At 35.5% G+C, this 288,358-nt stretch overlaps 2 protein-coding genes across 2 annotated transcripts; one reads left to right on the forward strand and one right to left on the reverse strand.

Annotated features, from left to right (window-relative positions):
* Positions 1 to 49,442: 49,442 nt before the first annotated feature.
* LOC120626200 lies at positions 49,443 to 55,484 on the reverse strand. Its single transcript, XM_039893586.1, has one exon. It carries the CDS (start codon positions 54,819 to 54,821, stop codon positions 49,620 to 49,622), a length of 5,202 nt encoding a protein of 1,733 aa, XP_039749520.1. The 5' UTR covers positions 54,822 to 55,484; the 3' UTR covers positions 49,443 to 49,619.
* Positions 55,485 to 93,327: 37,843 nt separating this feature from the next.
* On the forward strand, positions 93,328 to 223,284 carry LOC120626423 (protein amalgam-like). Its single transcript, XM_039893948.1, has 12 exons — positions 93,328 to 93,403; positions 96,100 to 96,171; positions 102,379 to 102,384; positions 172,239 to 172,336; positions 174,373 to 174,577; positions 178,713 to 178,871; positions 194,362 to 194,490; positions 200,855 to 200,992; positions 207,115 to 207,264; positions 208,471 to 208,575; positions 218,393 to 218,497; positions 223,191 to 223,284. Exons 1-12 carry the CDS (start codon positions 93,328 to 93,330, stop codon positions 223,208 to 223,210), a joined length of 1,263 nt encoding a protein of 420 aa, XP_039749882.1. The 3' UTR covers positions 223,211 to 223,284.
* The last annotated feature ends 65,074 nt before the right edge of the window (positions 223,285 to 288,358 follow it).

The raw sequence follows: 288,358 nt of genomic DNA on the forward strand, positions 1-288,358 counted from the left end.
CACGTCGCAATCTAGCCCCAAAATAAGCATTGATTGTGCTATGGGTATTAAGACTGATGAATATAATTGCGTGCGCGCAGAGGCCGCGATTGCAAGAGAGTTGGAGGTGTAAAAAAAAATAGATCAAATAACAAGTTTTATAAAATGAGAAATATAAAAGTTTCAAATTGCAAAGCTATCGATTTAGTACAATGTATGGCGTATTCAAGTTACAGTCCAAAGCAATACTACAGTAATATTCATTTTATTGCCCTCAATTTTTTCATCGCACTTTTATTATTTGTGACATAAAATATTTATTGTTTATAGAAACAAATAAAATGCGACGACCGGATGAACGGGAGCGAGAAGATAAAGAAATAAACCAACGAATGATATTTCCTTCCAATTTTAATATCCTTTGCGTTAAATGAAACTTATCAGCCAACCGTGAAAATGCTTTATTGCAACTCTTAGATGAATAATTCTTTTCATACCAATGCCAAGCTTATAAATTAATATAATAGACCCATTATAGACCAGCTAAAAGAAAACTTAAACAAAGTATATGACCTAGACATCTTTTCGGAAGATGGTAGTGACGGTGATACATAGGTCAGTAATTGGATATGGCCACTGATTCATCGTCATCATTACTTCAAGCGATTCACATCCAGTGTTGGACAAAGCTCTTTTCTAATTCGTTTGGTACAGCGGCACCTAGCGACTTGTTGCGAGTACCGGATGCCATTTCTGAACCTTCGGACTTTATACTTTTTATCCGACGTGGCAAAAATAATTTTAAACTTAATTTTTTTAATGAAATGTTTTTACACAATTTAAATTTATTATTACAATCCATGCGGGTCAGAGGCTCCATAAATTAATTCGCGTGTTTAAATATATATTTTCATAGCCTTTTGATGCTTTAAAACAAAAGAGACTTGCTGCAACACGGAGCGTAAAAATACATCATGACAATACACCGAGGTGTAATTTGAATTTCATTTACGAACTGTTTCATCTGCGCATTGTTAATAACTTCGGTCACTGAACACGAAATGGGCGCTGGTAATAATTACAGGATAATTAATACTTTTCAACTTGAAAGAACTCAATATGTTAGAAACTTGCCGTGACTTCGTCCGCGCTTTTTCATAAAATCGCTTCCGTTCTAAAATTAAAAAATCTCCACGATGCAAGCTATCTCTACGTAAAATATTACTACGTACATAGGTAACAAACATTACTTTTAAAAGTCGCTCGGGTTAATTACCCATCTGCTTATCAAAAATAAAAATATGCACTGACATAGCTACATCTTAAGTAAAATGTACAGATATATCTGGCTAGCTTTAGGATTACCGACGGACTTTGTAGGTATACTTTTCTGCCGGAAAACAAGCCGGGTAACGGCCATTTCTAATGCAACCTTTAAATGTCACATATCATCAAGATCAGTGCAAATGTTGAGCCGAACATAACAAACAGAACATAATAATAGTATGTAACAAGCATACAAACGAACAAACCAAGGTTAATTTTCTAAAACTGGCGGAAAGCAGGCAAATCTGTTTTTATTTCTTTGATCTTTATAATCCACACCAGGAAGATCTTTCAGCTCTTTACACATATTTCGTACCAGTGGCGTGCATAGAGGGTATGCACAGGGTATGCAGATGATGTAAAATGAAGGAAATCTCCAGTACGAGATATAAATACTTAAGGGTATGCTTTTTATAACTCTTACAATGCCTATCCTTAAGTTTATAATGACTCGTAAATCGTAATAGAGATTTTCTAACCTCAGGAGACGTTTTTACATTTAATAATAAATGCTAAGTCAATTACTTAGTAATTATTTCCGGCTTTTAACAAACTTAACTATATATCATGGAATTCCGCATGTACCGTCTGCTTCTTTGCAATGTGTAACAAACAAATAAACATACGAACGTACTTTTGGGCATTTATAACATTACTTTGACTTTTTATTAAATCTGGTTAAATAGGAGGACATTATGTTGAAAATGCGAATAAGTACTAATAATAACTAATCCCTCGAACTACAAATCGGATTGGAAAACATTTGTATGAGTTTGCAATTCTCGAAGTTATATATCCATCCATCGAAAAAATAGCCGGGCGGGCGACACAACGCGGTGGGTCGGGGTCTCTGTGGGAAATCTCTGTGAAACGCTGTTACCAGTAAAAGCTGTTTGTATTTTAATCTGCATCGTTTGGTATCCTTAGATGAGGTCACATTCATGTGACTTTTTCCGTCACTTACTTGTGACACAAAAGGCGCTGCTAATAAAATCGAAAATGTATTAGAAAATTGTCCTCATAAAGCACTCAGAGGCGTACAAGTTAAATCCCAAGTGACTTTGTAATCCTGTGATAGGATTGGCACCTCTTTAAGTAGCCTCACACGCCTTAGCGATGTGGTCCAAGTTAGAAGCTCAGGTTTAAGTAGTGTTGCGAAACTAACTTTTCCAAATATCTACGTAGTGTATCTACCTACTGTAGCGTTGTTACGAATAGTTTTACAAGTAAGTCTATCTATAGAACACAGAAATAGGAAGCCGTGATAGCTTAGTGAGTATGACTTTTGTATTTTTTGCGACAGGACCCCTAGCTTTTCAGATTTAATAAATTAGATAACAATTGCTTTATTTGCACTTAAGGTTAGGTATTAAACTTTAGAATTTTCTATTATATTCTTAAAGGTAACAGAGCATGCGCGCACCAGAGCGAGCACGGTAGATCACCGAAGAGATGGATGGACAAATTGAAGGCTGAGATCGAGGCCTCTCTACATGAATGCGCAAGAAAGGCAACCTTTAGGGAAGAGTGGCGACGGATTGTAAAGAGCGCCACAAAACTCAGATGATGACCACGATTAGTCAGTCAAGACTGTAGCGACTGAGAAGAAGAAGAATCCGCACTTGGACCGTTTACTCTAACTCTGTTCCACGTTCATAACTAATCTATGTGTATTTATAATTTTGTCAAGATTGTTGCGTTAGGAAACTAATAAAAATACATGCATACTTTCGCATTTTTATTAATATGAATGAATTTATTCAAGCTTCGGTTCCTTGGAGAGCTGCGTACTATCCAAGAGACCCGGTAAAACGTTATAATAACACTTAGAAATCGAGTGTAATAATAAAGTTACTTAGAAACAAGGAATCGGCTCTTTAAAAACGTTTGGTCTTCACGGAGGATGGAGCAAGACTGACAGGACGGCTAGCATGGCGAGGAGACAATTAACTCCCCGGGAAAAGTATAAAAATTATCTTCTCCCACATTTTTCATCATTGGAGCAACAGTTCAAAATAATATCCAAATAATATATGTGTAATAATAAACGCAGCAATTTAGCAATGGACACGTTAATTGTTGTCTCCAGCCTGTGTTAGCCCTGTTGGAATAGCTACAGTCATCTTCAAGTTGGACGTAACATTGCAGCCGCGCGGTTATTAACACTGTACATTTAGTTTGCGGCTTGGTTGCGGCTGCCAGTGATACGATTAAACGCAAGGTTGCGGTCAATCTGACGCCTCTATTCAATAATGTTTTGTGGTGCTTGTTGTTTTACAATTTGTATAATTAATATTTAATTGAGTGTTAAATTTATAGATACATTTTTGGAGATAATTGTTAAAGAACAAAAAATGTTTTATAAACAACTACAGTAGCAGCCCGTTTTCTTGAGAAATAGGAACATTTTGGCAATCTCCTTGGTTTTATATATTTATAATTAATATTTAATTGAGTGTTAAATTTATAGATACATTTTTGGAGATAATTGTTAAAGAACAAAAAATGTTTTAAAAACAACTACAGTAGCAGCCCGTTTTCTTGAGAAATAGGAACATTTTGGCAATCTCCTTGGTTTTATATGTGGAATATTTAGGAACTTGTTATTTCTGAATTCAGTCTGGTTTTGTGGCCACATTATGGGTACGATGACGCGAAGAAAGCTATTAGGGGCGCATGTCGCCAACGAGTTGCGAACCAGTTGTACTTACTATTTTCATGGTTGTAAGTGATAATGCAGTCTAAGATGGTGGCGGGCTAACCTGTTAGAGAGGATGCGAGTCACACCCCCTTATTGTTACACGACACGACATCGCACTGGAATTCTAAATTGCTTAGCGGCACGTCTTTGTCGATAGGGTGGTAACTAGTTCACAGCCAAAGCCTCCACCAGACCAGACCAGAGAAAATTCAGAAATAATAAATTCCCCTCGGCCCCGCCGGCCCCTACCAGGAATCGAACCACAGGCCTCCTACTTAAATTCAAGGTACTCACTGTCAGGGAGGTGGTCAAAAATAGTGAAAGCTTGTTTAAGGCTACGGGACATATTATAGCTTAGAATCCAATGCTTAAATTTGATTTGAATTTATGTTCAGTCTATATTACGCGACCCAAGGCATTATTGTAGGAGGCAGCGTTTTCGTGTGCATTGACTCTTTTTTCGTAACTCGCAGCTCTGTCGTAGCTCTCTCTACGCTTTCGTTTGAATCTGCTATGTTACTGTTAGTACTACGAAAAGCTACGGATAAAAATAACTTTATAAACGTCGCGTTGTGAGGAATTATTTACCAGTTAGAATTTTTTATTCACTTCGCAAGATAATTGAAAATAACCTGCCAACTTACTCGCGATTACTTTTAAATCCAATCTCGTGTCACGAATCTTTTTATAGAAAGTCGTTCTTACTTTTTTTTTGTGAATACATAAATACGAGTGTGGGAACGTTTTCACTTTAAGAGGCTGAAGCGAATTTTAGATGATATATGTTCTGAGTAGAGTTGGTCCGGTTAAAGCTAACTGGTTCTCATACTTCTAATCTTTATTTTTCCGTCGATATATTTTTATTATATGGCTCTTTAAAGCTATCAAGAAAAGAAAGTATAATAAGCAACACATTTGGCGAATTTTTCACTGAAAAATTATTCGTTGTAAGGTCCACATCTCCTGAGGATACCCGGTGACGGAGCGATAAGTGAAACGTGACTATGTACATTGCCGTAGATCTGTTTGGTGTGGAGTATTCATTATTTATTTATTTATTAATTCAATTAGTGCGGTTAACACAAATTACACTCATTAAATACATAGCAGATTAAAACGAGAACAAAAAAAAAATACAAAAATAAAAACAGAGTATTAGGATTGTAGACATTATAAATTACGCGGAGTATAAGAAATTAAACTTCATTTTCATAGTGAAGCTTAGAATGGCGAAACGTCAGTAATTTTGATAGATCGAGTAATTGTTTAAAAATCGTGCGATTTGACTCTATGTGAAATGCGTAAAGCTGCTTGTAATTAATAAGTAATTTTTTGGTATATATACTTCAATTTTATTTATTGAAGTTATACTTCTTTTGGCACAGTGGGGAAAATGATGAGAGTAAATTTTTACGATGCGCGCGCGCACACCGTCATAAAAAACCGACACCCTGAAGTTAGCTATAATGTTTGACAATGTACACTTTCAATTGTAAAGCTCAAATTTTAATGTTGGTTGTCCGATAATGAGTCTAATAGTACCTATTCCGAATTTATTTATATTTATTATGTCCATTTCTTTATTTTTTTTTTGATATTTAAATAAACTTTATTTCACTAACTGATATTGCCTTATTATAATACTTTCAATGTATTAAATACCGTTTTCTACAAACGTCGAATAAGGCGAAAGATGAAATTTTTGAAAAGATTTTAAATTTTTATCTCGTAACGCCATAGGAGTTTAACTTCTAACGCGTGTACATAACTACACACACGTTTTATTTATATACATTTCAACATAGCTTTCATGTTTGCCATGAACATGTTTTAACTCTATGTTTCAACTGGCGTCTAACATTTATATTGGTGTACTTACAAAACGCAGTAATTAATGTTTGTTCTGCCTTAGGAACAAGAGGCAGTATTTCTAACTGCTGGAGTGTAGCCAATTGTTGCAGCTTTCCCGCGATTCCCAGAAACTAAAATTAGGGTATTTAGGGTAGTAGGGTATTTATTTTATATATAATCTTATATCTTTTAACGAGCAATTCTTGCATATATATAATTGGAATCTCGGAATCGGCTCCAACGATTTTCATGAAATTTTGTATACAGGGGGTTATGGTGCAATAAATTGATCTAGCTAGGATTCATTTATATTGGAATCTTTGGCAAAAACTGCAAAAAATATCCTTTTTGAGAGATTCTGATGCGTGAGATGCGTGAACGGTAAACGTTTCGCCAAACGACGGAAGTATGTAGTAAGTATATCGGAATTGTCGGAATTGTTGTTTCTTTAAAGTTCTATACAACAGTCCGCGACAACATACGAATATTTTCTTAAGTAGGCTCATTCCCGGACGAAGTCTCGCGGGTCCGCTAGTATAATAATAATATCACATTAACGCTTAACGTTGCACGCCAAATTAATGGTTAAACACTGTTTCAATAAAAAAAAATTGTAACATCTGATTATATACGTGTATTAATGCAATAAATCATAATATATATAAAAAAAAACGAAAAACCGAGGGATTTTTTTTACAACCTTGGCCATTCATAGCCATCTCAACAGGTGTAATGTAATGATTTAGTCTAACCACCGAGATGATATGCGCATTACTTGTAAAATGGCGATAAATAAACCTCGATTAGGTTAGCTGAGGTTAGTTTTTGAGACCAAGGCGCTTTTCAAATCCTCCGTATTTAAATTTAAAGCTAATGAATGTAGTTATCACTATCACCTCACAATAATGCAAAAATATGCATGAACGCTTTATGGTGTCTGGGATGAGCTAACGGGTTCATAATTAAAGATTTATTCTTATTGCATATTTACATAAACTACTATTAAATTTGAAGACTAATTAATGTTATATGAATATTATTCTTTGACTGAAATCCTCATCAACCCCATACAGGGCACGCGTCTCCGCTCAGAATGAGAAGGGTTTAGGCCGTAGTCTACCACGCTGACCAAGTGCAAATTGGTAGACTTCTCACGCCTTACTTAAACTGAATACGAGATAACATAACTCCGTTAAGTTATAGGTGCGTAGTCTACCACGCTGACTAAGTGCAAATTGGTAGACTTCTCACGCCTTACTTAAACTGAATACGAGATAACATAACTCCGTTAAGTTATAGCTGCGTAGTCTACCACGCTGACTAAGTGCAAATTGGTAGACTTCTCACGCCTTACTTAAACTGAATACGAGATAACATAACTCCGTTAAGTTATAGCTGCGTAGTCTACCACGCTGACTAAGTGCAAATTGGTAGACTTCTCACGCCTTACTTAAACTGAATACGAGATAACATAACTCCGTTAAGTTATAGCTGCGTAGTCTACCACGCTGACTAAGTGCAAATTGGTAGACTTCTCACGCCTTACTTAAACTGAATACGAGATAACATAACTCCGTTAAGTTATAGCTGCGTAGTCTACCACGCTGACTAAGTGCAAATTGGTAGACTTCTCACGCCTTACTTAAACTGAATACGAGATAACATAACTCCGTTAAGTTATAGGTGCGTAGGGACTGGGGATCGAACTGTTTATTAGGGAGTCTTCTTCTTCAACCGTAATAAACTTATCTTGTATACTTTGTTGACGGATCGTACACAAATGAGTGCTCTTCTATTATCTACTTCACTCAATAGACGCCTCTCCGGTCGCAAATTTCTCGTGGCCAGCACGATAGACTCGAACTCGTAACGCATTTTTTGATAGCACCCTTAGTTTAGCGTTACGCTGTGGTCAGACTTATAGCATCACTATTATATACTCTAGAATTAAATACATAGAATCTAATTTAAAGAAATATTATCGCATATATCTATAATAGTACGCTATTATACGCTATTATATATATTATTAAAACCTAGATAGAACGTTAGTTACTGCACTAAGTTGACACATAAAGGTTTTCTACGCACTAAGAGTTTGTTTCACATCGTCCGATCGGATATCAGTGAAAAAGACCTTTTAACACAGTCAGATGCGTAAAGTTTATTACGAAAGGTCTCTTTTATCGAACAAGACCCCTTTTGAAAGTGAGGCCAAAATCCACTATAACTGCTATCACACACAGCCACACAATACTATCACTGCTTGAAAAAGTACTATTTTTTCAAAAAATCATACTCATTTTTGTTTCCTCTTTAACGTAAAATTAAACGTCAATGTACTGACGTCAAGTTTTGTATAGAGATAGCTAAAGATTGCAATATGTTTCATGTTATACCGGGATATCAAAACCATGCAGTGGAAAATCAAGCTGAGTTCTTTCAGAATAACTTTTATTCTGGTAAAATCAAAACATGCAGCATTGTGTAGGCATTATATCGGGTCGGACATGCAAAAATACAGAATAGCGTTAAAACGGTTTTACGGTTCCCACGATCGCAATAAACTACTGTAATAACCTGACTGCGTCTTAATACCTAATGAAACATGAGTCGGTCATAAATAGACGATGTGATGTTTCGTTTAAAATGCTGGAGTTACGCGATGTAATAGTGGGAAAATATTACAATGCAATTAAATATTTCAAAATATCAGGCTGGGTTTGTTTGTCTGTATTTCACGCGGAAACGGAGGTAACGAATTTATTTTTGCAATCTAAAATTTAAAAAGATATACTATGACAATGGCCGCTTGTAAAACGACGACAATTTTTTTCCCGGAAATATCAAATAGACAAGCATGAAATTGCGAGCGAAATAGTTATATGAATTGTTTGTCCTTCTTATAATTTGTACCGAGATAGGTATTACCTATCACACTATTTTAAACGACAGATAGCTGTTTCGCTATCATATTTTTTTACAATTACAGCCAAGAACTTGGCTAAACAAGCTGCTTTTATTGAGCAGTGTAATAATTCTGACATTAACACCTTGGAAATCATTCCAAGTCTAGAATGACTTTAAACTAGTTAAGGAGACAACAGAGGTTTCCTCTTGCTTAGATAAACAGACAACTGAGATTATCTCTGGCATATACAATATAAATTACATTAAGGCATTGCACAATTTAAAAGTAAACCAAAAAATATACAAAAAATCTAATTCTAATCATATCAACTTGGTTCACCAAAATATTCAATGTATTAAAGGAAAGGACTTAGAGATTGAATTATTTTTGAATGATTTCAACATTAATATTTTATGTATAACTGAACACTGGTTGAAGACTCATGAATACTTGTTTAATTTTGGTAACCACCAGGTTGGTAGTTCGTTCACCAGAGGTTACTGCAATTCATGGAGGCTCTTTAATATTATTAAATAAAAATTTAAAATTTAAAAACAGAAATGATATTGTGAGCCTGTCTGTTGAACGGACAATAGAGCTAGCCTCGGTCGAATTAGAGCAATTAATAATTGTCACTGTATATAGACCACCCTTGTCTAACTTTGAACTTTTTGAAAAGGTAATGGATGAAGTGTTATTTAAAATATCAAAGTCAAATAAAAAGTTAATAGTTTGCGGAGACTTTAATGTAAACATCTTAGAACGTAATTGTTTAAGTGTTAATTTATTAAATTTATTTAAAACATACAATCTTACAAATATGTTCATGGAACCAACAAGAATTACTGCCACTAGCGCCACATGTTTGGATAACATTTTTACGAATATAATTCCAATAAGTAAACACATAATTAATAAATTAGATTCTGATCATTGTGGTCAATTAATTCAATTTGAAAATGTGAAGAAAAATGTCTCCAAACATAAAATTACTTTTGTACCAGTGACATCAAACCGCATAGAGAAAATGAGAACTAGCCTCGTCAAAGACCTCCCGTTCTTACAATCGGGGACAAGTCCGAATGAGATGTACAGCTGTTTTTTCAACACGTTTCAACGACTATTTAATTCTATATTTACTAGTAAGTCGGTTGTGGTGACTGATGCTTTAGTTTTTAGTGAGTGGGCATCAATTGAACTGCATAAGAGTAGGCAAAAAATGTACGAACTTTATGCAGAACGTCAATACAATACTGATGCTGAGTTTAGAGATTGTGTTAAATTATGTTCCAGTAGTTTTAAACGCGATTGCTTCTTGGAAAAGTCCCGATACATACAGAATAAAATAAAAAATAGCAATAACGTCATCAAAACTACTTGGAAAATAATTAATGAGGAGACGGGAAGAGTACCACCGCGGCATAATAACTTTAAACTTAATGTAGATAATAAAGACTTAACATCTGATTTCGAGGTGGCTACTGCTTTTGAAATCTTAACATTCCTAATTTACTAACATTCCTATCTCCACCACTAAATCATTGAACTCTTCACCAGATATTGCTCTCTCTCTATTGAAGAATAACGTGCCCGAGTGTAAAAACGCTTTTAAATTCAGCCATGTTAGTGGCTCTGACGTTATTAAAGCCTTTAAATTATTAAATAATAAAAAAACAAGTGACTTGTGGGGCATTTCCGTTGAAGTTCTCAAATCACTAATTGATATCGTTGCACCCGATTTAGCATTAATATTTAATAACTGTATAGATTGTGGTGTGTTTCCTGACTTAATGAAACATAGTAAAATAGTTCCTTTGTTTAAATCGGGTAGTACTTCTGACCCCACTAACTGCAGACCAATATCAGTACTGCCCACTTTCAATAAAATTTTTGAAAAACTTATTTTAAATCAGTTACTTGCCTATTTTCATAAGTATGAGTTACTTGCCTATTTTCATAAGTATAATTTGGTTTTACACGGGGTCGCTCAACTATCGACGCTGGTGTTGAGCTAATACATAATATATTTGAAGCTTGGGAGGAGTCACATGATGCACTTGGTGTGTTCTGTGATTTATCTAAGGCGTTTGATTGTGTTGTACATGAAACGTTAGTCAGAAAACTACACCACTATGGAATTCAGGGTGTAGCTCTCGACTTGATTAGTTACTACTTGCGTGATAGGGTGCAAATGGTAGACGTTAATGGAAAGCGGTCTAATGGGTCATTTGTGAAAATTGGTGTTCCACAGGGTTCTATATTAGGACCTTTTCTATTCCTTATTTACATTAATGACCTGCCTTACCTTGTTAAGGACAATCACGGGATAGTATTGTTTGCTGATGATACATCACTTATGTTCAAAATTAAGAGACGTGAACTAGCTTTAGACGATGTAAACAATCATCTCGCTAAAGTAGTACAATGGTTTGAAGCTAATAATTTGGTTTTAAATAAAAATAAAACTAAGTGCATAATTTTCACATAACCAAATGTTAAACATGTAAAAACCACTATACTACTTAATAATGAGGAATTGAATCCGGTGGATACAACAGTATTTCGAGGAATAACGTTAGATGCTAAACTTCAATGGGGCCCTCATGTAAATAATTTATCGAACAGGCTTAGTTCTGCTGCCTATGCAGTAAAGAAGATACGCCACCTGACAGACATAGAAACTGCTAGGCTAGTCTATTTTAGTTACTTTCACAGCATTATGTCATATGGAATTTTACTATGGGGTAATGCTGCTGATATTGGCACTATTTTCGTGCTGCAGAAGAAGGCTGTTTGTGCGATCTATAAAATGGATCCGAGAGAGTCATTGAAAGGTAAATTTAAAGATGTTAAAATAATGACACTCTATAGCCAATACATATTTGAAAATTTAATGTATGTTCACAAAAATATATCAAAATTTAAAAGAAAATGTGACTGCAATAATTTGAACGTTAGAAGCAAAAATAAACTTGCAGTGCAGTACACTAGACTACACAAAATAAGCAATTCATTTAAAGGAAATTGTATACAATTTTACAATAAATTACCGGTTGATATCTTGGGGATGTCACTAAAGAAGTTCAAAGTTTGTATTAAGCGAAAGCTTATAGAAAATTCCTATTATACTATAAAGGATTACGTAAACGATAAAAAAGCTTGGGTGTAAACAATTGCTCTAACCAGGTTGCTTCTTAAATATTTTCTAATGACAATGTGAGATGGTGATAACAAAAAGAACACCCGGCTAAGTTTGTTGTGGGCTTCTTCTTAGACCAGGGCGCGATAGCTTTAGCTTCGACCTCGTAGCTTTAGTTTTAAGTTTACGATTGTAATTATCGCCATCACTACTCACTGCTATGTACACATTTTGTATATAATAACGCATCAAAAGTGCCATCTATGTGCCTATTTGAATAAAGATATATTTGACTTTGACTTTGACTTTTGACTTAAATAACCATTTTAAACATAAGCTTTTAATTATAATGAATAGTTTATTTATACAAACTCATAGAAAAGTAATAAACGAGAGAGGTATTTAAATAATGGACCAAAAGTTTATTTTAGAGTGTAATTTTATGAATGAAAAATTTTTTAATTGCGATTTTCCGTCTCACATTGCTATATTCCTTTCGAAAGGTATACTGAAAGTGATCACTTTTAGTGATAAGTTCACCTTTTGCATGTAATGTTTTGAAGTCTATCCATTGGATGTTTTCCAGAATTACGTAATAAATATGTTTTGATAAGTTGCATATATAATTTATCTAAATGGAACATGGTAATAGTTATATCGGCCAGAACATTTATATTTTCCAGGTTTAGTAAATATTCCAAATTTAATCCAAATTGGTCAAGTCGTCGTCATCATCATCATCATTACATCAACCCATTACTGGCCCACTTCAGAGCACGCGTCTCCTCCCATAATGACAACGGTTTAAGGCCGTAGTCCACCACGCTGGTCCAGTGCGGATTGGTGGACTCCACACACCTTTGAGAACATTATGTAGAACTCTCAAGCATGCTGGTTTCCTCAAGATGTTTTCCTTCCCCGTTGAAGCAAGTGATATTTTAATAACATGAAACGCACATAACTCGAAAAGTTGGAGTTGCGAGCTGGGATTCGAACTCGAGCCCCTACCCAATGCGCTATCACCGCTTTCACAGTCGCGAGCAAATAACAAATATCCATATTGGATAAATGGCTGTTGATTATTCCCTCACGACACGGCAACTTTAACATTTATGTTAGAATTTAAATTTAACTAGCGTTGTAATTTCCACTTGCTTGTTATTTTTTTTAATTAAATCTTATTTTTGAACGAGACGATTCTTCGTATTCTCCGATTGGTTAATGACGGTAGACGCATAACGGCGGGAGCCAATCAATTTTATTGGATCCTACCTAGGGGGAGATTGGGTTTTTGTTCTGGGCGGGCTGGATCGTGCTCTGAAGCTTCAGGGAGTGAAATGGGAGCTTGAAAAGAATAAGTTAATATTGTCATGGGTTAGGTGTGGTACATTTATTTGCATATTTTTGTGGCGTCATCGCTATCCTACTACAGTTCTAATACTAATAATTTAAGGTAGATTAAATTTCATCGTAGTTCGCGTTCGAAATAGACAAACAAATTATCCCAAACTCAAATATTGCACCATACGCCATAAGAGTTACAATACTCAGTCCCTAATTCCAGAATGCCCTCCTTATTATGCAACACTCTCGTTATTATCAGAGAAACCGATTTCTGTGAACCAACAACTTATTCTAGGTCTTCATTACCTTGAAAAGAAAAAGAAACAATTGACGCATTAAAAGTAATAACACAAAAGTTCGAGAGAATTTAATTTGTTTTTGACGCAAAGGAAAAGAAGAAAGGAACGAAAATAAATGACGGATGAAACCGCTGACGTGTAAAAACCTTGTAAAAACTCGCAGAGAAATGTAATTAATTGGATATGACAACAGAACTTGTGAAGAAATCGTTGATATATAAACTCCTAGATTCTAACATAATGTGTATAGAATATTTATATGTTCGGAGCACTAGTTTTCACTCAGAACGGTTGTTCCTTATAGAATGTTCAACATCCTTGGAACTAAGATGTTTATTTATCCTTAAAATAGCTGTCTTGAGCCTTATAACTAATCGGTGGAAGTTTACTGAGGTTAATGCCAATATTATGTCCCGACCCCGATCTGACTATTTAAAAGATAATTGGTCAAAAAAACTAAAATTGCCTATTTTATTATCATGATAGACTTCATAAAATGCTTCCTAAATGGACTACGCATGAATTTTTTGTGATTCATATAATATTTTCGAAGACTAATAGATTGGCAAACAACACAGCTAACTGTGTTGTTTGCCAGTCTTTTAGACCTCGAAAATGCACCACCCATACCCATAGAATATGCACCACCTTGGTGTTATAAATTCTTAAACTGCCCGAAAATGGCATAAAACTCAAGCGCGATGTCATCATCGTCATCATCATCTCAACCAATCGACGTCCACTGCTGGACATAGGTCTTTTTTAGGGAGTTCTATAAAGCACGGTCCTGGGCCGCTTGCCTACACCGGCTCCCAGCTACTCGCCTGATGTCATCTGTCCACCTCGTTGGGGACCGACCTACGCTGCGTTTACAGGTGCGGGGTGGCCATTCCAGCACCTTAAGACCCCAAAGTCCATCGATAATCCGAGCTATGTGCCCCACCTATTGCTTCTTCAGCTTCGCGACTCGCTGAGCTATGTCGGTAACTCTAGTTCTTCTACGGATCTCCTCATTTCCGATTTGATCACGTAGATATAATCCTAACATAGCTCTCTCCATCGCCCGCTGAGACACTCTGAGACTTCTTATGAGGCCCATAGTTAGCGACCATGACTCTGATCCGTAAGTCCAGCGCGACGTGATTAACAACAATTCAACATCCATCACATTAAGCATTCTCAGTTTTTCTAAATTTTTTAAAGGTTAAAAATATTGCTAGTTTTTTGAAATGTTCTCGAGTAAATGCGGAAGAATTCTTAAACTATTGCATAGCGTACGTCTATGGTTCTAATGTCAATAGAAGAAATTTAATTTATCTTTTCTCGCAGCGAAGTAACCGAAGCGCAAAAAGGCAAGTAAAGAAATGAAGTATCGAAGCGTTGACGTATTGGAACGTGTGAAGATCGCAGCAATAAATACCGGATCGATTCCCGAGCGACCTCGACGATCCCAAAGCCCTACTACGATATCCTTGCAATATTTTAAATTCAAAATAAGTAGTATTGTAAACTTGAGTAAATTTTCTTTGACTTAAGCTTCTACAAGATTTCACTACTACAAATTACTTTAAATTTAAGTAAAGAGTAAGGATTTATTCTTTACCGCTGCTACTTTAATACTGCGCAAATGTTGTACACCTTACAATTAGCATATAACAAAGTGAACCTTAGTAATATAGGTATCTAGTTAACTATATCTATCTATCTAGTTAGATAAATGTGCCCGTTGAGTACATTTGTTGTTAGATAGTTATTGAATTTATCTATATTAATATAAAAAACAGTAACTGCAAAAAAAACCCCATGAGGTCTTCTTTGAATTTTTTGCATCCGTTGAAAAGTTGTCCTGAAAAAGTATTTACAGGAAATAAGGAAAGTATTTCTATTTTTCCGCCATCAATACCCTAAAGCCGTCGGCTGACTGGCGCAGTGGGCAGCGACCCTGCTTTCTGAGTCCGAGGCCGTGGATTCGATTCCCACAACTGGAAAATGTTTGTGTGATGAACATGAATGTTTTTAGTGTCTGGGTGTTTATCTGTACATAATAAGTATTTATGTATTATGTATATTATAAAAAAAATTCATCAGTCATCTTAGTATCCATAAAAATTAAAAATTCCAAATTCAAAATACAAAAAAATTGTAAATTCATTTATTTCAAGTAGGCCTAATACAAGCACTTTTGAAACGTGAAGTACAGACTTCACGAACAGTCGTGTGTAGTGTCTCTACCACCCCGGAAGGGAGATTCTACCGAGAAGAAGCCGGCAAGAAACTCAGCAGTTGCTCTTTTCCAACATCAAAAATTTACATTTTACATTTTAATATTCATTTTTCATCTTGTGAGAGATGAAAGCGGAGCCGGATGCTTCCAAGCAACCTTGTCATTAAGAAACTCATCAATTGTATAATAACTTCGCTATAATAAATAGGTTTTAACACATTCTGTAAACTTATGCATTGGTAGGTCCAAAATAACCTTAGGAATCATATAATAAAAGCGTATACTCAATCCCACAACCTTTCTACACCTTTCGCAGAGGATATGCAGATGTCACTAATTTATGGCCATTTCTTGTAAGTTGACTGTTTATATCCACTTTTTGTTTATAAAGACTAATATGTTGTCTTACAAATACTATATTGTTATAAATATATTGTGAGGCTACCGTTAGTATACCTATTTCTTTAAATTTTTCATGGAGGGATTCACGTGATTTAAGTTTATATATTGACCGGACAGCTCTTTTCTGCAATATGAATATACTTTCAATATCAGCAGCTTTGCCCCATAATAAGATCCCGTAAGACATCACACTATGAAAGTACGCAAAGTAAACAAGTCTTGCTGTTTCGACGTCAGTAATCTGTCTAATTTTCCTGACGGCGTAGGCAGCCGAGCTTAGTTTACCTGCTAGTGTATCTATATGGGTACCCCACTGAAGCTTACAATCCAAGGTCATGCCCAGAAAAACTGTGGAATCTTCAATTTTTAGTGATTCTCCATTTATTATTATATTTTTATTAACTTTCATTACATTTGGTAAAATAAATTCCACACACTTAGTTTTTTTTGCATTTAAAAGTACATTATCGACAGTAAACCAGTGCGACACATGCGACATAGCACGGCTTACATCGTCAGAGTTGTCTCTACCTCTATCAGTTTTGAAAATTAGAGATGTATCATCTGCAAACAGTACAATGTCACAGGTTTCACTGACATGGTGTGGTAGATAGATTATATACACCAAAAAGATAGATATCAGCAGTTTTACCCCATAACAAGATTCATAACACAAGCTACGCTTATTTTGGGGCTAGATGGCGATGTGTGTATTATCGTAGTATATTTATTTAATTATTTAAAAAAAAAAAAACAGTCCAGTACAGGACCATCACGCTGGCATAAGGATTGGTGATCGCAATAGAAGGTAGAAGTAGCATCAAATAAAATTTAAAGCCAAGAAAGCTGCTGGCCGTTCACCGTTATATTAGTCGTCTCGTACGACAACCGCGGGAAGTGTTGTGACAACTGTATTCTGATTTGGTTTTCCGTAATTACCTATAATTTATTTTGCTGATTTCATCTGTAGATTTTTGTTGAACAATTATTTGAAATAGTGATTGTTTTAAATTATCGAATATATATCTTTTTATATATGCAATTAATAAAATTTAATATTTTGACGTTACAAATGAAACTTCAATGTTAAATAAATGTATGTTTGAAATAATATTTCGCTCAAAGTTTCGTGGTAGGAGCTAATGCATCGATAGATCGCAGGTGCAAGAATTGATCACGCTGCATCCCGGGAGACGCTGTTACGACACGTTGCAATAAATACATAACTCTATTTATCCTGCCACCTACGTAACTTTTACAACGAATTTGCCCTTTAATATTCCTTAACACTCTCACCGCCATACGGTCCGCCGGCGGGACGTATCTTTTCGAGTAGAGTACGCCATCTATATGTTGCACTTGGCAAGATCAGCAGGCCATACGGGCCGCCGGCGTACCGAATCTTTCGCGCCAAAATCTAACAAAATTTCCGTTATAACTTAAAACAATTATCGACTCTGTCACGCCACACTAGTAAACAATCATTAGCCCGCCGGCCGCCCGCACGGCTTGTAACGGTCGCATTTTGGCGCGCGTTTTGTGGAATTTCATCGTTTTATTGTGAATTTCTTCCATTTAATTATTATGTCGGACTCAGAAGATGACCCAGACTACCAGCCACCTACAGACGAAGAATCGGAAAGCATGTGCACGTATTCTGATGCAACTTCATCTGAAGAAAGCGTAGAATTATCCACCAGTCACCAACATCAACATTCTTCAGAAGCCATACCATGTCGGAGCATACCGAATTCGAGCTGGAATATACCGTTATCAGATGGTTCAAGAAAAAAACAGTTTCCGTTTACTGTTGACCCAGGCATGAAAAACATTGGTTCAGATTGTCAAACTGAATTAGACTTTTTATTTTTATTTTTGGATAATGAGATTATTGATTTAATGGTACGAATGACTAATTCATACGCAATAAAAACACAAATACTCAAACGTGTAACACGAAACAGTCGGTTGTCTAAGTGGAACGATTGTGATGCTGCCGAAATGAAGAAATTTCTCGGGCTACTGATTTGGATGGGGCTCAAAAAACTGCCAAAAATTAGTGATTATTGGAGTACAGACGTATTATATGAAAACAATGTTGCAAAAAGAGTAATGAGTAGAAACCGATTCGAATTATTACTTCGATGTTGGCATTTCGAAGATGCTTATTATATTGGCATGACGGGAACAGATCGACTCATAAAAATAAGACGCTTCGTCGAGATCCTTTCAAAAAAATTTGGCCAATACAAAACACCTGGAGAGTTTCTTACCGTTGATGAAACAATGGTAGCTTTTCGTGGCCGGATCGCTTTTATGCAATACATACCTGGAAAACGACATAAGTATGGCATAAAATTATTTAAAATTTGCGACGACGATGGATATACCTATGACTTGATTGTATATGAAGGCAAAAGGACCACTTCAACCACACAAAACGTATCCAGTGAAATAGTCATGAAACTCAGTGATCAATATCTGAATGCTGGAAGAAGTATCGTTACTGATAATTACTATACAAGTGTCACTTTGGCTAATAGTTTACTCCAAAAAAGCACCCATTTGTTGGGGACTCTAAGAAAAAATAGAAAAGGGCTACCAAAAGAATTATTGAAAGAGAAACTAAAGAAAGGCGAGACCTGTGTTATGGAAAATAATGACGGAGTGTTAATTCTACGATGGAAAGACAAGCGTGATGTGTTGGCTCTATCAACTCGGCATACACCTAGTTTTGTCAGCGTGCGCAGCAAGAGAAACCGCAATAAAGTGACTATGAAACCAACGCTGATAGCGGACTATAATCGTCATAAATGTGCTATTGACTACTCAGATCAGATGGGTAGTTATTGTAACCCTGCAAGGAGAAGCTTGCGTTGGTTTCAGAAATTGGCCATAGAGCTTTTATTTAGCACATCACTAATCAATGCCTTTATTTTGTTCAAAAATTCGAAAAACCTAACATCTAAAAAATATACCATAACCACATTCAAAGAAAATATTTGCCGTACATTGATGGGTCTTGATCAACAAAGAAGACAAGGTCGAATTAACCAGGACTGCTCAGCTGGACACCGATTTGGAAAGTCAACGTTGGTCGATCAGCGTAACAGAATAGTAAGAAGAAGATGCATCCACTGCTATGAAAAGAAGAGAGAAGAAGGTTTGACCAGTGTAGAAGCATGTAAAGTAACAAAGAAAGTAAATACAGTGTGCTTACTTTGTCCTTCAAATCCTAGTGTGTGCTCTGAATGCTTTGCTAACTTCCATAGCGCTATTGTAAGGCAGTAATAATGTAATAAAACATTTTTCTTTCATTTAAAATAGCTTTTTTATTTCTGTAATAAACCCCCAGAAATCCTATAAATTTTAAGATAGAGCAATTTTTTTTTTTTTAAATTGTAGGTATAAAAGTAAATTTTGTGTCTGGTTGCTTCACTTTTCTGTAATAGCAGGCCACGCACTACAAAATTAATATGAAATCACGAGGTCGTAGCGGACCGCACGGCCTGCTAGTAAAAATACATTGTGAGCCCGCCAGCCGCCCGTACGGCCTGGTAAACTCGTTAAACATTTTTCACCGCGGCCTGCACTGGTGGGCAAAGATGCGGCCGCCGGTAGACCGCATGGCCTGTAACGCTGAAAAAATCTATATATGGATGGCGGTGAGAGTGTTAAACACCTTAAAGAAATTACTGCACATATGTTATATCTGCACTATATGTTGCTCAAATAGAAAGTATTAAAATGTCTGGTTACGTCTTTACGTATTTCGGAAAGTTTCTCTTATGTCAGTTGGTGACCGTAACATGATCAGCTGTAATAAAATATCCATTTTTGTTACTTTTCATCAATCAGACTTAACAGATACCCTTAATTACAATAATTCTCTGAGATTTCATATCTTTGTGGCTTAACATTCCATGCTGCAAATCTCCAATAATATATTTATAATAGAATATGAGCTAAGTTGATTATAAAAGTATACTTTGTATTAATTATTTGTCACAGTCAAGAGTCAGCTCTTGAGTTTTAGTGGAAAAAAAAATCATTCCCAAATTGCCCCTTCCGCGTATCAAACCTGAGACTTGTAAGATCATGGTGATCACAGTGGTGATCCACCAAGGAGGTTGTCAAAAGAGAGTTCTAGAACAGTATTATGACTCCGTAATACACGACATATTCAGCTAAAGGCCATTCTTCAATACACTCTCGTTTCCATAAAATTGCCGCGTTTACTTCGCTGAATAGATTACCTCGCGCTATTTGAGCTGCATCTGTATTATTGTCACGTGACTCTGTGTACTTTTGTGCAGCTCCAACAGTGCTTTTTGTTAAGTAATTGCGACTTGCGATTTTAGTTTGAATCATGGCTGTTGAATTTTACACGTCTGTTATTCTTAGTCTATGCATATCCAACTGCTGGCACTGGCCTCTTCTCTGAAACGAGAGTGAGTTTAAGAGCATAGACTCACCACATAGAGGTACCACATAGAGGCACCTCATAGAGGCACATCAAGCTTAACACTTACGCCTTGATGGAGACAGGGCGGCATGTTGCAGGACATGCTCCTTGCATGCCCAGTGATATTTTGCTCTATTTATAGACTGTTTTCCACTGTCAGGTGTACCATCAGGCCACCTGCTTGGTCTGACAATGATTACCATAAAAAACCATGCTACTCTAAGGCGGTTTGTCAGACTATTCATTTTATTATGTACAAGTCGCTATCCCCGACATAGCCACGTACTATCCATAGTTTTTTACAAACCCATACTAATATTATTATGCAAAAGTATGTTTGTTTGTTTGTCCCTAGATTACGCCCTAACTAAGCAACCGATCGACTTTATTTCAGGCATAGGGTAGTAACGGTTAATTTTCATCTTATTAAAAAAAAAAACGTTTCACACTGAATGGAAAAAAACCGTAATAAATGCGAGAAAATAACTCAGCAGCAGCTAGTTTACTATAAATTCGAAAGAGTTCTTGTTGGTTTGTCTTTCAATCACGTAGCAACCGAAAATCGACTTGATCAGTTTTAAACTACTTTCCCGTACCGGACCGGTCTAAACTCGACGAGACTCTATAAGTCTCCTTTTGCGGTAGGCCAGCATCCGTTACCAGGCTTGCAGAGGTATTCCGTGAATGCACAATTGTTATGGGATACAGCTAGAGAACCAGTTATTCAAAATCTGTTAACAAATGTGTTAATCTGTACGAGTGAGTGAGCAGTGAGGAATCACAGGTGTTACGAGCGGTGACGGGACGTACCGCGGTCGTTCACGTTTCGCCCCCGCACAATACGCGCCGCCTCATTTGATGGCCTAATCGACGCGAAAGCGCGATATCAGTAATACGTTCTGTATGTGTCGCTTTGTTTTGATTCCTTTTGTTTTTTATAATAATAATTGAAAGACTAAGTAAATTGCGTTATTTATTAGAAGCGGAAAACAATAGACTGATAACAGAGCAATACTTCGCAGTGCATGCAAGGACCACGTACTACGGGTCTTTGAACCTAAGGCGTAGGTGTTAAACCTCATGAACTTATTATTATACTAGAAAATACGCCCGACCAGATACGACCAGAACACAGCAATAGTAGTCGGTATAAATTCGTTATTACTTCCTCAAGCGAAATCATGTCACAATAAGCTCTACTTCTACTAAGAAACGCATTGGATAGAAGCAGGCGTTACTTTGCGGAAATCCATGATATATTATGAAAATTGAGCTTAATTTGCTATACTCCACGAAAAACAGGAGAATCCGTGTGGTGTAATTCATAATTTCTTCAATCCTTATACTCCGCACCGAACAGATCTTCGGCAACGCACATCTACGCACGTTTCGCTACGAAACCGAGGCATCCTCAGGAGATGTTGACTTTACAATGAATAACAAATATTACAATTATTCATTGTAAAGCCAACATCTCCTCCTTAATTTTCATAATATATTAAGAAAAGCTATAATACTTCTTAATACTCATTTTATTGTTTTACCTTTAAGTGTAAAGACAATTGGCACTCTGTCTAGGTTATCTGCAAAAGGCATTAATCAGTAGATCAGCATAGTAATTATATAACGATTTCAGTTTTCTGCAAAATAGGATTAGAATAAAATATTAAACTGGCATCTCTACAAATTAGTTACGATAGTCCCTGTTCAACTGATATATTAAATTAATAACTGAGAACATCCTCCTTTGTTTTAGATTCGGTTAAAATCTTTTGATGGCGACATTTAGTGTCTTATTTATAAACGTGGCATAACGTCGGAATTTTCCGTCGTGTTTTCACATTCTGACATTAAAAGATAACGTTAATTCAAGTGTGTAACGCTAAATCTCAGGGGTTGACCCCATGGCGGTAGTATTTACTAAGTCATTGGGTTGTAAGAAAAAGGTTTTATCTGTTAGTTACTTTTTTACTCTAATTTAAAAAAGATGCTGCTTTTGAAAATTATCAACCTTCAGTTAGACAAATTTAAAGAATAATATCTCTGAAAAGCCAATTAGGATATACTACAAATCATACATATTTTCTGAACTACATTATACCTGCTTAATAATGTTATAAATGAAATTGCATTTGTATCTATGCTCTTTTGTTTGTCTTTTCTTCACGCCTTTAACAAAGTAACCAATACACTTCATTTTCGGTATAAAGTTAGTTGAGATAGAGAGTAACATAGGTTACTTTTTTACTCAGAAAAGTAAACGGTTCTCAAGCATTTGAAAAAAAAACCGTAACAAACACGGATTACGGCAACTGAGGGTTATTTTATACTTCTATCGCATTTTAAAAGAACTGGCGACAATATAAAACCTTAAAGAAATAGCTCGGTTAAAGGCTAACATGATACGGTAGTCGGTAGAGTATTGAAAAATGGTGTTATTATTTTAAACAACTGCACACACGCAGGCTGCCAATGATCGTGTTCAACGTAAAACCTAATCGCCGGGAAAGTGTGATACAGGGAACTTGGGGATGGATATAGCTACTTGTATGCCATGGAAATGCTTATTTTACTCTAAATAGCTGATAGAATGTTACGAGACATAGTTGGATAACTAAAACTACTTTCCACACTAATCGCTCGACAATTTATACCCTCTTACATACTAATTACATTCAAAAGGCTTTCAAAGCAGGGTTTTATGTTGAGCTAAAATTTAATAAAGCTTAAAGCTTGTGATTTGAATAAGGATAGTGTCTCGCGAGATATGAAAAGTAGAGTATTCAACCCAGGGTTAATGCTACCTCGTTTTAGATACCTCTCACATACTTGTACCTCGTATGACATGACACTATAAAGGTACGCAAAATAGACAAGCCTAGCAGTTTCAACGTCTGTAAACGGTCTAATTTTTCTGACTGCATAGGCAGCTGAGCTAAGTTTATCCGCTAATGTCTCTATATGGGCACCCCACTGAAGCTTCCAATCCGAGGTCGCTCCTAGAAAAACTGTGTAATTCTCCATTTTAATCCATTCTCCGTTGATTATATTTTTATCAATTTTCATCACATTTGGTAAAATAAATTCCACACACTTAATTTTTTTAGAATTTAAAAGTAAGTTATTGACAGTAAACCAGTGAGACACATGCGATATAGCACCGTTTACATTGTCAGAATTGTCTTTACTTCTATCAGTCTTTAAAATGAGTGATGTATCATCTGCAAACAGTATAATGTCACAAGTGTTACTGACATGGTGTACCACACCATTTTAGTAACACTCATCATCATTTCTATACACTTAAAATAGAAAGGGCCCCAAAACTGAGCGTTGTGGGACACCCATTAAGACAGGCGAACCCTGAGACTTTATGTCTATTACGCATTGGCCACGCAGCGTGGGCACTTGGACAGAGGACATCAAGCGAGTTGCTGGAAGCCGCTGGAAACAACCGACCCAGAGCCGTTGATTTTAGAACTCCCTGCAAAAGACCTATGTCCAGCAGTGGACGTCCATCGGTTGAAGTGATGAGGATGACACAGAATTCACTCACAAGATAGAAAAATGAATTTTAAAATGAGAAATGTATAAAGTTGATGTTGAAAATGAGCAAATGCTGAGATTCTTGTCGGCTTCTTGTCGGTAGAATCTGCCTTCCGAACCGGTGGTAGAGTCACTACAAACATACAGACTTGGCGTTTCAAAAGTGCTTATATAACGCCTACTTGAAATAAATGAATTTAGAATTTTTTGAATTTTGAATAATAATTTGCTAGCTTTGATTTTTAAAAATAGCTAGGATGCAGCAGTGAGTTCTAGATAAATTCATAAAACGTAGGCTATATAATATATCATCTTGGATGTGAAAAGTGGAAAGATCGCCGTAAATTCTTGTGTAGCCACTCTTGGGTCTTTCGTACATAATTTATGTATTAAACCGCGCTCTCATATTAAAAACATTCGGGAGGAATTTCCCCGAGGCGTCGCGGAATTCGATTTGAGCTGCACCTCCGAGCCTCCGGGTGATGTATGCCCTCGTCGGAGCGAATTGCTAAGGTCCAGACTACTCCAGGTAACTTATGAGTCTTATAACCTTGTTCCTTTACACTCAAGACCTTATGATTTATGCCTCGAACATAAATGCATCGCTTGCGCTTCTTTAAAATTAATAACCTCGCGTATATTCTGGTATGCATGTTACCTAACGTATTTATATAAAAACCTTAATCCTGCATAAGTGTAAAAAATTATGTCATCGTTTTCCAAACAATAATAACAAGCAAACCATAATCCAAGCAAAAAATAGATATTATTATGTAACTAACAAAAAACAACAATTAACAAAACTCGTTGATAAAAGAAATAAAAAATAACCAACGAATTATATATTATTTTCATGAAAATATGTAGTATGACTTTATGTTTGTGTGTAGTAAATGTGTGCGTTTGTGGGTAAGCGTATAATAATAAATATACATCGACAATACACACAACGTCATCTAGCCCCAAAGTAAGCGTAGCACTTATTTTATGGGTACTAAGATGTGTGATGAATATTTTTATGAACAATATATATATATATATATATATATACTTATAAAGTAAAGACTACAGATACACACCACGACACTGAAAAATATTCCATTCTAAGTAGTAGCCTTTGACTCGGAAAGTAAGGTCGCTACCCATTACGCCCATCAGCCGTCAAATGTCGTATGTTCTGTTTGTACAATCTACTTGTAAGACTTTACAAGTTCTGTTTCATCATAAGTTAAAATTAAAAGCCACTCTATGTATTTATTTTAACATTTAAAAGAAGTTAAAGGGCATATATTATAAACTATAATTAATACTAGCTGTTGCCCGCGACTTCGTCTGCGTTTGATTTTGTTTTTTGATGTGGCATTAAATTTAGTTGTAGATCTAAAAAAATATAAAGTATGTAGTATAACTAAGCCTTAAATGAGGGGTTTGCTGCTGTTCACTAAGGAGTTCTGTCCTCTATCTCCAACCACAGTTTGGGCAAAATTAAACAAATATTACAACCTATATAGTACAAAAATAATTATTTAAATCGGTTATAATTTGTCGGAGTTATGGTGTAAAATCGTCAAACACTCATCCCCTCTCCCAAAGGAACCGAGCTTAATTTCGGGATAAAAAGTATCCTACATTACTTCTAATACTTCCAAAAATATGTGTACAAAGTTTCATGAGGATCGGTTAAGTAGTTTTTGCGTGAAAGCGTAACAAACAAACTTACATTCACATTTATAATATTTAATTAATAATTAATATGTTAAGGATTTTATTAACTTTGTTATGCAGTGACGAGCTTAAGTGACCCTGTGAAGTGTTGCTCTATTTATAGGCTATGGTTTTCCACTTACTATCAGGTGACCCATCTGCTTGGTCCGTCAATTATTTCTATACAAAAAAAAAACAAAGAATATGGTAAAGGACATAGTCAGCAGTTACCTTTTAATTTTTAAATTATTTTCGATATGGTGAAATCTTTATTGTGGCCTATTTATAAGAGATATTTATATGGTTCCTGTGAGTTATATATATATATATATATATATATCTATTAGAGACCAATCATAAATTGTATCTAACAAATAGATTTTTTGCGCATGCGGGAAAAGTATCACACAAATACCCTGCTTCCAAATAGATATTTTAAATAAATCGTATCCTGAAATACAATAGAGCTTATGTATTTTATAGAAGCAGGTGTTACTTGGCGACTTACTTAACAATTATTAACTGTTTGGTGTGGAGTATAAGTATAGCAGCAATTGTAAATTATACTATACAGATTATTTTTGCGGAGTGTATCAATTTAAACTTAATTTTCATAATATAGAGCTTATGTTACAAACGAACAAATCTTCTTTCCTTTATAATAGTAGAATAAATATAATTTCATACAATTATTCAATAGGACAGCATAAATCAATTGAAGACTATTATCAAATGAAACCTAGACGAGAATGTTACTATGTTGAAATATTGACTACTCAAACAATTCTTGAGATATGATCAGAGTATGTACGTACTCGAAATTAATGTATCGTCATGAACAAATAGTTATTGACATAGGTTTGAGCACGAGGATTATTAGAATTATAGAAATCCATTGAAATTGTATTACTGAATTGTGTATTCAATTAGCTTTGGGTTATGAATATGTCGTTAGCTTAATGTTACTATCATGATAAGATTGATTTAGACAGGTTCCTATCCAGGCATAATTACAGTGGCTTTGAGACGAGTCTATAAGAATATTGAAATATTGAAATGTTTCATATATTTTTTTCTTCAGTTCGTTATTGAGAGTAGTTAAAAAGTCGTAAAGAAATAATAAAATTTTAATGGGATGCTTTTGGGAACAATGCATTCCATAGTCGTACATCGTAGTATAAATATAATTTATAATTTTTTGTCTATTCAATAATAATAAAGTTAACGAGTATATTTGTTTTTTTGTTTGCACGCGCTAGTCTCTAAAACTATCGGTCGGGCTTGAAAATTATTTTTACATTTGGTAGCCGAATCCTTCTTTAAAATAATGAATGAATACACTTTTATTGCACAGCCCATAAAAATACAGGTTATTTTAAATAACGAGTTTACTCGATATATATTGTTGTTATTTTAAGTATATTGGCAAAACTGTATTCAATTGGTTGTCAATTACAATTTTAAAATAAATTATAAAAAAATCCGCCCCAACGAGTTTAAATAGGAAGTGAAGGTTTATTTGCGAGGCAGCATTATCCTCGGGAGATAACTGTGTAATTTAAAAACTCTTTAAATCTCGCATTATCACATTTATAAACTCTTCTAAATCACTCAATCTTAAGGTTTTAGGGTAACATCTGGCTACCCATCGACAAGAGTCGAGCAATGGGCAGGCAACGTGACGCAGTGGTTCGTAAAGATTTTGTATTCGACAAATTTACTTATCAGAATTAAACGGACGAATTCGTGGGTAAAGGATACTAAAATATGTGTAGGTACGTATATTATAAAAGCACCCATACAGTCTCTAATTATTTAGTACTCGGTTGAAACGGCCAATAAAAATCAGTGATGCATAGTTTTAGGAGTTTTGTACCGTAGTAGTACAGCTTTTTGTGACAGAGCTCGTCCGGGGCAATGCTCATTTCTGACGCTAAACAGAATTGTTGCTGCTGAAGGGCGTGGTTGTCAGTGGAGCTACAAAAACATGAGGCTAAACACCTACGCCTCAAATTGAAAGAGATACAGGGCGGCATATTGCAGGACGTGCTCCTTGCATGCCCTGCGCAAGTGTTGCTCTGTTCATAAGCGATGGTTTTCCAGATGCCATCAGCTTGGTGCGTCAATTATTAATATAAAAAAAAACAACCAATAGAAACATACTGTAACTAAAGTGAGTAAAGTCAGTGCAAAATATTTCGTTCTCAGTGAATAAATGGTGCTATATTCAGATACTTTTTACGTATGCTGTGCCAAGCGCTGCATTTTAGAACCCGGTCTCGACTACTAGAGAGGGGCGGGCAGTAAGACCTTAAATAACACAATGCCCTCCTTTTTAAAACGAGAGAAAATAATTCTATATGTTGTTACATTATTTTCAGTTGCAGAACCAAAAATATTTTTCTATTTTTTTACTGAATGGAGATTTAAGGCTGATCTGACCATTACCGCATTTTCAACATCATATTGTCATATTATGAAAATTAAGCTTAATTTGCTATACTCCGCGAAAAGCAGGAGAATCTGAGTGGTGTATTCATAATTTCTTCAATCCTTATACTCCACACCAAACAGATCTTTGGCAATGTACCCTCTACGCCCGTTTCGCTCCGAATTAAGAATTCCTTAACAATTATTCATTTAAAAACGGACTCTCACACGCACACACCCACACAACACGCGCGCACACACACACAAACACACACACACACTCAATGTTTTGCATAATCAGTTTTCAAGTTTGTATTTAGGAACTAAACGCTGTAACTTTTGCATTAATCAAATATTGTAACTAACAAAACGATAGCCTGATAATCACAACACAGTTTTTATTAATGCAGTTATCACGGTTTATTATATATATACTGTTCCAAATAAATAAAATTATTATTATTTTAAAGTTCATTTCTCACGATGCTTGATAAACACTTGCCGTTCAGAGGGCAGCTGTCTTCAAAATGAGCTAAAAAGTCGGATTTTTCTTAGAAATTAATAACATTCAATTTGTTTAGTGACTTTAATTTAATTAAAAGTTTCCCGCAGACATCTCTATGTTTAAAATGCATGCATGCATGCTATGAAATTACAGTCCATTTACTATAACTTGTCCTCTATCTTATATAGTTTCCTATATTATGCAGGTATATTATAGTAAATGGACTGTAGAGGATTACACGTGAATTTGTTGGTCAAATTATTGTTATATCCCACTTAAAAAACCTTGGAGTGACAATGTCACAGCCCGTACCTACTTTGTCTTCAGGGTTAAAACACCATAAGAGCTTTATTAGTCCTATATAACAGTGTGCTAAAGCCGTGATTTTTTTATATTTCCCTAGTGCAATATGCAATACAAGGCGAATGGTTCCATTTCGATACGGATGTGGTACGTTGCATTGAAATCGCTATCGTTATCGCCTTGTACCCCACAATTTCTATGTCCGCCGGCTACATAGTGCTCTTTTTAGCGCGTATCCGAAACATTGCCAGGAACTGTATCAAGTCTATTTACTCTTTGGCTCAAAATAAATAAGAATGGTATATGCCCCACTGCTATACAACATTTAAAGTATAAAATCTGCGTATATATTTTTTTTACTTGCATCTGATTATGGACAGATGATGTAATGAAGCCAAATGGAATTTGAGATTCAGCTAACCCATAACAGTGTAACTAATATATTATAACTAGCTATTGCCCGCTACTTCGTCTGAGTTTGATTTTGTTTTTTGATTTCATGCATTCAATTTAGTTGTGTCTAATAAAATTAAAAGTATTCTGTATCGCTAAGCCTTAAATGAGGGGTTTGCTGCTGTCCGCTCGGGAGTTTTGTCCTCTACCTGCAACCAAATTCAGATCTACAAAGAGTTTGGGCAAAATTAAACACATATTATAACCTCTATAGTACAAAAATAATTAGTTCAATCGGTAATAATTTGTCGGAGGTATGGTGTAAAACCAATAAACACTTTAAGAATATGTGTACAAAGTGTCATGAGGATCGGTTAAGTAGTTTTTGCGTGAAAGCTTAACAAACAAACTTACATTGACATTTATAATATTAAGTAGGGATAGCTAGCTTATATGACACGTTTGTCGGTTTACCATAGCAGTGCCATCTATTGATTACTTACTCAATCCAGTCGAAAAGTATCGACATCTGTTAGAATCATTTGGAGTTAACAGATAATTGTGACTGTCAATTAATTATAGACAGATAATTTGCAATAAAATAAAATTGCGACTATAATTAAAGATCTGAGCTATCCTATATCTTAAGTTGGAGCAGACTGCTCACGGTGTGCCAATTTAATTTTAAATCGGTTAAGTAGTTTAGGAGTCCATCGCGGACAAACATTGTGACAGGAGATTTATATAATATACAGGAGATATATATAAGATACTATGGAGTTTATTATGGGTTTTTTACAAATCCCGTGAAAATCGTTTGTTTACCTAGGATAAATTGTAAACTGTGTTTCTCTCCCTCCTTTCAACTATTTTCTACCATAGTAAATATAAATATAAAATTAAAGAAACCCGGCATGTATTGCATATTATTCTACTTGTCAAGTCCTTTCATTTGATATCATAGATACATTGAGGTACTTGTGAAAAAATAATGTCCACCAAAAATAATTTTGTGGTGGCGGCCATCTTGGATTTGAAATTTAGCACAGTGTGTAATATTTTACTAGTCAAGCAATTTTACAATTTGATACGACTTGTTAAAACATAATATGTGAACCGCCATATGGACCGATTTTAATCGAACCGAGCTTGAAACACTCTCGAATAATTCAGTTTCCAAACAAGAAAAAACACACACACACAAACGCGCGAGCGTGCACTCGTCCTACTTATAAAAATCTCGTCGTTTTTGCGTCGGGGTTAAAACAATCAGTTAATTTTTTGTTTAGTTAAGGCGTAAAGAAACGACAAACAAACACTTTCGCAATAAAACTTTAACTTTAAAAATATATTTACTAGTTAGCACTGCTGAAGCCCGCGATTTTGTTTACGAAGAATTTAAGATTTCCGCCAAGAATAAGAAATATATTTAGATCGATTAAACGATCCCTCCCTATGATACCTTTACGAGGTATCATAACGCAATTTTGTAGCGCATACAATGATAGTGTAGACGACACAAAAATATACCTAAAATAGCTCTCAGGATACTTTAGACAAATAGGCTCTAAGGATAAGTTTTAAAAGAAGCTATGGTTGCGTGATCTATATTTCTCCTTGACACACATTAAAACGGAACAGCCTCACACGGAAAATTGCATAGTCTTCCTGACTTCGTTACACCTCTATCGTCTCTCAGCGGAGTTCACTCTCAAAGACCCAGTAAAAAACCAAACTTACTAGGTCAAAGTACGTAAAGGCGAGGACGCTTTTAAAACTTTTAATTCAGTAGCATACACCTTCACTTCAGCATTAGCACTTAACAACTTCATTCCACTACAATGGGGGCAAATATGAACACTACAGGACGCATTACATCTTGCTGTGCATTCACAAGAAGTTACATTTAAATGAAGGTAGTTGCGATTCCACAAAGCGGGCCGGAACAAACTGCAGTGCAAACAGAATAAAGAAAAACAGCCGGCGCAACTTCCATGTATATTTTCAACTAGGAATTCCTTTTCGCCAACACTAGACTGTTTAATTAAAACTTGAAGTGCTATTCCAGTTTCCTAAGCTTGGAGGTTAGAATTTATTTTTGTTTTTCCACAACAGCCCTAAGGCTCTGATGACTTTTTATTCCAAATGGTTGAATTGGCACACTGTCCCGCGGTTTACCCATCAATTTGTTGGTACGTCAAAGTCTTTGTTCGAAAAAAATAAAAGACAATAGAATGTGTATAACAGAAAAAAACAGTTATTTAACTGACTTTTTAGACTCTCAGACACTTTGATAATTTATAGAACGTGTAACAGAATTACGAAATAATGTTGAAGGATTCATAACTATATTTATTAGGAATCCCTGTAAAAATATTAAATCTTAACAAGCATATATATCTGTGTAAAATGAAAAAGACCGATAGTATAAAGGATACGCGAAGTGTACCTAATAAAGTGACCGGAGTCACATGATTTTAATTTTGCATGTGATGTTAGAGCTGTATCTGATTTCTTGCAGTACAAATTTTGGCAGTGGTTTACTCAAAAACAATTAGGTTCTCGGTTTTCATTAACACGTTGTAGATATTATATTTAAAATTTAAGAGAATACAAAACATACTGTAAAAAAGGTTGCTATAAATATTAGGACTTTCCATGATTTACGTAGTATAATGACATGGTGATAAGGGTCTAACAATCTAATTAGCGAGTTTGTACAATAGGTATAGGCAATATAGGTAATTTAAGAATTTATAATTTCTGAACATACCCTAGTCTGGTGGAAAGTTTAAGCAGTGGTTGGTAGTCCCCTACCGACAAAGACGTGCCGCCTAACGATTTTGCGTTCCAGTACGATCCGCGAAAGCTAAGCGATATAAATTTTGATATAACGCTATACCCAACACAGATTAGCCCCCTCTTCTCAGACTGCATCATCACTTAACATATTCTGACATTGAAATAAACTGTCAATTTTTAATTTCACCTTGTCGTGTAAAAAAACAAGTATGGCAAAAAAAACAACTGCAATTCAGTGATAGCACTTTTTGAAAAAAAGTCTCAATGTTTACATATCTTTGCTGCGTTTTACACGACCGAAATATTTTGGCATGATTTATTATATCTTTAACTTTTTGAACTGGATATTATATATTGAGGCCAGTGTGGCATTTTTGTAACAGTGGAAATCAGTTGATAGCGGTGTATGAGTGACATAACTCATTTATTTCATAAATTAAAATAATGACAAAAGAAACTCAGAAGTACTAATTATATGAATACTTCGAATTACGAATGCGGTCCTGAGTTATGTACAGTCTTTAACTTAACCATCACTTGCCCTTCCGTATGATAATAATTAGCCAATGTGCCCTGCGACTTCGACCGCGCAAATACGGGACGCAGCAGTACGTTACTGTTGCATTGTCTACTTGTTGATAGTGCCAAAATATCAAACTTTACGTAGTTAGAAGATCGCGATGCAACTTCTTTCAAAATATTTGAACACAAGACTGCGGTGTGGGCGTCTAGTTTATCTGTTCATGGTCTTGAAAATTCTGTCTGAATAGGATGAATAAAATTTCTTACATTTTCTATTCATCCTAGCAGTAAAGTCCTTTTAAATGTACCAACGATTAATATATTCAGTATCTTTAAGCCTTAGGTGACGAGTTAGCTGCTGTACGCTGAGGAGTCCTGTCCTCTATCTTACACCACATTCAAAACCACATAAGATTTGCACGTAAACTGATATTACACCCTATCCAGTACAAATTCAAATCCTTACTTTTGACGGGCTTTTCGTGTAAAATCAGCAAACACTTTCACTACCTCTCCCAAAGGGACTGTGCTGAATTCCGGCATAAAAAGTATCCTATGTCCTACCTCGCAGTATAATTTCAAGTCATGCCAAATCGTATTTAATTTCATTAAGTAGTTTTAGCGTGATGGCGGCCAATAGAAAACAAATACAGACAGAAAAAATATATTGGCTTTGGTATCGGTTATAGAGTGCCACATAACATGTTTTATGATACATATACATAGAAACTTCAGAGGTATTTGACTGACTTTATGCTGTCAGTTCAAGTGACAAATTTTTAGACCTCTCTTGCGCAGTGGTCAGTGTTCTTATAAGCTGAAGGTCTCTGGTTTGCTCCCAGTAGACGCAATTTGGGAACTGGACTAAATAACACTGATAATACGAGTATGTTATAAATGTTACATATGCATGTGCGTGAAGTGGTGACAGCCTAATGGTTAGGACTTTGGATTCACTTTCGGGGTAACCGTGTCATTTTCACGTTCAAAAAGTTGTGAGAATACCTGCGGAAAGCTCTCTATAATCTTCTGAAAAGCTTATGTAGTCAACAAATCTCCATTATCCAAAAAATTCAAGGGCCCGCAAAGGATTGATTTAGTATATATATATATATATATATTTAGTATTTATTTATTTATATATATATATATATATATATATATATATGTATGTATATATATAGTATTGTTTGATTATACTCAGAGGTGAGATAATGCCATAGACGTCTTTATAGGACAGCTAACCGTTACAAATAGAAAGATTATGATATTATTATCGTTTTAACAATAACTAAAGCGGTAATATCCTAGTGGTTATAGCTTTGGCTTCCCTTTCGAGGGGACCGAGTTCGATCCCTGCCATACACCTTTTGTGCGTTGTCAATTTAAAGAAAACACCGAGGGGAAACTGCCTAGATGTTCACCATAATGTTCTCAAGGGCCAGTGAAGTCTACCAATGCACCTCACATGGCGATCATGGTGGCCTAAGCCCTTCTCATTCCAAGCGGAGACGCGTGTACTGTAGTTGGTAATGGGTTGATGATGACGAAAAACTGATCAGAGCAATGCGCTTTTTGCCAAGGAATAAGATATAAGTTAATTGGTTCGTGAAATACAATGCCACAGACAAAGTCATACAGACACACACGAACAACTGACACACACACATCCACCCACAGATCTCTCTCACACACACACACGCACACACAAAACATGCGCGCACACATTATCTATTAACACTTTGTCGTTTTTGCTTGATGTTGCAACCGATGTACGAGTAAGCATTTCCGTAACAGAATCTGCTCGCAGGTAACGGACTCGCGTTTCATAATTGAATATCCAAGCGAGGCGCGCTATTGGAAATATTCAGATGTTGTAATATTCAAGATGCAATATCTTGAATATTACAACATCTGAAGTTTTTGCTTATCCTTACCTAACTGAAGGGTTTCCGTTTCTATTTCATTTATTTGCATGTGGTATCCTTTCACTTATTTTTTTTATCAACCTAAATCTAGAACTTCAAGAAAATTTTTGTAGAAGCTTCTGCACCAATTCGCTACGTTGAGTGTACGTCTAAATCCACCGATGATAGATACCAACAACGAACAATACATAGAAATAATAATAATTTTTATTTTTGTTCCTTCTGTACTAATATACTATAGTATTACTACAATAGTTGTAGTAGGTAATAGTATAGTATATTAGTAAAATCATATATGATAGGTATGCATATATGTGGGATATTTTATAAAATTGGGGCGATCCACTCACTTTTTTCTCCATCTTTTATTATTTTACAATCACCTCCCACAGAACGTATTTCAACGTTTGACAACTCGAGTGACAATTCAATGCTTTAATTATTTAAATATTTTGCTTAAAATATTTTGACTGTAGATTTATTTCTTTATAATTAACTAGCTGTTGCCCGCGACTTCGTCTGCGTTTGATTTTGTTTTTAAAGTATTCAGTATCGCTAAGCCTTAAATGAGTATAGTAGTATATATATATATATAACATGTGAATGTCAATTAATTATAGACAAATAATTTGCAATAAAATAAAATTGCGACTATAATTAAAGATCTAAGCTATATACTATCTCTTAAGTTGGAGCAGACTGCTCACGGTGTGCCAATTTAATTTAAAATCGGTTAAGTAGTTTAGGAGTCCATCGCGGACAAACATCGTGACAGGAGATGTATATATATTAGGATAACGTAATGGGTCCTAATTCTTTTTAAATATAGTTTATTTATATATATATATATTATATTTATATATATATATATATATATATACAAGAGATTTATATATATTAAGATATAAATAAACTATATTATAACGTAATGGGTCCTAATTCTTTTTAAATATAGTTTATTTATATCTTAATATATATAAATCTCTTGTATATATTTGTTATAAGTAGTAGAAGTTTACGTTACATAGCTCGTCTGAGGAACTACTACCGCCAAGCTTTGTTGTTGTTGTACAGCATTGCTGTGTTCTGGTCACTGTTGTTATCAATAAAAACGTCATTTTCGCCATCTTCGTCATTCTCAGCTTTTTTAAAAAACCCCACTGCTGGGCACAGGCCTCCGCTCTCTTGCTCCACAGCTTGCTAAGATTTTACCGATAACATATTTATCCTAAATTCATAGTATAGGAAGCGTATACTTTGAGGCTAGATGGCGAATATATTGTCGTTATATATTTATTAATTTTCCTATCTCAAGGCTGATCCTAGAAATTTCTTAGTAGATAAACTGTGTAAATTATAACTTTCAAATTCAAAAATTTTTTATTCATGTATACCTTATCACTTATGAAGCGTTCATACATTTAACTTGTTAACATTAATGTAAGTGTTGGTGATAACTGCATTCGTTAACTTAAAACCAAAGCTATGAGGGCTCCAAACGCGCCCTGGTCTAAAACGAGCCCACAACACACTTATCCAGGGTTCTTTGTGTTATCACCATCTCACAGTCGAGTAAAGTTCAGCTATAACGTTAGCGCGCCCCAAGCTTTTTTATCATACATACATAATCCTTAATATTTTAATATGATTTTTCTATAAGCTTAGGTACGTTTTATATAAACCTTGAACTTGTTGAGAGACATCTCAAGGATTTCAGTTGGTGATTTGTTATAAAATGATTACACAATTACCCTTAAATGAATTACTATTTTTATGCAGCCTAGTAAACTGCACTACAAGTTATTTTTTTCTTCTAATATTAATACTGTTCCAGTCCATTATGAATATATTTATGTATATAAATTAAATTTTCAAATATCTATTGATTATGCATATTTTAAAATTAAATTTAACTTTTGGCTTTTCTGAGGAATCCAGGACCTTGTGATTAAAACACGAATACTCAAGACCAAAGAGGCAATTAAAACCGATCTAGTACTATAAACTATTTGCATAAACTTTGATGCAGTGAATACATCCGATCCAACATCACGTATAACTGTATTTCCTCTAATATTGATTGGACTAATATTGTGCAGACGATTATATGATCTATGTTTATTATAATGCCGACGTTATACCACTCTTATCTCAACTTCCTTACTAATATTAAAAATGCGAAAGTTGTTTGTTTTTTCTTCCTTCACCCCCTTACTGAGCCAATCAACTTGATTTTAGGCTTAAAATTAGTTGAAACGACGGAGAGTAACATAGGCTACTTTTCATTCCGCCAAAACAAACGTTTTCCATGGGATTTATAAAAGAGCGTTAAAAACACGCACGCAGAACGCGCGATAGCTAGTATTATAAGAATTACAACTCTATTTTTTGTGTTAATGTGCTGCAGATACAACATACTCTATTTTTAACTATCCGTTATGATCCTGTAACAGCCCACTTCTGGACTAAAAACTTCTTCCAACGAAACTTTTGTTTTTTTCTTCCTTTTTTTGTAGTAGTGACATGACCAGTAAGAATCTAATCTAATTAATTATTCAAATTTTTTTTTTTAATCAATTCACGCGAACCTGTACTTGTAGAAATACACTCTTCATCAGGCATTTATGTTATTATTGGTATTTTGTTTGGTTACTTCGGCAGTGGCTGGTTGCCCTATAGACAAAGACGTGCCACAAACCCATGTAGGGTGCGGTCTATGTAGGTAACTGCCATGCACTTACAAGTTACCGCAATACCATCCTAGACTGCATCACAACTTACCACGTGAGAGTGCCGTAAGGGGTAACTTATAGTGGAATAACGAGAAGTATAATTCCAGCCGTATTTTCCTGAATTAAGATCGCATCTACTGCACAGACGTGAAATCCGTTTAGAGAACATTCGCAGGATTATTTTTAAACAACATCTCATACAATGTAATGAGTTCTCGTTTGCTCTTGGCTTTACGACTTTTACTCGCTTTATTTTACAGATAATAAACAGTTAAAATCTACTCTTTTGTGAGTTTGGTTCCGAACATATTTCTCGGAATAAAATGGATAACAAAAATAAAAATAGTGTTTTCTTTTTTTTAGGACTTAACTGCAATCTAAACGGTTGATTGTATGTCGTCTTAGGTAATAAGATATTTATTTTTGAAGAACAATGTAAACAAGTAAAGATTTAAAGATTATGTATAAAATAAGCTAAATTGCTATGTACAGTAACGCCACAGTCAAACGACAAAGTTACACACACATTTGTTACATCTGTCATTTTTAATAGAGGATTAAACGTCAACGTCATAATTTAATAACATCATATATATAACATATATATATACAGATTTGTTAACGCTCCATTCTCCTAGGAAAAGTAGATCATTTCTCTAGATTGTGTTACTTTAAAGTTGGATAATTTTTAAGATTCATGTTAATTTATAGTTGGATAATTTTACATTAAAGGGTCAGTTGAGTTTTCGAAATGCATAGCGTAGTGGAAGTATTTGCACTGTTTTTTATTGCATTTATATTTGCATTATATAACAACCGATTCCTAAGATGCTTGTTTCTAGCGGCTCTTAGCTATATTATAGTGACCAACGCTACGTTTAATAGTTCGGGGTAGGTACTCCACTTCAGTCCAGGGGTTTTCAGAGCTGTTAATCTCAAAGATACGTGTTTTTTCAAATAGTAATAATTATTGCAGACTAAACACATGGTTCACCTTAACAGGATAGTAGTTAGTTAGACGACCGTTTGGCGCAGTTTGCAGCGAGTCAGCTTTCTGAGTCCAAGGCCGTGGGTTCGATTCCCACTACTGGAAAAACGAAAAATATTTTTCAGTGTCTGGATGTTTATATATGTATATTTTAATTATTTATATATGTTATTCATAAATATATTCATCAGTCATCTTAGTACTCATAACACAAGCTACGCTTACTTTGGGGCTAGACGGCGATGTGTGTATTGTAGTAATATATTTATTTATTTTTTTATTTAGTACGAAGCATGCAATAGAAGGAACAGGTCCTGCAACGTGCAATCCTATGTCCATCAACAAGAAGCTTAGGTGTTAAGCCTCATGTGCCTCATGCCTGTAATAACACTGGCAACTACGCCTTTTAGACTGGAATTCCGGCAAATCCGGCAATTCCGGCAAATATAAGCACTGTCGGTAGTACTGCCCCGGATGGGCTTTGTTACGAAAAGCTCTGCTTCTACGAAAGTTGTGTACCATGTATGGTAAAATAATTGAGTATAACGTACACTTTCCCTCTGAAGCTATGGAAACCTTAGAGGATGTTAAATAAGGGCAATGTTAATGCACCTTGTCTGATCAAACAACACGATATAGCATAACATAATCTTATCGTTAGTCTCCACAATTCGGGAACAGACAAATGGCGACACCGTTCGAGAAAATGGTGATCCATAGTGGGGATCGCGACCGTCAGCAATGAGAATGACGAAACTAAGGGACAGGTACATTCAACTTTACATCTCCTTCAATAAAGTCTATATTACTACAACAACAATCCCAGTACTTTTATAGCAGTGGAACGGTGCGTTTAATGTAAAATCCTCTGAATATTATATCTTTACACGTTTGTTTAAAGAAATGTTCAGGGATTTCGCAGTGCGTATGAATTTTAAACGAGGTTAATTTCAATAACAAAACATGAACCCGCGTAGTTCGCTATGAATATTTAAATTCTTTCCACTTGTGTTGGATGGAAAAATGTTTTTACAACATATTAAGTTTTTACTCTACTTCTATTTTTGACCCGACTACGGAAATTAAGGGTCAATCTGAATCGATTTTTTAAATGCTCTTACAAACAGGTAGTCGTATGACTTCGGCTTAACTTTCGGGGGAAAACTTCAAAATAATCCACAACAATTCATTTGCAGTTAGTGAAATAGTTGAAATACTAAACAAGCTGCAACCACTAAATACTAACCGGAAAGGAGATTGTATTAATTAAAATATCCTAAACAACTTCAAAGAATTAGGGTTATCCAAGTACGTAGACTTAGACCAGGGCGCATTTAATGTATTCCGAAGATTTAGTTTATTTAAACAAATTAGGTCATTATCAGCACTTTACTACAACGGATAGAAATGCATTTTGGTATGTGCGTATGAAAAGTGCGCTCCTTTGGTATATTTTAATGGAGAAAATTTTCACTTTGACTTTGAATTTCAAAGAATATTAACAGAGTGCGAGTTGGAACTATTATCATTTAAGCAATTTAAGTATCACTTGCTTTAACCGGTGAAAAAAAAAACTCGCGAGGAAACCCGCAAGCCTGAGAGTTCTCCATAATGTTCTCAACGGCGTGTGAAGTCTACCAATCCGCACTTGGTCAGCTTGGTGGACTACAGCCCTTCTACGTATGCTTCTCCTCTCAGAATTAATGCCCTGTAGTGAGCCGGTAGTGGGTTGATGATTATGATGAATAGTCTATAATATAATATAGTCTATAATGTAATAATCTACTGCTGGATAAAGGCTCCTCATAACGGGAAGTTTTGGCCATTATTACCACAGTGAGCTGTAGAGGGTAGTAAGTCGCCTCGTACGGGAAGAGAGAGAGCTTAAGAGCGGTGGTGTTGTCTTATTTGTGACACACGGCAAGGTAAATTTAAATAAAGTTAACGGGTGATTTGTCTAATAAGAATATTTTATACCGATGAGGTCAACGAATTAAAACAAAGAGCAAGGCATCGATGACCTTGGCTAAGAAAGCCTGGCTATAAACACGGGGACATCTGTCGTTTAAGGTCAAACAGACAATACACGAGCTTATAACCAGTCTGAGAATGGGCCCTAAAACACAACATCACCTGGAGGAGCTCATAAAAGGCTTCACAATAAAGTTTTTATAACTTCATAAACACAGCAAAAGTACACGCGATGTATCTTTAGGCTGAAATTTCTTTTACAACGAAAGGAGTTATTTATATTTTGGGATAATTGGTTTTTTTGGTGGCACGGTTGGGTCAGCGAACTTAATCTCAAAAAGTGAAACGAGCGAACGACTTGAAATGGCACCACATTGGCTGCGCAGCACCTTGCCTGTGACAAGAAGCTTTAAAATCAATAAAACTTTGTCGTCTAAATACTCATGGAACAATGATACACAATGGTGGATTTTTTTTTTCATATACACGGATCAAACACAAAATGGTTTGACACTTTCGCAAAAATGTGTTTATACACAAGATATACTTCCGCCGAAAAAATAAATCAGTCTGTTCAATCAAACTCTTTATTATCTTATAGAAAGAAGCTAGAAGCTTAAATTGTTTATTTATTAGATAGCTACAATAACTCCAGTTCATGCCTGACTAAATTAAAAAAAAAAATGGTTGTATAGCAACGTGTAAAACTAATTACAAGTTGTTTCAAGGTCCAAATTCTTCCATTTGTAGCTTCTTGTAGCGACTTGGTAGTTAACTACCAAGTCAAAAACTGAGCGCAAAGAAATGCCGCGAGTTGCTCTTTTCAAAAATTAACATTTCACAAGTAACAGAAAACATCTGACTGTATTATATTCTAAAACTTCATGCACTGGATTCTCTTTTGTGTTAATAAAACAGGCAAAATACTCGTTATACAAGCCAACGACGCCATTTTCGTTAGGATAGTAGTCTAAGAGCTTTAATCCATTTTGTTAGATCTTTTATTCAACACGTTGGAGACTGAAATCCAAAATAAAAAGTCATTTATTATTACAAAGCCTAATTAAAATTGAAACATTGCAATGTCTGTTTCAGATAGCAATTTTTATGTAATTAATGGCCACAAATTATATTGAAATATTCAACATTGTTTATATTGTAGTTTGTTATAAATATATAACAAAATTTAAAAAGAAAATGGCCTGTAACAATATAAGTATTGGAAACAAAAATAAACTCGCTGTGCAGTTTACTAGGCTAAATAAAGTTGCTTATTCATTCAAGGGCAATTGTATATTATTTTATAACAAATAAACGAATGAAATCTTTTATATATCTTAATAAGTTCAAAGTTTTTTTTCTAATTCTTGTTTTTTTTTTTTTTGGTGTACAATAAAGTGTATTTCATTCATTAATTTTATTCATTTATTTATTCATTAATTTAGAGACTTTGGGACCGTGGGTTCCGGAGGCAAGAGCCCTTTTCAAAGAATTATCGAAAAGGGTTATCGAGTCTACCGGTGATCCTAGAGCGGGCAGTTACCTTGGCCAACGAATTAGTTTGGTCATCCAAAGGGGCAATGCTGTCAGCATCTTAGGAACTGTGCCTCGCTGCGGTGGTTTCGAGGACGTCTTAGATTTTATTTAGTTTTAAATAGTTTATTTTAGGTTATATTTATATTTTAAAGAAACAATATTACTATATTTAAATTAAAAGCTTATTTGTATAGTGAACTGTAAATATAAAAGGTACTTATATTTAAGGAAAACATGGTCAAAAAACAGATCAAGTGGAAGTCCAACAGGAGAAATTCATTCAAGTTTATATAAAACGTAAGCTTAAAGAAAAATCCTATTTTAATGTTAAGGATTACTTAAGGCAAAAAAGCTTGCTCTAAATTCATAGCTTAATATTAATTACCTGTGAGATGGTGATAACAGAAAAATGCTCGGCTTAGTTTGTTATGGGCTCTTCTTAGACTAGGGCGCGTTTGAAACCCTCGTAGCTTTAGGTTTAAGTTGGCGAACAAAATTATCACCATCACCTTACAATTATGTAAACATATATGTATGAACTCTTCATAAGTGCCTATGATAGGCCTACATGAATAAGAAATTTTTACTTTGAATTTGAATTTGAATTTATAAGATTTGAAGAGTTTAACCTACGTACAAAAATAAAACTTAATTTAATCTCAAACTTCTTCGATACCCAACTATAACTAACTATAATATACCAATATTATATCTTGGAGATAGTGTTTATCTAAGGGTTGGAGTTAATTGCCTAGATCCGCCAAACATGGAATATTGATGGTTCTAAATTACCTATCCTTCTCTGCTATAAATGCCACACATTTATAGCAGAGAAGGATCTCAGGTATTACAAATAACGAAACTGTCTTATATAGTGGTGTTTTTCTCCTTTGTATTTGTATATATGCGTCGTATTTGGTTTTGTTTCCTTGGGGCCCTAACGTCCATCGGTTTTCCAATCTATATGCCCCGCCGATTGCTATCATTGCGTCGCTATCGGCTCTTCTACAGATCTCCATATTTCTGATTTGATCACATAGAAATACCCCTTACAGAGCTCTCTCCATCGCCCGATGAGTGACTCTTTTTTTATTCCACTACAAGTCAAGCCCTTGACTGAAATGTCACCAGCTGGTTAGTGATGACGCAGTCTAAAATGGTAACAGACAGACTTCTTAGCGTTATGGCAGTTATATAAAACCCTAGGTGGTTCCTAAGGGATAACGTACGTAACGGACTGCTGAATCCCTACGGCACGTCTCTGTCCGTAGGGTGACTAGATCGAATCCGGGCCATTACACTTAAAACAACAGCGCTTAAGGCTGCGTTATATTCCCCATGAATCTGAGCTTTCTCAGAAGGCTTTATACATTAACTTCCTGCGCCAGCTCATAGACTATTATAGGCTTTAAACTAGCGAATCCTAGCCGCGTGTCTGCCGCACTCTGACAATTGAACACACAGAATATTTCTGAAAATCTAGACCGCGGCACGCAAATTTGTGGCGCTATTTTGTGTTGGAGTTGTTTTCAAGGGTTTATTCCATAAGACTATGTTCAACGTCGAGTTCTCTGACAGGCACTTAGTATTTTACAATAATTCTACCGACCTCGCTGAACGCTGTGGTTTTTAAGTCCCAGTTTGGAAATTTATAATGACTGAATTTTCTTCTAAGTATCTTAGAACATCACTTTACAGCAGGAAAATTGCAGCTGAGGGCTAAAATGGAATAAAATATAATAAAAACTCTACCTGTTGATCTACAAATCTCGCTTATTATTTTTATTATATAAAGTGAAGGTTATTACCGTACATTTGCAACCAACAATATGTTTTCTAGCATACTACATTGCGAGCATGGTGACTGTTGTTTCGTTTTATTTTAGTATTTAAGTACCTAATCTGTCATTTAAGAGGAATGTCAAGTACCCTGATAAGTGGACAAAGGCTTAAGGGTGTGAAGAACCTATAAAATATGTTATAGTTTTTTTTCAATAAATAAATAATATTAAATAATTTACGGCAGCAGTAAATTATAAAGTTCGAGGTGCATGAATCTCGATCAATTTCCAATATGAGTTTCCCATTGCATACTATGATGTCAATTTATTTTCACGCCGTATTAAGAGACACTAAGTCTCTTATTACATTGATTTTGATTTTGAGTAGCAATAAAATGGTACATTCTGATGATCCGTTACAATGGTTATGTTTATTATAAGCAACGGGATCTATAAAGAGTATTCTTGTCACGATATGGTTGTAGCTGAACGACTTGATATTGTGAAATACATAACAAGCATTTCATTTCAACGCTGCATCAGCGTTGCAGGTGAAGCTGTTCCATTTCGTAATAGCACTACAGGCGTAGATATTCCGCAGAACGAAGTTATATTTCACGACGCCTTTCACATTTGGGTCACCAGACGGTGGATTCGTCTTTTTTTATTACGAACAAGTATTTTGCTTGCAGTTTTACACGCATGAAATTTGTTATTATTTTGTACAAAGATATCAATTCAGTGTTATTTTTAAGGTCCTTTTTTATTTATTACGAAGCATTTTGCTAAATCAATTATTCCATAAGCTCCAAGAACGTTCATACCGGGATAGTTCTAGAGTCTTCAAAGAGCTTGCCAATTAATTAAAGCAGTTAGATAGAGCTATGACTGAAAATGTTTATAACAATCCAAATGTCTGTAGGTATGTAGGAAAATTAGTTTTGTTGATGTTCAAGTGTCTAGATCTCACTTTTTATTAGGTAAACAAGAAAAAGATAATTTTCGTGGATAGTGGCCGATATAGTGGATGGTTGCTTAAGATGCTATCAAGATATTTGGAGATGAAGGACGAAAGTCCTTAATAGACAAAATATGTAATTGTTAATATGAACAGACATACTTCACCACTGTCAACCCATTTCCGTAGTCCTCCACAGTAGCCAAGTGAGGATTGGAAGACTTGACATACCTTTAAAAACTGTTGAAATCTCAGGGGTTCACAGGATTCCTCAAGATGTTTTCCTTAACCGTTAAAGCAAGTGATATTTTAAATTCCTACACCTAATTAAAAACACAGATAAGAGGTGCGTACCGGGGAAGACACTCGGTTCCCTGAAAGGGAAGCTTTAACCACAAGGTTATATACTTACTTACACTCCGTATTATAATTGGTTTATTTTATTTTAGAAATTTAATTTCACACACATGCACTGTTCTATAACTTTTGTTGTTGCCTTAAAAATTAATTTGTTAAAGCAGTGCAGACAGCTGTGGTGCGTTGTTACTCGCTTCGGCGAAGAGTAAATAGATGCGGTACGGAGTCCAACAATGTTACGGATACGCGCTAAAAAGGGCACGGAGCAGCGGCCGGACATCGGCGACGTGTGGTGCAAGATACAGAATACCCGCCTAATACGATGTGACGAGCGATAACAGTGCCTCTAGCCTGAATTAAACAAAGTTAACTTTGGAGAAAGTGGAGGGAGAGAGAGGGAGAGAGAGAGAGGAAGAGAATGACTGAGACTGGATTTTGTGAGATAAATAAAACGAAAAGTTGAGGCGGCAACTTATAAAGAGTTGAAAGAGATGCCCATGGATGGAGAAGGTTGGAAAGGGCTACGCTGACAAGAGCATTGATATAAAATTTATCCCTAAAATAAATTATTATAAACTGTTATGTGGTTTAATAAGTTGTTAGAAATGTTTAGTTTATATGGTGTAAGGTTTTAAAAAGGTGTTGTAACCTGCTAAACTGTAAGTAATAAATTATTTATTTGTTTAACCTAGGCTAGTCACTAGGATATGAACTACTGTAATATAGTTATTTAATAAATAAAGGTATTTATAAAACAAAACAAACAAACAAAAAGATGTGTGAATGAAACGTGAACTTAAATTAAGTTTAAGCATTACACTAAGGCTACGGCCACACTCAAATTTTAACGTTATAACTTGAAAAGTATCATACTTTTATTTCAAATTTCATTACATATAAGAGATTGTTACAAAAATTATATTTTCTTAGTCGTTTGCTGTGCTCAAAGAATATTTTCTCTTGATTCCAAATTTCTTGGTTTAGGATTCAGATAAGATTGTCTGTCGGTCATTCAGGATAAAGTCTTTAAAAGGTAGATTTAAACCTCTTACACCTTGGACCAAGCTGCAGCACTCGGCACAGCGTGTCCGGTACCAACGTAAAAACTATCCGAACCCAGCACTATTTATTCACTAGCTACGTAAAGCTTTGCATTGACTTTACTCTCAACAAGTAATGATTGTTGGAGAATTTTCCCGAGCATTTTCTAAGCAAAAACCACTGCATTTATTAGTTGCTACGCTGCACGCTAAATAGTGAATGTCCGGCAAATAAAAAGCTCAAATTAAAATGGCCAGAACTAACCAGTGTTTTATACTATGCAATATGTCGCTATATCTCCAGGGAGTCTAAATAAATGTTAAATTGTTAAGCAGCTAAATGTTCAAGTTATCTGATTCTGTTCTTTTATTGAAATTATTATAATTATAGACATTCATTAATTCATTTTATTTCTTAAGTATTAATTTTTTATTTAATCTGATATTTTCATTTCCTATTTTTGTGTTTTACTTTTAATTAATTACTTAAATGTGACTTGTTATTTAATGTAGAAAATTGATATAATCATTAACGAATAATTTTTGCACGCCAATCTTGGCATGATATGTGATACTTATAAAATTTTATTAACACCTATGTAAACATGTTGCATGTACCATATTCAAGCAAAATAAAAAATCAATTGATTGATTGATTGGGTGACAGCATTTTACTGCGACCACGTCTTTAGATATTGATTATTTCGTCTTTCTGTTCGAATGTTTCAAAACAAGGATTTAAATTTTCTTTGTGATAACCTAATAGGGCAAACCCTAGGTTGCTACCCTGATACAAACATACGGTTTTATAAATAAAATATATTTAAGTGGAAGTGGAAGTGGAAGTTAAAGTAAAAAATATCTTTATTCAAGTATGCCCATAGATGGCACTAATGATGCGTACATGATAAATGTGTACAAGATAGTGAGATGATGGCGAAAACCATATTAACGTACCATATTCGTAAACTTAAAACGCATCCTGGTCTAGGTAGAAGCACACAACAAACTTAGCCGGGTGTTATTTTTTTTTATTACTATCTCACATTGTCTTTTAAAATTATTACAAGAGCAACCTGGTTTGAGCAAAAATTCACACCCGAGCTTTTTTATCGATTATGTAGCCCTTTATACTATAATAGGACTTTGCTATAACCTTTTGGTAACTGAAAACCTCCGAAATTCTGGAATTGTTTTCTTCTATTCTCCTTCCATTTGAGCAGAATATCAGCGCTCAGGTTTTATTGAAATAAGCTGAAGCAATATCCTGCGTCAGGTTTTTATTTTGTATCTGGAACATAATACGGGTGCAATGGAATGGATGTTATAGATACCTAAAGGTTTTAGATTTATGAACTCAGTTTCATTTGACCTAGATTCATACTTTGCCTGGGTTCTTTGTCTGGTTTAGTTTTTAATTACCTTTGTTGCAAAACAAATGAAAGTTTTTTTAGTTTCCTATTCTTCTTATTTAAGTTTATTTTGTTATAAAAATCCTTAGAAGATCATATGACTGATCGATTATATCATACCGGAACATACCAGAATGGTACCTATATTTCTTTACGATTCATCTTACAAGTAAGGTCTTTACTTGACACTATCGAGGTCTTCCGCATCGCCAGATTAAATACATTTTCCAATAAATTAGTTTATCCATTCAAAGACAAACCAGAAAACTTTATTTTATGGAGCGGCTGATTTTTGATCTTCTGGACAGTAGGTGAGTTATCACTCGACTAATAAAGCCGTGCCACCAAGCGTATTACATTGCAACATAGACAACGTAGCCCCGTAAAGCAGTAGTAGAGCGGTCGTGCCTCGTCCGGGAAAGTTTAATTTTGTTGGCAGTGTTATTACAGACACATGAAGCTTAACACCTACGTCTTAAGTTGAAAACCTTTATGGCAACCTGCGTCCTTTTCGGCGTGACAGAGATTATGTGTGACTCATATACACGAATTAAAAACCATCATGGCATGTCCCTCTTGTTGCCCTTTCTAGACGCCCGGGGAACCCGTTGTATACTTCCCGGACGCTACCAACGCCTACCCTCCCGGGCTCCTAGGGCTACCACGCTAAAGAGGAGGGGGTTGGGACTGCTTGGACAGTAGGAACTGGTAGCTAGCCCAATAGTTACCCGCCGCCTCCCAGGGGAAGCTGACGTGCTGCAAATTGCCGACGTCTTCTTTCCCCCCCGTCAGCAGCGTGTCATCGTATCGGATAGCTAAGCAGCACGTCTTTGTCGGTAGGATGGTAACTAGCCACGCCGAAGCCTTACACTAGACAAACTGTGACTGTAGAAGTATAGATATGATGGTATATCATGCCCATCGCAGGTTACCACGATTCCATCTAAGAAATGAGTAGTCAAATAAAAAACAAAGTAAAAAATCCCGACTGCGATTTGTCCTTGATAATTTTTAAATTATTCTAAAGACTCCGTAATGAGTAGGGATAGGTATGAAGTAATGAACGTGAATAAATTTATGCAAACGGGCTACGCGGCAACTACGCAACGCAACTGTCGATTTTAATCAATGTTTACAAAAGGGGCTACAAAATTGAACCCGCAGGTACGTCTTTCGTACAAAATGAAAATAATAAATCTGAATAATATATTATTATGTTAATCCAATAATGTTCTGAGTTGTAAAATCTAATACCTTCGATCCTACCACCGTAAGGTGTGTCCAAGTAGTACGTGCAGGTACGTTATTAAAATTACTAGCGTTGTAAGTTTTCAGTCTTAAAAGTCTAGCTCGCTACCGTGGGACTAGCGTACTCGGCAAGTTTTAACATCGCTGATTGCTCGAAAAAACTTGGTGAGATTTAATAATAAACTTGACAGATACCTAAATTAGGTACTACATGTTAAAATAGCTGTGACAAACTTTTCAATGTAAATTCAATTATTTAGATAAACATAGGATTTTAAGGCTAAACTTAGGGAAATAAATGGCTCCAGCGGGATTATTATGATGACGATAATGGTCACTCCAAGGGGTTTCTATACAGCATCATAACGTTATTGTAACACTCAAGTAGCGAGGCAGTCAAGCTGTCTGTAATAATTTTGTTACAACACACTCAATTCAATTCAATTTCAATTTTATTTATTTGCTGATACAGGTAAATAGGTGTAACAGGAAAAAAAAAAAATATGCAGATCTTAACTGTACCACGCCAAATTGGCATGCAAATTGTTTTAAGGGTAGTGTTCAATCCTTAGATTGGACACACCATAGGGCCCGATAGGCAGACCCTAGTTCTTGATGCAGGTTTGAGTTAATAAAAAACGTGACCTCAGCGAAGGTTGTATTTGAAGAAGTGAATGATATTGCATATTTTTGTGTGACAAGTTACATTGACAGATGACGCAAAGTTCACTGACATTGACATTAATTATATGCGTACTTGACGTTACACTATGGTTGTAAAGCGCTCCGACATGATTCCCCCTTCTGAAACACCGAGGGTGTTTAAGATGAAGTTTCCGAAAGAAGAGGGCAAATCCGAGTCAAAGCTCTTCTGACGACTCCTCTAGTGGTTTTTATTTCCGCCACTCTTGAAATGCCATCAGGACCAGGAAATAATCCTACCACTCTGCCCATACGCCAGTGAAGTGGAGCGAGGTTGTCGTCTTGTAGAATGACGAGGTCTCCGACGTGTAGTTTGTCCTTATTAGTGCGCCATTTGGTGCGCTGCTGGAGCTCGCTAATATATTCCCTTTGCCACCGACGCCAAAACTGCTGCCTTATGCTCTCGATTCTCGCGTAGCGGTCAAGACTGCTGGTGCTGGTGCTGTCTTCGATCTGCGGCGACGGCAAACTTGTCAGCGGCCGGCCGATCAAGAAGTGCCCTGGGGATAGAGGGAGCATATCGTTAGGAGAGGAAGACATGGGATACAAGGGACGACTATTTAAGATAGCCTCCACTTGCGCAAAGAGTGTACTCAGTTCTTCAAATGTTAATTTGTTATTTCCTATGTATCTCTTTATATGGTGCTTGGCAGATTTTATGCCTGCTTCCCATAAGCCTGCGAAGTGAGGGGCGTACGCCGGTAAAAAAGAAAATTTAATTTGGTTGTCAGCTGCGAAGTCAGATATGACGGGATTTGTTTTCAAAAATTCTGTAATTTCCCTAGCTGCGGCAACCAGGTTTCGACCATTGTCACTGAAAATCTGGGCTGGTTTCCCGCGTCTGGATATCATGCGACGCATGGTTAAAATTAGTGCATCCTTGGAAAGGTCAGTTACGGCTTCTAAGTGGACGCATTTGTAACGGAAGCAAATAAACAAACACAAATAGCATTTAATCGTTTTTGCACCTCGACCCTTTCTAGTCAGCATCTGAAACGGACCCGCGAAGTCGATACCGACAGTATGAAATGGAAAGGCAGGCATCACCCGCTGTGATGGTAAATTTCCCATCATGGGGTTCAAAGTTCGACCTTGAAGTCGCCTGCATAGTACGCATTCGCGGACCGTGCGTCTTGCCAGGCATCTTCCCCCCAGTGGCCAGACTGTTTCTCTGACCGAATAAAGTAATGCCTGAGGTCCGGCATGCAATAGGCGCAAGTGCTCGCGGCGAAATAATAATTTGGTAAAGTGATGTTTCCCGTCTAGTACAATCGGGTGTCTCTTTTCGTAGCTGTATGCAGATGAATCGAGCCGTCCACCTACACACATGACTTTATTTTCGTCGAGAAATGGCGAAAGTGATAAGAGCTTGCTCTTTGTATTTATTGTTGATTTATTTGCCAGGCAAGTATATTCTCTTTGAAAGGAACACAGCTGACTAAATATAACAAGCCTTGCGAATGATTCATCTAATTCTATAGTAGTTAAATTACCAGTACGCCTTGAATTCGGATGTGTGCAGTTGTGTATGAATCTTAATACGTACGAAAAGCAACGACTTAATTTTGTAAAATTTGAATGATTTTCAAATATAATTAAATTCGGTTCAATAATGCTTGAGTGCACTTTTAATTCCGGTAGCTCTTGTACTATATTCGAATTTAAAGTAGGCCAATTATGTTGCTCCTGGAGTAGGAACTCAGGACCGTTCCACCAAAGCGTGGAGTCTCGTAGACGATTGGCGTCTATGCCCCTAGATATAAGATCTGCCGGGTTTAAATTTGTAGGTACGTAACGCCAAGATGAACTCTGTGTGTTTTCACATATTTCTGCAACTCTGTTCGCGACAAACATTTTTAGTTTGGTCGGACTGGTTTTAATCCAGCCGAGTACAACGCTTGAATCGCACCAGTGTACGCAATTGGCTATACGTGCACGTATAGACGTAAGGCAGGACGCGCAGAGCTTAGCGGCGAGGAGCGCCGCCGATAATTCGAGGCGGGGAATCGTCATCGGCTTGCCGCTAGGCGCTACCCTCGACTTAGCGCACAATAATTGAACGCTCGACCTACCGTACGCGTCGATCGTTTTTACATAGATACATGTCCCGTATCCGAACATAGATGCGTCGCTGAACGAATGAAGTTCGATTTTAACATTATCTTTGCTGATTACATATCGCGGAATTTGTATAGAATATAATACGTCTGTATTTTCTTGTATGCGCTTCCACTCTTTAAGAATGTCAGTGGGTACGGGTTGATCCCATTCTACCTTGAGAATCCATAATTTTTGTATCAATATTTTGGCCTGAATAGTTGCGGGAGAAAGTAACCCTAATGGATCGAAGACCTTGAATGTACTGGAAATGATTTGCCGCTTAGTAATGATGTTAGTTTTATCGGATGGAACTTGACATGAAAAATGTAACATGTCAGTTTTAGGATTCCATCCTAACCCCAAAGCGCTAGTAGAATTGCTTAGACAAAGATTGTCTTCTAAGTTTAAATTTGTACTTTGAAAAATGCTAGGTAAGTTTGATCGGAATTTGCGTAAATTGAAGCACCCCGCTTGAAGAGTGGCTTGCACCGATTCTAAAATATGAACTATTTCCGCTTCTGTATCTGCGCCAGTTAAAAGATCATCGTAGTAGAAATCCCGTTTGATAATTGTTTTAATGATTTCATCCGGGCACTCTTCACCTAGCTGATACAGACATCTAGTACTTAAAAAACTAGCACTGGCGAACCCATATGTGACTGTATTTAGTCGTAGTGCACGTAATGGTTGGGATTCATCATCTCTCCACAAGATTAACTGAAGATTTCGATCGTGCTCATTAATTAAGATTTGCCTAAACATCTTTTCGATATCGCCAGTAAGAACGTATTTGTAAAATCGAAATCTTAATATGATTGCAAAAAGAGTATCTTGAATATTCGGCCCAATAAGCTGCAAACTATTGATGCTAATTCCGCTACTAGAGGGCGCTGTTCCATCTAAAACTACACGCAAACTGGTAGATTCACTAATTTTGAAAATAGGGTGATGACACAGGAAGTAGCCTGATCGTGGTGTGAAGCTAGAAAGTTCTGAGCAATGACCTAGGTCTATATATTCATTTATAAAGACAGCGTAGGCCTGTTTTAAATGGGGTTGTTTGCGAAACCGCCTTTCAAGATTCAAGAATCTTTTCTTTGCCTGACTGAATGAGTCTCCTAAAACTGAGGGTGAATCCTTCAGAGGTAGCCTGACACAAAATCTACCTGACTCGAGGCGAGTGGTATGAGTCTGAAAATGCTGCTCACATGCCCTCTCGCTGTCACTCAATAGAGACCGTTTGGACATCTCTTCTATTTCCCAAAATTTTGATATTTGTTTTTCTAAACGATCATCTAATGAATTACTTGATACGAAATTGCAATGTGTATGTTTGATTTTGTTATTTAATGAAATTGGACCTGAAATAACCCAACCGAATTTTGAATTATAAATGAATGGGCTATTTTTGCCTAAAGATTGAATATTGTTCCCTATGACCTCCCAAAATAGGTCAGCACCGATAATAGCATCGACTGGTCCAGAGATATAAAAATAGGGATCAGCTAGCTGGATATGATTTGGTATATCTATTTGTTTACGATCTATGTAAGCCTTTGGTATGTTGCCGGTCAACTCGGGCATAATAAAACACGATAAATTTGTATTGTAGTCACTGTGTAATGAACTGACTTGAACAAAACATCTTTCAGTGACGTAATTATTTGTGTTATTACCTATACCTATAATGTTGATATCTGTAGGTATCGCCTCTAAATTTAACCTCTCCTTAACTCGTTGTGTCAAGAAGCTGGACTGGCTTCCGCTGTCGAGAAGTGTTCGGATAATCTCAGATTTTGAGTTCTTAGGATTCGTAACCCGTATGCTAACTGTGGATAGTATAACGTGAGAAATTGGCTGTCTAGAAATATTCACGCTTATTTCCTCGACGGCGGTCTGAGCTGCGACTGTGTCGCTCGAACCCTGTGCAGGTGTAGCAGGTTCTTGATTTGTAGGCCTGTGAAGAATCGTGGCATGGAGTTTCCCGCACTCCCTGCAGGTTCCACCTAAGCAGTCCCGGGTTTTATGGGTTGATCGGAGACAGTTCATGCAAAGTTGAAGTCTTTGAGCTTCAGCTATCCTAAGTTCAGGGGATTTGGCCAAAAAAGAAGGGCAAGTGTAAATAAAATGATTACCCTTACAAACTATACAGCGAGTGCGATACCTATTAGTGTTGTTATTAGAGCTCGGTTGCGTAACATAGGAAAACACCTTGTTTTGCTTAGAACTCCTAGTGTAATTATTATTGCTACTGGGGCCAGATACTCCATGAGATGAAGTGATACGCCTGTTTTGAATTTTATGTTGATTAAATGATTCCAACACATCAGCGCGATCCTTTAAAAATTTATGAAATTGTTCTAAGGTAGGTATGTCACTTAAGGTGTTGCGATGCTCCTCCCATTTCATACTGGTTTGATTATCTAATTTTGAGCTAGCCATGTAAATAATTAACGTGTCCCACTGATCGGTGGGTTGCCCTAAACTGGACAATGCGCGTAAATTTTTGCTAACACCATCAATTAAAGAACGCAATGCTTGATCTGATTCGCGAGTCAGTGGTTCGATGTTGAATAAGGCGTTGAGGTGACTATTAATTAATTGCCTTTTGTTGTCATATCGCTCGCATAATAAACTCCAGGCCTTGTTATAATTTAAGGCGCAAACTTCAAGGTTGCTTACGACACGCGCGGCATCTCCCTCTAAATAAGAAACTAAATAATGAAACTTGTATATTGGTAATATGTTTGAATTTTCATTAATAAGAGAGGAAAACATTTCTTTGAATTGCATCCAACGGGATGCCGAACCATCAAAACGAGGAACCTGGATTAAAGGGAGTTTAAAACCTAATCCCTGAGAATTTCCGCCGCACCCTTGATGCGTGGAGCTGCTGTGAGCATCTTCAAAGTTAAAGTTTTTCGAGAACCGAGTTAGTATGCCTTGTGCGAGTGACATGGCAGAATCTATTTCATTCTCGAGCTCTTCCCGAATATCGAGTTCGTCTTCTAGCTCGTCAGCGTTTAACGTCTCGATCTGACCTTGCAACTCACTGAATTCGCTAGATAAACATTCGAATTTGTTTATTTTTATTTTTAATTCACCTATCTGTAAAGAGTCTAAACTGGATGATTTGCTGAATTTTGAGATGTAGTTTTTAAACTTAGTCACGCGGCCCTTCACGCTACTACGTTTTATAATCAATTCTTTAAGGTTAGACATCTTAAATTGCAGGAATTACCAAAAACTAAAAATGTGACGGTGGTTGAGTAATTTTAAAACAAAGAATCGCGATAACAATTTTGCTTACGCCCGTGCAATGCAACGAACTAATGAGTCAACGATGCGCTCGCGTTGCATCGGCGAATCGGTCTCCAGTCACAAATTTACTGTCCTAAATTGCGCGCGTGTACTAATTATGTTGTATGAGCTATAAAATTATGGTAACGTAAGAGTGTGATTAATATATAAATGTAATGAGTGATATGCAAATTTAAATGAGTGATGTGAAACATGCGTAGTGGAGTACTATAAAAATAGTGTATGATCCTTGGATGATTATGGATATAGATGGATGAATGAAATGGATGGGTGATTGGATGAAGGTGAAAGTGATTCTGTTGTATGGGTGTGATGTACGGGCACTTATCTTGAATCGTCCGACACGTGGATGGCTGCCGCGATCTTGTATTGGCCGGGCGACGATAAGCGCTGCGTCTCTTCTTCGCTGATGGCACTCTCTCTTCTGTTGAAGAGTCCTGTCACGGTCGCCAAAATATGTTCAATCCTTAGATTGGACACACCATAGGGCCCGATAGGCAGACCCTAGTTCTTGATGCAGGTTTGAGTTAATAAAAAACGTGACCTCAGCGAAGGTTGTATTTGAAGAAGTTAATGATATTGCATATTTTTGTGTGACAAGTTACATTGACAGATGACGCAAAGTTCACTGACATTGACATTAATTATATGCGTACTTGACGTTACACTATGGTTGTAAAGCGCTCCGACAGGTAGTGTTTAAAATTTTAATTTGTTACTACTAGGTACAATTAAAATATTGGCAATTACAATGTTTATAATAACACAAATACAATTAATAAATTACAATTAAGTTTATATGGGCACATGTCAAAGAAATACAAATAAATTAATAATCACTAACAAATGTCATTTTAAATATTCATCAATAGTATAAAAAGAATGTCTATTTAAATATTGAAATAACTTATCTTTTAAACATTTCATGTCAATTATTAGTGGCTTAATTTCGTCAGGTAATTTATTTAATATTTTTATCGCCATAATATAAAAACTATTGTTATACAGAGCGGTTTTATGTGCGGGATATCTTAATCTATTTGTATGACGTTTATTTTCAAATTCGATAAACATGTTTTTGTTGGCGGCCACAAATAAGACTTCCTCATAAATATATAATGATGGAAATGTTAATATGTTAAGCTTTGTAAAATATGGCTTACAACTATCTCGCTTGCACAATTTACAAATAATTCTCACACATATTTTTTGGGCTAAAAATATATTTTTATTATTGGTACCGTTGCCCCAAAATATTATGCCGTATCTCATGATAGATGCAATGTGACCATGGTAAACAGTCATTAAGACGTCACGGTTAACTTTTTTGGATAGCATATGCAGGCAATATGATGCTTGGTTTACTCGTTTGCATACGTATTCAATGTGATGTTTCCATGTTAAGTCCCAAGAAAGTTGTTACTTCCGTATGGTCAATTTTATTATCGATATATTTAATGTTCAAGTCATATTTAGGTTTATTGCTTCTTATATTCTGGAATGTCATTAGTTTAGTTTTATTCAGATTTAATGTCAAATTGTTTGATGTCAGCCATTGAATTATTTTTACTATACTGTCATTTATTGTATTTTCATGATCATTTAAATGTTTTTGAGTATATATTACTGTACAGTCATCAGCAAAGAGGACCATGGGAATTTTCGTCGATTTCGGCATATCATCTATGTAAATAAGGAAGAGAAGTGGTCCTAATATACTGCCTTGAGGAACTCCATGTGTGACCTGTTTAGGTTGCGACAAATATCTTTTTTCAATTTTTCTTTTTCCGCATATTCTATCAATTTGAGTTATTTGACTCCTGTTACTAAGATAATGCTAATCCTACTTATAATTTGTACCGAGATAGATATTACCTATCACACTATTTTAAACAACAGATAGCTGTTTCGCTATCGTATTTTTTTACCATAACAGCCAAGAACTTGGCTAAACCAGCTGCTTTTATTGAGCAGTGTAATAGTTTTGACATGAAAACCTTGGAAATTATTCCAAGTCATTTTAGTTTAAACTAGTTAAGGAGACAACAGAGGCTTTCTCTTGCTTAGAAAAGCAGACAACTGAGTCTCCCTCAGGCATATATGAAAAAAATTATAGTAAGGGGTCGCACAATGTACTATTAAACCAAAAATATAATAAAAAATCTAATTCTAATTATATCAACTTGGTTCACCAAAATATTCAATGTATTAGAGGAAAAGACTTAGAGATTGAATTATTTATAAATGATTTTAACATTAGCATTTTATGTATAACTGAGCACTGGTTGAAAACCCATGAATATTTGTTTAATTTTGGTAACCACCAGGTTGGTAGTTCGTTCACCAGGGTTACAGCGATTCATGGAGGCTCTTTAATTTTATTAAATAAAAATTTAAAATTTAAAAACAGAAACGATATTGTTAGCCTTTCTGTTGAACGGACAATAGAGCTAGCCTCGGTTGAACTAGAGCAATTTATAATTGTTACTGTTTATAGGCCACCCTTGTCAAACTTTGAACTTTTTGAAAAGGTAATGGATGAAGTGTTATTTAAAATATCAAAGTGTAATAAAAAGTTAATAATATGCGGAGATTTTAATGTAAACATTTTAGAAAATAACTCTTTAAGTATCAAGTTATTGAATTTATTTAAAACTTACAATCTATCAAATATGTTCATGGAGCCCACAAGAATAACTGCTACTAGCGCCACCTGTTTGGATAACATCTTTACAAATATAATTCCTATAAGCAAAAATATTATTAGTAAATTAGACTCTGATCATTGTGGTCAAATTATTCAATTTGAAAATGTGAAGAAAAATGTTTCTAAACGTAAAATAACATTTGTTCCTGTAACATCCAACCGCATAGAGAAAATGAGATATAGCCTAGTAAATGACCTCCCATTCCTACCCTCAGGGGCGACTCCAAATGCAATGTACAGCTCCTTTTTCAATACCTTTAATAGACTATTTCATTCTATATTTACTAGTAAGTCGGTTGTGATTACTGATACATTAAATTTTAGTGAGTGGGCGACAGTTGAACTTCATAAAAATAGGCAAAAGCTGTACGAATTGTATGCTGAACGTCAATTTAACACTGGTGATAAGTTTGGGGATTATGTTAAATTGTTTTCCAAGAATTTTAAACGCGCTTGCCACTTAGAAAAGACGCGATACATCAAAAATAAAATTAAAAATAGCAGCAATGCAATCAAAACTACTTGGAACATAATTAATGAGGAGACGGGAAGAGTAACACCACGAAATATTAATTTTAAACTTAATGTAGATAATAAAGCCTTAACAACAGATTTCGAGGTGGCTACTGCTTTTGAAACCTTCTTTACCAACATTCCCGTCTCCACAACAGAATCATTAAACTCTTCACCAGATATGGCTCTCTCTCTATTAAAGGAAAATGTGCCTGAGTGTAACCATTCTTTTAAATTCACGCATGTTAGTGGCTCTGACGTTATTAAAGCCTTTAAATTATTAATTAATAAAAAAACAAATGATCTGTGGGGCATTTCCGTAAACGTTGTCAAATCATTAATTGATATTGTTGCACCCGATTTAGCCTTAATATTTAATAATTGTATAGATTGTGGTGTGTTTCCTGACTTAATGAAACTTAGTAAAATAGTTCCATTGTTTAAATCGGGTAGTACTTCTGACCCCACTAACTTTAGACCAGTATCCGTACTACCCACTTTCAGTAAAATCTTTGAAAAACTCATTTTAAATCAATTACTTTACCATTTTCATAAGTATAATTTACTTCATATTAAGCAATTTGGTTTCACACGGGGTCGCTCAACAATCGACGCAGGTGTTGAGCTAATACAAAACATATTTGAAGCCTGGGAGGAGTCACGTGATGCACTTGGTGTGTTCTGTGACTTATCTAAGGCGTTTGATTGTGTTCAACACGAAACGTTAGTTAGGAAACTACACCACTATGGAATTCAGGGTGTAGCTCTAGACTTAATGAGTAACTATCTACGCGATAGAATTCAGAAAGTCGACGTGAATGGAAAACGGTCTAATGGATCAGTTATGAAAATAGGTGTCCCACAGGGGTCTATATTAGGACCATTTCTGTTCCTTATTTACATTAATGACCTTCCTTACCTTGCCAAGGATAAACACGGGATAGTTCTGTTTGCCGATGATACATCACTGACTTTTAAAATAAATCGACGTGAACTAGCTTTTGACGACGTAAACAACTCTCTCGCTAAAGTGGTACAGTGGTTTGAAGCTAATAATTTGGTTCTTAACGGAAAAAAAACCAAGTGTATAAAATTCACTTTACCTAATGTTAAACACGTGAAAACCACTGTACTACTTAATAATGAGGAACTGAAACTGGAGGATACGACAGTTTTTCTAGGAATAACGTTAGATTCTAAACTTATTTATTTATTTATTATTTATGTACCATAAATTGTGATTGTGAACATAAGAAACATGAAGTGTACAAAGGAAAGCTTATCTCTATAAGAGATCTCTTCCAGCTACCCCAGGATGTGAGTAAGATGATTTAATTGTGGTATAGGTCAAATAAAGGTACAATATATTTCATAACTACTAAGTATATTTAATATATCTAAATAATAACAAAATTCTACATACTAATACAATAACATTCGAATATACTATATATACAAAATACATAAAAATAATATAATAAATATTTATATAATATAAATATAAATATATATCTATAATAAGTAAACAGTGATAAATATACTATAAATATACTATGACAACGATAGATAATGCTCCTTTACATTGTGTTTAAAAGAATGCACCGATCGGCAGTGTCTAATATGTTCTGGTAGTAAGTTCCAAAGGTGTGTAGCGTGGACGGAGAAAGATTTCTGGAAGAAAATAGTATTATATGAGGGGACATCAAGAGGATTTTTTGACACGCAAGACCGCAAGGGTCTCGAAGGCGGAAGACATAGCTTTATACGCTCACACAAATATCCAGGAGAAGAAGAATTATATAGGATGTTGTAAAGGACAGTTAAGATATGCACATTCCGGCGAAAACGAATTGGCAGCCACTTTAATTGACGACGAAAATCAGAAACGTGATCGAATTTGCGCAATCCGAAGATAAAGCGAATGCACAAATTCTGAAGTCTTTCAAGTTTGTCAAGTAGCTCTTCAGTGGCATCCAAATAGCAGACGTCGGCGTAATCAAGTATTGGTAGCAATAAAGATTGGGCCAACATAATTTTGGTATGAAGCGGAAGAAAATTCTGCAGCCTCCTCAATGAGTGAACGACATAGTGCATACGTTTACTTACCTGGTTTATATGAGCTGACCAAGTTAAATTACTGTCAATTATAAGTCCTAGATTTTTTGAAGTGCACGAATACACAATTGGTATACCGTTATAAGAAATCGGAGGCAAATCATTAAAAGTCACATGACTCCTTAGCTGTCTACTACCAATGATCATAGCCTGTGACTTATTAGGGTTAACTAGTAGGCCGAACGATTCGGCCCAGTCTTTAATTGCATTCAGATCCTCGTTAATAGCAAAAATTGCAGCGTCCAGATCCGTTAAAGTTGCATGCCTATAAAGCTGCAAATCATCAGCGTAAAGATGGTAGTGAGAAGTAAGAATTTTTGTAATTTCGTTAATGAAGACTGTGAAAAGAAGAGGAGAAAGCACGCCACCTTGAGGAACACCAGCGGAGAGGTCAGCCCAGTCAGAAAATGCCTCTTCCGTGCGAATTCTCTGCTGGCGTCCATGAAGATAAGAGTGAAACCAGTTAATCACAGAAGGCGATATGTTAAGAGAGCGAAGAATACCAAGGAGTATATCAAAGTCCACTGAGTTAAATGCATTACTAAAATCCAACAACGTAATAACAGTAAGCTGTTTGTTGTCCATAGCAAACCGAATGTCGTCAGTGACTTTAAGTAGTGCAGTAACTGTACTATGGGAAGGACGGAAACCTGATTGAAAGGGACTTAAAAGATTATTAGTGAAAAGGAAAGAAGACAGTTGTATAAATACAGCATTCTCAATGACTTTTGAAAGTATAGGTAGAATTGAAATAGGCCGAAACTGTGAAAAAGAATTTGGATTAGGAGATTTTGGTAAAGGAATGACATGAGCCATTTTCCAGTCAGTAGGGAAGATCTCATAGGCCAGGGAGAAATTTAGAATGTGGGAGATTATAGGCACTATATGATCCACCACAAGAACTAACATGTCACGGCTCAGGCCATCGCTTCCAATAGCTTTAGTTGAGATAGAAAGAATGCTCTTCTTAACGACGCTCTCTGTGATTTCATGGAAACTAAAAGATTCGCACAAAGATGGGGTGAAATTGGATAATTTCTGTAGAGTTAAATTTTTTTTTTGAATCAGAAAGCGTAACAGGAGGAGTAGAAAAATGAGTATTTAGTGCATTTAGGTCAAATGGAATATTAGACGTGTTTCGAAATTTACCCACACCTAAGGACTTAAGAAATCTCCATTTCTCAGTAGTAGAAGAGTTTTCAATTGAAGAGTGAATATAGCGGCGCTTTGCATCTCTACACATCCTGTTGCATAGATTACGCAACCTTTTATAGGAAGCAACGTTTTCAACCGTCGGATCTTTCTTGCATTTTGCCTTAGCTTTATTACGCTTAGCCATCAACTTCTTGATTGTGTCAGTGAGCCAGGGTGCTGGTAAGTGCTTAATAGTAACAGGTCTAACTGGAGCATGACTGTCAAATAAACCGATAAGAATTGAAGCAAAAAGTTTGACTTTGACATTGATATCTGTAGCCTCGTATACACTAGTCCAATCTATATTCGACGCATCTTTATTTAGCTGTTCAATATTGATTTTCTTGAAATTACGCTGCAAAATAACCTTATGCTTTCGTTTTTGAGAACGCAAATTATAGCGAAGAAACAGAAGATCATGATAGGAGAAAGGTGCGGTGAGCTGTCCGTGTGCAAGAACCTTCTGAGGGTTGGAGCTAATTATCAGATCAAGAAGAGAGGGATCAAACTTCAATGGGGCCCTCATGTAAATAATTTATCGAACAGGCTTAGTTCTGCTGCCTATGCGGTAAAGAAGATACGCCATATGACCGACGTAGAAACTGCTAGACTGGTATATTTTAGTTACTTTCACAGCATTATGTCATATGGAATTTTACTTTGGGGTAATGCTGCTGATATTAGCACTATTTTCGTGCTGCAGAAGAGGGCTGTTCGTTCTATCTACAAAATGGGTCCGATAGAGTCATTGAGAGATAAATTTAAAGATTTTAAAATAATGACAGTGTATAGTCAGTACATATTTGAAAATTTAATGTACGTCCATAAAAACATTTCTAAATTTAAGAAAAAATGTGACTGCAATAATTTAAACATTAGAAGTAAGAATAAACTTACAGTGCAATATACTAGGTTACATAAAATTCATAATTCGTTTAAAGGAAATTGCATACAATTCTACAATAAACTACCAATTGACATCTTGGAGATGTCTCTTAAAAAATTCAAAGTTTGTATTAAACGTAAGCTTATAGAAAAGTCCTATTATAGTATAAAGGACTACGTAAACGATAAAAAAGCTTGGGTGTAAATTATTGCTCTAACCAGGTTGCTCTTCTAATAATTTAAAATTACATTGTGAGATGGCAATAATAAAAAAAAAAAAAAAAACACCCGGCTAAGTTTGTTGTGGGCTTCTTCTTAGACCGGGACGCGTTTGGAACCCTCGTAGCTTTAGTTTTAAGTTTACGAATGTGGTTATCGCCATCATCTCACTACCGTGTAATTCTTATGTACGCATCAAAAGTGCCACCTGTGGGCCTACTTGAATAAAGATATTTTTGACTTTGACTTTGACTTTGATAGCATTTTGTAAGACTAAGAGCTGTGTAAACACTGTGTAAACTTGTAAAATAGTAGCTCAAAAATCCACTCCTTGACTAAGGCCTCTCTCAACTCTTTAGTTTTGCGTAAATTTCATGTGGATCGGATGAACATTATTAGAGGTAGAAGAACGAAGTGTTAATCTAACTCTTTAGCAGAACGCGACCCATGCAAACCCAAAGCGGCAAACCCCTCAAACCAGAGGCTTAAAAATACTGAATACATAAGGTGTTGCCACGTACGGGCTTCAGCGGTAGGACTGAATAAAAAAGTTAGTTGGTTAAGGAGTCACGTAACGCTTACACTTATTATACACTTTCTTCTGTTACTTTAACGTTTTCTGTTTATGCAGCTGAAACCCCAGGGCACAACTAGTCATGTTAGGTAGTATAAAAGGGTATACTCCACCCTTTAGTTTGAGCTTTAGAAATCAACAATACTAGGTATACCCACCCGGTGTCTCACTTCAAAAACTAAAATTAAACAACTGATATACGATGCTGTTTAACGCTATTTGTAAATTAAATAGCGATTTTGTTAATATACTGGTAGTAAAGAAAACTATTCCCAAGTTGTAGCTATGAAAAGTTGCATTATCCGCCAACATTAAGAAAATTATTTTAACAAAAACGAACACCGCAACGGTAGCTTCTGTTAAAATAATTTTCGTTTCGCAAAGAGGAGAGTAACTGTGAAGAAAAACAACAAAACAGTTGTTTTTCGATGTTAATTCAAATTTCCCAGACAGTCGCGAGTCAACAGCCAAATTGTGAGTTAACTTTTGACATTCAAATCAGCCTCAACAATATCTGTCACTCAAGTTGCGCGGAGCACCTGTAACTTGTTGGCGGGACGCATTCATTAACGAGTTTAAGTAAATTTATGCAAAGGCTCTTTAAAGCGCCTTTCCACTACAGCTATGCAAGGATGTTCTCGTATAACTAGGCTTTGAACAGACCAAAGGTCGTTTCTTTTCCTGGGTTAAAAGTACTCAGATAAAAAAAAATTAAAATTCATTTAGTTCAAGTAGACTAATAATAATAATAATAAAATAAAAAATCTTAAAAAATACACATAATAATATATAATATATATATATTACATATAAAATATATAATATATAAATATATATCTTAAAATCTTCTCGCGAAAAGCTTCGACCAACATCTCAAGAAGCTTTCGCGTGGTTGTTGGATCAAGGGTCGGATACAGAAGGCAGTAGTCCTTGAAACGGCGCGTATTGTGAGGAGGTTCCTCACTCTGGAGCCCTGACCACCGGTTGCTTGGGTATTTAAAAGCCCCGCAAGCGGAGGATGGAAGTTTTTTTTTATAAATTTTTAATAGTATTTTTAAATTTATTTTTAAGCATTGTTAATAATTTAAAAAAAAAAAAGAAAAATAATAAATGATAGAAAATAATAATAATAATTCTTTGTTCGGTAACTATGACCCAGCTACACTATTATATAACATAATAGTTAAAAACAGTAATAACCAACAACTAAATTAAAAAACTTACATGAGATATTAATAGTATACTAAATAATTATAAATTAGAATTTTTGCCTCCAGGCAGCCCTACATGGAGTTTAATAAATAGCTTGTGAATCCTATGAAGTCTGTAAGTACTTTTACGAAAACTTTTTTAAGAAACGCACAAATCTGTATGTTCGGATTGACTCTTCATCGGTTTACAGAGCAGATTCTGCAGAGAAGAAGCCTGCAAGGGACTCAGCGGTTGCATTTTCCAACATTAACAACTTGCTATTTAACATTCCATGCTTTTCATACAGTAAGAAAGTTAAAAGTGATAATTTCTGCTAAATCTGCTTTTTTACTACGTTAAAGTCTCACTTAAAAAGAGAGCAGTCAATTAATAAAAGAATTAGATCTGAAAGCTTCCTTTCTTTTGTAAGTAATTTAAAATCTAATAAACGTTCCTGCGTCGGTGCTGGAAATTAATGGACCAAATCTAGTTTCTAGCCGATACTTGGCAGAGCCATCCAACAACTGATGACTGGCAGGCTTACGTCTAGCTAGTTTGGGCCTGAGCCTTGTACTGTGTTAGAAGATGTCTAGGCCAAATAACTAGGTAGGTAACTTGGCAACCTTGGTAAGGATGCCAAGTTTTTTAGTAGCAGCTTTAAATTTACAGCGAAGTGCTTTAAATTTGAGATTATATGAAACGTATCACAATTATTACAAGCAATCAAAGCGATCTTATTTTTTTACCCCAGTTATGAAACGGATAAACCACTAGTAAGTACAATACAGTTTGAAAAGGCTTCTTTATTTTATTTTTCAAGCGTCACCACAAGAACTTTATTTATTGTCACCTGTATATATGGAATAAAATTTGTTGTTCTAAAGAACGACGGAATAGTTTTGAACTAATAATAAATATTCATTATTTTACTTAGTCTATTATTAGTAGGTAACTCCAACAATCAAATTTAAGTTATATGCTAAGATTCATGTATCGACTTATGTATAGTTTTGTTTTTGTTTAGGTACATAGAACATTTTTGTTCATATATATATTTTAGGTATTATATACCTTCGTTATTAAAATGAATCGTTTTCTTTATTTTTATTTTTAATAAGTAATAATATATATATAAAAAAAAAATATCGTCAAAAAACATTAGTCATTTACAAATACTTGTACATATTTTTACAGTAAACTTCTAAATATAAGCGTTTAAACTTAGCAACAATTTTTTTTTCGTAATGTAATGGCCTAGAGTTACTATCCAGTTTAATATTCCACTTGTAGTGTGCTCACACAGTTTTATTACCATCTTGAATATAATATCAGTAAAATATGGCCGACACTCACATTTTTATATTTAGCCCTGTGCGACATTATGCGATACGATATCTGACCATTATTTTATAACAGACATTAAAAGTGTATGTATCTGCACAGTTGATACACCGCATTTTAAACATTACATCAGACAAAGTCCGGTTGTCACAAATATAGAAAACAAAACTTAAATATTATTGTACACCTACTAGCGATTACTAGTAATTTATTTTGCGTACAATTTGTAATACGTAAAATTTACACATATAAACTTTAATAAACGATTGAGGGTTATTTTAATCAAAACCGCTTTTAAACGTATTTTATCTAAAACTACGCAGATTTTAAACTCCAACCTGTTCAAACGTTATTTCTATCCCTATTTCTCCTCTTGCAGATTAGTATTTAGACAAACTTTAAAAATATGAAACGAAGTCTTATAAACCCCCATTTTACACCTTTAGCCGATCATTTTTCAAACATAATGCCTATGTCACGTTTTTCGAAATCTTCTAGCTACTTGTGAAAGTACCTGTACCTCAAAAACTATCCGACGTTTTTGTGGAAACAAGAAACAAAATTAGTCTTTATTTCAGGTTTTCCAGTGATCAAATTGATTTGCTTCTGTTTAACAAAATATCTGAATAAATAACATTTAATAGAGTCGCGTAGTCTGATACAAAAATCGTATCGAACGGTGTAGCATCTTATCGTAATGTTATAATGGGTATAGAAACTATTTTCTTTTAAATAAGCAAGGGGGATAAAAATCGTTTTAATTACCTTTGCATGTTTTAACATAAACTTTAAAATTTCAAGGTTGTGTCCCCACATAATCGGAGGAACGAACCATATATTGAATGAACGCAAGAAAACTTTGAAACTGCGGTTCCCTACAATAAATGCAAAAGTGTGGCGGTTGGGCGAAACCAACCGATATTGACGAAATAAGTTACAGAGTTTAAGCAAGCTACAGTGGAGGAAAGATTTCTTTAATAACAACAAAAATGTACATATTTTTGTTGTTATTAATGAAGTCTTCTTTCACATTCCTGCAAATAAAGTTATTCTATTCTATTAAATACTAAGCCTATTCTAACCAATTGCCGGCCCTCTAGACGGCACGGGTCTCCACTAAAAATAAGATAGGTTTAAACCACGCTGCAGATTGATAAACTTCAAACTCCTTTGAAATGTGATGGAGAACTCTCAGACTACATAGTTTTGTTACCATTTTTTTCATTTACCGCTAAAGCAAGTGATATTTTATTTGCTTATCCTAAAAAAGAAAAGAAAGAGATGCCTGCCGGGGATGGAACTCGATCCCCCCCAAAACTATCGGAGTCAAGATTTAAACTGCTTAATTCCGATAACTGTTTCGTTTTCCAAAATAATTGGCTAGTAACATAAACAAAGTTGGTGATAGAAAGTCGATGTGAAGTCGAAGTCCTACCCACTGGGCGGGTAGGACTTCGAACGGAGTTCGAATCCTAGCGCGCAACACTAACTTTTCTAATTAAAAATATCACTTACGTCACCGTCGGGTGACGGAAAACATCGTGAGGAAACATGCGTGTCTGAGAGTTCTACATAATGTTCTCAAAGGTGTGTGGAGTCCACCAATCAGCACCGGGCCAGCGCGGTGGACCTTACCCCTTGTCATCGTAGGAGGAGACATGTGCCGTGTAGTGGGCCGTTATTGGGTTGATATGATGATGATAACAAACAAAGTTAGGAGGTTCATGATTCGTTTCAGAGGTACTAAAGCCACGCACGTTTTGGACTAGATAGGTACAAATTCACGAACATTGAAACAAGCGGACTAGCGAGTAAGCATAGCGAGATGCACAGTGTAGGCTGAGATCTATAACGATTTCTTAGCGATACTTCAGACAGAAAAAGGAAAAAACAAAGAAAATGTAGGTGTCATGTAAAAGTCTATAGAAATGAAATTGTTTTATAAAATATATAATGCTTCCATCTTGAAGCATCCTTGATTCGACTCGCCGAACCCTAGCTCGTAACATAATAATGGATTTTTAGCCTTGTTTTTTCGCCTTTCAGCCTGCATACTTTAATAAGTTATACCAACCTGAATTTCATACAATATTTGTATTGTAATTCAGGTATTTACCTCACTTTATCATTATGATATCAAACTATTACTTACCCACTATAGGGCACGGGTTTCCTCCCACAGTGAGAACGGTCCAGGCCGCAGTCCACTACGCTGGCTCAGTGCGTTTTGGCGGACTTCACACGCCTGTGAGAATATTATGGAGAATTCTCAGGCATGCAGGTTTCCTCGCGATGTTATCTTTAACTGCTAGAGCTAGTAATATTTTAATTACTTAAAACGTACATAACTTAAATAAGTTAGAGGTGCCTGTTAGGATTCAAATTCGGCCCTTCGAAAGTTAACTGTAGTCCTACTCTCTGGGCTATCACAGCTTACCCTTAAACCCCTTTCCTATGCTAACCCTCTTAATATAACAATGATTTTAACCAATATTTGGCTGCCTTTCAACCAGCATATCATAATAAGTTTTACCAACCTGCATTTGATACGACAGGTTTTATTATAATTCTTGTATTCACCTTACTTAAACGAAGTCATTGTGAGATAAATTTAAAGATGTTAAGATAATGATAGTTATAGTCAATACATATTTGAAAATTTAATGTATGTTCACAAAAATATATCTTAATTTAAGATAAAATGTGACTGCAATAATTTGAACATTAGAAGCAAAAAGAAACTTGCAGTGCAATATATTAGACTACATAGAATAAGTAATTCATTTAAAGGAAATTGTATATAATTTTACAATAAACTACAAGTTGATATCTTGGAGATGTCTCTGAAAAAGTTTAAAGTTTGTATTAAGCGAAAGCTTATAGAAAAGTCCTATTATAGTATAAAGGATTACGTAAACGATAAAAAAGCTTGGGTGTGAACAGTTGCTCTAACCAGGTTGCTTCTTTAATAGTTTTAAGTGACAATGTGAGATGGTGATAAAAAAAATACCCGGCTAAGTTTGTTGTTGGCTTGTTCTTAGACCAGGGCGCGTTTGGAACCCTCGTAGCTTTAGTTTTAATTTGACGAATTTAGTTATCGCCATCAACTCACTTCTATGTTATATTTTACATGTAATGTATACATCAAAATATATATATATGCCTATTTGAATAAAGACATATTTGACTTTACAATATAGACCGTGAGAAAGGCACCTGAAACCACCGGATGTTAATAACAATAATAAGAACATAAAATTAATTAATAAACGTATCCATTGAATATTTTCAAGCAGACTGGTTTAATGTTAAATGTAACTATAGAATGTAATTAGCCGCCATTAGCCTTATCTCGCATCGTGTGCGTTTATAATGATCCTAATAATATTGTCTATTTATGGAAACATAAGGGAATCCTTTGTGATTGGTAACGCAACTGCATTTTGCATCGATGTTGTTTAAGGCGGCTTAAGGAGATTACTGGTAGAAAACGTCACTTAAAGAATTTAAGCGTTATGTTCCGCTATGCAAGTCATTCGGTTCTTGCCAACATAGTAAGAACCTTACTATCAAGCAATAGCTCCCCCTACTACACAGGTTTATTTTAATTTTAAAGTGAAACTTTTATTGTATCGGCTCAGACTTTTACTGTGTGTTGCATGTCGCGTGACGGTCGGCCGCGGAGTAGGAATAAAGTGAAAGTCGTTGGTCGCAGCAGCTGAGGCCAATATGCCGGCGCCTATAGTTCGCATCAGCTGACCGTGTAGTGTATAGACTATCATTAGTGCCAGTTCTATATGAAATATTGGTTACATTTATAAACTGTGAAACTCATGATGAAGATGGAATTGATAACAGAATGATTGAAAATAATTGAAAAACGGATCAAAATGACTTAACGATTATAAAATATTGTTTTCAGTTTTTTAATATGTATATATCATGTAAATAATTGTTAAGTTAATGTTTGTCGTACTCTAAAAAACAGAGTTCAATAAAAATGAGTTATCATTACCATTCTCAAAGTATAAAATTAAAACTGATGAAGCGTTGCGATGTAATATTATTCCGAAATTTTTTAATCAAATGTCTGAGAAAAAGTTTCACATTTACCTTGGTTTAATAAAACCATACAATCCTTTTTTGTGAATATAAAGACACTATCTGAAGACTTCGTTTGCTTAGATTTTCAAACAATACCACAGCAATTTATATGCCTGGATTTAAATTTTGCGATGTTTTTACCTCAAATTATATTTTAAATAAAATCCAGAATCTTGCATTGTTTTTATATCCAAATCGCTTTAGTTGTAATAGAGTTATGGCGTAGAACCGACTAAAACTTTCATTCTCTATTCCTATTATTCTACGGTATAAAAAAAGAGTTTAAATTTTAACGCTGAATTGTTTTGCAGATAGACATACAGAGAGACAAAAAATAAATTAAAAAAAATACTTTGGGTTCTCCGTCTATATTTAGACGTGCCATAATAATAATAAAAAAAATAGTAAAAATGTACTAAAAAATAAAATTCTACCTCCGCAAGAAATCGAACCCGGGAAATATATATCTGGACATAAATTGAAAATTGAACTGTCCTGTAGTAGAACCATAAGCGTATGTTTCACGCGTAAATATGATCTTATAATTTCAACACCAAAATTAAAGGAATATTTAAACTCAAAGAAACTCAACATTTACTCCAACTATTGATATTTGAAATTTCCTTCTAAGCTAATTTCACACTGCAGCATCCTTTATTTTTACTGATTTAAGCTTCCTATGTATAATGGACTCTTGCAAATTTTTATTTCGTCCTATCCAATTCTCTTAAATACGTTTATTCATAACATTGCAATATTGGATATGAATATTGTAAAGTTAACATCTCCTGAGGATGCTCCGGTTTCGGAGCAAAACGTGCCTTCTGTGTGGAGTATAAGGATTGAAGAAAAGGACACCATACAGATTCTTTTGTTTTTCGGAGTATAGCAATTTAAGCTTAATTTTCATAATAACATTGCAATGCTAAATTACTTAGCGTTAAGCTCCGGGATCAGTACTTTTTCAGCGTTTCCTTTCGTTTATAGAAACGTATTTTTTGTAAAAGACGAACTAAAGCTTTGCCGTGCACTCGGATGAGATAAGGCGATGGGATGCTGCGATACTGGAGGGAATATTGCTTATGTAGCACGACTAGGCTGAGAGCCATCCTTATTTACTCTTCTTTAATGATTTTTTTTTATCTACATCTTATACTGTTATAATCTAGACAAGTGAGTTGGCTGATGAGCAATTTATTTATTTATCTATTTACTCGTATTTATTAGCTTTTCAAGGGTCGGGTTCAACAAACAGTACTATTTCACATAAGAGTAATGCCGTATTTTTATATCACATTAACCAATGAAGTTTACGCAACTTAGTTAGACATAAACCATAACATTAACCACAAATTACTTAGGAATTAAGTACAAAGTGAAAATTACACAAACAAAATAAAATTAAAAAAAAAAAATTAAGACATTAAATAAAAGAACCAGTAGAAGTCTTCTTAAAATCCTTTGTAACACGTATGATAAAAGCAAGCATTCCAAATGCCCTTTTGGTAATAATATTTATGTGCGACCTAAACAAGAGCTTGCTATCAAGTTGTACACTCCGGTCACGCAGCTCGTCCACCCTAACAAGCTATCTATTGCTTAACCTAAGCTTCTCAAATAATATTATATACATACTAAGAGATAAGCCGTGATAGCCTAGTGGTTAAGGTTCCGACTCTCTTTCTTGTTAATCATATTTATCGGGGTATTCTACCGTTGAACTATCGGTTCATTTGCTCACTATACATTTTAAAACAAAAGCTTATGTTTTGTTGTTATGTTTGTAACTGGAGACTTGACTGGAGATCCGGTAAAGTAAAAAAGATAAAATTAAGTAGATTTTTATCCAGTATATTTATTTAATTAGAATGTATCTTTTATTTAAATTATATGAAGTGTGTGCGATAACTAACTATTTTCTTAACGTCGTTATATTTATTTTACCATCAGTAAACTATAAGAGTCCAATGCTGGACTAAAAGCCTCTCCCAACAGCAGGAATTGCTCATAATAACCACACCGGGACCACACAAGACAGGTTTGTGATCAAAATATATGTTAATTGTACAGAAGACACTGCTGTCTACGCTCTGCTGTAACCTTGCTGAAAAACTAATTCGACTACGCACGCCCCACTGACACGTGCGCTGCGATTGCTCAATGACCTAACTCATAGTAATTCGGAACTGGACATATTTCACACCCCGCCGCTTCAGCTCCCCCAAAAGCGAATAAAAATGTTATAAGAGAGTAGGTGATCTAAGATAATAATTATATGTTTGAATTTTTTGTTATTATTATTGTTTTTTTTAATTCTTAATTTTATATAGCCTTTTTTTATTTTATTATTTCATTATTTTTTTTGTAATTATTCCTTGTTGTTAAATTCTTATAATAGCTCCGGGGAGACGAATTGGGCAACTGTAATATCTTCACGGGGTGCGTTATTAAATGAACTAATAAATAAATGAAATGAAGAGAATCTCCAGTAAGAGTTATAAAAAATTTAAGGATAGGCATTATAAAAGTTATAAAAAGCCTACCCTTAAGTTTTTTTAACTCGCACTGCAGGTTTTGTTTGTTTCATATCATCTGAATGCATCTATGCACGCCACTACTCAAAGGCACCTATTACGACACCCCTTGCGAAGAGTAGGTGTGGTGACAACCGTATTCTGATTTGCCGTCACCGTACGGCATATTTTACCAAAGATCTTCTTATATGAGCAGCGATTCTGAATATATTTATTCAGTATATTTGGTCGTCAGCTCCTAGACTATTCAGGAAACTTTGGCTATTCCGTTCATTGCGCACAATTTCCGTAGCTTCGTTATTAGTTTGTAATGACAACTCCAGGCTAAACTAAACTATTACTTCCAACGCTAATCGCCGAAACAATATAAACATTGAATAAACGAACTGGCTTTATTATTTCATCAAGAATATCTAAAGAATAAATCAAAGTCATGTTCAATCAGGAGCTTTTTTTTTTAATAACATAATAAATTTGCCCCATTAACTCCTCTATCACACGGCAGAAGGTATTGGAGCAAATACTTTGATTATTTGCACCTGAAGTCCTGCTTGGTGTAGTAGTGAGCGCTGTGTTTTTAAGCGGAATGTACCGGGTTCCATCCCCGGCAGGAACAATTTGGGAATTTATCTGTGGTCTGGTCAGGTGGGCAGCTTTAGCCATGGCTAGTTACTATCCTAAAGACAAATCCTTGAGAGTTTGTAAAAATAGGTATTTAGTAATTGATAAAATAATCTGACAACAATCGTAAGTAGGTACAGATGCATGCCTGCATGCCTGAGAGTTCTTCAGAATGTTCTCAACGGTCTGTGAAGTCTACCCGTCCGCACTTGGCCAGCGTGATAGACTACGGGCTAAACCCTTCTCATTCTGGGTAAAGAGCTGTGCCCTTTAGAGGGTCGGTTTTGGGTTCATGATGATGACAATGATGATGGTGAAAGTGTGTTTGTTTGTTTGTCCTTCCTTAATGACCTTACTAAGAAAACAATCATTTAAATTTTATATAAAATAGAGTTAGAGGTAGTTAGATTGGGAGTAATCTAGTCTACTTTTTATCCCAGCAAAACAAACGGTCCTCACAGGATTCGTAAAAATCCTTAGGAATAATTTAAATGCGAAAGTATATTTGTTTATTTGTCTTTACTTCGCGCTCTTGCTAAGCAACCAATCAACTTTAGTTTTGACATTGAGTTAGTTGAAAAGTCGGAGAGTAACATAGGTATCCCACGTGGTTTGTAAAAATCCGTCATAGAAACAGACGAAGAATGCGGGCTACAGCTAGTAAAAACTAGAAACAAACATGGTGATGCAAATACGTTACAAGCTTGTAAATGTAGTCTCGGCCGCTAAGTAGGGTGTTGCGGTTCAAGTCCAAACTAATCCTTGTGCCTCTACTTACAGCGAACTGCGAGCAAATTCGTCCCAGTGAGTAGGGTGGCCATGCAACTAATTGGCGAATTGCTTTGTATCCAACGAAAAACAGTGGGTTAACATGTATGGGGTGCGGCAGTTATATAACCATAATCCCTTATAAGTTTCTACGTGATACGTGGCACGTCTTTTTCGATAGGATGGTAACTAGCCACGGTCAAAACCTCCAACCAGACCATTTTATTCCTTATTTTAGGTCTATCATGATTTACCACAAAATCCTAAAGTATATCCCAGAAGAAAGCAAAGAAACCGTATTTAAGCAAAATCTCAAACATCTTATTCAAAATTGTATCTATGACGTAGACGACCTATTTAAATACGATGCTAAGCCCTCAATTACATTATATAACACCTTAATTATCGAATTATTAATAACAGTGTAAGTGACATTAAATTCTTAATTCTATAACTGATCAATTAAATTATTGTAGATCATTTTTTTACGTTTGAAGCTGACAACTTTTACATTTTAATCTTTTGTAATAAAAGATAATAATAATTTAATTTGATCATTATAATTTAAGTCCAGTAAAGAAATAAAAATAATTTCGATACATTTATTGCAATGGGGCATCACCGTCACCATTTCTTATGTATGTACATAAAGCAATGAATAAACATAAACAATAAACCTTTGGTAAAATTATTTAAAAATTAATAGGTGTATGTTACATTTAATAGCACATTAATGTTTAAATAATAGGAAACAGGTGCTTGCTGTCTTCAATGAGTTCAGCAAAGCTTTTAGTTTTTGGAATTATAATATATGATCCAAGTCGGTCGTAATAAATTAATTTTATTATTATTTTTATAATGTCAAAAAATGGGATACAGTGTCCGGTACTGAGTTGGTTTAAAAACTATAATGTAGATAAAAATACTGTTGTCAAAGAAACGGGTGATTATAGTAAAAAGGATTACTACTCAGGGGACAGCTCAAGGCTCCATTATTGGTCCAATCGAATACTTACCATATGTGAATGATACATGTTAGATATGTACTGAAGGCTCTGTGTACCTATTTGAAGATGATACATGCCTACTTACTGCACATACAAACTTGGTTGAGGCCCAAACACTTATGCAACATAATTATAAGAAACTTTCTAAATGGGCACATAGTGTGGGTTGGTGATAAATGCCAATAAGACCAAACGTATGCATATACACTCTAGCTGTATGTAGTCTACCTTCCAACCCAACATCAATGCACATGAGCACAGGTGCTTACACCAGTCTAGCACTGAATGTACCTGTGACCATCTTGAATAAGTAACAACATAAGTATTACAACATATGTGTTATAGAATATCATAATAGATGATAGATTTAATTGGAAAGCACATATTAACCACATACGTAATAAACTAAGAGCAATACTATGTAACATGGCAATACCTTAAATTCCATTCAATAGTTTGAGATTGTTAAATTTGGCATTAGCAGATTCATTAATTAATTATTAATTTAGCAGTTACGGTAGATCTTATGAAACCTATAAACAAGAAATTTATAAAATAGAATTACAAGTTTTACAAACAATTTGTACCTAACCATGTTATATCGTCGTGGGGTGGGCTTGTTTAATTTTTGTAGTCTTAAATATAGATGAAAAAAAATAAACTGGCAGTTGAAAAATTTAACTTGTGAGGAATGGCCGCATATTAACTCATTAAGAGTGCATCATAGATTAGAGAAATAAGACATCTTAAACGCTTACCAACTTATAAATTACCTTCTTATAATTGCCAGCGTACTTATGAATATATGCTCCCATCACTTATAAATGAGCTTCCAGTTAATTGGTTTGTTACGATTAAAAACACTGATAACATGTTCTAAAGGTAAGGACAACCTTAAATAATTTTATTATAAAATAACTTTATCAGTGAGAATCTTGCGTGGGTTAGGGATCTGTTATGACATTTACGTACAAGTTGTAATCATAAACTTGCTATGTGTACTGACTACTGGTAGGGTTGTGATTACAAATTAAATAAATAAAAATAAAAATTAATAGCACATATCCTTGTCACATAAACCCTGCGTGGTATAGACGAGGTGAGTTACCTAGTTGCCTAGTTATACTCTTAAGTTGATCCATAAAAAAAACTTATAAATATATAAAAGGTGCGAACATTGTTCTACGCAACATAATTTTAATATTGTTGACGTTCTTGCTACAGAATTATTATGTTCCCTATTTTTGGGACGCCAAGACATGCTATATAAAACTGCTTTAAGCGATGTTAGTATGTATACCCCCTAGTCTTACCCCAATGAGGCTTTAATGGCAACGTCGCATCCCAAAACACAGGAAGTGAATACCCAGTAATACGAACTTTAAGGTTGTAAATCTTAGAGGATTTTTTTATAGGATTCCATAGTCTATATTAATTATTTCGTCAAGGGGCGTGCACTTCATACATGCACAAAATAAATAAATAAATAAATATACTACGACAATACACACACCGCCATCGAGTCCCAAAGTAAGCGTAGCCTGTGTTATGGGTACTAAGATAACTGATGAATATTTTTGAATAACATAAATAACACAAATACTTACAACATACATATAAACACCCAGACACCGAAAAACATTCATGTTCATCACCCAAACATTCTCCAGTTGTGGGAATCGAACCCACGGCCTTGGACTCAGAAAGCAGGGTCGCTGCCCACTGCGCCAATCGGCCGTCAAAAGCACTGCATACCCAAATTATTTTATATAAGTCGTATTGGAGGGGGTTTTGCCGGTTCATGCAATTTTCCTACTGTACGTATACCCTGGTAAGAAACCCATTGCACACCACTGGGTACGGTAGACTTGATCGAAACCTTAGATGAATAATAAGATTTCGAGTCGACAAAAAATATCCGTAAAATTTGGATTATGGAGAATTTCGTTAAATCCTAATGGCACTGACAAGCTTACGTACGCCTCTCCAATCAACACATCGCGTGCGTCGCGCCAAAGAAGTGTCCATCACAAAAAAACTGTGACTCATGTGATTACAGAGATAGTATAAAATCACTACGTTCATGCATGTGACTGCGTAAAACGAAGCGCCTTGCTGGAAATATTTTTCATCTAGTATTTTGATTTAATCCAGCACAGAAATAGCTTCATAATTAACTATCCTTCTGAACGTTACCTTAGGCTGTTTTAACCCTAATAACTAGTTACTAGATAATAATAGTATTGCCCCTATGTACACTATCCATCTATATTTTTACTTCTTTTTATTAAATTCCGACAAGAAATATAATCATAGTCACTGTATAGTCAACAACGGGAAGCATCAATAAGATTAAAGCAAATTGTACTTAGCAGTTTTTAGAGCGTCGTAGAGTATTATAAAGTATACGCCCAAGTTTGTTTAACGTGAAGCGATGTTCAAAGTTTTCCACCGTAGATACACAAAACTCAAGAAGAATGAGCGCAAGGAAAATTCAATTTTTAAAATTATATTGCCTGTTGACTCCTTTTCGTGCAAACTTCAATGATTCAGGTCTAATATTATGATATCTAATCTCTATGTTATTTGAGCATATTCTAAATGTAAATAAATACATTGTCTACTTGAACGTGGTTCAAATAGAACGTGGTTCGTTTTTTTTTAAATTCTTTATTCTTTTCGGGCCTTTCTTAACAATAAGAATGTCAGCCCCATAGTTCGCTTTACGAAAGCTAATACTTCCTACTTATCTTATCTTAGCTTACAATCTAATAGCATTCTGGCTACCGCTGAATAAGGTGCCGCCAGGATACTTTAATAATATATAGTTAAAATATAAAAGACATTAAGTTGGAAACCGTCACCGTCCACCTTCGGAAGGCAGGAGGCAGACGGGGCGCAAGGAAACATGAATCATGCACTAACCTGAGCAGGTCCTCGACCTGTACTGAAGCGACGAGCACGGTTCACTGGCACTGCTCACATTCACTGGCAACACGAAAACACTCTGCAGGATCCGACTGGCACAGCCGCAGCACTCGTGAACGAACTTGAGGTGGCGCTCGCGTCACACGCGTTTATCTTCGCACGATAAAGAATAGGAGGGTAGTTGGATAATAACGTGGACAATTGAATTATTAATTCCAAAAAGAAGCCTATAGTTGGCGTCAACATTTCTCCCGCCGCCTTTAAAAAAAAAGCCACCTAGCTCCAAAGTAAGCGTTGCTTGTGTACTAAGATAACTGATGAATATTGCTATAAATAAAATACATAAATACCTTTAATATACAGATAAACACCCAGACACTGAAAAACCTTCATATTCAGCACACAAAAAAATTCCATTCCATTTTGGGAATCGAACCCACGGCCTTGGGCTCAGAAAGCAGGTTGGCTGCCCACTGCGCTAGTCTGTAGGCAGTAGTTTATGGAACTGTTGTATAATAAGGGGTTTAAAATAATAGTAGTAGTATGGGTTTCAGCTTCGCCTCGTGTTTTATAACTATCACACGAGTGTTTTGACACCTAATTATCAATAGTCGCATGCAAGACTTATCTACTCCCATAATATGATACCTCGAAAAGATTCTGAATCAGTTAGTTACTGTTTACATTAAAACATCCAGTTTTAATAACCTAATATTATCCATTACTGAGTATAAACAAATAAACTAAGTATTAACTGTTAATGAAAGAATTATTTATTGCAATAGTAATTATACATTTTGTATTGTGCAATTATTAAATTTTACTGAAATAATATCTTACTTATTTAATGTTGGAAGGTCCCAATCCTGATGTACTTTGTGGAATATTTATTTTAACCACTTCACTTTTTTAATTTTCTATGGAATTCTAAAAATAGAATTATAAATATAAAATATATTGAGATAATTTGGCGGTGCACTGTCAAAACTTAATTATCTTATTTGTAAACAAAAATATTATCAAAGATAAATGGCGGGGATTTGAATAACCTACTTTATTTTTTGGGCGCGCGGCGCTCAGCCTGGCACGTGCGGTATGACAATGTTCTTTTTTTGAAATTTATCCACATACCACGCATCGAGCAGTAAGAAATTGGCTGTCTGTGAGAAACCCTTTGCGCAGAAGGGATCGAAAACAAAACAAAAGAGCGTTATGATGAAATTCAGTACAACATTATATAATCCGTTTGGATGATATATTATTAAGACATTGGGTCATTTAAACTTACTACCGAGTAATTCTCATGTAACGTACAGCATCAAAACTGCCACTTATAGGCGCCAACTTGAATAAAGATATTTTTGACTTTGACTTTGAATGTTGGCAATAAGCTAGCTGTTTCAGAATCTTATAGGAGGGAGTAGAAAAAAAAAATGATAAGTGGGCTGATGCTAGCGAGCAGTATAGGATATGTGGTAAGGTAATAAACGATTCATAAATATGGTTCATGTATGTGGATATAATACATAGCGGTATTTAATACATAGGTAGTATAAGTTTTTCAATTTTTTTTAAATAATCATAATTAAAGTACCTACAGTTATAGGTTAAAGAGTGACTTAAGGGCTAAGTAGGGGCTATAAAAATATTTCCGGAGGCTGGGAAGTTCCCATAGCCGTCCTTACAGAAACAACGCGTTTCACTTAATATTTTGTACGTTTACGTATCGGCCATGTTATAGGCGCTTTATGTATTTATTATTGTGACTGCCGATATTGCAAAAGAATAAGTTCTTCTTAATTCAGTATTGTTTCTTTACCGTCACCGCAAGTGTTCGATTTTCAAATGTACCGTCACATTTGAAAAACGAACACTTACAGTACAAATTATAGAAAAGTATATAATAAAATTCATATAGTACCAGCTGAACCGTGTCTAAAAGGTTTCAAATGAAATCATTGAAATCTGAAATGTGACGTAGTAAAAATTTCTCTAATTTTTAGGCCTACAAATAGAAGTGTAAGCGATCGTCGTGATCGTATTTGGCTGTTGGAATTCAATGTAGTAAGTTTAAAGCAGTTACTTTGAAATTTTATAATGTGTCACATTGTCGACGGGCGATTGGCGCAGTGGGCAGCGCTTTCTGGGTCTAAGGCCGTGGGTTCGATTCTCACAACTGGAAAATGTTTTTGGGATGATCATGAATGTTTTTCAGTGACTGAGTGTATATTTTACGTAGGAAACTGTGATAGCCTAGTGGGTAAGGCTTCGGCTTTCCTTTTGTGGTGACCGAGCCCCGGCACGCACGACTGACTTTTCGGTGGGTTTTAATTTAAGCAATTTAAATATCACTTGCTTTAAACGGTGAACGAAAACATCGTGAGAAAACCTGCAAGGCCTGAGAGTTCTTCATAATGTTCCCAACGGCGTGTGAAGTCTACCAATCCGCACTTGGCCAGCATAGTAGACTACGGCCCTACTCATTCATCATTCTGAGAGGAGACCTGTGTAATGATGATGAGTGTTTATCTGTATTTTATTAGTATTTATGGATATTATTCATAAAAATATTAATCAGTCATCTCAGTTCCCATAACACAATCAACGCTTACTTTTGGACTAGATGGCGATGTGTGTACTGTCGTAGTATATATTATATTTTATTATATATATTTTTATTATTGTTATCGTCGTGTAATTCTAACAATGTATTAGTAAAATGTTGTTTGTGTTGCATTCAATTTACTAGAATCTGATATCCAGCTGCTTTTTGACTCTATGACTGGTTAGTTAGGCAGATTATAACAAGCAGAGGGTGAAAAAAAAAGTAGTTGCTATTTTTTCAACGTCAACAATTTACAATTCATCATTTACTCTAATATATTGAGAGGAGAAAGCGATGCTTTCACGCATTGTTATGAAATTCACCATTTGTGTTATTAAACACGCGGTGATAATTTAGTGTTAAGACAAGTGTGTATCTTAGTTGTGGATAATATCGAGGTTGGGGCGCGCAGAGCAATGGAGCGCTGGTAATTAGCGGCCGGACACGGGGAGCAGAGTTCAAGATAAATTACACTTTTAAAACGTATCTTGAGGCGATTAAAGCTTAAGAATATGATAAAATGGATGTATTTTTAGTCCTAAGTTTTCTTAATTTGTTGTATTAATCACTGACAAAACTGTGTACATAATGTACCAAACATTACATGTACCCAAAATTGCGTGCTCGCGAAAGAGAAACTTCTTTAATGTAGCTTGAAGTAGATTTGCATGTACCTGTTGATATTATAAACACAAACAAACCAACTTTTTTGAGTCTTTTGGTATTTTGAAAAAAAATAGCCTATTTCACTCTCCAATGATTGTAAATGTTGATGTTGGAAAAGAGCAACTACTGAGTTTCTTGCCGGCTCTTCTCGGTAGAATCTGCTTTCCGAACCGGTGGTAGAGTCACACAAACATACATACTTGACGTTTCAAAAGTGCTTATAAAGTAGGCCTACTTGAAATAAATGAATTTGAATTTGAATTTGAATAAATAAGCTATCTCAGCACAAAACGTGAGGATTACGTACAAACATAATCATCATCGTTTACCCATTAATATTCCACGGCTAGGACCCACTTACCAAAACTCGTATTACGTACGCATTGATATTGTTGCCCTGAGGTATTGTAATTTTCCAAATAATTCACACAAACAATACTGTGATAACTTTGATTGCGTCAATGCAATGGATGCCAAGTCCGTCCATCAAGTTTTATTTGCGCATCAATGTGTTCAGCAAACAGGACCGCGACCAAATCAAATGTTAACGAATTAAACATTCAATCCATACACAATTCACATAAATACAAACAGTACAATGTGGACTGACGTTTTCAATGGGCCGCTCAGCGAATATTTTTCGCGTATTGTTAGAGTTTTATTTATGAAGCTGACGTTGTTTCGCTATCATACAGTTGGGGAACGCGGGACATAATCCTTGGTCAATCCTTTAATTTCTACCTCTGGTGGTTTCGAGCTCGGCCTTTCTTTGCCAATTTAGTTACCAGCATACCATATACAGTTAAAAAAGAAATAACGAAACCCACTCGAAAACACACTACTATTTATTTTGGTTTTATTTTTTCCTTTTTATTAACTGCGCTGAAAATATGAAGCGTCGATTTATTTTACCATGGTACTAAATAGATTCATTGAACCGCTTTCCTTTCACATTCATTTTAGTTTTTAATGTGCTTTGTATTTGATAACACATTTTTTAAGCCTTTAATTCTTATCTTATGCCACGGGGAGACAAAGAGGTGATGTGGACTTCTCACTGTAGACTCGCCGCCTGATAACTGGGTCACGGGAACACTCTTTCTATCCTACAATAAATCTTTTGACTACTACATTCCTGTGATAGTCGGTGGTGATGCAGTCTAGCGGGCTAACTTGTTAGGGTATTGAAGTTTTATTAAACACATACCTCTAATCGGTTTATTTGCTGTAATTTAGGTAGCGATTATTATAGCGTGGATAGGTAGCGACCTAATTCTCTTGGTGGCACGTCTTTGTTAATACTGTAGTAGTTAGCCACGGCCGTAGCCTCCCACACAATCGCAATTCAGCCCCTTATTAATAACAACTAACGTAATCGTGCAAGAGTTGCGACGCATGGAAGCGATTTCCTAGTTTTAGGTTCTGTAAAATACATCAGTTGCCCAAATTCTTATTTAGAGGCCTCACCAAGTAGTGAAGGGTTTTGATATTTGGCCTTGTCTCTTGCGAGGTGGCTCAGCTGGACCTCTCCGGACGGATGTGCCCTTCCCGGCAACTTTCCCTATCATTATTACTGGCAGGAGCCCTTATCTGTCATGTATATGTATATATCTCAGACAAGCAAGTTTTTGCTGCCCATCTGCTGCTAGGTAAACCGTGTAACTGCAGAGCGTCGGAGTGTAAAATATTAAAACAAATTGTACGTGCTTGATAGCAGTTTCACAAACGTTCTGCACAGCGCTACACGCAATTAACACACTCCATCACCAGACACAAGTTTTAGTTGTATATATAATCTATATCTAACTACCTTTTTGGTCTGTGGTGATAGCCTAGAGGCAGTGCCGTGCATAGAGGGTATGCACAGGGTATGCAGATAATATAAAATGAAGGAAATCTCGATTCCCACAACTGGAGAGTGTTTGTGTGATGAACATGAATGTTTTTCAGTGTCTGAGTGTTCATCTGTATCATATTATAAGTATTTATGTGTATTATATTCATAAAAAAATATTCATCAGCTATCCCAGTGCCCATAACACAAGCTACGCTTACTTTGGGGCTAGATGGCGATGTGTGTATTGTCGTAGTATATTTATTTATTATATTTATTCTTATGTACGCATCAAAAGTGCCACCTATGGGCCTACTTGAATAAAGATATTTTTGACTTTGACTTTGACTTCTGGGAGGAGAGCCGTGCTTGCGGTGAGCTGGTAATGGGTATATGATGATGATGTCTTCTTTACTTCTATGACATTTATGACTTTGTCTTTGAAACATCGCATTTTGTGAGTTTTACCTACTGCTACCTTAACTGCCGTTGAGTGAATATTCCTGGTCAGTAGTTTTTAAGTCATAAATTCAGTAGTACCAGTATACCATTCAGTAGTCCATTCGCATAACTCGAAAATCTTTCTATTATGTGATAATAACTGTTAAAGCCGGCCACACTGCTTTCTTGTAGTGTGGAGGGCCTTTTGCAATGAATTACTTTACTAATGAATAATTGTTATGAATGATTCTTAATAATTATTCATTGTAAAGTCAAGAGGATGTCAACTGAGGATGCTCCGGTTTCGGAGCGAAACGTGCGGAGTAAAAGTATATAAAGATTCAAGAAATTATAAATTACACCTTACAGATTCGCTTTTCGCGGATTATAGCAAATTAAGCTTAATTTTCATAAACTCCAGATGAACAGACGATATTAATAAAATCACTGGGAGTGGACACAATTATCAGAAACCTGTGGAGTTTGGAAGTCTCCACCAAAAACCTATGTCCAGCAGTTCCGGACTATTGGTTGAAGTGATGTCTCAAGGGTTACAGTAATTTTATAAACTGGGTAAATAACTAAACTTTTGATGAACATTCATATTTAATATTTTATTAAATTTATTTGAATTTTACAAATACTTTAATAATTATTTATTAGTTAATTAATAAATAGTTTCCAAGAAACAATTAGAATTATACCGTATCATGTCAGTGGAACATGCGACATTGTATTGTTTGCACATGATACATCTCCAATTTTTAAGACTGATAGGAGTAAAGATAACTCTGACGAAGTAAACCGTGTTATGTCGCATGTGTCGCACTGGTTTACAGTTAACAACTTACTTTTAAATGCAAAAAAACAAAGTGTGTCGAATTTATCTTACCAAATGTAAAGAAAATTGATAAAAATATAATGATAAATGGTGAATCACTAAAAATAGAGACTTCCACAGTTTTTCTGGGCGTGACCTTGGATAATAAGCTACAGTGGGGTGCCCATATAGATTCACTAGCGGGTAAAGTAAGCTCGGCTGCCTACGCAGTCAGAAAAATTAGACAGATTACTGACGTTGAAATAGCTAGGCTAGTTTATTTTGCGTACTTTCATAGTGTTATGTCCTATGGAATCTTGTTATGGGGTAAAGCAGCTGATATGGAAACTATATTTATATTGCAGAAAAGAGCTGTACGGTCAATATATAAACTTAAATCACGCGAATCCCCCCGTGAGAATTTTAAAGAAATAGGCATACTTACTGTAGCTTCACAATATATTTATAACAATGTAGTATTTGTAAGACAACATATTAGTCTTTATAAACAAAAAGTGGACATAAACAGTCGACTTACAAGAAATGGTCATAAATTAGTGACATCTGCATATCGTCTGCGAAAGGTGCAGAACTCATTTGTGGGACTGAGTATACGCTTTTATAATATGATTCCTAAGGTAATTTTGGACCTACCAATGCATAAGTTTAAAGAATGTGTTAAAACACATTTATTACAAATAAATTTTGAATTTTGAATTTTATATTTGATTTATAACCAATGTTTTTGACATTGAATTGGAGGGTATTTTGATATAAAAACGACTGCATTGTCGATACACTTTAGTCCTGTATGGACTCAAACGATGCAAATATCTCCCGGTGTCTTAGTCGTTATCACAAGCTTTGAAGGGTGAAAAACTGAGATATTAGTGATTTAGAAAACGTAATATGAAACTAAACAACCGGGTCAAAGAATAAGTGATTTGATTTGTAAAACTCTCGGAGTTGAAGTACTTCAGCCCACATACTTCACGCGTACTGTGACCCGCAATTTGATTTACTCACCGCCGGGTAGGAGTTATGGTAATTGTTGGCAAAAGTTGTGATTTAATACACGCACCGGAGGCGAAAACATCTTTAACGATGTTTTCGAGATACGGCTATTTTTATAAACGGTTTCTAAGATATACACTTGATCTTGTCAGATGTGACTTCTTTAATATTAAGTGCTTCCGCTTATTTCGTCTAACAGCCTGCTTTTGTAATTACAAAATTGGAATAGCACCAGCAGCTTGAAATCTTTGATATTTTGACGACCTCCCGGGCGCAACGGTGAGCGCTGTAAATTTAAGTAGGAGGTCGCGGGTTCAATTCCCGGTAAAAGCATTTTGAGAATTTATTATTTCTGAATTTTCACTGGTCTGGTCCTTTGGCCGTGGCTAGTTACCACCCTAACGACAAAGACGTGCCGCTAAGCGATTTAGTGTTTCACTTACCACCAGGTGAGATTGCAGTCAGGGGTTAAACTGCAGTGGAATAAAAAAAATAGCAGTGTATATTTTTTTGGTTTATATGTGGTCGGTTATCATCAACGATGAGTAGGGAACAGTATATGCGTTGATCATTAGAGTTTCGTTTTAATGCACAAAAATAATATTATGTGTGTTCATAACTATGTGGTAGACATTAAACGTGTATTATTTCATTTTAGTTTTACATAATTATATTATAGTTTTGTTTAAATGCATTATCAGCCCACTACAGGGCACGGGTCTCCTCCCACATTGAGACGGTAACCCCTTCACAATGTGGGAGGAGACCGTAGTCCACCACGCTGGCCCATTGAGGATTGGTGGACTCTCAGGTATACAGGTTTCCTCACGATGTTTTTCCTTCACCGTTGAAGCAAGTAATATTTTAATTGCTTAAAACGCATAAAACTTAGAAAAGTTAGAGATGCGTGCTGAGATTCGAACTAGCCCCCCCGAAAGTGAAGTCGAAGTCCTACCCACTGTACTATCACCGATTCCATACTTCGGTATACGCCTGTATACTGTCAGTACCTATATTTAAAGTTAAAAGTGACCAGAGGGCGTCGTGCGTCGCTGAAGTGTGATGACACTGATGTGTGACAAACTCATTATGTATTAACATAATTTTAACAGTTCAAGTAATTATTTGAGTAAATATCAATTATGTAAAAATATTGTAAAAAGACCTTTACAAATATAATATATGCTATGAGAAGATTTAAAAGCCAAAAAGAAAACACGTGTATCATGACCTTGCCTTTCAAAACTTCGCTGTAGTAGAAAATGAAATTGGTAAAAAATTAAATTTTGAAGTAAAGCGCGCGATTTTCATTTAAAATGTCTACCCGTTTGGCAGAATTAAAACAGTCGTGAGTTTTTTCCAAACCCACTTGACAATTAGGCCACGATCCCACTATGCGTGATGTTGGTACTGCTGTACAGCAATTTCACCTGGTGCAGTTGTTAAGCCCATACTCCTAAACGGTTTTTACGCGAAATCGAACCGGAACCGGTAACTAGCCACGCCTGAAACCTCCCAACAGACCAGATCAGAGCAAATTAAGAAAGTATTCATTTTCAAATTACCTCTACCGGGGATCAAACCCGGACCTCCCATTTAAAACCAAGACGCTCACCGCTGCACCAGGAAGGTCGTCATATCGGTGAAAAATATTTTTTACGAACTGTTGCCTACGACACTGTCTGTATTTGTTTCAGCTGCCTAAAATGTTCGTCTCCTATCAAGCTTGCAATCTTTGTACTAAACTCGGTCTAACTTGCTTTGACTGTTACGTTGCAGAGTGCAGTATTATGATATTAGTATTACATTTCACCAAAATTAGTCCAGAAGCTAAACTCAGCATAGATAACAAATAAACAAAGAAAAATAGTTTCACATTTGTAAATTTAGTATCGATTTAGTTGCCAGCATAGTATGAAATTTTTAAGGATTTGCGACGCTAAAACGAATGGTACTAGGTCCATTTTACTCGACGATACAGAGTTTGATCAATCAATCAATCAATCAAAAATACTTTATTGCACACAAGAAAAAAAAAAAAAAGAGACAAAAACAACAAAGGTACAATTAAATTTGTGTAACAAAGGCGGCCTTATCACTTATAGTGATTTCTTCCAGGCAACCATTATGAGGAATTGGCTCACATATGAATCCTTATAGCGGTGCGCAAATCTCTAAGAATATACATACATGTTAATAATTACATAAATTACAAAAACAGTACATATAAATAATAAAATAAAATACTATATGGTAAAATAACTAATATTAAAACTATATATAATAATGTTATCGGGACATAAAGTAACTGTGGAATATGATAATTAAACTTACAGTGTTAAATAATAATTCTTTAGACGAGTCTTAAAAATACTGTGTGATTTAGCGTAACGAATGTCACGTGGAAGATCATTCCACAATTTAACTGCCTTGATAGTAAATGACTCATTGTAACAGTGCGTACGGCTGATTGGCACTTCCAGCTTATTGTCACTCTGAGAACGGAGAGTAAGTGAAAGAATTGAGATAGCACCAAGAAATGTAAAGCGATCGTTAAGATAAGTCGGAGTATGTGGATGAAACAGAATAGTGTAAAGAAAACTTAAAATATGATAGTTTCGTCGGTGTCTAATAGTGAGCCACTGGAGTTTAATTCGGTGTTGAGTTATATGGTCAAACTTCCTAAGCCCAAACACAAATCTTATTATTAGGTTTTGAATTCGTTCAAGCTTGTTAAGTAACTGTTGTGACAAATCTGAGTAACAAGAATCGGCATAGTCAAGGATTGGTAAGATGAGTGTGTGAGCAAGAGATATTTTAGTTTTAAATGGTAGTAGATAGCCGATAACAACTACGACGAGGAGGAAATCTTGTACTCAGGTTACTGCCCACGCATGTTGAAGGTATTTCATACGCGACCCCGTCTCCCACTGCCACACAAAAGCTGCTTTTAATATAACTGCACGCTTAGTGAGACCGCCCCCTTACCCTACGTTTTCATTCGGTTTCCATACATTAATATTTAGATGCAGCGATGCGGAGTGCATAAGCGCGTTAGCGCAATTGGTTTAGGTTTTAGTAATTAAACAAACATACGCGAGAACTCTGAATTAATTCAAATAGTATCTCGACTATGAATTTATGATCATTTAATAAATATAAGAGTGTTATTTGGCTTATCACGGTAACTTTAAATAACATGTGTTAATAATCTTTTGATCACTGTTGCGTAGCGTGTGTCTTATTGTATCTTATTATATCCGTACACGCGTGTTTGCACATGTTACACGCGTATACGGAATTTAAAATGACCGTGCTTTTGTTTTATTTTTGATGTCCCGATGAAGTTAAGTTTGTACCACATTGCAAGTTATATGTATGAAGATAGACCATTTTTAAATTAACCGGGTAATACAGATTCTTTTTTTTTTAACAAACAAAGAAGTTTTTTGCGGTTCACAGTAGTATGCATTTTCTGAAATGAAAATATATTCTATACCTTTATAATTATTATAAATTAACGTTTACCTTGGCGCGCGGAATAAAAACCGTTGCGCCATTTTCCGTCATTAATATTTTGTTAATATTTTCGCTTTTCGGGTAATTATTAATAATTTTTAATGTCCAGTTTAACTTGGAAAGCAGATAAATAGTTGATTTCTAGACTAGAGGCAATAATCTGTTTCCACAAAAATCTAGAGAGCGGGCTATAAAACTTTTATATTGGTGAAATACAGCAAAATCAATTGTAAGTTATTTCTTAACAATTATTCATAGTAAAGTCAACATCTCCTGAGGATGCTCCGATTTCGGAGCGAACCGTGCGTAGAGGGTACATTGCCGAGGATCTGTTTGGTGTGGATTGTCCGGATTGAAGTAATTTTAAATTACACCATACAGATTCTCCTGCTGTTCGCGGAGTATAGCAAATAAGGCTTAATTTTCATAATATGTAAGCGTTGTAGGTAGTTTCCCGGACGAGATGTGACAAAAAATGCTCTACTACCACTAAAAACTTGGTTAAAGAACAAATAATTTATGAGCATTATTCTACTGGCCCCTAACATTTACGTATCAGATATTCCGAAAGCGGTTATTTACGTGGAAGTTCAACGTGCAAAAGTATTATGACGGATTTTCTCGTTTGCTCATTGCTTTTGTAGATACAGAAGCTTAATCAATCTTCCGTTGAACAAACCTCAAGCTGATTGCACATCGATAAGCACGCGCCGTACGTGCCGCATTGTTTCATATTAAAATTTTGAGTACTTAATTTAAACTAATAATAATATTTTAATTTGAAAAAACTATTTCAAGTGACAAAATCTTCGTTCTGAAAGTAAAGATATCAATGTCGAAAAAACAATCTGAAAAGAACATTCTTAAAACAACCTGAGCGTGAGCGTAAATCTTTGATTTTACATTGATGGCCATACACTATCAACTGGCATGAATCGAATCATTTTATGTTTTGAACGAAACGAACGTTCGCGTGTTTTGTTCCGGTTCACGTCATATAAATATTATTTCGGTACGTGCTGAGTTTTAAGTTTCTTGTCAGGTGTGAAATCAGCTTAGCAGTCAGAGATAGATTATGATGTTCAGTTGGACAGAAAAGGGACGAGAGCGCTATTTAGGTTTTGATAACACACTGGCATCTGAATGCTAATATAAAGCACAGGTAAGCTTATTTGCTTGCTTTGATGTCTAAAAATAATGAAAAAAGTTGTATTTGATATACATACCACTATCAACTTCTTTCCTAAAAAAGCTTCTTAAAAAATAGACGTGAAATGCTGGTCGTTTACTTTTTACAACTTAGAGCTAGCTTAAATAATGGTAGTGAAGCCGATGTAGCTTAGAGGGCAAGACTTCAGCCCCCCTTTCGGGAGGACGGAGTTCCCCGGAAAGCGTCTCTTACTTTTTGTTACGTGCTATTTAATGTAACTGTTTGAATACTGTTTGTTTGTTTGAATACTACTATTGAGTAAAGAGACACAAACACAAAATCCTAATCTAGACATTGAGGCGTGCAAAGGCAGTCTTATTGCTAAAGCCGACATTGCTTTTGACTGCCGGCTAGCGCAGTGGGCAGCGACCATGCTTTCTGCGTCCCAGGCCGTGCGTTTGATTCCCACAACTGGAAAAATGATGAACGTGAATCTTTTTCAGTTTCTGAGTGTTTATCTGTATATTACAAGTATATTATACGTGTATTACAATCATAAAAATATTTATCAGCTATCGTAGTACCCAAAATACCCATTTGCATATATCGAATTTTCACGGGAAGTTATGCAGGTATTTTGCTAAAATTCAGTTAAAAAATGTAATTAACTGTGTAAACGAATTTTAACAGCAGGTTTTAATGTTGGTATTTTGTTGAAATGCGGTATTGAAAATTGTTTTTTTAATGAACTAGGATCTATTTTATTTACGCAGGTAATTTTTAATTTTGGTTAAATTAAATACCAACGTTAAACCCGAATATGTTTTCTTACGCTTTTCATGTCATATTTTTAAACGCTAAGGTGTTGACTCTAAGCTAAATAATGAATAATATGAAATCTAATTATTACACTCATAAAAGTCTCATTCGTAAACTACATACTCATTCATACTTATATAGCTCGGCATTATTTATTTCTGGCTTCATTGTTTCCCGCGGTTCAATCAACTGCTAACCTTTGCAAATACAGGTAATAGGTATGCCCACAGAATTGGAAATTATGTCGGTATTTATTTGACCTGAACGTGATACACTATCGATAGATACTGCACGGCTTTGTGGTGACGTAGCTTTGTTTCAGTGAAAATGATACCGTAGCGAACCAACAGAAACGAAACCGGATCTAAACTTTAATACAAGTGTTGGTGCATGTAATTATGGAGGGCTACAAATGGTTTATTCAGCACAGAAACCACAAGTATAATGGGGTGGCTTATAAAAAAATTCAGAAAACCCAAAAACTAGAACACAAAAGAACAGGTTATTTTGTTTGCAAATGGCCACTTTGGGTTTTTTAATGTTCTTTAGATAATTATGTATTACTAGCTGTTTCCCGCGACTTCGCCTGCGTTTGATTTTGTTTTTTGAAGTTCTAAAAAAATAATTATTCAGTATAGCTAAGCCTTAAATGAGGGGTTTGCAGCTGTCCGCTGAGGAGTTCTGTCCTCTATCTCCAACCACAGTTTTGGCAAAAATTAACACATGTTATAACCTCTACAATACAAAAATAATTATTTAAATCGGTTATAATTTGTCGGAGTTATGGTGTAAAACGTCAAACGACGACGTTATGGTGTAAAACGATAATAAGTATCCTATATTACTTCTAACACTTCCAAAAATATATGTACAAAGTTTGATGAGGATCGGTTCAGTAGTTTTCGCGTGAAAGCGTAACAAATAAACATACATTCACATTTATAATATTAGTAGGGATAGGGATTATTTGAAAGCCGATTGGCGCAGTGGGCAGCGACCTTGCTTTCCGAGTCCAAGGCCGTTGGTTCGATTCCCTTAACTGGTAAATGTTTTTTTGATGAACATAAATGTTTTACAGGGTCTGGGTGTTTATTTTTACATTATTCATAAAAATATTCATCAGCCGTTTTAGTACCCATAGAACAAGCCACGCTTCCTTTGGGGCTAGATGGCGACGTGTGTATCGTCGTAGTATATTTCTTTAACTTTTATTTGTATATATCATTAACATATATAAACATGAATAAAGAAGTAGAATACAAGAGGCGGTCTTATCGTTATCGTTTAATAGCGATCTCTGCCAGGCGACCTTCGAAAAAGAGGAGGAGGATATAATGACTAGCGGTACATTTTTTTTGCAAATACACACATGCGAATAAATACGTACTACTACGTAAACTAGTGATAAACGAATGAGACCCCGGGAGGTATCTTTGCATCGTTCAAGTAGGACTGAAGTGAATCGAAAAAGCAGTCGTATTTATATCAAAATACCCACCAACTCAATGTCATGAACATTTGTTTTTAGTCAAATTCGTACAACTCCTAATCAATTAAATAAAATATCTGGAAAATATTAATTTATAGTTGTCTAAAGTTTAATTATTTACCCCCACTTTATAAATTTACTGTAACACTACTTTAGATAAATTCATCAAAGTACATAATAAAATTAATAAATATGTAAAAAAACTAATGTACATAATAACAACACAATAATAATCATAATTATATTAATTTAAGTAATAATATTTGTCACGTTATAAAATAATATAATGAATAAAAAAAACAATAACAAACGACTTCTATATAATGTAATATATTTCGTTGATTAATAAATTATTTGTCGATTAGCGTTGCGTCAAACGACTCCAAGAGAGAAGTAGTATCTCTGCTTGTACATTTTATACCATCGGCATAAGCACTAAGCATACGTTTAAAGGCGGTTTCCATCAAAACTTAGCTAAGCCACATTCTAAACAAGACTTCAACTCATGTTCTTGACGACCTCCCTGGCGCAACGGTGAGCGCTGTGAATTTAAGGCAATATGGGTATTTATAATTTCTAAATTTTCTCTAGTCTGGTCTGGTGGAAGTCATACGTCGTGGCCATAGTTACCACCCTACCGAAAAGACGTTTGCTTTAGTGTTCTCGTGCGACGTCGCGTAGAAACCGCTTAGGAGTATGACTACCATTCTCCATAACAGGTTAGCCCGCAGCAGAGTTTGAATCTCAGCAGAGCTCAGCAAAGCTCCTAGAGCTTGCATCTGTAACATTTTATAATTTATGTAAGTTTAAAGTAATCAAAATATTCTTCATCGGAAGAAAAAACTTCGTGAGGGAAGCTGCATGTGTGAGAGTTCTGCATAGTTCTCGAAGGCGTGTAAAGTCCACCAAGCAGCACTGGGACAGTGTGATAGACTGCGGCCGAAACCATGTGGGAGGAGATCCGTGCCTTGACACTGAATAAGAAAATACAGAATCCTCATTCAGCCATTATTTTTTATGCAATGCATTGTGTCCAAAAACAGTAAAAACACCTTGTGCACGTGCGGTATGTTGCTTCTCCACAAGTTTTTTCTTTTCTTTGCGCCTTGACTTTATTTTACATTTCTTGACTGTCCCTTTCCCCATTAAAAAGATTAAACAAACCAAGGTATTAAACCGCCGAATCTGGGGGTCTGTTTTCTAAATAAATAATCTTATCACTGCAGGGTTTATCCATTCCCAACCCGAAAACAGCTTCAATTTATTAAATACCAACTTTACACATCGCGTTCATTTCACGTAGCTGCAGTGGAAAGCTGACCTTAGTCTAGCTAAAAGCAATAGTCTAAATGGTGACGGAAAGTGCCTACTGCGCTAGTAAATACGCGCCACCGGTTTGCTCGGCTTATCCAGCGGAGTGCACAGGTTTGCTCAGCGGTGCTCGATCATGCAAGTGACACGTCGAGTCAAACGTTCAGATGGGGTCCTTTGACTGACGACGACGACCGCTATGCTTATTTAGTATTTATGCATTTAACCCGGAATAAGGAAATTTGCTCTATCACTCTGGGGAAATACTGCCGCCATGCTATTTTATGCCGCAAAGCAGCATTGTTGTCGCTGTGCAGCATTGCGGTTGAATTACAGGCACATGAGGTTTAACACTTACGCCCCGATTCATGGACACAGGGCGGCACTTCGCTGGATTTATCTCATTATATATTATGAAAATTAAGCTTAATTTGCTATACTCCGTGTAAAGCAGGATAATCTGTATGTTATAATTTATAATTTCTTCAATCCTTATACTCCACACTAAAAAGATCTTCGGCAATGTACCCTCTACGCACGTTTCGCTCCGAAACCGGAGCATCCTCAGGAGATGTTGACTATACAATGAAAAATTCGTTTACTAAATAATAATTAGTAATGAGTCAACATGTCAACATGTACATTGCCGAAGATTTGTTTGGTGTGGAGTATGAGGAGCAAAGTAACGCCTGCTTCTATGCAAGGATTTGTATTATATCAATTTTACTTTATAGCTCCGTTAAATTTGAACCGATTTCAATAACAATTTTTTTTATTTGAAAGTGTATACTATCAAACATGTATTGCCTAATCCTAATGAAGATCTGATAAATATTGTCGGAGATAAAGTACATTTAAACTCTTCACAAATAACAGCAAGTCGCAAGGCATATGGGACAGCGATCGATCGCATCCTACTAATATTATTAATGCGAAAGTTTGTGACGATGCTATAAACTGAAATAATAACAACTTAGTAACTCAGTATACCCAACACGTAAAATAATAGTGGGCACATAGCCACGATGATTATTATGTTAGCATCAGATCTTTTCTAGCTTCTATATTGACTCATACGCGCGCGAAGTCGCGAGGGTCCGCTAGTAAAGAAATAAATATACTACGACAATACACACTTCGCCATCAGACGACGACACACATTTTTCATCTGTGGGAACCGAACCCACGGCCTTGGACTCAGAAAGCAGGTTCACTGCCCACTGCGCCAATCGGCTGTCAATGCAAATGTTTTCCCACTAGTTTGAAAATATAGAATTTCCATAAAACCTTCCAATATCCATTGATCATCATCAGCAAACAAATCGTTGTTGAATTTCAATCGTTTTAATATTTGGTACAAAGTATTAGTACCCAAAAAACCGGTCAAGTGCGAATTGGACGCGCGCACGAAAGCTCCGAACCATTATCTATAAAAAACGGCATAAAAAAACATGTCTGTTGTATGAGACCTGCCTTAAATGTTTATTTTATTCTGATTTTTTGATACGGCTACAAAAAATTTCAACCGTCTAACTATTACGTGGTTAGCACTAAGAGACTTAGATGTCATGTGGTCAGGGTACGTATGTAAGTAAGCGGTTATTAAACTATTTTAACATTACGTGTAGACCCATAGATAACGAGGTAACCGCAGAGAACAGCTCGTAGAAATTAGTGGAACATATTCTATATGAATGTTCGTGTTGGTAAATCGTATTCGAAGCGATTATATGTTCTACATATTGGAAAACTTTGATCGACTTGATGTTGTAGAAATTAAGGGAAAAAGTTCCGTAACTGGTACGAATGCCGAAATTGTATATAACATTTTACAAGAATTCTGGATTCATACGAAACATTTTTATGTATATTTAAACTAACCGTCGCCCGCGACTTTATCCGGATCCATTTGAAATAAAAATTATTTCTTACTAGCTGTTGCGCGCGACTTCGTCTGTGTTTGATTTTGTTTTTTGTTGTGCCATTTGGTAAATTTAGTTGTAGATCTATAAAAAAATTTAAGTATTCAGTAGCGCTAAGCCTTAAATGAGGGGGTTGCTGCTGTCCGCTTTGGAGTTCTGTCCTCTATCTCCAACCACAGTTTGGGCAAAATTAAACACATATTATAACCTCCATAGTACAAAAATAATTATTTAAATCGGTTATAATTTGTCGGAGTTATCATAGCTCGGAGAACCGATGGACGTTGGGGTTCCAAGGTGCTGGAATGGTGACCCCGCACAGGTAAACGCAGCGTCAATGGACAGGCGACAACGAGTCGCTAGTAGCCGCTGGAAACAAGCGGACCAGGGCCGTGGAATTTGGAACTCTCTACAAAAGTCCTATGTCCAGAAGTGGACGCTCGCCAATTTCACAGTTGAACAAAGCTTTTAAAAAGAGTTGATTATGACACACGACATTTTAAAAGTGCATGTGAAAATTTTGTATTAATATTTTCATTTGTATTTGCCGAAGAGAGAGTAAATAAAGTTCAGTTTGCCACAATAGCTTCGTCAAAAGGCGCTTTAAGAGTTAGATTTACCACTGTTTAAGCTTTCACAGAAACACATATTATTAAGAGTTGATTAACGCGCATGCGCCGAGGATCGGCTCCTTTAACTCCTAACTTGTGTCCCACAGTTGCAAATGGACAATTCGGGCTACGGGACGGATATTAAACGCCCATCCAGTATTCCTAAGCGACGATTTTCGTAATACGAGTACGAGTTTGGCCGAGACAATTTGTTTTAGTGCAATGTACAAATATCGTTTGAATATTTTTTTGTTGTGACGGTTTTTGTGAGTGTTAGTGATGTGGCTGCGGTTGTATATTGTAATACTTTTGGGAGTTACAGTGTTGTTTGGATGTACGGATTCTGTCGGTAAGTTTATTTAAATAAAACTCTCTAAAGTTATATTATGAACTTTATGAATTAATTTGCCTAATACCAACATGGTTTAACTACATTTTCACGTTCTATAGAAATCGAGAAAGTTGAATTTATAAGTTATCTGTTCTATTAGCTTCACTAAACATTATACTAAACTTTATTTGAAATATTTTACTTTTGCGTCTTGCAAAAATTTAAATATTACTCGACCGATTTGAATATCTCTATTTGTCGTCGTTCTGTGGTGCAGGAAAGTGAAAATTCTGTATTACCCAAAACAACAAGTAATCTAATAACGGTTGCCCTTTTGGATTGCTTTCTACAGATGGCGCCTACAGATTCCTAAACGCTTATGAATCCTTACAATGAAATAAATTTTAGGTGGTACGAAATTAAACGGGCTATCCATAATAACGCATAAAATAATGTTCATTTATTTAAATTGTCGCATGTAATGTTCGTTTTTGTTACGCAGTCAAATGCTTTTGCCAAGTCAAAAAAGCAAAAGAAAAGTGTTTGACCTGGCTCTTTGCTTTTTCTTGAGGTTGTACCGAAAGCCAAATTGTATATTGAAGAGGATTTTATACGATAGCAGTAAAAGGTTTATTGGAGTTCACGTCAAGATATTTTGTGGACCTTGTAGTTTCATAGTATGTATATAAAGTACATTCCGAGAGATCACATTTGTTTCTGTATAGTGAACAAATTTATGAAATCCGAAAGTCAGTGTGGTAGCGTTCTTCGTATTACAAGTTTCTTGTTTTCTCGACCATAGCTCTCCGCCATAGCTTCTAGAGAAGATTGGCAACGCTGAACGCTTTATTATTTTGTTATTACAATAAAATTAGATAGTGGCTCATGTCGATCTCTTATGATAGGCTAATGGACTCGAAATTCTAAGTTCGATCGCCGTTGATTCGGTGCATTTGACCAGTTCACTTTTATTAGCAAATACTTGCTTTTTATCAAGTAATTTAATAGGGGTCGCACATCATACCATCAAACCAGTTATGTCTCTGACTTATGTTCATTGGTGTCCGTTTAGCCTTTTTTTGCCCTTGTTTCCGGAGCTCATTATTTCTCGATGCATTTATTAGTGTTTGAAACTCGTCTGTCAGAGCTTGTATAGTTATATACATACTATAGTTGCATTAGTATTACAACAAATATTATTATGAGTCTGTTAGCTTTTTATAAATCGTTAAATGGACAGCTCACCTATATAAAAATGCGCTATATTTTGATTTTTAAACAGCTACTCACCAAAATTTACCAATAAATGAAAACCGTTTCTGAGACCTGAGAGTATATCGATTAATTTGGCTTTACTTTGAACCTTTAGTCGACGCTGGAACAACACTATACCCCAAATAACACTTGTCACGGATACTGTAACAAAGTTGTAACAATATTCGTGACAGAGTTTCTGATATCATATTTAACTTGGCTTGTTATTGTTTGACTGTGTTTTGTACATTTTGCGACTATTTAAATTTAATAATAATAATAAATCTTTTTTATTCGGGAACAAACATCACATAGGAATTAACGTAGAGAGTACACGCTACAAAAGGAGGACAGGAAATGAGGACTTAAATTATAAAAAAAAAGCATCTTAAAATTAGGTAACTAAATAAAAATTATTATTAATTATTCTATGTTATGTGGTGTTATTTCTCCCAAACAGAGTATCGCTAAAGCGTTATGCTGTAGCAGTGGTTACTGCTTCAGCGCTGATTTTCAGGCGACCTCTCTCGACATCCAAATTTATGATATACGAGTAAATATAAAAAAATTAAAAGTTTAGTCTTTAAACTCGATCCGTAAGCCTTTTCGATACATTGTTTTTCAAAATAGGTAGAGGTAATAAGGACTTCGTCTTCACGATTGGAGGGCGAGTTCAAATTCCAGCACGCATCTCTTTTTATAAACTTTTCCAATTTATGTGCGTTTTAAATTCAAAATATCACTTGTTTCGACGGAAGGTAAACATCGTAACTAAACCTGCAATCCTGGCAGTTCTATGTAATGTTTTCAATCGAATATAGTAAAGAGTAATCGTATCGAGTACACCAATCCTCACTGAGTCGAGTTGGACAACGGCCTATACCCTTCTCAGTTTGGGGAAGACCCGTGCCCTAGTAAGCTCGTAAACGGTTATAATATGATGCAAAAAGAGTTGTATCTATTTTACATTTACGACAGACGATTTCAAGTTTCTTATTAATAATAATTTTTGTTTATCTACTACAACTTAGCCTTGATTTCATCTGGTGGTATTGGATGATACAGTCTGAGATTGGATTGGGCTAACAAATTAGGGGTATGGCAATCGGTTCTTACGTAGCCTTATACGCGAATACTAAATCGCTTGGTGGCACGGCTTTGTCGGTATGGCGGTAACTAGATATAGCCGAAGCTTTCCCAATTTGTCCTGGTCTCGGGATAAGACTTATAAGACTACAGCGTAGTTATTGCAGATTGTGCATACATTGGTAATGTTTTGTCGAAAGAAGAAAGTAATGCTACCAAAAGTATGTTAAATATTTATTCGGAAAGATTAATAAGTAGACTAGGGCCAGGAAGTTTAACTTGTTTTTGATTAACTTAAAAAACTTTTTTAATACGACTGACAACGATTATTTATATTTAAATATTTTTGGTGTTTTTTAAAAACAAAACAAAAACACATATTGTGAAATGGGTGTTTCCTTTAATCGAATTCAAAGTTTAGATTATTTGAAACTCAATTCGCACGCCTTTACGTGATATTGGTTTTTGGTACCTTCAAAACTTATTTATCTTTCCAATAGTAAAACAAATTTGTTACGTTACAGAAAGCTTGTTCTTTTTTTAACTCTTCAAGAAAGTAAATGTTAAAAGCTGTTTGAATGCATAAGAAAATATGGCTTGCTCAATTTTTGAACTCTGGAATGATGGAAATCATACTTTTAGCTTCGGAAAAATATTTAAGTTTTAATAGACGATCTCCTTGGCGCAGTGGTGTGCGCTGTGGTTATAAGTGGAAGGTCGCGGGTTCAATAAATTCAATGATTTCGGAATTTTCCCTGGTGTGGTCTAGTAAGAGACTTCTGCCGTGGCTAGTTACCAATCTAGCGACAAACATAATTGCCGATAAACGATTAGCGCTCCGCTGTCACTCGTTAGGCATTTGGGTTTAATATAACTGTCATACCTCTAGCAGGCTAGCCCGCTATCTTAGATAAGGTGAGATTGCAGTCAAGGGCTAACTTAACTTGTAGTGGACAAAAAAAACTAAAATTTCAGGCATTCAAAGTAATAGTTGGAAACTTGTAGAATGTTTTTGTGAGTAAATCATTTTCGAAGCAATTATATTTCATACAAGTAAGAAAAATTTTGATCGTCTGGATGTTATAGAAATGTTGGGAAAAAGTGCCGTAACTGGTACCGAAGGATAATGATGTTATAACTTTTTATTTGCCAGAATTTAGAATTATTACGAAATATTTTATTTGTGTGTCACTATAAATATCTTTTGAATTATGTTAAACTTTTCTTTTATTATATATAAGTCGTATATTAAGGAACCGACCAAAAAAACGCGGATAAATCTTGATTAAATTTTTTTTACAAAAAATAATCTGCTTTGTTGGCTTAAAAATGTTGTAGAAAATATTTATGTCTTGCTTTTTAGTTGTTTAACAAGGTTGTTTTTTTTTATTGCATTTTCCGAGGCCTGGGTGTTATAGGTTAAGGAGTTGTCCGAGCAATTCGCCATCAGCTTTTTATTGTGATGAGCATAAATTGCTTGGCAGTGATATATCATAATCTAAGCGCAAACCGTGTAATACTGAAGATTGTATAGTTCCGGTAGCACTCCATGGTTATCATGATCAATTCCACTTGACTATATGGTGCTCGAAAGAATATGCACCAGTTCCTTTAAAAAATAGGCAAATTGCTATAGGTGTACCTTATATATTGGAAGAATTCCGACGATCTTCAGGATCTCTCCTACCAATCTTCACCAAATTAAAATGGGACCATTTCTGAGGTAAAACGTACCAAACAAAAAAGAACCTTCAAAATCGGTTTATAATTCCGCGGAGTAATCGAGTATCAAATATAGAATAATAATAATAATAATAATAATAATAATAATTTTTTTTTAATATTTGAAAAAAAAACAAACAATCGTATTGAGAAAATCCTCCTTTTTTAAGTCGGTTTAAAATGTGGGTCAAAACTCTGTCTATGTATCCGGAAAAGAAAAGTGGAAACGACTAGTATCTATCTATAAGGTCAAGTTGTATTATTGGGTTTCAGTCTGAAAAGCTTGGTTACCGGTGCTATTACTAGCTCATGGGGCTTACTCGTCTAAAACTTCGCGTGCAGAGCTGCCAACTGTTATTGTTAACTAATAATAGTACTTGCTTACATTGTATGCTACTAATTATAACTGAATCCGATAGCTTAGGCTTCTTCAACACCTGCAACAAAGATAACAAAGAAGAATATTAAATCCGATTGACCATCACACCATAGATCATCACAGATTTAAATGACAATATCTGTAGCTGCTGCGAGTTCTCAATGAGTAAGGAGTAGAATATTTAAGGCATTGTAAATTCCTAGTTAATATAAGATAAATAAAAAAAATTGTGTTTCACCTCCACTTGGAGAAAACATTTTTTTTAAATGCTTATAAAAAATTAGGATAGTTGATATTTGAACCTGCATAATATATCAGGCAATAGCCCGAGTACTTTGCTATGGTATGTTTTAATATCAGTTCTATTTTTACGTCAGTGGTTTAAAAGCTTCTGCGAGTGCCATCTAGAAGCACACATTGCAGTTTTAAAACATTTATTTAAGGTCCATATCACAATAAGGCACTTTAAACGAGATATGTGTAATTACATTTATTTAATATTTTTTATTTCTTATATAAAAATAACTAAGAAAGTGTAACGATGCATATTGTTCCATGCATAAACTAAGCTGAGAAAAGAGCTGATATTAAATATTTAAATAGCTATTGCGACCTCGTTAAATAAAAATCGGCTTTCATATCGGTTCACCCGTTAACAATGAACAACCTACACAGACTTAAAACACCCTTATTTTTACTTCAGGGGTTAAAAAGGTAAGAGTTACTATGTAGCTATAATTCCAAGCCATCTCAAATGAATAGGCACTCCTAAACCATACCGGCAGAAGTAGATTACTGCTATACAGAGCAAATATTCTTTGCAAATCACGAGAGCAAGCCCGTTGAAACTGTCAAAAGAAAACTCTATAATTCCAACGGGAAATGTCGTTGGGGACATGAAAGGAAATTCGTGCATATTCTGTTACTAAAGCTAGACCGCACATAAAATATACAGATATACATTATAACGAACACCCTGGTGAGTGCTATCGTCTTATAAATGAGAAGTTCCCAGGTTTGATCCCTGCAACGGCAGCTTGCACACTAATAATTTTTGAGATTTTTGTGGCCTAGTCTTGTACCGAGCTTTAGACGTAACTTAAGTTATCACTCTACCGGTAATTCGTGCCACAAAGGGATTAAGCATTACGGTACGATGCCGCGTGCAAACTGATGAGAGGTACGGGTGTAATAATAAATTCAAATACAAAAATGTTTTATTTAAGATCCCAGGCACTTATTTTAGCGTTCAAACATATAATATGTTACCATTAATGTTAGGTGATGGTGATAACTACATTCGTTAACTTAAAACGAAAGCTAGGAGGATTCCAAACGCACACTGGTCTAAGAGCCTACAACAAACTTAACTGTTTTTTTTTGTTATCACCATCTCAAAGACAAATAAATAATTAGCCACCACTACATGCTAAGCCGTAACCACATAGGTATTGAGATATTAAATTTGATTGAAATTTCTGCCATTTCTGCACTTAATAGCTAAAATTAAGGCTTTTTTGTGGCAAATTCTTAATTCAAATTTCAATTCAGTTTAAAGTAGGCCTAGTTAATAAGGACTTTTAAGAAATAAAAACAAACAGTAAACGGTAGTACATTTTTGTAGGTGGATTCCAGAGTATTGAAATTGGAGTAAGTTATCATTGAGATACTAGGTAGGCAACTGAAGCCTATTTATTAGCCTCAGAAGTTATCATAATTCCACGCAAAATGGCTAGAATCTATTATTACAAGATATTAAACTGGACTTATTTATATTCGGTGAGATGTAAGTTCTACAATTAATTCTTAAACTTATTACAAATACAACGTGTAAATAAAAAAACCGAAATATTACTTCACATGCTTTAGAGGTACATTATTTACTGTCTTTGAGACTTATCTGTGAAAACGAAACGCTTTTAGTTTTTAGGAAACCACCGCCATAGTTTTTACTGAAAATAAATCAGATGCAGTCCTAGCATCCCATGCCAAATTAGAATCGTGTGATGCATGTCACTTTATTAGGTGCGCGTTGCGTAGCGTAGGTACTATGCGCCTTACGGTATTTTATCTTCAATAGGGTTGTCATACACTTAGAATGTATTGAATTCGTTTGTATGAAAAAATAAATATACTTATACACCCTTCAACAGTAATTCGTAATTCGGTTACACGTTGTATATTTGTGTTTTTTTGTATCATATTGTATGGTTATTATACAAGCGTGTGCTTTTTGTAATATTTGTTATATAATTTCGTTATATAATTGTTGCATTTGTATTTTTTTGTTTTAATTATTATTATTATTAATGAATAAACACGTCTGCATAACCTGGCTTGAAGTTCTAGCTGAAAATCAAAGGTGCATACTGATCAAGCAATGTAGGCTAACGCTGAGCTGGAAACTTTTACTATGTTGTGCCACACATGACAAGTGATATCCTGGCGATTCTGCTAGTTGTGCATTGAGCTGTCTTGAATTAGCGGAGGGTGCATCTAAGGAGTTAAATATTGTAGTGTGTGACTTATTTAAGTAAATAATAAACATATTTTCTTTCCTTCTCAATGTATGACGTGATTAAATTATCCACGACAGAATTGTGTTTTGGTTTGTTGTTTGGTTTGTTTTAAACCACTACAACAAAGTATTTATTTCTTTAAAACAAGACAGGAAAGTGAATAGACATAAACATATATTACACTAGCTGTGGCCCGCGACTTCGTCTGCGTTTGATTTTGTTTTTAAAGTATTCAGTATCGCTAAGTCTTAAATGAGTATAGTAGTATGACTGTCATGTGACTGTCAATTAATTATAGACAAATAATTTGCAATAGAATAAAATTGCAACTATAATTAAAGATCTAAGCTATCCTATCTCTTAAGTTGGACCAGACTGCTCACGGTGTGCCAATTTAATTTAAAATCGGTTAAGTAGTTTAGGAGTCCATCGCGGACAAACATCGTGACAGGAGATTTATATATATTAAGATTTTAGCATCATATTTATACCTAGAATCTTCTTATTCAAATCGTAACACGTCACAAAGCGTACAGCATGGCGGTAGTACGACCGCACGCCCTTCAAAGAGTATCTGGGCTCATGTACTCAAACTAATTCACCGTAAATAAAATTTTATTTTATCGTGATGAATACTGATGTATCGAGGAATATTTACTACAGATATACTCGTAACATAAAGCCTCCATCGTTTCTTATTAATCGCAATTGGCCCAAACAATTACCCGTATATACCGCTACTTTATATACATAGGCTAGTCAAAACAATTTCCATTTCTGCTCGCTAATTTCGCAGAATCTGTTTTGCAAAATGGCGATAGAGTCACTTCATACAAGCAGACTTGATATTTCAAAAGTCTGTGAAGCAAGTCTTCTTTATATTTTTTTTTTATTTCTTCTTTTAATAAAATTATTTACAATAAAAATAGCTATTGTTAATCATCATTTCAACCCAATACCGGCTTACTACAGGGCACTAGTCTCCTCGCACAATGATAAGTCGTTAGGCTGTGGTAAACTATATACGAGTACGGCATTGAAAACATTATAGAGAACTCTCAAGTATGCCGGTTTCCTCACGATGTTTTTCTTCACCGTTGAAGGAAGTGACATTTTATTGCTTAAAACGTACACAACTTAGAAATGTGAAGCGTTCGAGATGAGATTAAAAAACCCTTTGAAAGTGAAGCTGAAGTCCTAACCTCTAGGCCATTTCTTTATAATGTGGGTAATAACATACCTATTATAATGTTAAACCTATTTCACCTTATAAGCGAGTATGTAAAACAAGTGGATCTTTTTAAGAATAGTTCTTTAATTACCATTTACAGATAAATGTAAGAATATTTTGTCGCACTTTCAGTACGGTGAAAAATAGTTTACTTGGCCCCAATAATCGGCGAAACCTATTGTTAGAAAAGGTGATTCAAGTATAGCATTAACCAATTTTTGACATAAACACATATTATTAAGAGTTGATTATCACGCATGCGCCGAGGATCCGCTCCTTCAACTACAAACTTGTGTCCCACAGTTGCAAATGGACCATTCGGGCTACGGGACGGATATTACCGCCTGTGCAGAATTTCTGAGCGACGATTTTCGTAACACGAGTACAAGTATTGAGACTTTTTAGTTTGAGCAATGTACAAGTTTAGTTTAAATATTTTTTTGTTGTGACGGGCTTAGTGAGTGGTTGTTAGTGATGTGGCTGCAATTTTATAACGTTGTAATACTTTTGGGAGTTACAGTGTGGTTTGGATGTACGGATTCTGTCGGTAAGTTTTTTCTAATCATTCCAAATTCGGAAAGCATTACAATTAGTTATCGTGTTAACGTATTTCTTTGACAAATACAAACATAATTTATTGTAGATTTTATTGTTAAATATACGCTTTAGAAGTTAGAGAAAAATTAGCTATATTTGGAAATACTCAATAAAGGCACTTAAAGGAAACGTGTGATTAATTCACTTAAAAGACCGGGTCGCTTCAACACAAACAAAAAGTTGGTTTTGAATGGAATTTAAATATTTTTTTAACATTGAAACAAACAAAAAAGAACTTTTTTATTTACGCCCTAAACATATAATTATTTCAAACTAGATATAAATAGAGCTATTCCGAAATTCAAGTCAATTTGTTGCTTATTTAGGGCGTAAAAGAAGGACAAACAAACAAATTAATATATAATAATTTCGCATTTATAATATTAGTCTGGAAAACTTCTGAGGTAAGGTAATATTGTGTTTATAATAAGGCTGTTAAAACTCATTTTAGATTACCGAAATGATACTCAAAGGACAAATTGGACCCACTAGTTTTAGTTTTTTTTTATTCCACTACAAGTTATCCCTTGACAGAAATCACGCCTAAAAAGGTCTTAAAAGTAAGCAGGCTAAATCGGTTTCTACGCGACATGGTAACGGATCATTAAATCGCTTAGCAGCACGTTTTTGTCGGTAGAGGGGTAACTAACCACGGCCGAAGCGTCCTACCAGGGCAAAACTATGTTTCTAAAAAATATAATTACTGATTCCCTCTTTGTTTGCTCTGAAGGTAGACTTCATCAAAAATTGCAGTATTGTAGGTCACCGGGAAGTACGAGTACCCTTTAGGTTTTGATTGCATTCAGGGAACAGAACAGTGAGATGGGACTTGGAAATACGCTTTGAGAGGCTATATCTTTTCATTGCGTTTAAGATTCTAACTTGAAATATTACAAGTATTTAAATTACATTTTTAAAAACTAAGTGTTTTCGTAAACATCCGTATTTTAAAACCTTATCTTTTTCCAATATAAATAAAGTAAAAATACATATCATATCAAATTAAATGCAACGATAAGAACAGTTTCGTAACCTGCCAACTCACATTGAAGCAGCATGTTGGGACATGTACCTTCCTTCAGCTATCGGGAGGTCATTACTTATGCTGATGATAATAAAGATTCACAGATTATTGAACTAGTAGTAGAGCTTTTTTCGACAGAGCTCGTCCGGGGAAGTATCACCATGCTTATTTCTGCCGCTAAGCAGAATAATTGCAATGTTCCGGTCTGAAGGGCGTAGTTGCCAGTGCTATTACAGGCACATGAGTGTTAACACCTACGCCTCAGGTTGATGGACTCAGGGCGGCACGTTGCAGGACGTGTACCTTGCGTGACCCGCTAAGTACTTACTCTGTTTACACGCTATGGTATACTCATATTATAAATGCAAAAGTGTGGTTGCTTTATTAAAAGACGCCGAGTAAGATATGCTTTTTTTACAAATCTCGCAGGGTACTTTTTATCCCTGAAAACTAAACATTTTTTGGGATAAAAGTACCCCACGTAATTTGTTTAAAACCGTTATGAACGTGGATGAAAACACGGGCAACGGCTCGTTATTACAATAAAAAAAAACTAAAAAAAAATCGTTTGAGTACACATGTACACGCGTTAGAAGTTATACTACTTTGGCATAAAGATAAAAATCTTTTCAAGGATTTTATCAATCGCCCTATTCTACGTTTCTAGAAAAAACTAAACTAACATAGAAACAAGTATATTTAATTCATTGAAAGTTTTATTATTACGCATAATTAATTAATTAATAAAAATAATTTATTTTTAAAAAATCACAAAAAAACGACTTTACATCATTAAATAAATTGACATAATAAACATAATTATTTTTGGAATACTAATAGACTCATTATCGGACAACCAAGTTTCACTCAACATTGAAATTTAGATTTTTGTTCAATTGTATCAATTAAATCAACAGAGTAACCCTGCAGACTTTGAGAACTGAAAGAGTACTGTCAAACCTTATAGCTAACTTCAGGGTGTCGGTTTTCTTGTGACAGTGTTCACGCGCATCGAAAGACATTACTCTCATCATTTTCCCCTAACGTGCCAAACGAAGTACAACTTCAAAAGTATACTATAAACAAGCTCAAGAAAAAGACATTCCAAAAAAATAAATAATAAGCAACCAATGCTAAACTTCAAAAGTCTCATAAACTATTCGAGAATTAAATGGTGTGTGACAAACATATTATTACTCCATAGGACCTTCAAGACGTCATGATGCTCCAAGGTCTATTGCGAGTTGCAAACAAAGTTAGTAAGTTTACGAACAATTACGTTGCCGTCCCTTGATACAAAGAACGGTGAACTGAAATATCAGTTTTATGATGCCATATTGTTCGTATTTAGAGTGGGGTGACTTAGTGGGCTACACTCTGACTCATTATTCTTGAAAAAAAAATTATAATCCGCTATTTTGTGGTGAAGAAGATGGCTGCATCAGGGATTCATTGTCATCAAACTTAGCTAAAAACACTCCCGGCTAATTCACCTTGAAAACAAAAGAAAAATAAAATCAAAATCGGTTTATCCGTTCGGGAAAAATGTTGCCACAGAAAGACACACACAGACGCTTCAAACATATACAATAATTCTTTCAATCATATTTTAGACTATATATGTAGACGTGCTATGGTAGGGACATAATACCGTGAGAATACCCTTGAATTTAGTTAGAACGAAGAAAATGAATTATTGCATTTAAACTAGTATGGCGAAAATGTATGTTTCATTCCTAAATATAAAAATATAATCCTAAATATAATATTTCCTAAATATAATCTTGTACCTTTTCCTATTATACCCTGCTACTTGTATGCATCTCTTTTAAGTCCTCATGAATGGGGTTCGGTATATTCATTTGGGTATATGCTTTTATAAGATGATCCTGATGGTAACAATAGAAATTACCTTTCCCTCTTCGTGGTTACTAGACAATTCATGGATTTATTAAAGACATTGGTGTGTGGTAGAGCTGGTGTAGGCCACTTTAATTTGATCACTCTCAAGACATAAAAATGATTATGATATATACCTGTATGTTATTGGAAAATATCAATTGCTGAGTTTTCTATTGAATTTTTTTTGACAGTAGGCTGGCGAACCGGTAGCAAAGTCACTGCAAAAATACTTGATGTTTCAAAAGTGCTAATATAGTAGGCCTACTTGAAATGAACGACTTTTGTTTCTATTTGATCTATTATAATACCATCTTTTATGTTAAAACGTCATAGTAAAATGGTAAAAATAAATGAACTGGAAAGATAATGCGCTAAATGAGGGAAGCCATTTAGTCTACACATACAGTGGGTTTCAGGCGACTTAATATTTCACAAACGCATGCGCAACATGCAATTCAAAGTGCAATCAAATGATTATACGTGTGGAATCAGTCGGTGATTTCATGGAGAAGAAATTCATGAAAATGGGGAGATAATTAAAAATAAGCAGGTCGTACGTGATTTAGAAATCACGCGCGTACACCAAACCTTCATTTTATAGGGAAAAAAAGTGAGTGGTCAATATTTACGTGTGTGTGTGTGTGTGAGTGTGTGTGTGTGTGTGAGTGTGTGTGTGCGTTTATGTCTGTCTGCGGCATCATAGCGGTTGAAGATGATTTAGTCAGAGAGTTCTTTGCTATGTTTGATGAAAATTAGTCCAAGATGGCCATTGCCACATAGGGAGGTTTACGTATTTTTACAACTCTCTTAGTACGGGTAGCAAATGGAAGGGTTTTCAGTAGAATGATGTTAAACATCAGGGGTTTTAAAATCTAAAAACTTGTATTTGAAATTCAAGTTTTTAATTCATCCTCAGAGTGAAAAGGTTTTAGGCCGTAGGTCCATCATGCCGGCCAAGTGAGTAATGGTAGAATTCACATGCCTTCGAGAACATTATGCAGAATTTTCATGTATGCCTGTGTTCTCACAATGTTTTCCTTCACGGCTAACAACTGATATTTCATGGCAAAAAAGGCACATAAATCCGAAAGTTTCGTTAGGTATGTGACGTGGATGAAACTTTTGCTTTTTTTACCGCTTTTCCATTCCTTGACGTCCTTTAATTAACGATTATTATTATTATTATTCAGTTTATCAATTTTAAGTATCATAAAGTAAACTAGTGCAGCTTCTAAGCAGATTTTGGAGTTCAGGTCACCTTAAAACCATTCACTGTACATGAAATCCCAAACTCTCTATCGCGCATATAGATTAACTTGACCTTCATCATGCAGAAAATATTGCTGTAGCTTAATTATTTGTATTATTCGCAGTCGTATTAGATATTCTTTAATTTTGTTAAAGTCTTAGCAAAGGGACTAACAACCTTGTTTTTTTGTAGCCGAAAACTATTTACTTCGTCTCGCATAATTCTTTACTCATTTGCATAAAATTCAACATTTCACCCTTGAACAAAAGTAATTCAAGAAAGAAATTATTTCCACTCCAGAAGTTCTATTATCACCCTCCTAGATGGTCCAGAGGGAGCGACGTCTAACGGTGAATAAAAGTTAAGGACATTTTCAAGTACTTGTCTACTTTTTACTCTCGAGAGTGTTTTCACGTTATTTGATCAGATATCTAATACACAATATAATACTATGGAATCAGCTGAATATTTTAAGCTTCCTAATAAAAGATGTGTCTTATTTTTATGTCTGATTATATATTCTTAGCTTTTAGTTTCTGTTAATGTTTTACAATTAAAAAGTAAACGACAGGAATGAGGCGGTGATAGCCTAGTGGGTAAGGAGTTCGAGCCCCGGTAAGCACCACTGACATTTCGGAGTTATGTGCTTTTTAATTTAAGAAATTTAAATATCACTGGCTTTAAACGATGAAGGAAAACACCATGAGGAAACCTGCACACCTGAGAGTTCTCCATAATGTACTCAAGGGCGTGTGAAGTCTACCAATCCGAACTTGGCCAGCGTAGTAGTCTAAACCCTTCTCATTCTGAGAGGAGTAATGTGGGCTGGTTGAAGATGATGATGGTGACTGGAATGAAACGTCACTACAATGAAAGTGCTTTATTTGGATGTGTTTAAACAAAAAAGTTTGACCACGATCATAATGTGGCATTATTATTATTCACATCATGCTTCCATGACCAGTAATATTAAGTTTTAATGGAGTGTTTAGTTTGTAAAGCTTTCAAATAGGGAATTAGTTGTTTTTTAACGTCAATCATTTGTCATAATTTATACCTAATTGCTTTTTTGGTAGCAAATATAATCAGTATGACACTGACGTACAACCTCTCTAATATTGGAAATTTAGATTATGTGATTTAGATGTATATTAGATATTAGATTTAACTGTTGCAGTAGTATAAACTGTGTCGCAACAATTAACGCCCACCTCCAACAATAAATGTATAGCACCAATAAGACAAAAGTAGAACACAGTAAATGCCAATAAAAAAAAAAAAAGAGAATAAGAGTCAATTAAAATAATAAAAACATGCAGCGACTTATTTAGTGCGGGTGTGTGTGTGTGTGTGTTTGTGTGTGTATATGCATGTGTGTTATGAGTATGTCTATAGTTTGGGCCTTTTCTTAAAAATCTGTTGAAGTAGGAAGAATCATTTTATCATCTTTTCTAAAATGATAGGATATTCAACATATACAAAAATAACTTCGTCGTTGGTCGATTCCCGTTCTCCATTATATTCTCTAAGTCGCCTCGTCGACTTAAAAAGGGAAGGGGTGGTGACAACTGTGTTCTGACCTGCTGTCACAACTGCCATATTACCGTGAGAAACGCGACACGGTGGGTTCGTGTTTAACCGTGTAGAAAAGCGGATGGCAGTTTCAAAAAGTCCGTTAAAATCAAGAGTTGTACCTGTCTCAAAACTATTATTTTCGGCATTGACATAATTTATCTAAATAAATGGTGGATAAACGAGGAAACAAATCAACTTTTTTCACTCTAGAAGTTGTATTAGTACCGTTGTGAGATCCTGTGGGAACAGACGTAGCTGTGAATAAAACTTAAGTACACTTTGAAGTGTTTGTCCAAGTTATTTACCCACTCGCTACAAACTAGACTTTTTCTTTTTATAGTTGTTTAATATTCTCTTAACCGAATGCCTGAGAGTTCTCCGTACTCAAAGTCATGTGAAGTCCACTTATTCGCACTTGGCCAGTGTGGTTGACTACGGTCTTATTTTTGGCGTGGTAGAAAAGCATTATTGCTACCTCCAACCCTTGTGCAGGACAGAGGTTATGACGGACTCCCTTTAGAGGGGGTAAAAACAAATTAAAAACCACCACATATATTAAGCTTAACTTGCTATACTCCGCGAAAAGCCATTTTATTAATAATTTATTGATTAAGCTTAATTTTAATAATATATTATGGATTTCCGCAAAGTAACGCCTGCTTCTATCCAATATTTAAAAACCACTACGGCATGGCCGTCGCGTTGGCTTTATTAGACGCCCGGGGAACCCGTTGTATACCTTCCTGACGTCTACCAACCACCCCAACCGAATGCTGGGGCTCCCGCTCCCGCTCCCCCCCCCCCACCGTACAGAGACGGGTAGCTAGCCCAATAGCTACCTGCCGCCTCCCAAGAGAAGCTGGCGAGCAAATTGCTGCCGTCTTCTTCCCACCCGTCTACGCCGAAGTGGATACGTGGAGCAGGTGCGTCCAGGGTCTCTTACCGCACCTGCTCCACGTTGACTATCGCCTAAACCCTTCGGAGACCGGTGCCCTGTAGTGGGATGCTAATGGGTTGATGAGGATCAATGTATTGTTTGTTGATACAAAATGTTAGCATCGTTAAACGTGCATCAACAGATACGCTGAAAACGAGGCTAGGTATGACCTCCTCTCTGCTATCAAAGAGTTTGAATATGCTGCTATCAAATTGTCTTGAATAGAAAAAAATAATATTGGTATAGGTGGCAGCATAAATGGAAGCCGAAAGGGCCTGTACAGTTTCATACTCTATTGGCCTGACCCTCTAAAATTGTCATAATATAAGGTGCCTTTGTCCATAGGGATAGCATTACCATAGGCAGAGACAAACCTTCACTTAGATAGTTTAGATCCATCCCAAAAGGATTTATGGGTTCCTTATATTTAATTTGCTTTTTATATTTCCGTATTTTATCTTGCATAGTTTTAGACAAATAAAATATACCTTTTTTCGTAATCGGCACTGTTTGATGAGTGTGCTGAAACATTTTATACCTGTATGGACGAAGCCGCAGGTAACTGATAATAAAGTAATAAATAAAATTTGTTTATTGTTCATTACCCTAAAAAACAAAATGAATCAATCGTAATGACCTAAGAGAAGAAAAGAAACTACAAAATTTACTAAATTTTATTACTAAAATAACTTAACTGGGGAGAAAGTTTCGTCGGGATCTTGTTCGTCATTTATGTAATATTAATAATAAAAAAAAATCATACATCCATTATTCTTCGTCATACAAACCATGTGTTGTTTCATACAGGTTATACAAGGTTAGTTACCTTAAGTTAATCATTTTCCTCTTAAATTGATTAATAAAAAAGAAACACATATTACTTGTTGCTTGCGACTTCATTTTTGTGAAATTCCAATCTGTATACCACTCCACAAAAAACATGTTATCCTCACGGGAACCTTACACTTTTCCCGGATAGAAACTATACTAGACTTTGTGTTATTCAAGACCATAATTTACCTCTTTGCTAAATTATATTGTGATCCGTTCAGCCGCTTGTTCGTGATTGAATAGCAAACATTCATGCAAACTTATTCGAATTTATAATATAACTTTGGCTTTAGATGGATTCTTTAAAATATATTCTAGGATTTTTAGTATAAATTAAAAGAATCTTGGCTGAGCCTCTTGGTTGAAATTGTAATTTATTGCATCGGTGTACAGCAAAAGAAAATCTTCAAGGAAAGCTTTGAAGGAAAGTTTAAATCGTGTATTATGCTGCAATGGAGTAAAGTGACGAGCAGGCTTTTAAAAACTACGCTCTAAAGGGAAAAATGCTCGTATATGGAGAGAGAATTTTCTTCTTAGCGTAGCATTTCTTAGCATATCCTCCATTTCTGTACGTATTTTATTTTTATTCGATGATAAAGCATCATTTACCACGCGCGGCAAACTGATACTAACAACGTAGGTTGTCGGTATGTTTATGACTTTCCAGCGATACAGGTATACTTACAGATTCGCAACTTGTTTACAATATTATCCATACTTCCATAATAGTAATAAAAAAGGGCATGTTTGTTTTTCTTAGTAACCTAAAGTCCGTACCGTTAGTTTTTAGTACCGTTTACCGATCGTAATGAAATTTGAAAAAAGATGGAAGTTTAGGAAATATGGTAAAAGTAACCCGCAGGATTCTAAAAAAAACATTCATTACTTATGCCTGGCTTTACCCAGCTAGTAGGCTTATAAACAAAAAGTGTATGTAAGCAATCGACTTTTTTCTGGAGACCTCCGGGGAGTTTTGGGTGAAAGTAGGTATATCTCTATATCGTAAACCATTTAGCAATAAGTGGTGCATTAGAAATAAGTTAGAAGCGAATTCAGATTTGTAATATTATGTTTATAACATTTGCAACACCACTAAAACACATCAGGTACAGTTCTATAAAAGTTTAAATATAGAATACGAAATAAAATTTATAAATAACAGAAATGGAAGCAATAAAGGCTAGCTCCGGATGAGGGTTAGACGCGTTACCAAGTTATTGAATACGTGGACACCGGACAATAGCACGGCCTGTATATACTTGACCCGAAAAGGAAAACCTTTTAGTCGAAAGTTTCTTAGAACTAAAGCAAATAAGACTGGATTCTTTATAACCTTATTATAGAGCATTTTTTTGCTGTTTGGTCTGTTTAAATAGCTTATGTGCAAGATTTATCAAGACCACTTTTGGTGTCCACCTAAAAGTATAGTCTCGAAGGTTCTGTAAAGACCCGGAATACTGCTAACTTATTGACACAAAAATACATTAATTACTCAAAAACGGTGCATGCAGCCCATGAATCTAACCTAAACCTCGCTTTCTTGAGTTGAACATGGAAACCAATGGGCAAATAGAATTCTTTTGACTGTCTGATTCTTTCGTCCAACACTGATATGTCAGATTCATTATCTCTTAAGTTACTTGATTTAGTAATTTTATTAAAACATACTATATTAGGAATGCCACAAACACAACTTATTACTACTGCTTACGCAGAAATATCTAACGGATCAGAGACTTATGTTTTCCGTTGCCAAAAATTTTAGGCAACAAAAGAACTAAGTCAAACTGTTGACATCCATTGGTTGACATGATGATGATAAAGATGATGACCATGATAAGAAAAGCCGTTACTTTCTCCATAAAGTAAAGTGTACAATATGTGTAATATTCAGCATGCCTTTACTCGTATTAGACTAGATCGAAAACAGGCAGTAATTTATCTCCACCCTAATCGAACAAAATGGCCTCCGACCCAATATTCCCCGCCTACTCGAATAACCACATCAATTGTTCACTCCGGTGCTTCGTTAAATGAATTAATACCCAATTGCTTGTTCACACTCATCTATTCTCTTCTTAATTAACGCTTGGCTTATACAAGAGATTTTTGGGTCCATTACAAAATTTAATGATGCAATCGATGTTTACGGTTTCAAACTAAAGTTTAGATCATCATCATCATCAACATCGCTTCAACTGATTGACGTCCGTCCAGGACGGATGGTCTTTTGTAGTGCATTCCAACCTCCACGATTCTGGGCTGCTTATTTCCAGCGGCTCCCCGCGGCTCGTTTAATGTTGTCGGTCAACCTGGTTTGGGGTCGACCAACGCTGCTTTAACTGCTGCAGGGTTGCCATTCCAACACCGAGGGACCAAAACGTCTATCGGTTCCCCGAGTTACGTGCTCCACCCATTGCCACTTCAGATTCGCGACTCCTCATTTCTGAATTGATCATGCAGACGCTGAGTGACTCTGAGCCTTCTTATGAGGCCCGAAGTGTAGATACTTGAATGCAGTCAATTAACGACCTGGGCACTGGCCTCCTTTCTCATTGGAGAGAGATTTTGAGAGCATTATGAGTAGTATAGCTTTTCGTGACAGAACTTGTCCGGGGAAGTACTATCGCCATGCTTATTTCTGCCACAAAGCAGCATTGCTGTCGCCAAGTAGAATTGCTGAGTTCTGGCCTGAAAAGCTTGTTACCGGTGTCATTAACATGAGGCTTAACACCTACGCCTCAGAGTGATGGATACAGGATAAAACTTTGTTCATTATTATGTGTAGCGGTCTCCATATTACAGAACTAGAAGTGTTCACGAAGAATGCCTATATATACAACTTCCAAATATGAATGTTCGGACCTCGGTCCCCCAGTACGATCACCCACTCGGAGGAAGATCTTCCTATTGTTACGGTCGAGCGGATCACCATAGCTCCCGTACATATGTTTTGCAGGTGTACCTCGCCATACCCTGCGAAGTGTTGCTCTTTTAATAGGCGATGGGTTTAAATCTGTTGGGCCATCGGCTTTATCCATCTATTATTACTATGCGAAAAAGCATAGACCAACTATATTGGATAGAAGCAAACGTTATTTTGCGGAATTCTATGATATATTTTGAAAATTAAGCGAAAAGCAGGAGAATAGAATTTTTTTTCCGAAAACTACATTATGGGACTTCAAGATTTGTAAGTTAGTTATGAGTCGATAGTTAACATAAAATACAAGGTACTTTACTGAAACTAGGTCACCTTTACCTTCGCTTTATAAAATGCTTTGTAATGGGTTTTTATTTTAAATCTTTCTCTAAATGGTCTTCTTTTATTGAACAATAGGATCGAAACAAATCAGTTTATTTGATTATAGTTACAAAATTAGTAATTCAATCCATCCGCTATTAAGTACCTCCCACGTTCCTCTTGAACGAGAACGCTTTCAATCTATATCGGAGAGAAAGGAAAAAAGGAATTTCGCCGAATCCTTTTATTCTCCTTTGATATCATCGAACTCGTCTGGATTGGATTAAGTTCAATATCCAACCAGTAATATAAGTCTTCGTTATTATTTGTGAATATGATATAACGGGGACTATTTCATAGTTGATTGCTAAAAGAAGGATAACGATGAAAGTCTCGGAAGTCGAAATAGCGAAGTATAATCTTAGGAAATACATTAAAATTACAACTTTACTTATTAAGTAAGTACTTCATCATCATATCAAACCATTACTGGCCCACTACAGGGCACGGGTCTTCTCCCACAATGACAAGGGGTTAAGGCCGTAGTCTACCACGTTGGCCCAGTGCGGATTGGTGGACTCCACACACCTTTGCGAACGTTACCGAGAACTCTCAGGCATGCAGGTTTCCTCACGATGTTTTCCTTCACCGTTGAAACAAGTGATATTTTAATTACTTAAAAACGCATGTTAGAAAATTTAGAGGTCGAGTGTAGTGAAAGTGAAGTCGAGCTCACTGGGCTATCACCGCTACCACCGTTATTAAGTACTTACACTGAATTTTTTTTCTTACATGTCTTATTATATATACGTTCTATCAGTTAGTTTTTTGTGAAAATATATCGATTTAAAAATATAAAAAAATTATTAAAACATACGTTCAAAGAGAATATCTCTGTTTATTTTATGTATTTTTATTTGTTTTAACATATTTGCTGTTGTTCTAATTTCAAAACATTATTTGCAAGAAAAAGTAATGAAAATATTGTTTTACATAATAAGAAAAGTTAGATAAATAGAGAGTAAGTTTGATTAGTTGTTTAAGGCTTAAAATACATGATGTTAGAATAAGAGACAAGCTGAAAAAAATTTTATACACCAAAATTCAGAGCCGGATTTTTCAATCGCCAAATAATCTACATATATCTGAGGAATTGTTCTGTCTTTTTACGAGATGTTGATTAGGAATTCTGTCCTCAGATATCTTTATAATCTACTTATTAAAAAAGCAGCACTAGATGTGTTTTGTATTTTATTTTAAGTTTATAAATAGATAAATATACTATGACAATGTATGTATTGTCTTATTATATTTATTTATTCCATAAGCCATCTAGCCCCAAAGTAAGCGTAGCTTATGTTATAGGTACTAAGGTGATGGATGAATATTTTTATGAATAACACAGACAAACCAGACACGGAAACACATTCATATTCATCACACAAACATTGTCCAGTTGTGGGAATATAACCCATGGCCTTGGACTCAGAAAGCCGGGTCGCTGCCTATTGCACCAATCGCCTTTTTTTTTCTTTTTTTATGAAAAATAAGATAATATGGGGAAATTAATAGGAGTTCTGTAAACATTTTTTAATTGTTACTTGTTTTGATTTATTTGCTTGACCCCTAAATATCATCGCGTGATGTTAACCGTAGAACCTTCGTCAAGAAATACTGATTTTAAACCCTGTTTTACCAATATAAGAATTAATTTTCTGTCAAAGTTATTTCTTAGTGATTACCTACAGAAACTTTATTAAGATGATTTATGCTTCTAGACCGATACGCCCACAGCGGGCGTACCCAGCTTCAAGTCTATGCGGCCAAGTGAGATCTTTTTTAGGTCAGATCTACCGCGGCTGTTTTGTGAAAACTTTGTAGAGGGCCCTCTATTTTCGATACTGGAACCTAAACGATATACTTTTTCGTGTTTGTGTGCGCCATACATTTTTTAAGAGAGTTCATACATTTTCTTCGAGATTAACAGAAATTTCATTACACATTCTGTGAAAATTTTAACTCTCTATCTATTACTTTTCATGTGCTACAGCGCTCTGTACACATGAATCACTGCCAATTAGACTGCCTAGACGGTCAGAAGGACAGTAGAGGCACAGTAATAGCGCCCTATTTGGGTAAGGAACCCTGTATATGATCTTTTGACTCACCTCGTAATACCAGCGGAGATTTTGTACCTCGTCTTTCCTGTCGTCGTCTTTGCGTTGCATAATTTCTTACAACCGTCGGTATTTCTTATGACGCAAGATGTATCCGAGGTATTGCAGTTTTTCACATTTTATTGCAGTGGGAACTTCCAGCTTTTCTCTGCAGAATCGTCTCGTTACGTATCTCGTCTTTCTATGGTATTTGAAGCAAGCGTCTTTACGCCCACATTATCGGGCATTCAAGGCTTCTAAACGTTTACACATTTTGCGTTTGTGAGTATCCATGCTAAGGCATGTCTTGTGCTGTTATGTAGAATTAAGAATTCTACATAACAGCACAAGAAAGCATTACATTAAGCATTTCTTGATTTCCATTTCAGGAGAGTGGTTTTCAAGATGGTGGTTTGTGTAAAATTCATCATCATCATCATCATCTCATCAACCCATTACCGACCCATTACAGGGAACTGATCTCCTCTCACAATGAAGAGGCATTAAGACTGTAATTCACCACGCTGGCCCAGTGAGGATTGGTGGACTCCACACACCTTTGAGAACAGAATGTAGAGCTCTCAGGCATGCAGGTAGGAAACCAGCGATGTTTTCCTTCACCGCTATCCAACCTTTATTCCGTGTCTCAGAAAGCAAATTAAACTGTCATTCTTATCTCTGTCATTATCCACTATTATTAGCTAAGAGCAGTGCCGTTTTCATCTATGCCAGTCAACATTTTCATGCATCGTGGCGGGTCTAAGGTTCAAATCAAATTTGTAATTGTGATCAATTCTTTCTATATTACCTATCGTAGCTGTTTTAATTTAATACAAGTTAGCCTAAAATCGGAGTGGCAAACTAAAGAACATTCTATTAAACCCATAATCGGGTTCTACCTAAAATCTTCCTGGGGTGGTAACCAGCCACAGCTAAAGTCTCCCACAATACCAGTTTATTTATTTATTTTTATTTATTAAACTCTTTATTTGTATACCACAACATTAACATATATAAAATATAACAAAAACAGAAACATATCGAAATAAGTAGTATTACAAAAGGCGGCCTTATCGCTTGATAGCGATCTCTGCCAGGCAACCTTTGAATTAGGACAAAAAAAGAAGAGGAGAATAGACTGCTGGTGGTACAAATATTAAAATACATACATGCGAATAACTTCATGCTAATACATAAACTAGTTTAGAGAAAATTCTAAATTTATAATTTCCAATTTTTTTTTTTTTTGTTTTATAAATAAATATACTACGACAATACACACATCGCCATCTAGCCCGAAAGTAAGCGTAGTTGTGTTATGGGTACTAAGATGACTGATGAATATTATTTTGAATAATATACATAAATACTTAGAATATACATATAAACACCCAGACACTGAAAGACATTCATGCTCATCACATAAACAATTTCCAGTAGTGGGAATCGAACCCACGGCCTCCGGCTCAGAAAGCAGGGTCGCTGCAAACTGCGCCAATCGGCTGTCAAATTTACCCCTGCCGGAGATTGAACCCGGTCCCCCTTATACACGAGGCATAAAATTTTAATAGAAATGTTTAAACAAAGCTTTTACAGTTCATGTATTTAAATCCAGGATCTAAATATTATGGAGATAATAATTATGAACGTACAGTCAAACAATAAATCATAATCCTTATATAAACTGCAACGTGTTATTGCTATGCCTTTTTTGTAATAAGAACTAATTATTTCGCTTTGAACACATTGTCGACCTTATAATACAGTCCTATTACTCTCTCAGACCAATTTATTAGTTTAATTAGTGAGATAAAGCAGAATGGATTAGTGCTCGAGCAACAGTAGGTATACGCTTTAAATTAGTATTACATTATTTGGCTCATGTTATTTTTCATATTTTAATGTGTATTTCAGTAAGTGTAAACCAAATCTGATTTTAGCCATTTTTAGCCAATCCTACTAACCTACTATACTATATATTATAAATGTGAAAGTGTGGATGTTTGTTTGCAAAAACGGCAGAAAGGATTTGGATGAAATTTGGTATGCACGTAGCCTTTGACATGGAAAAGAACATAGGCTATCTTTATCTCGATGCCTTAAGGAGTTCCCGAGGGAAAATTGTTTCCGAGCTAAGGCGTAGGCAGTACTTATTGTCGCTATGGCTGATTGTTTTTGAATCATGTTAGTCGACATGCCTCATTCAGCGGGCGATGGAAAGAGTTATGCAGAAATTAGGAGATCCGTAGAAGAACTAGAGTTACTTACATAGCTCAGCGAGTCGCGAAGCTGAAATGGCAATTGGCGGGGCACATAGCTCGGAGAACCGATGGACGTTGGGGTTCTATGGTGCTGAAATGGTGCCCCCGCACCGGTAAACAGAGGCGGATAGACGACATCAAGCGAGTCGCTAAGTGCAGCTTGAAAAAAGCTGCCCAGGGCGGAGGACTTTCGAACTCCCTACAAAGACCTATTTTCATCGGTTGAACTGATGATGATAGTGAAAGTTATCTCCCGAGAATGCTCCAGTGTCGGAGAGAAACGTGGTAAGAGAGATCATAGCGGAAGATATGTTTGGTGTGGAGGATAAAGATAGAATAAATTATAAATTACACCGTGCAGATTCTCCTGCTTTTCGCGGAGTATAGCAAATTAAGCTTAATGAGCATTTTAAAATACAAAAGTATGTGAATGACAGATAAGTAGAAATGGTTTGCAAGTTAACCCGGCGAGAATGTGGTGAAAAAACTTACACGGACTTTGTGGCAGGGTAAATTTCACCCAAATATAAAAGTAGGTTATTTTGTTCAGTTCATTAAATTTATTGAAAGTTCAACATCTGTTCATAAGTTTGTTATATTGTTTAATTGATTAAATAAAAACCAATTTGTTTAATCTTATACATTTATTATTTTTATTACAAATTATAGGAACCAAAAAACTGAAACCATAAATTTTAAACTTTAGAAACAAACGAAAACAAAATTAATATTTTTCTTATATATAATTTGTATGTACTGTAAGTATACTTTCCACGCTACTAACTCCCTGTTCCGTACCAGAGCTACTAATATGATCACTGTAGTGAACGTTCGCTAATTCAGAATTTGATTCTTCGGTAGTATTGTCTAGTACATCCTCTAACATAGATATGATACGTTCGTCGTCCATTTTGAAAAAAAACCTAAATGAAACAAAAGATTTAGGTACTCGTACTACAATAAAAAAAATGTAATAAAAAAAAAGTTTCAACAGCTATGTGGCAGGCTGAAACTTACCCAGAGCACGTTTGCGCACGTAAAACTCCCGTGCCGGCGTACGCATAGCTGAGATCACGCCATCTTCCCCCCCATATACTCCTACCTCCAGCTACTGAGCGCCCCAAACGGATTCATCGCGAAATGGAAAAGATATAGTTGTTTAACTGAGTGGCCGGGTATTATTTACCCTGCCACACTCTCGTCGGGTTAAAGTATAGTAGGTAGATACTGTAAATCTGACCGTATAATAAAGGAGATGAAAGCCGTTGTCATTGGTTTTCAAAGCTTTTGGATAATGCGACATCAGAGCAGTGCGTTCAATGATCCGCAAGACTTAAGACGTTGGTAGTATAACAATACGTTTTAGCTCCGCTCATATTTCACTATTATACATTATTTATGCTCATATTACACATTATTAGTCTTTGTTCGTGGAACCAAGCAACGCACTGTTTGCGTACCCATAGGTTTATATTACAGATTTGAATGACGCTTTCAACAAGTGTTAGTTTAATTGTTTGCTTTGTTTGTTTGTTCAATTTAGTACTATAGAACGATTAGTACATTTCAAGTTTTCAAGATGCGTTAGTCTAGCAGTGGACCGTAATGGGCTGTAACGACTGATGATTGGAAAAGATATTCAATTAGATTAGCTGGTTATGTTATTTGCGTCCTTGAAATATTTTGGTTTCTGGTTTCTTTCAATTGAAAAATTTACTATATAAGTTACATCTGAGTGGAAGTATCATTGGTTACCACGTGGAGAGATTTCAGTCAAGGGCTAACTCGTAGTCGAATAAAAAAAATGTCTCGCCAAAGGTTAGACACCTTTCGCAATCACTAAAATGAAACATTTGACGAATTAATAAAACTTAAGCTTTGAAACTTCTAGGTATTTCTGATTTTCACGAGGCGAGAATGACAAAAGGGCTTTTAATAAATATGAATAGCACCTTTTATATTAATGTATTGATTATATATCCGATGAATTTACGTAAAAAAGATTCTGTATTTTGGTTCATTTCTTTACAATCGAGGGCAAATACGTCGCTGGAAAATGTTTTATATATAATTCTTACGCCAATTTTGACTCGGCTCATTCATGTAAAGCAGCTCTTTATTCTTCTTCTTTATGTGACGAGTGAAAGCCTCTTTTACTAAAATTTTTCTCAATATTTATTAAAATATATATGGATATAATGGCGCGACGGTTTTGAAATTTTATTTTATTGGTCTACTTAAATACTGGGATGGTTTAGGAGACATGAAATTTGAGATGGGAAAAACTCACAGTGGCACCCGAAAAATCTTAATTATCTCTTTATAACCAACCCTTTACCGGCCCACTATGGGGCACGAGCCTCCTCCCAGAATGAGAAGGGTTTGAGCCGTAGACTACCAGGCTTCACACGCCATTGAGAACATTATGGAGAACTTTCAGGCCGGCAGGTTTCCTCACGATGTTCTCCTTCACCATTAAAACAAGTGATATTTAAATTGCTTAAAATAAAAACGCCCGTTACTCCGAAAAGTCAGTGGTGCGTGCCGGGTATCGAACTCGGTCTCCACGAATTAAAGCCGAAGGCTTGCCCAATAGGCTATCACCACTTATCTTTTCGGTCTGCTGGCTTTGGTCGTGGCTAGTTACCACCCTACCGACAAAGACGTGCCGCTAAGCGATTTAGTGTTCCAAGGCGATGTCACGTAGAATACGATTACGGGTATGACTACCATACTCCCTAAAAGGTTAGCCCGCTACCGTCTTAGACTGCATCATCACTTACCACCAGGTAAGATAAAAAAAAATAAAAAAACTTAAATATTTAATTATTAATTTTAACTAGGAATTGTCACTTTGAATTGAATTTCATACAAGATTCATAAGGGGTACAAAGTTATTTTTTTTTATTCAACTACAAGCCATTGAAATCTTATCTGATCCCCCTGATGGTAAGTGATTATACAGTCTATGGTAACGGGCTAACCTGTTTGGGGTATAGCAGTTTTATTACACACATACCCATCTGTTTCTTCGCGACATAGTACCGGAACTCTAACGACCCGACTTTCACTGTAGTGTTTTCTACTAATTAACACCTTTCGTTTAATACCTATATTAAGGGAGTCGTGAAAAGGTATGTAATCCGCCATTTTGTAAAGGTGGCCATCTTAGACGGCTTTTCATACAACATAGCTAAGAACATTCCAGACTAATTCACCTTTTAAAAGAAAAAAACAAATCTAAATTGGTTCATCCGTTCGAGAAATACGATGCCACAGACAGACTGGCACACACAGACACATCAAACTTATAACACTCCTTCGTTATTGCGTCGTGGGTTAAAATGCAAAATAATTCTCCCAGCTTATTTGCTTGTAAGTCAGAGGCTTAGATTGTAAATGAATATTGCAGCTATCTTTATATCTGGCACATTAATAGCTGGCCGGAAATTAACATTAGTAACTTAAATTCGGAAAAGCACTAGGGGATTTTAAAATAAAGCTTTTTAGCTACTCTACGCTTTGAACCTCACAGCTTATGTGATCATGGCAAAATTTTGCTTTATAGTTTTCACCCTGGAGACCAACATAGGATACTTTTCATCCCGGAATAATAAAATGTAGTGGGATTTTTAAAATATCGCGGTTGAAGGTACCGGGGCAATACGTCATCATAATCATCATCATCTCAACCAATCGACGTCCACTGCTGGACATAGGTCTTTTGTAGGGAGTTCCACAATGCACGGTCCTGGGCCGCTTGCCTCCAACGGCTCCCAGCTACTCGCCTGATGTCATCTGTCCACCTCGTTTGGGGCCGACCTACGCTGCGTTTACCGGTGCGGGGTCGCCATTCCAGCACCTTAATTCCCAACGTCCATCGGTTCTCCGAGCTATGTGCCCCGCCCATTGTCACTTCAGCTTCGCAACAATACGTAGCTTATAATAATGGCGTGAAATTAAATTATTTTATTATTACGTTCTGTCTTCTGTTTTGCCGACATTATCATCATTGATGACTTTTTGTCATAAGCGGGAAGGACGTAGAGCTTAAATTCACCATGCTGCTTCAAGGCAAGTTGGCGGTAATTTAACTTGCAAAGGTAAGTGATGTCCTTAGGTAACAGTTCTGAGATATTTACCGTAGTAGTGTAATTACTACCAACTGATGTTTTAATCATTGATTTAAAACCTGGTGTTAATGATAATGGCCAGGGTCATGTTTATCTGTCATAAATGATTTATGTCGTTTAACGTGCTCTTCAAGACACTTGTAGCTAGGTAGGTAAAGTACCGGAAGTCAGTCTCTTAAAAACGCCGCAATGATTTATGGCGACGCGACGTTTAATTTACCAACCGGATGTCTCATTTTGCTGCTGATTTATGACACAACAATATTAACTTTCCCTTTTTTTAAGTCGGTGCGTACAAGTTAAATGGATCAATCAATCTCTTAGGCATCTAATTTACGAGTGAGTGAGGCGGTAACGCAAACTTTTTTTTTGTGTTTACCGCTATACTTTGGCACTTAATTTGGAAAAAGGCTGCGGGTGTCAGGAGATAAACTGGCAAGTAGCAAATATAATTTTTGAAACTGAGTTCCTTACCACGCTTGCTACAAACTACCTTCCTTTGTACACAAATAGCACGGCAACTATAGCATCATCATCACCATCATATTCGGCTCATTACCGGCCCACTACAGAGCACAGGTCTTCTCTCACAATGAGAAGTGGTTAAGGCTGTAGTCCACCACGCTGGCCCAGTGCGGATTGGTGGACTCCGCACAGCTTTAAAAACAGTGCGGAGAACTTTGAGAGTTCTCTCTAACCGGGTAATTACAATCACTTATAACTTTTTTTATTTTTCGTATCTGTGCCATGATATAATAAAACCTAAGAAGAGAAGAAATGAAGTATTCTTTACTGACTTCTACATCGCAGAACTAAAGTAATTTTTGTACACTACAAACCAACTATACACTATTTTTCTATATATGCAATTCAATGCTTGGTTTATTTCTGTTTTCAACAGTCACATCAAAAAATAATACACTTGTACTTTTCTTGTAACACTTGCGGAAAATTTTAAACCCGGTGTACTAAAATCAAACGGGCATAAAGCTGCAAAACGAAAGCAATTTCGCAGACGAATAAAACATTGTCGTAAAGGTGGGGAATTGCGCCAATCCCTGCAGGAACGTGGACTCCGACGCTTTCTGTTCTTTGCAGTAATAGTTCGATTCAAATTGTCACGTCGCAAACACTGTTAGCATTCGAGAGACGGCGAAGATTTTTCCATAAACCGCTGCAAAATGACTGGTGATTTAGCGAACAGAGAAAGGGTCGGTCACGAACGTTTTGACGGAGGGCTTTAGGGTTGAGCGGGGATACAAGCAGAATTACGGGAAATTTTGTATGCCCGCGGCTTTTATCTCAAAACAAAAGGGATTTGGTTTAGCTTAGGCGTGTACTGTTTAGTTTTTATGATTAAAAGTTAAATTACATCCATAGTCCCGAGTCCCGAGTGCGCTTTTCAAAAGCCCTCTTGTACAAAGAATGTACTACTACTACAACAAAATTGTTTTTATTTGCGTTTTGAAAATATTACCTTATTGATGCTTATGGTCGTGCCTATTTTTATTCATCGCGTGTCTGTCGTCACTTGTTTTCAGCAGGCTCATGAATGGCATGAGATTTGCATATATACACAATTTGTAACAACTTATAAATCACTGAAGCTGCTAATAAAGTGGCATGGCGTGACTTGCGCTCGCTCGCCCGTTTCAATTTCTGTAAGCTAGTTTCTCGAACGTTCCAAATATTTACAATTTTTCGCGGTGAGGGCAAACCTTTCTTTTCGAAGATGGGTAAAATCATCTTCTTCATTATTCGATAAGCACCTAAGAGCACTCCAAGTTAATAATTGGAAGGTGATCACTCATAGTGGGAAAAGTTTTCGCCGTCTTTCATCGCCCATCCCGAGGGACCCGTTCCTTGGTTAAGGGCAGCATTTACTAGCTACTTTGTAACATTATGTGCAGTGGAGGTATGGAAGTATTTATTTGAAAGTAGTGCTGTTTCTAGACCGTCACATATACATATAAAAAAAATATAATGGAAATGATAACGATATTCATGTGTTTTAAACTAGTTTTACAAGTTATGGTTCCTATTATCGTTTACTTTGGCAAGCATACCTAGGCTAAAATGTATGTATGCAATGCATTACATATATTGTATATCAACACATGCGTGATGGAATTTATGAGTAATCTCAAATATTGTTACTATACATAGAAGACTAACTTGAATCTCTGTTATTATGACACTTGATGCCACTACTATTTTCCTTGTCTACATTATTTAACTCTTTGAGAAAGTCCACACGAGTACGTAAAATTGACTAAAACTATTTGACGCTTTTTTGTCGTTTAGATCTTTCTTTATTTCCTTAGTTAAATTATTTTGAAAAACAAGCAAGCGTGACACAACCGATGTTAAGTTTTATCGCCGCCATTAATATCTGCATCACCAGTCCCTTTTAAGATCTTTGTTTATCTGTTCTTTGAGCAGCCCGAAACTGTACGAGGCGGTTTAGGATGTTCAATAATAAATCAAAATCTGCTTCGTATGATTAGATCACGTTAAAACATACGCTGAGAAAGCGACTGCATATTTATCAAAATCAATCAAGCCAAACCTAAAGGGTTATATACTTGTAGGACATGCGTTAGAAAGGGTAGATTTGTGACATAGCTATTTCAGTTTATTTTTGAAGTTATACTTCATTTGGCGCGTTAGAGAAAAATGGTGAGAGTCAATTTTTACGATGCTCGCGCACACCGTCACAAAAAACTGACACCATGAAGTTAGCTAGTTAGTTAGGTAGTCAACATTTTAGTTTTTCTAAAAAAGGTTTGACAGTTGACTTTCAATAACTCAAACAATACCCTTTTTCTATTCTTGGTGTCGTTTTTTCTACAAACTTATAAGGCGAAAGATAAAATTTTTGAAAAGATTTTTATCTTGTTACGCCAAAGAAGTATAACTTCTAAAGCGAGTACATAAGTACGCACACGTATTTCAGGGACAGAAAACAATTACATATAATATCAATATTTTCTAAATCTAAACAAAACTTGTGGGCTAATATGTAATCCACATCACTATCTACATAATATTGTGAGGAGCAGTAGGGCGCGGTACAATGTAGATTCAAGTTACACTTACTTTGACAGTAAGTAATCAAATATTTGGAAAATCCAAAAGTGCACGACTCATTAATAAAATAGCTATCCAATTATTTGTCAATAAATAACGAAAAAAAAACACATGAGTCGTGCAAAATAAAAAAAAAAAATTAAAAAAGCTGTACTAGGAAAGTGATGCACAGGCGCCCCTGGTGGAATTAAATGTACATAATATCTATAGATATATCACCATCCATGTTAATTTTACATGGATATATTATATAGATATACAGTCTTGCAGTTTCCGTTTTTTATTAATTGCAATTAAACTACAATGAATTAATTAATCATTCGCATTCAGTGACCTACAATCGACGATTAGAATTTTTAAAAAAAATTCAAAAATTCAAAATTTAAAAAAAAAAATTAACTCAAATAATGGATTTTTCCACAAGTTAGAGTGTTTTCGGGTTTCACACATGACGGACAGGAATTTTTTTTGACCTATTTTGGTGTTTTTTCCAATTCTATTGCAGTAAATCAATTTTTTAAAAGTATGGAATTAATCTCCATTAAATTATCTCGACAATAGTATGCAAAATATCTTGATTCCGTGAACTAACAAGGCTATAATAATAAAAATAGCCGACGAAATGAGGCGAAAAAAAATTTTCGATCGTAAAGCACTCTCTGATGCTTCGCATCATGAGTCGTGCAATTAATCTAATAAATAAATAAAATTAGTTCTCATATAGGTTTAAGCAAAATTCTCTTAGTGCTAATGAAAAAGAGAAAAAAACAACTAAATAGAAAACTAATTAATTTAAATTAAAAAAAATAGGAAAGTTTAACATAGGAGAATTACTGAAGAAGAAAATAATAATAATGAATACCGATTAAGTACTCGGAAATAATAAGAATATTTCAAGAGCTTTATTAATAGTTTTTTTGTAGCTACCTTCAGACAGGATGAAGATGTCAGTTACACTACAAAGATATCTAAATACACTTAATTTCAAAAACCCTTAATGCTCTGGCCTTGAAATATATGATACGTTCATACGCAAACAAGAAAAGCACTTTATTAGTAAAATAAAAGCAAACGAACTTTTAATACTGCGCCGAAATCATATTATTATTTTTGTATACGATTTGGTAAATGGTTTCTCCCGTCTCCCTTTATGAATGTGCCCCGTACAATAACAAAGCGAGCCCTTTTGATAAATATCGCCAGTGTTTATTTGGCCACTGACTTCATCAGTTGGGGCTGACGGATGAGGAATGGTTGTATTTGTGGGAAAAATTGTCTGCGCCATGAACACATCTGCTGGAATATATTGCGCTGTACGAAAATATACCATCGCAAAATGTTTTATTATATTTTATGTAAATGTAGCTGTAGAGTGGTAGAGTCACTACAAACGGACTGACTTGACGGTTCAAAAGTGCTTATAAATTAGGCCTACTTGAAATAAATGAATTTTGAATTTGAATTTGTACCTAGCTTACGATTTTGACCCATAGTATTGCTACTGCGAACACAGTAACTAAGATAACTTTCATACTATATCCCGTTTCCAGCTAAACCCTTAGAGGCTTGATTCCCCCAAACTCCATTTAAACTTAATTCTGATATGCTATTCTTAGGGATAAATTCGAACCTAGTAAAAATGCAAGTGCATTAATGTATAAAGAAGATTAAATAAAATCAAATTAAATACAGTACTTGTCGGCGACTAGGTATTTTATTTATTTATTATTGCTTAGAGGATAATAATTAATTCAAGTAATAAAAGAAGTGGAAATAATTATTATAAGCGGTTAGCATTTAAGAATCTAAGGTAAAATTAGATATTATTTAAATGTTAAAAAGACACGATATGTAAATTAGAATCATTATTTAATAACACGTTAGATTGTATAAGAAGTATTGTTAAATAAAGTCTACATTGGCGGTCGAGAACTTTTAAGCTCGATAGCTCACCAAGAGTTCTCGACCGAGAATTTAATATAAATAGGCTACTCTTGCCGAATGCCATTCAGTCAATCCGAAGCATTGAAATCAGAAACATCTCAGAAGTCTTTTGAAAAACTGAAATCGCTTTTAAAAAATATAATAAAAATAACAAAACGAAACGTAAGAAGTGTAACCCTCAAACACACCCAAAAATAAAAAAAAAAACCTCACCTTAATAAAAAAATTATAACCTGTAAGAATTTAAGCCTGCAAAATAACAAATTATTATCATTTGCAGATAACCGAAAGTGCCATAATTATTACTGAATAAATTGACCCACCAAATGAAGCCTATTCCGCCACCAAATCGCTACATTTGAACATTACGAAGGCGTGTACGTGACATTTGTGCAAATTGCCCTTATTGTTGTTATTGCTTGGGACAAATCGAAACTGAAATTACAGAAGCTATTAATTTCGCAGGTATGCGTAATATATTCGTTACTGATACGCTACTTATTTGACTTATCAGCCATATTACATGATTACAATTTGGTTCAAGCTATAGGTACAGGCGTGTTAATGTACACTTACAAAGTATAATCTAACGAGATATTTCCAGATATGCTACCTGAGAGTGCTACATAATGTTGTCAAAGGTGTGTGGAGTCCACCAATCTGCACTGGGCTAGCGTGGTGGACTAGGGCCTTTACCCCTTCCCATTGTAGGAGGAGGAGACCCGTGCTCTATAGTGGGTCAGTAATCAAAATCAAATCAAAAATATTTTATTTTTAACATTTTGACCTAATGTCATTTTGTAACCTTCTTTTAGATGTAGTAGTACTACACCTGTATCAGAAGACTCCGCTATTCCATAACGATATACGTTTTATGCGACAAAGATGTTGCATTTCAAAATACCAACCTGGCTTAGTTTGCTGTGGGCCCTTACCAGACCAGGGCGCGTTTGTAACCCTCCTAGTTTTAGTTTAAGGCTACGAATGCAGCTATCACCGTCACTAACATTTGTGTTACATGTTGAATGTATGAACGCTTCATAAGTGCCTGTGATAAGGTGTACGAATAAAACATTTTTGAAATTGAATTTTGAAATAAGTTTAGGTACACTGAAACTTAGGTAAATTAATTTAATAAAATGGTAATGAGTTGATGATTAAAAGGTAGCCAAAGATAGTCTTAGTAAATGAAGAAGTAGATTAGATGCGAAAGTGTATGCTTGAAACCGAATCACCAATTGGGCCATCGGTCAAGAGTGATTGCCCGTCGCAGCGGCCGCCAGCAACCTCCCCGCCTCCGCGAATTGATTGCTACCATTCCGCTATTGATGATCTCTCCGCCACCGCTTTATAATGCGAGTTTACGAATTAATTTAGGTACATATTCACAAGTTAATTTAGAACGCCAGCGTTATGATATCAATCTGATTAACTACCTCGTTTGGGTTCGATTCCCGGATAAGGACTAGAATAATTGTTGGAATTTAATTTTTCATTCTTCAGATATTGACTTTACAATGAATAATTGTTAAGAGCTTAAAAAATATTCAATTCATCTTATCAACCCATTACCGGCCCACTACAGGTAGATGGTCTCCTCCCACAATGAGAAGGGATTAAGGCCATAGTGCTGGCCCAGTGCGAATTGGATTACATTAAAGGGCTTCTGGATGAAATCTTTTAGAGATACTCGTAAGTTGTCCTTGTGCACGTCCTGTCCTTTTTCATGTAGTTTTTAATTTGTGGTACCAAATAAATAGTAAGTGAATTTAAATAAACTAAAAACAAATAAATATAATGTTTTGTCAGCAGTGACATAATACTATGTAACGTTAACGTATCTGTGGTGTTGTTTCCACCAAACGCATGTATCGCCTCAGCGTTATGCTGTAGCAGTACTGCTACGAGTACCTACAGCGCTGATTTTCAGGCGACTCCCTTTACTGAAATAATGTTGAAGTTTAAATTTACGATTTCCATTAGCAAGTTAGCGCGTTGTCGTTCACTCAGCGCTCATCCGCGCAATGAGTCGGAATGGGGAGCGAGGCGGTGCGTCGTCGCGGCCCATCGCTAATCTTCACGCACGACTGCGTTGCAAGGTTCCCATTCGTACGTTAAAATATCCGGATTTCCTTCACCAAAGGTATCGTTTATCTTTTTTCTTCCCTGTCAAAGCACAATCTGCGTATACGAGCATATGAATTATGTGTTTGTCGTGAAGCCTGGTGTGAAATAATGAGCTCCAGTTTAAAAAAAAACCTCGTGGAAACCGTTCGATTTCCCGGAATTAATAGTATCTTTAGTAGAAGTGGTTAACTTAACTTTCGGGGGCCGAGTTCAAATGCGCTTGCTAAAACGGTGATGGAAAACATTGTGAGGTAATCTGCATGCCTGAGAGTTCTACATTATGTTCTCAAAGGTGTGTGGAGTCCGCCAATCAGCACTGGGCCAGCGTGGACTACGGTCTGAACCCTTCTCCGATGTCTCTTAGTGGCTGACACGCAGGATGATAGCGTATCTCACGACAGGCTTACGGCTTTGTTGTCAAACGTCACTTTTGTTGTTGTTATAGAAAATCGTGATTTCCCTGATTGAGTAAGCAATACGCTATCTTGGTTTTGTAAATCATTGAATAAGTCTCCTATACTTTTATGTTATCTCAGTTTATTTTTATTTTCACTTACCAACGCCTATAAACAGAGTAACATTTCCTATTCCGTGCACGGTGCACGCCCTGCAACGTGCCGGTCTGTGTCCAACAACCAGAGACGAAGGTGTTTAGACTCATGTGCCTGTAATTACGCCCGCAACCACACTCTCAGATCGGAACACAGCACTACAACTGCTGCTTAGCGGCAGGATTAAGCATGGCGGTAATATAATTAAAAGCATTTCTAGTAGTATACAACGTGGTATTTTGCGACCATCTTATAAAAAAGGCAAACTATAAATTAAAATTCAAAAAAAAAAAGTATAACGATTTTTCAAACAAAGGAAATAACTTTATGAATAATGAAGTATGTTTTTTTAATCTCCCGCAAATGAATACATTCCATTGCACACTATGGAAGGTGAATGTAAACTAACTTCGTAATGGAATTCGTATTCATTAAATAAATCCGGCTTACAATAATGCCCTCTTGGTGTTTTTGTATAATTATATTATTCATAAATAATAATTATTTCAGTTAAAAGTTTCCTATATTTACGAAAGTCTGTATTTTCATATAAGCAGTTTCACTATTTCATCAGAGTTTCATCTTGCTTTAACTAATGAAACGTAAATAATGTAAGGCGCATTTAGAATTACTAAATTTTAAGTTTGTAATTTACCATTTTTGTTTTTTCTGTTTTACTTATAAACTTATATGCTTCCATCTTTTGAGTCTTAGTCTTTTGAGCTAGTGTAGTGAAAGGGTGTTAGTGCAATTTTAAGATTACTAGAACAAGGTGTATCCCTTATTATAAACACCTAAGATAACCTACCATTTGATCTAATTGTTAGATATAAACTAATGTAAGTATAAGTATAAGTATTAGTTTATATTAAAAAATGTTACTTATTAGTCTTAAAGCTAGATTATAATTTTAAAAAAGTCTCACGCGTTCCTGGAACTTTGTAATAGAAAAAAATTGCGGAACATGTTATAAGAGTTAAATAATAAATAATAAATAAATATACTACGACAATACACACATCGCCGTCTAGCCCCAAAGTAAGCGTAGCTTGTGATATGCGTATTAAGATGACTGGTGAGTCGGAAATGAATAATAAACATAAATACTTACAATATATAGATAATCACCCAGACACTAAAAAACAGTCATGTTCATCACACAAACATTTTCCAGTTGTGGGAATCGAACCCACGGCCTTAGCTCATAAAGCAGGTTTGCTGCCCACTGCGCCAATCGGCCGTTATTAATTTATTACAAAACAAAAAGTCCTTCTGTCTCCAGCTTGCAAGCTTTCTCAGTCTCAAATCATTGTGTCAAGTTATATCAAGATCGGTTCAACGGTTCGAGTCAACCGGGTTGTAATTATGTAACAAATAAATAAAATAACGAAACCATTCTGCATATATATACCTTATATTATAATATATATCTATAAGTATAGCTTGTGAAGTTCTAATTTGTAATTATTTTGTATATTTAATATAATATCTGATGTAATTTCTTCTTGATTTAGATTTTGATAATTACTGTATTTTCATTATTCTGTTATATTATAGTGGATCGTAGTTATTTTTATCATTTATTGTTTTTTTTTTAAATTCTTAACAATGCTTAGTTAAAAAAAATACACAATAAAAAACTTATAAAAATAAACACCCACACTTTGCTTGCTGTTGAATGCCCAAGCAAACGGCGGCAGGGCTCCAGTGTGAGGAACCTCCTCACAATACGCGTTTTGAAGACTACTGTATCCGACCCTTGATCCAACAATGAAGCGAAAGCTTCTTAATATGTTGGTCGAAGCTTTTCGCGAGAAGACCTTTGACTGAAACGACGATGGAAACAATAACGGTCGACTCAACACTACATATGCCGGTAATCTCTTTAGCAAGGTCCAAGTATTTAGATACTTTTCTATAATTATTATTACTATTTCTTTTTTTCTTTGTCTTTTTACTTTTTTTAATTAATATTATTAATATAACAACTTTTGAAACTTCAAGTCTGTATCTGTGTTTATAGTGACTCTACCACCCGTTCGGAAGGTAGATTTTACCGAGAAGAAGTCAGCAAGACACTCAGTTGTTCCTCTTTTCCAACATTAGTATTTTTAGAATTTTTATTCTGTGTTGCGAAAGATAAAAGCGGAACGTGGTGCTTACAAGCAACCTTGTTAGTAAGAAATTCATCAATTATATAATAACCTCGCTGTAAAAAATGTAATTGCACTCATTATTATAACGTTGGTATTCATTCGTATGTAGTTATTTGAATGGTTTATAATAATTTTACACAACCTATTTGTTCTCGCTCTTGTTGTCCTAATCCTAAAGGCGCCTGGCACAGATCGCTCCTAAGCGATAATGCCGCCTTCTGTATTCTACTCCAGTGTTTCTCTCTAGTCGTCCTTTATGTTTATTTCTAACTATAAAGAGTTCAAATAAATTAAACAAAATTGGTAACTCCATGATATCTTTAGGTATTATATAATAAAAACAATCTCCTCATAAGCCTGAAGTTAGAGAAGAAGAAAAAGAAGTCCGAAGTTACTTGTGCACCTGGGATACCAAGCCAGAAATGTTTTCGCGGAATTAAAAACAACTTAGTTTTTCATGTCTTGCTTCGATCTTTACGAATTTACGCATTATATGAATTGTAACCTGGTAATCATCAATAGTTTCAAGCCAGGTTAAACAAAACGGTCCCGGGAATTTTTACCGCGAATGCAGGTACAGGTTTTGATGAAATCTTTTCTTAGCTCAGTCCTGCTCACTAGAATTCTTGACTAGTTCGTTTGTAGATTATTTATTTTTAAGGTCAGGTTTTACTTCGAACGAAACGAAATGTGCGCGCACATGGTTACACGATTTTAACAGGATGAAGATAGTTGCGAAACCGAGTGAGTGGGGAATACATTGTCCGCCAGCTCACTTTTAACGATGCGCGCGCACACCGTCACCCTGAAGTTAGCTATAAAGTTTGACTGTGTACACTTTCTATTGTCAAAGTCAACGGGCTGATTTAATTGATTCAATTGTACAAAAATCTCATTTTTTTATGTTCAGTGAAACTTGGTGGTCCGATAAAGATGACTAGATAATATTATATTATTATAATAAAACTTTCAATGTACTAAATACCTTTTTTTCTATTGTTAGTGTCGTTTTCTCTACAAACGTAGAATAAGGCGTAAGATAAATTTTTTATCTTGTTACGCTAAAGAAGTATAACTTCTAACGCGTGTACATAAGTACACACACGTTAGTTTTTATTTACAACGTTGCAAATATATATATACTGTTAACATAAAATAAAGGGGAAAAAAACAAGCAATGAATTTGCTAGCGCATTATATCGTGAGCCATAAACAATGGAACAACTGCCTTTAAAGGCTTCACGCTCAAAATAAATTGTAAGCGCGAGCTTATATTTGACTGCATTTTTAATACTCTGGTGTATGTAGTGGCGAGTGATTTTTTATAGTAATAATTGACGGACCAAGCAGAAAGGCCACCTGGTAAGTGGATAACCATCGCATATAAACAAAGCATTACTTCACAGGGCTTGCAAGGAGCATGTCCTGCAATATGCCGTCCTGTATCCATCAATGTAGGCGTAAGTGTTAAGCCTCATCGTATCAACCCATTAAATGGCACGGGTCTCCTCCCACAATGAGAAGGGGTAAAGACCGTAGTCCACCAATCTGGCCCACTGTATGGATATACTAGGCATAGGTATATATATATATATATATATATATATAATACTTAACTATTAACTACTGCATCGATGGTACGAGAACCGTTGCTTAGTTGGTAAAGCGCTCAGGCCGCGATTGCCAGTTATTCAAATGCTGCCATTTTCCGAATATTTATAACTAAATATATAAATGCTACGACAACACACACATCGCCACCTAGCCCTAAAGTAAGCGTAGTAGTATTACATTTACATATCTAATTGGATTTATTATTTTAATTTAAACTCTTTTTACTCTTACTAAACCTAATATACTGTGTTATGGGTACTTAGATTAGTTGTAACTACGATTTATTAAATGTGTTTTAACACATTGTTTCAACTTATGCATTGGTAGGTCAAAAATAAACTTAGGATTCATATGATAAAAGCATATACCCAATATCACATATTATGTAGTAAGCCGAGTTACTGTTTTATATGATTTAAGTTTTATTTATATATATACTAGCTGTTGCCCGCGACTTCGTCTGCGTTTGATATTGTTTTTAAAGTATTCAGTATCACTAAGCTTTAAATGAGTATAGTAGTATATATATAACATGTGACTGTCAATTAATTATAGACAAATAATTTGCAATAAAATAAAATTGCGACTATAATTAAAGATCTAAGCTATCCTATCTCTTAAGTTGAACCAGACTGCTCACGGTGTGTCAATTTAATTTAAAATCGGTTAAGTAGTTTAGGAGTCCATCGCGGACAAACATCGTGACAGGAGATTTATATATATTAAGATTATATATGAATAAAACCGCCGACTTACTAACTGACATTAGTTAGTGTCGGCGTCGTTAGACTCACTAACTAATGTCATAAGACATTAGTTAGTGAGTCGGCGGAACAGATTGGTCAAAGCATCGAACAACGGTAGGGTGGAGAAATGGCTTAAATGAAGCAGTAGTACAAGCGGAATAAGTTATATGGAAATTCCTGTACATAGATCGGCTGTGAATCCGGATGTGTGAACTGTGGATGTTATTCGGTCGAGGTGCCGATGATGATGATTTCTGTACCCTTGTTGGGAACATCAGCGTTTTGGAAAGTTGGTTCAGAATACATAGTTTCCGAGAAAATAACGTCTATTTCCAGTCAGATCACAAGCTACAAACTACCAGCCTATCAACTGATAGGCTCCGTTTTATAGTCACGATTTACATAACGAAATTGTCTCTGGAGCGATACTTTTTGCGTAGCTACGAGCGTATGCGGTGGAAAAGTTGGTAGTTTCAGGATAAGACGGGAAAATAACCACTTAATTCTACGAACAAGCAAAAGACCGCTATGTTTTTCAAATGACTTTCAAATATTCTCGTCGACTTGCAAACCAAATTTGGACAGGCTGTTTGTAAATCGTTGCACTTGTTTGTGGGATTCATTTTGTAGAAATCTATTATGTTTTCATTTGAAAAAGAATCACCAACAATGTGCGTACATTGAACAATAGGCTTTGAATTGCTTCTATTCAACATTTACGTTTGGGTTGAAACTATTTAAATTTGACAGACGAAGAAGAAAACCCTTGTTGATAGAACTATTTATTTTACTAAGAATTAATATTGCGATACAAAGGTAACACACTTTTGTTTCTACCAACAAACTAATTAAATTATATATCACAAAAGATGCTATTGTAATTTAATTATGATAGTATGGGCCTCATAAGAAGTAGATATACTATGGGCCTCATAAGAAGGCTCAGAGTCACTCAGCGAGCGATGGAGAGAGCTACGTGATCAAATCAGAAATGAGAAGATCCGTAGAAGTTACCGACATAGCTCAGCGAGTCGCAAAGCTGAAGTGGATATAGCGGGGCACATAGCTCAGAGAACCGATGGACGTTGGGGTTCCAAGGTGCTGGAATAGAGACCCCTCACTGGTTAACGTTGGCAGCGTTGGTCGACACCCAACGAGGTGGACAGACGACATCAAACGAGTCACGCTGGAAACAAGTGGCCCAGGACCATGGCTTTTGGAACTCCCTACAAAAGACCTATGACCAGCAGTGGACTTCAATCGGTTGAAGTGATGAAAGATATTATATCCTCGCGATTTTTTTTTAGCTAATGATAGGTTCTTTGATCATGAAGTCCATAATTGTAACGCTTCACTTATAGTTTTCTCAGCTCACGCAAAGTAATGAATTTAATATATTTTATGACCTATTGCCTTTCTCGATAAATAGGATATCCAACAAAACAAACCCTTCAGCTTTATATATAAGACAGCTCAGCAGTTTTTAAGACCAAGGCCGTAGGTTCGATTCGCACTACTGGAAAATGTTTGTGTGATAAGCATGAATGTTTTTCAGTCTGGGTGTTTATAAGTATATTTTTGGCATTTATGTATATTATTCATAAAAATAATCATCAGTCATCTTAGTTCCCGTAACGCAAGCGACGCTTACTTTGGGGCTAGATGGCGATGTGTGTATTGTCGTAGTATATTTATTTATTTTTATATTAGTATAACATATTTATATGTATATATTTAAGTAATGCAATATGTATTTTATGGGTATATGTATATATGCAACACCTTACTTACGTTTTTTATCTTCGCCATTGGTTGCCTGGAAGAAATCGCTATGTAGCGATAAGGCCGCCAAATTGTTTACGTAGTGTTGTTATACTTTTCTTTTTGTTCTATGTAATTTTTGTGGTGTGCAATAAAAGTATTTTAAATCATTCATTCATATGTAGCTGTATAGTTACGTTGCAAAAGTGGAAAAAATTTAAGTGGTGCTACTAGGTTTTTTTTTGGAAATAAATATTAAAGGACTTTATTTGCATCTTAGTAAATAGATTATTTTTTCTGTAAAAGATGCGTAGGCTTCACTCATGAACATCAAAAAATACTATGCAGTGGCAGGCAAAGTACACAAGGTTTGTTTGATAAGAAAAATAGAAGCAATTTTAATTTTATATAGCTCAACAATTTGGAGAACTTAATCGGATGAGATCCATCACACCCTTTCTTAATTCCAATATTAATCCGTGAAGGAGCTAAGAGGTGGCGGCGGACTGCAATCTCCAGCGAGTAATAACGCAAGACGGATCTGCGATAATATCTCGGCTAACAGATATTTAAGCGGCGGAAATTTTCAGACAAAAGAGAACGGCGGCGTCCTTGCCTGATATTAAAACTTAAACTACGAAACGAAGTAAGACTAAGAAAACAAACCCAGCCAAGTGTGAGGCTGACTTCTGCGTTGAGGGTTCCACATATCGGTTGGTATTCTATAAGATATAATTCGGACAGTGTGCTCAAGAACTGTTTGATCTTTTGTTTCTCTGTTTGCCCCCTCAACTTTTTACCATCGAACCGCGAGGCACCGTTAGGATCTACGTGGTTAGGTTAGGTTAGGTTAGGACGCGATAGGTGACGATATTTAGGTGACGATTTACGGACGCGTACGTATAATTTGCATCTTCGTTCCTGATTCGCACTGCAAGTATCTGGATTGCCCTTCCAGCTTCCATTTTGCACAAATATTCACCAGCTTTGTTTTTCTGTTAATTAGCATGTTCAACTATGGATTCCTGGGAAGGGGCCTGGGCTCGTATCACGGGTTGGAAAAAATAAGTAAAAGTAGTAATACGTAATTATTAGAAAATAATTTTCAGTACCATCCCGGAGTTCGGAAATTTGCTGAGTTCATCAGGGAGCACGTTAAAATTAAAAAAGAAAATCAAAAATCAAAATCCATTTATTCAAGTAGGCCTAATTTATAAGCACTTTTGAAACGTCAAGTCAGTCTGTTTGTAGTGACTCTACTTCTCGAAGTCTGACTTCCGACCACTGGTTCGGAAGGCAGATTCCACTGAGAAGAACCGGCAAGAAACACAGCAGATTGCTCTTTCCCAACATCATTTTAAAGTTTAATAATCTTTAGAATTTTTCTGTTTTGTGAGAGATGAGAGCGAAGTGGCCTGCTTCCAAGCAGCCTTGTCGTAAAGGAATTCGTCAATCGTGTAGTTACCACGATTTGTTAAATGTGTTTTAATATATTATTTAAACATAGGTAAAGGTAGAGATATTATAAAAGCATATACAAAGGATTTCTAGTTAGTCGACTGTTTATATCGACTTATTAAAGATAATATTATTATAAATATATTGCGAGGCTACTTTAAGTACACCTATTTCTTTAAATTTGGTACAAAGGGATTCGCGTGATCTAAGTTTATATAAGTCTTCACTGGCAACACGCACTGTTCGAAGACTTTGGTCTTTAATAGGTGAATTCTTCTTTGTCGTTACACTCTAGACAGAGTGGTCGTGGTCATCATGAAGCGTCTTTGAGGGCAGAAGTCACACGCCCCACGAGCATACGCCACTTCTCTCGGCTGGCCGAAAGCCTGGTGCACTCGTGCAAAGGGCCACCCACAGGACTTAATCTGATCGGTCCATCGCATGGGTGACCTTCCTTAATAGGTAAATAGAGTTTAGCTTTTATGGGAAAACAGTTTGATAGTAGAATATTATAGGTCGCCTACTTTCGGCTCGAGTAGGTCGGGTAGGACTTCTTGGACGGGCTTGTGCTGTGAACTTGTTCTGACTGTAGTCTACTATCTTATACGACTGATATATATTTAATTATCGTAATAAAATATCAACTATGGTAGAGACATATGTGCGCGATCTTACAAAGGATATCCGTACATCACAAAGAGAAAGGAAGGAATTTTCTTTTGATGCACGTTACTCTAAAAAGATGAAACAATATCGTATTTTGAGGACGAGACAAGATAGGCAGGAAAACGGTTTTTAGTATCATCAATATTTGGTCTCTGAGGAAATCAAAGTGAGATTTTCTTTCTTTTCCATGACCCATAGCTATTGTTATATGTCTCGAAAATATCTTACTTTTAACTGTACAGACACTTTGACTACTTTATATGTGTGTCTTAAACATAAAATAAGTAATCACATACTGAAGGCGTAGCAGTGATAGCCTAGTGGTTAATGCTTCAGCTTCACTTTCGATGGGATCGAGTTAGATTCCTGCACCTTCTTTTTTTAGAGTTCTATGCGTTTTTGATTTAAACAATTAAATATAACTCGCTTCAAAGGTGAAGAAAACATTCTTTTTATATAAACGATAGGCCAGCGCTTGACGGGCATGATCCCGTTACAAAGCAATGATGTGGTCTAGGTTGGAGCATGTTTGCATAGAAAAAACCTATTCACTCTAAACTTAAAGGTACTCAAATTATACGTGGCTGGACACAGTTGCCGGGAGGTCGTTCCACATCTTAGCGGTACGTATCAGAAACGAACTCGATGGAAACGTGGACGTATGGAAATCGGCATAGCTCAGAGTTCACTATAATGTACTCAAGAGCGCGCGAAGTCTACCAAACCGCACTTGGCCAGCGTGACGATGATGACCTAACGCTTATCATTCTAAGAGGAGACCCATTTTCTGTAGTGGGCCTGAAATGGATTGAAAATCATGATGAAAAACTACATGCACTTCCGGCAATACTTGCAGGCATTACCGGAAGTGTATGTAGTTCCTTTTAGAAGTTGAAACCTGATTATAATGGGTTTATTTAAAAAATTGCCAGCCAAGTTAGGATTTTTTTTGTCAGCACACATACGAGTATATTATATTATGAAAATTAAGCTTAATTTGCTATACTCCGAATCTGTATGGTGTAATTTATAATTACTTCAATCCGTATACTCCGGATACACCAAACAGATCCTCGGCAATGTACCCTCTATGCACGTTTCTACGGAACATCCTACGGAGATGTTGACTTTACAATGAATCATTGTAAAGCTTAATTTTCATAATATATTATGGATTTCCGCAAAGTAACGCCTTCTTCTATTTAATACACATATATTAATTATTAAAAAAAAAAAAGGCCTCTATCTTAACTATTTCAGTAGATAAGAGCCTAAGAACGTAAATAGGTAAATTCTATTTTTTTTATTCGCACTGTACCAGTGCGTAGGACTTTGACTTCACTTTTACGGGGCCGAGTTCAATCCCAGCACGCACACCTTTAACTTTCCAAGTTATGGGCGTTTTAAGCAATTCAAATCAGAAGGTGAGGAATGCACGCCTGAGGGTTCTCCATAATGTCCTCAAAGGTGTGTGGAATCCACCTCTCCGCACTGGGCCAGCGTGGTGGATCCGTGCCCTTTAGTGGGCTGGTAATGGGTTGATTTGATAATGATGATAAAGTATATAGTTTTTTTTTAATTTTTAATAAAATAATAGCAAGACACCTACATAAAGAAAATCGATTTGTATTGTGATGGTTTTTATTATTTTACTGCCCTTTTTATAGTTTTAAAACATACTTTACACTAAAAATAATAAAAGATTGTTTAGAAAATTTAGAAGAATAGGAGCGCAATATATTTTTCGTCAATTGGATGTAAAAGGCTTCATTTGTTGCCCTTTTGTCGAACTGAAATTACTTTGAACCTGTGTAAATTGCCTTTGAACACGTTAAAAGTTTCTTTACTCCAATAAAACAAATTTCGGGCATTGTTAAAGCAAAACGTATCAAAGCCAGCTTAGTTGTTATTCAAAATAAATTGATAGATATGACATTCTGATGTGAAGGGTCACTACACTAACGATAATTGCTAAAATATATTTGTTACAAAGATTTGAACTTAGTTTTTCAATGTCAAATCCACTAATATAATGCATACGAAAGTGTGTTAACTAAGCAATCAGTCAACTTGATTTTTGGCATTAACTCTAACATAGCCAGGTTTATTTTGTTATCACCATCTCACAATCGAGTTAATGTTTTCCTATGAAATTAGAGCAACTCATACCCAAGCTTTTTTATCACACCTACATGTACGAGTAATCTATCATATTATAATATGATTTTTATAAAAGGTTTATTACGTTAGGTTATAACGTTTTATATAAACTTTGAATTTATTGAGAGACATCTTCAGGATTTCATCTAGTAATACGTTATAAAATGATATACAATTATTCTCAATTGAATTACTAAATTTGTGCAGCCCAGTAAACTGCACTAGAAGTTTACATTTACTTTTACTATTAATATAGTATAATAGTAGATTATCATCAAAGTTTTAAAACTACTTTACAGTTATAATCCAAAAATTGTGGTATGTAATACACAAATGACAAAGCTTAATTTAATTTCAAACCACGAGTTGGTTCAATATTAATTTACATTTAAGCTACATATACGGGGGGGAGTTCGAATCCCAGCATGCACCTCTGACTTTTCTAAGTTATATGCGTTTTAATCAATTGAAATATCACTTGCTTTAACGGTAAAGAAAAACATCATAACCTGCATATCTCCATAATGTTATCCTCAAAGGTATGTGAAGTCTACCAATCCGCACTGGGCCAGCGTGGTGGACTACGGCCTTAAAACCTTATTGGTCCAATAAAGAGTCGATGATATGAAGCTACATAATTTTTTTAGATACGGAAGAAACGCGGAGAGTGAAATTTCCAAGTTTTGCCGAGCCTGAGAACGTAAATAGAATTACATTTGCGTAACTTATTTTTCGTCGGTTTGACGTAAAAAGCTTCACTTCTGGTCGTCGTGTCGGGCTGAATGTACTTTGTACCTCGATGAATGGATGCCTTTGAGCTTTTAAAAGTTTCTTTATCCCAATAAAACCTATAACGGGCAATAAAAGCTAAACGATTTCAATTTAGCTAATTGATATATTGAAATTGAAGTGATAGACATTATTATGTCAAGAATATTTAAAACAGATAGTAAACTATTAAATCAATGGATTGTAACATTAAAATATCTTTGTAAGAATGGTTTAAACTGCGTATTTTAATTTGGCATTTTATATTATTCCCTAACCATGTAACGTCACGAATATTGCCGTGGAGATCAGATGACGACACTCTGGATTTTGAACGCGAGTTTCGACTTGTTGATCATACTAAGGCGATCTAGACCGTAGTCTGTTTGTTCGTATTTTGATGGTAAAGGAGACAGGGCCTCGGGGACTTAGAAATTCCACCTGGAGAATATGCTGATTGGGATTCACACTTCACTCTTACACTGCACAGCACCTTCACAGTGGCGGTAATAATAGAAGATGAAAAAATTCTAGTCTTTTTTTAATTAACAGCTTAGTTTTGCAGTGTTGAGTCGGAAGCAGTTTGCAACTCACTTTGGTCATTCGTGTGCAAACGTAGGCTTGGCAAGCGAGCTCTACCAAAGGCTAGACCAGATTACGAATAAGAACAATATTAGATATGCGAAAAAGTGGAATTATTTTCAATAAATGATAAGAACAGAATATGCGCGGAGCGTACACCATTTTTCTTTTATAGCTTCAAAACTATGTAACAATTATCATCTATAAAACGGGGTTTATCCTCCAATGGTCTTGATCAATTTATTTCCCTACCACTAGGTGCCTCGATACTAAATTCCATCTACGCTACATAGTTTTTATTTATTTAACAAAACGTAAAAAGCGTAGAATTGATTGAAATTTTGCAGTCATTTACAGTAAAAATACAGTTCCATACACAGCTCGTTCGCTCGCTCTGGCACAGACTAATACAACTTGATGGACGGAACTCTTGCAAACATTTTTTTACCATATACGTGGACATCATCAATTTTATACTTCCATTCTGAAGTTACTGACAATACAATGACAGTAAAATCCAAAACAAACTAGGTGAAACCTGCACGCCTACCATCCAATAATTTACGTATAACAAACGAGGGCATACTTCTCCCCTTCCCTGTCGCCGTGCTTTGGCATGTGTACATGTTAATTTCATTCCTTGTCAGGGTATATAACAGTGTGATCAGCCTATTTCTGTACACGTCCCTACATCAGTAGTAACGCAAAATAGATCTGTGCAGTATTCTATAAAAAAGAGATTATTAATGTTAAAAAAGTTGTGTGTGTTATTTTAACGTTTTAAATTGGTAAAATATTTATATATCCTTACGACACAAAACAGAAAAATCGAATGTCTTACTGCACCGGTAAATAAATAATCTGATTGGTTGTTTGATGCGATTAAATTAGTATATATTGAATCAATAATTAAATTTTTTTTAAAAGATTTTAAACTAAGATTTTCGTGGTTACCCAAAATTTCTTAAATAAAGTTCAACGGGTGCATACCAAGATAATATTTTTGGATTTAGTTTGAATTGGTGTTATGTACCCGTTGAACTACATTTTTTTTCTTTAGTATTTGACGACCTTTATCTAGTCTGTCGTTTTACGTTAGTCTGCGTCCGGTATTGAATTGGTTTAATTTGACGAACCAAACTACCTCTAGCCTTTCATTCAAATGGTAGGGATGCGAATGATTAATTAATGGGCAAGGTGCTTTGAAATGTTTAATTTTTGAACGCTGACTGATAAAAATTCCGTGGTTCCTGAATATTCGTGTTGGTATTTTAGAATACGTGTATACTTAGGTTCCATTTCCATTGAGGGCGAAATTTTAAAACGGCTTTGGATGTTTGGCTTATCGTCTCGTCCGTCAGTTTCTTTTTTATGTAATATGTAATAGCTATTGCCCGCGTTTATTGCGGTTTTTTTTTTACAAATCCCTTAGTAACCTTATATTTTCCTGGGATAACAATGAGCCTATGTTACTCTCCATGCTTTCAACGCAAATTAAGTAAATCATTGGTTGCTTTGTTAGGGCATTAAGGAGGGAAAAGCAAAAACACAATTTTCCAAACCTCTTGTTGTTTTCATATAAGTTCTGATATCATAAATAATTAGACGGCCGTCCTGGTGCAACGGTGAGCGCTGTTTATTAAGTTATGAGGCCCCGGGTTCGAATTTCGGCAGGGGCAATTTGGGAATTTATTATTTCTGACTTTTTTCTGGTCTTGTCCACCACCCTACAGACAAAGACGTGCTGCTAAGCGATTAAGTGTTCCGGTGCGATGTCGCGTAGAAACCGATTAGGGGTATGATTACCATACTCACTAACAGGTTAGCCCGCTACCATCTCAGACTGCATTATCACTTAACACCATGTGAGTGATTGCAGTCAAGGGCTAATTTGTAGTGGTATGAAAATTTATACATATAAACTACGATAATACACAAATCGCCAACTAGCTCTAAAGTAAGCATAGCTTGTTTTATGGATACTAAGATAACTGATGAATTTTTTTCATGAATTATATATCTACATTAATACTAACAATATACAGGTAACACGCAGACACTGAAAAACATTCATATTCATCACACAAACATTTTATAGTTGTGGGAATCGAACCTACAGGCTCAATAAACCTCTTGGTGGGAAGATACGCTATGCAACAAATGGCCAGTGGCCTATTTTTATAGAAAACTCTCCGGATATAGAGGTTTCAGCTTAAAAAATAGACTGAAACGACGTAGAATTTGTATTAAAAATTTGGACATACAAAAATCTAGCCTTGACATTTTTCATACAAAATCAAATAAGGTACGTTTTGAAGGTTGTTTGAGATGCTAGGTTCCGACATCAATGCATGCCCACTTGACCGCTGTATTTGACTTAATTAAATTGGATTTTATGGCTCGAAAATAGGGTTGTCCCAAGGGATGTTTTTATTAATCATAATTTTGACAATAAACTTAGCTGACACGTTAAATAACAGAGTTTGTTCACATTATTATGCTTATTTAATTTTTTTTTTAATTGTTCAAAATTGAAACAAAAATGAGCCATTCCATTTTTCATAAATAAGAGATGTTTATGAGAATTTCCAGTTGTAACTTTTAAAATATACCGAAAGCTTCAATAAAATAAATCAATAAAAGCCAGCACTTATAATTGATTACGCTAACAACGTATGGTACGTTGTTAGCGTAATCAACTTTACTTATAATCATTTTATTATAAGTAAAGCCCGGGAGGCAGGCAACCCTATGAAATGGTATAGAAAAGGATTTTGAATGTAGAAATATTATATCCCGGGATGAACGAGAGTCGGAATTGAATTGTATTTGTGTATTTCAATTCATTTGTTCATCGCTTTTAATAGAATTGAAATTTAAAACGTCCGGTTTTATTTGAAATTCACGAAATAATTTTTATCTCATTACCCGTTTGTATAATCAAGCTTAGAACAATAATTTATTACTTTAGTATTTCCAACTGAGAAAGGATAATTGAATTTATATACTATCCTGCTAATAACACTTTGAGAAAATCTCAAAGTTTTAATTAGGAGGATAGAATTGGTTTCACCTTAGTGGTATTCTTGGAGCCTGATTAACATCGTGATAAATTCAATAAGTTTATAATAATAATAATAATAAAGTTTTTTATTAGAGGCATATAAACCCATATATCAGCTTTTGTATACAAAGGAATCTATAATTAAATGTATACATTAAAATTTATGGCGGGTTTAATAAACATTTGGTATGTTTTTGATTACAAGGGTGATTGTTAAGCAACCAATAGATTTGATTTTTGGCAAAGAGTTCACAAGACAAAGCTTAACATGGGTTACCTAGGGCAGGAAAACATATTAGTTCGCAAAGGATTTGTAGGAAAACTTAATAAACGCCGTTAAAGAACGCAGGCAACAGAAAAGTTCCAAGAATTTAGATTTAACTTTAACTTTTGTTGTCATAGCATTGAAAACAACTGGCTTGCTCAAAGCTGTCGTAGACGCTAAAAAGTTTCTCAACGACGAGAAATTCGGCTTTCGAGTCAAACTCTCTAGCGTCCACCAAATGCACCGCATCATGCACAAAGGTTCTCCTTGAAAAAGACACCCTCTGCTCAGAGGAACAGTATTCATTGACGTAGCCAAAGCCTTCAACAAGGTTTGACATGTGCGCTTAATATATAAACAACACGACCAGGGCATCCCGGATAGAATTTTGTACTTGTTAAGAGTCTATCTGAGTGATTGCACGTCCCGTTACGGGATAGACGGCACTGCCATCTAACAGACCCATACGAAGCGGAGTCGCTCAGGGCTCTGTTCTATCACCCTTCCTATACAAGACTATATGCGCTTTACACAAACGACTTCCCATAGAGCCCCTACGTGGAGTTAGTTCAAATTGTATTTGTCACATATCGCGCATCAAATCCCGCCTCCAAAAAGCCATCAAGCGCGTAGGTGCTTAGTTCCACCAATGGAGGATAGAGGGGAGTCCGGATAAAAGCGCAGCAGTACTTCTCATCGGACCAGCCCAACCTGACCTCAGGGACACATGGGACCTTAACTTATTCAACCGTCTACAAACGTATCACAAAACCTTCCCAGCACAGCCTCATTCAGAGGCAAGCCAACAAGCCCACGTTACGCCACAATGCGAAAAAAAAGAAAAGAAAATTAGTACTAGAATTTCTATTCATTTACACGAATAATAATTGTGATATGTGTGGCGGGGGTGGAGGGCGAATACTCGGGTTTCTAATTGGTTAAATTTGGCGAACCGTAGTACCCTATGCTTTCATTCAATCCGTTAAAGGAGTATATGGAAGGCTTAATTAATTGGGAGAGAGGATTAAAATGTTTTTATAAGCGAAGCTTTAACGCATTTTCAGTACGTTCAGGATGGGGACCTAAAATACCATTCCAAATAAAAATGTTACCTACTAAAAAAAAAAATAATCAACTTCAAATATAAATGAGCCTAATATTCTGAAACAGGGCTAACAAAACCGAAAAAAGTAGATACCAGATATATTTACAATTGAATTCGAGTTCAAAGTTATAATAATAATAATAATAATAATAAAAATCCTTTATTGCCATACACTATTGTTAATACAAGATTAATAACTAAAAGAATCATCAATAAATATTAACAATATGGCAAATGGCCGCAAACTCAGCCTTATGCTGTGCATTAGCAACAATGCTCAGCGCTGATTTTCAGTCTGCACCAGTATCAGACTGAGCAAACAACCGCGACGCCCGACTTAATTTTAGAAAGAAATTTAAATAATAAAAAAATAAAAAAATCCAAATAAACTGTAAAAGAGAGCCAATAAAACTAAAACTAACACAAACTTAAATTAAACGAGTAAGTAAATAAAAGTAATTTAAGTTATAATGAAATGATAGCCTTTATTTAAAGTTGGTTTACAAAGCTTGGGGATTTTATTTATTTATACAAAAAATTTATTTGTACACCCAAAAAGAATAAGGTAAAAAAAAGGGAAAAGAAGAATCTTAAAGAGAGTGATAAAAAAGGTGGCCTTATCGCTTAGTAGATGAGAGAGGTTTCCCTTTGACATCACACCCGTAGCTGATATCAGTACATAAGGCCGTCACTTATTTTTTTTTGAAGTGAAACTTCTTTAGAATCATTGTGATTTCAAACCGGGTGCAACGGAAAAAACGATAGGTAAGAGACGCAAATACAAAAATGTGTAGGATGAAGCCGGCAAAGAATGAGACAGAAATATACATACTATTTTATCTGTTTTTTTTCCTATTTAAGTTACCAAGGGAACCGATCTAGATAAAGAAACAAACACATAAATGTATAGGACAGAGTGAGATAGAAAACATTATACATTTTTTTACCTATTCTAGTAACCATGGAAACTAAAAAATAAACCTTAGTTTTTTTTCTAATAGTTTTGATACCCTACATCCACCTCAATCTCTAGTAGGCTACTTTTCAGAAGTAACACTTCCGCCGTGTATGAATAAATTGCAAAGGATTTTGTTTTATTCAACAACAATTTAGCCATTTAGTTAATTTCTAAACTTCTTCAACTTATAAGACAACAGCCCTCACCACTGTGGCAAGAAGTCGACAAAATTTACACGTATCCTACTATATATTGAAGTGTAGATGTTTGTTCCTCAATCACACAAAAATGGCTGAACGGATTTGAATGATATTTGGCATGCATGTAGCCTTTGACATAGAAAAGAACATAGGCTACCCTTTTATCCCAATTCCTTAGTTCCCGGGGAAAATTTTAAAGCTGTTTTCGAGCTAAGCCGCGGGCAGACCGCTTTGAAATTTCGTAGGCAAGTCGCCTATGCTATGGAAAACGACATGTACTTTTTATACCGATCTCTCAAATAGTTCCCGTGGAAGGATTAAAAATTGTTAACAAGCGAAGTTTTGACGAAATCGCGGGCACAAGCTTGTGAGTCCATATCTTTAAACTGCTTAGCCGATTTTCATGAAACTTGTATTATTCTCTAAGTTATAGTTATCTTATCCTATGGAAAAAAAATGATAACAAATCCATTATTAGTTTCCTTTTATATGCCACGCATAATAAAGTAGATAGCTTTAAAGAAGCGGCGTTATTATAATCTTGTTATAAATTACTTTGCACTATCGAAGGATTCTTGTCAAACATACCTTACGAAAGCATTGGTCTCATAATAAATCCATGCGCATAGTTGGGGAAAGGCCGTATTACGTTCTCAATCTAGATTTCCCATTATGCTTAATCATTACTAAAATTTGGGACGACGCATAACCTCGGGCACAGCCATGTGCCTCGAATGCGTTCGTTATATTTTATTAAATATGACATTGCCTAAAAGAACTTTTATGTTATTCCAGCTAATGGACTAAACGGAACAAATAAATAGAGACAACATACATTTTTCTAGTTCGACTTCATTCAGATACATTGAACAGAAAGCTCAACAAAATAATTGGCTAACGTGATTTCCAAAACCGTTGGTGAAATTCTATTCTGATATTTTCTACATATCGTTTCTATAAATATGATTTACTAAAAAACATAATGTTCCATAAAAGCCATGCACGTTCTTGGATTTTCTTTAATGCTGCGTTTAACTCGTGTGTTTTATTTAATGTGATATAAATTCATTTTAATCCAAACACGTGCATATTAATAGATTTATATATATATATGTATTTAGTAGTATACCTTGTATTATCGCTATCACTAGAGAATATAGATTACTTTCTAAAAATGTCAATGATAAGAAGCTCAGACCCGTTGGTTTAGTACATAGAATTCAACTATGGGTAAAGAAAGTCTAGGTTCGTGTCCCGGGACGTGCCAATTATTGATAGAAAATTGCCGGTGTCCACCCCGCGCTTTGGAAAGCACATTGAGCCATTGGTCCCACTTATTATCACGTAGTTATGGTAATAATAATTAAAGCCCACCAACTTGCATTGGATGAGTGTATTGGGTCAACGCCATCGCTGCTATGTGATAGGAAGCCTTTGCCCAACAGTGAGACATTAATAGGTTGTGGAAAAAATCTCAAAGTGACTTAAATTCGACGGAGAAAGCTATTGCGTTAGCGGAGTTTAATCATCCTTACAAAAGACTTTTTCTGTCAGTTTAAAGGTATCCATTCTTTAGCGGACGGCAAGTGGATCAGCCAGTTCTTCAGAATTAAAGATTTTCTGAAAGACACATTAATAGATGCTAAATCGTTCCCGCGTTTCGGGAAATGTAACTCAGTGGTGAAAAGAATTGACACGCTTGCTTCTCCTTATTATAGTGTCGGCTCCTATGGGAGGTTGGCAATCATGGCGCAATGGTGAGCGCTGTGAATTTTAAGTCGGAGGTCCCAGGTTCGATTCTCGGTGGAGGCAATTTGGGAATTTATAATTTCTGGATTTTCTCTAGCCTGGCCTAGTGGGAAGCTTTGGCCGTGGCTAGTTACCACCCTACTGACAAAGACGTGCCGCTTAGCAATTTAGAGTCCCGGTGCGATGTTGCGTAGAAACCTATTAGAGGTGTAACTACTATACTCCCTAACATCCTGCTACCATCTTAGACTGCATCATTACCATCGGGTGGGATTGCAGTAAGGGACTTAATTTGTAGTAAAATAAATATATAAAAAAAATTAAGGCTACTTTGGACGCACCTGAACGGAACAACGATCGGTTACTTTTTCCGAACTGTATATTTATTTACTTTGCATACTTCCATAGTGTAATGTCGTATGGGATCTTGTTATGCCAGAGCCAGAGCTGCTGATATAAAACTATATTTATACAACAAAAAAGAGCTGTGCGATCGATATATTAACTTAGATCACGCGAATCCCTTCGTGCCAAATTTAAAGAAATAAGTATACTTAAAGCAGCTTTATCATTTATCAATATATTTATAAATATATAATCTTCAGTAAACAAAACATGAGTAAATAAAACAAAAAGTCGATATAAACAATTGACTTACTAGAAACGGATATAAATTAATGATATCTGCATTTGTCTGAGAGAAGTACTACTACTTTTTGGGGAGGAGAATATGTAACACATCCATAACATGGGACCAAAAGTAATATTAGATCTACCTTCACATTACTTTAAACAATGTGTTAAAATACATTTTATAAAATCATAGTTACTATACGATTGATGGTTTTCTTAACGACAAGGCTGCTTGCAGGCCGCTTCACTCTCATCTCTCACAAGAATTCTAAAGATTGTAAAACTGTAGAATGATGTTGAAAAAGAGCAATCTGTCGAGTTTCTGGCCGCCTCTTCTCGGAAGCATCTGTATTTCGAACCGGTGGAGACACTACAATCAGACTGACTTGACGTGCTTATAACCTAGGCCTACTTGATTATACCTAAATGAATTTCTGCCGTGGCGTTCTTCTTCAGCCAGGTGGTCTTTTGCCGGAAATTTTCCCCTGAATGATGAGCTGAAGGAGGTCATATTTATTGTTTTTCGTAAACGACCAAAAAACTCTGACTTTCACCTTTTAATTGAATAAAATATTTTTAGCGGCTAGCTTGGCGAAATTAAAAAAACCAGAATACAAACGCTAACGCGGTGGGCGTCTGACGATTGATTCTTTGCTCCTTACTTTTTTGGACGTCTCCTTACATACATGGAATTCTTATATTCTTTTAATCACGTCAAGAATAAGTTATGTACCCGAGGCCTGTAAGTTTCAGGTCCACATGAGATTTTTGTAAAAGAATTTCCGCTTTAATAAATATCTTTGTTCCCTTACAAAGGAATAGAATTTTCCGAGAATGTTTTATTAAAAAGCAACCAATATGCTCGGGTTAGGTTAACTATTATATTATTATATGCTATTGCTTCAAATCTCGTTCTAAGTTCAGAACAATGAAGGAGTGACAGCGTTCAAAGGCTGGAAATATTCAGAATTAGAAACACTGATTTGAAAACAGTGCATTCGCAAGCAATTATAAGTATTTGACTCTCTACAATCATTTATTTATTACTCTCTCTTAAATAGAAGACGACTTCGATGCGTTTAATTTTCAAAGTCAAAGTAAAAGTCAAATATTTATTTATTCAAATTGGCATAAAGATGGCACTTTTGATCAGTACATTACGTGTTAAACTATATGTTAATAGAAGTGAGATGAAGGCGATAACTACATTCGTTTACTTTAAACTAAAGCTACGAAAGTTCCAAACGTGCCTTGGTCTTAGAACGAGCCCACAACAAACATTGCCGGTTGTTATTTTTGGTATCACCATCTTACATCGTCATAAAAAGCTATTTAAGAAAAAACCTGGTTAGAGAAATTAATGTAGTCATTTAGCTTATGTTTAATACAAACTTTGGAGTTTTAAACATACATCTCCAGGATTTAATATTTCGTTCAGGAATAAAATGAAGATTACTCGACCTACTTCTGTGGAAGTCTTAAACCGGCATATGTCTAATTAATCTGCTAATATAACAAAGTACCACTCACGGAATAGTAATAAATCATCAGCCATTAACATCCCGCTTTATTCCTTCATAATTCCAACATACGTAACGCACCTCTACAATAATCTTACATTACATATTTAGAGACAGGTGAAATATGATCGGCATAAGCTGGAAAATTCCACTAACTCCGCTCGGCTTATGAAATATTCGAGCAAATATATTCGGGCGGTAGGCTCGCTTGATGCATGGCCTCATTTGCAGAACTGATGCTCGGAGTGTAATTATAGATAGCTCCGAGCAAAGGGTACAGAGGTGAATAACTGAATGTACTTTTCAAATGTTTTTGGCATATATATATTTTCATTATACTATTCTAGTAGGCACTCGTTGGGTGGACAGCGTTCGTGGCATTATCTCGTCCAAAATTGTTGTGTTGCCAGTTTTGACTTATGGATCAGAAACATGGTCTCTTATTATGGGCCACATACAAAGGCTCAGAGTTACTCAGCGGCAGCGGATTTTTTTTTTAATAGAATTATACATTATGAAAATTAAGCTTAATTTGCTATACCAATGCAATGTACCCTACCGTGTAATGTGTGTACATTGCCGAGGATATATTTGGTATAAAAACTGAAGAAATTGTAAATTAAACCATAAAGATTCTCCTGCTTTTTCCGGAGTATAGCAAATAAAGCTTCATTTTAATGATATTATTTTTATTTACATTCTGTAAAATCTTTAGATTTACAAGCACACACCGCTCACTACATATGTCTCTGGCTGATGGACACAGTACAGCACTTTGAAGGGCATTTTTATCGCATGCCCTGTTTACAGGCGATGGTTCTCTACTTACCATCCGGTGTGCCGTCTGCTTGGTTCTTAAAGAGACGCGACGAGCGCTTGACTGCAATCCAGAATAGTTATCAGATGGTAAGCGTTGATGCAGTCTAAAGTGAAGCGCGCTTGCCTGGAAGATGCCTATTCACTTTTGATTTGAAGGTACTCATATTGCAGGCACTGGGGAAAATGGAAGATGGGAGGGCATTCCAGATCCTAGGGGTGCGGATTAGAAGCGAAGATGCGAAGCGCTTCGTACGCGTCCGCGGTGTATCGACCACGCAGATCCTTACGGTGCCTCGCGGTTCGATGGTAAAAAGGCGAGGGGGGAACTAGATCATATAGTTCTTGAGCACAGTCTCCGAAATATATCCTATAGAATACTAATGTTCCAAACTCTGAAGTTTTTTTTTGGCTAGCTCAGTCAAGTCAAGTCAATGCTATTAAACATTAAGTATTAAGTACGTTAGTAAATAAATTATCTTGTGTATAAGTGTCCGTTTGAGTTCATAGCGTTTCACAGAGAGCGACCACGCTTCAGAGACAAATGTCATCACACACATGACATATTGCTGCTAATTGGCAATCGACACGTATTAATCACATGCCTCAATTAACAAAATTCTACAAATTTCGCACAAGTTAGATTTGTATTGCTAATAATTATAATTAGGCCACTGTTTAATCGATGATTAATAACATTCTGAATGCAAAATTACAGTGAATTGTGAACATTTATCATACGAGTTGTTTTGATTCAAATTTGATCTAATTAATAGTTGTGCGAAATTTAAATTACTGCAATTAATAATTATAACTGCGTCGGATGCAAATAGTTACCCAATCCATATGCCCAATGTGTTTTGTATGATTTGCGTATCGCACATCAATCTTAATACATGAAGGATGAGATCATCCGATGCATTCAAGATACGTACAATAGAAGTGCGGAGGACAAACTACTTCATATTAAGTGCTGAATGCGTCCGGTTCAAGGAGGTATAGCTCAGATCGGACAATTGACTTAAGGACATGTGGACATGTGCGATGGAAGGAGATTGAGATTTTTTTTTAATTTTATTTGAGTATAGTTGTAAGTTGTACTATATATTTAAAAAGGTAGGAGATAAATAAAGAACAACCACCTCCTTGGCGCAGCGGTGAGCGCTGTGGGGTTTATCTTGCGGTTCCAGGTTCGCCGGGCAGGGGTAATTTGGGAATTTATAATTTGTTCATTTTCACTAGTACGGTCTAGTGGGAGGCTTCGGCCGTGACTACCCACCTTACGGACGAAGAGGTGCCGCTAAGCGATTTAACGTTCCGGAACGCTGTCGCGTAGAAACCTATTAAAGGTTTGGTTTAAATATAAATGGCATACTTCCTAACAGGTTAGGCCGCTACCATTTTAGACTACATCATCACTTATCATCAGTTGAGATTGCAGCCAAGGACTAACTTAGTAGAATAAAAAAAAATAAAAAAACAACGTTACATACCACAATGGACCTCAAAATTTCAAATTGATTGGAGAAATACGTATGTACTCAAAGCATGCTACTGAATTAAGCCACATTTTCATTACTGGATGAATCACAGGGAATTCGTGAAAAATGATTAATTAAATTATTCAGCCTATAAACAGCATATGAGGAATTCCACCAATAAAATTCTCAAATATAGGCATCCGAATGCGAATCCTGATGATGAATCTCATTGAAATAGGTTCAATAAAATATCTCCATCAAACCGACGTTTATATCAATCATATTTTTAAGATTTGGATGGATGCCCCATCCTATAAAATAAGAAATGTTTTTACTATATTTTTTAGACTTAAGATTTTGGAAATTAACATTATTATTATTATTATTATTATTATATAACAGTCCACTAAAGACCCAGCGCTGGACTTAAACCCAACCTGCGCGTTTTCCATAATAACCACGCTGGACAGACGGTTAGGTGATCGCAGTTATTGGTAGTAGTTGCAAAGAGGACGCTGCTGCCCGTTCTCTGTTACATTTCCTAAGTCGCCTCGTACGATACCCGCAGGAAGAGGATGGATGGTGACAACTGCATTCTGATCTGCTGTCACCACACGGCACGACACGGATTTTGATATAGTAATATTTCTTTATTATTGTCATCATCATATCAAACCATTACCCGGCAAGGATCCAGTCCATCACGCTGGTTCAGTGTGGTTTGGTGAACTTAACACGCCTTTGAGAAAATTATGGAGGACTAGCTGTTGTTGTTTTTGATGTGGCATTAAATTTCGTTGTAATTCTAAAAAAATCTAATTAAAGTATTCAATATAGCTAAGCCTTAAATGAGGGGTTTGCTGCTGTCAACTGAGGAGTTCTGTCCTATATCTCCAACCAAAGTTTGTGCAAAATTAAACACATATTATAACCTTTATAGTACAAAAATAATTATTTAAATCGGTTATAATTTGTCGGAGTTATGATATAAAATCGTCAAACACTCATCCCCTCTCCCAAAGGAACCGAGCTTAATGTCAGGATAAAAAATATCATTTATTACTTCTAATACTTCCAAGAAGATGTGTACAAAGTTTAATGAGGATCGGTTAAGTAATTTTTGCGTGAAAGCGTAACAAACAAACTTACATTGACATTTATAATATTAGTAGGGATAGGGATAGGGATTCACAGGCATGCAGGTTTCGTCACTATGTTTTCCTTCACCGTTGAAGCAAGTGATATTTTAATTACATAAAACGCACATGACTTTGAAAAATTTAAGGTGCGTGCTGGGATTCGAACTCGGCCCCCCGAACGTGAAGCCGAAGTCCTGCCCACTGGGCTATCATCGCTTCAGATTCAGATTCTGTTTACAATTTAGCTGAAATCAAGTTTTTAGAGAATTTGATGAATATCTTTGCAGGTGGAGGCCGAAGCTCTTGCTCGTTCCTGTACAAGCATTCAATGTAATTAGTCCGTTTTTATTCATTACAATTCAAGTTGTAGTAGAAGTTTTCGTCTCAGAGCTGTTTCTGGTCTGAAGGTGGCGTGATTAAGGGTGTAATTACATGCACATGAGGCTTAACACCTACGCCTCAGACTGATGGACACAAGGTGGCATTTTGCAGAACGTATCCTTCGCCTGACCTGCGAAGTGTTGATCTGTTTATAGGCTTTGGGCTATCAAGTTCACCATCAGCTTGGTCCGTCAACTATCTCTATAAAAAAAATTGTGTGCATGTAATCTTTACACGCGATCGAAGTAAAACTTTTATTATTATTTATTGATGAAAGAGTTAAATATTCCTAGGACTTCGCCATTTCATTTAATATTCACTATTTCATTTTGTATTCTATTTAAAATTCACATTTTATAAATATTTTCAATTGTAAAATAATAATTGAGAGTAGAAAATTGAAGGTTAGATCAACACATGTCAATGTACTCGTAACTTTGTCATTGAATAATATAAAATTTCGCAATCGTTAGAAAATTTAAACATAATTTATCTATTAAATAAGAGATTTTAAAAAAACTTTGCATTTTAAAGTTTTTTATTTTTAAACTGTTGAATGTTTTCTCACTTGGCTATTCACAAATCCGTTTGAAAATGATATTTGCCACTAGCTGGCGGATAAGTAAAAAAGCGTAAAGTATAAAACATATACTTCACGCTACTACTACGACCAATCCAAATTATTATTTTCAAAAAGCGAAAACTACATAGACGTCTGACGTAAGCGTTACTTCCGTTAGGAAAAAACTGAGTTACTCCCTAGTCGCGCCTAAAGAAGTTTTACTTCAAAAAGGTTCGAAATTAAATTCTATAAAATAACTATCTACATAATTAAAAAACCCGCCTCTTGAAATCTCCTGCAGTTGCGGTAGACTGAGATAAACTATACAAATGCTTGTGTTAACCAGTCAACATGTCATTCCTCACAAACAAACAAATAAACAAACAAAGCTCCTCGCATCGCAAGCCAGATCTGTTTAGAATTCAGCCCAAGTGTCTCTCGACCCTGATTCGCGCTCGTGGAGAGCTCTAAGCCGGGACATTATGTAGCTTGGATGTGTTTTGAGTGAAAAGCGACGAATTTTGCTCTTGTGTTTTTTTCTAATTTTTCCTTGTTGCCCTTTTGACTTTAATTGGAAGTCTTTCAGCTGCATGTCTAGCGCTAACCTCAAAATTACATTCAACTGGGCTTTGCCTGCTCGTGACCCTAACAATTAATGTTTTCTTAAATACCGTAAGAATATTCTTCCTTCCTTGGAATAATTTAAATATTTTCGTTTATAATTTGACTCAGCGGTTATAACAATAGACATTTTTGGGCAACTACGACAGTGGTTATTTTTTTTCATTTTAACCTATGTTCGGTTGAATATTCGTTCAGTCATTTCTCTGTATTCTTTGACATAATACCGATCTGTAAGTTTTTGATAAATGCGAAGCTTCGTCTTATGACGTCACGACCAAACCAATTTGTGTTATGAAACACGCAGAGATGAGAAAATAATTGAGATTTTTTTTCGAGCTAGCCACCCTCATATTAAAATCAATCTGTTACATAAGAGGAGGTCTGGTAGAGGGTTATGCGTTGCTAGACCAGGCCTGTTGGCCTGACGGAGAGCGGAGGACTAGCACTCCGCCAGGCCTCGATCAGGCCAACAAGAACTGGTTAGATGGACCAGGCCCCTTGTGGTTGCTGTGTTGTGGGTGACAAACATGAACACTATGATGATGATAATGACATAGTGACGTTTTGAAATTTATCTATACTAGTATTATAAAGAGGACAGATTTTTTTGTTTGTTTATTTCTTTGCGTACCCAATAGGCTTCGAAAGTAGATACTGGACCAATTTTAACATCGCGAAAGCTAAACTATCGCTAAGTAATAGAGGCTTTAATTTATTTTCAAAAAGTTAGAGATCCTTAAGAAAATTGCAATAATATAACTCAAAGACGCAAAATACGGATTTTAGTATCTTTATTTGAGTCAACTGGGACTACGATGTTGTCTCTTAATTTAACGATTTTGTTGTAGTAATAGAAGCTGAAACCGACGTACACTAAATTCTCCTTCAAACTTCCTAAAGTGGGTCTAATATCTAATTACTGACTCCAGGTAACATTGTGTACCCAATTTACAATTTTTGCCGCCACACATCTCTCAAATAAACTGTTCCTGCGGGATGCTTTAAAGTCAAAAACAAACGCGGACGAAGCCGCGGGCTACATCAAAAGCTAGTAAGACTATATTTTAAGAGAATAACTGCTCGGAGGGCTTACTACTACAGCTTGAAACAGTATTATTTTTGTATAATAACTAAAGCTCCTATATCAAAATGATTATAATATTAATATTATTCGATATCTTAGTTCAGGTACTCGATCTACCTTATAGAACTGTAATTTTTATATGAAAATTGCAAGAAACACGGACGCCGAAAGCTGTACGTAACATGAAATAAAAGTACTTAATCTGAACTGAGCAAAAGAATAGTAAATTAGCCTCTGACAGTAGGTAGTATAAATTGTGGGTTCATTACACCCGAGTTTGCTGACCCTTTCCAAAATTAACAACCCTTTATTCCAGTAAAACATGGTAAATTGTCGGATGATAATAATTTATTTTGTTAATTTATTTATGTAGGACTTTATCTATTTACTTAGGTGGTCTTTACTCACATACTCTTTACCTATACATTTGAAGTAAGTATTATTACAGAAACAAACCAATGGTACGCGCAGGTGAAACTTTTTTAATCTAACAGATTTAAAGAAGGAAATTGAAGCACATTTATTCAAAATACCGCGCTACCGAAACCTATTAAGGGTGTGGATTTATAATTGTTGACATGTCCCTGACAGCAATGGCGTTCCGAGGGTCTGAATTACATCAAGCCCAGTTACATATAACATATTATTACTTTTCACACCTTTTAGTACTTTTATATATTTTTTCCTTTATGTACACTAAATACACTTACATTACATGATTTTACATTTGATTTTAGATTTTAGTTTTTCATGTTTATTAGTTTCATAATTTTTGATTTTGTTTATATATTAAGTAGGCATTTTTGTTTTTTTTTTTAATTCTTTTGATTGTGTTTTTATTATTTACCTCTTAATTTGATTTTAATGATTTTGTATTTTCTGATGTCCTTCAGGTGTTAATAAGCTTGTGTTAATGTAAAAAATATCTTTCGTTTGTTTATATATTATATTCTATGTTATTGTCCTTTTTTATGATTATTTTGTTATTGTTTAGTCGCGAGGATTCAGTGACGATGAAGATAAGGGGTTGGCTGAAAAACTGTGCTGCGCTTTTTAGTACGCAGCTATACTGAGCCAGCTCCTTTGTCACACATTTTTTTTAATACTTTCACAAATTTATGACACAAATGTAACATTTTACACAAATGTGTGACAATAAAGAAGTTTTTTCTTTCTTTCTGGACTAATTTGACTCACCATATGACCTATATAGAGCAGTTGTTGTCCCGCAAAATGACAAACATCAACTCATGTTTGAGACATATACGATTATAGTTCACACGCGAATTATGATGAGAAATTTAGATTGATAATTAAAGCCTGGCTTTTCGGCTTGTATGGTAGTACCGTCTGATAGGTATGACCGCTGACATCTTGGACTGCGGTCATGGTGTAACTTATAGTGGCACAAACATTTTTTTTTTAATGACAACCAGCTGGTAAGCGGAACCCAATCGCTATAAACAGAGCAACACTTAGTATGCGAGGCGGCCGACTGGCGAAGTGGGCAGCGACCCCTTTTTTTTTATGGATTGGTGGAAAAGCTTTTTTGCTACCTCCGACCCTTGGCCACGACGAAGGTCATGTGGAACTCCCACCTCTCAAGGGGATATACCCAAACTACAAACCAACACGGCATATCCCTCTTGTTAGCTTTGTAAGACGCCCGGGCGACCCTGCTTTCTGAGCCCATGGCCGTGGGTTCGATTCCACAACTGGAACATGTTTGTGTGATGAAATTGAATGTTTTTCAGTGTCTGGGTGTTTATCTGTATTTTATAAGTTTAATTTATATATTATTCAGAAAAATATTCATCAGTCATCTTAGTGCCCATAACACAAGTATGCTTATTTTGGAGCTGGATGGCAATGTGTGTATTGTCGTAGTATATATTTATATTATAATAAACATTCGTGTTCATCACACCAACATTTTAAAGTTGTGGGAATCGAACCCACAGCTTTTGACTCAGAAAGCAGGGTCGATGCCAACTGCGCCAGTCGGCTCTTTATGAAATTATAACGACAAGTAGTGTGGAATGTATAATTTTAAAAAAGATATTTTAAAATTATGCTTAAAATACGTTAAAGTTGACACACTCCTAAATACTCTTTTTCAGTAGTGACATAAGAAAAATTAACTATGTAATGCCTTGGCTAAGTCTGTGATGAAAGAAGTATATCTTTGACAACAGCACCAATAATGTGAAAACTTATAATTTAAATAAATTGTTTAAATTACGATTACTAAGCGATCACTAGTTCTTTTAATTGGAGCTTCAAACATGAAAACTATTTGATTTAACAATGAGCTTTTAATTCTTGCTACACCTTAAAACTTTGAACTCCATCCATCATAACCGCCTAGGTTTTGCACAGGTGCAATGTAGATACTTATGCGGCGCAGTTTTAAGTGATATAATACATTTCCGGAGTTTTTTTTTATTATTGGTAATAGACCGGCACTTGACCACAATCTTACCTTATGGAATGTGCAGGCGTGGCCTAGTTAATGGTACATTAATAAATAAATATGCTTGATACATATAAACGTTCCGCTTAAATCACTAATCTATTACTAAAATGCATAAAAATCGGTAGCATAGTTTAAATGTAGATCGACTTTCAAATAGCAGGAGCGAATTTGATTTCTACTAAGCAAAAAATATATTGTCGACTTATTAAAACATAGTTCGGAGAAAGGATTGACGTTGGGGTCCCAAGGTGCTGGAATGGCAGCCCCGTACTGGTAAGCGCAGCGTCGGTCGACCCCCAACGAGGTGGACAGACGACATTAAGCGCGTCGCAGGTAGCCGTTGGATCCCAGCGGCTCAGAATCGTGGAACTTGGAACTCCCTACAAAAGACCTATGTCCAGCAGTGGACGTCTATCGGTTGATGTGATGATTAAAACATCTCAAAATATTTCTCCTTCCTATTTGGGCACTTAAATTTATTCGTATGCTATGAAGTTTTCAGATGGTAGTTTTTACTTATAACCTCGTGTTTCTTTTTGCATTTCTCTACAAAAGGCACGTGTGACGATTGCGTTGACCTCGAGCGTGCGTTTACTCGTTTTGGTTTCCTTTTTTATATATTTGTCTACTTGTGCTTAATTTTCCAGGATAATCATATTTGATTGTGGGGTTTACTACTGGGGTGGATTTTGTATCATACATCACGTCATCACGTCGTTCATCACGTCGGGGTCACCAATATAGATGCTCTTCTCTACTAATGTAAACAGAACAACTGAACTAGAGACTGGAGAGAGTGATCAGTTGGAATGAAATTAAATACTAATTGCGACGTATATATTTACTAAGCGCGCGACCCGTTAACGTCGTCGCCTGTGAAACACTGTGGAGTTACACTCAATGTACAAAGACTTATGTATGATACAAAATTTGCTTACGCAGTTATCCCCACAGTGATTTGAGTCTGTAACGTCATCTTATCATGTTACTGATTTTGAGGTTCTGTTGGGGAATTCCTTTTATTTTAGGGCAAAACAAAATTTCACCGCTAACAAAGCCGTAAGTTAGTTATATATATAGCTCAAATCCTAGAAATGGACATGACATACTTTTTATCTAAAAAAAATACGAGCATAACGTTCCAGGACTGCTTTCACGGGTTCAAAGCTAAACAGAACTTGCATCCTAGAGTTGGAATACTTTTTATACCAACTCCAGGATTTATAAACTAACGGTTCCCGCGAAAAAACAAAAACCGAAACAAACCGGATGATCGCGGGCAACAGTCAAATATTTGTAAAGCAAATCTACAAACACTTATAATATTAGTTAAAAATAGTTAGTATAATAGTAGCTACTGACAGCGATGCTAATTCACAAACTTCAAGTCGCTCAGCGTGCTATGGAACGAGCTATGCTTGGTATTTCTTTGAGGGATAAGATCCGTAACGAAGTGATTCACCAAAGAACTAAAGTAAATGACATAGCCTTTCGTGTTTGAATATTAAAGTGGCAGTGGGCTGGTCACGTTTGTCGGGGGACCGATGGACGTTGGAGTCGAAAGGTCCTAGAGTGGAGACCGCGTGTCGGACGCCCCCCAACTCGATGGAGCGACTACCTCCGAAAAGTGGCAGGCATCGACTGGATGAGGAAAGCCCAAAATAGGAAAAGTTGGCGCTACTTGAAAGAAGCCTATGTCCAGCAGTGGACGCACAATGGCTGATGATGATGATGATGATGATGATGATGATGAATAGTAGTTAGTTATTTTTATGAGATATTAATAGAGTCGCTGAGTTAATTAAAATTTAGTAAAACACAGTTACGCTCGTAAAAGTTGTGAAAACAAACTTTATGACCCGTAAACTAGCGTCACGGGAAATAAATTTACTTTTCATTTTACAAACATTGCTGACAAAATATTGTATATTTTTAATAGGACAAAACCACAAACAAAACTTTTGTATATTTCAATTCAGTTGACTTTGTTAAAGAACCATTTGGCAGGCATTTTTTTTTCATAAACGTAATAATGAATTAAAACATAAATATATATATTCCAAAACTCGTTAAAAGTAATCCACTTGCTGTTGCCCTTGTTCTTTGTTGCATTTATCACGGGTTTTTTTAAGTATTCACGTGGGAACAGTTAGTATGCTTTGGATAAAAAGTTTAACATTTTTTCGAGCATATTTATTTAGTTGATATGTTGCTTGGTTAGGGCGTGAAGGAAGGAAAAACAAAAAAACAAACACACTTTCACACTTATTAGTTTAGGTCATATTATGAGAAATTGTTCCTAAATGTTTAGTAAATAGAACCTTCTTCACATTATTGTTCAGGGGAAAATAGCTGGCAAAAGACCACCTGGCCGTAGAAGAACATCCTGGCTAAAAATTTAAGCCAATGGTTTGGAAAAAGTACCGTGCAGCTGCGCCCAAAGTCCAGATAGCCTTAGGTTCTAGGTTGCGAAACTCCGATAGGAGTCGACACTGTAATAATTTGAATATTCGAAAAGGAATACCAAAGGGTTCCCACAGGATTTGTAAAAGATCGATATAAACTTGGACGAAGGCCCGAAGGCAACAGCTACTTACAGCAAGTTTATAAAATGTTATAACACGTAAAATATTAAAATAATGATGGGAAAATTTAAATACGTTTCAATATACGAGTAAGTAGCAGCGGCGATAATATTTCCGTTCATTAATACCACATTACTCTGGAGTGTGATCAACATTAAGCGAGATAACGTATCGCCGCGACGGGCGACGGCTATAGCGCGATTCACGAATAATTAGCGTAGAGAGGTATTTCCAAGTGGGAAATTCGAATATCTACGACTTTTTTATCGTCTTTAACATCGGCAGTTTAACGAAGCTCTGAGTTAAAGAGGGCGCAATCAAAATAACTATGCTGGGGGTTACTCTGAAGAGATTTGGAGAGGAAATAAAACTTACTGGCAAGGCACCACAGCTCGAAAGACTGATGGATGATGGATTCCCATGAAAGTCTTCCCATTGAACTATTTCATAATATAAAACTATTATCGGCCCACTATAGGGCTCAGGGCTCCCCACAATTAATTGTTGTAATATATGTTTTAGGCCATAGTCCACGCTGGCAAATTCCAAACTGGCTGGCGGATTGGTAGACTCGACACGGTCGAGAGCATTGAGAGCATAATGGAGAACTCTCAGGCATGCAGGTTTCCTCGTAAACCTTCCCTCACTGTCGAAGCAAGTGATACTTTTATTTTAAAATGCAAATTACTAAGAAAAATCAGAGTTGCTTGCTGGGATTCGAATTCGTCCACCGAAGGTGAAGACGAAGTCCTAACCACAAGGCTATCACCGCTTACCAACTAAACTACTACGAAACTATGATGATGACTTAACACACTGTAGCAATAAAGTAATGTCTATTTGTATTGTTAACTTTATTTCGCGTCTTCAAGGCAACACATTATGCTGACTGCCCCTAGATATCATTGACTTGAACTAGCGATTATAAAATATATTCTATATATAACTTTAAAAATAAGTGTAGTGTGTAAATATAAGTATAAGTACCATATAGTAACAACAAAATAAAAATCATTCAAAGATATTTTTAAAACATATAATAGTGAATTGTTAAACATTTTTTGTTCTCTACATTTATTGTTTCTATTGTGACATATAGTTACCCGCAGATAGGGCATACAGTTTTGCATTATACATAATATGTGGGATGTAAATAAATGCACATACTTTGGCTCATATAAATAAATATAAGCCGTAATGAGGATTATATTCCCGTTCATTAATATCGCATTACTCTGGAGTGCGATCAGAACGCTGCTGCAAGATAAGCAAGCACGGGCGACGGCTATTGGGTGATTAACGAGTATATAGTAAAGAAAGGCATTTCAAATAGAAAGACACACATCGTTAACATACAACAACATCGTCCTTCTGACCGCGAAGTCAGTGAGTACAGGCCTCGGGCTTTGAGTCCAGAAACCTGGGCTTGTTAAAGCACAAAGTATTATTTCTCTTTTAAACCCAAAGCAGCTTAACAAACGTATTGAGTTTTGACGTGTTTTTTTGTTAAAGTTCACTAATCCTTACAGCAAGGCTGGCATGGGCAGGAGACAATTATATCACCGGGAAAAGGATTTAAATTTATCTTCTCTCACAGCTTCATCAACACTCAGAGCACTGGCTCACAAGTGGAGATAATGTCCAACTGTAATGCTACTGTGTATATATGTAAAACGTGCATAACCTTTAAATGTCGTTTCTTTGTTGTAACGACATTTAAAGGTTATGGTAGGAGTGTTTTTATATATTTTACTCAAAATTTAATTGTAATAAAACTTTGTTGTAACAGAGCAAGACATTTAATTTGTTTCAATTGACTATTAAATAACACTAATAAGACTATAAACACATTAAATATATGTACATAGTTTAAGTGTTCACTTCTATCGGCAGTTCCTATTTTTTTTTTACCTAATTTTGCGTCGAGGGTAATAAATAGTGCGCTGTATGCTACGAGTTTGCATATTTAATAGTTTTAGAACCCACTATATTTTATATATTGATAGGCCAGTGGGTAGGAGTTCGGCCTCACTTTCGGGGGGCCAAATCCCAGCACGCATCTCTAACTTTTCTAAGTTATGTGCGTTTTAAGTAATAAAAAGACAACTTGCTTTAACGGTGAAGGAAAATATCGAGAGAAAACTCGCCTGAGAATTCTCCATGATGTTGTCAAAGGCGTGTGAAGTTCACCAATCCTTACTGGGCCAGTATGGTGGGCCAGTATCGTCTAATCCCTTCTCATTGTGGGAGGAGACCCGCGCCCTGCAGTGGGTTATAGTTTTATACGATGATGATGATGTCAACTATATAGATACACTTTTATTGTAGGTACTCCAATAAAAGTGTGTCAATGTTTATATCTCTGTAACTACTTTTTACTTCCAAAAAGTAGTTACAGATATATAAAAATTGACCAAGAGAGTATAATTTGGATGCCTTATAGCGATTTCTTCCGGGCAACCAAAGGCGTAAAAGGAAAAAAACAGAAAATATAGTTTTATTGGTTTTAGTTACAATGAGCTAATCAAGAAACAGATTGTATGCATGAAGCTCCCAAACTAATTTATGATAAGGACCAACGTACACTCCAACAATACAGTCGTTTAACAAGCTACATTTAAAATACTACGTGACATTTTCCACTTGTATCCATACGTAGTGGGAACTCGTGAAAAATGCGCAAAAACAAACTGCCACGTCTGTATATAATTTCATATAAGAGCTACGGCAAAAACAACAGAAACTGAAATATGTTCACACTCTTCATATAGAAGTGTTTTATGGACTTTAAGTTCTGAGGCAGAAGGTCGGTTATTAATGGATGTTTTTTCAAGTCACTCGTCTGTCTAGGGAGCGACTATCGTTCCGCTTAGGGATGTCAACTGTATTGTTAAATGAAATTGTACGTTATAACAGTCCCTCGTGCTTTAAACTATCTGTAAGTAATAAAGTTGTATCCTTATTGTTATTTTTCATATGCGTATTTTGGAACCACCTTATGCCAATAGTCTAACAAATTACTCAAGTAAAAGATAATAGCCAACCACATTAAGAAGTAAACCCTATTAAAGTCATAAATATCTGACTGGTTGCCTGCGACCTCGTCCATTGATGCGATTCAATTTGTTTTTAAAGCATATTTGTAGTTGTACAATTAAGAGTATCTCTTAATAGAACTGTTTTGTTTAAGTATACTCCATACATTTTTAAAAGTTGCTATAACTTCTACATTAAATGTGTAATTGGCATTTTTGTATATAATTATGAGTACGTTTAGCATGTACTGTTTATATTAATTGTTAAGGATATTAACGGTTGTTTTTTTTCTATATGATGATATATAGAAAAAAACCAACAGTTTAACAGTTTTAAACAGTATATATGATAAGATATCATCATAATTATACCACTGTTCGCACCGTCTCATGGACTAGCGGAATTGCAGATAGGCAATATTATTTTTCAAGCAAGAAAGGCGTGTTTCATTTATAAACTTTTTGATAGAAGTTGCTTTATATTATTTTTATTTTTAGTGATATTTTGATGGAGTTTTTCAAATTATCTTCAAGTTATTGTAAGTTTATGTGTAGGTATTTTATTTATTGAGTATTACGTGGCAACCCTGATCCAACATCAAAGTGTCCGTGACCGAAAATATTATGGTCCGTTGTCTCTCGGGTGCTTTTTTGGAAGGCTGAAAAATGGTAGATCATTGAGAGGGTGCACCTTGAGGTCGATTTGCTTAGAAACCCAAGTCTGACCGACTTGGGTACGGTAATATTTTATACCTGAGTTCTCTCGTGCAAGTTATTTTCCTACGCGTGTGTATAATTTATGTTCGGGTGGATTACTCCTTTGTGTACGCTAGGCTTTATGTTGACTGGAAATTTTGATATAGAACACTTCCTGCTACTCATTTACATTTTAACAACTTTCCGTTTGGAGTGGTTTGGTCCTTAAGCCCCGGGTTCGACACCGGGCTTGGGTTTATTTCGAGATTAATAACATCGAAATTGCTGGAGAATTCCACCACAGTAAGTGAATTCTGTAGAGGTTAGGTGTTTGATTACTAATCAATCATGGGTATATATGTGTTCTACCCCTGTTTTACCCCTTTCAATAGTGCAGTGCTTCCAGGTGCTTTTAAATTAGACTTCATCGCCACTTACCTTCAGATGAGATCGCAGCTTACAGTCATTTTACTCACTAAATCTATTAATTTTCCACTTCATTCCACAAATTATATACATTTTTGAAGACAAACTTCTTTAGAAAATCAGATGCGAGTGATTTCTTTTCCGACGTCTTATGAAAGAAGTCTTATATGAAAGTATGTACATTTTAAGCTACTGCTTAGACGGATGGATAGATTTTAAAAAATGAGGTATGGTTCCATTCGAACTTATTTGTTTGGAATGTTTGTGTTTTTAATAATTTAGTAAATATTTGTTTTTAGAGACAAACTCTTCTCTCTACTGTCTGCTATTTTGAGAATAATTACCGCTTTAGGCCCATAAGATTAAAACCTATTCAGTTTGCGACTAAGCGAATATACCATACAGCGGCCAGCAATGTCCTCTGCACTACATCATCATCATCTTCTGTGATCACCAACCCAGTGTGGTGACCCTCCCTTTGGGAGAGGCTTTAAGTCTAGCACTGGACTTAATGGCTATTGATAAAATAAGTGAATCCAGTTAAGCGTACATATGTACACAGAAGTTTTTATTTTCATATGGACTTTATATAAATAACAGATTTTTTAATTCTTCATCATCATATCAACCCATTACCGGCTAACAACAGGGCACGGGTCTACTGCGTATTGATGGACACTACACACATTTGAGAAAATTATATAGAACTCTCAGGCATGCAGGTTTCCTCACGATGTTTTCCATCACTGTTGAAGCTAGTGATATTTTAATTACTTAATTTATTAATTCATTCTAGTTTAAATAAACTCTTTAAGAAAAAGCTTAGTACATTATGTAATATTAGACAGGTATTTCCGAGATCATTTAGTTAAAATGGTGGAACTCAATTCACGATGTTAGATGACGGCATTAATTTTGAATTAGAATTATTACTCAGCTAAACTACAGAGAACTGGAATTTAGTCTACATTTAGTTAATTTTACAAACTTTGAACCGTAGCTTTTATGAGGATGTTAATAGAACTGGGATTTGGCCCAGAGATCAACATAGGGCAACATTTAATTGTCCAATTTAATTTTTTTGGGGGAAATTATATAAAAAGTCATCGGGTCTAAAACTTGCTATGGTCGCTTGCTATGTGCCTCAGACGGTCAGATTAATCAGAAATTAGCAGATCCATAGAAGTACTATATAGTAACTCTATTACCGACATAGCTCAACGCGTAGTGAAGCTAAAGTATTAATGTGCGGGGCACATAAATCAGTGACCTCGCACCGTTAAACGCCGCGTTTGGCGAACTCAAACAAGGTTGACAGACTATCAAAAGAGTCGCTGGGAGCTGCTGGACAAAGCATCGTTCATTTTAGAACGCCGATAATACCTTTTTATGTTTATAGACGAGCGCTCGACTGCGATCATACCTGATGGTAAGTCAGGTGGAGCGCCCTTCCCTAAAATATGCCTATTCAATCTTGATTTGAAGTTACTTATACTGTAGGTGCTGGGGAGAATGGAAGCTGGAAGGGCCTTCCTGATCCTTGCGGTGCGAATCAGAAACGAAGATGCAAAGCGCTTCGTACGCGTCCGCGGTATATCAACCACGTAGGGATGCAGATCCTTACGGTGTCACGCGGTCTAGCAGTGGATACCAATCGAGTCATGGTCATGATGATGAGATCAAAAATATTGAGAACCATAAATACTAGTTGTTAACTGTCAAAATGTACACCAGTTAAAATTTTTAATTATTTGAAATCAAAGGTTTTGAAGTTTAAGAGATTCATGCATATATAATAAGATAAATCACAAGAATCTTTTCTCTTCAGTACATTATATTCATGTTCTCAACTTCGCCATTTATAAATTACGAGCATTAAAATTTTGCTGAAATAAATTATATTTTTGTATGTTCGGGACAGCTCCGCGGTACTGCTAACAAAGTTGTACGATATTTCATACGCAAGCACGGTTTATTTGTGCGCTCACGGCCAAGGGGGAAGTTAGCTTAATGCAATTAAAGGACATTAGAGTCTGTAGAAACGTTAACCTTACTTAATATTATAAATGCGATTGTGAGTTTGTACGTTTGTATATTATGATTAACAGATCATAATGGAACTTTGCAAATACATAGTTAGGGGGTACCTACATAAGGCCCCTTGACTAGAATGGAAAAATAACTCAAAGAATAGGACAACGTGAAATCGTTTGAGAAAATGTAAATTAATGCGAGCGCAGGCAATGTTTTTACCCGCGCTCTTATCTTATATCTAATCTTAGCAACTTATCTTCTTTATATTATTCACAAGAAACTGTTTTAACATTTTATGGTACACCTAAATAAAAGAATATCACCATCATCATCGTATCAATCCAGTACGGGCCCACTACAGGGCAAAGGTTTACTCCTACAATGAGGTGTTAAGGCCGTGGTCTACCACGCTAGGCCCAGTGGAGATTAGTGGATTCCACACACCTTTGAGAACATTATCGAGGACTCTCAGATATGCAGGTTTTCTTACAATGTTTTCTTTAAAAACTTTATAACGATTACTTAAAAAACTCATGTAAAATATAAAAGTAAGAGGTCCGAGCTGGGATTGGAACTCGGCCTCTCGAAAGTGAATTCGACCTCCCACCCACTGGGCTATCACCGCTTTAGTTACAAAACATTATGATACTGTGAAATTAAAAATGGCGTCTTATACCATAGAATAATACACAGTAGGTATACTTTTCAAAATAAGTTACATGGAATCGCTATATACAATCGTAGCGTTTGGATGTCCCACAGAAATCAATGTCCAGTAAACAAACCTATGTCTAGCATTAGCCGTAATTCGGTTGGGATGATACTTTTGAACCAAAAACACCGGTTAATATGATATCCGACTAATATTATTATAAATGTGAAAGTGTGGATGTTTGTTACTCAAACAGCTAAACGGTTTGGTTAAAAATTGGCATGCATAAAGCCTTTGACATGGAGAAGAACATAAGACACCTTTTATTCCGATTCTTTAAGAAGGTTCCGAGGTAAAATTGAAAATTGTTTATACCCTAAGCGCGGGCAAACAGCTTTGTAATTATGTTACTTATGACATGCAACTTTGTATGCATGTCACTTATGCCATGAAAAAAGACATGTACTTTCCATACCGATCTCTCAAATGAATCCCGTGGTAGGATTAAAAATTGTTAAAGAGCAAAGCTTTAGAACCAATTCTGAACTCGACGCAGACGAAGTCGCGGGTAGAAGCTAGTTAATATATAAATTAGGAAATATTATAATAGTACTTCTATCTCGCAACCTATATACACGTCATTAGTCCTTACTAATAGTATAAATGCAAAAGTTTTTCGTTTGTTTGTCCTTCCTTCACGCCATAATTGAGAATCGAAAAAGTTGAAAGGAATCTTTATCCCAGAAAAAGTAAAGGTATCCATGGGATTTTTAATAAACCGTAAAAGAATAAAACGTATGTGACCCGTTAGAAATATAAGTATAGAATAAAGTGTGCCTATAGGTCATTGTATAAGACTCTGATTTCCTTGTTACAGATTTACCCCGGTTCGTTGGCCCGGGGTCCAACGTGACAGTCACGGTCGGCCGGGACGGCGCCCTGACTTGCACAGTTGACAATTTACAGAGCTTTAAGGTAAAGATTATGTTTTTAAAGTTATAAGATACATTTAACAGTTTTTCTAGAGAGAGGCTGCGGGCGTGGCCACCCTTCGACAAAGACGTGCTGCTATGCGATTAAGCGTTCCGGTACGATGTCGCGTTGAAACCGATTAGGGGGTTTGTTTAAAATAACTGCCATAACCCTGGCAGGTTAACCCGTTACTATTTTAGACTGCATCAGAAGTTGGATTAGAAAACTGCCCACGGAATGGAACGTGTTTGTGTGATGAACACGAATGTTGTTCAGTATAAGTATTTATGTGTAATATGTATAAAAGTATTTATCAGCTCAGCTCACCACTGCACACCACGGACGTCACCAAGGAGATCCTCAAATCCTCCAAAAACTTGAAGTCATGTCCATTTGTAACGTATTTAAAACATGCGTTTAATTTAACTCCCTCAGAATAACTACACAGATTTATATCATTACATTAATCACGGTGTCATCGAGCCCTCTCCGGCGACACAAAGGTCAATTTTCGTTATAAATTACGCAGTCCAAGTCGGTGATTGTCTGCGAATGATAAATGAACGTAATGTAACGGTGACGCTTTTTAATTTTTACTTGATCATGTTTCCATTCATCTGATGTTGATAAATGCTTGCCTCCTTCACAACGTGACTGAATTAAAATTAAGACTTTAAATTTTACTTTTTGTTTGTAATGTGAAGCACACTAATATTATTAAGGCAAAAGTTCTCTTTTTTTTTACTTTCTGATACCTTTAGATGCACACCTTATCCTAGCAATTAATCTAACTGCACAAAATTACCACAAATATTTGAAACAATTTCGTTTCAACAAAAAAAATTACAATCGCCAAACTATCAGTAAAAGACTTCTAAGAAAAACTAATAACTAATTTATTTTATAAGTGGGTACGTTTGTTTAAAACAGCAAACACTAAACTAATTTAACAGAAATTTGGATTGGAGATAGATTATACAAAAAAAATATAATTTACCTTAGGTATAGGCTACGGTTTACCTAGAAACTTACGATTTCCGCGCGATGTAATAAAAAAAAAATGTCGACGAGCGATATATAAAACTACTAGCTGTTGCCCGCCACTTCGTCTGCGTTTGATTTTGTTTTCAAAGTATTCAGTATCGTTAAGCCTTAAATGAGTATAGTAGTATATATATATGTATAACATGTGACTGTCAATTAATTAAAGACAAATAATTTGCAATAAAATAAAATTGCGACTATAATTAAAGATCTAAGCTATCCTATCTCTTAAGTTGGACCAGACTGCTAACGGTGTGCCAATTTAATTTAAAATCGGTTAAGTAGTTTAGGAGTCCATCGCGGACAAACATCGTGACAGGAGATTTATATATATTAAGATTAAATTATATAAATATAAAAAAAAACACAAAATTATTAAATTTGGCGATAGAAATACATTTTTAAAATTCACACCAAATATGGTTTATGTACGTACGGTACGTACCTACCGCCATACAATTTAGCGTTTCGGTACGATGCCGTGTAAAAAACGATTAGGTAAGAAGGTATAAAATACGAAACGCCATATCATTAACAGGCTAGCCCGCTACCATATTATACTTTGCATCAGCAGCACCAGGTGAGAATGCATGCAGTTAATGAGCGAGTAAGAATGCTTGAAGCAAAGCAACAAATATAAAATAGGTATATAAAATAAAAAAATAAAAATTTAAATAGAATAATTAATAATTTTATAAAAATTTATATATTTGACGTTGAGGGAGTTATGAAAAATTATAAAATGTAAGTAATTCACGATTTTCGGTAGCGGCCATCTTGGATCGATTTTCATCAAACATAGCTAAGAATACTCCGGACTAACCCACCTTTAAAGTGGCATAGAATTTCGTTAGGGAATACTATGCCACAGACGAACACACACACACACACACACAGACAAGTTAAGTTTAAAACAAGAAACGACAGTGGTAGCTTAGAACTAAGGTCCCATTGGAACCCTTCGTGTACAAATCCTAACACTAACTCGTTTTCAGGTGGCGTGGTTGCGCGTGGACACACAGACGATCCTCACGATCGCAGGCCACGTGATAACGAAGAACCACCGCATCAGCGTCCAACATGGCGACGGCTCGTGGACGCTGGGCCTGCGTGACGTCAGCGTCGCGGACGCAGGCCGGTACATGTGCCAAGTGAACACGGAGCCCATGATGACCCAAACTCACCTGCTACACGTCGTTGGTGAGTGATGCAGACCTTGGTATAGCATTTGATTACCTCCTTGGCCTAGCAGTGAGCGCTTTAGTTTTATGTTGGAGGTTCCGGGTTCGATTCCCAGCAGCACGGCTAGCATGGGCAGGAGACATATTTCTCCCAAAAGGATAAAATCACAAAATTAAGAACATTCCGTCATGCAGTTATCATGCATGTATCCAAAAACAGTGACAAAATCACACGCACGTCTCACCTCACACCCGCGGAATGTTGTTAGATCACAAACTTTTTTCCATTTTCACCATTTTATGGTAAACGTTTAGAACATTAGAGGTATAATGATTACTGTCAACTGCTAAAAAAGTTACTAACCGGTTGTTCCAGAAACTACTAAAGTGGAGTGGTTTTTGATGCTTTAATAGTAGCCGTGTACACGGTTTGTCAGCTGCTCAGTTTCTTGCCGGTTCTTCTCGGTAGAATCTGCCTTCCGAACCGGTGGTAGAGTCACTACAAACAGACAGACTTGACGTTTCAAAAGAGTTTATATCAGCAGGCCTACTTGAAATAAATTAATATTCTCATATTCTCTCATATTCTCTGATACCGTTTTTGGCAGGTTTATTTTTATTTCCCATGTCAGAGGATATAATCAGGGGATATAATTTTGTCGTGTGTTTGAATTTATAATGTCTAAATTTTCCCTAATCTGGCCATGGCCACCACCCTACCACCCTACGGCAAAGACGTGCCGCTAAGCGATTAAACGCTCCGGTTCGATATCGCGTTGAAACCGATTAGAAACATGGGTTAAATAGAACCACCTCGCTCTCTAACAGGTTAGCCCGCTATTATCTTAGACTGCATCATCACTTACACACAGCAGGTGAGATTGCATAAGAGATAACTTATACATAATTAATATACATAAAAAAACTACTGAATTCAAGTTAAATTATTAAATTAAATTTTTTTTTAGTTATGTAGGCCTGTCATGGTTACTTATGAAGCATTCGTACATAATTTTTTCGAAAAATACGCGTAAGTCTTTCGGGTTTAGTGAGTAAGGCTTCGGCTTTCCTTTCAGGAGACCGAGTTCGAGTCCCAGCGCAGCGGAGTTACATGCGGTTTTAATTCAAGCAATTTAATATCACTTGCCGTTACGGTATAAGAAAACATTGCCTACATGCCTACTTGCCTTTTAGTTTTCCATTAAGTTTATCAATCCGCACTAGGCCAGCGTGGACTACGGCTTAAAGACTTTTAATTTTGAGAGAAGACCCTGTTGGTCGGTTGGCCGGTAATCGTTATTGGTGAACTGTGGATTGGTTGTCTTAATCTACGGTCAATTGGGCGCAGTGGGCACTGACTCCAATCCCGTTTGTTCGATTCCCACAACTGGAAAATGTTTGATGAATGTTTTTCAATGTCTGGGTGTTTATGTGTATATTATAAGTATTTATGTAGATTCATAATCATCATCATATCATATTATGTTTATTATTCATATATTATTCATCAGTTTTCTTAGTACCCATAACACAAGCTACGCTTACTTGGGGGCTAGATGGCGATGTGTGTACTGTCGAAATATATTTAATGTTTATATTCATACTACTATATAATGCGGAAGTATTGATTGATGAAAAAACATTCATATTCATCTCCACTTTTTTCAAAGCTCGTCCGGTAAACTACGGCATCGGCATGCTTATTTCTTTCTACAGTTGCAATCCTGTGTTTCGGTCTGAAGGGCGTGGTTACCGATGTAATTACAGGAAAATGAAGCTTAACACCTTAAATTGATGTTCACAGGGCGGCAAGTTGCAGGACGTGCTCCTTGCATGCCCTGTGAAGTGTTGTTTTGTTTATTAGCGATGGTTTTCAATTTACGATCAGGTGGCCTATGTGCTTAGTCTATCAACTATTATTATAAAAAAAAAAAACCAGTTCGGCTAAACAGATCTTGGGAAAAATGAGGCAATTTAATACAGAGATAGTTTATAGTATGGAATAGCCCACATACTTTTTAAAAAGAAAAGTTAAGACAAATTTATTTCTGAGCGAGAAATCTCCATGTTTTTTTTTCTATAAGTAATAGTTGGGTAGTCAGACTAACATCAAAGGCATCCACATCAAATTTCTCGCAAACGAAGTCACGGGCAACAAATATTATGATTTAATTGCAAACAACGAAGCTGAAACGATGGAAATAAAGTTGAGATATTTTCTGAAAGCGCTTTTTGTTATTTACACTAAAATCAAACAGAAATCCGGGGTATAGATATAGAGGGCGGACTGGGGCGTGACCGAAATATATCGTACAGAATACCTGACCCACGCTCCAGAACCCTCTGTGACAAACAAACTATTCACGTTTCGCCCCCAGCCTGCTTTTATCTCGGTTATGTGTATTTACATTTTTGGACAGAATATTGCAACTTTATTTTCACAGACCTAGCCTCGGTGGTTACAGTAAAGGATAACTCTCCTTATTTATACAAAGTCAAAGTCAAATGTCTTATTCAAGTAGACCCATAGGTAGCACTTTTGATACGTACATTACATTAGAATTACACGGTAGTGAGATGATGGATAACCATATTCGTAAACTTAAAACTAAAGCTACAAGGGTTCCAAACGCGTCCTGGTCTAAGAAGAAGCCCACAACAAACTTAGTCGGGTGTTTTTGTTTTGTTATCACCATCTCACAATATAATTTTAAATTATTAGAAGAGCAACCTGGTTAGAGCAATAATTTACACCCAAGCTTTTTTATCGATTACGTAGTCCTTTATAGTACAATAGGACCTTTCTATAATATGCTTACGTTCAATACAAACTTAGAACTTTTTAAGAGTCATCTCCAAGATGACAATGGGTAGTTTATTGTAGAATTGTATGAAATATTAGAATTTAAACGGTCTATACATTTTATTATAAAGGAGCTGGTCCAGTATAGCTGCATTCTAAAAGTCGCAGCACTAATTTTCAACCAGCCCCTTATCTTCGACGATTCTTGAAGGATGCGGAATTTCAGAAAGTTGCTCTAAACGGAAGTTATGCAATGCTCTATAATATAAACATTTCGAAAACTATTCACTCTAAAGAAAAGTACGAAGTACGGAGTCGTCTAAAATAAAGTTAGAAAAACTCTACCCAACTACTTGTCTTCGTTTATTTTATGAAACTTCTCTTCACAGTTATTAACTATTATAGAGGATTTTTTGTTTATTTTCTTGGAACGGTAATTAGTTCAGCTTTCTTTTTGTGGGGGGACGTTTATTATTCATCAAAGAGTAACTTAAAATCTGTTTAGCTCAAAACATATACCTGTTATAGGAGTCCGAGGTCGAGATTTGTATATAACATCATTTGCGTTAGTAATAACAAAAGTAAATTACCAGTACTATTATCAGTGATTTACCCATAGTAAGCCTAATCACCTTATTATGCGAGTTCCACTAAAGTGGCCAATCAGATTATCGTGCCTAAATCACGCTATTGAAGTTTTTATTTTGGTCGAGTATATATTATTCAATACGTTGTCATAATAAGTGGTGAGAATGGATATCTCAGTAGTTTCTGACACGTTGGGGCATTGTAGGAAACTGGAGTCCCTTGAAACGGGGTATCTAGCGTATTATGATCGATTCTGTAACATAGCTTAACCCTGGGTTTAAGTAAAGCATGCTTGGTTCAATGGTTTCTCAAACTTCGGGCCAGGCCCGTCAACTACTGATCTAGATAATTTGACTCTCTTTTTATTTGACATATCTGACTGTGGCATTGTAATTCCCGATCGCATGAATCGATTTTAAATTTTGTTTTTTTTTTGTTTTATAGGTGAATTAGTCGAAAGTGTTCTTAGCTTTGTTTTATGAAAATCGGTCCGATAGCCGCAACCACAAAATTATATTACATAATATTTCTCAATGTGTATATCAAAATAAAGGGCTTGAATAGTATACTACTAGACACTATAATCAATTTCAAATCCAAGATGGCCGCCATAACTAAATGGTGAATTACATTTTTTTTTCACAACTCTCTCAATATCAAATGTCTGGGGTTATATACAAGTATGTTATAATTAAAAATTTATGTTTAATCTACTCTGGTAATGCGTAAAAGAGCGTCAACTCATTCTTTAATTTTTTTTCAGTACCTCCTGATATCGACGATGAGGTCAGCAGCAGTGAAGTACTAGTTAAGGAAGGGGAGAGTGCCTCTCTTCGGTGCGTGGCCTCCGGCTTCCCTACGCCTAACGTCACCTGGAGGAGGGAGGACTCTAGGCATTTCAAAATAGACAACCAGACACTGGGTAAGTACCTAAACTTCTAAAGGTTTACGTAGTCTTTATAAGGAAGCCCATGTTAAAAACACGTAAAAAACGTACACGTAAAATACGAAGGATATAAATATAAGAATAAAATAAATATTCAAATCCATGTGGAGTGCGGAGTCTACCGTTATTGCTCCGTAATTTTTAAACGGGTAACCGTTTTTTTTTCTTTTGAAAGGTAAATCAGTCGGGACCATTGCAACGAATCTACCCTACTCGCTAAATAAACAATATTTTTAAAGAACGAAATATCGAGAGAAAATCGGACCTCATAATTTTATTTCTCAACCAAATCTGATCAAACCTGGCTCAATAATTAAGTTTAGACGTACTTAAACATGGCATTATGAAATAAATACATTTTATTAGTTTAATTTTGACTTGGTTCTAGTCCGACCTCGAGTAGGAGTTCACCGTTGCGCTGCGTGTGTTGGAGTGCAAGCTCCAACTACCATTATCTCTATTAGAAAATGGTGCCATAAAAGGCATTTTCCTCTACTTGAAGGAAGGAGTGATACATAGTGAATCAGCTATGCCATTTAACGAAACTAGGAATGCCTGGAGTAGGGAGATGAAGTTAAATATGCTATGATATATTGAATGAAGAGGTGAAGGAGACATGATGTTGATAATGGGATCTAGTGGTTGGTTTGACGGCCGATTGGCGCAGTTTGCAGCGACCCTGCTTTCTGAGTCCAAGGCCGTGGGTTCGATTCCCACAACTGTAAAATGTTTGTGTGATGAGCATGAATGTTTTTCAGTGTCTGGGTGTTTATATGTATATTATAAGTATTTATGTATTATATTCATAAAAATATTCAACAGCTATCTTAGTACCCATAACACAAGCTACGCTTACTTTGGGGCTCGATGGCGATGTGTGTATTGTCGTAGTATATATTTATTTTTTTATTTATCTAGATCCTATTTTTATGCCATTTAAGGTAATCTGATCTTGTGAACTCGTTGCTTCTAACGCTCTAAAAGTCTTGAGATATTATGGGACAGCAAGGTTGGGGTCTTAGCCTCTGGATGATCATGTGCCAGTATCATTTAAGAAATTATAAAACTTTACAGAGAGATCTTTAATAGGACCCAGTTGGTTTAGTTACACTGTTCTTAGCTATGTTTCATGAAAATCGGTCCAACATGGCCGCCGCCACAAAATGACAAATTACCTATTTTTTCACAACTCCATAAATATGAATATCAAATTAAAGTACTTGACTAGGAGAAAACTATACGCTTTACGACAAAATTCAAGATGGCCGCCACAACAGTATAGCGTATAAAAAATTTTCACAATTCCCTAAATGTGTAATGGTATCGAGAGAAAGGGCTTGACTAGTACAACAATGTACACTTTATTGAGAATCTGGGTTTTTTTAATTTTTTTAATAAGGTAATAAAGGGTGGTATTTATCCAAGGTCGAAACCCACCACTAGGCAAAAATGACAATGAAAGATGAGTTAATGAAAGTTTGAGCTAATTTAACCATAAATATCCTGACATAACATACGATGACAGTGCCCTGATGTTTCGCCCAGGATACCCTTGATTTATATCTCAAAACACCCTAACACACATACTCGGGTAATGTGATAATCCAGAACGCCGAGTCGTAATGCCGCATTTGTTGGATTACTCTTCAATACTCTCTCGTGAAAGAATCCTTTTCAATTGAAAGCTCAAAGGAATACGCATTATCACGAATGTTTCCTAAGTGGATTTACATTATTGAATACCTATTATTTTTGAAATATCTGGCCTGTTTCGTTGGTCTAGCGGTTTGCATGTTTGAGTATGCATTATCCAGAATATTGAGATCGATTCGATGATTATTGCGAGTCAGTTATGGTTAAGTAATATGTTGTACTTTTAAGAAATTCACAGTAGCAGACCGGACAAAAGAGAATGTTGTAACTTAATCTCTGAGGAACGCGGCTCAGAGAGTATGTTAAGCTCTCTGTGCTGTATGGTGTTATCATTAGCATGAGTAAAAAGGCTCGTCGGGTTTGCTCGCTCTCTTGTGTTGGCTCTTTTTTTGGCGACCTCCCGGGCGCAGTGATAAACGCCGTGGTCTTATAAATGGGTGAAAATTAAATATTTATTTTATGGGTATATGTATAATGTATATATGCACCACCTAACTATTATCTGTATTAGTTATTTTTGCCATTGGTTGCCTGGAAGAAATTGTTATGAAGCGATAAGGCCGCCAAATTTTGTAAGTAAGTTGTTTTGTTATACTTTTATTTTTTTTGAATTTTTTGTGGTGTGCAATAAAAGTATATTCATTCATTTATTTATTCATGGGTAATAACGCTTTCGATTCCCGAGAGAAGCAATTTGGTAATTTTTTTTTCTGGTGTGGTCTGATATTTTATGGAATTTTGCCGGTAACTTTATAATATTCGTAAGAACCTCTATCATTAGTATCTTTTATCACTCTACACTGTCAGACGAAAATTCTTCCCGAACTAGGGAGTCTGCCCATAATCACCACACTGAGCAGACGAGTTGATGATGGCAGTAGATGTTGGCTCCCCAGAGGAGTCATCCAACGCACTAATAATCTGTATAATCACAAAAAATGTATGCTTATATATCAATTATGGGCTCCCTGCAGCAGAGAAAAGATCCCATTTTAAGTCTAAAAAGTGTTCCATTTAAAAAACTGATCAGAATGCTGGTATTACCAAACCTTCTCTTCCCGCGGGAATCATATTAAGCGACTAAAGGGATATGACTGAAATGTGTGTATATAGAGTACGTTACCGTGTGATAATAGCAGATCAGAATACAGTTGTCACCACTGTTTTTTTTATTTTTATTTTATTTGAATTTAATTTTATTTCTATTTTATTTTTTAACATTATAACCTTATTAATTAGTAGTATTTTCAGATAAATATTTTGTAATGCAGTTATATTAACAATGTTATTAATGTTGAAATTATTTGTAAACGTCGTGAAAACATGTACTAAGCTGAACCTTCACTTCATGGCATGAAAAAATGTATTAGCCGTTGGTTTTTCTAAATCACTAGCCCTTATCCCCTAAAGTAGGGTAGGGTATTCCTAAAGTAGGGACTAATATTATAAATGTCAATGTGAGTTTGTTTGTTACGCTTTCACGCAAAAACTACTTAACCCATCCTCATGAAACTTTGAACTTATTCTTGGAAATGTTAGAAGTAATAAAGGATACTTTTTATCCCGACATATAGATGGGTTCCTTTGGGAGAGGGGATAAAAGTGACAACTCCGACAAATTATAACCGATTTAAATAACTATTTTTGCACTATAGAGGTTATAATATGTGTTTAATTTTGCCCAAACTTTGTGTAGGTGTGATAAATGTGATTGGAGATAGAGGATAGAAGTCCTTTTATTTTTTTTAGAACTACAACTAAATTGAATGCCACATCAAAATACAAAATCAAACGCAGACGAAGTGTCGGGCAACAGCTAGTAAATAAATAAACTGTTCTAGGCAACTAACCACTGTCTACCATCTACTGCGATCACAAACCTTTCCTTTGTGACAGGCTTTTAGTCGAGCAGTGGATTGCTTATAGTTTATTGATTGAAATGCACAGTTATTTTTATAAAAGTATTGATCTCAAGAAAAAGTTTTAAAAATCAAATGTCTTTATTATAAATCCAGTAATATCCAATCGCAGTACCCTTTTCTTTCCAACTGGTTTTTATGAAATTGCAGATTCAAACCTAATCTCGAGAACATACGAAAAATAGCCGAACTCAAATAAGAAAACTTTGAAGTGACAATCCGTGCAACACGCAAAGTTTGAGTCGGGATGCAAATTAGATTAGTTTACATTCAATTTGTAGCCGCAGGCGGTAAAGTTTTCCTTTGTTTATCAACACTAACTACTAGATGCAGTAGTATTGCTACTATTCCACTACTAGTATTACCCTTACCTACGCCAACAATGAGAATGTTTTTGTTATGTATCACATTAAATTATAAGCGACCATTCAAAGGGTTTTTATCCTTGTCGTCGTGAAAACAGAGGTTATTATGGCGCGCTGAATTGTACAGTGCATTACAGATAACTAGGATTTCCAAGCAAAGTTTACGGATGAAACTGTACAACACCTATCTGCTCGTGGAACGCATTGTGGGGACAAAACATTGTTTTCATTAAAACAGCTTATAATATTGTTTTCGCTGCGGGATTTATTTGCATTTAGAAACAATGTTTTGAATTACCCACAAGGTTCAGCGGTTTGTTTGTGTTCTGTTAAGAGTTATATCTAATATTTTAATATTGTGAACTTTGTATTTTATCATGCTTTTGTTTACCAGCAAGAGATTGCTTTTCTTACGTTATCGTTACTGATATTATAAAGAGGAATGATTTTTGGTTTGGTTGTTTGTACCCAATATAATAGAAATTACTGGACCGATTTAACTATTTCTTCACCATAAGACAGCTAAGCTTTTTAGGTCCCGTTTTATTCATTTTATATAGCGCAGATGTTGTCAACAATATTAAAAATTGAAAATTTCATTAAGATGCCGATGATTTGCAAGTCTATTACTCTTTTGAGGTTACTGAGTACCAGGTAGCGGTTCAAAAGGTTAATGAGGACCTTCAACGAATAGCTGATTGGTCTGATAGTAATTCATTGGTTCTCAATCCCTGCAAATCTAAGCTTATAGTGTTTGGCTCTAAGATGGAATTAGACAAAGTTAACTTTGAATCTGCAAGGGTTAGTCTCAAGGGTAACAGATTGGAGTCTGTACATGAAGCCCGCAACTTAGGCCTGCTTATGGATTCGGAATTAAGGTTTGAAAAGCATGTAGCTACGGTTGTAAGCAACTGTTTTTACAGATTAAAGATATTTTATAAAATTCGCCAGTATATTAGTCAAGAAGTACGTATTCGGTTGGTAGAAAGCCTAGTCTTGTCTAAATTAAATTACGCGGATGTAGTTTACGGACCTCGGTTATAAGTTAGAACAAGTAAACTCATCCAGCGGGTCCAAAACGCGTGTGCACACTTCTGTTTTAGCATCCCTACAAGAACTCATGTTAGGCCTTTTTTAAACGTGCATGGCTTGTTAAAAATGAGTTCTAGGAAAAAGGTGCACCTTGCTATTTGGTCTTTGGACTTTTCAGAGGTGGATAACCTATTTCTACAACAAACTCAGAAGGATTTACGAACAAAGAGAACAATTTAGGTGTACGCGAAAACTTCTGGGAGTCCCACGTCATTGCTCTGCTTCCTTCAGAGGGAGTTTCAAATATGCCGCAACCCGGTGTTGGAACAACATTCCTCCGCCTATACGTAATTTGTATACAAAATTTTCATTCAACCATAAATTAAAAAAAATCATCTTGGCTAAACAATTAGAATCTGAAGGCTGTGCGACTGATATGTCAATTATATAGCGGTGGGCATGAGAGTTTCAGTTAATCTGTTATCTTTATATACAAATCGTATTATATTATATTTTACTATATTAACACTAATTATATAATTGCAACATTTTATTTATTTAATTTGTAATTAACAGTATTTCAGATTTTTTAATATTTTTTAGTATAATCATAATTTTGCTGCTTTTATAACTTTTATTACCTACTTTAATGGGAATAACCTGCGCTTCACTTTATTTATTTACTTCATTATTTTTATTTATCTATTTAGTTTGCCGTATCGTCACTCGGGTCTCAGCTGCAAATCAGCGGCATGCGTGTACTTAGGTACAATGCATGGCAAATGCTGAGCTGTACACGCTTTCTGTCTGGTGTTACACACAGACATTGTATGTTGTTCCTATGTTGTTACTTTATTATTATAAGATGTACTGTTTGTAACACTTAACGTGAATAAATGTTTTTTCTTTCTTTTTCTAAACTATAACGAAGTAACATAGGCTATAATAAACTTAAAAAAAAATTGGAAATGCTTAAGAAAATTACAATAATGTAACCCAACGTAGCAAAATTTTTCAAATAAAATAGCAGCTTTTGCGTTAGAAAATTTGATTAGATAGCCAGTAGAAACATAAGTATCGCAGTATTAATTGTCCCAATCAGATATATAATGTAGAAATTATCACGAGTCTAAAATAATGATGGACTGGAATCCTTAAACTTTTTAAACGAAACTTTATAAAAATAGTTCTTTCAAAACTACATCCACCAAAACAAATGCAAACAAAGTCGATTGCAACAGATTGTTATCCATACATAGGCAATAATAGGATTTCTAAAATAATGGTATTTGTAAACCAAACAAAAGAAAACGCGCTGACGCTTTGACGAAATTAAATGACATACGTAAATACCATGTACTACAAAATACTGATCTAGTTCATAGGTGTGATAAGGAGTAAAATAAAAATAAATTCGGGCAAAGTATATTATTCTGGACAGTTTATGGACCCAGTTTTAGATAGATACCTCAGTCGGCTTAGATGTCTTTTAGGCCATTCCTAAACAAGTATACAAGTATTTAACGTTACGGTAACCGTACCTCGTGTAAAGACCAAAGAGGGGTATGGTTTATAACTACGATAGCAGGGTAGCCCACTTCCATCATGGCTGAGATTACGATATAGGGCTAACTTGTAGTTGAAAAAAACGTGTAAATTTATAAAACACAAAGCGGTAACCAGTTTATATTACTGTTTAATTTCAGTTTTGCTTTAATAGTTAATGAGTTTAAAATAAACCATTGTGCCTGTAAGGTGACGGCAGATGAGAATTAAGTTGTCACCATACCTCATCCCTCGGATTTCGTACGAGGCGTCTAAGGGAAAATGACAAATAAAGGACATCAGAATCTTCTGTGCTATGCTACAAATATTTATTGCGATTATCTGCCTGTCTGCCGAGCGTTGTGATTATGGGCAAACCCTACCTTTGTGAGAGGCCGTTAGTCTATCGGTGGACGGTTCCAGGCTTTTGTTGATTTAGGTAAAATCAACAGAACAGATAGATAGACCTATAGGCGGGCGGAGACGTGAAGAAACAATAAGAAGTTCTTGTAAAAAGTTTCGCAGCAATTATAATTATCTCAAACTATAAGCAACTTTGACAGTTACGAACAAACTTCGCTTCTTACAAGTTTCTCTTGGAGCAGTATACCTTCAATCAGAAATCACCTGCTATTGCCATTGATATAGTTAAGTCAAAGATATTAAAGCCTGTTTTCACTTAACCTAGGAAAAGCTAGAATCGGATGCCTAATGATGTGGTTGATGCGAAGAGAAAAAAAAACGTTTCACCAACTCTAAGATGATGACTAAAAACGTTACGTGGATTTAGATACGATACCGAATACTAAAATAACACTTGACAATAAAATATAAATTCGATTTTCTTTATTGACCTAGATTTAACATTCCAGCAAGAAGGCGATTAATTGCATTAGTTTTACTTAAACTCTATTATATAAGTGAAGCGGTGATAGCCCGACGGGTAGGACTTCGAATTCACTGTCGGGGGAGCGAGTTCGAATCCCGGCATGCACCTCTAACTTTTTTAAGTTATGTGCGTTTAAAGCGAATAAAAAACCCCTGGTTAACCGTGAAGAAAAACATCGTGAGGAAACCTACATACCTGAGAGTTCTCCATAATGTTCTTAAAGGTATGTGAAGTCCACCATTGTGGGAGGAGACCCGTGCCCTGTGCCCGGTAATGGGTTGATATGATGATGATGATGATATAAGTTACTGTATATTTCGCCGTCTGGTGGTCAGTTGTCGCTACTACTAATTATAACCATCTATTGCGATAACGAATCCGTCTGATCAGCGTAGTGATTTTAGGTAGCAGTGGATGGTTCTAGGCTATTTATATATCAGTTACATTTCTTAGAAGCTGTGTACCCTTGGTTCTTATATCAATGACTTTTACTTACAATCGAAAACTATTTGGACTTTTCCGTGCAGATAATTTCTGGCTGGTTGCGTTTTGTATCAAAGCTGGCACAAAGCCTGAGATCGCCTTTACTTTGTTTTACTCCTTTTTTTGCTCTTTAATAGAAATCTTAAGTGGAAACGTTTGCCAACAATTTTGTAAAGAAGCGCTTAAACATTGTACTACATTCGAGTTATAATTTATTATTACTGCTTCCTTGTTATACCCATAAACACGTCTAGACGTTATTCTTAGTTATTGTGAATATGAATCGTTATAAATAACGTGCAAGTGCCGCCAAAAACTTCAAGAATAACTTAAAACCCATTCATATGATATCCCATTTGTTCCATTAATCCCATTGGGAAATCTTGACGCCCTCATTTCGGCCGACTTGCAATGTAATATACAATATTATATCACACACAAATAACACATATAGAAGTATATATAAAGTTAAACAATCATAAACGAAGATAATAAAGATTCCTGGAGATGGCCAAAGGATACTTTTTTTTCTGAAAAAGCACTAGGGTACCCCCTAAACCCCCTAGATTATTGAAAATAATTGCTTTGTTGCCCACTACATTGGACGGGTCTCCTTCCACAATGAGAAGGGATTAAGGCGTACCACCACGCTGACCCAGTGCGGATTGGTGGACTCCACAAGCCTTTGAGAAAATTATGAAGAACTTTCAGACACGCCGGTTTCCTCATGATGTGTTCTTTCACCGTTAAAGCAAGTTACATTTAAACTAAGAAATATTGGAGGTGCGAGCTGGGATTCGAACTCGGCTCCCCGAAAGTAATAGTAAAAGTAAAAATAGTATATCACTCTCGATGAAATTTTGCTTTGAGACAACATTTATCTTGGTTTTAGGAGTGGACCCCGCGGGGAATAACTGGTTACAAATAGCTACTCGCAAGTATTTAAAATGTAGACTGATAGTTTTATCAGTAACTGAAGTATAAAGTGACGGAGTGACGGACACTTGACCTCCATAGGTGATCATCCAGAACAGTGTGGCGACCTCCCCGGTGCAGTGATCAGCACCATGGTTTCAAATGGGAGGTCCCTAGTTCGATCTCCAGCATGGACTATATGGGAAATAATAATTTCTGAAAAGTATCGATGCTAACTCGAGCTTCGAGGGGCGAGGTAGTTAAATGCAACTTTGTATGGTAGGAGGCTCTAACCTACAACAGAGTAACGCCAAGTTATACGTTCCAGTACGATGCTGCGTAGAAAAATACTACATCATTACTTACCACCAGGTGAGATTGCAGTCAAGAGCTAACTTGTAGTTGAATTAAAAAAAAACTTGGCTTATGTAAGTCTACCGCAATTAATTGGACTTACATGAGACTTTTGCTAATTCCGTTTACATTCAACACGTGACTGAGCTTAAAATGTCCTATGTTCTGAGTAAATTACTCTTAGAAATTGAGTATTATTTTTGGATCTGTCAGATTAGTTTGGTTCAGGTGGACCCAAAAGTGCAGAACCGAATTAGTTCAATTATAAAGCTACTCGAAGATGAAAATACGTCAAACCGCAGTGTGGCGTGAAAATTTAAACAATCCGTTTTCGTCCTTTAGTTACAGCACTTGCAGAAATCGCTACTATTTTTATCACTACCAACGAAAAAGAGGCAAAAATAAATTTATTTATTTATTTTGAGGACAACTAACAGTAGATACATTATGACTTGGTCATTTTTTTAACGAGTCACTTGTAAATGATCCACTATTTACAGGTCAAATGTTTGCATTAAATTAAATTGTTAAAAGCAAATTAGCATGCATTACATTGTGAAAAGTCATTCCTATAAATTATTTACAGTTAGTTATTAGTCTGTTAATATAAATCTTTAAAAGTGTAAACATAAAATTATTTAAAGCTAAGAATTACAGTAAATAGAGTCATACTTGACTTAACTTTTACTTTTGTTTATTGCTTGGTGTGATTTGCGTCTTTGAAATTCTAAACTTAAGGTGTCAAGAGACAATTGTGGCGGTTCACCTTAGTTAATGAAATATTGTGGTTTCTATATAATTATTAATTCTGGAAATAAATAATTCATATATATATTTTTTTTATCAGCTGTTGCCCGCGTTCTGATCTTTGGATCCGTTTATTTCCTGGAAAAAACAAGTAGCCTATGTAACACTCCGTCCTATTAATGCTATGCCAAAAATCAAAAACTAATTTGGTTAATGATTGGTTGCGTAGTTAGCGCATAAAGAAAGGACACACAAACAAACACACTGTCGCATTTATAATATTCAAAATAAATAAGGATAAAAGCCGACATTTTATGGTCCCTTTCAATTTTATATTTAAACATTTTAAATCAAAAAATAGAGTATTCCAAATCAGAGTATATTGGAAGAAGCAGGCGTTATTTTGCGGAATTTCATGACATATTTACAGTGAATGTTGTGTTGACTTTAAAATGCTACTTGCACCTACACCGGATGCGGTATCGTAGCGAAACGTGCGTAGAGTGCATTTTGGAAGATGTTTGGACAGGTGTGGTGTATAAATATTCAAGAAATAATAAATTGCACCGTGCAGATAATCATGGTTTACAGAAATTTTGTCGAACTACGTGTTTATGGGAGCCGTTCGTTTTCCTGGGATAAAAAGTATGTTCGCTCCATCCTTTAAACTAACTCAATACCAGAAATCAAGTCGATTGGTTACTGAGTTAGGGCGTGAAAGAAGGACATACCAACCAACTAACACACTTTCGCATTTATACGAATAGGTTTGAATATTCTACTATCGTTTATCGAATATTCGTTTGATGGTTCGTATTAAGGAAATTCAATTAAATCAACTGATATATCATTTTGAAAGTGATTTTTCCGTATAAATGCTACAGTCCCCATCGCCGGGATCCAACTTATAAATGGGCCTAATTTTATTATGATCGTTGTCGAATATATAATATTAGTGTACCTAGCTAATAAATATGTATCAGTGAATGATAATTTGTTACCATCTTCTTGAATTATAATCTACTATACTTCCGTTAATATAAACTCTGTGCAGTTTCTAGGTTATAGGCCACTGGGGTACTATGAAAGTTTGTATTTATCGTGGCTGTTTTTAATTTTATAACTTGTTTAGTACTCAGTAAATTTTCTATTTTATATGTTTCTCGGAAGCAGGCCGCTCTGCTTTCATCTGAAACGAGATAAAAAAATGATTCTTAAATAGTAAAAAGATGTTAGGAAAGGGCAATATGCCACTCACTCACTCAGACACTCTTCACGTTTCAGAACTGCTTATATAGACCTACTTGAAATAAACTAATTTAACCTTGAATTCTGCAGAGGCATTCTCAACTCACATACACACACACATATATCGGAGAAAGCACGGGCACATCGTTCGGAGAAAGGATGGACGTTGGGGTCCCAAGGTGCTGGAATGGCAGCCCCGAACTGGTAAGCGCAGCGTTGGTCGGACCCCAACGAGGTGGACAGACGACATTAAGCGCGTCGTAGGTAGCCGCTGGATCCAAGCGGCTCAGAACCGTGGAACTTGGAACTCCCTACAAAAGACCTATGTCCAGCAGTGGACGTCTATCGGTTGATGTGATGATTCTCAATAAAATAGTAGTGGTTGTACTTAGTAAAACCGTAGGTATCTTTACTCTGTCCGTTTTCGTATAAAAAACAAAGCGGAAACAATCTTGGCATGTGCTTTAACGACTTAAAAAAATGGGTGGTATTTTTTTATGTTTGTTGTTTCAGAACTCCGTTAATTATAAAAAGAATTGGCATTGGCAAGGATTTAAAAAGAAGAAGAAGACGAAACACTTTTTTTCACGTATAACATACAGGAAATGAAATAGTAAGGAGTATAACACAATGTAGACATGCAAAGGCGGATTTAATGCTGCAAGCAATCTCTTACAGGCAACCTATGTAGACACGACTTACAGCAAGAACGAAAAAGACGAAGAACGGGAAAGTGTCAATACTCGAATATACATGAATACCAAAATTTATAGATACAGATACATAGATAATTTAAATAAATATACGTAATAAATTAATATAAAATATACATAATATATATGTAAATATATAACATACATAATATATATATAGATTTTAAAACATAATTTAAAAACAACGGTAAAGCATCTACTTCAAATGCCATTACTCAACATTTTCATTAAAAAATGTTAAATTTTTGTCGAAATTTTGAGTAATCGTTATCATATTTTTAAGTGTAATGATTTCAATAAGTTAATTAAGTCTGGTAGTATTGAGATATTTTGGTCAGAAAATCGTATTAATTTTTCGTTTTTTTTTTTATTAAAGTCAAACCGGGACCTTGTGAACTCTAGCCATTGTGATTCCCAGCATGGAAACCAATAAGCAATCGATGTAGTTTCAGCACATTTTTTTTAAATGATAACACAAATTTTCGCAACACTTTTAAATTAATGCAGTCTGACTGCTGGTAATGAGTCTAGTTCAGATTCAGACGGTTGTTTCCACTGAGAACAAACCAGCAGAATCTCATTATTACTCTTTTTAAAATAAATCCAATCCAATTTCTGAGAGCCGTATTTTATGTTTACAGATTACAAACAACACAACTGAAAATCTCGTCCACGCAAAAGTTTAAATTAAAACGTTAAGCCAGATTTGTGGCGTGAGATTTTATTCTTTCCTAAATGGGGAGTTTTACAACTCTAAATAGTGAGGACGCCAAAGTAGATGTGAAACTGTGCCAAAAACATTGATGAAAACAGAACTAAAGCTGCTATATTTACTTAAACAGATTTTTTTAAATTTATCTTTTATTTATTTATTTATTTATTAACTCATTACACATAATATACATCACAGGTCTTAATTTAAAGGTGTAAGCATAAACTCAAAATAATTTTTCCGTACACCTAGCCGTTGACAAATTTTTGCTTTGTTAGTCTAATAGGTTAATATATTAACATTCACAATTAATGCTACAAAATCGTTACTTATTCACATTACCATTTAGAATGCGGGTAGGTAGACAATGATAAATGTAAAAACCTTTTGTTTACGTTCCATAATTTATATAACTCAGTATAGGTAGGAACGAAGTGCGTTCATATTCCTACATGTACAGGATGTTTTTATTTTTGTTTCTCATATTTTGTCATTAAATATATTTGTTTGTTATAAGATCTATATAATGTTGTTTAAGTTTTTACTTAATATTTTTCTTCGTTATAACTTCCCTAAGCTCTTTAGGAAGCTGTTTACAAAGATTCTACTGTCGTTAAACGGCGCCGTGGGATTAGTGGTTAGAATGTTCAACTAAGGACCAAGTCAAGTTCCAGGCGAAGCCAATGGCTCCGGTTATTGTCACTAACTTGATAAAATAATAGTCTTTAGCAACGGTGAGCTCTGTGAATTTAAGCAGGAGGTCCCGGGTTCGATTCCCGGCAGGGGCAATTTGGGAATTTATAATTTCTGATTTTTCTCTGGTCTGGTCTGGTGGGAGGCTTTGGCCGTGGCTAGTTACCACCCTGCCGACAAAGACGTGCCGCTAAGCGATTTTGTGTTACGGTGCGACGTCGCGTAGAAACCGATTAGGGTATAAATACCGTACTCTCTAACAGGTTAGCCCGCTACCGTCTTAGACTGCATCATCACTTTGAGTGAGATTGCAGTCAAGGGCTAACTTCTAGAGTAATATAATTTTTATAAAATAAAGTCATTTAAATCAATCAACCAACATTTGGCAGCGGCTAGGCTACCTTAAACTGTCCCTATTATTGGAGTGGGACTTGGATTTGAAAAGAGTGAGGTATAAGATAAAATCAAACCAGCTTACGTACAAAGTAGTTACTTTATTATTCCAATTATTGTGTATCTTATATGACTTATTTTACTTATAACACTTCTAGACTTATTCTAATGAGGCAAACTTCCTCCCCCACTTTATGAATCCTCCAGTCTTTTTCCTTCCCTCACGTTTACGACTTTTATCAATAATCCCACCGCCAACTAACGTTGACCAATCGGAAGAAAGCTAGGACTTGGCGGTCAACTGACTTGACCAAAATTACTCAAAAATACTGAAATTATTTCCGTTCTAAGTCACCATATTAATATTTACCAAATAACTATGAAATTAAAGAAATCACTACGAACACGACCTTTATAAAGTTGGTGTGAATAACACAAAACGTTCTCACCTATTTCCGCGAAATCGCCCATATTTGCGCCATTATATACCAACAAAATAATGCTGCACCGGATTTGTATCGTGTGATTTTACTCTCCCCATTCCGGTAACGACGGTAAAAACGACGTTAAAACTGTGCCAACACATCGTAGAGGGAAACATCTCACGGCGTTTCCTTAATGGTTGCAGATACATATAACATTTTTTGCGCCACTTCTTTTTTGCCGTCCGACTTTCCTACTTCACTTATGACACTTTTTGATGAACTCTCTTAGATGGAACAGCAATTTCGTTTTGCAAGCTTTTTGAACGAATAAAAAATGAGAAGTTCCCTAATTTGGCCCTATGTATGCAGTAGCGTGTACCAGGCCTCAGGTCTGCTATTACAATTGTGTGTCAGTGGTCGATCAACGACACAAAAATAGGAATGAAAAAAATATTAAATTCTTATTCTACGTTTCATATTAACTAAAATTATTTAAGACAATAAGCGAAACGAAACTGTGATTGCCCAGTGGGTTACTTGACTTACCTTTCGGGGGGCCGAGTTCGAATCCCAGCACGAGCTTCTAACTTTTCTAAGCTATGTGCGTTTTAAATAATAAAATATCACTTGCTTCAAAGTTGAAGGAAAACATCGTCAGAAAACCTGCATGCCTCAGAGTTCTTTATAATGTTCTCAAAGGTGTGGTCCACCAATCCGCATTGGGCCAGCGGTGGTGGACAGCGGCCTTAACCCCTTCTCATTGTGGGAGGAGACCAGAGCCCTGCAGTGGGCCGGTAATGGGTTGATTTGATGAAGACAAAAAGGTTGCACTGCTGATCAAATCCATGCAGCATAAAAACTTTTGACTTTTTGGTGCACATACTTAACTGCATTCAAAAAGGAGGAAGTTACGAATTAAATTTTTATTATGTATGTTCATTACTCCATTATAAAACACAAAAATCTTTTTTTATTTGAGAAGGGGTATATATTTGAGGGGGATATTCCGAAATGGTGCGAAATAGTTTTAGGTGTACGGGTTGAATATTACTGCCATACCCCCTAACAGGTTAGTTCGTTACCATCAGGTTGCAGTCAAAGGGTAACTTTGAACGGAAAAAGGAAAAATTAGCATATATTTATGATACTAGCTTGTGCCCACGACTTCGTCTGCGTGGACTTCAGAATTGGGTCTAAAGCTTCGCTCGTTAACAATTATTTTAACGAGAATTTGAGAGATCGGTGTAGAATGTCCTTTTCCATAGCATGAGCATACCAAATTTTATGTGATTGAGTAACAAACATCAACACTTTCACATTTACAATATAAAGTAGGATTACTGAGAGATGCACAAATTTGAAGGTATAACTTTGTTACAGTATCGAGACACAGCGGCGAATGGCTGAACCTGACGGCGCTGGAGCGAGTGACGTCGGGCGCGTACCTCTGTATAGCGACCAATGGCGTACCACCCTCGGTCAGCAAGAGGATTCCAGTGAACGTCATGTGTGAGTCCATTGCCCACTAACTAACTAACTCAAACTCTTATTTAATATACTTCGTAACTACTTTTAAAACGTCTAGTCTGTCTGTTAGTGTTTCACAAAAATATTATGTATTAACTTAAGAAAAAGTTACTGTTTTAATTCTAACATAAGAATCAAAAATTAATTTTCAGTGCAATATACTGGGCTACATTACTAAGGTGATTTGTTTCAAGAATATTTCACACTATTCTACAAGTCATTACCGGATTACATCTCGGATATGACTTATGATTATATAAATTTAAAAAGTTAAGGGTATAAATTATTTGGAAGCGAGCCGAGCACTCACCGGATTTTCCCACCAGTGGGTGCAAGGGAAATTCGCACTTAACCGTACACCCACTGTGTTAGGATAGGAATTTAATGTAAAAATAAGTCGAGGTTGCTTTTAAAATAGTTTTAAATTTTCTTCTCCTCATGCATTTAATATTCATTAAATATATTTTTACATCATCACAGTAAGTATATTATTAAGTATACACACCGAGTAACACACGAGTTGAAGGGTGCATAAATATATTTCAAAAAGAATCACACTGTAAAGATATTAAATCAAAAGAAGCATATTAAATTTTCAATACAAATTAATTCGTAATATCATAAGTGTTTACTTTTGACAGCCCTATTGTAGATAAAAGACATACATGTGCATAGTACCTAATAAAGTGACAGGCGTCACTTGATTTTACTTTTGCATGTGGCTAGGGCTGTATCTGATTTCTTTCAGTAAAAACTATGGCAATTGTTTATTCAAAAACAATTAGCGTTTCGGTTGCACAGATAAGTCTATAAAATAAAAATACTGTACCTCTAAAGCCTCCGATGTATACGTTCGGTTTTCATTTACACATAATCACCTTGTCTTCTATTTAATTGTTTTGCATATAGCTTGAAAGTTTATTTCAAGCAATATGCAAAAAATTATTATAACAAGGAAGAGTAAGGACAAAGGCCTAAATCCTTCTCATTGTGGAAGGAGACCCGTGGCCTGTAGTGGGCCGGTAGTGGGTTGATAGTGTTGATGAGCACGAAATCTTTCTTTTGTTTCCAACTTCTGATTGTTATAATAGGTACTTTTTCAAAGACTCGACTGGTCCAACTGCCCCGTTTTAAATTCCACTAAGAGCCTTTTCTTGACTGCAATCTCACCTGCATATACACTGGTAAGTGACGATGCAGTCTAAGAAGGTAGCGTTCTTACCTGTTAGTGAGTATAGTAGTCGTACCCCTAAACGGTCTCTACGCGAACTCGCACCGGAACACTAAATCGTTTAGCATTACGTCTTGTCAGCAGGGTGGTAACTAGCAACGTCGAAAGCCTCGCACGAAATTAGAAAAGGAAAAAATCATAAATTATACATTCCCAAATTACTTCTGTCGTAATCGAACTCGGGACCTCCTACTTAAATTCACAGCGCTCACCATTGCGCTAGTGTGTTTCATATGGACGCATTATTTAAGCATATTAAGTGACAGATACAATACTGGAAGCGTACCTCAGTGTGTCGGAGCATAACGACAAATAAACGCCATGTGCGACTCCAATCAATGGCCGCATCGCAAAATTAAATTGTGTGGCTTAAACCCCAACCCATATTGGATTGAGCCACACCAAGGCGGGGCAATTCACGGATTTGTATCAAGCTTTGATTCCAAATCTTTGTACAATTGAGTTACGATGAAAATTATCTCGGCAATATTGTGTTTGTCGACTCTGCCCAAATGCCTCAATCATAAATAGATTCACCTCGTTTTGATAGAGTTAAACAAGTACTGTTAATGGTATTAAAATTGGAAGTCTTCTCTACATTTCCCATACAATTTGTGGGACTTCGTAATATAAGATTAGGTCATCCTAATAAATAATATTATCTCGTTAGTTATTATAAATGCGAAAGTGTGTTTGTTGTTTGTTATAAAGCCAAAAGTCGACTTGATTTATGACATAGTGTTAGTAATAATGTGTATTTTGTATCCCAGGAAAACAAAAGTCTCCGGGGAATTTGTACAAAACCATTATAACCGTGAAAAATAACAGACGAAGGCTAGTTTTTCTTAATTATTGAAGTGTTTCCCTTTCCTTTTGTATGTCGCTCTAGGAATCATTGTGGTCAATAAGACTCGTTATTATTTTTACTATACGGATAACGAGGCCCTGGATTCTAATCCTAGATAGTTAATTTTTTTAGGTATTATGTATTTTCTTTAAAGACTGTTCAATACCAGCGGAGTTAAGAAATTGACGGTGTCACCCACCTTACATTAGAGAGCACGTTAAGCCTTCGTCCGATTTAATTATCACATCACTATCACTATACTCTAAAACCATCTCTGCTATGAGCGACGAGGCCTTTGGTCAGCAGTGGGATGTAAATAACTATGTTTATAATTATTTTGTTGTAGGACTTTCTGATATCAGAGCACACCTAATAGACAATTTGTAATATCAGCTTCTACTCGGTATACGATATCAGATATCGGCCTTATATGATTGGTTTAAGGTATCACGAGTTTACTAAATACATCAATTACCAAGGCTACATCACATCATTAAATGAAGCTGCTGATATTGAAACTAAATTCATATTGCAGAAAAGAGCTGTACGGTCAATATATGAAAAAAATCAAGAAGTAGGTATACTTACTGTAGCCTCACAATATATTTTTAACAATATAGTATTTGTAAGACAAAACATTATTCTTTATAAACGAAAAGTGGATAGAAACAACCGCCTTACTGGAAATGGACATAAGTTTGTGACATCTGCATATCGTTTGCGAAAAGTGCAAGAGTCATTTGTGGGATTGAGTATATTATGCTTTTACAATTTGATTCCCAAGGTAATTTCGGACCCGCCAATGCATACGTTTAAACACTGTATTAAAACACATTTCATCAATCGAGGTTACTATACGATTGATGAATTTCTTAACGACAAGGCTGCTTGGAAGCAGGCTCAGCTCTCATCTCTCACAAGAAAGTCAATTTAAAAGATTGTAAACTGTAAAATGATGTTCAAAAAAAACCTATCTGCTGAGTTTCTTGCCGGCTCTTCACGGTAGAATCTGGCTTCCGAACCGGTGGTAGAGTCACTACAAACAGACTGACTTGACACTTGAAATAAATGAGTTTAGAATTTTTAAGAACGTACCACACTCTCTTTCTAGAACATAGACCGACATCACTGTTCCAATGCAGGTTTACGGGCTTGGAAGATGATTATTATATGTATATTTGACGGCTTTCGGAGGACGGAGGATTTTCTAAATCAAGGCTTGTACTGACATGATTTTTAAGTCCATCACACCTCACTAGTATCTCTCAATATGTTTTTTAACTGTGAAGTTCATAAATACAATATATTTGTTTGTTATTCTGAAATCAAGTCGCAAGTATGTAATATTGCGTATAAATGATTACTGGCTACGTTATGTCTGCTGTCTAAAAGATGTTTTGCAAAACGTAATTTTTCAGGACGGTTATGATTGAATGCTGCCGTAGGCTCTTTCTAACTCATTTCCTATTAATGCCGTCTGTGCTACATATTTGGCGGGATCTCTGCTTATTGTCCAATCTGCCCTTACCGTTAAAAATCGTCCTCATTTGGTTATTTGCTTTAGAACACAATTTTTCTAACATGAGATGTGTATAGGCACATTTAGGCCCACAATAATGCCGAGGAATCAAACACGGGTGCTCACCAAAACCAGTGAGCCTACATTACATAACCATTAAATAACACTTGTACTAATAAATTTGTTGTTACTTGCGGAGTTGTTAATTAAAAACACGGTTCTAAGTATGTCCCAGTCTTCAGTCTGTATGAAGTTTGGATTTTAAATTCAATTACATCTGAAAACTAGCTCGACCGCCCTTTAAAAAGGAATAAAAGGTAAAATATGTTGAATTAGAAGAGAAAATGAAGTTATTTCCATAAGGTTTAATTTATGCCGGCCAATAAAAGCTCGCGGAAAAAAATGCTTTGCATCTGGTAGCCTTAATTGGAGGGAAAGCCAGAAATGAAATTGCCACTGACAAGCCGGAAATACCGCGCTCTGTTGGCTCGGACACGTTGAATGAATGGGCGGCCGACGTTAGAGCAGCGGAACCTAATTCATCGTAATGTTTGTACTGCATACAGCCGTACACCTTTCAAACTCAAAACTCAAAAGTTCTTTATTCAAATTGGCCTCAAATTACAGGCACTTTTGGAGCGTTCATTATTGTGTTTTTGGTGACCCTTCTGGTGCTGTCGGCGTTATGGCGTTACAAGCGGAAGATACCGAATTTGATAACCGATAGGGTAAATTTTTGGGAATGTTCTAAATCAGCTCGAAAATTAAATATAAAGAAAAATTTATAGAGCCTGCAAATAAAGGCATATTAAAGGTACCTATAATAAAAATTATCTTTCTAACTATACTTATTATGCAGTAATACCTAAAAAAAAAATTATTACTACAGTTTGACTTCTCACTTCAATTTAGGTATTCTTTATAGATCAGATAAAACTTATGAATAAAATACATAACTCACCCCCGACACTGGGATATAGGTCCTATAAAATTAATTGAAAACTTTTTAAGCTAAATTGAATTGGGTATTTGGTTTGTGCGAGGAGTGGTGTGTTTTGTTTTTAATTTGTCAGGAAAAATTTGTTATGTTGAACCTCGTGCGAACAGTGGAAACTTTTTAATTATATTTGAATTAATAGGAGTTCGTGTTGTGACAGGTGTTCAAAATTCAAAATTTATTATTGTTTGTGAATATAACTTTGGTACGCGAATGTGAAAAAAATACTAAAATAACATAGTTATATAGATAATAAAATTGCTTCCTGAATGCTTTATTTTAAAGTATATATTAACAGATATACAATGCTTTAATTATCATGAAATTATATTATCATTTAATTATAATAATAATGAAATAACTTTTGAACTAAAATAAAATCTAAAACGTTTTAAAAACGACCGCAGCAGCCTATGATGCCGGCAGCATTGTCCGTTTGAATGGCACAACAAACTATTTGATCAGTAACTGCGAGCACTAGGATCACCGTGGACTATTAAGCCCTGTTTCACAATTCTTTAAAAAAAAAGATCTCGAGCACCCTAGTCCCCATTGTCCCAAGATCTATAGTCCAAAAGGCACAAAAGTGAAACTGCTTTCAACGTTTTCATAGAGGCTCATCTTTTGAACTGCTCTGCACTCATAGCAGGTATCCACCACGTCATTATTTATTTGAGTATTTATAATTCTGTAACTTCAATCAAATATGAATTGATTTTCCTTGTTCTATAGCGAGTTCATTTTTGCAGTAAACATTATGGTAAAATCACTAAAATCTGTTATGTGTCCTATGTTTTATGTGTCCTTCATTTGTCTTTATCATCATGTTTTGTTATGTTACTTTAATGTTTTAATACAAATTCCCAAGCCACTTACAGTGATAGTCAAAGTTAAATATTTCTTTATTCAAGAAGGCACTTTTGAAGAATACATAAAAGTGGTTTGGATATTTTAGCTTTTCGACTATTTAAGCTGGTCACCTATGAAACCTTACTATCGATTTATTATATTTAATTCCAGGATCACAATGTTTGTCCGGGATAACACCGAAACTACTGAATCTACTTAAGCGTTTTTTTAAATGTCAGTTTTGTTCCCACTTAATAGATAGGATAGTTTTAATCTAAATACATAATTGCAATATTATTTCATTGCGAATTATTTCTTTACTACCTAAGAAAATACATAGTAACGCGTAGCCGGTCTGCTAGAATTATATTATTGGTGTCATAATTTCAACTTACTTCTCAATACCTAATCTTAATTTCAAGGATTCATTTTATAAATCACAGTCCCCCTTGCTTAAGACAATAAAATATAAAAATAACTTAATAAAACCGACCTAGAATTTGTCTGTTTTTCTTGCTCCACATTAGCTGTAGAACTCGAAAAATTAGTTACATGAAGGCCAAATAATAGTGTAAAGATGATATAATTCGACAACCGATTGGCGCAGTGTGTAACGACCATGCTTTCTGAGTTAAGGCTGTGGGCTAGATTCCTATAACTGGAAAATATTTATGGGATGAACTTTGATGTTTGACAGTGTCTGGGTGTTCATTTGTTTATTATAAGTATTTACTAATGTATATTATTCATAAAAATATTCATCAGTCATCTTAGTACCCATAACACAAGCAACGCTTACTTTGGGGCTAGATGGCGATGTGTGTATTGTACGTACGTAGTATATTTATTTATTATTTCTTTATTTATTATGTTTTTGTCATGTCATTTTGTTTTGTCATGCAGTTACACCATCAGTGTGGGCGGGTCGAGTCGCAATCCGTGCTTTAGTTGGCACATCTGCGACACTGACGTGCACTGCTGAGGCGTATCCCGCTCCTCAAACCTACTGGATCCTGAACGGCGAACAGAGGCTGGTAAATGGTGAGTTTATATCATCATCATATCAATCCATTACCTGCCCACTACGGGGCACGCGTCTCCTCCAACAATGAGAAGGGGCTAAGGCCGTAATCCACCACGCTGGCCAAGTCCGGATTGGTGGACTGCACACACCTTTCAGGGAATTATGGAGAACTTTCAGGCTTGCAGGTTTCCTCACGATGTTCTCCTTCACCGTTTGAAGAAAGTGATATTTAATTGGTTAAAACGCTCATAACTCAGAAAGTGGTGATTCGAACTCGGCCCCCCGAAAGTTAAGTCGATTTCCTACCCACTGGGCTATCACCGCTTGCTTAATAATCCAATATTAATCGTTAAATAGTATATGTTATAAGTAAATAGTGGCGAGTGGATTCCACACACCTTTGAGAACATTAGGGAGAATTCTCACTACAATACTTAGAAAAGTTAGAGTTGCGTGCTGGAATTCGAACTCGGCCTGACGAAGGTGAAGTCGAAGTCCTACCCACTATATTTATTATTTAATACACAGGGCAGCAGTTGCAGGACATGTTCCTTGCATGAACGCTTCATAAATGCCTGTGATAAGGTCTACGTGAATAATTTTTGTATGAATTGGAATTGAAATTCATGCCCTGCGAAGTGTTGCTATCATTCTAGGTGATAGTTTCCACTTAACATCAATCTAAACCATCTACTTGACCTGACAGTTAATACTATAAAATAATTGCAGAGTTCGGGTATAGTAGTCATAACTTTTTATTATGTCAACTAGTGTAATTGTATTTCTCGTTGTACTGTAGCGTGCACTCTTCCGAATTTTGTTGAGTAAAGTGTAGACAAGATTATGTACATAATTAAAAAAAAAACCTCATTTCCATGATTAAACCAGCAAAAAAATTATCATTTCTTCAGCTTGTAAATTATGCGCCCCTTGAAGATAATTAGAACTCCAATCTCTTGTGTAAGAGGGTCGATGTAATTACTGAGTAATAAGCAATTATCAAAAGAAAATTTGAGAATCTGTCTTCATTTTAAAATCGTTTTACAAATGTAAGACGTTTCCATTTAAAATTTCATTCATTAGGAGTATTTAAAATGCTTATATTTTTATCAACCGTGCGACGCAAAAGAATGGAAATACTCGTATATTGATCGTCTTTAGAAGCTTAATTTTCAACATCGGGCAATATTTTAAATTGGGATTTAGTGTAACATTCATCATTATCATCATCATATCAACCGATTACCGGCCCACTACAAGTCACGGGTCCCTTCCCACAGAGAGAAGGAGTTAAGCTCGTAGTACACCACGCTGTCCTAATGCGGACTGGTAGACTCCAGGAACATTATAGAGATCTCTCGGGTATTCAGGTTTTCTCGCGATGTTTTCCTTCACAGTTGAAGCAAGTGATATTTTAATGGCTTAAGACGCACATAACTTACAAAAGTAAAAGGTGCGTGCTGTGATTTGAACTCGGCCCCTAGGATATGAATCGTAACTTAGTATTTTACAAGTAAATTGCTAGCCAGAAAGTGGTTCCATGGCAGATTTCTAGCTGATTTAGCCAGAGATATGGTCTATAGTTTTACTCAGCTCAATGCAATTTTGGATTTAGAAAAAACTGTCAAAATTTCCTGTAAAGGAAGTCTAGTCTAGTCTTATAACATACTAGCTGTTGCCCGCGACTTCGTCTGCGTTTGATTTTGTTTTTTGATGTGGCATTCAATTTAGTTGTAGTTCTAAATAAATTAAATTTAAATCGGTGATAATTTGTCGCAGTTATGCTGTCAAATCGTCAAACACTTTCATCCCCTCTCCCAAAGGAACCGAGCTTAATGTCGGGATAAAAATTATCCTAAAATACTTCCAAGAATTTTTGTACAAAGTTTCATGAGGACCAGTTAATTAGTTTTTGCGTGAAAGCGTAACAAACAAACTTACATTCTCATTTATAATATTAGTAGGGATAGGGATAGTAGGGATAGGGATAGGGATGTCATATTAACTTAGTATTAAATTCTACAAGCCAATATTATTTCGAAAGTTTCAAAATGTGCCACATCTGCACAAAGGACATTATAAGGTCGTTTATGGGAGCAAAGCACTCATTCGCCAGTTGGCTGCTCGTCACTTCAGTTGTTGGCCAGTCGCCAGTCCGTCCTGCTCAGCGTCACCTATGATTGATTCCGCTACGAGTTATCGTTATTTACACGTTTCTGGATTAAGCTCTCGTATGTTACAAAGCCTCTTGGATTTATCTACTATCTACAACTGTAGAATGGAAGCCTATGTGTCTTGCTGGCGTCTATGTGTGGGTCGAAACGTAATGCTACTTTGGCCAATGTTATATTGGCTAAACGCACGCGAATAAAGCGTCTAGGCAGCATTTTTTCTTCCGGCTTTGTTTGCAAATACTATTGCTGTTTCTGACTAAAATCTTATTTTTACTAGAATTAAGCCTAGCCTATATTAATTCTGGATAAAAAAGCTGTGTATTAGTAAAAAAATGGCTAATGTCGCTCCAGTAGTTTCAGTGCCTTTTCGGTACAAAGAAACAACACAAATATTATCCCTTTATAATATTACTATAGATACTAATTATATATTAATGTTAGTAGACTGCCTCGTTGGTTTTGTGGTTAGCACGTTTGACTTCAGATCACTAGGTCCTGGGTTCGAATCCCGGGGCGGGCCAAAAACTGACAGATTATTTTCAGTACCAGCCCGGATTTGGGAAATTTGCGAACGCGTTTGAAACCCTCGTAGCATTAGTTAGAAGTTTACGCATATGGTTATCGCCACCGTCTCACTACCATGTTTACATTTCTCATGTAATGAAGCTTGTAGTAATATAATTTTTTAAGATTTCATGGATGCCATCCTATAAAATAAGAAATGTTTTTACTATATTGTTTAGACTTAAGATTTTTGGAAATAAATATTATTATTATTATTATTAATGTACGCATCATAAATGCAATCTATAGGCCTAAATGTATAAAGATATTGTTGACTTTGACTTTGACTTTGACTTTGACTTTGAACCTCTCCACTTTTAAGACCACAGCGCAGTTTTAAACAGTTAAAATATCACTTGCTTCAACGGTGAAGATAGACATCGTAAGGAAACCTGCATACCTGAGAGTTCTCCATAATGTTCTCAAAGGTTTGTGGAGACCACCAATCCGCACTGAGCCAGCGTGGTGGACTACAGTCTTAACCCCTTCTGATTGTGGGAGGAGACCTGTTTCCTGTAGGGGTTTGGTGATGGGTTGATACGATGATGATGAGGATACAATACATATATTATTAAACTCTTTATTTGTATACCACAAAATTAACATATTTAAAATATAACAAAAACAGAAATATCGAAAGACTGCCTTATCATCATCGTATATGTACAAAAGGCGGCCTTATCGTTTAATAGCGATCTCTGCCAGGCAACATTAGAATTAGGAAAAAAAAAGAAGAGGAGAATAGACTACTGGTGGTACAAATATTAAAATACATACATGCGAATAACTACATGCTAATACACATTAACTAGTGTACACAAATAGATAAAAAGTAAATAATATAATAAATAAATAAATATAAAAATAAACTAATATATATAATAACAACACTTACATAATTAAATACTTTAACATACAATAAATGAGTAAGTATATACATACTATTAAAAGTCGTTAACAATATAATGGGCCTTAACTGCTCTTTTAAATATCGCCAGTGATTTGGATCGTATACATGCACAGATATAGTATTACTAAACCGGAGAGTAATATTATGTTCCGAAACACTTTAAAACTAAACTAACAAATTCTGAAACGTGGGTTTGAAAAAGCCGTATGTACCCCATTAATCACTTCACTGATAGCAATCCATTTATCAAATCTCCAGCCACCCGCGGTTGGTTTTTGCCAACAATGATTATCCTATTTCTCATAAGGACTTATTTTATGAGCTACTAGATCAGAATGAGGCTTCGACTTCTAAATTCAACGGTTTGGAATAAACAACACTACGGATATGTTAAAGTTACATAGTATTATGTCATAGCATTTTAATATTTATCTTTATTTTATATTAGGTTTTCTGACTATTTATTTTGAGATTATTTACCTTATTTTAAGATCTTCTGCTATATACTCCTTGATACACTGTTGTTTTACCTGTACTTTATGTTTGATTTTTTTCAAATAAAAGATTTCCTATTTGTACGTTTCGCTCCAACATACACCGGAGTGTCCTCAAAAACCAAAATTCTTAAAGCAATTATTCATTGTTAGGTCAACAAACATCTAATCATCATCCTGAAGATGCTTTGATGTCGAAACGAAACGTGCGTGCGTAAATAAATATCAAAGAAATTATAAATTACGCAATAACGATTCATCTGCTTTTCGCGGAGTAAATTACATAGTATATCATGGAATTCCGCAAATGCCTGCTTCCATCAAAAATATAAAGGAGTTGAAAAATTAGTCCAAGTTAAAAGAGCAAATAATTATGAAAGATCTACCGAGAGGACATTATCTTCAAAGTGTCGTTCGCTGGTTCTATTTCAACGCTCACCGCCCGTTTATAATTTCGCGAGTCGTCATGTGTCGCCTTGGCCAGTCGCCAGCTTGTCCGCAAGGGCGCCAGTGATTGATACCACTGCTGCAAGACAGGTAGTCATTTGCACGTTTCAGTATCAAAACGCAATTTGTAAACATTTTTAGTGCTCGCCAAATATTTTCATCATGAATACATTTGAGATCTTTTATTATTCATTAATGCAGTTTTCTTAAAAAAAAACTGTGGAATGCGGACTGGACTCGCGCACGAAAGATTCCGTAGCATCCTTACTAATCATAAATGTTTGTTTGTTTTGCTATAATGCCCTAAACAAGCAACCATTTTACTTGATTTTTGGCATACAGTTGAAAGTAAGGAAAGTAACATAGGGTACTTTTTACCACAGGTAAACAAACCGTTTTCGATGAAGAATGCGGGCAACAGCTAGTTATTTATAAAATCGGCAAAACCTGACTGTTTTATACGAATTTATATATTTATTTTATTCTGTCTTATAGTATTTGTTATTATAATGGCAAAAGGAATACGTCATCTGTGAAAATTTCAAATTTCGAACTATGCGGCTTACGAGACAACCTGGTGTCAGACAGGTAGTCATAGTCATGGTCCCGTGTTGCACGGAACCCTTAAAAGTGAAGAAAGATCGTCTTATACTTTGGAAAAATATACGGGTGTCTATTTTATGATTCTTATTCATATGTCGAGTTAAACTCAAATGTTAAATATTTGCGTTTCATTCCATTATTTCATATCCAGTTGATCCGAGTTCATACAGGAAATGTTCGTAAAATGCATATTTAGGGATCAGGTGAGTCAAGTCCATTACTTTATTTGACGAAGTATGTAGAAAGAAAATTATTGTGACTTTAACTTTAATAAGTGCTGATAAATTTAACTGAAATAATGGTAAGCATATCCAGCTATGGATAGCGAGGTCCTCGATTCGATTACCGTGACGGACCTAAAAATTGTGAAGTATTGCTTTTCTAGAAATTTTCAGTAGGTCCTCGGATGTAGGACATTGGGGCTATATAAATCCATTCCTGGGAGAACAGGTTAAGCGTTGGTCATGCAATTTTATTACTAACACATTGTGATAATAAATAAGCGTGAGAGCCACCAAATTGTACAGAAAAAAACTATTTAAGTAAGATTCACAATTATAATTCATACGATAATTATTTACAATAGATTATTTAAAATAGTAACAACAATAAATAAGTAATTTCTGATATTAATTATTCGCTTGTTTCTTTGATCGGTATCACGTGAAAAAAAAACAATTGATATATAATATAGATATAAATAAAGAATAAAATTGCGTTAATTGTTGATTCAGGCCCTAACGCATGAAGAACTGGCAATTGACAGAAATTTAGAAGTGAAGTGCTATGCGAAAGGTGTCAATTAAAATAGTTTAAAGAAATTAAAAGTTTCGAAAATATTTTTGAACTTTCAGCCGTTAACCAATAATATATACCAACCTACAAACTTTCGCCTTTCTAATACTAATTGAAATAATCTAATATTCTGTAATTTGTTTTGTTCCCAGGATCAAAATACAGACTCGGCAAACTATCGAGGGGGTATCGCCATACTTTAACGCTGCAAGTTAACGACATGTCCAGGGAAGACGCTGGCTCGTACCGGTGTCACGTTGAAAACAGTTTAGGCAAAGTACAAGCAGAGCTGTTCCTACACAGTAAGATATCTATAATAAAATAATAACTTTTTATTGTTTACATCACGAAAGTGGATAGCATCAAATGATATAATTATTATAAAACAAAGTCGCTTCCCGCTGTCTGTCTGTCCCTATAGATGCTTAGATCTGAGTACAACGCAACGGATTTTAATGCTTTGCGATTTTTTTAGTAGATAGAGTATATCAAGCCTACTAATATTGTCCTGTGACTAAACCTGCTGAGTACATTTGCAGTACGTATCAGATGAGTGATTAGACTGTAAAAGAATATTATACTGTTATTTTTCATAGAAAACTAATTCATTTTGCAACTTTAGGATACTAAAATATAATTTAACTTTTATCAACAAGTAATGTTACATTTAAATCCACAACCATTATTACAATGAATAAAGTTTAATACCATTGTCGATTTTCAGACAAATACATCATTAACACAAATATCGTAACGCTCACTGTTTATAAAGGATGACCACGGGGCCCTTGGATGGACCAAACCCTTCTCAAGACCTTTCCAGAATAACAGCGGTAGAAAAAAGTCAATAACATAGACCCTTCTGTACAAATAAAACCGGTTCTGAATGTTATTATTCGGGTTTATCTGCGGTTTGAATAAAGAAGGTTTAAGTAGGATTTAATTTCTTATTTTAGATTAAAGAATTCATCAGTTTGGAATTGCAGAAAAAATAGCCTGGGAAAATTGATTTAAAGAAGTTTGACATTTTGCATCATGTACTTCTATTTTACTCTTAACCAGGTTATGGGAAAATGCTTTATAATAATTGGTTTTTACATGTTCGCATCCGCTAAGCCACCACAGACCAATCACATTACACGACTGTTTGAGCGCGAATTTTACGATTGGTTGTGTAGAAGAATGCATACCATACGTAGTCTTTTTAATACTTAACATTACTTCGATAAAAAACGCGTTAATTGAATACAGAAATCCCAGTCATTTATTTAATATGTAGCACGTGCATACGTTTGCGCACACACACACGCACGCGCACTCACACACACGCACACACACACACACACACAAACACACAAACACACACACACACACACACACATACACACAAATAGATGTCCAGTGGTTCTCCTTCTTCTTATTGTTCAGTTCCATTCAAATTTTATGGATAAATAAAGGCTACTCAAACCCTAACCCTTAAACTGTATAAGAATATTGTTATCACAGAGCCCTGACCACGAATTTTTTTCCAGTGTTGACGACAACCACGACCACCACGACAACGACGACGACCACGACAACGACACCGCCGCCCACCACCACCATGCAGTCATGTGAGTCTATGAAAACGATACCTCCGTCACTCTGCCGTGATTAACACTTACTTCTGGACTGCGTACGATACGCTTTTTTAACCGAATACAAAAGAGGAGGTTATTCATTGGTATGTTTATTTTGGCGTAGCTATTTTTCATTTATAGACGGAATTTCCAAATTATTGATTTGGTGTAAAGCGGTTTAATCAGTTATATTAACTCTGGGACCACCCATTGCAATCTCATATAGATAAGACGGGAAGTTGCGGAGGCAGAAAACGGAACTCTTAAATAAAATCAACCGCTATTGCTATTATGCATAAATATGCATTATTTACGCAAATATGGACAAGCTGTTGGCTCCAATTATCTATTGACGCTATTTTTTATTAAATTAACACCAACACCTTGTTCACAATATACAAGAAAATGTTACGGTTATTTTGTATCTAACCAGTGTGACTAGCTATTTGCAACTAAAGTGCAAATAGCTAGTCACACTACCTACTAAATTACCGATTTAAACACTACATATCATAATAAAAGATACAAAAATAAAATAAAAACCATAAATGAAAAAAATTCCTACCAAGATAAGAAAGAAAAAACTAAAACATTCTAAACTAATAATAATTATAATCTCAAAGTGATCTATAAACACGATTTACGTAAAAGCTTTTGCGAGTAGCAAATTTAGGTATTTTCTAAGGTAGGGTATGCAATATAGTTCAGGAGCTTCCAAGGTACCAGTGGCAAAAAAGAAATGTCAGGTCAGCAATGCAGCGTTGGCCAACGAGTGAAGAGTGTCACAGCTTTGTCTAATATTTTAAACGATAAGGACGGGTAGCGATTCGCTAAGAATTTTAAAAACCTGCGCTTGACTCTTTCTATCTTACAATATAATTTAAGTAAGCTATTGTGCAGTTGTTTTATTTTACATTTCTGGGCCAGTATCGTTTAATTACTAAATTTATTATAGTATAAAGAATTACGTAAACGATAAAAAAAGCTTGTGAATTACTGCTCTAACAAAGTTGCTTCTTATTCCGTAGATATTTTCAGTTGACAATGTGATATGGTGATATCAAAAAGAACAACCGGCTTAGTTTGTTGTGGGCTTCTTCTTAGACAAGAGCGCGTTTGGAACCCTCACAGCTTTAGTTTAAAGTTTACGAATGTAGTTATCGCCATCACTACTCACTACTATGTACACAAAAGTATACAAGTCAAATAAATTCTTGCATAAATCGACAGTAGAAATCTAAATTGTTGGAAATGCAGCAGGAATGGCCGGTTCAAACATTTCCTACGTAAAAGAGCATACACATTATACACTCGTATGATCATTATGCAAGTGAAGTGAAGCATTAAGCGGCGACCCACTTGCCTGAGAGCGGGGCTGGCGACGGGCGACAGTTTCACGTAGAGCACGGCCGCCGAAATGATGTCGAATAGATTTATGGCTGGTGGCAATGTCGGTGCAAGATCAGGGCCCTGGCTCAGTTCTGTATTGAAATATTCACTGCGTACGTCATGCTTTTCTAACCAACTTCCTTAAAAAAAGAGGAGGATATAAATTCGTCTGTTTATTTTGGCGTAGTCATTTATAGATTGATTTGGTGTAAAGCGGTTTATTCTGCAATAGTCCCATTTTAATTTCATATAGATATGACGGGAAGTTGCGGAGACAGAAAACATAACCCTTTAATAAAATCAACCGCTATTTCTATTATGCATAAATATGCATAAATCGACAGTTTCATAGTGTGATGTCTTACGTGATCTTATTATGGGGCAAAGCTGCTGATATTGAAACTATATTTATATTGCAGAAAAGAGTTGTACGGTCAATATATAAACTTAAATCACGTGAATCCCGCCGTGAAAAATTCAAAGAAATAGGTATACTTACGGTAGCCTCACAATATATTTATAACAATATAGTATCTGTAAGACAAAACATTGCTCTTTATAACGAAAAGTGAATATAATAAACCACCTTATTTGCAATGGATATGAGTTAGTGACATCTGCATATCGTTTGCGAAAGGTGCAAAAGTCTTTTTTGGGATTGAGTATATGCTTTTATAATATGATTCCCAAGGTAATATGGACCTGCCGATGCATAAGTTTAAAGCTGTTTTAAAACACATTTAATTTATCGAGGTTACTATACTATTGATGAATTTCTTAACGACAAGGCTGCTTGGAAGCAGGCTCAGCTCTTATCTCTCACAAGATAGTGAATTAAAAAGATTGTAAATTGGAAAATGATGTTGAAAAAGAGTCATCTGCTGAGTTCATTGCTGGCTTCTTCTCGGTGGAATCTGCCTTCCCAACCGGTAGTAGAGTCACTACAAACAGACTGACTCGACATTTTCGACGTGAAATCGCAACGGAACACTAAGTCTTTGTCACTAAGTTGTGGATGGAAACTAGCCACGGCCACGCCAAAGCTTCCCACCAGATCAGACTAGAGAAAAATCATATCAGAGAATAATCACCTAGCGGGAATCGAACCCGGTACCTCCTACTTAAATTCACAGCGCTTTGTTGCGCCAAGGATTTCGTCTATATACTTCTAATTCATATCGCCTACTTCACTAGATGTCTCCATCTCTTTGGATTCTAAATACATGCTAAAGTTTGTAAGAATAGGTGGATGGTTGATTACAGTTTAATGCAAAAACCTTACATAGTATAGATTTTACATCAAACTAACGAATAGGCTATAATATTTATGAGAAGATCTTTAACAACTAATCATATAAAATGTCTGCCACCAACTGCCTAGCTATGAAAGTGGCGACAATTCCTGTCGATTCTAGTGCATAGACCTAACACGCTGCTGCAATGCAGGTTGGTGGGCTTTCACGGCTATTATCACAAGTTAATGTTTATACGGGCGCGGTTTTTACTGAGGTAAAAGGGAAACGAAAGGGGAACTGTGTGGGATAAACCAAATTACGCTAAAATTGGGGTTTTTTACTCGTTTAAATGAAACTTTTTTCCCTTACTTTTTACCAATTAACAAAATTACGTAGGCGCTGCTAACAGCCTCAGCAGGACAATTTGATAAATTACGAGTTATTAGAAAATAATAGTGAAAGGTAATAGAATATAAAAGAAATCCTCAACAAAAGCCAACAAAACTTATAGTTGACTGACCGAAGCGAGATCTTGACTAGGGAAAATTGCGTTGGTCCACCAGTACTTGTCAAAGCCATATAACTTCTCAATTAAGAAAATCAGTAACTGCATAAATATAGATTGAAACTAAAGGAAAGCCAGGCACTCTGGGCAAGTATGCTAGCGAAAACCTCTCCTTGACTTCTTCCCGATTCCACGGAAACCATAAGCAATGATGTAGGTTACAGGCACATGAGGCTGGACCTACGCCTCAAATTGATTAACACAGGGTGCCAGGACGTGCTTCTTGCATGCCCTGTTAAGTGTAGCTCTGTTTATATTTGACGGTTCAGGTGGGCTGCCTGCTTTGTCCGTCAAAATATTACTTTAAAAAAAAGTGTTATACTTATTATTTTAAAACATGCGACAGTAGAAATATGTAGCCTTAAGTTGAAGTTTGAATTTACAACGCCTGCCGACAGATGGCTGCACACGCAGTTTAGGTCGCGCTATCTTTGTTCCTTAAAAACCACAAGTTTGTCAGATGTTATTTTTGTTATTACTACATTAGTTCCCACTACTAAGATTTTTGAAGATCACTTCTTAAAATGAAGATGATCTTAATTTATACCGTAATAGTTTATAGGTAATATAGATGACGTGTTATATACATGCTTTAAAAAGTTGAAAAATATGGAATAAATTTATTTTAACCGACTTACAAATATGGAGAAGGTTCTCCATTTGGTTGTTTTTTTATGTTTGTTAGCTCAGAACTCTGTCATTTATTAACCTATTTGAGCTGAAATAAATGGCATCACATGGGAAGTATACCGTACTTCCCATGTGGTCCCATTTTTATTAGGTCAAGATCTGTTGAAGGGATTCTGGAGAATTGAGGGAATACTTCATATATCGCTATAGGACACCTATGGCGATTTTGATATTTTTTAAAGTACCTTGTGACCTACGATTTGAGGTTTGTTGATTGCTAATTAAAACCTACGCATTAGGAAGTGGGAACCGATGCGATGTTGTTTAGAAAAATTCAATACAAAATTTCTGCTGGTGGGAGGCTTCGGCCGTCGCTAGTTACTATGCGATACCGACAAAGTCGTGCTCCAAAGCGATTTAGCGACCCAGTAAGATTCTCGTAAAAGCCCATTAGGGGTAGTAAGGGTATGCTTAATATAAATGCTATCCCGTAATAGGTTAGCCAGCTATATTGGTTTGCATCATCGCTTACCATCAGATAAAAACTTGGAGTAAAAAAAAATTATCTAATTGTTCGAGCTAATCTCCAAAATGAAGGCATGTAGAAGACATTCCAGGGTGTATTTAGACTGTTTAGAGCTATAAAAGCTTTTTATTACAGAAATCTATAAATAAATCGGCACCCGTACGGATTAACTAGTCACGTTATTCTTTCATCTTAAAAGTAAAATAGAGCATACGTATACAACAGAATTAAAAAATTACAGAAACCGTGTACACGACTTATATTGAAGCATCAAAAATCACTCCACTTTAGAATGGTTTCTCGAACAAATGGTTAGTCGCTTCATACCATTTAGTAGTTGACAGAAGTTATTTTACATCTTATGTTCTAAGCGTTTACCATAAAATTGAAAAATGGGAATTAATTTGTGAGCTAGCAACATTCCGCGGGTGTAAAGTGAGGCGTGCCCGGGACTTTATCAGTGTTTTTGCAAACAATTATGGCCGAATGATCTGTATGTTATTAAGTCCATGACGTATACGTATATTTAATGAGTTGGACAAACTAATGAAAGACATTCGTCTGTAGGCATTGGGGCATTGGCGAATAGAAGACTTGACTCAGTTTTCTAAATGCTACTGCGCCCGGCTGAATTATTCTGTCAGCTTCCTTGTCGAAGCAGATTTATTCAGTAGTGGAATAATTACGTATTCTATGAAAGTTAGTAGTAGTTGCATATTTGTTTGCGATTGGAAGCTTTTTGTAGCATAAAGTATTCAAGCTTGATTGATACAAAAAATTATTTAAATCTTACTTGGTATTAATTGTTCAAAAAAAACTAAAAAACAAGCTTGGTATAAAAAAACCAAATTAATTTCTACCTTTTAGTTTAGTTTATTTATAAAAGCGTGATTTTTAGTTCTTCTTAAACTACTATTTTTTATTTCACCACCATTTTTGGTAATATTAGAGGAATCGGCTAAACATAAAAGGTTGGAAATTAAAATAAACATCATTCCTGGCTTATCGACTATGGGTGTAAATTTGCAAATGGAAAAATGGATACTCAATATATCTGCAAAGTTTGAACGAAATCAGACTGTTTGAATAGGGTCAAACCTAGTCCAAAGGAGTCGGTTACTACATACATACAGATAGAGCTAATGTAAAGCGTGTAATCTTAATATATAAAATTCAAAATTCATTTATTTCAAGTAGGCCTAATATAAGCACTTTTGAAACGTCAAGTATGCATGTTTGTGTGACTCTACCACCGGTTCGGAAAGCAGATTCTACCGAGAAGAGCCGGCAAGAAACTCAGTAGTTGCTCTTTTCCAACATCAACATTTACAATCATTTTGCTATCTTGCGGGAGATGAGAGCGAGGCTGGCTGCTTCCATTCTACCTTGTCATTGAGGAATTCATCAAATGTATAGTAACCTCATAAGAAGGCTTAGAGTCACTCAGCGGGCGATGGAGAGAGCTATGCTCGGAGTATCTCTACGCGATCGAATCAGAAATGTGGAGATTCGTAGAAGAACCAAAGTTACCGACATAGCTCAACGAGTCGCGAAGCTTAAGTGGCAATGGGCCGGGCACATAGTTCGGAGAAAGGATGGACGTTGGGGTCCCAAGGTGCTGGAATGGCAGCCCCGTACTGGTAAGCGCAGCGTTGGTCGACCCCCAACGAGGTGGACAGACGACATTAAGCGCGTCGCAGGTAGCCGTTGGATCCAAGCGGCTCAGAATCGTGGAACTTGGAACTCCCTACAAAAGACCTATGTCCAGCAGTGGACGTCTATCGGTTGATGTGATGATGATGATGATGATGATAGTAACCTCGCTGTACTAGATGCGTTTTTACACATTTTTTAAATGTATGCATTGGTAGGTCAAGAATTTCCTTAGGAATCATGTTGTAAAAGCGTATACTCAACCCCACAAAGGAGTTCTGCACCTTTCGCAGACGATATGCAGATATCACTAATTTATGACCGTTTCTGGTAAGTCGATTGTTAATTTCAGCTTTTGATTTATAAAGAGTAATATTTTGCCTCACAAAGACTATATTATTATAAATGTATTGCGAAGCTACTGTAAGAATACCTATTTCTTTAAATTTTTCACGAAGCGATTCGCGTGATCCAAGTTTATATATTGATCGTACGGCTCTTTTCTGTAGTATAAATATACTTTCAATATCTGCAGCTTTTCCCCACAGCAAGATCCCATAGGACATAATACTGTGAAAGTATGCGAAATAAACAAGCCTAGCTGTTTCAACATCGGTAAGCTGTCTAATTTTCCTGATTGCATATGCAGCTGAGCTGAGTTTACTCGCTAGGCTTTCTATATGGGTACCCCACTGTAGTTTACAATCTAAGGTCACTCCTAGAAAAACAGTGGAGTTTTCTATTTTAAGTGTTTCTCCATTTATTATGATGTTTTTATCAATTTTTTTTACGTTAGGCAAAACAAATTCCAAACACTTGGTTTTTTTTGCATTTAAAAGTAAGTTATTAACAGTAAACCAGTCTGACACATGTGACAAAGCACGGTTTACGTCGTCAAAATTATCTTTGTTTCTATCAGTCTTAAAAATGAGAGATGTATCATCTGCGAACAGTACAATCTCACAAGTGCCCCTGACATGGTGTGGCAGATCATTTATATACACCAGAAACAATAAGGGACCCAAAATTGAGCCTTGTGGGACACCCATTAAGGCAGATGATCCCTTAGACTTTATGTCTTTTACGCATACCCTTTGAACTCTATCACTTAGATAAGAGGCAATTAAATTGAGTGCAACGTTTTTGATGCCATAGTGGCTTAGTTTTAATAACAACGTTTTGTGTTCAACGCAATCGAATGCTTTGGACAGATCACAGAAAACACCAATGGCATTCTGCGAACGTTCCCAGGCATCGTAAATATGCTTTATGAGTCTTGCGCCTGCATCCGTTGTACTACGACCTTTAGTGAAGCCGTACTGCTCCGGATGAAGTAAGTTATTTACATTAAAATGATTTAAAAGTTGATAAAGTATAATTTTTTCAAAGACCTTACTAAGAGTTGGCAAGATTGAAATAGGCCTGTAATTGTTAAGGTCATTTTTATGACCGGATTTAAAAAGGGGTATTAATTTACTACATTTCATTAGGTTCGGAAAAATACCCATATCAACACATTCATTAAAAATTACGGCTAGATAAGGGGCAATAACGTCAATAATGTTAGAAATGACCATCACCGACATACCCCACAGATCACCGGTTTTTTTCAACTTTAATAACCTGAAATTCTTTACAATATCTATTGCAGATATATGTTTAAAATTAAATGAAACATTGCACTCTTTAACATTATCTCTCAATATACGCTGAGCTGCTATTGGTGAAGAGCTTAGAGAATCTGTTAACAAAATGGGAACATTCTGAAAGAAGTTTTCGAAAGTATTAGCAACCTCCCTGTCAGACGTCACTTTATTGTTATCAACAATAAGTTCAAAATCCACATCACGAGATTTAGTTTTTCCTGACTCGTAATTAACTATTTTCCAGGTTGTTTGTACTTTGTTATCAGATTTCATTATACTATATTTAATGTGTAGCGATTTCGCATTAGTGCAAACATTCTTAAATATTTTAGAGTATTTTTTTACGTGTTCTACGAAAGTTGGAGTATGATTAAATTGTTTTTCATCATACAGCTCATACAACTTCTCCCTACTTTTATATATACCTACAGTAGCCCAGTCACTAAATTTTAATTTATTACTGACATTGATGTGCTTAAAGTTGAATACTCTATTAAATTCGTTGTTTATAGTATTAAATAGTGCACTATAAAGACTGTCCGGATGAAAATGTTCGCACGCAATACCAGGGATTTTCGCAGAAATTTCACGTTTGAATCGCAATAATTTAGTCCTAGTTATTGGCCTACACTTGATAATTTGTCTGCTTTTATTGATAGTATTTAAAACAGTAATAAGTTGACCACAATGATCTGACCTTAAATTATTAATTATTCTTTTATCTAAAATGTCACAATTGAAAAAAATATTATCTAAGCAGGAAGCTGAAGTTGCAGTTACTCTAGTAGGTTCACTAAAAGTGTGACACAAATTAAAACATTTAAATAAGTTAAGCAATCTAGCAGTTGTTGCATTTTCTAGTAAAATGTCGACATTGAAATCGCCACATACAATAACTTTTTTAGTAGAAAGACTCAAACGCTTTAGTACATCCTCCATGACATTCTCGAAATCGCTAAAATCACCTGAAGGGGGTCGGTATACACTCACTATTATAAATCGCTCCAGCTCCACACAAGACAGTTCTGCAATGCGTTCAACAGAAAGACCAACTATGTCTTTTCGTTCTTTACAAATTATATTATTACGTACAAAAATTAAAGATCCACCGTGAATTGCAGTCCTTCTGAAGAACGCACTTGACAATATAAAGTTATTGATGTTTACTGCTACTTGTGTACCAGTGAGCCAGTGCTCAGTTATACACAGAATATGTACATTGAGTTTCTCCACAAACAGCTCTATTTCTAATTCTTTGCCGGTAAAGCTCTGTATATTTTGGTGTACAATGTTCATATGGCAGAGCTCCTCCGTTGTCTTATTAACTAGTTTAAATCATTATAAAATTTCTCAATAGTACTAGCGCAAGTACTAGGGTCAGTAATAGAAATGGAAGTACTTGAAGTACAATTTGTAAAAGTGTCAATAGACTTTGTTACAACAGTTGTAACAGTATCATTTAAATTATAAGCTAGTAAAAACGCTATCTGCTGCTTACACTTTTTAGGCAGATACAATTTATCTCTTGTCATTACAAATGATGATGTGAATTTATTAATGTCAAAATAAAAAATTGCGTCGCTATGACGGTATGTCAAATTATAGATTAATAAGTTTAATTTATAAATATGTTCATTTTGTTTTGAGTTTAGTGTGCCACAATAAGGAAAGGCACACATAACAAACTTACATTTAGTTTCATTATTTAAAAGCAGTAATTTTTCAATGCATCTTATAATCTGATGCTTTTTGACATTTAAACTGTCCCCTAACAATATAAATCTCTTGTCACGATGTTTGTCCGCGATGGACTCCTAAACTAATTAACCGATTTTAAATTAAATTGGCACACCGTGAGCAGTCTGTTCCAACTTAAGAGATAGGATAGTTTAGATTTTTAATTATAGTCGCAATTTTATTTTATTGCAAATTATTTTTCTACAATTAATTGACAGTCACATGTTATATATATATAATACTACTATACTAATTTAAGGCTTAGCGATACTGAATGCTTTAAAAATACAAAATTAAACGCAGACAAAGTCGCGGGCAACAGCTAGTACTATACAATTATATCGATAGTTAAGTTGTTTTTTTTGTTTAAAATGTTATTTTTATATTTGTAGTTGTTGTAAACCGATCTGTTATATGCGGCGTTTTGCAGATGATGCAGAGATGCATCTCGAGCAGTTGCACCGAGGAGTGTTGGAGGATCCAACGCTCGAAGACTCCTACATTGTCCTCAGCCAACACCAAATGCAGAATCTTGGTAAATATAATTTTTATTAATTTTATAAAATTATTTTGTCTCGAAACATCTTTATAAGTCCTTCGAAAAACTATGTATAAGCGTTTTAAAAAGATAAGACTTTTGACGAACCTTTTTTTAACTAATTAAATTTATTATTAGTTTATTTTAAAAAGACATATAAACAAAAAATATAATATAATGTTACTAACTCAACGGTCCTTATTAGCGATTTCTCGGTAAGTTTTCATAATTTCATTAAATTATACTGGCACACGATAAACCCCAACGTTGTTGTGTCATAATATCTCAAGAATTTTAGAGCGTCAGAAGTCACTAGTTCACAAGACCCGATTTTCCTTAAATGGCATAAAATAGGATCTAGATAACCACTAGATCCTATTATCAACATCATGTCTCCTTCACCTCATCATTCAATACATCATAGCATATTCAACTCCATCGCCATAGTTCAGGCATTCATATCTCCGTTTAATGCTACAGTGGATTCACTATATATCACTCTTTCCTAATAGTTCTAGGAGCAAGTCTTTAATGGTACCATTATCTATTATTCAAATAATGGTAGTTGCGAGCTCCAACACACGAATCGCAACGGTGGACTCCTTCCCGAGCTCGGTCTAGAAACAAGTTCGATTAAGAGCCACATAGCTTTAAACATGCTTCAAACAGAGGCATGGAGCAAATGCTAAATTTACGCGTCAAATTGAAATAACTTTTTATTTTTTTAAGTAGTCACAATTATTGCAGACAGGACCAACCAAGTCTTACCATAATCTTTGACATCCTCTTCAATCGAACCATTAACGTAATGTTGAAAGCAGAAATAAATAACGACTTCTCTCACAAATTGCCTTATAAATCAGACATTATTAATTTTACAACCACAACTTTGCTTTTAATATCTATAAGGTCATGAAAAGCTCAGAAATACTTAATTTGGATATTATCTAACCTATTATCAAAAAAACATTCAAACGATCCTTTAAATATTGCGGCCCTTCCACGGTAAAATATCACAAACATTTTCTCATCTCGATTCTAGTGTTGCAACTTGCAAGTTGTCTGTTTGTTCTAGTTTATTTCATCTGAAATAATTATGATTAGCCTCTCAGAGCGGATAGAAGACTGCACAAGGTGTAAACATTTAGGGCATGTAAAAAAACGTCTTATTACGTTCTGTTTAGGGTATTGCTGTCCGCTAAAAAGAGTTGTTATGAAACTACCCCAAACGGGGTTTGAGATGAAACTGCCATCATTTCGAAAGGCAATAGCTATTAGTCATGAAAGGCAAAGCTAGGTTAAGTAGAATTAGGGCGTACAGAGTCGAGCACAGTTCGACAGCAGAGCACAATCTCAACACAAACGGCACAAACGGCAACAGCACTCGCGACGTCACCACAGCGTGCGGTTATGCGCAGACAGACACAATAATTGTCATACCTCGGATCGCTAAGCGGTCTAAAACAAAATAAAAACGGCGCTCGCTTCGCATCGCGAAAATAGGCGAGAGTGTAGTTGGACAATAATACAATATTGAGTTAGAGGGTAGTTGGATAATAAAGGTAGAAGACCCCACAACAAACTAAGCCGGAAATATAAATATAAATACGTAACGACAATACACACAATCAAGCGTAGCTTGTGTTATGGGTACTAAGATGACTGATGAATATTTTTTTATGAATAACATACATAAATACTTATAATATACAGATAAACACCCAGTCACTGAAAAACAGTCATGTGCATCACACTTAAATTTTCCAGTTGTGGGAATTGAAACCATGGCCTTTGACGCAGAAAGCAGGGACACTGCCCACTGCACCAATCAGCCGTCTTATAAATTTTTTTTTGAATTTGAATTTGATATTACTAATAGTTCCAAACAAAACCCGTACTTGGCGTTAAGAGAGGAAAAATGGGGTTTAGAAGATTAAATTGAAATCCCATTTTTTAAAGTAAGTGTAGTAATAGTTTTAAATAAATAAAACATCCAAAGACGTTTTTTTAAACACCCCTCAAGAGTGAAGAGAAAGGGATAAATGTTTGTATGGTAAGATTTTACATATTAGGTACTATGCCAATGATGCCGCGTTCAATAAAAATGGATGACTTTTTGAACATTCTTTGATTTTTTTAAGGATGAGCGTAAAATACTCGTAGAAGTACTTTAAATATACATGATTTGTGATTCAAAAATTTATTGCTGAAATAGAATTTTAAGTAAATGTCGTGCGATTGACGCTTGGTTTATTTAACATGCAACTTCTAGACGGCTTATTAGAAAGCCACAATGTAATCATAAAATATCCTTGTATAAAAAATTTAAGTTATTGAATGTATTTTTACTTATAATTAATTACTTTTTTTGTAAATTCATATTTTATTTATATTTTTGTGTAATAATAAAGACTAGATTTTATGGATCTATTTAAATTTCATCTATCTTCGGTACTACACAAGGCTTTGCGTACTTCAAATTAAGAAAATTAATGATATAAGTAAAAGTAAGTCAAAGTTTGACTAAATATTGAAGTATGCCTTTGACTTCAGTGAGATCTGTACATTCTATTTAATGCAAACTTTTTGCATACTCGTCTTAGAGACTCCCAAAGCTTTTGGCACAGTTATACTTGTATAAGTTTCATCGGAGTATGTTTTAAACTTAACCAAGTTCTGCCGAAGCTGCTTCAGTTATGAAAGACATTTAATTCAAATTCAAATAGGGTTTGTATAAATGAAATTTTACATTTCCATTTTCATAGTTTCTGGTATTCTTGGAGTTCTTTGAACGTCGAAGAGATGTTAGTTTACTTTGTGTGTTATATTATTGACTTTACAATGAACAGTTCTCCTGAGAATGTCCGTATTAAATTCAAATTTAAATAATTTTTATGCATGTAGACCTATCACTTATGAAAGCACTTATGCAGCGTTCATACATATATGTTTAAATAATTGAGTAATGGTGTTAAGTTAGTTTGACAACTTTAACCAAAAGCTACGAGGGTTCTAAATACGCCCTGGTCTAAAAAGAGCCTACAACCATTTCATCAAACGGCAAATTTTTTTTTTTTGTTATTTCACAGTAAATTTCAGCTTTTTATCAGTAATCCTTAATATTATTATAGGATTTTTCTATTAGCTTACGTTTTATATAAACTTTGAACTTATTAAGTGACATCTCAAATATTTCATTCGGTAATTTGTTATAAAATTATATACAATTTCCCTTGAATGATTTTCTTTTATATAACCTAGTAAACTGCAGACGTTTATTTTTACTTCTAATATTCATATTGTTCCAGTCCATTTTTGACGGCCGATTAGCGCAGTGGGCAGCGACCCTGCATTTTGAATCCAAGGCCGTGGGTTCGATTCCCACAACTGGCAAATGTTTGTGTGATTAACATGAATGTTTTTCTGTGTCTGGGTGGTTATCTGTATTTTATAAGTATTTATGTATACTATTTATAAAATTATTCATCAGTCACTTAGTACCCATAACACAAGTTACGCTTACTTTGGGGCTAGATGGCGGTGTGTGTAGTGTCGTAGTATATTTATATATATTTATTTTCTTTTTTAAATTGTTTTATATTCAGAATTATATCAGCAGCGTTTCAAACCTTCCTTGTTATCGTATCGTCGCTGTTGATGGAAGCTTTACCAAATCATTTCTACTTCGAAAATGCTTTTGCAAAAAAAATTGTATAATATGTTCCTTCAAATTATAAATTGAGAGTATATAATATGGATGAACTGCCTCATTGGATTGGATGTTCAACTATGTATTGTTTCATGGTTTGTAACGCGAATGAGACGTGGAGACAGTGTTATCTTCCAACAACGTCATTGGCGCAAGGGTTCTCTGTAGTTTTACTATGTCTTGAGTCCTAGATTTGAATCCCGGGCAAAACAATTTTATTTTTTCATGGTTTTCTGCAATAAAATATATCATGACTAGACAAGTTCCGGTTTTTATTTCAAGATGCAATAATGTTCTGTAAAACCCGCATACCCCAATTCGAACATTGTCTGTGGTCTATATTCCAAACCCTCTTTTCTATGTGGGAGAAGGCCTGTGCCTATGGTCAGCTTCGCACTGAACCAATCACAGCAAAACTTTCTATAGAGACATAAAGTAAATAAAAAATAGAAATGAATACTTCATCCTGGAGATAATTATATTATATCGCATCCTGGAGACCGACATAACAATAATACTTCTTATCTCAGAAGGAATAACAGTTCCTAACGAATTTTTAAACAACCAAAAACCTCACACTATGACGTAGTGAGTGGAAATATAGCTACGGCTTTTCTCAACCGAAACTGCTTATTAAACAATACATTTTACCAATACCAGTCTGCTCTACTCCGGATCGAGGTCCTAGGTCCGAATCCTGAGGCCTAAAATGATATGAGGTATTGACTAATCATTCCTGTTGTAATTTTCAGTACCAGCTCGGAGAGGACGTTAAGCCGTCGTTTCCGGTTATTATCACTTACTTGTAATAGTCACCAAAACCCACCAATCCGCATTATAGCGGAGTGGTGGGTCTGTGCTCTAAACTCGGCTATTCTATAGAGAGGCACAGGGCTCCTTCCTCCACCAATACTGGTAGTGCGATGTTAATGAGCTACGTATCATTATACGAATATGTTTAACTCGTTTTTTCTTGATCAGAAATGGTGACGACGATGTGACCTGAGACGCGGGGATCCGCCGAGTCCCCGTGGGGCGAGAGCTGGCCTCTACCTGACGCGGCGACCCGCCACGACTCCTGGCTGTGGGTCCTCACATCGGTTGTGATTCTCGCGTGACCTTCTCGGTTTGTGTGAAGTGATGCGATGACGTAAACTGTAAAAATGTGATTGAAACTATATCGTGTTCAATTTGGGTCGAGTTTTTTTTTAAAATATTAACTAGCGCTTGTCCATTATCACACGGCATGATGTTGTGATGTAGCCAAATACTTGTACTCCCTCGTAATATGAACTTCCTACAAGAATACTTATACAAAAGTCAGGACCTGTACAAAGACATCTAAAAGATGTATTATAAATGGGAAAGTGTGTAAATATGTTGTCCTTCCTTCACGCCCTAGCTCAGCTACTTTTTTTTTAGCTTAAAGTGAGTTTAAAGCTGTGGGCCTCATAAGAAGGCTCAGAGTCACTCAGAGGGTGATGGAGAAAACAATGTTGGGAGTATCTCTTCGTGATCAAATCAGAAATGTGGATATCCGTAGAAGAACCAGTGTTTCCTACATAGCTCAGCGAGTAGCTCGGAGAACAGATGGACGTTGGGGTTCTAAGGTGTTGGAATGGCGAACTTGCACCGGTAAACGCAGCAATTTTTGTCGGCCCCCAACGAGATGAACAGACGACATCAAACGAGTCGCTGGAAGCTGCTGCAAACAAGCGGCCCAGGACCAGGGATTTAGAACTCCCCACAAAAGACCTATGTCAAGAAGTGGATTGGTTGAAGATGATGATGATGAAAACAAATGGTTTCTATGGGGATTGTAAAATACCGTAAAAAACGCGGACTAGGAATGCGAGCAACACTTAGTGTGAGAATAATTGAATTGAGATAATGCTGAGTAGGTGTAAAAAAGAAAAGAATAACAAATACAAAATTTAAAAAGCTGGAGAAATGGAAGACAGATTCTAGATTTTTGCAGGACGTGCTAGAAACCAAGAAACAAATCTACTTTTATGAATAACAGGTTTTATATCAAATATTCCCAATACGGGTTGACATCAGCAGGCGGTCGCTTCAAAATTAGGTAAAAATAGCACGTCTGTTGCAAGGTTGAAGATATTGTGCTGGAGATCAAAATACCGTTGTCATCACCCGTCGTCTTCCCGCAGGTATCTTTCGGGATAAATATAACTAAGAACGGGCAGCAGCGTTCTCTCAGCCGGTGGTAATTATGGCCGAGCCCTCCGATTCCAATTTAGTGAAAATGAAAATATCACATCAAATTTGGTGTCGGTCTGGAGCGGTGATCGACAGTCGGTATGACGTCGACTTCACTTTCGGTGGGCCGAGTTCGCCCACCACGCACCTTTAACTTTGTTAAGTTATGTACATTTTAAGCAATTAAAATATTTATATTAATTCAACGGTGAAGGGGAACATCGTGAGAAAACCTGCATGCCTGAGAGTCTTTCCCAAAGGTGTGTGGAGGCAACCAATCCACACTGGGCCATCGTGGAGGACTACGGCCTTAAACCCTTCTCGTTGCGGTAGGAGACCCTGTAGTGGGTCGGTTGATATGATGATGATGATGAATAGGATATATTATCAGATCAATAACTGATAGTCCACTGCTGGACTAAACGCTATAATCCCCACGCTGGGCAGAATGGATGGTGATGGCACATATTTCCTTTAGCTTCCTCGTACGACACCCATGAAAAGAGGAAAGATGGTGATACCTGTACTTTTTTGATCTGCCGTCACCCCACAACACATACGATCAGTAAAGTGAAAAGAAAATAATGCGTGTAAAGTGAGTTAAAGTTCGACAAACTCATTAAGTAAAATAAAAATGTTCACAAAACAGTTAAACTTCGCTGACAGATAAAAACTTTATATTAAAATTAACAAACAAATTAAAAAGAGAATAGAACACCGAAGTGATTTCAAGTTCAATGGACTCATTACATAAAATAAAAATATTCACAAAACAATTCAACTTCGCTGACAGATAAAAAACACTTAGCCGTGAAATTTAAATAAAGATCAACCAGATCAACTAGATCAACAAGGCTTTTTTCACATCAGAAGTTAAGACATAATTGAATTAGTTCGTGACAAGGTTAAATAAAACTCGACCCGAACTCGGCACCTTATGGCCTCGGCAAAGCGTGAATCGACCTTTAATTGGAGACTCGGTGTTTGTTAGAAACTAAACTTGTTAAGACTTGAGAGGAGTGCTAAGTTGGAAGTGACTGCTGTAATTTTCAACATATTGTGTAAACAGTGGAATTGATTAGCCTCATGTAGCTACTACTTTTGTTGGAGCTAGCTTATTTGTTTCATATAGTTTAAAACTTAATTATGTTACCTTACTTACATATTATACCTAAAAACGATGCGTACCATTTTCAACCACATTTTAACATTACAAAAGAGCCGCGCTCCCTTTGATGAGGCGCTCCCTGCATTCATATTTTTTAAATACCCAAAGACATACGATTTTACAGACACCATTTTGCATTTGTCAAAATAGGGGTCTGTTAAAAAATTTGCCTTTTTTATTTTGTTAAAAAAAATGTAATTTAAAATCTTTCATTTGAATTTAAAAATGGACGATGTTAGTTACTTATATTTTATTTTCAATGGGTATGATGAAGATAATTATTTTTGGCTAGTAGACATTCTAATTCGGTAATGAAGTAGTCAAATGTAATTTTGGTATCCTTAACTACCTATGAATCTGCTGCTAATGAATATAACATTTTACTTTTATTACTAGACCATGAACAGTCTATAAATAAAAGTAAAAAAAGTCTAGTAGTTTTGATCTCTTCGTTTCAAATTCCGAAATTCTGCAAATGGCATCCTCAAAAGCGCTTAAAAATCTTTTATATCGTGTGTTAATAATGATATATGATTACACTCATGAGTTAACACTTAAAACTACGAGGGTTCCAACGCCTTTGACGTTTCAACATCCTGCTCTAAAAAGTAAACCTATAACCTATACTTACTCATGAGTTAAAGTTTGGTTAAACTGGTAAGTATCAGATAATCTTTTTGTTAGCGTTGCTATTTGAACTCATAAATTCACCATTTCGTTCGGACTACAATTCTCTAAAATATTATGGCTCAATTTGAAATTTTGTAATCCTTTCAACCTAATCAACTGTAAAGCCTAGCGTCCATTAGCTAACCGAATTGCATCGCATTAAGTTTGCATCCATAATATATTTAATATTAAATGGTGCGCAGGGCCAAATCGCTTGCTCAAATGGAAGTCATATAAAGAGGAATTAAAGCATTCGATTCAGCGACCTAATGGACGTTAGTCTTAATATTTATATCTTCGAAATTCGCATTCCAACGACTGCTAATTTTTTATGAAAATAAATAAGCAAATTAACTGTATATAGAGTAAAGTATGTATTAGATATTAAAACTGTTCAAGTAAGTAACCGGTGTAAATATACTTGCACGAACTAGTCATATCAGACTATAATGGCAAAAACACATACGCATCACGTCTGACCAACCTATAATACGTCACACAATGTGTGGGTAGTATGAAAAAAATACTGAAAATGTTATGTGACTCAATACACGTGGCGTAGCGTGGCGCGGAATGGCAGGGGGCAGATGTGTTCGAGGCTTACAACCTACGCAAGGTAAGAAATAATTACGTGTAAACTTGTTAATTATATGTATATGTGTATCTTTTAATTTATTGAATATATTACAAAATATATGTACTATGGTCATTGATGTCATACAGCTGCTATAGCAAAAAAAAGATACTATAATAGTAAAGGGTAATTTTAAGATTAATTTTTAAAACTCACAAAACATTAACGTAATGATCTGACCATCAACCTAAAACGATTTCAAAGGTGACGGTTGCACGAGCATATACTTATGTAGAACTCTACACAGGACACGACGCCATGCGCGATGGTTCAATTCAGATCTTAATGTTTTAAATATTCTGCTTATATAACGTGACGCCGACGTGATTCAAATTACATCTGAGGAATATGAGTGAACCGACGAAAATGACCAGCATTCGATCTTAAATGTCGTATTCAAAATACCTAGAATTTATTGAAGTCAAAATACGTGGCGTGGCCTTGTCCATAATATGTGCACGTGCTATTTAAATAAAGGAACAATTTGTTAAATTGATAGCTTTGTTTAATGATTTTACTGTATTTCACTATCAAATCTCAACCATTCACGACAATTTATTTTTTAAATTGGCCCATATAATCAGTGGTATCATTTCTATTAACAGTACCACCTTACATTAATATCCGCGTGTTTAATTACAAATCTTGTTAAATAATTATGATCTTCAGTGTATTAGAATGTACAATAACTAACTGTTCTGGACCTATAGCGTATTATCTAAAATTATGCTATTAAAAAGAACATACTTTGTTAATTTAGGCTCGTTACTTTTATATTCTCCAAATTCATCGTAATTAACTATTATGTAAATGGCTAGATTAATAATGTATAAAATACCTAATATAATAATATGTTTCGTTGTGAAAAATACATTTTTGGAAATAATTCTGTTTTCTTTTTACAAACTACGTAAACGTAAAACACAGCTTAGTTAACAGCTTAAACCTCACGTGAAATTGAATAAACTTTAATATTTTTCACATCATACATCTGTATCATGTATCCCAACCTTCCTACTAATGTTTCAAATGAACAAAGCGGTTTATTTATTCTCGAATTTACTTTATCACTAGCTGTGGTTCGTCACTTCGTCCGCGATTGTTTTTGTTTTTAAAGCAAATCAGTTTAATTAATCAATGATCCACAAAGCTGCTTCAATGCAGGTTGATGGATTTAAAGATTATTATCATACGTTCGTGATATTAACTTGTACCGATTGCTTCACGTGCTCTTTGGAGGCTATTAGGTGGAGTTCTGTTTAGTGCATTCAATTTTTTAAAGAAATTCTATAAGTACCTAAATATATAAGTTAGTATAGGAGTCTTACTACAATTGCCTAAAGCAGTATTATTTTGTTATTGTTGGCGTTCGGAATTATAATCTCTATGTTAAGGACGTCAAGACAAAGGGTACGCCATATGAACTATTAACTTAAATTAATACGATGACGACTTCCCCGGCGCAACGGTGAACGGGTTCAATTCCTGGCAGAGCCAATTTGGGAATTTATATTTTCTAAATTTTTTCTTGTCTGGTCTGGTCGAAGTCTTTGGCCGTGGCAAAGATCCCTATCGACAAAGACGTGCCGCTCCGGTGCGATGTGGCGTAAAAACTGATTGGGGGGGTATGACTACCATAGTTCCAAACAGGTTAGCCCGCTAACAACTTAGACTGCATTATCACTTACCACTTGATGAGATTGCAGGTAGGCTTGTAGTGGAATAGTAAATAAAAATACTGCTTTAATCGGTTGTAATAAAGCCCCAGGAATGTAGACATTGTGTTTACATAGCTGACAATTCCTTAACAGTCCGACAGGTGGAAACAAAAATCTCTTATTGACCCTCGTCAATCCACCAACCGCCTCTTAGCCGCTTGGTTTGACCTAAATACATGATTTTACGAAAAGCTGGAGCGGGAAAATAGAAAACAGGTGAAATCCGGATTTAATTTTGCTTCTTGCCAGTTTTGTAATTTAAATTTTTTCATTAAGCCTACTCTTAATAAGGATTGTACTGTGTTATTTTTACAGAAAAAAAAGAAAGAGATGGCTTTAAAAGGCTTCGGGGTCTAAACAACAACACTATTATTATTATTATTTTTTACTATTTAGCTCTTGACTGCAATGACCTGATAGTTATTTAAGATCTTCTCTACTATGTTAGAGAGCTGAACTATTATTACTCATTTGGAAGTTATATAACAGTTATCATCTTTTTCACTAGTAACGAATAAGGCAATTATAATTGTAACGCCTTTTCTAAGGAGATTTCTAGGCATATATCAACCATTCACTATTAATAGTTATCACTTAAGAGTTGGTAAACGTCTTTTTCTATAAACATTGCTTAATACATTAGGCATTCGATTAAGGCAATGAATAGGTTTAGTGAAAACGGCTACCCCCTAATTGTATCCCACGTGTACTGGAACGCGTACCAGAGACATTGAATTAGTCATTCAAAAAATTCAAATACCGGAAGGTACCAGTAATCTAACCCGGCTTCTCCCACTTATTAGACGAGAATGCTCACTACTGTGCCAGCGAAGTCAACAAACGACGAATTTGTAGATGACCCACCATATTTTTAGTGGAAAATTATTGCCTATAACTTACAACACTTCGCAGTACATGTAAGGAACACTTCCAACAAAGTGGCCGGTACCTTTCAAGCTGAAGCGTTTGTCTTAAGTGACATTTGCCTGTGGTTACACCGGCACACAAGTGTAAGAAGCCCACAATCTGTTAGCCACGTTCTTCGTCTTATGTCTGGGATACATAGGCTATGTTACTCTCAGTATGTTAAACCGACTCTATGCCAAAAATCAAGTTGATTAATTGCTTAGTTACGAAGTGACGGTAGGACAGAAACCCGCCTACTCGCGCAGTGGGCAGGATCCTGCTTTCTCTTTGGGATTCTTTCTCCTATTTTTTTTTTGCTTTGTAATTTGTTATGAAATAATATACAATTGCCCTTGAATTATTTGCAATTTTGTGTAGCCTAGTAAACTGCACAACGAGTTTATTTTTGCTTTTAATATTTAAATTGTTGAAGTCCATTTTCTTTTTAAAGTTTGTTATATTTTTATGGACATAAATTATTTCATATATGTACGGACTATGCAACGTCATTATTTTATCTATCTCTTGGGCCCATTTTATATATCGCACGAACAGCCCTTTTCTGCAGGACGAAAACAGAATCTATATCAGCAGCATTACCCCAAATTTTATACACTTCCGCATTTATTATATTAGTAATGATCAGTTGAAACGCTAAATTGCTTGGAGCCAAGATCTGTACCTAGAGCGACGCCTGCTAGTATCATCCCATTGGGACCCTCGATTAAATGCATAGTTACTTTAGCAGGTGAGATCGCAACTTCGCCAAAGAAAAAAAAAGTAGGTTAGTTAATACGTTGAGGTTGCTTGTGTCCGCACAATTCTGACGCAAAAAATGAGCGAGGCTTTTGCTGCTGCATCATTCATTGTTCCCCGCGGACGCTGAGTTCGTCATTTACTTCGATGAGGCTTGATTTGTTAGACGAAGCTCTGGGGAAATGTACAATAAACGTAAATGTTAAAAAGGAATAGCGACGGATTTTAACTTGTTCTCCAGCTTTGGCGTTTTACAATGGTTGAACGTAACTGAAATTTTGCTCTCTTTTGATTTTGCATTCATAAATTATACCTCAAAAATCATTAATCGACAAGCAAAGATTTTTTAGTTTTTCTTATTGTAATATTTTTAGTTTTGTTTGACTTTTTGTATTTTTTTTTATAGTTTGTAGTGTTAATATCGCTCATTTTGTTGTAAATGCTGCGCACACCTTTAAGTGGCTAGTCACACTGATTAGAAACAAAATATTTGCTTTTACTATGCATTGTGAACGCTGTTGGTGTTCCTTTGATAAATAAATAAAGAAGATTTTTCTGGTTTTCTAATATGCATTCGTAAATGATTGTTTTGTATGCCGTGTGGTGACGGTAGACCAGAAAACAGGTATCACCACCCCTCTTTATCCCGCGGGTGTCGTACGAGGTGACTAAGGGAATATAACGGAGAGCGGGCAGCATTGTCCTCTGTGCTACTACTACTAACTGCTGCGATCACTAACCCGCCTGCCCATCGTGGTGATTATTATCATGGGTAAATCCACGCATTGGGAGAGGCCTTGTTTTGTTAATATTTACTTTGGCTCTACTGAAAACGGGAAAGTCTGAACCTTTGCGACATCATGATTAGCATAAATAAGAGGGAGATACACGTCTTGTCTTTTTACGCGCTATTCCTTTTTGCGAGCCCTACTCAAGGAACCTTGAGTAAACATGTCCCAATACGGACACGACGGAGGCCGATTTCTATTCCTCGTGATATTTAACAGCGTGACATGCTGGAGTCGATTTCAGAACATGCAATGTTCTGAAAACGCGTATAAAATGTTACATGGTGGTTCGTGCACTTTTCTATTTACACTTTTTTCACTTTTTTTAGTCGCTTGGTGCAGTGGGCAGTGACCCTGCTTTCCGATTCCAAGGCCGTGGGTTCGATTCCCACAACTGGATAATGTTTGTGTGAAGAACATTAATGTTTTACTCTGTCAGAGTGTTTATCTACGAGTATATGTTATAATTATTTATGTAGGTATATTATTCATAATATTATAAATCAGTTATCTTAGTACCCATAACAAAAGCAACGCTTAGTTTGGGACTAGATTTGGCGACGTTTGGATTGTCATTGTTAAATTCAAATTGAATAAATTAAAATTAATTTCTTTTGAATAGGCTTACTCTACAAGCGCTTTTGAAAAGTGAAAACTGTCTGTTTTTAATAACTTGACTTCCGATTTGGAAGGCAGAATACACAGACGGTTCAAGAAACTTAGCAGTTGCTCTTTTCTTTAACACTAACTTTTTCTTTACAATTAAAAATACATTTTGCTATCTTGTGAGAGATGAAACCGGAGCTAAATGCTTTAAAGGAACCTAGTTATATAATTGACGGACCAAGTAGATTGCCCAGCTGATTATTAATGCAAAACCATCGCCTATAAATATAAGCAAGTGAGAAATACGACCTGCAACGTGCTCCCTGTGTCCATGAACCTGAGGCATAGATGTTAAGAACCACGTGCCTGTAATTATACCGGCAACCATGCTCTTCACACCGGAACAAAGTATTTAGCTTCAGCACAGCACTTCCCCGGACCAAAATAATTCCTACATTTGAAGTTGTTTTTATTTTATTCCTAACTTTGTTAAATAGCTAAGAAATCTTACTAAAATTTGAGTGAAATAACGAAACGCCTTAGTAATGGCAATGTAATATCACCCTTAGCCTTCCCAGGAACTCTGATAGTAATGATGACGAATGAGAACGAGCACATTGTTTTGTATTCATTGCTAAATGATTTGTTGTTTCTGATACCGAAATAATCCTAGCGGCAAATCCCTACTTGGTCTGCAACTTAGCGATTTCCCTTCGGAGCCTGTGCCTACTGATTATAACACGCGGTTTTTAACCGACTATTCTCAAAAAGGAGAAGTTTTTTATTTATTTTTTAATTGTTTTATGTTTGTTCGGGTATACTCCGTCAATAATAAGATTTGCGAATTTCGTCTTTTAGTTCGAGGAAGTTTATTCTGAAATAATTCCATTTAAATTTTAAATATATTAGATGAAGAGTTTTAGAGACAACTAAAGGAATTCTTGAAAAAATCAAGGTATATCAACCGTTATTGCTGCTAACGCATAAAAGTGCGTGTTCAAGCATTCACACAACGTAACATCACGCCTGTAACCTCGAAAAGATTACACAGAAGTATTCAGTATATCAGGGTACATTTTCTATAAAAGTATGTTGCATATTTTTTTAAGTACTGCTAGTTGTAGCACATAGTACGAGTAGGTATTCAAGCTTACTTTATACTAAAATTTCTTTACTTTTTAGTTGGTATTATATTTATTTCAGCAGTTAGTTTTTTTTTTGTTAATCTTGTTACTATGTAAACCTTATATAAAAAAACTTCAAAGTCAAAGTCGAAGTCAAAAATATCTTTATTCAAGTAGGCCCATAGGTAGCACTTTTGATGCGTACATAAGAATTACACGGTAGTGAGATGATGGCGATAACCACATTCGTAAACTTAAAACTAAAGCTACGAGGGTTCCAAACGCGTCCTGGTCTAAGAAGAAGCCCACAACAAACTTAGCCGGGTGTTTTTTTTTCTTTTTTGTTATCACCATAAAAATTCATCTTTTCATCATAGCCATCATCCTCATAATGTCCCACAGCCGGGCAAAGATCTTCTCTCTTATAAGACAAGTGTGTTCTGTTCATGGATTTAGTTTATCGTAATAGCAAATTGTAAAATATTTTTGAGAAAGACATCTAAGAACTTTTTTTTAATTTTGAATAGTGTTTTTCCACTGGAAGAATGCACAAGGAAAAACTGTATACTTACACAAAGCGGCCAAAGCGCTCAGGCTGCGATTTTGAGAGAGTCACAGGTTCAAATCCTGTCGAGTCTAAATCTTTTTTTATATGCATTTTATATTTATAAATTCTAAGAACAATTGTTTTTTGAAGAAACAGTAATGAATAAACCGTATTCCATTGGCAAAAGTCTCCTCCTTTTGGTAAAAAGAAAGCGATACTCTTTCTGTTTGCATTCACATTTTAAAACTAAGGCCGCTCGATACATTTGATTCCTGCATAAACTAGTTTCTGTGTCAATTAAAAAAAAACGCGAAACATTGAATCTTCCGCTACTAAGAACACAATTATCACGAAAAGGCCAAAAAAATTTATGCAGCTGGTTGTTGTGTATCTAATGGCGGTATTTTAAGCCAACTGGGCATACAGCAGTCTTGTTTTCAGTTTTATCTCGTCGGCCATTAACCAGAGAGCCACCGACTGCCGGGGGCGCGTCGTTTTCATATTACAAAGGTCACCGCCGCCTCACCTCTTCATTAGTAATTAACATTTTAATTGAAAAATGGCCTGACATTCTGAAGAGCACTCGCTATGGCATCTACATCTTTATTAATTCCACATAATATGATAAAAAATCCTTTGAAGTTTAAAATAAAAAATTTGAAAAAGAAATTTCAATATACAAAAATATATTTAAATCGTGCGTTTAATCAATTGTGTATAAAGTTTAATGACAACGTTAAAATATTATTTTTTAATTAAAACAAAAGTGAAAACTTTGTAACCCCATCCATGCCTGCAATCTCATGTGGTGGTAAGTTACGATGCAGTCTTACAGTGTAGCTAACCTGAGAATTCTCAGGTATGCAGATTTCCTCATGATGTTTTCCTACACCGTTAAGCAAGTGATCATTAATTTCTTAAAACGCACGTAACTTAGAAAAGTTTGAGGTGCGCGCTGGGGTTTAAACTTGGCTCCCCAAAAGTGAACCCTAAGTCCTAGCACCTGGGCAATCACTGCCTGTTAATGGTACGGTTGTTAAATGAAAAACCTGATGTCTGTGTCTATGAGGCTAACTGCCTGTTAAGGGTACGGTTGTTAAATTAAACCTGTGTCTATGAGGCATTGTACAGGAACGCCTTGGCAGCACGTCTTTATCTATAGGACGATAACTAGCCACGCCCAAACATATACACCAGATGAATTAAAAGTCGGTTGGGCTGGAACAACGAAATTGAAACCAATATCTTTAATGCTCTCTATCTTTAATGGCGGTGAAAAACTTTATCAATATTTCCAACTTTTCTAAGAGCGAGTTCAGTCAATGGAATTAGGAAGTAATTACGGGAGTATTTCCTAAATTAATTGTCTTCTCACAATAATGAATTCTTTGTCCACGTTTATTACGGTTTATAACAAAACCCTTGGAAACAGATTTCTTTGTTTTTCTCGTATAAAAAGTAGCGTATGTTACCCTCCGTCCTTCCAACTACCTGTATCCCAAAAATCAGGTTGATTAATTGCTTGGTTAAGGCGTGAAAGGTCGATAAACAATTAGCATTTTTACTGTAAGTTAGGATGTCTTGGTGACGTATCAATTAAATGGAAGTTTATATATGTGATTTTGAAATGACTGCCTCTTAAGATTATTGATTGAACTTAATGAAGTAATTAATGAAAGAATATACTTTTATTGAACACCACAAAAAGTATATAAAAAAAGTACCTATTACAAAACAACGTATACAATTTTGCGGCCTTATCGCTTCATAGCGATTTCAGGAAACCAATGGCGAAAATACAAATGCAGAAAATAGGTAGGTGGCGCATATAAACATATACCTACCCGTAAAAAAAATAACCCAGACCTTAGATATTTTTCGTTCGGCGTAGACCGAACTGTATGTAACAGGCTTCGCGACAGAAAGCTTATGAGAAAGCAAGGTTGGCAGAGGCCTGCGCCGTAGAGGTTAATTTATTGAATAAATCCTAACTAATATTATGACTGTATAAGTGTGTTTGTTTGTTATCATTGACTTGATTTTATGGATATTTATAGCATAGAATAAAGAACATAAAGAACCCTCATTCAGTCATTATTGCATGCAGTGAATTGTGAAATTTAAAAAAACGTAAAAACGCCCTGCTCAATTCTATCTTCACACCCGCAGAATGTTGCTAGCTCACCAACTTTTCCATTTAACCCAATATATGAGTATGGTAAACGTTTAGCACATTAGAGATAAAATAATTACTGTCGACCGCCAAATGGAATGCAGTGACAGTGCAGTGTTCAAGAAACATTGCTACAGTGGAGTGGTTTTTGATGCTTCAATATTAGTCATGTACACGGTTTCTGTATGTTGTTAATTCTTTGATATATAGTTAAATGGGCTGAGAGTAACAAATGCTATTTTTAATCCCAGGAAAACAAACTTTTTTCAAGGGATTTGTAAAAAACCGTAATAAACGCGGATGAGGAATGCTGGTGATAGCTATATTTAGCTAGTGTTTATATATGCTAGAATTTATCTAATATTACATTATTGTTGTAAACTAAAACGTATCTAAAAAAAAATTTCTTCTCCTTTTATAATAGTAGGTATTTGTTTCAAAATAATGTCTTACCATTTTCCTGAAAACTACTGCACCAATTTTAGTGATACGAATCTATAGGAGGAAATGCAAAAGTTTATTTTTATCATGGCTTTTATAAAAAATCAAATCATTACTTTTAATAGCCTCAAAGTTTGGTCTTTTTAAAAGAAGATATCAGCGACGTTTGAAAGACAGCACTAATCTATTGCGAGATTGCGAGTCAAGTTTTTACTCGTATCTGTCAAATAAATAAGAGCCAGTCCCTTGTAATTTAACGGCCCTTCGAAGTCAAACGTAAAAGGTCGCGTATTGGTTTTTATTGGCTGGTGGGACAAGACATAAGAAGCTGCGATTTTAGTGATTGTTTTTTTAACAGGTTAGCCCTTGACTGCAATCCACTTTGTGGTAAAAGATGTTCAGTCACAAATTGTATTCGACTAACTTGTTAGTATTATGGCACTTATATTGAACCTTTACCGTACCTGAATGCTAAACCATCAAACTAACATATGTATTCCCAAGGAAATTTTGGATCTGCCAATGCATGTTTAACACTGTATTAAAACACATTTAATAAATCGTGGTTACTATACAATTGATGATTTTTCTTAACGACAAGGCTGCTTGGGGGCAGGCTCAGCTCTCATCTCTCACAAGATAGTGAATTTTAAACATTGTAAATTGTAAAATGATGTTGAAAAGGAGCAATCTGCTGAGTTTCTCGCCGGCTTTTCTCGGTGGAATCTGCCTATCGAACCGGTGGTAGAGTCACTACAAACAGACTGACTTGACGTTTTAAAAGTGCCTATATACTGGGCCTACTTGAAATAAATGAATTTTGAATTTCTTGAATTTTTGACAACAATTCAACAATATTTCTTTTTATATAATGGGCGATCCAAGCATGGCAAACCTGATGGTTGGTAAATTACCAGCGCCTATAAACTGAGAAAAATCTTCGCAGGGCATGCAAGTGCGTCCTCCAAAGTTTCGCCCATTGTCCATTAACCTGAGGCGTAGGTTTTGAGTCTGCATCTAATAACACTGGCAACTACATCCTTCAGACCAGACCACAGAAATGCTGCGTAGTGGCAGAAACAGGCATGGCGTACTTCTCAACTTAGCTGTGTCGCGAAAAGTTCTACTACTACTACATACTATACTTCATTACGGCCTCATACCTCAGTTACCTTATGTATTTATGACTTAAGGTAACGTGCCTAGTACCCTTGAAATTATTAATATATTTTCTTTGTATAATCTTAAAAATACTTCGACCGATTTGATTTTGAAATTCTATACCAGATGTTAGCCAGGTAAGGAATAATGAATTGAAACCTTGTTTTATTTTTCATACAAATACAAATTTGGTCTGGTGGGGGGCTTTGGCCGTGGCTACTTACCACCTTACCGATTAAGACGTGCCGCTAAGCGATTTAGTGCTCCTGTGGCATGTCGCGTAGAAAAGGGGTATGACTACCTTACTCGCTACCGGGTAAGCCCGCTACCACCTTCGACTGCATCATTACTTACCACCAGGTGAGATTGCATTCAAGGGTTACCTTGTGTAGAATAAAAAAAAAACAAATATTTCATTTGAACAAACCAAAATATTAAACTTTTTTTACACGAAAATTAAGTATCGCTCTTTCTTTTAACTTTTGCCATTCAGTCTTTACTCACAGTAGGTGGGCGGCGACCGGAAAAGATTTGTGTTGTCAATGAAACTTGCCCTCCACGTCTCACTCTTACGTAGGCTTGAACGCGGAAACCGCGCGAAACCTATTATTACATCGCGGAGACTCAAACCCTACCTGCTTTTGTCGATCAAGTTGAAATTTTTGTCATCATCTTCAGCGTAATTGATTCCTTTTTCATATGAGAACTAAACTTACGTATTTCAAATCTTTGTTAACTAATATTTTTGACTAACAACTTAGATTCTATATCAACTTAAATTAAAATACATAATACTAAAATAACCCTCACATAATATTTATCCACCCTGAAGAATTATGAATTTCAATTTGATAAAGTAAAATATATTATTATTACGCTACATTAAAGAGCTTTTAATCTCAAATTTACGCGTAAACTCGATCCCCGAGTTCAGTATCGTTTTCTCATGAATAATTTAATTTTCAATAACATATCCTTATTGGATCATAACATTTTGGTTATTCTATAAAGGAAAACGCAATATAAGATGGCACATTTCAGGAGCATGTCATCCCAAAACGGAGATCAGATGCATCTGGAGCAGATAGAGAATGCAGATGGAGAGCGTCCCCATCACCTGTGATTACGATTTAAAAAAAAAATTAAAACATTGCACATGTTGCAATGTTGCGCGCTGTGGCCTTAAAAGCGGACTTCCCGGGTTCAATTTCAGGGAATCTGAATTTAGAATTTTCTCTGGTCTGGTCTGGTGAGAGGATTCGGCCGTGGCTGGTTACAAACCTGCTGACAAAGACGGGCCACCAGCGATTAAGCGTTGCGGTACGATGCGCGTAGAAAACCTTTACAACTTAACCCGTTACCATTTCAGAGATTATGTAAAACCAGGTGAAATTTCAGACCAGGGCGCGTTTGGAACCCTCGTAGCTTTAGTTTTAAGTTTACGAAAGTAGTTATCGCCATCACTACTTACTGCTACGTACACATTTTGTATATAATCAACGCATCAAAAGTGCCATCTATATGCCTATTTAAATAAATAAATATTTGACTTTAACTTTGACTTTGAGATAACTTGTAGTGAAATAAAGAAAAAAAAATTTAAGATGAAAATTATAAACGTCACACAAAGGAAGCGCTGAAAGCGACTAGTATTAAGACATCATCTTCTTTGTCAGGAGGTCCGGTTCGAGCGTTTCAAGCAATTCCCAAATATCATAACCTGGATGCCTGAGAGTCTTCGCTCGCCAGCGTGGTTGTCTACGGCCTAATACCTTGACATTCTGCGAGGAGACCCGTGTTCTGTGATGGGCCAGTAATAGTATGGTGATGATGATAATAAACAACGTACATTGATAAAAAATCTAAATTTCTCCCAAGTCGCGCCTAAAGACTTCTTACTTAAAAAAAACGCAATAAGAAATTCTTTACGAAAACCAAAGTCTTATTTTTCGGATCGTATGTAATAATAATTAATATAATAAACTTTATTCAGCTTCCATACAAACGTAAACTTATGAAAACTAATTATTAATTACATTGAAGAATGGAACCTAAGCAACTGTATTAGATTAGTATTAGAATAAAATCAGTAGTCTTCGTCCGATTAGAATACAGCAATTGTGTCGAATGCGCGGGATGTTTAACAAAATCAATAGCAACGAATATAGGTATCTGCGGTAGGCACAAATTGTTTCAAATCAATCAATTCATACGAATATCAGATATCAGTTTTCGAACATCGCCCGCAGCGTTATTGCGATCTAGCCGCAAAAGCGATTTCGTTAATTTGTTTTGCTAGCCACATCACGGAACTTTCAAAATTATTAGATAGGTAACATAAATTTAATATATATCTCAAGTAAAAACTCAAAAAGAACTTTAAATTTATTGTAACAGGTTAGGTTCTCAGGAAGCTTGCGACACTTTTAACGGACATAAAATAGTGTCACGTGTCTATTTTATGTGCCATAGTAATAAAAAAAATGTGTGAGCCGTCACGAGACGCCTGGCAGATGTGAAACATCAAAATTTATATGTATATAAGTAATACTAATGCATACAAGAACAGATCACGACAGGAATCAGATATAGCATATTGAAAAGATAAAGCATTACAAATTTGTCGCAAGCAACAAAAAAGCCAATAAGAGGAACATGCCTGCATTGGGTATCAGTGGTTTTAACTTTAGAGGGGGGAGTCCCACATAACCTCCGTCCTGCCCAAGGGTCGGAGGTAATAATAAAGCTTTTCCACCACGCCGAAAACCACGCTTAAAACGCACATAACTTAGAAAAGTAAAAGGTGCCCGCTTGGACTCGGTTCCTTCGAAAGGAAGCTGAGCTATCACCGCCTTTTTTGTATTATTCGTTAATACTGAGATTTGCTAACTCAAACTAGAAAACTCTTCATTCATATAAGCATATATCCGATGTTAACATAAATACATTTTTTGGCATTGTTGCGAGTTTATGGTGGTAATAATTTATTTTACTCGTCAACTTCAAAGCTAAGAGGATTATAAACGTGTCTGTCTGAGCAAAGCCTCAAAACAAAATGAGACCTTTAGTGGCTTATTATGGAAATGGCCGTACCTCATTATAAAGAAGACAAATGTGCTGTTGATAATTGCCTCGTTGGTCTCGGTTATCATATTCAACTGCAAATCACGAGGTCACACAAACATGCTGCATTGTCGCATTAGAATTACTTTGTCCTGTAATAAAATAAATGTAAGATGGGAAATAAATAAATAAATATCATAGGCTGTAGGTGTTATAGCAATTTAAGCCTTTTTTAAAGAAACTTGAGCATCTTCCTGTGGAAAGCACCAGATTATGATCAAAAATGGCCATCTATGAAGTATGGTTGTATGTTGGTTTTAAGTTTTTCCGATGGCCATCGGAACTATACAATAATTAGTATTGCACAGGTTGTGCTTCGAATACGGTGTATGGCTGCTAAGTAATTCATGCTCATAACAATAAAAAGCTGATAGTGAAGTGCTGGGAGAACTCCTCGACCATTATATCCCGGCCACGGGAAAAGCAATATTCTGTACAGGGTTATTATAACTTAGATAACATGACAAAAGTACCCTCTAAAACGCGTGTAAAATTTTCATACATTTACCATCATCATCATCAGGTGATGAGGGAATCGTAGAAAAAGGATAGCACTATAAACTTAATCTGGCACCAAAAGATTTTGGATTAAGAGTAATTAGAAAGTGGTATTATTAATATTTATAATAACGCTTGATGACATTGTTTTGTTTCGATAAATTATAGATTCCTTTTGATAATAGATGCAAATGGAAGCCGGGACCGTTGAATTATGCACGGCCTGTCCTAACGCTTATTAGCTTTGATGCGATTCGTAATTGTTCTGCGGCATAGATATACTCAAAATTCAAACTTTATTTGGATAAAGAATTCAATTTAAAAACCAGATATATACAACGTGTAACGAAATTAAGAAAAACTGCTGAAGGGTGCCTAAGTACCTATATTTAAGGAATAATAAGGAATCACCTTGAAAAGATATTAAATCATAAGAACTATATTTATTTCTCTATATAAACGTACAAACGTGTACAGCCCTATTGAAGAAAAAAGACCGACACAAGCATACTACCTACGCTACACGACACGTACGTAATAAAGTAACATGAGTCACATGATTTTGATTTTGCATGACATTAGTTGTACATGATTTCTTTCAGTACAAACTATGGCAGTGGTTTACTCAAAAACTATAAGCGTTTCGCTTTCACAGATAAGTCTCAGAGACATTAAATAATGTACCACTAATATATACCTATATTGCAATGGGTAATGTTGGTCGCGTTGTATCTGCTATCTCTGGATCTACTTAGCCCTATTCTTGTCGATATGAATTAAAAATTTTACCCTTTTAAATACGCAATGAAATTTGATATGCTAGTCCGTATTTTTTATAATGTAATTAGTATTCAGGTTGTCGAAATAGTAAATTAAATGTTTCAGCATTTATATAAAAATCTCTCGAAAGGGATTTAATACAGTATGAAAGTTGATTTGTCGTAACGCACTAAACTATGGAACTATCGGTCCAATTTCAAAAGCCTTTTTTTACTTAGTCTAATTCTTGAGGGTGGGTTATTAACTTTTAGCGGGCTGTGCCCAGAAGTGGGACTTCAATAGACTGAGGGTCATAATGAATATGAAGTTGCAATGCCTAACTCACAATCCTTTTTGTCTTTAAAATATTTTTTATGTTGCAACTTTTTAGAAAGCAGTCATCACCATCATCATATCAACCAACAGAGCATGGATCTACTCCCACAATGAAAAAGGGCTAAGGCCGTCCACGCTGGCCCAGTGCAAATTGGTGGACTCCACACACCTTCAAGAGATTACGAAGAACTCTCAGGCTTGGTTTCCTCACTATTTTTCCCTTCACCGCTTAATCAAGTGATATTTTGATTGCTTAAAACGCACAAAACTTAGAAAAACTTGAGGTGCGTGTTGGGATTCGAACTCGGCCCCCGAAAGTGAAGTTGAAGTCCTACCCATTGAGCTATCATCGCTTACATATAACAGTAGTTTTTATTTTTACGCCGTCCCAAAACCTTTTCACTTGCTTACCTTTTAATGGATAGAAATATCAAGGTTGTTTTTACATATTTCCTTTATGAGGAATCATTATTTTTGTCTCATACCACCGTCATTACTTTATGGGCCCTTAACAAGAAATCAATCCAGTATTATGCCGTTCTACGGCCTCCTGATTGTTTCATATTCCAATTTGAAATCGAGATTTTTTTCTGTACGCGGGTCACGTAGCGCTCTGATGAAGGGCCGGGTTCGATTAGGATCAGTCCCGTGAACCGCCCGGCCAATTGTTTAGGTTTTATAACGGAATAAGTGGGTACTGGAGATTGGATTGTACGGCGTATTGTGTGTTATAGTAAATGTAATTGGAATTGTATTATTATTTGTTACCTTTGTTTGTAATCTAAAATCAAAATAAATGTTATATATTTTTTTGTTTATCATCATGACTTTTAGGATATTTGATTTTACTTGTTTTATATATAGCAGAGCAAGGAAACAAATTCCGAACAGTTGGTTAAGCTTCATTAGCATCATCATTATTGTCAACCCATTACAGGTCCACGGCAGAGCACGGGTCTCCTCAGAATGAGAAGGGTTTAGGTCATAGTCCACCACGCTTGCAAAATGCTGTTTGGTAGACTTAGGTTTAAAGACTTATTTTCAAAAGAAACTGTTTCACTTAATGACAAATTAAAATTACCTTAAAATAATTAAATTAATTAATGGTTTACTTACTTACTTAAATGGTAATATTTTATGTAGTTTTTGTGGTAAAATAAGTTAAGTAGTAATATAAAGTAAAAGGTGTCGCGTTTATAAAAAATGTAAACAATGCTTTTTAGCTTATTTTTAAATGATTTAAAAAAATTCTCACAGAAAATCTCTTTAGGTAGACTGTTGTAAAGTAGTGCTCCCTCAACCTGTATAGTTTTATTGCCATACTTAGTTCTAGTCTGGGGTAATCTTAATTTATTCCTATTTCGTGTATTTAGATGTGATTTAGTTTTAAAAGTAAGTTGTGTATGTACGAGTACGATTTCGGTAGTATGCAAGTTTTATATTTATACAACTGGCTAAGGGAAAGCATGTTAGTTTTTTTATAAAGTTCTTTATTTGGATAACGATAATCTAGTTGGGAAAAGGTTTCAAGAGTTTGTTTTGAGAAATTAGAATATTTTTGAGGTTTGTATCATATGCACTTCCTCATACTTCTATGAGGAATTCTAATAAGGGTCTTATTAATGATTTGTAAATAATAGTGCGGACTTTTTGTGGTATACGCAGGGCTCCAGGCCGTATAAATAAATAAATGAATATACTACGACAATACTCACATCGCCATCTAGCCCTGAAATGTGAACGTAGCTTGTGTTATGGGTACTAAGATGACAGTGAAAAACATTCATGTAGTATTACTAGTGGCAAGTAAATAGTGGGAATCGAACCCACGGCCTTGGAATCAGAAAGCAGGGTCGCTGCCAACTGCGCCAATCGGCCGCCAAAAAAATTGATGCTATCCTAGCTTGGATATATTCTATACTAGACTTTACTTCAAGAACTGTCAGGCACATTATTAAGAATATACAGAATCCTCATTCAGCCATTATCGTACGCAGTGCAGCCATAACAGTATGCACAGGGCTGAGGATGTGTCCCATTAACCACAAGGAAGCAAAAAATAGGTAATAATAATATATAGGTTTTAATAGTTTATGTGTTTTTCTTTTCTTTCTTCTCCTCTTTTTATAATGCTTTCTATGTTTATAATTATGTTTATGGATAGTAGAGTCTTTTATTTATTACTGTTATAGTAAGTGATATTTTAATTGCTTAAATTAAAAACGCACATAACTCGAAAAGTAAGAGTTGCGTGCCGGCGCTCGAACTTAGTCAATCCGAAAGGTAAGCAAGTCTTTTCCACAAGGCTATCGCCGCTTAGATAACAATCAGCCTTAAATACCAAATGAACCAACCAATTTCTAAAGTTTTATTACCCGGCTAAGTTTATTGTAGGCGCTTCTTAGACTCTTAGCGTTAGCAACCCTCGTAGCGTTAGGTTTAAGTTGGAGAGCGTATAATGTAACAATAATTATGTAAACATATATTTATGAACGCTTCATAAGTGCCTGTGATAGGCCGTAATGAATAAAGAAATTTTGAATTTGAATTTGATTCTGGAAAAGCACCAAATAAAACAAAAAAAGGCTAATTTTATTCTCTACGATCTCTAATTCCATTCTTTCGTATTTCAGAATGGTTCTAAAAGTAGATTTTTCGAAAACTTTTTATTCAAAGTTTGCTAAAATACATTTGCTATCAGAAATCTGTAGAACACTTCTTGTCTCATAAACTATTGTTCACGCCAGCAATCTCTTTGACCGATCTTTTATCCCACGCTTAGCCCTCGCTTAACTAAAACTGTTTAGATCTTGCACATAGTTTGATTTTTTTATACGATTACAATTATTTAAGTACCTACAATGGTAAGTGTCGATGCGATCTTAGGTAGAACTAACCTACAAGGGTTTGTTAAACCCATAGGATAGGTTTCAATAAGCAAATATTAAAGGGATGGGTCTCCTCCCTCAATGGGAAGTAGCCGTAGTCCACCACGCTTGCCCAGTGCGGACTGGTGGACTTTCCACACCTTTGAAAACATTATGGAGTACTCTCAGGTGTGCAGGTTTACTAACCTGGCAGCTGGGCCCCACGATACAGGTCGCCTAGTGTGGGAGCCACAGGTTATCAATAATAAGAGGCAAATATCATGTGCATATAATGTGCATTCAGCTTTACAAATATGTTTACCAATTTATGTGAAATTGTTTGACTCTTTGTGTTGTATTTCTTTTTCTTCCTACTGTTGTATTGATATTCTGTGTAACATTTTTGTTTCAATAAATGTTTTATTACTATTATTATTATTATTATAAGCCATACCCCTATTTTTAACAACCTACTTTGGCTGGCAAGGCTGTTGTTTTAAGTGGGATGTCCCGGGATTCGATTCCCAGCATTGTCTATGTAGCGATAAGGCCACCAAACTGTACTCTATTGCTCTGTATTTATATCTCTGTAACTACTTTGTAATAACAATAAAAGTGTATTCATTCATTCATTTATTGGCGATTTGGGGATTGATGATTTCTGAATTATCTCTGTATCTAGTTTGATCTGGTGGGAGGCTTTGGCCGTGGTTATTTGCCAGCCTACCCAAAGTGCGTGCCGTTACGTGATTTTCCGGCCAGTACGGTGTCGCGTAGAACCCTCTAGGGATATGGGTTTCTTAGAACTGCCATATTCCTAAAAAGGTTAGCTCGTTTCGATCTATAGCTACAGGTGATATGTATTATCACCTGTAGCTTTAGATCGAAGCTATGTCAAGGGCTAACTTGAAGAAGAATCAAAAAAAGATCTTTCTATTACTACAGGATTGATGAGTCCATTTAGCTATAAAACATGTCCTTGTGCGCAGTTTTTCGAGTACAACGAATTTTTCGCATGTTAGCATAATCAGTGGCGTGCACTTCATACATGCATAAAAGCACTGCATACCCAAATTATTTTATATTACTCTTATTAGAGGGGAATTTTCGCATTTTATGCCATGTACCTGCTTTATGCATACCCTGGTCAAAAACCCTGTGCACGCCACTTAGCATAATATGTTCGCTTTTCATCTTCTCAATGTCATTATCGTGTATGATAATGGTGAAAAACAAAGATTGGAGAATATAACAAAACGTACGGTATCGCAAGTTATAATTAGCAATAGTTTCCACTGAAACTATCGGAAAACTCCGAGCTCAAAGTTCATTGAAGATTGAATAAAAAAAACTCATTTTAAAATTGCCGTTTTTAGTATCGCAACTTTAATTCCGTACAAAGTGAAACTTTGACACTTTTTCAGAAGAATTTCTATTTAACTTATACTATTTCACCCGCTCTTGCAGTTTTCTTAACTTTTCAGCCGTGAAATGTTGGTTTATGGCTCTATCGATGATTTCAAAAGTACACTGGAAACTCAATCTATACGGGAATAAATACGTTATTGTAATTTTCAAAAAAATGTCTCTGGTTTAGGAATGTGTTGCTTGAGAGTGATGTATTAAAAGGTCCCATGGACTGCATTCCACACCAACTTGCAGTTCTAACATATTTATCTTAACAACTGATTACCGGTCCACTACCAGCTTAGGGCCGTAGTCTACCACGCTGGCCCAGTGCGGACTAGTGGGCGTCACACGCTTTTGAGAACAGTATACAGAACTATCAAAGTTCAGGTATCAGGTTTCCTCACGATGTTATCCTTCACCGTCGCAGGAAGTTATATTTGAATTGCTTCAAACGTACATAACTTAGAAAAGTTAGAGGTAGAGTCCAAATTAGGTCCCCTGAAAGTGAAGCTGAAGTCCTAATAACTAGGCTATCGCCGCTATACTAGGCTAACATCGTTATACTGGGTTATTATTTCTATATTTGGCTATCACCGCTATACAAGTGTATCACCGCTATACTGGACTAGCACCGCTATACTAGTCTTTCATCACTATACGAGTGTATCACCGCTATACTGGACTATCACCGCCAAACTAGGCTATCACCGCTATACTGGGTTATCATCGCTATACTAGGCTATCACCGCTTTACTAGAATATCACCTCTATACGAGTGTATTACCGCTATACTAGGCTAAAACCGCTATACTGGGTTATTATTGCTATACTGGGCTATCACTGCTATACGTGTGTATTATCGCTATACTGGACTATCACCGCTATACTAGTCTATCACCGCTATACTAGTGTATCTCCGCTGTACTAGGCTACTACTGTTATACACCGATATACTAGGCTATAACCGCTATACTAGACTTAATAAGCATGCATTTGTTATCAGAAAAGGTAAGATGAAGATGAAACCGCTGGCACAGACGCGCATTTAGTGGGTAAATCAGTATAAGGTGTACATTCTGAAATAACCCCGTCGTATATTGCGACTTGGTCTCAAAGGTTGCGACATAATGCATTATGCACGAGCAATTCAACTGCAACTTGGTTCTACACACCCTTGTATTTATTGTGGTCCGAGTTATGGCGTATATTCTCTTTATTCTTGGTTAATTAAATAAGACGACTACCTCATTGGCGCAGTGGTGAGCGCCGTGGTTTAAGTTGGAGGTCTCGGGTTGATCCGCGGCAGAGGCAGTTCGGGAATTTATAATTTCTGGATTCTCTGCTCTCGTCTGGTCTCTGGTCAATGGGTACCGGCCGTGACTAGTTACCGCCTTAACGATAAAGGTGTGCCGCGTAGCGATTCAGCGTTTCGGTACGATTTCGCGTAGAAACCGATTACGGGTATGAGTTTCATATAACCACCATTCTTCTAACAGGTTAGCCCTTTATATTATATCTACACATGATATATGTATGTCATGTGTAGATATGATGTAGAATTGTTAAATCAGTGATTTTGCGACTTATATATTAGAAGTTGGTTTCAATATAATTTATAACTCTAATATCTTAGAGTAAATTTAATTAGTTAATAATTAAATTGAAGTATTTATGTAGCTATAATAGCCATCTTACGCTGCATTATCATCAAATGAAATTGTAGACAAGGGCTAACTTGTAGTGAAATAAAATAAAAGTATAATGGTGTCCAAAATGACAGAGGGACAAACTTTATTTGCGTTATTAATTAACATGGCGTAATGTTAAAATAGTTAGGCATTGTTTTTTAATGCTTTTGAAAAGTGCTGTCCGTGGAATGATGACAAATGTTATGCCACGTTTATTAATAAGGTGGTATGATATGATGAACCCTAAGATGTTAGCGGGCGAAATAGTTAGGGGTAACGCAGTTATATTAAAACCAACCCCAAATATATAAGTCGCAAAATAACTGATTTAACAATGCTATATCTATGTATGTATAAAGGACTCTTTGCGCTTGTCCCGTGAACCACAAATTGCGATATAAAAGTATAACGCTGGTGCGGGCTGTAGTTAAACTGAATTAAACGCTTGCACTCGTGTTATTACAATCATGTAATTACATTAGATTTCTTACTTAAAGAGAAAGAGTTGTTTCATACGATTCTCAATTTTCTTCTAAAACAACTTTGTTATTTTTGAAACGACTTTAATAGATATTTATTTTATCGTCTGACTTAATTTTTTATATTTCTTTTTCTAGGACTATTGATGAGGATCCCATGAAGAAGGAGTCAAATGATGAAACTCATCACCCGACAGTGAAAACACTCTATTTATCAGTGAATTATTTTAAATAATAAATAAATAAATAAATAAATAATTATACTACGACAATACACACACCGCCATCTAGTCCCAAAGTAAGCGTAGCTTGTGATATAGGTACTAAGATAACTGATGAATATTTTTATGAATAATATGAATAGTTATAATATACATATAAACACCCAGACAATGAAAAACATTCATGTTCTTCACACAAACATTTTCCAGTTGTGGGAATCGAGCCCACGGCCTTGGACTCAGAAAGCAGGGTCGCTGCCCACTGCGCCAATCGGCCGTCAAATCCGCCAATCTTTTCCTTGGTTTAGGCTGGCTTAAAACATTCAAAAAGATTTTCTCTCGAACTAATTTTTTGAGTATTGTAGCTAAATTACCTAAGCCACACTTCCTGGCTGAGCTAACAATATAATTACTAGGTACTTTAAATCCATCAACATGTGCATAAATTAAATTTAAAGTTTTAAAGACATTATAAGAGTGCTTGTGGAAGCAAATAGGCAAAGATGTTAGAAGAACTACAAATAAGAGTCAATAGCTTATTTTTCTCCATACAAAGGCTTATGTTGTCGTTATTGTCTGTTTAAAGAACGCAGCACAGTATTTCTTTGAAAATTCTTTTATCTCTATAAAATTCATTCAAAGCACATCACATTTCATTGCATAGCTTTTCATACTTTTGTAAGCAGTCTTTAAGTTGATACATACCAATATGATGGGGTGCAAAAATATAACTCGTTTCAATGGAAGCTGTCTTTGGTAGTCTGATTGAATATAAAAAAAAGCGAATAAAAGCGATGTTCAATAGTTTTGTTTCACTCTTAGCATAGTATTTATTTATTGGATGTTGGATAGAAGCAGGCAGTAAATTACGGAAATCCATGATATTCATGATACATCCATCTTTTCGCAGAGAATAGCAAATTAAGAGTAATTTTCATAATTTAAGTACTCATCATATATTAATATATACTTATATTATGAAAACTAAGTATTCGATGCATTTGTGTATATTAGTTTATGTATTAGTATTTATTTGTTCGTATGTATGTATTTTATATTTTGTACCACCTGCAGATTTTTCTCCTCTTGTTTTCTTTTTTCCAAATTCTAAGGTTGCCTGGCAGAGATCGCTACTAACCGATAAGGCCGCCTTTAGTATTCTACCGCATTCTGTATTTAGCCGCATTTATAATTATTTTACTTCATGTGGTAAACACGACGGTACGACAATCCACACGTAGCCCAAAAATAAGCGTAGCTTGTGTTATGGGTACAGATGCACTGATGAAAATATATATGAATAATATACATAAATACTTAGAATATGCAAATAAACACCCAGACACTGAAAAAGCGTTCATGCTCATCACACATTTTCCCGTAGTGGAAATCGAACCCACGGCCATGGACTCAGAAAGCAGGCTCGCTGCGTCAATGTGGTGTACAAATAAAGAGTATTAATAATAATAATACAGAATTAATAGAAACCAAACGTTAATGCAAAATTTCATTATTATCAAGACATTAAAGGCCAAATAATCGGCACGGATCTTCTCTTAGAATAAGGTCACAATATAAAGCGTGGATTGGTAAACATCACATGCTCTTGAGAACATTATGGAGAACTCTTAGACACGCAGGTTTTCTCACGATGTTCTCTTTCACCGTTAAAAAAAAAGGAATCGCTTTAAGCGCACATAGCTCTGAAAACCAGTTAATACGTTCAGAAGATAAATTAATTTTCCTTACAACGCCATGTCTTATTCCGGGCGAACCTCTAGTTTATTATTCAATGGTTTCCCTAATGGTGTTTGGTTCGGGCGTTCGTGTAATTTGCGCGGTGCGGTTAAGAGGGATTAATGCGACGCTTGCTAATATGTGTTTGTCATGTGCTGTGTGTAATCATGTGGGGTAAAGCGAGGCTGTATTTCGGGAATTATTGTTTTATTTGATCGCTTCACTTTGATTTATTCACATCGTCCCCTTTAATGAAAAAAGTGAAATTAAAAAAAAATAATATTACCGTCATCACCGTTTCCTATCTTCGCTTTTGGGGACAGTCACTAGGATGACAAAAAAAATGTACAAAAATATTACAGTCGGCCCCATCATTATCCTGGTCAAGGGGATTGTGCATAAAATATAAAAGGAAATATTACCGTCGTCCCCGTTACCTATCTTTATCATCGGGGACAGTGGGATTTTAAAAGGAAATTATTAAAGAATATTACCATCTACCCCGTTACTTTTCCCGATTAAGGGGGGTAAGTAGTCCGATTTGCATTAATTATTTAAAAAATATTTCCGTCATACCCGTTACCTATATTTATGAACGGACTCCCCGTATTATAAATTATTACCGTCATCCCTTTTTTATAGGCTTGTTAACGGGGACACTGGGATTCCAAGAATAATATTAAAAAATAGTCCCGTGGTCCCGTTATGTATCACTTTAAAGGGGCCCATTAAGTTAAGGCAGAACTCTTATTGTAAAGTCATATTAATTATGTATACGCTGTGCATTTATAACGAAGCTATGAAATCATGACCCTTGAGCCCTATACTGGGTATTTCTTCTTGCCCCCTTACTCAATGTTATGTGGGTCGGCTCACCACATCTTTTTTGATGACAGATTTGTTGGATTTGGCATGTTTTTACGAAAAATTATAAAAATGACAATATTACTCATATTAATAACATAAAAATTAATGAGCACTATTAAACCATAACATCACATAAACGATTTTCAGATTAGGGTCATCGCTTTAAAATTAAATAAAGCCAGGGATAATGAGGGCTGGCATCTAGGCTCGGCTGAGTGGGCCGCAGTAAAGTGTTTCTCACACTGAGGCGGTAGCGGCTGCTGTCGGCGTATAAAGAACTTCACACGTAGACACGCAGTCATAACGCAACCTACTTGCTAGCGCCCGAGACTTAAAGCTCCACTCTCATTCCCTTACCAAAAAAACATGCTTTTTGTTTTTTTTTTTTACAAAAAGAATCTTGCTTGACCTTGATATTTGATTTCTACCAGCTTTACGTAATGTATAATTTGAAATACCGACCACCTTGTTACCTTACGAAAATGATCTACCTTTTGGAGCTACGCCAAATGTCGAGAATTTTGGTCTATAGGCCAACTGATGGCGTCTGCAGGAATTATATGCCACTTATCTTCATATAAAGTTAACAGTATCTCCTTAGACTTCTCCCTTTTCCTTAAAAATAAATTCAAGCACTGGCCTGTCCATGCAAGTAAACTGCCAGTAGGTAGGTATACTGCGCCAGTGTAAAACACTTTCAGCGCGGCTAGCCGCAACCGTAAACCCTAACGTCTCTGTGTGGAGAACGCTTAAATGCTGCGTTTTCCTGTCGCGCGCCACCTCGCTCGCGGCACTACACCAATTATTATCATTATGGAGGCGAGTAATGACACAATCTGTAAAGAGGAACAGTTCACTTTACTGCTAAGTCGAATTATAACTTCTTTTTTACAAATGTGCCTTTTACTAGGCTCATGAAAATCGTTCACACATTTTCTTCCCGGGACTTGAACCCTCTTTGTGATCCGTAGCTGGACACGCTACAAGACAAACGAGGTGTTTATTTGTCTGTTTTCTGGATGACAATAATTTTTGCGATCTTTTTTGCTATTATATACTCGAACTAGGGTTTTCTGGTTTCGGTACTGCCCGATTTCGGGAGGTAAATATCGCAATCATCTATATCATATAACGTTATAGATGATTGCGATATTTACCTTCGTATTGTAATTATATTATATTAGTTTTTCATTGCCTGAAAGCATGGAACAATTCCTAAAAATGAAACCTTACTCGATCAATTTATTGCCTTAAACCACCGGCTTACTAAATTTCATGAAAATCTTTGGAGCAGTTTCCAAGATCAGATGTATAAATAAAAAACAGATATATAAACTTCTTACTCTTAATAAAAAGTCGAAAGTGGCTGCCTCGATAGTGTGGGTTCTAGCATGTCTTATTAAGGATTAAAACTAAAAAGTTTTTGTGTGTCTCGTATGAAAGAGAAGGCATGTACAAAAGCATATTATATGCTGAGGATGATAATAATATATGTGTAAATGCTTCATAAGTAGACTACATGAATTTGATTTTGAATTTGGTCAGTTACAAGATAAATAAATAAAATAACTACAAGTTTCATTTCTACCAGCAATATATTAGACACCACATTTCGCTGGAATTGCAAAAAGAAGTTCAAATTTAACTGTAATAATTACAAATATAAATTTATTTTAGCTTGGTATGCGCAAAGCCTACGAAAAATTTACACCCAATTAAATAAATAAATATACTATGACAATACACACATCGCCATCTAGCCCCAAAGTAAGCGCAGCTTTTGTTATGGGCACTATATAATACTTATAATATACCGATAAACTTCCAGACACTGAAAAACATTCTTGTTCATCATACAAACATGTTCCATTTGGTGGAATCGAACCCACGGCCATGGACTCAGAAAGCAGAGACGCTGCCCACTGAGCTAGTCAGCCGTCAAAATCCTACTCTATTCTATCCTACTAATATTATCAATGCGAATGTTTGTAAGGATGGATGGTTAATGATTGATACTCTTAAACTCAAAAACTGCTGAACAAATTTGACTCCAATTTTGAACGGAGATATATTTTACCTTGGATTAAGATATAAGCTACTTTTCATATCGGAAGAAATGACCGAACCGAATGACTTATGTAAAACCAAAAAGCGCGGGCAACAGTATAGTGTTATAATGTTATTATTATAAATATTGTATTGATTATTATTACATCAACGTTATTACGTTTTCATTAAATCACTTAAGACAGGCATTGTCTATACATTAATGAGTATTGGAATTAATTGATGTTCAAGTAAGAGACAGACGCTCTCTAATGATCATCAGTTCGACTATATCAAGGTACATTTAATAGGTATCCAATTACGCAATTGATATTAATATACATACACTACCTCATACGTTGTCAATCATATTGATTTGCAGTAATTAATTGTGTCTTCATTAACATGATTTCACCCATATTTGTATCTTTAATAATTGTAGGTATTCTATAGATCTAAAATGTAACATGATTTCCCCTGTCATTCTTTCCGGTTTATTGTAGTGGGAGGCTATTTCGGCGAAGAAACCGATAGGAGTATGGGGTTCTTATATAACTGCCGAAACCTTACGGGCCCGCCCGAAAACTATCTAAGACTATATCGTCATCATTTACGTCTTATTGGATTAAAAAAAATACACAATTACGTCTTCTTTCGTCTTAAAATCATGATGGACTAAAATAAAATATATGTGTTATAAATTTGTAAAAATAATACAATACATAATATAAAACGTTTTAGAAGTGTTTACTTTCTAATGACGATGCGTTTAAAGTAAAATAATTTTTGCCTATATTAAAATATATTAATATAGGTACATGGATGACCGAGATAAAAAAGGATAAAAAAGTTATCTGTACTCGAATTGGGGTTTTCTGGTTTCGGGACCGCCCGATTTCGGAACTAATATAACCTTACAGTTGATTGCGATATTTACCTTCGTATTGTAATTATATTATATCAGTTTTTCATTGCCTGAATACATGGAACAATTTCTAAAAATGAAACCTAACTAGATCTATTTATCGCCCTAAACTACCTGCTTACTAAATTGTTTTCCGAGATCAGATATATTAAAAAAAAACAGATGTATAAAAGTAGATATATACGAGAATTGCTTATTACTATTATAAATTGATTAGATAGATATTAAGTTTAATTGATCACAATTCTTGCAGCAACATGCAAATAATTATATAAAGAAGAGAGAGAAAAAACACTTAAACATGGTTCAACTTCTCAGCTCTTAGCAGTTGTTGCTGCACCATGTATTTGCAGCACAGCATTTTCAGTAGATGGAAATATCAAAATTCAAATTCAAAATTCATTTATTTCAAGTAGGCCCAGTTTACAAGCACTTTTGAAACGTCTAGTCAGTCTGTTTGGTGTGACTCTACCACCGGTTCGGAAGGCAGATTTCATCGCGAAGAGCCGGCAAGAAACACAGCACACTGTGTTGTATAAATTGAGGATGTTATATGTTATATATTTATATAGGTATTTATGTTATATATATATTATAGTTATGATTATATATATATTTGATTTATATATTTGTATAATTTTAAATCTTATGTATTGCACCACCTACCTCTTTTCTATGTTTTTCCTTTTACACCATTGGTTGCCTGGAAGAAATCGCTATGTAGCGATAAGGCCACCAAATTGTACTCTCTTGATATGTATTTATGTCTCTGTAACTCCTTTTTTTTGGTGTACAATCAAAGTGTATTCATTCATTCATTCACACTGCTCCTTTTCATCATCATTTTACAGTATATAATAAGAAAAATATATATACTTTAATACATTTTCTATCTTCTGAGAGATGAGAGCGGAGCCTATTTCTAGGCAGCCTTGTCGTTAAGAAACTCAAAAATTTAATAGTAACCACGATTTATTCAATGTGTTTTAACACATTGTTTAAACTTATGCATCTATTAGGACTATCTAGACAAATATCTAAGCATAATAACTATATTGAAACTAGCGAGCGATATTGAACCTAGCTAGTTGTAGTACATTTCGAAAACCACTTTAAATTTCCGGACTTAATTTCATCTCAAGAGGCGATGTACTTAATGTCCTAGAGACTGCAGGGGCAACGAATTTCAAAGTCGATTGCCGCCCGCAAGTGTAATATGGACTTTCGAACATTTTAGCTTCACCATCTTCTGTGCAAAGCTTTATTTTAGAACTTACAAATGACTTCTTAACTTACACCTTAAGTATAAAGCTACGTGATCATTAATTTTTTACATTTACACGTTTGAAACAAGAGATGAAACATTGCTTTTTTATAATTTTTATTAGAGTTTTTACCTTCACTTGCAGGAATTATCAATTTTATATATTTAAAATGCATATAAAAATTTTCGGAACCGACAGGATTTGAACCTGCGACTACTCTGGAAATCGCGGCCTGAGCGCTTTCTCCAAAAAAGATACGTCTCTCCTACCATCGATGCCGAAATTGATTGAGTGACTCTTAGCCTTCTTATATTCTATTATAAATATCCCATTGCTTTTAACTGCGTTACTTATATATTCTACTACTTCGACTTTTTTCTGGATGTTCCGGGAAATTTTAGCTGCAGCTGGAAAATCGAAATCATCATCTAACATGGAGGCGAAAATCGTTCTCTTGACGTCACGTAATCATGATTTCGGTAGAGTAGATTAATTGAAAATATTTACCTGGACATTATTAAATTTTTCAGCTAGCTAAAATATCTCGTAATAATAATGTAATTCCCAACCCATTCGGGAATACAAAAATATTGGTTGGAACGAAATTCAAATTTACTAGAATACACTAATTAAGAACCATGTCGCAATGAGTCCCGAGGGTATAAAATAACCAAAATCCAAGTATTTTATTTGGCAAAGAGTGAACCGAAAATGTTAAGGTATGTTACATTTTATGCTTCAATAACGCTGTTGTAAATATCATGTTTTCTTTGAAATCAATGGGTAATTTTAAGTCCAAACGCGAAAAGGGACCTTTATAAGTTGCAATGTTTTGACTATATGTATGTTGAATCATTATTTTACGACAGCTCTTTGGCGCAGTGGGTTCGATTCCCACAACTGGAGAATGTTTGTGTGATGAACATGAATGTTTTTCAGTGTTTTTCTGTATTAATGTGTATTATATTCATAAAATATTAATCAGCTATCTTAGTACCCATAACAAAAGCTACGCTTATTTTAGGGCTAGATGGCGATGTGTTTATTGTCGAATTATATTTATTTATTTATTTATCATTATAACCCCACTACCCGTCTACTACAGGACATGAGTCTCTTCTCTAAATGCAATTGATATACTTCACACGCCTTTCAGAACATTATGGAGATGGTTTTCTAAACGTTGAAATAAACCGTTGAATCAAGTAATAGCTTAAATTATAATCTCAACAACTCTGAAAAGTTGGAGGTTTATATGTGTGAGGTTTGAACCAAGGGAGAAACCAGGGAAGACCAAGAATTAACCACTGGGCTATCACCGCTCGCAGATATTTTTAATAATACTTTCAAAGGGATCCGAAGGTACTCTAACATAGTACATATCCCACGAAGTCGTACGAAGCGAATTGCCTCCTCGGTTCTAATTCTCACCGCAAAGTTACGGAATGCCCTCCTGGCTTCTGTTTCCCCACCGCCTATAATATGTACCTTCAAATTAAGAGTGCTTAGACATCTACGTAAACACGTTTTATCTAAGACTACATTTTCAGTTGCTAGATGTGATTGCAGCCAAGCGTTAGCATATATAACATGTAACTAATAACCGGCTCCGTAAACAATGTGCCCCGCCATGTCTTTAACTCTAGTTCTGCTTGTTCATCTTTCTTAAGGGCACTGATAATTTGCCTTTTTTTTTTACAAATAAATTATAATCCTGACAAAATGCCACTAACACAACGGAGAAGAAATTATGATAGAAAAAATGATTTAAGATGAGGATATATATGCGCGTGTGCCAAATGTATGGTACTTTTTGTAATGATTTTTTTTGTAATGTATTTTGTATGCATAATGAAGAAAAATCTATTAGTATTCTTTACTCCTTCTTTATATAAACTATAACTGTGGAAAATCTCATCACAAGCTTATTATTTCACGTTTTAATAAAAAGATATTCGGAATATGCCTTATAATATCAAACCTAATCTGATTTAGAAATAATATTTTTCGTAAATAACAGTAAAGTATTCAAATTCCAAATTTTCTCGAAGAAGACTATTCAAATTAGGTTTATTTGAATTTCAATTTGGTCATCCTTAACGCAATTCTAGAGGGTACATATTCGAAGATAGGTATTCTAAATTAAAAATTCCTTCTTGAAGTTCAAGAAAATTGTGATACAAAGTTAAAGAAAATGTTCATTCCAAATGAAATAGCAAAGGTTATTATTTGGTGGTCTCGATTCTATTACCATTTACACAATCCATCATACCCACATAGTGAAACGGAACCCTAAAAGACTGCGCTGTCCGTCCGTCTTTATGTCCGTCTGTCACCAGGCCTAGCTATGACAACAAATAATAAGAAACATCAAACAGGATTAGTTAGTAAATTGTTCGATTTTTGCTTATAAATTGGTGGGTAGCTTGAAAATAAAATGACTGCATCAAACCGTTTGGTCAACTTCGCATCTGAATGTGTATGAGCGAACAAACACTTGTTCCGCGACCGTCTATGACGCGATACGGTGTTGCTGGCCGTGAATATTTCTATGTGAAACGTTTTCATGTTGTGATGCAATGCTTTATCGTCGTTGTATAGCCGTTCTTTTCTTTACTTGGGTTTTGTGAAAGATAGATCCCTTGCAAGACTTAAATAGAGTGGAAAGTGCTGTGTCAAGTGTGTTTAGCCAAAAGAGCGCCGTGCGTGCAAATGCAGTTTAATTAATCACTGATTTAAGCAAGGGTCGAAACATATTTCTCGTTTATACATTAAAATACGGTCAACTTCTATTTTCTATTGGGGGGACACGGTAGTGCCCCCGCTAAGGCGAGCGCGAAGCAAACACTGCCATACCATCCTTTACTGGAACTATTTCTTCCTTTTTTAGTCCCCTATTTGAGAACCTCTGGATAGGACCAGAATGCAGAAATTTTCAAAATCTAAAATTTCAAGTCTGTACGTCATTTAGTTCTGAAATTAAGCGAAAACAAAGTTTCGCATTTAAGACTTGGTAGGCCGCTTCATTTGATGTCAAAAAACGAAGGTCTGAAGTATCTGATGAAGAACCCTGGTCCCTGGCTGGTCTCAGCTGTATTGGAGACCTGGTTATGCCCCCTTCTACTATTAGTACATAAAAAATCGATTGTCATCAAAATCCAGTGTAGTGGGATACATATTCTAATCTAATTTAATCTATATACGCCTATAGTGTCCCACTGCTGCGCGAATGCCTCCCCTTCTGCTTTTAATACACATATAAATAAAATTAAAGTAAACCTCTGGATAAGAATAGTCTGGCTTTTATACTTATACTTACAAGTTTATAAGAAGAAATAGTGGAACGATTAGTTTTATTAATGCCCAAGTTTCTACAAAAAGAAACGAAATCCCACCAAAAACATTCTTTAAAAAACTAGCAAAGTCTTGATGGAGCTGCTTATTAATCTCTAAAAAATAATGAAATCTATTTAAAGTCGTGCCAAGTCGAAGGTGTGATAGAGCATCTGGTTTTATACCCTTGTGTACCCTTCAACGGCCAAGTCATTAACTATAATAATAAAGAAATCGCAGTAAGGAACCTTAGACTTGGCACGACTTTATATGGATTTGAATACTTTTTAGAGATTAACAAGCAGCTCCATAGAGACTTGGCTAGTTTTTTTAAGAATTTTTTAGGTGGGATCATTTTTACTAGTTATATCATTAAAGTACTGCGAAAACCGCACATGAGTATATTATGTCCGGAGTTAAGAAATTCGCCCGATGACTCATTTTGAAAAACTGCCTGATGTGCGGAAGTATCTACTATATCCAATTTATATAAATTTCAAGTTATACTTAAAAAAAATATTATCCTCTAAAACGCTCGTCCGGTGTTATGGCCGTACTCGTGCCGTCATATGCAAATGAGTGTTTTAAAAAGTCATTGTTCTTTAGGTAAAGATTATTGATTTTGATATTGATAACAAAAGTCATTGCAACTGATAGATTGAACTCACAACACATTTGATATAAGCAGAGGTTTTCGAAGTTCAAGCGGTACAAAATTATGTTTATATAGACGTGACGCCATAATTTTAAATTCAGCGTTTCGCTAGATTTAGTTTCATCTGCTGCGCTTAAGAATTGGGTCCAAAAAGAAATGAAAAATGTAAAGTAATAAAAAATTTAATAAAATTTACGCCCGTTTTATCGCTTGCCCTATTATAAAGAAAAATAGAAACATTTTTGCGTTTCAGCTATATATTATTCATATAATATTATAGATACTTTCGTTTAACGCACATAATTTTATTAACGCACAAAATATATAATCCTATACACGACATCATTTATATTCAATTTTTAATCTCACCGCGGGAACTATTTGAGAGATCGTTATAAAAAGTACATGTCCTTTTCCATAACATTTCATGTATGTGACATGCATACTAAATATCAAAGCTGTCTGCCCGCGGTTTAGCTCGTAAACAATCTTCAATTTTCCCTCGGGAACTACTCAAGGAATCGAGATAAAAGTTAAGCTTTTTTTCTTTTCCATATCAAAGGCTACATGCATGCCAAATTTCATCGAAATCCGTTCAGCCGTGTTAGCGTGATTGAGTATCAAACATACACACTATCACATTTAGTATATTATATATACGAGTATGTAGTAGAATAAATATCAATCTCACTAAAATAAATTAAAATGCGTTAATACATGAATTATATCATCATCATCAACCCACTACGGGGCATAAGTCTTCCTCTCGGCATGGGAGGGGTTACATGAATTATATATCCTTAGATAAATACATAATTAGGCGGCCGATTGGCGCAGTGGGCAGCGACCCTGCTTTCTGAGTCCAAGGCCGTGGGTTCGATTCCCACAGCTGGAAAATGTTTGTGTCATGAACATGAATGGTTTTCAGTGTCTGGGTATTCATCAGTCTTAGTACCCATAACACAAGCTACGCTGGCTTTGGGACTAGATGGCGATGTGTGTATTATCGTAGTATATTTATTTAATTATTTATAATTTGAGCGACAGCGGGACTTCAATAGATAAATATAATAAGGACGTTTACTCCTTGTGTTAGTAAAATATTTTACAAAGAAGCTGGAAGCAAACCCAATGTATCCTTTTTAGTTCAATGAACTGTCTGAAAAGGAGTAAGAATTAAATTTGAAAATCTTTGCATTGCCTTTGACCTCCCTACGATTCCTTTCAGGACCACCGAATTGAAATTCAAATGTACCTTATTCAATTACGCTTTTACAGGCACTTTTCGAACTGGAAAATTCTGTGCACGGTGAGTAATAAAATCGTTAAGGCTGTCTCTCTATTTTATATTTAAACTTGACGAAGAACTAATAAATATCTCTGGGGAAGAAGGATTTAACTCCTAAACGGATGTTAATTATCTCTGGCGGACTCATGTTTAGCGAAATAGTTGTTTCATGAAGCTAGAGCAAATATCAAAAGCATTTACCCGCAACTATGTGTATGTGTTTTAATTTTTAGGGTTACGTAACCAAAGGGTCCTTGTCCTACGATCCACGGTCCTAGCTTCTGGAAATAAGCGGCCTACAACCGTGAATTGTGGAACTCCCTATAAAATATCTATGTACAGCAGTGGACATCAATCGGTAGAATTTTTGGTGATGACCCAAAGGGTAAAACGGGACCACATTCCGAAGAATCCGCTATCTGTCCCTCTGTCACTTGGCGGTATCTTATGAACTGTGGTAGAGAGCTGAAGTTTTCACGGATGATTAATTTCTGTTGACACTGTGACATACAGGTGAAAACAAAATAAAATAAATATTTAAGGGCGCTTACAAACAACAGACATGATTTTTTTGCCGTTTTTAAAGATAATGCTATATACATATATAAAAATCAATGTCACTTTTCGTTGTAATTTTATAACTTAAGAACGGGCTCACCTATCCAAACCAAATGTTTAGGCTTTGTTCGGACTATTAAATAGATCGGAGAAATCGGTTGAGCGGTTCTTCATTTAACACATTTTTTGTAACTAATATATTCAATAAATGGCGGATCATTTTATTAATGGGGGCAAATTGACAAATTAAATTTCAGATGAGGATTGTGCTGTCAAATTGGAACTTTTTTCAGTGTGCGGTCATTTAATTTTGGACATGCTTCGATTATTCGCTTCGCTGTATTGATGATGATGTTGATGTGTTTTTAGACATTTTTAAAATTATGCATCGGTAGGTCTAGAATTACCTTAAGATCATGTTGTAAAAGCGTATACCCCACACCCCCACAAAGAAGTTCTGCGCCTTTCGCAGACGATATGCTAATCAATAAATAATAATAATCAATAATGCACTAATTTATGTCCGTTTGTGTTAAGTTGATTCTTAATATCAGCTTTTTGTTTATAAAGTGAATATTATTTTGTCACAAAGACTATCTATACCTACTTATAATAAATCTGTAACTGGAAGATTTCTGTTTATTTAATATATTTTGAAAATTATGACGGGGGGATGTTTTTTAATCGACACTGAGTCCAAAACCGATTTTTATTCAATTTTTGGCCGTCTGTCTGTCTGCCTATCTGTCTGTTCGGGCATCACGTGAAAACTACTGAACGGATTTAAATAAAATTTAGTATTGTCGTACCTGATATTCCGGGCAACCGGAATCCGGGTATAGAATACTTTTTATCCCGATAAACAGTAAGTTTCCTCCGGGAAATACTATGAAATTTTTTATCAATTTTAATTCATAGCTCCGTGAAATTTGAATTTATTTTAATAATAATTTTATTATGTGAAAGTGTGTACTATTAAGCATGTATTGTCTAATTTTAATGAAGATCTGGTGAATATTGTCGGAGATAAAGAACAAAACTCTTCACATATAACAGCACGTCGCTAGGCATATGGGACAACGAACGAATGCATGCGTATCCTGGAATAGCTCATAGGCTATTTTAGACATAGGCATTTTTATCCCGGAAAAGCCACAGCTCCTACAGGATAACATCGCTATTTTTTCCGCATTTTTCTTTTAAAATCCGCGCAACGGAGTTTTAAATTGACGTGTTTTTTTTAGATAGGCACAGTTGAAATATTTTCAAGCTTTTGAGTTTGTTTGGTTGACCGCGCTTATCTCAGGAAATGCTGTAACGATTTCGATATTTTTTTGTATTGTGAGTATCAATTAAGGCTATATAACATCACGCTACGACCAACCATTATTAAAAATTAAACCAAATACAAGATATTGGCGTAATTATGGATAGTAAATTAAGTTTTATATCACATATGGATAATATAATTAAAAAATCTCTGAAATTCTTGGGATTCATCATTAAAAATACAAAGGATTTAAAAAGTCTTCTACCAAGCTAGCTGATCTATTGCATGGAGCAAATTTTATCAAATACACATGAATATATAGGCATAGAGAGAGTCCAGAAGAAGTTTTTACGGCGCCTTGCAAACAAGGACAACATTTTAAAGGGTCAGTACCTACGCTGATCTACTGAATGTATACAAAGCGTTGTCACTGTCTGATCGCAGGAACTTTATTGATCTCTCTTTCCTGAAAAGTAAACAGAAAAATAGACGGAGGGATCGATTGCCCAAATCTGATGAGCAGGGTGCGATTGGCGGTACCAAAGCATAATGCAAGGTCGCATATTATGAATAAGTTAACGTTAAGACCTAGAATCGCTACATCTAATCTGGGCAGATCCGCTCCATTGTGTAGTTGTTACCTACAACAAATTGGTTGGAAGTGCTGGCTTGGATATTTTTTTTACGACACTCCGCCCCGTGATTCAAAAATGAAGTCAAAAATCTTTTAAGAGTACGGCAAGATTGTTAGTCATTTATTTATTTTTTTAAGTTATTTTTTTTTCTTGGTTATGTACCTATTTTAGGGTTTATTTTTTTTTCTCTTTTTTATTTTTAATTTCTTTTGTTTAGCGGCTAAATATCACAAAATTTAGTGGTAAACAAAGAGTGCCTTTTGTGTTATGCTTGCTGAGTTAGCCTTTAAGTGGGGTGTACAGCATTATAAAACAATTTAAATGTGTCCATATATTAAGATAGGATGTATACACGTTGGCTTCCTAATAAATAAATAATAATTGTTAATGAGAAATGTTGCAAAAACTGCAATAAATATCTTTTTTGAGAGCCTGTGAACATACGACTACTTTTTGAAGTTGACTCATTCGCGTACGTAGTCGCGCGGGTCCGCTAGTAATAAACAAATATGCTACGACACTAAATCACATTGCCATCTAGCCCCAAAGTAAGCGTAGCTTGTGTTATAGGTACTAAGATAACCGATGAATAATTTAATGAATAATATACCTACATATAAGTCTCCAAAAAGCATAAATTGTCTATGACAAGAACATTTAGACTAATTATACTAAACTGCCCCGTTGGTCTAGTACCTAATTGACATGTCCGATTTTAGACCACAGGTTTTTCTATACAGGAAATCTTAGTACCAGCCCGGAGCTTTTTTATAATTAATAGTTTTTGGACTAAACAGGTGGTAAGTGGAAAACTATCACCCATAAATAAAACGACATTTCGCTGGGCATGCAAGAAACACATCAACACACCCTGCAAAGTATTGCCCTGTGTGTGTGTTTGTTTGTGTGCCTGGCTGTGGGTGAGTGTATGCATGTGTGTTTATGTGTGCAACCTGAGGCGTAAATGTAATATGTACCTGTTTTTACACCGGCAACCACACCCTTCAGACCGTAACATAGCATTGGGACAACACTGCTTAACGGCAGAATCAAGTACTTCTCCTGCCGTGCTCTGCCACAAAAAGCTCTAATTAAGCAAATTAAGCCTAATTTTCATAATACAGAAAGCTCTACTACTATTAAAAAGCTAGTTGTCTTGCGCCTTATCTCTTACCGGTCGGGTCGAAGCTACTATTCCATCGGACTATTAGATTAACACAATTTTGTAGGAATATAACCAAATAAATATACTTTATAGTATCCTAGGCGCAACGGTGAGCGCCGTGAATTATGTAGGAGGTCCCGCGATCGATTTCCGGCAGGGGCAAATCGGGAATTTATAATTTATCCAGCCTGGTCTGGCGGGAGGCTATGGTCGTGGCTAGTTACCACACTACCAACAAAGACGTGCCGCTTAGCGATGTAGTGTCCCGGTGTAATATCGCGTAGATAGTATGACTACATACCCCTAACCGATTGGGGGTATGTAGTTATAATCCCTAACAGGTTAGGACAAAAGATAATGCACTTGTTTTTGCACTTAAACTAGTACACAATAATATGCCCGGCGCGATGTCGCGTAGAAATCAATTAGGGGTAAAACTAGGTACCATACTCCCTAAAAGGTTAGGGCAAATATAATTTTTGCCGTTAAATATGCCTGCGGTATTTTATCAAACTAAACAGGTGACAAATAAGTTAACCTTTACATTTACGAAAGTAACATAAATACATTTTTGGAATAATATGCCTAATTAATTGGGTATTTCTTTTATTCATTCATAAACCGCCGTTTTATATGTCACTTTTAAAAGTGAGCTAACCACTTTCATAAATATTTAAAGCGTTTTAACGACCCTCTGAATTTTAAAAGAATTCGCATTTTCTCTTTGTTATCATTAGTACTTTAGTCGTCTACTGGATAATTATTAGGTAGGTAGAGTCACAAAAAAACATAAAAGTTCAATATTTATTTTATATTCTAATTTCAATCTGTAAATAACTTAGCAATTAGGATAATATCACATTTCGTTTCAAATATTTACTCATAACACATGTTATTTTCGACTTTATTTCTTTCTTCGACTTTGATTCTAATTATATTAGAAGAAATATACATCAGTACAATATACTATTCTTTCTTTCTTTGGGGCCTCAAAGAGGACATTAAGGAATTTTCTTTTACACGTGTTCATTGTCCCGGGAAAAAGATATCAATAGAAAGAAAACAGCAACTATTTTATATTTTCTTCTACCTTAAATGTTGAATGATACAATCATTATAATAATTGGCAAGAATACATTTAATATTTTATTAGTGAGCAGAGATGCGAAAATTTTCCTGAAAAGCAGTTGGCATTTTTGTTCAACCTTAACCTAACCTTTCCGTGGCGTTATTAAGCTGACTTCAAACGCGAGCGAGGGTCTCAATTGGAACCGCACATAGGACTGTAATTTTAAATCAAAATACCTTTCACCTTGACGAAAAAACGACGGTGTGCTATAAATTAGACTTGTCTGTATGCATGTCTGTGGCGTCGTATTTCCCGAACAGGTGAACCGGTTTTAATTTAGTTTTTTTTTTGAAAGGTGAATCAGTCGTGTGTTTTTAGCTATGTTTGGTAAAAATCGGTTCAAGAAGGCTGACGGAGCAGTTGATGAGCAGGAGCAGTGTGTATAGAAAATATCAAATAATATAAAGTTATAGTATTTGACAGCAGCTAAAGTAGTAGTAAGCTGATGTCGAATCTGCTTTTGAGCATTTTTTTTATTCCATCACAAGTTAGCCCTTGACTGCAATCTCACCCAAGTTAGTGATGCCGCCGCTAAGATGGTAGCGGGCTAACCTGTTAAATAGTATGGTAGTCACCCCTAATAGGTTTCTACGCGACATCGCACCGGAACACTAAATCGCTTAGTGGCACATCTTAGTCGGTAGGGTGGTAACGAGGCACGGCTGAAGCCTACAGACCAGACCAGACCAGAAAAAAATCAGAAATTATTAGATCCCAATTTGGCCCCGCCTGGAATCGAACCCGGGACCCTCACAGTTGCGTCATGGAGGTCATCGCCGAACCGAATTAGCGTGTCTATAAATTATGCGTTTTTCCTGCAACTGGTGCTATGAATATTACGGAGAAGCTTTATCTCTCACTATTAATAACTTTTCTTTGAAACATTATTTTCTGAATATCTGCTCATATTTACATGAATTATTTTACTGTTTGTTATATAACCTCACTTTCCTTTTATCTTTAAATCATGCTTTGATAACTTCCTATACATGTATTAATAAAGAAACATGGATTTACATAACTTAGTCGAATAAATAATAATTATTTGTTTATGAAAATATATGCGTTAAATTGAAATCGACTTTTCATTTAACTACATCCTAATATATTTTCAAAGCTACTCATTACTAAATAGTAGAGTCAGCTCTTTATTATCATCGTAATGATTACATTTTATATGAATGAATTTGTGTTAATTAAGATTTGCATGTCATAAATTTCGATTAAACATGTATACGTTATATGGAAATAAAAGAATGGAATTGAATTTGATCGACCACTAATGACGTTAGTAATTTTATTTAGATAACATAGTCTATTTCCCAGTCTAAATTATGCTTACAGTGAAGTATTTAAATCTACTATAAATGTCGCAAATAGAAATAGAAAAGCTGAAAAATAATATTAATTGCTTCTCATGATATTGTTAACTAAAGCGTGGTCACTTAGTTATATAAGCTTTTATTTATTTTCTACGTGGAAAAATCCAGACCATTATTATGTCATATATAACTCTATACCGTCACATACATTATCTCTCGTATGTTGTACCGTCCATCAGTTATATAGATTTTCCTTGCTCCGTAAACGATGGTTGAAATCAGGACATTCTTTATTCAAATACAACTAGGTGTGGTAGGTATAAGTAACATGCTAATGTTTATATTGTATTAATATGATAGTGATAGCGTTTCTTAACATAACGTAAGCAACTCTGGTGTTCCATCGTAAGGATCTACGTGGTTGATACACCGCGGCCGCGTACGAAACGCTTTGCATCTTCGTTTTTGATTCGCACCGCAAAGATCTGGAATGCCCTTACAGCTTCTATTTTCCCCAGCACCTACAATATGAGAACCTTCAAATAAAGAGTGAATAGGCTTTTCTAGGCAAACGCGCTCGACCTTAGGCTGCATCATCACACATCAGGTGTGATGTGATGAAAACGCGCCCAAATCTAAGAATAAAGCAGGTTAGGAGTATGGAACAGTTATATCCCTAAGAGCAGGATACCATTTTCGACTACATAAGCACTTATTTCGTGAGATTGCAGTCAAGGGCCAACCTCTAGTAGAATACAATCAAAAAAAACTTTCTACAGTTCTTCGTAAGCCTAACTCGCACATCTCAATTAACTTATATCGCTCAGCTATGAGATAAGGTAACATAATTAAGACGTATAGATTCAAATTCTCATACCCAGTTACCTCATATAACTTCAGTAAAAGACAACATTAACAGCCAGTTTTTCAAGCTTACTGTTCTAAATGAATTTGAAGCTTCATACGATAATATTCTTTTTATGAATATTTTCGTATGAAGCTTCAAATTCATTTAGAACAGTATTTTTCAAGAGATAAATAATATCAATGTCTTGATTTAATACAGTGTTTGAATTTATATGCTTTGCGATGTTAAGTCCAAAGATATGTTTCTTTATAGTAATATTGACTGGGCTTGCTTTTACATTTTATGAATCCCGATAGAAATCTTTTATTTTATTTGATATTATTTTCCCGTTTTGACAGTCACTACTTCATCATAACATAAACCCATTGACAGGCCACTACAGAGCACGGGTCTCCACCCGCAATAAGAAGGGGATAAGGCCGTAGTCCACCACGCTGACACCAGTTCTGATATTATGGGTAAATAGGGTAAATGTAGAAATATATATGTATGTATACATATATATTTATATATATATATATATATATATATAACAAAATAATAAACATTGTGTTTATTCAATTAGGTACCAACATAGTTACAAAGCCATAAAAATCAAACTGATTGATATTTTAACTTTATTGAAAATGTATGTTATTCTTTGTTGTCATAATTTTATTAAAATCTTATAAGCCCTTTGCCCGCAATATTATACGAAATTTAAACAAACTTTCCAACATTAATTTTCTCAACATCAAAACCTAATAAAAAAGCATTAAATCTTTAAAGAGAGCTTAGTCCTCCGGAAAGCGGCTTACTTCACAGCAATCTGAAAAAATAAACGTCCGGACCCCGAGTGTTTAGTCCCAGCGTCCCAGCTTAGTTCAAGAGTCCACCAAGTCCAGTATGATTTATTGCCAGTCTGTTTTTTATTACTTTAAATATTTACTATATAGATGTTGTCCGCGTTCTTCATCCGAGTTTATTACTGTGTTTTACAGATCCCTTTAGAACCGATTCCAAGGTTACAAAGTAACCTATGAAAAATGAAGTTGATTTGTTAATTATTAGGGCACGAAGGAACCAAACAAACTTTCTCATTTTTGATATTAGTAAGAATTATTATTTACTAAAGTAGTTTTATTCATTTATATTAACTAGGGTATACCTATTATACTTTATGGCATATATTGCGATTGTAGCCCCTAGCGGTGACATTATGTAATGGCTTCAGCTTCTCTTTAGGGGGAGAAAGAGTTCTATCACCGGCACGTACCACTGACTTTTCGGAGTTATGTGCGTTTCAATTTGAACCATATAAATATTACTTATTTTAACGGTGAAGGAAAACATCGTGAAGAATGCTTGAGAGTTCTTCATAACGTTCCCAAAAGTGTGTGAAGTTTACCAATAAGCGCTTGACCAGTGTGGTGGATTACAGCCCAAGCTCCCTTCTCATTCTAAGAGGAGACCCGTGCCCTTTGCTCACTAAAAAAGTACAACACTCAGGTTTGGTAATCCTAAATTAAAACCTTTAGCCTGCGTAATCAAAATATAACTCTGAGTGGTTAGCCAAAACTTAAATAAAGAGCCTACCGTAAGAATAATTAACAATCTATTGAACTAAGAATTGATATCACTAGAGCAAAATGTAATATTGGAAAAGTTTAGATTCCTTCTAAAATATTTTATGGTCTGTTTTTGTAATTAAAATTACCAGCATAGGTATGTAAAAATTATTATACTCTTATGATATGCTATAAAAATTAAAGTTTACACATTTCTGAAACCATACTTCAAAAACTAAATTTAAGGGTATAAAGGAATATCTGGTTTACTTTACTTTGCTAGTTACTAATTGAAACTGGTTTTAGGCATATATTATAAGGTTATATATTTTTATTTTTGTAGACTCTATAGTGGCGGCACTGAGGTCTAGTTCAGAAGGTTAAGGAATCTAAAAAAATGTCATGCTTAACAACGAAAGACTTATCTTTAGAGAGTTGGCTTGGCTCTCATATGATAATGGTATGATAGTATCGATTCAATCATAGCATTAGTGGTAATTCCTTTGAAGACTGACCCGTTCGCTGCTGAGATTACCTATGGGAACAACATTTGGTGTACGTTCGGGAACGTTAATATTCAGGGGTAAAGTTAAGGTCGTCTCTCACGCTATAAAGTACGTTCAAAAAAAAACTTTACAAAAAGAGATAGCGAAGATAAACGAGTTAAAACGGAGCCCTGTTTTATCCGGTCTGTAATTTTAGGAGGTTAATTAATTATTTCTCGAAACCGATCTTTAATCCAAAAATTGTAGAATTTTTTTTTTAACTCGTAATCCAGCTATGTATTGTTGTAGATCGTGGACATGAATTCTTATGATTGTAGGTTCAAATCCCGCAAGTAATAGGGACGACTTTCAACTTACTCATAATCTTGAACTGCAAATACACACAAATCATTGTTTGTCGGTTAGCACGTTTGCTTACAGGTCACTAGTTCCTGGATTCAATTCTCGGTCAGTTTTATGATCAATAGCTTATAAAACTGCTGGACTAATGGCCTCTCCCAACGGGAGGGTTTGTCCATCACCACCACGCTGGGTAGACGGGTTGGTGGTTGCCATAGATGATAGTAGTATACAGAGGACGCTGCTACGCGTTCTCCGTTATATTCCTTTAGTCTCCTCGTACGATACCCGTAGAAAGAGGAGTGATGAAAACTGTATTATTATCTGCCTTTATCACACAGCATCAGTCTCATTGCTGAGTCTTTTTGTCAAGAAGTTGTCAGCACCAGCCCAGACTTTGGAAATTTGTGATAGCTCAGTGGGTAGGACTTTGACTTCACTTTCGGGGGAGCGAGTTCGAATCCTGCCACGCACCTTCAACCTTTCTAAGTTATGGTTACTGTTTCATGTTTATAGTTACTTTCAAATTTAGCCGAGATCGGTTAAGCCGTGAGACTATGCATGGTATGCATCGTATCAATGTGCTTAAAAATTTCTACATGGCACGTTTTTGTCGGCATAGTACTAGCACAGTTGAAGGGATTCAAAACAAACCAGAGAAACTTAATCTCTGTAATTTGAAGATATCAAAAATTAATGAGTTTAAGCTAGGTTCTCGTAGTAATAGTAATATGAAAAGAGATAGCCAATTAAGACATTCGTTTGTTTACAAATTATGCTAAATAATTAACCGCTATTTGAAACTATAAGCCGTTTTCCGAGGCTTTGTCCACGGTTTTCTTGGTGTTTTTTCAACCACTTGTCTTCGAGGATAAGAAGTCTCCTATGAACCCTCTCCTGTTCCTATCCTCCAGTCATGATTTACTTATTTTGTAATAATATTAATATGGAATTATGAATATACAACGTGTAACCGAATTGCAAAGTAATGTTGAAAGGTGTATTAGTATATTTCATAAGGAATCACCCTGTGAAAATATTAAATCAAAAGAAACATATTTATTTTTCCGTACAAACTCAAACATTTAAAGTATTTACTTATGACAACCCTATGGAAGATAAAAGACCGACACGGGCAAAGCGACACGTACCTATATAAGATATTAAATGGAGTCACTTGATTTTAATTTTGCATGTAATGTGATTGTTTGTGATTTTTTTCAGTATAAACTATGGCAGTGGTTTCCTTAAAATTATTAGCATTTCGGTTTCACACATTAGTCTCAGAGACAGTAAGTAATGTGTCTCTAAAGCCTGTAAAGTAATATTTCGGTTTTCATTTACACGCTGAATAATCAGATTTTTTTAAGGTTAAAAACCCTTGGTAGAACGTGCTTATTTACTAAAATAATGAACAAACTGTTGCACGCGTTTCTGATCCGCTTTTTTACAGTTTATTTCGAATCCCGAGGAAAGCGTTGGTTATCCTGGGACAAAAAGTGGCCTATGCTACTCAGCTTCTTTTCAATTAGCCAAAAATCTAATCGATTGGTTGTTTAGTTTGGACGTGAAGGAAGGACAAACAAGCAAACGAACAAACACTTTAGCATTCATGATATTAGTTAGGATTAAAAAAGGAAAACTCAAGGTTATTTATTATAGAACAAACATTAATATCAATATTTCATTTTGCTAAGTTCAAGTGATGTTTCTAATAACCGCCCACGCCTACGCATTGGACCGCGTATAACACAAAAGAGTCTAGAAGTAAGCAGGCGCTGAAAAGCCTCCTGCATAATGCATTGTGTGACGCAACCTTTGAGCTTCGGCCGGATTATACGCTTGGTTTATTTCGAATTTTCCACCATTTTCCAGATTTCCGCTTTGAAGCCTCCGCGGCCTCTTTCGGGACTGTTTCATGTTTGTAGGCTTTCCAGGTCTTTGTGGCTTAGCTTGGTTTTTTGTGAGAGTATAATTAGCCTTGGTTATTATTACTGGCCTTTAATTTATGATCCTTCAGCATCCTTTAGAGTTGGGTTGGCCTACTTGTAAAGAAGACAAAGTAAATTTTAAAGACAACGAGTACAAAATGTTTTGTTCCATAATTTTCTACTTGCGCTCTTTAAATTTTAGATCATAATATTTTGAATATTTTTCGTACTTGTGTTAATAAACTTTAATAGTTAAATAATGGTGACACGGAAAATTTACTGGTATATATTCTCCTAGCATAAGTTAACCTTAAAATATAGACGTATGGTGTCTAAGACATTTTAAAAGAGATTTCCTCTTTTAAAATGTCAAACACTTTGTCCATGTATGGTTTAACGAAACGAGTGGAAGCTCTCGAAAGGAAAAAGAACCCCGATTTAAAAATATTCTTCACTGGTATTATGCTCTTATTGGTCTTAGCGTGATGATAAATAACCTATAACCTTCTTGGATAAATGGGCTATCCAAAAATGAAAGAATTTTTGAAATTGGATCATCGCGGTCAAGTAAACATACAGACAGACAAACTCTGTAGCTTTAAATATTAGTATAAGATTAAACGTATCACTATATTCCCGTTGTAAGTAGTGGTATCAAGTGGCATAAAGAAAGAGTTTTTAGTTATTTTTGTAATATTTTGAGATTACTTATGCATCCCATCACGTATATAAACAATTTCCGTACTACAGACACACTTTTTGCATACATATATTTTGACGGCCGATTGGCGCAGCGGTTGGGGACCCTGCTTTCTGAGGGTAAGGCTGTGAGTTAGATTTACACAACTGGAAAATATTCGTGTAATGAACATGAATGTCTTTCACTGCTGCGTGTTTATCTGTATATTATATTTATGTATATCGTTCATGAAAAATATTGCAGTCTAGGGATAACTTGCGGTTTATGTAAAAAAATAACGAAACAATTAAATTAAGTCTCTCTGTCTAGCCTACGGCGGAGCCTCGCACAAATACGGCGTAGGTATTGAAGATCGCTGCATTAGTACTAATTGGATATCATCTCACAGTAACTCAAACTGAATGCACGCTGATACTTAAACAGTTTCCAAGTAGAACCTCTATTTAACTTTTACCGTTAAACTTGCTTCGAGTTCAGGCTACTTTTAAAATACGAGTACTTTGCTATTGATGCAGCCTTGCGTTCCGGAGAAGAGTATTCTTTTCTCGATACAGTTTGTAAAGATATTAATTTCCGGTTCAAAACTTTTCACCATCGTTACTCTCTAAAAGTTAAAAGGGAAATAAAGTTTAAACAAACAATTTAATTATTAACAAAACAAAATGAAATCAATAAACAAAGATAATACCCAAATCGCCATCTAGCCTAAACTAAGCGTAAATATTATGTTATGGGTAATAAGACGACTGATGAATATAAACATAAATATTTATAACACACAGATAGACAACCAGACACAGAAAAAAACCATGTTCATCACACAAACATTTTCTAGTTGTGGGAATCGAACCCACAGCAACACACTCAGCAAGCAAGGTCGCTGCCTACTGCGCCAATCGGCCGCCAAATTGAAAGATATTTGATTTATCTTATGGTACAATTCAATGGATGGTACCCACCCTTTACGTCCGTGCTAAGGGATGAGCCCGCGATTCGATGAGTTCGGTTAGGGCCCCTGCACCCCTTTTTAGGGGACTTATTTCGGTAGGCAGGTTAGGGCTTCTGTACCTCTTTTGAGGGTACCGAGTTAGATTTTGTACCCCACATCGTACTTTTCAGAGTTTAATGCGTTTTTAATTTATGCAATTAAATACCACTAGATTTAATAGTTAAGGAAAATATCGTCAGGAAACTTAGTGTGTTTCTCACCAATCCACATTTGGCAAGCGTGATGGAATAAGGCCTTAAACTTTTCTCACCCTGAGAGCAGACCCGTACCCTGTAGTAGATTGATAATAATGATTTTATTTGAACATTTAATAAAACCATCTAAGTAAATCATGTCTTTGATATAATATTATTTTAAATTATTATTCCCGAAATCAAATAGTAACCTGAATACCTTAATTAAAATTACCTTTTAATTGTAAGAATGCCTTCGCGTTCAGGAGCACCTAAAATTAAATTAAAGGGCCAAATATAATCTTACGATGTAATTTAAATTTTCGAGATGTATTTTAAGGCATGAAAGTCATTAACTATAAGCTAATGTTAAGCAATTATTATATATAATTATTATTTTTATACATAATTTATGAACTGCCTCATGTCTAGTGGTCAGTGAGCTCAGCTACGAACCACTAGGTTCTCGGTTTGATTACCGAATCGAGCCAATATTTGTGGCCTATTGAGGTTTTCTCCCTCGTTCCTCAAAGAGCTAGTAAAGTTGTCGCTCACTGTCAACACATTGTAGTGGTGCATGTGAGATCTACAACTCTATCTCCTATCAGTCAGGAAGCTTGTACCTAGCGTATATAGTTACGTATCTCGAAATATGTAATTTTTATATAATTGTGGGTGCATTCATAAATAAAATAACAAATACGAGTATTAATACCGACATCAGTATCAATCTTATGAACACCTACAACATAATGGCCTAAACACATTTTCTCTTACACCATTAAACTTATTATTTTCTAGGTCTCTGCCGGTAGGGTGATAACTAGCCAAGTTACTATCCTACCAGCAAGACGTGTCGCTGAGCAATTTAGCGTTCCGATACAATATTGCTTGGAAACCGATTCGGGGTATGGGCTTAATATAATGCTTTCCAATGTTGACCGACGGTGCATATCTGATATGACTTTTTTACAGAAGCTCATAAATAGTAACTTACGTACTGAATCACACACCCTTTCATTGTCTGCTAAGAAACTTTTTAAGTGGTACAATGAATTTAGGTAGGAATGTCGCTCTAAATCGCTCAAGTCGTGTATATAATGATCTTACTCGCGCAAATAATAATTTTATAATTTTTGTTTTTTTTTTGTTATTTTTTTTAGTATTACTTTTGTTTAACTTTTTGTATTTTAATTATATTTTGTAGTGTTAATGTCGGTCGTTTTGTGGTAAATTCTGTGCACACCTTTAAGGGGCTAGTTAACCCTAATTAGAAACAAAATATTTGTAATTTTACTTTACTATGGTAGTGTAAAGTAGCTCTTCGTGTTCCTTTAATAAATAAATAAAATAAAAAAAATATCTGCCCCTAGCAGTTGTAATTGCAGGAGGTGAGATTGCAGTCAAGGGTTAACTTTTAGTGTAATTTATAAGAAAAATTAAACATATTATATACTATTGAAAATGACGAGGTAATACTTATTCCAATAATAACAGGTTTTTCTCCCTTCTCCTCGCGATCTTTCGTAGGATGAAAATAAATTTAGATTCCTTAGTCATTAGCAACACTGAATGGATATTACTGGCGGTTCCCGGAGGTCCAACTTGAGTCGTTAACTGAGTTAACTTTAATTTACTAGTCCAACTTTTACTTTTGAATGAAAACTCCGATAAACAACATTATTAGAAGTAATGGCGGGTCATTTCTCATGAATGTCAACCTATTTGATTTATTATATTCAACTTTTGGTTATACTGCAAAGATCACATGCTTATCGTACTGTAAATAAATGTGATATACTCAGAATGAGAAGGGGTTAGGCCGTAGTCCAGCCCACCGGCCAAGAGCAGATTGGTAGGCCTGACTTGCTTTAGAAAACAACATGGAGAGTTCTCAGGCATGCAGGTTCCTCGCGATGTTTTCCTTCAACTAATAAAGTAATATTGATATATTATACAAGTAATATTGTTATACTTCAAGTTATATTGAATTACGTATAACGCACATGCTTTGAATACCTAGTTGGATGCGGGCTGGAGATCAAACTCGGTCATTCCGAAAGTCGCTCTACGAAATAAGGATACATTTTTATAATTTTGGTAGTTCATCATCACATCAAACCATTACTGGCCCATTTCAGAGCACAGGTCTCCTCGCAAAATGAGAAGGGGTCAAAGTGCGGATCGGTGGACTCTCAGTCTCTCAGGCATGCAGGTTTCCTAACGATGTTTTCCTTTACCGTTGAAGCAAGTGATATTTTAATTACTTAAAACGCACATAACTTAGGAAAGTTCGTTATATGCGTTTTGGGATTCGAACTCGGCCCCCTGAAAATGACGTAGAGCTCCCGCTTTCGTAGTTAGACCAAAGTAAACATAACATGAAAACCTGATGCAGTATGTAAAGATAAAATTTTCGCTATTTAAATATTGGAACATTATCATCTAGTATGTCCACCAACATCAAATCAGCGTGGTGGGTACGAACGCCAAGCTTAGAAACAGTAGGCTCATAGATTTAGGAGTCAAAACGTATTTTGTACGTTTTCTTGATTAAATTTTGCTGAAACTTTCTCGAATGTAATTTTTAATCCAATATAAAATCCACTTAGTTTCAAGAGTTGCTTGAATCTTCGGTGAATAAAGCTAATTTATTTTTCTAGATGAGTTTCCAAGACGCGAGTATCTTATAATTGAGTTATTTTCATTAAGGTGATCTTTGATGATTATAATTATAATAACATATTAATTATTGTTTGTTAAAGTTCACTATGAAAGTATTTGTTTCGAAATTGCTGAAACGATCAAGTTTAATTACCTATGCTGTAGGAAAATTAATACTTACCTAAAAATAAATTAATTTTAGCAACACAATATCGACTACTTACTCACTATTAATAAAAATATTTACCAAGAAAATTTACGGAACTTGTGAAGAGAAAACCGAACCTTTCAGAGAAAGAATTTTATCCATAATCCAAGGCAAGGTATATTATATATTTCTTTAAAACAACAGTGCAGGGCTAACTTGTAGTGGAATAAAACATGTGGCATTATCATATTTTTACTCTAAATTATTAACTGGTAATATGCCGGTAGTAATTTATTCCTAATCCGAAAACTTTGGTGTTTTAACCAAATTTTTCCTAACTGGAAATAGAACCCAGACCTCTTACCCGTTGTAAAAATTGAAGGGTACGTACTATTATAGTACAAGACAAGTATTTCTGGCATAATGTTGTTTCTCCCGTCAGTTATCGCCGAGTCACTCTCTTACAATCGTAAGTGCTTGTCATCATATTATTTTCCCTCGGCCCTCCAGACGCCTCTCCTACAATCCTGCGCCCTTCGGGAGTGATAAATAGGCGGCATGAAAAGACCGGACTCCCGAACGACTATTTATTTCCTTACTCGTGCATTAAAATGAAAAAGATATCCTTTGTGACATTAATTCTTGGTGGTATGTGAAGTAAAAAAGGAAAAAAGTTTTAGCTCTATATTCGTAAAACAAGTTTGGACGTTCCAAAAATTATGATGGTTTGTGTAAATGATGATATATGTAAGATGGGATAGTAAACCACCGGCAGTCTATAGCGATACACAGAGCCATTTAGAATATTTTATTTTAGCATGCCGTGGTTAAGTCTAGAAAATTTCTCCTGTGTTTTGCTGGAGGAGAGGTGAGTTGTAAGTCAGTAGAAATACAAGGTGTTTCCTTTGTACATGGATACATGAAGTACCTTATGTTCACAATCACCATTTATGGTACATAAATAATAAATAAATAAATATTCTATAAAAGCTAACTTGCTCTTTTAGTTTTGTTATGTCATGATGATGTCAAATGTAGTCGGTTGAAGTGGCATTTAAACAGCAAAGACATTTCTGTGGATTAATGTTTAAGTATTATCACGTTTGTACTAGAGCAATATATCCAAATTTCAAAGAAATTTTACAAAATTCCTTCCTTTATAAGTAAATCTTCAAGAGTTTAAGTTCTACTCTGATATAGGAAGAATGCCACTACAAAATCAGCCGTTTATTTTGTTTGTCACACTGTAACCTTTATTTGTCACATTTTTTTTCCATTGTGACAACCGAGATACGCGAATTCCCATCAAGTTGATGTAGCGGTACGGGTTTACTCAATCTCCTTGAGAGATCGGTCCGTTAGATGGGCGGCGCGAAGCTTACTTTATTATATGAGAAATTGCGTTTCTAGTGTCAGATATTATATTAAATTGATTTGTTTATTTACAGTATAATATGTTTTGTATAAGCGTTGATAGTCCAGTGAGTAGGACTTCGACTTTACTTTTAGGGAGTTCGAATCCCAGAATGTACAAGTTATGTGCATTTTAAGCAATTAAAATATCACTTGCTTCAACGGTGAAGGAAAACATCGTTAGGAAACATGCACCCCTGAGTTCTCCATTGTGACCAGTCTGCGCTGGGCCATTTTGGTATACCCTTACCCGTGGCCTTAACCCCTTCTTATTGTGGAGACCTGTACCCAGTAGTGGGCGGGTAATGGTTTGATATGATGATGTACTACATTATTAAATATATTAAATACTATACTATTATTTAATTAAGTAATAAAAAATATTATTCTTTAATAAAAACCAAGCTTGTCCTTACTACTATTATATGATGAGCGTGTCGTAGATACATACGTAACGATACGTTAAATTTTTAGGGTTAAGAATTTGGTTAATGAGTAAGGCATATTATATTATTCACGAATATTATTTTTTATTAAGAACTGTCACAGTTCTTAATTAGTGTCTTAATTTTAAAATTTTAAGTGTTAAGATAATAGTCATATGTAAAATAATTTTTAAATATATAAGAAAATTGCACGCCAGAAAGTGGATAACTGTTGGAACTATTCCCATTTACAACACCAAAGCACAATGTACATAGTCAAAACAATAAAATTTATTCTATTCTCTTCTATTTAAATAAAATTTTATCACTTTCGGCCCAGCCGTTAACAAGGAATATGGTGACTAATTTACGTACTGAATAACTATATAAATAACACTAAGCGAGCGCACTAACAACATTTTGCTTTGACGTTGTAGGGTTTTGTTTTATAAATGACAAGAAATAAGATATCTCTGTCTAACAAAGTTCCGAAATATTATTCGTAAATTCCTGAAAGAGCATCAAAGCTAGTCTATGGTTTTCCTTTATGCAAAAGGCTTCCATTGATTTGACGAAAATTGCTTTTACTTACGCAGTAACAGCCAGAAGATCCATTTTCCTTATTTCTGTTTTATTAATCACGCTGCTTCTAATGCGTTTGTTTTGCAGAATTTTGTCACAATCGGCCTCAACTATGTTTTTTGATATGCTGACTTGGCAATAAAAATATTTTTATAATACTCTGCCTGCAAAAGCAAGTCAAGACAAAAAATAATTTAGCTTGTTGCATTTTGAGTCTGGAGAGCATCTGGTAGGAATAGCAACAACAAGAGAGTTCTCGAGCATAAACACGCAACGCTACACCATTGCGGGTTGATGGGCTTGAAAGATTATTACTGTTAATGTTTTTTGCAAAAAAAACTCATTGTCTAACAATTTTTGGCCCTGATTTGGAAATTGATTAATTCTCTTTTGATCTGCAGTCGATTACGCTGAGAACAAAACTAAAAAGGCTAGGTTATTTTATGACAAACGTCTACTTAATTATTTAGTGATAAAAATGTCATCGTAGCAATCGGAAACTAAAATAGGTCCAGTTCTTTTTTTTTGGAAAACTTACAGCTAGCGAATTTTTTCATTTCAATGTTTTTCACCTATTGAATGTTCGGATTATTACAGGCTTTAACAACGTTTACATATCGTTAAAAATATTCCACGAGTCTTGCCTACTTACATTAGTTTGAGTATATGTTTTATAAATATATGTCTAAAAATTCCCTTAACCGTAAGCCTTAACCGGACACTACAATGACAGTTTCCCTGGTTGGAAGCGGAAAACTCTGTAGGATTTCTACATAATGTTATAAAAATTCTTAATTTGCTAAATTAGAATACAGATACACTAGCGGGTAAACTAAGCTCGGCTGCCTACGCAGTCAGATAAATTAGACAGAAATAGCTAGGCTTGTTTAGTTTGTGTACGTTCATAGTGTTGTATCCTATGGGATCTTGTTATGAACCCATATTTAAAAAGAGCTGTAAGATCAAAAGGTATATAAACTTAAATCACGCGAATCCCTCTGTAAGAAGTTTTAAGAAATAGGTAGGTAATATTGTAATAAATAGGTACCTACTAATAAATACCTACTTACTCTAGCTTCACAATATATTTATAATACCTAATATAGTATTTGTAAGACAACATATTAGTCTATATAAACTAAAAGTAGATATAAATAGTCGACTTACAAGAAATGGTCATAAATTAGTGTCATCTGTATATCGTCTGCGGAAGGTACAGAAGTCATTTGTGGAATTGATTATATTTCGATGCTACGTTCTCGAGATTAAAATATATTACACTTGTAGTTCCACTTTCAATATTGCCATCCATGCACCTTAGTTTAAAGAATAAACAATAAAAATAAAAATATATACAATTGATGAATTTCTTAATGACAAGGTTGCTTGGAAGCATTCCGCTCCGCTTTCATCCTTCACGAGATAGGAAAATGAATGTTAAAAGTTAAAATGTAAATAGTTGATGTTGGAAAAGAGCAACTGCTGTTTGTTGCCGGCTTCTTCTCCGTAGAATCTGTGTGCTTTCCGAACCGGTGGTAGCGTCAGCCCCAACAGACAGACTTGACGTTTCAAAAGTGCTTTTATTAGGCCTACTTGATATAAATGAATTTTGATTTTTTTTACTATGTTTTGTTGTTGAGTTGTCTAGTTGTCTCTTATTAAAGAAAAGTAAGCGTTCTTTTCATTTTAAGATCATAGATGAATATTTAAAAATACTACAAAATATCAGTTATCAACATAAAGTACGACGATATAAAGGTATTCTTGAAAATGTATTGAAATATCGTTCTGAGTTGAATAGAAGTTATTGAAATATAAATAACCAATGACTATTGATGCGGATATTTTAACTTTCATATATTGGTATAGGTTTGCACTGAAAATATTGTTCAATATTTTCCTCTGTTTAATTTGCAAGATAGCCTTCATATATCTACCTATCTCATGATAGTTCAAGGCAATTTATAATTTCTAAATTTTGTCTGGTCTGCTCTGGTGGGTGGCTTCGGTCGTGGCTAGTTACCATGTTAACGACAAAGGCGTGCCGCTAAGCGATTTAGCGTCCCGGTACGATGTAGTATAGAAACCAATTAGAGGTATGGGTTTAATATAACTACTATAATCCTAACTGGTTAGCCCGTTTCCAGAATTTAAAAAAAGATAAAGATTTTAGACGGGAAGAACATACAAACAGACAAATAAATTTTATCTCTCAATAATATTATACATAAATAAAAGATAGAAGAAGTGTTACAGTAATTTTATACAGTGGGTAGATATTTAACTTTTGATAACTATAAATTCATATTGGCTAGATATTTTATTATTTTGATTAGGTTTTTTACAAAAAATTTTAATTCATTGAATAAATAGTTTTCAAGAAAGTTTTTGTCTGGTGGGAGGCTTTGGCCGTAGCTAGTTACCACCCTACTGACAAAGACGTGCCGCTAAGCGATTTAGTGTTCCGGTGCGATGTCGCGTAGAAACCAACTAGGTACCATATTCCCTAACATGTTAGCCCGCTATCATCTTCGACTGCATCATCATTTACCACCAGGTGAGATTGCAGTCAAGGGCTAACTTGAAGTTAAATTAAAAAAAAAAAACAATTAAAATTATATTTGATTAATATCTAATGTTCAAAAAAGTGAGTTTGTATATTCGATAAAACTGCATTATCGATACACTTCAGTCCTGAATGGACTCGATACCTCCCAGTGTCTTAGTCGTTATCAAAAGACATTAAATCATCAATTTGTGTGAATAAAACTGCGATCAGAATCTTTTCACCTCTTTGTCCATATTTACAGCGAAGTGTCGCTTTATCCCTTTAGCTTTTCGTACTCTTTTGTTCGTGAATCGCGCAAACACTCAGCGCGAATCTTCGTATCCCCACAAAGATGAGAGGGAATCTGCTCAATTTCACGCTTCCCGACCGATTGTATTGATCCAGTAACAGAAAAGCAATATTTGAATCGCCCTACGTCTGAACGAAGTTAAACAGTTAAACTACGCGACCGTACACGACCGACGTGAGATACGTACGACGACCTGTTGATGATAATAAAAATCAGCAAAGTTTGCAATCATATGCATAAAATATCGATTTCTATACCTTAGAATTAAAAACATACGGAATCCTCATTCAGTCTTTATTGCATGCAGTCCAAAAACAAAAAAGACGTCCTGAGCACGTCTCACTTTACAGCCGCGGAATGTTGCTAGCTCACAAACTTTTCCCATTTTCCTCTTTTTATGGTAAACAATTAGAACTTACTAGAAATAAGTCATAAATTAGTGATATCAGCTTATAGTCTTAGGAAATACAGAAAACCTTTGTGGGGCTTAGTGTATGCTTTAATAACATGATACCGAAGGTAATATTAGATTTACTGTAGTATAAGTTTAAAGAATGCATAAAAATACATTTAATACATTGAGGTACTATACTATGGATGATTTTCTTAATGAAAAGGTTGCCTCCAGGCAAGCCTCACCGCTTTCATCCCACATAAGAAAGAACAATGATTAAATAGAATTTGCCTTCCGAACCGGTGGTAGAGTCACTACCAACGGACATTCTTGACGTTTCAAAAGTTTTTCCAAAACATATAATAGGCCTGGTTGAAATAAAAGAATTTTGAACATTGGAGGTAAAATAATCAACTGCTAAATGAATGAAGCGACTTACCGTCTGATCGAGAAACACTACTAAAGTGGAGTGGTTTTTGATGTTTCAATAATAATCGTGTACACTGTTTCTGTATGTTATTAATTCTGTGACTTTCACATAAAATATAGCTTAAGTATACTGAAAAATTTCTCTATTCGTACAACCTTTTTTTTTAAATTGTAATGATTGATGGTCCAAGCAGATGACCCACTTGATGGTAAGGTAGAAACCATTGCCCATATACACCGGAACACTTTGCAGTACATGCAAGAAATACTTCCTAAATATTACCACCTCGGACCATGAATTTAAAGAAAAGGTGTAAAGCCTCGTGTGCCTGTAATTACACCGGCAACTAAGACCTTTAATATACCAACCTTCAGACACAACAATTCTGATTAGCGGTAGAAATAAGCAAGGCAGAAGTACTTCCCTGGATCAGCTCTATCACAAAAATAAATAAATAAATATACTACGAAAATACACACATAGCCATCTAGCCCCAAAGTAAGCGAAGCTTGTGTTATGGGTGCTAAGATGACTGATAAATATTTTTATGAATAATATACATAAATACTTAGAATATACATATAAACACCCTTACACTGAAAAACATTCATGCTCGTCACACAAACATTTTCCAGTACTGGGAATCGAACCCACGGCCTTGGGCTCAGAAAGCAGGGTCGCTGCAAACTGCGCCGCGCTGCAATCGGTTGTCAGAAAAAGCTATACTACTACAAAAATTGTTTGATTTTTAAAGCAATTTTTGCAGAAACTTAAGCAAAATTGATATGCACATTAAAATATCACTTGCTTCTACGGTAAAGAAAAACATCGAAACTTTGATGACTGACAGTTCTACATGAAGTTCTCAAAGGCGTTGGACTCCACGTCCAGCAGTACGCGCTGGGCCAGACTGGCCAAAGTCAAAGTCAAATATTTCTTTATTCAAATAGGCAAATAGATGGCTTTTTTGATGCGTACATAACATGTAAAATATGACATAGAAGTGAGTTAATGGTGATAATTAAATTCGTCAACTTAAAACTAAAGCTACGAAGGTTCCAAACGCGCCCTGCTCTAGGTAAAAAAAAACTAGTGGACTGCGCCGTAAACCCTTCTCATTTTGGGAGAAAACCCGCTTCGTTTTGTAATTGCAAAACTTTAGGCTGCCATTGCCGCTACACGACTTTGTTTAATCTTTGGTGTAATGGTTTGTTTGAGTGTCATTTCTGATCCAAGAGGATTTAACAAGTCGTGAAAAAAACGCAATTCATAATTCCTTTATGCTCGTAGTTCAGAAGTAGTTGTTCAAAGTACAATTAGCACCACCATATTTAACCGGGATCCTTAATCCTTTGACCTTAAAGTTTCCTCTTACCAAAACTTTGCGATCTTGCAGACAGGATAACGCCTTTGCAGACATTTTAATCAAAGTTTACGTAGCACCCTGTATAAGCTTGATTACGCCGAGTTTATAGTTAATTAGGTATTCTGTTTTCAGGCCATAACGCTTTAGGCTTTATTATGTTTGTATAATCAATAAAAGTTTGTACTAAATAACTTATAATTTCCAAGAATTGTAGGTGATCGCAGTGCGCAAGCACTGAAATCACGGCTGCCTTTTGATGGTATCCATACGGTTCATACCGCCATTACAACGTTGACTTCACTTTGTTGAGTTAACTGAGATGGGAAATTCGTTCACCAGTTTGTAATTCATCAATTCCTTCCTCTATTATGAAAATTAAGCTTAATTTGCTATATTCCGCGTAAAGCAGGAGAATCTGTGTGGTGTAATTTATAATTTCTTCAATTCTTATTCTCCACACAAAAAATATATTTTTCGGCAATGTACCCTTTACGTACATTACGCTATGAAACCGGAGCATCCTGAGGAGACGCTGGAAACGTCTGTAGGATGACCTTTGAACCCTTCGAGGCACTGCCAATCATGTAATTTATTTTGTTTTATTTTATTGCTTAGGAAAACTTATAAACAAAATGTTAAAGAACAGTATAGCCAATTACAAATTTTTATAAAAAGATCTATAATATTTGATAGAAGCATTCTTAAGTCGACTTAACAATTATTTATTGTAAATTTTTAAAAATACATGATATCATATATCAAGGATCCCGCATCTCTAACTTTTTGCAGTTATGTGTGTTTTAAGCAATTCAATATCACTTACTATAACGGTCAAGGAGTATACCTAAACCAGTCAATAAATGGTTTAAAATAAAATTGGTATATTTTTTTCGCTGTGAAGATCTACAATAGTTAGTTATAGTAGCAGCACTTATCACCTTAAAAATAGCGGTTGAAAATATGTATGGTAAATTCTAATAAAAAGTACGCTACCAATCGCTATTGAGAAATCAGTGTAATGTCCTAGAAAAATCTGCCACTGCCACAACATTTATACCAACGGAAATCTAAAATGGTTTGATCTGGGTCCTAAACAAAAGCTCTCAAGGAAATAAGTATTATCAAACGGAAATAAGATGGATGTCAAAAGAAAGTGGGACGTTCATCTTCGTGTGCAGAACTTTGAAGCTAACCGTTCAGATGAACAAAATATGGATGTTGCTATATTGTGTTTATATTGCCTGTCATATTGAGGTTACCGCATTTGTTTGAGAGATTCACTATGTTGACATAACTTATGTTATAATAGGTTTTAAAATTAAACAATGAGGAAAAAAGCCTTGTCGTTAAGGCTGATTGGATGCTTTAATGTTTATGCCAATAAATTTGATTACACAGTGAAGCGGAAACATTTTTCAATTGTGAGAATCGAACCCACGGCCTTGGGAGTCCAAGGCCGTGGGTTCGTGGCGCAGTGGGCGGCGACCCTGCTCTCTGAGTAGAGAGCAGGGTCGCCGCCCACTGCGCCACTCGGCCCTCGCCGATGTAATAAAACTAATAAAAATACTTCAAACATTGCTTTTAAAAATTCAAAATTCATTTATTTCAAGTAGGCCTAATATAAGCACTTTTGAAACTTCAAGTTTGTCTGTTTGTAGTGACTGTAAAACCTATTTTACACATAGTGCCTTCTAAAGACACATGTAAATGTTTATAAGGCGGATTTTATTTAACTTTAAAGTAGGTAACTTACATAATGAAGGCAGTCTAAGTTCGAACGAACTGTTCGGTGCGCAGTGTTCAGGTTCGAACAGCAAAGTTTACGCTTTGACAAAAACACGAACTTGTTTGTTCACAGCGTGCCGCTCGGGCCACTTAGTAAATGTTCCTTGGTTAATCAATAAGTGCACAAGTTTGTTCAATTATTACCCTGCTATATGATAATATTATATTATCGGTTTTTTCGTTTTATCTGGATGGATATGTATTAACATCATCTAAGTGATATCATTCTGATCACACTCCCAAAGACAGCAGACTAGTTATTTTTTAAGCGTCCACATTCTATCGGTATCAAACGAAAGGGTTTTCTGAGAAGAATAAAAAAAGTTTGTTTCAAGAAAGTTTTATATAAGGTAAAGTGTAATTATTAATTGTGACATACGTCTCAATTAGATGATTACCATCTTGTTCTGTTCCTGGGCTATTTCCGTACTTGGTTTGCCTGAACGTTGTACGTGTTGATGATCACCATGTTCACGTGATCCTTAGATATTGAGTGAAAACCTAGATATTGAGTTTTGAAAGTTTTTGGGATAATATAAAAAATTCTATACACAGGATGTACCGTAAATAATGGATCAAGCTTGGGAATAGTATCTTCCTCCAATTATCTATGACTCCTCGCATTGTTCTACAAGTGATCAGTTAAAAATAAAAAAATTGTGTCATCATCATATCAACCCATTGTTGGCTAACCATTCTTACTGTGGAAGGAGACCCGTGCCCTTTAGTCTCCTTCCACAATAAGAATGGTTTGGGCCTTAATCCACCATGCTGGTGTATTGGCCGGACTCCACATTCTAAGTGCAAACACTGCCAGCTTATATAATATATGTATATATATATGGCATACAAAATGTATGATAAATATTTCCTTATTTACTAACATCACTATGTTAGTAAATATGGAAATATTTATCATCATATCACCGGTCTTTTCCAACAGTGAGAAGGGTTTAGGCCGTAGTCTACCACGCTGGTCCAGTACGTATTATATACGAAATGAAATAAGAAATATATAAATAAACATATATATTCAGTGTGGGCCTAGCGGTATATATACCGCTCTTTATTTTACCAATAAAGACAGCAAATCCAACTAAACCGAAAGTTCCATTAAAATCGGCCCAACTCTTTCTAAGCCTATAATAAGCCTAGCCAAAAATTAAAAACTTAGCAACTTTCATAATATGCCTTAAGTAAAAAGGTATTATTTTAGTATTATCAACAAACACTATACCATTTTATATATCACATTCTTGATCTTTTGTTCAAAAGCTGATAGTATTGACCTTAATAAATAAAATATACCGCTTCTGACTAATTTTATTCAGTTGCTTCTGTTGCGGTAAAAATACATACGTACATACTAAAGATAAAGATAAAGATATTTGCTTTCGTCGAAAAAAACTCATCCATTCTCCCCCTCTAAGTTATGGAAATATTTATAGTAAATATCCTACTAAGTTGCCGAAGGGAAAAATAAATATCGGAAAACGCTCAATGTTTGAGGTATTATTTTAAAAGATATCTTTATAATAGCTCCAATTTCTTAGTAAACCTTTATATATTTTTTTCTCAATATAATAACCGTACGTTATTTAGGTAACCAAAAAATTACTTTATCTTTTGTAAATGTAACAACTGATTTCAAATTCAAATACAAATTCATTTATTTCAATGCAAATGTAAGCTTTGCAGATATTGCATATGATAATGATTTTGTTTCATTCTACTACAAAATCAAAGTCAACGTCAGAAATATCTTTACTCAAGTAGGCCCATATATTGTGTACACGGTAGTGAGATGATATTTGAATGAGTGAGATGTGTGAGATGATAAGTTAGCCCTAGACTGCAATCTCACCTGTTGCTACGTGTTGATACAGCTAGATGGTATGGTTTGTAGTTTTGCAGTTATTTTAAATTAAACCTACGGGTTTTTTGACGCAGCATGTCTTTGTCTCCCACCAAACCAGACCAAAGAAAATTATAAATTCTAAATTGCCTCTGGCTGTAGTGAAGGAATAAATACACTTTAATTGTAAAAAAACATGTAAAAATAATAAAAGCGATGTTTTCCATATTATCATCGGAGCCTGCAACAGAAATGGTAATGGTAAAAGAAATGGTAAGGAGTATACTATCAAAAATACATAATCATACATACGCAAACTGTAATACATAAACCAGACATTCATCATCATTTCAACTCATTACCAGTCCACTACAGGGCACGGGTCTCCTTCCGCAATGAGAAGGGTTTAGTAGTCCACCACGCTGGTCTAGTGCGGATTGGTGGACTTCAACCGCCTTTGATAACACTATACAGAGCTCTCAGGCATGCAGATGTCCTCACGATGTTTTCCTTCATCACTGATAGTGATATTTTAATTAATTAAAAAACAATCTTGAATCTTTATGTAAAACTGGACATCGAGTTAATTACGACAACAAAGCACAGATATAACGCAGTTAATTTCTGTCGGGTCCTAAGTCAATGAAGTAAATTTATTATCATGATCAGATT

Source organism: Pararge aegeria, chromosome 9, assembly GCF_905163445.1.
Source record: "Pararge aegeria chromosome 9, ilParAegt1.1, whole genome shotgun sequence".
NCBI lineage: Eukaryota > Metazoa > Arthropoda > Insecta > Lepidoptera > Nymphalidae > Pararge > Pararge aegeria.

Coding starts and splice junctions, on each gene's coding strand:
- LOC120626200 (XM_039893586.1), bottom strand. CDS start 54,821: ATGTCTAACCTTAAAGAATTGATTATAAAACGTAGTAGCGTGAAGGGC.
- LOC120626423 (XM_039893948.1), top strand. CDS start 93,328: ATGGTGACGGAAAGTGCCTACTGCGCTAGTAAATACGCGCCACCGGTT. Junction 172,337..174,372: donor ACAATTTACAGAGCTTTAAG/GTAAAGATTATG, acceptor ACTCGTTTTCAG/GTGGCGTGGTTGCGCGTGGA. Junction 200,993..207,114: donor CGAACAGAGGCTGGTAAATG/GTGAGTTTATAT, acceptor TTTTGTTCCCAG/GATCAAAATACAGACTCGGC.